Source organism: Bufo bufo, chromosome 2 (genome assembly GCF_905171765.1).
Source record: "Bufo bufo chromosome 2, aBufBuf1.1, whole genome shotgun sequence".
NCBI lineage: Eukaryota > Metazoa > Chordata > Amphibia > Anura > Bufonidae > Bufo > Bufo bufo.
The window spans coordinates 240,021,758-240,310,115 of record NC_053390.1 but is presented as its reverse complement, the minus strand read 5'-3'; positions in this window follow the sequence as shown (position 1 = coordinate 240,310,115).

The window sequence follows — 288,358 nt, the reverse complement described above, 5'->3', positions numbered from 1 at the left end:
CTCTCCTCTGTCTGGTTGCCGGGGCCTAAATGTGTGACAGTGGCCTGTTCCAGTGGTGGGTGACGTGAAGCCTGATTCTCTGCTATGACATGAAGACAGATTCTGCGCTGACATAAGGCCAAATTCTCTGTTACGGGACCGCTCTCCTCTGTCTGGGTGCCGGGGCCTAAATGTGTGACAGTGGCCTGTTCCAGTGGTGGGTGACGTGAAGCCTGATTCTCTGCTATGACATGAAGACAGGTTCTGCGCTGACATAAGGCCATATTCTCTGTTACGGGACCTCTCTCCTCTGCCTGGGTGCCTGGGCCTAAATGTGTGACAGTGGCCTGTTCCAGTGGTGGGTGACATGAAGCCTGATTCTCTGCTATGACATGAAGACAGATTCTGCGCTGACATAAGGCCAGATTCTCTGTTACGGGACCGCTCTCCTCTGTCTGGTTGCCGGGGCCTAAATGTGTGACAGTGGCCTGTTCCAGTGGTGGGTGACGTGAAGCCTGATTCTCTGCTATGACATGAAGACAGATTCTGTGCTGACATCAGGCCAGATTCTCTGTTACGGGACCTCTCTCCTCTGCCTGGGTGCCGTGGCCTAAATGTGTGACAGTGGCCTGTTCCAGTGGTGGGTGACGTGAAGCCTGATTCTCTGCTATGACATGAAGACTGATTCTGCGCTGACACGAAGCCAGATTTTCTGCTATGGCATGAAGAGACTGATTCTCTGCTGACGTGAAGCCAGATTCTCTGCTATGGGACCTCTGTCCAATTGATATTGGTTCATTTTTATTTTTTTTATTTTTATTTTAATTCATTTCCCTATCCACATTTGTTTGCAGGGGATTTACCTACATGTTGCTGCCTTTTGCAGCCCTCTAGCTCTTTCCTGGGCTGTTTTACAGCCTTTTTAGTGCCGAAAAGTTCGGGTCCCCATTGACTTCAATGGGGTTCGGGACAAAGTTCGGATCGGGTTCGGATCCCGAAACCGAACATTTCCGGGAAGTTCGGCCGAACTTCTCGAACCCGAACATCCAGGTGTTCGCTCAACTCTACTTGTAGTCCTTGATAGCCTTATTCTGCAAGTCAGTACAATTATGATGATACCAAGTTATATACCTTGTGTTATGTTTTACAACTTTAAAAAAATAAAAACCTTTACAAAATAGTTTTTTTCTTTGCGTCACCATATAACGTTTTAATTGCTCCATCTACAGAGCTGTGAGAGCACATTTTTGTGTGGCGAGCTGCAGTTTTTGTTGGTACCATTTTGGGATACATTTGACTTTTTAAAAAACTTTTTATAAATTTTTTGATACAGGGTAACATGACCAAAAACAGCAAATAGCTATTTTTATTTTATTTCTTTCATTTTTTTCCATTATGCCATTCACTGTGCACGATAAATATTTATATATTTTTATGGTTTGGACTTTTTTTTATATTTTATGTTTATATTTTTATAGTTTATTTTTATTTGTAAAATTGGGAAAAAGGAGTGAATTTGAATTTTTTAGAAATGTAATATTATTAAAAAACAGTTTTCACTTTATTCATAGTACTTTTTAGTCCCTTGAGGGGACGTCTATATGTAATCTTCTAATCGCTTGTACCATAGACTGTAATAGAATGCTATTGCAGCCTATAGAATTTTTACCACCCTCCTCAAATTTGGCTTGGCAGGCAGCTTTCTGCAACAGGACCTTCATGAGGCCCCAGGCTGTCATAGCAATGTATCTGAACCCTTGATTTCGCTGCAGGGGCTCCAATCAGAGGACAGAGGGACCCTCCTCCCTTTATTTAACGGCACAGATGCAACGGTTGCTATTGATAGGCATCTAAGTGGGTAAATGACTGGGATCAGTGTGTTCTGTTCCCAGCCAGAAGGTGTCAGCTGTATTGTACAACCAGTACCTGCGATGTATGAAGCGTGCACACTCCGTACTTCCCCTTAACACTTATGATATACGGTTACGTCATATAGAAATTGAGGGAAAACTAGAGGCAAGTTAGACTTTTCTAATTGCACCATTATGTCACAATATTTTATCTCCACAACTACATCAAGGACAAAGGCATTTTTCTGATACAAAGGTATAAGGACCTTATTGATGCATAACCAGGCTGCTAGCATCCAATGCAACCTGTGCTAATCCTGTCATGGTAAGAGACATCAGTAGAGGCCCCTTTACACAAGCTGACACAGCAGGCAATTATCAGGAACAAACCTGGCTTGGCTACTTTGAGTAATGAATGGAGAGGTGGCCGGGCTTGCATGGAGTGCTCTCCATTTACTGTTATGGGTCCTCCGGAAAAAGAGCGCGCAGTTGGCTATTTTCTGAAGTCTCATACTATGCCATTTGCATATGGTATGTGCTTTCCTTTACTTCAGAGGCCCTGTTCTTGAAATAGGAGTGGGTACCAGAGGTGGGACCATTACAACAGTTGAGCGAACACCTGGATGTTCGGGTTTGAAAAGTTCGGCCGAACTTCCCGAAAATGTTCGGGTTCGGGATCCGAACTCGACCCGAACTTCGCCCCGAACCCCATTGAAGTCAATGGGGACCCGGACTTTTCGGCACTAAAAAGGCTGTAAAATAGCCCAGGAAAGGGCTAGAGGGCTGCAAAAGGCAGCAAAATGTAGGTAAATCCCCTGCAAACAAATGTGGATAGGGAAATGAATTAAAAAAATAAATAAATAAATAAAATTAACCAATATCAATTGGAGAGAGGTCCCATAGCAGAGAATCAGGCTTCATGTCACCCACCACTGGAACAGGCCTCTGTGAGATATTTAGGCCCCGGCACCCAGACAGAGGAGAGAGGTCCCATAGCAGAGAATCAGGCTTCATGTCATAGCAGAGAATCAGGCTTCATGTCAAAGCAGAGAATCAGGCTTCATGTCACCCACCACTGGAACAGGCCATTGTCAGATATTTTTAGGCCCCGGCACCCAGACAGAGGAGAGAGGTCCCATAGCAGAGAATCAGGCTTCATGTCATAGCAGAGAATCAGGCTTCATGTCATAGCAGAGAATCAGGCTTCATGTCACCCACCACTGGAACAGGCCACTGTCATATATTTTTAGGCCCCGGCACCCAGACAGAGGAGAGAGGTCCAATAGCATAGAATCAGGCTTCATGTCATAGCAGAGAATCAGGCTTCATGTCACCCACCACTGGAACAGGACATTGTCAGATATTTTTAGGCCCCGGCACCCAGACAGAGGAGAGAATCAGGCTTCATGTCATAGCAGAGAATCAGGCTTCATGTCACAAACCACTGGAACAGGCCATTGTCAGATATTTTTAGGCCCCGGCACCCAGACAGAGGAGAGAGGTCCCATAGCAGAGATTCAGGCTTCATGTCACCCAACACTGGAACAGGCCACTGTCAGATATTTTTAGGCCCCGGCACCCAGACAGAGGAGAGAGGTCCCATAGCAGAGAATCAGGCTTCATGTCATAGCAGAGAATCAGGCATCATGTCATAGCAGAGAATCAGGCTTTATGTCACCCAACACTGGAACAGGCCACTGTCAGATATTTTTAGGCCCCGGCACCCAGACAGAGGAGAGAGGTCCCATAGCAGAGAATCAGGCTTCATGTCATAGCAGAGAATCAGGCTTCATGTCACCCACCAATGGAACAGGCCATTATCAGATATTTTTAGGCCCCGGCACCCAGACAGAGGAGAGAGGTCCCATAGCAGAGATTCAGGCTTCATGTCATAGCAGAGAATCAGGCTTCATGTCACCCAACACTGGAACAGGCCACTGTCAGATATTTTTAGGCCCCGACACCCAGACAGAAGAGAGAGGTCCCATAGCAGAGAATCAGGCTTCATGTCATAGCAGAGAATCAGGCTTCATATCACCCACCACTGGAACAGGCCATTGTCAGATATTTTTAGGCCCCGACACCCAGACAGAGGAGAGAGGTCCCATAGCAGAGAATCAGGCTTGATGTCATAGTAGAGAATCAGGCTTCATGTCACCCAACACTGGAACAGGCCACTGTCAGATATTTTTAGGCCCCGGCACCCAGACAGAGGAGAGGTTCATTCAACTTTGGTTGTCCTGCAATATAATGGTAAAATGAAAAAAAAAAAAAGAGGATTGAATGAGGAAGTGCCCTGCAGTACAAGAATATATGGTTAAGGGGAGGTAGTTATAAATGTCTAATCTGCACAAGGGATGGACAGGTCCTCTGGGATCCATGCCTGGTTCATTTTTATGAACGTCAGCTTGTCCACATTGGCTGTAGACAGGCGGCTGCCGTGACACAGCTGCGTTGGCGGCCTCTTGCTTCTCCTCTGCCTTCGCCTTGGGCTTCCTTTTGTTCCCCTGTGACATTTGGGAATGCTCTCAGTAGCGCATCTACCAACGTGCGCTTGTACTCGCGCATCTTCCTATCACGCTCCAGTGCAGGAAGTAAGGTGGGCACATTGTCTTTGTACCGGGGATCCAGCAGGGGGGCAACCCAGGAGTCCGCACACGTTGAAATGTGGGCAACTCTGCTGTCGTTGCGCAGGCACTGCAGCATGTAGTCGCTCATGTGTGCCAGGCTGCCCAGAGGTAAGGACAAGCTGTCCTCTGTGGGAGGCGTATCGTCATCATCTTGCGTTTCCCCCCAGCCACGCACCAGTGATGGGCCCGAGCTGTGTTGGGTGCCACCCCGCTGTGAACATGCTTCATCCTCCTCCTCCACCTTCTCATCTTCCTCGTCCTCAAGTAGTGGGCCCTGTCTGGCCACATTTGTACCTGGCCTCTGCTGTTGCAAAAAACCTCCCTCTGAGTCACTTCTAAGAGACTGGCCTGAAAGTGCTAAAAATGACCCCTCTTCCTCCTCCTCCTCCTCCTCCTGGGCCACCTCCTCTTCGATCATCGCCTTAAGTGTTTTCTCAAGGAGACATAGAAGTGGTATTGTAACGCTGATAACGGCGTCATCGCCACTGGCCATGTTGGTGGAGTACTCGAAACAGCGCAACAGGGCACACAGGTCTCGCATGGAGGCCCAGTCATTGGTGGGAAGTGGTGCTGTTCCGCAGTGCGACTGACCCGTGCGTGCTGCAGCTGAAACTCCACTATGGCCTGCTGCTGCTCGCACAGTCTGTCCAGCATGTGCAAGGTGGAGTTCCACCTGGTGGGCACGTCGCATATGAGGCGGTGAGCGGGAAAGCCAAAGTTACGCTGTAGCGCAGACAGGCCCGCACAAACGGCCCGCACTTTATGCAGCAGCTCTGACATGTCGGGGTAGTTGTGAATGAACTTCTGCACCACCAAATTCAGCACATGCGCCAGGCAAGGAATGTGCGTCAAACCGACTAGTCCCAGAGCTGCGACGAGATTTCGCCCCCATTATCGCACACCACCAGGCCGAACTTGAGGCTCACCGGCAGCAACTACTCATCGGTCTGTTGTTCAAATCCCCGCCACAACTCCTGCGCGATGTGGGGCCTGTCCCCTAAACATAGGAGTTTCAGAATGGCCTGCTGACGTTTACCCCGGGCTGTGCTGAAATTGGTGGTGAAGGTGTGTGGCTGACTGGATGAGCAGGTGGAAGAAGAGGAGGAGGAAGCTGAGTAGGAGGAGGAGGCTACAGGAGGCAAAGAATGTTGCCCTGCGATCCTTGGCGGCGGAAGGACGTGCGCCAAAGAGCTCTCCGCCTGGGGCCCAGCCGCCACTACATTTACCCAGTGTGCAGTTAGGGAGATATAGCGTCCCTCGCCGTGCTTACTGGTCCACGTATCTGTGGTTAGGTGGACCTTGCCACAGATGGCGTTGCGCAGTGCACACTTGATTTTATCGGATACTTGGTTGTGCAGGGAAGGCACGGCTCTCTTGGAGAAGTAGTGGCGGCTGGGAACAACATACTGTGGGACAGCAAGCGACATGAGCTGTTTGAAGGTGTCTGTGTCCACCAGCCTGAATGACAGCATTTCATAGGCCAGTAGTTTAGAAATGCTGGCATTCAGGGCCAGGGATCGAGGGTGGCTAAGTGGGAATTTACGCTTTCTCTCAAATGTTTGTGAGATGGAGAGCTGAACGCTGCCGTGTGACATGGTGAAGATGCTTGGTGACGGAGGTGGTGGTGTTGGTGGTACATCCTCTGTTTGCTGGTCGGCAGGTGCCAACGTTCCACCATAGGCGGAGGAAGAGGCCGAGGCAGCAGCAGAAGAGGTAGCAGGGGAAGCCTGAGTGAGTTCCTTGTTTTTAAGGTGTTTACTCCACTGCAGTTCATGCTTTGCATGCAGGTGCCTGGTCATGCAGGTTGTGCTAAGGTTCAGAACGTTAATGCCTCGCTTCAGGCTCTGATGGCACAGCGTGCAAACCACTCGGGTCTTGTTGTCAGCACATTGTTTGAAGAACTGCCACGCCAGGGAACTCCTTGAAGCTGCCTTTGGGGTGCTCAGTCCCAGATGGCGGTGGCCAGTAGCAGGCGAACTCTCTTGGCGTGTTCTGCTTTTGCCCACTGCTCCCTCTTTTGCTACGCTGTTGGCTCGGTCTCACCACTGCCTCTTCCTCCGAACTCTGAAAGTCAGTGGCACGACCTTCATTCCATGTGGGGTCTAGGACCTCATCGTCCCCTGCATCGTCTTCCACCCAGTCTTCCTCCCTGACCTCCTGTTCAGTCTGCACACTGCAGAAAGACGCAGCAGTTGGCACCTGTGTTTCATCATCAGAGACGTGCTGAGGTGGTATTCCCATGTCCTCATCATCAGGAAACATAAGTGGTTGGGCGTCAGTGCATTCTATGTCTTCCACCGCTGGGGAAGGGCTAGGTGGATGACCTAGGAAAACGCTGCCAGCAGAGTCTTCAAACAGCATAAGAGACTGCTGCATAAGTTGAGGCTCAGACAGTTTCCCTGATATGCATAGGGGTGATGTGACAGACTGATGGGCTTGGTTTTCAGGCGCCACCTGTGCGCTTTCTGCAGAAGACTGGGTGGGAGATAATGTGAACGTGCTGGATCCACTGTCGGCCACCTAATTGACTAATACCTGTACCTGCTCAGGCCTTACCATCCTTAGAACGGCATTGGGCCCCACCAAATATCGCTGTAAATTCTGGCGTCTACTGGGACCTGAGGGTCCACTAACACCACCACGACCATGACGGCGTCCGCGTCCCTTACTAGATGTTTTCCTCATTGTTACCGTTCACCACAATAAGAAAAAAATTATTTGGCCCAATGTATTGAATTCAAATTCAGGCCTTTTTTTTACAGGCACCTAACACTATCTGGCTATCTATTTAGGTACTGTATTACACTAATACAGGCACAGCAGTAACCACAGATTTAGCTGAATATAAATTGTAGGCCTAGTATTTAGGCCCTGGATGACAGGTATCCCTTTTACGGACAGACTTAGACTTGGAAATGCACGGTAGTGTGTGAGGTTATTGAGGATGACCCTATCAGCAACAAGTGGGAGAGTAGCAGAAGTTCCTGTGGTGTCACCGTGCAGCCTTACAAAGGGAAGTCATGAGGAATATGTGGATACTACTCAGCCTCCCCTCGCTGGCCTTGGTGCCGATATATATATATATATATATATATATATACTCACCTAAAGAATTATTAGGAACACCATACTAATACGGTGTTGGACCCCCTTTTGCCTTCAGAACTGCCTTAATTCTACGTGGCATTGATTCAACAAGGTGCTGATAGCATTCTTTAGAAATGTTGGCCCATATTGATAGGATAGCATCTTGCAGTTGATGGAGATTTGAGGGATGCACATCCAGGGCACGAAGCTCCCGTTCCACCACATCCCAAAGATGCTCTATTGGGTTGAGATCTGGTGACTGTGGAGGCCATTTTAGTACAGTGAACTCATTGTCATGTTCAAGAAACCAATTTGAAATGATTTGAGATTTGTGACATGGTGCATTATCCTGCTGGAAGTAGCCATCAGAGGATGGATACATGTTCTCATTCTGTTTACGCCAAATTCGGACTCTACCATTTGAATGTCTCAACAGAAATCGAGACTCATCAGACCAGGCAACATTTTTCCAGTCTTCAACAGTCCAATTTTGGTGAGCTCGTGCAAATTGTAGCCTCGTTTTCCTATTTGTAGTGGAGATGAGTGGTACCCGTGGGGTCTTCTGCTGTTGTAGCCCATCCGCCTCAAGGTTGTGCGTGTTGTAGCTTCACAAATGCTTTGCTGCATACCTCGGTTGTAACGAGTGGTTATTTCAGTCAACGTTGCTCTTCTATCAGCTTGAATCAGTCGGCCCATTCTCCTTTGACCTCTAGCATCCACAAGGCATTTTTGCCCACAGGACTGCCGCATACTGGATGTTTTTCCCTTTTCACACCATTCTTTGTAAACCCTAGAAATGGTTGTGCGTGAAAATCCCAGTAACTGAGCAGATTGTGAAATACTCAGACCGGCCCGTCTGGCACCAACAACCATGCCACGCTCAAAATTGCTTAAATCACCTTTCTTTCCCATTCTGACATTCAGTTTGGAGTTCAGACGATTGTCTTGACCAGGACCACACCCCTAAATGCATTGAAGCAACTGCCATGTGATTGGTTGACTAGATAATTGCATTAATGAGAAATAGAACAGGTGTTCCTAATAATTCTTTAGGTGAGTGTATATATATATATTGTCAGACATATAATATATATATATATATATATATATATATCATTTTTTTATATATTTAAAATGGTTTAATAAATATTCCTTTTTTTAACCAAACATATGTGTGTATGTACAGTATATTATATGTTGAGATGTAGTGGAAATAATGCTATGCCAAAATGAAATGCTTTTAAATACCTTGTTATATAGTATCTTGCCGTTAATATGCCTGACAAAGAGAGCTTTCTACTTTTGAAATGTCCTATGTTTTATACTAATCTATCCAAGAAGTCTTCTGGGAAGTATGCCATTGTTTTTGTCCTGTTTCTTCTGTTATTTCAACATAAAGTATCTTTTAGACTTTATACAACTTTAACCATTATTCAGCGATATACACACTCAACCAAATACACACTAATGGTAGAGGACATGTGGAATGAAATGGCAGGAGTACTATATGCTGAAAAGTATCTTTATCTCTTTCAGGGTTTATAGGAGAAAAAAGTTTTATTTTTTTTATAATAAAAAAACATACAAAATAAAATAAAAAAATTATCAAAAGTAAAAAAAAGAAAGTAAAACAAGATGGATTCACCTCGTGTTTTGCTTATTTTATCCGTATCCTTATTATTATTATTTTTTTTATAATTTTTTTTTATTTTTACAATTAAATGCATCTGTATACTCTGTGCAACACCAGATAGTATAGTGCCCTCCAACATATATATTCTCATTTTGTGTGTGTATATATGGATGTATGTGTATATATATGTATGTGTGTACTGTACATACTGTATGTGCGTGCATGAGTGTACGGCTGGCACACGCAGGAACTGCTTCAATTTACAGCAAAGAATAAGAAATATACTTTAAATTCATGCAATCAAGCTTTGTACATTTTCTGGATTAAAAGGATATTTTTAAGATAAGAAAATCTAAAATTGTGCCTGGCATTGTGCAGTTACACTGAATGTAGTTCATTTAAAAAGGATGATAATCTGCTCTTATACTCCAGTCGCTGCCAAAGCTGCTTTTCCAGTTATATACTGTAGGCTGACACTAATGAGGGAAACTTATGTAAAGAAAAAAGCCTAAAATCTGTAAACTTGCCCTAATACTCCATTCCTTTCCAAAAACTGCATTTTCAGTTCTATAGTCTGGCACTATGAAGGAACCTTGGGTAAAGAAAAATAGCATAAAAAACATTAAACCTGCGTTTATACTACAGTCACATCCAGATCTTCATTTTCAGCTCTGTAGGCTGACACTATGCTGGAAAAAAAAAAAAAACAGTAAATCTGCTGTTATGCTCCAGTCACTGCCAAATCTGCTTTTTCAGTTCTGTAGGCTGACACCGGAACATTATAGCTTGGCTATGACCTAAATATCTGGTGGTGATCAGACCCTCAGAGTATGGAGGGGCCCGTTGAGTGGCTGTTCCTCTTTCATTGCCGGAGCGCTGGGTTCCAATCACTAGAGAGAGCAGCGGCTGTCAGATGGAGCCGGTGTATGGAGTCTGTGTGAGGGAGGAGGTTCTATATAGAGGAGGAGGGGTGGAGTGTCCCTTTTCGGTGTATGTTCGGCATATTCATATGTGCAGAACTATAAAGAGATGAAAGGGTTAATGGCCAGTGCTGCAGAAAACCCAGGGTCAATAAAAAAAAAAAAAAAAGAGGATAAGGCAAAACGTGATAAGGCAAAAAAAATGTGTCAAATGATTAGGAGCAAGGATAGTGTTGGAAATTAACAAATCCTATTGCTCCTATATAGAACTAGGTGACATCTGGGGTGCCTTTCTGTACTGTAGGTGTATAGGGTTGGTAACAAAGCGTATTGTTTTTGTATTCCCCCTCCCCCACATGTTCTCTACCATCTGTGTGTATGGTGGGGAAGGAGAGTAGAAGTCAAAAGGCTTGTTAATTGGCTCATTACCAACACAATACACCTACAGTACAAACCTTTTAGCAAAAGCAACATGTTGAGGATCGCTGGTTAATGGTTAATGGGGACAATCCTGTGCTAATGATATAGTGCGCATATTTTTTAGAATATAATGATATTGTGCATATATATATATATATATATATATATATATATATATATATATATATATATAGGGGTGGCTAGAGTTCCCCCTATAACCAGGACAACAGCAGACATCCTGGAGTGACTTGATTAACATCACACACCCCTCTACAACTAAGCAGATTTATAGTAATATTACTAATAAATACAAATAAATAAAAAAAATAAAAAAGGGGGACAGCATCCTTGCCTCCAGAATAATTTGAACTGCCATTTTCTTTTTGGGCTGATCTTTATATACCAGGAGGTGTGTTTTCATTGGTTCCACAAGTCACATGCCTGCCCATTCACATTAAAAGCTAGGTTTCATTCACAGAATAGGCAGAGCCGGGGAGGGCATGTGACTTGTGAGACCAATGAAAACACACCTCCTGGTATATAAGGATCAGACAGAAAAGAAAATGGCAGTCCAAACTATTTTGCAGGCAGGAATGCTGCCTCTTTTTTTTTTTATTCATTAACATTTATTAGTAATATTAGTTATTATTTAATAATGACATTAATAATGTTGCTTAGTTATAGAGAGGTGTGTGATGTGATTCAAGTCACTCCAGGATATGCGCTGTTGTCTAGGTAATAGGGGAAACTCTAGCCACCCGTATATATATATATATATATATGTATATATACAGTTTATCATTATATTATAAGTATATATTCATTATACCATTAGCATAGGATTGTCACCTGCGAGAAAGGCTATCTGCCAAATTACAGGAATGCGGGTGGGGAGGGTGCGGACAGGGAGAAATGATCAAAAGGCTTCCCTGAATACAAAGTGCAGGTTATGTTGCGATGTATCGATACAGTATATGTTCCTGTTAGATACTGTATCAGCTGTGGCAGCAGTGTGAACCCAGGCCTGGGCGCAGAGATGTTCCCGACACCAAACATTTACAGCCTCCCGCCAGGCTCCACCTATGTCAGGTCCACGGAGCGAGGGGGCTCCATTCCATCAAGCGCTCCCCGAGTATCTTCCCTGGTTTCTCTTCCAGCTTTGGGTGATAAAATTAGCTATAGTGGGAGTTTAGCAGCATAATTATCAGATGTAGCAGGGCTGAATTTGTCAGATGTGGCAATGCCAAAGACGAGTTTCTGTCATATACAGTACAACTGAGATGGTTTGAAGATGGGAGGTGAATAGGACAGATGTAGCAGTGCTGAATTTGTAAGATGCTGAAAGGCAGAATATGTCAGCTGTGCAGAGCAGAGTTTGTCATTAATGGCAGAGATGTGTTACAGTGTAGATCCAGGAAAAGTAAATCAGTTTTTCAGAAGAGCAGAGCTCAGTTTGTCAGATGTAGAAGAGCTGGGTTTACCAGCTGTAGGTGAGATAAATGTGCCATTTATAGCAGAAATGAATTTGAGCTAAATTTGTCAGATGTAGCAGAGCTGAGATTGCCAGCTATAGGATGAATTAGTGTGCCATGGACAGTAGAAATGAGTTTGTCAGAAGAGCAGAGCTAATTGTCTTATGTAGTAGAGCTGGGTTTGGAAAAATGTAACATGGTATAAAGTAATGTCACGTTATACAGTAGTAGAATTGCTGTTGTCATATGCAGCAGTGCTGAGAATGAGTGACATAATGAGAAGTGCACATGACGTTTTGGCTTTTCAGACATGAGTGCAGCAGTGAACCAACCCATGTAAATGAGTGCACAACTTGTAGGAAATTGTCATGGCATTTATTTTTAATAGGAAACATTTTTATTAGAATTTATTATAATCTGTCATATATTTCTGAACAATCGACCAGATATAAAAAGAAAATGCACAAGAACCACTGTAGAAAAAAAATCTAGATATAAATATAAAAGCAAGATGCAGCTAGCAAATGTAAACGTATCTATAAGATAATACAAATGTATCATTTGTAACATTTTGCTCTGAAGCCGGTAACAGAGCTCTTTTTATTTATTTATTTATTTATTTATTTATTCATCTATTTATTTAAATTTAGAGTGAAACATCCAAACAGGAACATTTTACCCACATAAGTTATAATTTATGTAATTATGCTATGGGTATTTTATCAGATATTTATTATTAAATTAGTATGTGAGATTAGTATGTGATAATTTGCAATTTGTCTGTTATTCACAGACTGTGCATGAATTATATTCATATTATAATAAATGGCCGGCTTTTTTATATATAATATATCCACATTTATTCTCCAGAATAAATATAAAATACCATAACATTATATAAAAACACTTCATAAAAATAAAAATAAACATAATATAAGGTACAGTATAAGGCTACTTTCACACTTGCGGCAGGACGGATCCGACAGGCTGTTCACCCTGTCGGATCCCTCCTTCTGCTATTTCGCCGTGCCGCCGGACCGCCTCTCCGTCCCCATTGACTATAATGGGGATGGGGGAGGAGCTCCAGCGCAGCACGGCAGTGCATTGCGAAAGGCCACCGGACTAAAAGTCCTACATATCCGAATTTTTAGTCCGGCGGCCTCTCACTGCGAGCTGCCGCACTGCGCCAGACCTCCGCCCCGTCCCCATTATAGTCAATGGGGACGGAGCGGCAGTCCGGCGGCACAGCGAAATAGCGGAAGGACGGATCCGACAGGGTGAACAGCCTGTCGGATCCGTCCTGCCGCAAGTGTGAAAGTACCCTAAAATATAATCTCGGTCTCTCTATTAACAGATGGAAAAAAATCCCACAGCGGTATTAAATGGCAAAAAATGTCTTATTGATACAAGCTTTGCCTTGTGCAGTTCTTAATTACTATATTTTGTAAAAAATATTTTGTTATATTGATCTTTTGGCAAAATAATTTAGAACTGAACAACGGGAAAGCTTGTATCAATAAGACAATTTTATTCCATTTTCAGGGGGGCGAGAGCTCCACACCATCTGTTAATAGAGGGACACAGACTATATTTTACACTATATATAAAAATAAACATAAGTTAGTGTTTTTATATAAGTTTATGGTAATATATATATATATACACTCACCTAAAGAATTATTAGGAACACCATACTAATACGGTGTTGGACCCCCTTTTGCCTTCAGAACTGCCTTAATTCTACGTGGCATTGATTCAACAAGGTGCTGATAGCATTCTTTAGAAATGTTGGCCCATATTGATAGGATAGCATCTTGCAGTTGATGGAGATTTGAGGGATGCACATCCAGGGCACGAAGCTCCCGTTCCACCACATCCCAAAGATGCTCTATTGAGTTGAGATCTGGTGACTGTGGGGGCCATTTTAGTACAGTGAACTCATTGTCATGTTCAAGAAACCAATTTGAAATGATTCGAGCTTTGTGACATGGTGCATTATCCTGCTGGAAGTAGCCATCAGAGAATGGGTACATGGTGGTCATGAAGGGATGGACATGGTCAGAAACAATGCTCAGGTAGCCCGTGGCATTTAAACGATGCCCAATTGGCACTAAGGGGCCTACAGTGTGCCCAGAAAACATCCCCCACACCATTGCACCACCACCACCAGCCTGCACAGTGGTAACAAGGCATGATGGATACATGTTCTCATTCTGTTTACGCCAAATTCGGACTCTACCATTTAAATGTCTCAACAGAAATCGAGACTCATCAGACCAGGCAACATTCTTTCAGTCTTCAACAGTCCAATTTTGGTGAGCTCGTGCAAATTGTAGCCTCTTTTTCCTATTTGTAGTGGAGATGAGTGGTACCCGTGGGGTCTTCTGCTGTTGTAGCCCATCCGCCTCAAGGTTGTGCGTGTTGTGGCTTCACAAATGCTTTGCTGCATACCTCGGTTGTAACGAGTGGTTATTTCAGTCAACGTTGCTCTTCTATCAGCTTGAATCAGTCGGCCCATTCTCCTCTGACCTCTAGCATCCACAAGGCATTTTTGCCCACAGGACTGCCGCATACTGGATGTTTTTCCCTTTTCACACCATTTTTTGTAAACCCTAGAAATGGTTGTGCGTGAAAATCCCAGTAACTGAGCAGATTGTGAAATACTCAGACCGGCCCGTCTAGCACCAACAACCATGCCACACTCAAAATTGCTTAAATCACCTTTCTTTCCCATTCTGACATTCAGTTTGGAGTTCAGGAGATTGTCTTGACCAGGACCACACCCCTAAATGCATTGAAGCAACTGCCATGTGATTGGTTGACTAGATAATTGCATTAATGAGAAATAGAACAGGTGTTCCTAATAATTCTTTAGGTGAGTGTATATATGTATTAAGGCAATTTGCCTGGATTTGTGGGAGGGGCTGAGATCCACCTCCAGCCTATTTAAGGCACTCCCCTTACCTGGCTCCTGTACCGTCCAAGGTCAGAACTGCTTGAGAGAGAGTCGCTTGTGGAGTTACTGGAGAGTTACTGGCGAGTTGCTGAGTTTCTGGAAGTTTCGATTGCCATCGGTGTTCTGGATTTGGAGCATACCTGTTCCATTCGTCCTGCTTCACCCGGTTTCACTGTGGGTCGCGTTTGCCCGTTAAACTGTAAGTCATCCACACGGTACAGCACGGGGACTCACTGTTTTGTCCCCTGTACCAACTCATTTCATTTCACCACCGTTGAACTCATGTCACGTTTCTCGCTTGCAAGTCACTTGCCATATTTCATGTCTGTCATGCCTTTCTTGGATTATGCATAAGGATACGACTGCACAGGAGCTCCACTTCAGTCACCAACCCTGCAGTAAGCCAGCCAGGTTATTGTTTCCTGTGCATATTACCTGCCATTCTAGTTCTCATTCGGTCCACCACCCTGCAAACTCACATACAACGTGCCCCCTTTTTCTTGTTAAGCAGCCATGGCCAGAAAGTTCACACACTTGCTTACATGACCCATCGGTAGCTCACAGGCAACACAGGCCACACTGCATACACCCTCCCTTCATGTACATCACCGCTGGGCATGCGCCGCTGCTTCAGGTCCCCCCCTCTGCCTCCGGTCCCGTTCTGCCACTCCTCCTACCACGCTGCCGATGGCGGCCGGCCGCGTCTCCGTGCCTGGTCTGTGCACGCGCGGCCCGGGGTACTGCGCATGCGCGGCGATTCCGTCAGCGCATGCACGGTGTCCTGGCAGCCGTCCGCCGGCGGGTCTGTCCGGCCTCCTGACTAGCCGGCGGAGCTCCGGACCAGGCAATCAGCAACATGCCCCCACCCACATAGGCAGCACAGTCCGTGGGGGCATCCAAGCCTTGATCGCTTCCAAACAACCACTTCATGTTAAGCATCCCTCCAACATCAGGTCAAGCAGCTCCCCAAAACAATAAAACAGAAACCCGCCACATCACCCTCATGGTCACATGGTCCACGCAAATAAAAAAAATAAAAAACCCTGCCATATAGTCCCATGGTCACACGTTTAACTACGTATTTAAAAAAAAAAAAAAAAAAAGAAAACCCGCCATAGTCCTCATGGCCACACATTCCAAAAAAATAAATAAAAAATTTAAAATAAATAAATAAAAAACACATGGTGTGGTGCCTACGTAGACCATGCGGTCACACGTTCACGACGGTCTTTTCAGCCCACATGCGAAGCCTCATTTCTCACGTCTCGATCCAACCAGTCACACGCGCAAGCATGTACTTGTTTTCACACCCACGTTCATGATCCCATCAAGGTCATGTGTCCGTTCGCACCACAGTCCACACTCATCTTACCACTTTCTTTTAACCCCTTTTAGGCGGTCTAGCATAGACATATTTTTCTCTACACATGTGTTCTGTGAATTTTCTTACCACCAGGTACGTACACCTGTTCTCACGATTATGCATTTCTTTTCATTTCTAGGCCTATAAGAGTGAGGCACCACTCACATCCAGTGCTGCATTCACCCACTTGTTCTTACATCATGCGTTTTACCCTGCTTCCACTAATGCTGCATTTCTTTTCATTTCTAGGCCTACTATGTTCACAAGTTGGTTATTCGTTTGTCACGACAAGGGTCTTCTCTTAGCGAGCTGCAATGCCTCTGGCTCTTGTTTTCTCCATCAGTTCAATTTCACGGTTCGCGGTTGATTAATGTTTCGGTGGTGCACGTGGTTCGGATCACTACTGTCCATGCATTTTCCATCAGGTCTGGCTCATGTTTAACTACTTATCATCACCGTGAGGTCATCCAGTTCAGTCCCTTGGCTTCGGGGGCCCGGTGACCGTTCTTCGTGTTGTCCATTAGGGGTACCATACGGTTGTCGGCGATGCAGTGTCTCAAGTTCATTATCGGAGATGGTCATGGTTATGCGAGTCCTATTGGTGCCGCATAAGAAAAAAAAAAAAAAATCTGCCATTAGTCGCCCACGCATGGCTTCTCCGTTTTAGTTTTACACACAGAACTCCGCCATTGGTCTCCCACGCGTGGCTTTTCCTGTTAGTACGCACATACGACTCCACCATTAGTCGCTCACGCATGGTCTCTCCTTTCAGTTGTATACATACGACTCCGCTATTTGAGTCTCACGCATGGCTCCGCCATTTAGAGTCTCTCAGGCATGGCTTTCTCCATTTTGGTGTGTCACATACAACTCCGCCATTAGAGTCTCTCACACATGGCTTCTCCGTTTTAGTGTTTTACATATGACTCCGCCATTAGAGTCTCTCACGCATCACTTCGCCTGTTAGTTTACACACATTACTCCGCCATTACAGACTCTCACGCATTTCTTCGCCGTTTTAGTTTACACATACAACTCCGCCATTAGAGTCTCTCACGCGTTACTTCGCCGTTTACTTACACACATAACTCCGCCATTAGAGTCTCTCACACATGACTCCGCCATTAGAGTCTCTCACGCATGGCTTCTCCGTTTTAGTTTTACACATGGCTCCGCCATTAGAGTCTCTCACGCATGGCTTCTCCGTTTTAGTGTGACACACATGACTCCGCCATTAGTCTCACGCATGGTTTCTCCGTTTAGTGTCACGCATATGACTTTGCCAGTAGAATCTCTCACGCATGGCTTCTCCGTTTCAGTGTTACACATATAACTCCGCCATTAGAGTCCCTCACCATCACTTCGCCGTTTAGCTTACACACATTACTCCGCCATTACAGACTCTCACACATTTCTTCGCCGTTTTAGTTTACACATACAACTCCGCCAACTCCGAGTCTCTCACGCGTTACTTCGCCGTTTACTTACACACATAACTCCGCCATTAGAGTCTCTCACATATGACTCCGCCATTAGAGTCTCACGCATGGCTTCTCCGTTTTAGTGTTACACACATGACTCCGCCATTAGTCTCACGCATGGCTTCTCCGTTTAGTGTCACGCATATGACTTTGCCTGTAGAATCTCTCACGCATGGCTTCTCCGTTTCAGTGTTACACATATAACTCCGCCATTAGTCTCACGCATGGTTTCTCCGTTTAGTGTCACGCATATGACTTTGCCAGTAGAATCTCTCTTGCATGGCTTCTCCGTTTCAGTGTTACACATATAACTCCGCCATTAGAGTCCCTCGCGCATCACTTCGCCGTTTAGCTTACACACATTACTCCGCCATTACAGGCTCTCACGCATTTCTTCGCCGTTTTAGTTTACACATACAACTACGCCAACTCCGAGTCTCTCACGCGTTACTTCGCCGTTTACTTACACACATAACTCCGCCATTAGAGTCTCTCACATATGACTCCGCCATTAGAGTCTCACGCATGGCTTCTCCGTTTTAGTGTTACACACATGACTCCGCCATTAGTCTCACGCATGGCTTCTCCGTTTAGTGTCACGCATATGACTTTGCCTGTAGAATCTCTCACGCATGGCTTCTCCGTTTCAGTGTTACACATATAACTCCGCCATTAGAGTCTCTCACGCATTACTTTGCCGTTTTAGTTTTACACATATGACTCCGTCATTAGTCTCACGCATGGCTTCTCCGTTTAGTGTCACACACATGACTTCGCCAGTAGAATCTCTCACGCACGGCCCTGCCATTAGAGCCTCTCACGCATGGCTTCTCCGGTCTAGTTTTACACATATGACTCCGCCATTAGAGCCTCTCACGCATGGCTTCTCCGCGTTAATTTTACACACATGGCTCCGCCATTAGAGTCTCTCACGCATGGCTTCTCCGTTTTAGGTTTACACATATGACTCCACCATTAGAGACTCTCACGCATGGTTTCTCCGCGTTAATGTTACACACATGGCTCCGCCATTAGAGTCTCTCGCGCATGGCTTCTCCGTTTTAGGTTTACACATTTGACTCCACCATTAGAGCCTGGCTTCACCGCGTTAATGTTACACACATGGCTCCGCCATTAGAGTCTCTCACGCATGGCTCCGCCATTAGAGTCTCACGCATGGCTCCTCCATATTAATTTTACACATATGGCTCCGCCATTAGAGTATCTCACGCATGGCTCCGCCATTAGAGTCTCTCACGCATGGCTTCTCCGGGTTAATTTTACACATATGGCTCCGCCATTAGAGTCTCTCACGCATGGCTCCGCCATTAGAGTCTCTCACGCATGGCTTCTTCTGGTTAATTTTACACATATGGCTCCGCCATTAGAGTCTCTCACGCATGGCTCCGCCATTAGAGTCTCTCACGTATCGCTTCCCCATTTAAATTCTACACACATAACTCCGCCAGTCGAGGCCGGCTGCGTGGTCCCACAAACAGTAGGTCCCATGTCTTTTCTGCCTTCAGACCCGCTCGCATGGCTCGGTCATCTGTGGCTTGCAATACAATTATCTTGTGGTGACTCACACACGTGGCTTACGCCATTAGAGTCTCTCTCACATTATCGTTTTCTCAGACTTTTATTTTCTAGGTTGTCAGATTCCTCCTGGAACATAACATCACACCCCCTTTTGTCATGTCTTCTCTTCTGGGGTTGCTTCTTTCTGCCACCTTAAACTCAAAAGTCATACAACGCCATCATACTCTATCGCACTGGCATTCAACACCACATGCTAATCTTACACCCTAATAACATCAGTTTCATGGCCTCTCACCAAATCAAAACCATACTCAGAGGTATTCAGAAAGCGGAACCCGCACGCACAGCCCAGAGGCTACCCATAGACAATCATGTCTTCAAGGCGTTAGCCGACCTACTAGACGCAAGGCCTTTTGACACAGATACAAACTCCATCTTCAAAACAGCGATATACTTGGCTTTCTATGGATTCCTAAGGCCGGGAGAATTCACTACATCTTCCACGACCCAAACTACGCCTTTTCTCCTTGTCTCCCACTTGTCAAAACACATGGATCGTTACATCCTGACCTTACCTCACTCCAAGAACAGTCAGCGCATTCCTATCAACATTCCGTACTACCTCACGCACAACAGATGGTGTCCAGTCAGGGTTCTTGATGCCTACTAGCAGCATCATAATCTTCTACCCTCACAGCCATTTCTACAGCTGCAAGTTCTGTACTCACCACCACCACCTTCATGACTTATGTCAGGTCTTCCCTCTCACAACTAAGCCTCAACGCGGCCAACTATTCAGGGCACTCCTTTTGTATAAGAGCTGCATCCACAGCCTCCAGTGCCAACATCCCAACTCATGTCATCAAAACATTAGGGCGCTGAAAATCATCCGCTGACTCGCGATACATACCCATCCAGTTCAGGAGGTCAGGGTTGCTTTCAAAAACATGTCTGGTTGAGAAATACATGTATTGATTGACTGCAATAAACTTGTTCTCTTCATTTTTGCCCTCTTCTTTCTCAGGCCTACCTCATCCTCGGTTTCGGCACACCACAACCGACTACGTTCATTACCCTATTTTCTAGGGTTCCTCACTGTACTATTGTAGGCGCCTTACACAAGTATTAAGGCAATTTGCCTGGATTTGTGGGAGGGGCCGAGATCCACCTCCAGCCTATTTAAGGCACTCCCCTTACCTGGCTCCTGTACCGTCCAAGGTCAGAACTGCTTGACCCTCCCACCACTCCACTTATTCACACTCATTCCTTTCCATATCTTTTCCTTGGGTAGGCCCTCTTCTTTCTCAGGCCTACCTCATCCTCGGTTTCGGCACACCACAACCGACTACGTTCATTACCTTGCATTTCACTGGAACAGATAAGTCCAACAGCAGCTGCTGTAGCGTTGCAAAAAATAATAAAATTACAGCATCACAATTAATTATATTTTATAAAAACTATGAAAAAGGATTATAATCATAATTTGCTTGATTTGGTATATATTATATAGAGCATCATGCACTGTTATTTACAGCAATAAACTATTTTATGCTGAAAAAAATCATACAAATAAAAACAAATTTACAAACTTATACACTTATACAGTATATATATATATATATATATATATATATATATTTCCATTGCTATTATCTCCTTTCTTATTAGTTATACTGCAGTACAGTAACCCTTTCATCCCCTTTCTTCATTTTTTCATCCCATTAACCCTTTCATCCATGTATATAAATATACAGTACACTGAACATAAAACGAAAAGTGCTGTTTGTATGGTTTCTCATCTCTCAACCGGTGTAAGAGACGATACTTACAGTACACCTAACCCACTGTTTAGAATTGACACACACTGGATAAAACTGTATGGACACACTGAGAATTGTGCATCGCGAGAGAACCTACAATTCTCAGGGTGTCCATACAGTATTCCTCCCCTTGTAGTGTGAGACCCAGTCCCGGTACTTTGTACAGTAATATATGGACAGCTACTGCACTGTACTGTACCTTTCTATGGTACATCCTGCGCTCATCAAGTTCTAAAGTGGGGTCTCAGGACCCTCTCTTCCTATGGCCACATAGTGACCAGTTGTACCAGCCCGATCCAGCTCCCTGGCTTGACGTACAAATGAATTAGATGTACATATTATTACAGTAACTTAATGAATAATAAAAAAAAACCTGAGCGCTGCATAGAACCATATAAATCACAGACCTCTTCTATATTACTTCAGCCCCTGAGCAAATAAAGCAGTGCTATAAGAAAGGGGATGAAAAGGTTAATGGACAGGAGGTCAGTGGGGCACTCCTGAACACCTAGGGTCATTGTATTTAATTAATATTTTTAAAAAATGGCGGCATCTCTGTATCCTAACTACAAGAGACTGCCATGATCTTTTAATAGCCAGAGGTGTGTTTTCATTGGTTGCTGGAGTCACATGCCCTCCCCTGGCCAATCATATTAATAAAAGTTGGTTCCATTCAAAGAATACAGCATATTTAGCCAATGACATTCTAGTTCCCACGGTCATGTGAACCAATCAGAGGCAGGTTCCCAGGCAATCAAGCTTAATTGGTGATGAAAGCTTGTCAAAACAAAAATGTCATAATGGCTAACAAGGCAATTAACCTTAATTGCCTGGGGACTTTTATCTCATTGGCTCTCATGACCGCGGGAGCTTTTCTGTGATTCGCTGACTACATACACTGCGTGCAGAATTATTAGGCAAATGAGTATTTTGACCACATCATCCTCTTTATGCATGTTGTCTTACTCCAAGCTGTATAGGCTCGAAAGCCTACTACCAATTAAGCATATTAGGTGATGTGCATCTCTGTAATGAAAAGGGGTGTGGTCTAATGACATCAACACCCTATATCAGGTGTGCATAATTATTAGGCAACTTCCTTTCCTTTGGCAAAATGGGTCAAAAGAAGGACTTGACAGGCTCAGAAAAGTCAAAAATAGTGAGATATCTTGCAGAGGGATGCAGCACTCTTAAAATTGCAAAGCTTCTGAAGCATGATCATCGAACAATCAAGCGTTTCATTCAAAATAGTCAACAGGGTCGCAAGAAGCATGTGGAAAAACCAAGGCGCAAAATAACTGCCCATGAACTGAGAAAAGTCAAGCGTGCAGCTGCCAAGATGCCACTTGCCACCAGTTTGGCCATATTTCAGAGCTGCAACATCACTGGAGTGCCCAAAAGCACAAGGTGTGCAATACTCAGAGACATGGCCAAGGTAAGAAAGGCTGAAAGACGACCACCACTGAACAAGACACACAAGCTGAAACGTCAAGACTGGGCCAAGAAATATCTCAAGAGGTTTTATGGACTGATGAAATGAGAGTGAGTCTTGATGGGCCAGATGGATGGGCCCGTGGCTGGATTGGTAAAGGGCAGAGAGCTCCAGTCCGACTCAGACGCCAGCAAGGTGGAGGTGGAGTACTGGTTTGGGCTGGTATCATCAAAGATGAGCTTGTGGGGCCTTTTCGGGTTGAGGATGGAGTCAAGCTCAACTCCCAGTCCTACTGCCAGTTTCTGGAAGACACCTTCTTCAAGCAGTGGTACAGGAAGAAGTCTGCATCCTTCAAGAAAAACATGATTTTCATGCAGGACAATGCTCCATCACACGCGTCCAAGTACTCCACAGCGTGGCTGGCAAGAAAGGGTATAAAAGAAGAAAATCTAATGACATGGCCTCCTTGTTCACCTGATCTGAACCCCATTGAGAACCTGTGGTCCATCATCAAATGTGAGATTTACAAGGAGGGAAAACAGTACACCTCTCTGAACAGTGTCTGGGAGGCTGTGGTTGCTGCTGCACGCAATGTTGATGGTGAACAGATCAAAACACTGACAGAATCCATGGATGGCAGGCTTTTGAGTGTCCTTGCAAAGAAAGGTGGCTATATTGGTCACTGATTTGTTTTTGTTTTGTTTTTGAATTTTCAGAAATGTATATTTGTGAATGTTGAGATGTTATATTGGTTTCACTGGTAAAAATAAATAATTGAAATGGGTATATATTTGTTTTTTGTTAAGTTGCCTAATAATTATGCACAGTAATAGTCACCTGCACACACAGATATCCCCCTAAAATAGCTAAAACTAAAAACAAACTAAAAACTACTTCCAAAAATATTCAGCTTTGATATTAATGAGTTTTTTGGGTTCATTGAGAACATGGTTGTTGTTCAATAATAAAATTAATCCTCAAAAATACAACTTGCCTAATAATTCTGCACTCCCTGTATGCTGTATTATGTGAATAAAACCGATTTTATTTCATGTGAATGGCCAGGGGAGGGCATGTGACTCCTGGAACCAATGAAATCACACCTTCTGGTGTATAAGGACCAGCCATAAAAAAAAAAGGCAGTTCTTATTTGTTAGGAAGCAGCGATACTGTTATATATATTTTTTTATTGACCCTGGGTTTTCTGCAGCACTGGCCATTAACCCTTTCATCTCTTTATAGTTCTGCACATATGAATATGCCAAACATACACAGAAAAGGGACACTCCACCCCTCCTCCCTCACACAGACTCCATACAACGGCTCCATCTGACAGCCGCTGCTCTCTCTAGTGATTGGAACCCAGCGCTCCGACAATGAAAGAGGAACAGCCACTCAACGGGCCCCTCCATACTCTGAGGGTCTGATCACCACCAGATATTTAGGTCATAGCCAAGCTATAATGTTCCGGTGTCAGCCTACAGAACTGAAAAAGCAGCTTTGGCAGTGACTGGAGCATAATAGCAGATTTACTGATGCTTTTTTTTCCCAGCATAGTGTCAGCCTACAGAGCTGAAAATGGAGATCTGGATGTGACTGCAGTACAAACGCAGGTTTAATGTTTTTTATGCTATTTTTCTTTACCCAAGGTTCCTTCATAGTGCCAGCCTATAAAACTGAAAATGCAGTTTTGGAAGGGACTGGAGTATTAGGGCAGGTTTATAGTTTTTAGGCTTTTTTTCTTTACTTGAGTTTCCCTCGTAGTGTCAGCCTACAAAACTGGAAAAGCAGCTTTGGGAGTGACTAGAGCATAACAGCAGATTTACTGATTCTTTTTTTTTCCAGCATAGTGTCAGCCTACAGAGCTGAAAATGAAGATCTGGATGTGACTGTAGTATAAACGCAGGTTTAATGTTTTTTATGCTATTTTTCTTTACCCAAGGTTCCTTCATAGTGCCAGACTATAGAACTGAAAATGCAGTTTTTGGAAAGGAATGGAGTATTAGGGCAAGTTTACAGTTTTTAGTAGAGGTGGGACGAATCCAATTTTTTTCGAATCCGAATCCGAAAAGGTTCTCGAATATATCGAATCTTTCGAATCTCGAATCCTACGAATCCTGTACATAATTGTGTGAACGGTGTAAGAAACAAAGTCAGACCGCGTCAGTTTGTCTGAACCTCCACCTCCCAGTCACGGTCGCACCCTATATGACCGCGATGACCCCTGCTCCTATCACTACAGAACATACAGGGTAATACAGCGCACATACCTCTTACATCCAGTGATGTCTCCTTTGATGTAGATGTTCTCTTTCCTCATCTTCTCCTTTCAGACCTTCAGACCAGACACCATTTTTCAGCCATTTTTCGTCTCTGCAGTTTGACAAAAAAAAAAATCTTAGTTTACTACTTTTCCATCATCCTCCCATCTTCTGGACAAATCATCCTAACACCCCCAATACTGTTCCGCTGTGCTCCCCAATACTATACTGCAGAAACAGATAATACCCCTGATAATACTAGTACCACACAGAGCCCCCCCATATAAAATACCCCTTCTTTGTGGCCTCAGTAGATGCCCCCATAGTGCCCCCCAATAATGTGCCAATAAGAAGTGGCCCCACAGTGCCACCCAATAATGTGCCAGTAAGTTTCCCCATAGATGCCCCCCTAATCATGTGCCAGTATCAAGTGCCGAGTGCCTCTCCCTCCCCCCATGTGCCAGTATCATAGTGCCATCTCCCCCCCAATGTGACAGTATTATAGTGCCATCTACCCCATAATGTGCCAGTATCATAGTGCCACCTCCCCCCATAATGTGCCAGTATCATAGTGCCATCTCCCCCCATAATGTGCCAGTATCATAGTGCCTCCCCCCCCAAATGTGCCAGTATCATAGTGCCATCTCCCCCATAATGTGCCAGTATTATAGTGCCACCTCCCCCCATAATGTGCCAGTATCATAGTGCCATCTCCCCCCATAATGTGCCAGTATCATAGTGCCATCTCCCCTCATAATGTGCCAGTATCATAGTGCCTCCCCCCCCAATGTGCCAGTAGTATCATAGTGCCTCTCACCTCTCCCCCTGGCATCCACAGATCCCCCATCCTATAACAGTGCCATCCACAGACCCCCCCATCCTATAACTGTGCCATCCACAGACCCCCCCCATCCTATAACAGTGCCATCCACAGTCCCCCTCCCACCCCATAACAGTGCCATCCACAGACCCCCCCACCCCATAACAGTGCCATCCACAGACCCCCCTCACCCCATAACAGTGCCATCCACAGACCCCCCCCACCCCATAACAGTGCCATTCACAGCCCCCCCCCAATCCATAACAGTGCCATTCACAGCCCCCCCAATCCATAACAGTGCCATCCACAGACCCCCCCACCCCATAACAGTGCCATCCACAGACCCCCCCACCCCTTAACAGTGTCATCCACAGACCCCCCCACCCCATAACAGTGCCATCCACAGACCTCCCCCCCACCCCTTAACAGTGTAATCCACAGACCCCCCATTGCCGCTCCAGTACAGTTATAAAATGTGTAATTTAATTAATAATGATTCATGCTGCCCCCTCTGTAGTATAACATTCAATATATCCTACTCACAGTGCTAATGATATCGTAATGCATGCCGGCCGGGCAGACGAGCGACAGAGTGACTCCGTCACGTGCCTGCGCCGCCTACTTTATGAATGAAGCAGGCGGCGCAGGCACGTGACGTCAGTCAGTCACTCTGCCGCTCGTCTGCCCGGCCGGCCTGCATTACGATATCAGTAGCACTGTGAGTAGGATATATTGAATGTTATACTACAGAGGGGGCAGCATGAATCATTATTAATAGAATTATACATTTTATAACTGTACTGGAGTGGCGGGGCCGGAGCACAGTGAACGCACCGGCCCCCAGCTCCTCCTCCCAGTCCCTCCCACCGGGATTCGTCGGATTCGTATCAGGTAAATTACGTCGGGATTCGAGTCCACAAGACCTTCATCAACTGCAGGAGCACATATGTGGTATATTTACTACTGTGCCCCTGCGGACGATTCTATATCGGTAAGACCACAAGGTGTCTTTTTGAAAGATTTAGGGAACACTTGAACTCGGTCAGAACAGGGAAGGGATGTCCGAGATTTATTCAGCATGTCAGAGAGGTTCACGGTGGCGACATCAAATGTGTTTCATTCTCCGGTTTAGAAATCGTGCCTGCTCCTCTGCAGGGGATGATAGACATCGCCTCCTCCTGCAGAGGGAAGCCAGGTGGATTGCACGTACACAAGCCCTGGGAGAGCTGGGATTAAACGACAGAAATGACCTCAGCCCGTTCCTGTGATAGATTTCTAGAATCATGTTTATTTATGTGTGTTTTGTATCTGTACTTGTCCCTAATGGGTTGCTTGTTCATTGTTTTTATATGTTGAACACACCTCCTTTGGCACGGGTGCGGTCTGATTTTTCTATTTCCATAACAACAGCCCGCACCAGAGGTTAAAAGGAGTGCTGGTGCAAGCACGCATTGACGCACAGCCTGATGAAGCGCATATAGCGCGAAACGGCCGCCGCTGTTTGATGCGTGCTCTTGAATTGTCCACCCCCTGCCTTACTTCACTTTGAATAAAGCTGCCGCTTTTGATTGCATATGGGTGAGTGCCGCTGTTCATTTTCTTTGTATCAGTATCATATACACTCACCTAAAGAATTATTAGGAACACCTGTTCTATTTCTCATTAATGCAATTATCTAGTCAACCAATCATATGGCAGTTGCTTCAATGCATTTATGGGTGTGGTCCTGGTCAAGACAATCTCCTGAACTCCAAACTGAATGTCAGAATGGGAAAGAAAGGTGATTTAAGCAATTTTGAGCGTGGCATGGTTGTTGGTGCCAGACGGGCCGGTCTGAGTATTTCACAATCTGCTCAGTTACTGGGATTATCACGCACAACCATTTCTAGGGTTTACAAAGAATGGTGTGAAAAGGGAAAAACATCCAGTATGCGGCAGTCCTGTGGGCAAAAATGCCTTGTGGATGCTAGAGGTCAGAGGAGAATGGGCCGACTGATTCAAGCTGATAGAAGAGCAACATTGACTGAAATAACCACTCTTTACAACCGAGGTATGCAGCAAAGCATTTGTGAAGCCACAACACGCACAACCTTGAGGCGGATGGGCTACAACAGCAGAAGACCCCACGGGTACCATTCATCTCCACTAGAAATAGGAAAAAGAGGCTACAATTTGCACAAGCTCACCAAAATTGGACTGTTGAAGACTGAAAGAATGGGGATTATGAAACACGTGTCTGTTTCCCTATACCACTATTAAACATTATGTCATTGTACTATGTGTAAAGTCACTATTGTTTTAGATTCTAACTGTCATTTGCCGAGTATGTGGGACCTGATACCACTAATCAGGGGCGGACATACCGCCTGTGCAGCTGGTTCAGCTGCACAGGGGCTCAGCAAGGGAGGGGGCCCATTCCAGTGCCAGCAGAGGCAATTATTTTTTTATCTTATAATATTTTTCATTCCCTACTTCTGCCAACAGGGTAACCTGGGCACCTTAGTGTGGAGGTCGGGAGGGGGCAGAGTATTTTTTTAAAAAAAAATTGGGGGGGGGGACTGCGAAGGGTAAGGAGTGATGTTATTTACATGGGACTGTATGTTATAGAGAACTGTATAGAAGAAAAGTTATTTACTTGGGACTGTAGGGAGAGGACTGGTGTTATTTACATGGGACTGCATGGTATAAAAGACTGAAGGGAGAGGAGTGAAGTTATTTACATGGGACTGCATGGTATAGAAGACTATAAGGAAGATAGGTTATTTACATGGGACAGTATCATATAGAAGACTTTTGGGAGACGACTGGTGTTATTTACATGGGACTGCATAGGTATAGAAGACTGGAGGGAGAGGACGGACATTATAATTTATGGGGGCACTACAGAGATTATTATAACTGGGGGTATGGCAGGAGGTATTATAATTACAGGGGGCAATGCAGGGAACGTTATATATACTGTGGGCAGTGGTGGAGGGCATTACTACTACTGAGGGCTCAATAGAAGTGCCTTATAGATTATAGGTGCACTATAAGGAGACCTTATTAGTACTAAGGGCACTGTAGGGAGCCTTATTACCACTGGGGATACCATTTGGGGGTGGTTTCCGCCTGGCAGTGAGCCCGGTGATGTCACTGGCACTCATGGACATGCTTTAGCGCTGCCTTAGCCTGTAAAATGGCTAGGGCAATGCTAAAGCCACCCATCAGTGCCGGTGTGAACGGCCCATGCTCATATATGCCTGCATTATTGAGAAAAAATAATAATATTTGAATATGTGCAAATGATCCTCTAGGAGCAACGGGGGCATTACCATTACACCTAGAGGCTCTGCTGTATTTGCAACTGCCGCTCCCTGTCTACTTTGACAGGGCCTGGCAGTGAAAATGTCATCCCACTGGGCCATGTTAAAGTGCAGAGGGCACGGCAGTTACAGAGAGAGCGGAGCCTCTAGGTATAATAGTAACGCCCCATTTGCATATAATAAAACTCTCAGCAATGCAGGCAAATAAGAACATGGTACCAACACAGATGCCTTTAGCTGCCAAGCGCACACGTAACAGGTCAGTCCTTTAATTGTCCAAGTGTATGAGGGAGTCCTGAGGGATAGCTAAGGCCTAGGGATTAGAGTTGAGCGGACACCTGGATGTTCGGTTTCAACGGGTTCGGCCGAACTTCACAAAAAAGTTCGAGTTTGGGACCCGAACTTGACCCGAACTTGACCCCGAACCCCATTAAAGTCAATGGGGACCCGAACTTTTGAGCACTAAAATGCCTCTAAAAAAGTAATGGAAAGGGCTAGAGGGCTGCAAATGGCAGCAAAATGTAGTTAAGAGCATGGCAAGTGTGGATAGGGAAATGACTTAAAATAACATAAAATCAATAAAATAAAAAAATAATAATCTTGATCTAGGAGGACAAGGTCCATATGGAGTAGGAGTTTGAGGAGGCGGTGGATCTGGCGGTGTAGGTGTAAGCGGCGGTGGAGGAGGAGGTAGCCAACACGTTTTTTTGGCTAAAATTTTTTATTTTTTGTTTAAATTAGGGTACACCCCAAAACATTGGGAAATATAACCTGTGATAACCCCCTCCAGCCGTGCTAAACAAACATTCAGACAATACACTGGCTGCAAGGCAGGTCAGCACCTCCAAGACGTAAAGGGCTATCTCAGGCAATGAGCCCAATTTAGAGACCCAGAAGTTGAATGGGGCAGACCCATCAGTCAGTACATGTAAGCGTGTGCCCACATACAGCTCCACCATGTCGCACGTCCCCGTGATATCCAGGATCCAACTGGATAGCCTGCTCTATCAACTTTCAATGTTCTTTTCTGCGCCTACCATGTTGATCATGTTTAGCGGAAAATCAGGGTTCCACGCCAAAGGGGGAGCGTGAGAAAAGGATACCACATACGAGGGAGGTCAATGGCTGCAATGTGATCAAGCTGAAATGTGGGACAAGTTATTAACCTCTTAAGGACACATGACGTACCGGTACGTCATGATGTCCTGGTACTTAAGGACACATGACGTACCGGTACGTCATGTGTTGTTCCGATCACTGCCGCCCGGCCGGCAGTGATCGGAACCCGGTGCCTGCTCAAATCATCGAGCAGGCACCTAGGCTAAATGCGCGGGGGGGTCCCGTGACCCCCCCATGTCGGCGATCGCGGCAAACCGCAGGTCAATTCAGACCTGCGGTTTGCTGCGATTTCTGCAGTTTCTGATCCCTGCGGTCCCTGACCGCGGGGATCAGAAACTTTAGTATTCCTAAAATAGATCTGTATCCCTCCCCCTGCACCCCCCGAGTGATTTTAGCCCGGTGGGAGGTGCAGGGGGAGGGTTGCGGGCAGTGTGGGCGGTGCGGGAGGCGGGCGGTGCGGCAGGCGGGATCGCGATCCCCCGCCCGCCTCCCCTTGTATAATCGTTGGTTTCTAGTGGGGATACCAGGGTGCCAGCACATTGCTGGCACCCTGGTATAAACGGCTGACATCTGCGATGCGATGTCAGCCGTTAACCCTTTCCATACAGCGGTCCGTACGGACCGCTGTATGGAAAAGGTTAACAGCGCAGGGAGCTCCCTCCCTCTCCCATCGGGGGGCTGCTGTGCCTTTGCAGCCCCCCGATGGGAGAGGGAGAGAGCCCCCAGAGAGCCCCCCTCAGCCCTGTGCTTACCCTTCCCCGTCTGCGCAGTTCTGAGCAGACGGGGAAGGTTCCCATGGCAACAGGACGCCTCTCAGGCGTCCTGCTGTCCATGGTGCTGAACAGATCTGTGCTAAAAGCATAGATCTGTTCAGTGTAAGTAAAATACAGTACAGAACAATATATATTGTACTGTACTGTATTATACAGACATTAGACCCACTGGATCTTCAAGAACCAAGTGGGTCTGGGTCAAAAAAAAAGTGAAAAAAAGTGAAAAAAAAGTAAAAATCAAAAAACACATTTATCACTGATTAAAAATGAAAAAAATAAAATTCCCTACACATGTTTGGTATCGCCGCGTCCGTAACGACCTGATCTATAAAACGGTTATGTTACTTTACCCGAACGGTGAACGCCATAAAAATAAAAAATAAAAAACTAGGATGAAATTGAAATTTTGCCCACCTTACTTCCCAAAAAAGGTAATAAAAGTGATCAAAAAAGTTGCATGTACGCCAAAATAGTACCAATCAAACCGTCATCTCATCCCGCAAAAATCATACCCTACCCAAGATAATCGCCCAAAAACTGAAAAAACTATGGCTCTTAGACTATGGAAACACTAAAACATGATTTTTTTTGTTTCAAAAATGAAATCATTGTGTAAAACTTACATAAATAAAAAAAAAGTATACATATTAGGTATCGCCGCGTCCGTATCGACCGGCTCTATAAAAATATCACATGATCTAACCCCTCAGATGACCACCGTAAAAAAATTAAAATAAAAACGGTGTAAAAAAAGCCATTTTTTGTCATCTTACGTCACAAAAAGTGTAATAGCAAGCAATCAAAAAGTCATATGCACCCCAAAATAGATGCCAATCAAACCGTCATTTCATCCCGCAAAAAATGAGACCCTACTTAAGATAATCGCCCAAAAACTGAAAAAACTATGGCTCTTAGACTATGGAGACACTAAAACATTTTTTTTGTTTTAAAAATGAAATCATTGTGTAAAACTTACATAAATAAATAAAATTGTATACATATTAGGTATCGCCGCGTCCGTGACAACCTGCTCTATAAAATTACCACATGATCTAACCTGTCAGATGAATGTTGTCAATAACAAAAAATAAAAACGTGCCAAAAAATCTATTTCTTGTTACCTTGCCGCACAAAAAGTGTAATATAGAGCAACCAAAAATCATATGTACCCTAAACTAGTACCAACAAAACTGCCACCCTATCCCGTAGTTTCTAAAATAGGGTCACTTTTTTGGAGTTTCTACTCTAGGGGTGCATCAGGGGGGCTTCAAATGGGACATGGTGTAAAAAAAAACTGTCCAGCAAAATCTGCCTTCCAAAAACCGTATGGCGTTCCTTTCCTTCTGCGCCCTGCCGTGTGCCCGTACAGCAGTTTACGACCACATATGGGGTGTTTCTGTAAACTACAGAATCAGGGCCATAAATAATGAGTTTTGTTTGGCTGTTAACCCTTGCTTTGTAACTGGAAAAAAAATATTAAAATGGAAAATCTGCCAAAAAAGTGAAATTTTGAAATTGTATCTCTATTTTCCATTAAATCTTGTGCAACACCTAAAGGGTTAACAAAGTTTGTAAAATCAGTTTTGAATACCTTGAGGGGTGTAGTTTCTTAGATGGGGTCACTTTTATGGAGTTTCTACTCCAGGGGTGCATCAGGGGGGCTTCAAATGGGACATGGTGCCAAAAAAACAGTCCAGCAAAATCAGCCCTCCAAAAACCAAACGGCGCACCTTTCACTCTACGCCCCGCTGTGTGCCCGTACAGTAGTTTACGGCCACATATGGGGTGTTTCTGTAAACAGCAGAGTCAGGGCAATAAAGATACAGTCTTGTTTGGCTGTTAACCCTTGCTTTGTTAGTGGAAAAAATGGGTTAAAATGGAAAATTAGGCAAAAAAATGAAATTCTCAAATTTCATCGCCGTTTGCCAATAACTCCTGTGCAACACCTAAAGGGTTAACGATGTATGTAAAATCAGTTTTGAATAGCTTGAGGGGTGTAGTTTCTTAGATGGGGTCACTTTTAGGGAGTTTCTCCTCTAGCGGTGCATCAGGGGGCTTCAAATGGGACATGGTGTAAATAAACCAGTCCATAAAAATCAGCCCTCCAAAAACCATACGGCGCACCTTTCACTCTACGCCCCGCTGTGTGGCCGTACAGTAGTTTACGGCCACATATTGGGTGTTTCTGTAAACGGCAGAGTCAGGGCAATAAAGATACAGTCTTGTTTGGCTGTTAACCCTTGATTTGTTAGTGGAAAAAATGGGTTAAAATGAAAAATTAGACAAAAAAATGAAATTCTCAAATTTCCTCCCCATTTGCCAATAACTCTTGTGCAACACCTAAAGGGTTAACAACGTATGCAAAATCAGTTTTGAATACCTTGAGGGGTGTAGTTTCTTAGATGGGGTCATTTTTGGGTGGTTTCTATAATGTAAGCCTCGCAAAGTGACTTGAGACCTGAACTGGTCCCTAAAAATTGAGTTTTTGTAAATTTCTGAAAAATTTCAAGATTTGCTTCTAAACTTCTAAGCCTTATAACATCCCCAAAAAATAAAATATCATTCCCAAATCAATTCTAACAAGAAGTAGACATATGGGGAATGTAAAGTCATCACAATTCTTTGGGGTATTACTATGTATTACAGAAGTAGAGAAACTGAAACTTTGAAATTTGCAAATTTTTCCAAATTTTTTGTTAAATTAGGTATTTTTTGGTGCAAAAAAAATAATTTTTTTGACTTCATTTTACCAGTGTCATGAAGTACAATATGTGACGAAAAAACAATCTCAGAACGGCCTGGATAAGTCAAAGCGTTTTAAAGTTATCAGCACTTAAAGGGACTCTGGTCAGATTTTCAAAAAATGGCCTGGTCCTAAGGTGTAAAAAGGCTGTGTCCTTAAGGGGTTAAAGTGGATGGTTTGAATGAAAGGGGCAATTAAAGACAAATTTTAGAAATTGAAGTCCCTGTCACCTATGCAGAGCAGGGGTTTTTCATCGTCAAAAATGGGTTAATATTACCCACCAATGGAACCAACGATTTTTAAAAATTTCGGGCCCTGTCAACTATGTACGGTAGAGCAGGGGTTTATTCATGGCAAAACTGTGTTCATGTCACCCACCAATTGAACATACGATTTTACAAAAATTAGGTCCCTGTCACCTATGCAGAGCAGGGGTTTGTATATGGCAAAATTGGTAAAATGTCACCTGACAATGTAATAGACAATTTTTTTTAATTTAGGTCCCTGTCACCTATGCAGAGCAGGGGTTTATTCATGGGAAAACTGTGTTCATGTCACCCACCAATTGGACAGACAATTTTTATAAAAATTAGGTCCCTGTCACCTATGCAGAGCAGGGGTTTGTATACGGCAAAATTGGTAAAATGTCACCTGAAAATGTAACAGACGATTTTTTTAAAGTTAGGTCCCTGTCACCTATGCAGAGCAGGGGTTTATTCACGGCAAAATGGTAAAATGTCACACAAGAATGTAACAGACGAAGTTGTGAAATGTATTTCCTTGTCCACTACTTAGAGCAGGGGTATATCACAGCCAAAAATTGGTGAATGTCACCCAACTATGTAACAGAGAAATTAGTGAAATTTATTAACCTGTCTACTAGGTAGAGCAGGGGTATATCACAGCCAAAAATTGGTGAATTTCACCCGACAATGTAACAGACAAATTAGTGAAATATATTAACCTGTCCATTAGGTAGAGCAGGGGTATATCACAGCCAAAAATTGGTGAATTTCACCTGACAATGTAACAGACAAATTAGTGAAATTTATTAACCTGTCTACTAGGTAGAGCAGGGGTATATCACAGCCAAAAAATCTGTGAATTTCACTCGACAATGTAACAGACAAATTAGTGAAATGTATTAACCTGTCTACTAGGTAGAGCAGGGGTATTTCACAGCCGAAAATTGGTGATTGTCACCCAACTATGTAACAGAGAAATTAGTGAAATTTATTAACCTGTCTACTAGGTAGAGCAGGTGAATATCACAGCCAAAAATTGGTAAATTTCACCCGACAATGTAACAGACGAATTAGTGAAATTTATTAACCTGTCCACTAGGCATAGCAGGGGAATATCACAGCCAAAAATTGGTGAATTTCACCCGACAATGTAACAGACAAATTAGTGACATTTATTAACCTGTCCACTGGGTAGAGCAAGGGTATATCATAGCCAAAAAATTGGGATATGAAACCCAACAACGTGTCATACAAATTTGTGAAATGACTTAAAATAAAATAAAATAAAATATGTAAAAATTAACAAAAAATAATCTTGATGTATGAGGTGGAGGTACATATGGAGTAGGAGGTTGACGAGGCGGTGGACGTAGCGGTGTAGGTGGAAGCGGCGGTGGAGGAGGACGAGGTAGCCAACACTGGTTTTTGTTTTTATTTTATTTTTACTTATTTTTTTCTTTAAATTAGGGTACACACCAAAAAGAGTGGGAAATATCAAAAATACAACAATGAGCAATTGCGCTGTAGTATAACAATGGCTGGGTAAGGCCGGCATACATGTCTATTCTGCACAAGGTACGGACAAATCCTGTGGGATCCATGCCTGGTTCATTTTAATGAACGTGAGCTTGTCCACATTGGCTGTGGACAGGCGGCTGCGCTTGTCTGTGATAACGCCCCCTGCCGTGCCAAACACACGTTCAGACCAGCACCTCCAAGGCATAAAGGGCAAGCTCAGGCCATGTGCCTAATTAGGAGAACCAGAAGTTGAAGGGGGAAGACCCATCATTCAGTGCATGTAGGCGTGTGCACACATACTGCTCCACCATGTTGCTGAAATGCTGCCTCCTGCTAAGACGTTCCATATCAGCTGGTGGTGCTGGTAGTTGTGGCGTCCTGAAAAAACATTTCCACATTTCAGCCATGCTAACCCTGCCTTCTGAGGTGCTGGCGGTGCCCCAGCTGCATTGGTGACCTTTTCCTCCTCCTCTGTCTTCACCTTGTGCTTCCACTGTGCCCCCGCTGTGAGGTGGGAATGCCACCAGCAGCGTGTCTACCAGCGTGCGCTTGTACTCGCTCATCTTATGATCACGCTCCAGTGACAGAATTAAGGACGGTACGTTGTCCTTGTAACGGGGATCCAGCAGCGTGGCCACCCAGTAATCAGCAGAAGTTAGAATGTGGGCAAATCGGTGGTCGTTGCGGAGACAATGCAGCATGTAATCGCTAATGGGTACCAGGCTGCCCAGAGGCAACGAAAAGCTGTCCTCTGTGGAAGGTGAATCGTCTGTGTCCTCTGTATCCCCGCAGCCATGCAACAGTGATAACCATGAACTGGTTTGGGTGCCACCCTGTTGTGAACATGGTTCCTCCTCCTCTATCTCCTCCTCCTCATCCTCCACCTCGTCATCCTCCACAACTGTACCCTGGCTGGACAATTGTGTACCTGGCGTTTGTGGGTGCAGGAACCCACCCTCAGAGCCACTTGTGAATGACTGGCCTGAAACCCTATGAAAGGATCCCTTTTCCTCCTCCTCCTCCTATGCCACATCCTCTTCCATCATCGCCAGAAGCGTTTTTTCAAGGAGGCATAGAAGTGGGATAGAAGCGCTGAGAACGGCATCATCGGCACTTGCCATGTTGGTGGAGTACTCGAAACAGGCCAACAAGGCACACAGGTCTCGCATGGATGCCCAGTCATTGGTGGTGAAGTGGTGCTGTTCCGCATGCTCCGTGCTGCAGCTGAAACTCCACTATCGCCTGCTGCTGCTCGCACAGTCTGGCCACCATGTGCAAGGTGGAGTTCCACCATGTGGGCACGTCGCATATGAGGCGGTGAGCGGGAAGACCGAAGTTACGCTGCAAACTGACAGACGAGAAGCAGCAGGGTGAGAACGCAAAAGCGCGCACAGACGGCCCGCACTTTATGCAGCAGCTCTGACATATCGGGGCAATTTTTAAGGAATTTCTGCTACACCAAATTAAGCACATGCGCCAGGCAAGGGATGTGTGTCAAACTGGTTATTCCCAGAGCTGCTATGATATTTCGCCCATTATCGCACACCACCAGGCTGGGCTTGAGGCTCACTGGCACCAACCACTCATCGGTCTGTTGTTCGATGCCCGTCCACAGCTCCTGCGCGGTGTGGGGTTTGTCCTCCAAACAGATAGGTTTTAAAACTGCCTGCTGTCGTTTTCCCCTGGCTGTGCTGAAGTTGGTGGTGAAGGTGTTATGCTGACCGGATGAGGTGGCGGTAGAGGATGAGGAAGCGGAGTAGTAGGAGGAAGCAACAGGAGGCAAACTGAAGCACCCTGCAATTCTTAGTGGTGGAAGGACATGTGCCAAACTGCTATCCGCCTCAGGCCCAGCCGCCACTGCATTTACCCAGTGTGCTGTTAGGGAGATATAACGTCCCTGACCGTGCTTACTGGTCCTCGTATCCGTAGTTAGGTGCACCTTGTCAAAGATGGCGTTGCGCAGTGCACACCTCATTTTGTCCCCCACTTGGTTGTGCAGGGAAGGGATGGCTCGCCTGGAAAAGTAGTGGCGGCTGGGCACGACGTACTGTGGGACAGCCACCGCCATAAGGCTTTTAAAACTCTCCCTCTCCACCAGACAGAATGACAGCATTTCAAAGGTCAGTAATTTTGAAATGAAGGGCCATGGATTGCGGGTGGGTAGGGGGGTACTTCCTCTTTCTCTCCAGTGTTTGGGAGATAGAGAGTTGAATGCTTCCATGGGACATTTTGGAGATGCTTGGTGACCCAGGTGGTGGTGTTGGTGGCAGATCCTCTGTTTGCAGACCTTTCTTTGTTTTTGAGGTGTCTACTCCACTGCAGCTCGTGCTTTGCACTTAGATGCCTGGTCATGCAGGTTGTGCTCAGGTTAAGAACATTTTTGCCTTGCTTCAGGCTCTGATTGCAAAACGTGCAAACCACTTGTGTCTTGTCGTCAGCACATTGTCTGAAGAACTGCCACGCCAGGGAACTCCTTGGAGCTGGCTTTGGTGTGCTTGGTCCCTTGCTGCGGTGAGCAGTAGCAGGCGTACTGTCTAGGGGACGGTCGCTCCGCTTTTGCACCCTGCCCCCTCTTCTGCTGTGCTGGTGGCTATGTGCGACCACCGCCTCTTCCTCCGAACTACACAGGTCACTCGCATAACCTTGATTCCATGTTGGGTCAAGGACCTCATCGTACTCCACATCATCTTCCACCCAGTCTTCACCCCTGCCCTCCTTGTCAGTCTGCACACTGCAAAAAGCCAACGCAGTTGGCACCTGTGTTTCGTCATCATCCAAGACGTGCTGCGGTGGTCCTCCCATGTACCCATCCTGAAACATAAGTGGTTGTGCATCTGTTCACTCAATCTCTTCCACTTCTGGGGCAGGGCTATGTGGATGACCCTGGGAAACCCTGCTAGCAAAGTCATCAAAAAGCAGAAGAGACTGCTCCATGACTTTGGGGTCAGGCTGCTTGGTTGATTTGCAAGGGGGTGAGGTGAAGGACTGATGGACATGGGCTGCAGGTGCCAACTCTGATCTTTCAGCAGGAGACTGGGTGGGAGACAATGTGAAGGAACTGGAGGCACTGTCAGCCACCCAATCTACTATCGCCTGTACTTGTTCTGGCCTCACTATTAGTGATGAGCGGCAGAAGCAATATTCGAATTTGCGATATTTCGTGAATATTTGGGCGAATATTCACCATATATTCGTTAATTCGTGAATGCGTGACCAGGTATTATTTTCTTGATTGCGAAAATTCGCATAAAATTTGCATAAATTTCCACATACAAATTTTGCATAAAAATTTGCATAAAGTGGTATTTAACAAAAAAAAGAATATTCACGATTACGAATATATTTTGCGATATTCTAAATATTCGCAAATTCTCAAAGTGGCGATATTCACGATTAAAATTCGCAATTCGAATATTCGTGATCAACACTACTCACCATTCGTAGAGCCGCATTCGGCCATCCCAAATAACGCTAAAGATTCTGTCGGCTACTCACTCCTGAGGAAGGTGTTTCACTTGTGCGTGTAGCTGGCACAGATCGACCACGTCCTCTCCCTGCAACAGGAGCTCCACCAGCAGCACCACGACTGGGGCAGTGCACCTTATTTGATGCTCTCCTCATTCTTTGCGTTCACCCACCAAACTAACAGATGTTTTTTGTCAGGCAACAATGTAACCGCCAATAGTCAACAATTAAGTTCACTGAGAGTAGGGCAGAGCCGGTCATAAAGATGAAAAATTTCTTGAGGTCACACAACAGTGTGACAGGCGAATTTTATACAATTACTTCACGGTCCCAAAATGTTTTAATTTGTCAACCAACAATGTAACTGCAGTATTGACTATTTGCATTTGACTGTCACAAATGCAGCAAAGGCCCCAGATGTAGGGTCTTGCAAATAATTGGTGTTTTTTTAAACCCAGAATATAACAGCAGTATTTAAAGTTTGTATTTGACTGTCACAAATGCAACAAAGCCCGCAAATGTATTATCGTGCAAAAAATGGGTGTTTTTTTTAAAAACAAGAAAATAACAGCAGTATCTAACACTTGTATTGGACTGTCAGAAATGCAGCAAAGGCCGCAAATGTATTATCTTGCCCAAAATGGGTGTTTTATTAATAACAAAATATAACAGCACTATCCAACGCTTGTATTTCACTGTGACAAATGCAGCAAAGGCCACAGATGTAGGGTATTGCCAAAAATGGGTGTTTTTTTAAACCAATAATATAATTGCAGTATTTCAAGCTTGTATTTCACAGTGACAAATGCAGCAAAGGCACCAGATGTAGAGTATTGCAAAAAATGGGTGTTTTTTTTAAATCAGAATATAAATGCAGTATTTCTAGCTTGTATTTTACTGTGACAAATGCAACAAAGGCCGCAAATTTATTATCTTGCCCAAAATGGGTGTTTTTTTAATTCCACAATATAACAGCACTATCTAATGCTTGTATTTAGAAACATAGAAACATAGAATGTGTCGGCAGATGAGAACCATTTGGCCTATCTAGTCTGCAACGCAGTCTGCAACGCAGCAAAGGCACCAGATGTAGGGTATTGCAAAAAATGGGTGTTTTTTTAAAACCAGAATATAAATGCAGTATTTCAAGCTTGTATTTTCACTGTGACAAATGCAGCAAAGGCACCAGATGTAGGGTATTGCAAAAAATTGATATTTTTTAAACCCAGAACATAACAGCAGTGGCGTAACTACCGGGGAAGCGGCTGCTTCTGGGCCCGGGCTGCCAAGGGGCCCGGCGGCCCGGCAGCGTGTGTGACAGTTTATTTTCAAGTTAGTTAAATATGATCGATTCTTGTCTTAATGTTCAGGGCCCCTTCACAGCAGCAGCGGACCAGGCCCCCTCCGCTAATGTGATCTAATCTTACTGTCTCCTGATGTGTCTGGGATTCGAACCCACAACCTCCATGTACTATGTATCAGAGGCAAAGCATTTACCCACACAGCCCCAAGGGCTGCATTGCTACTGATTGAAAAAATATGAGACTTCTACTGTTATAGCTGGCTAAGTGTACATCTATACACATGACAGCTGCCCCAACACACCCAGCACTGCTATATCTCTATATGACACCTGTCCCAGCACACTCAGCTCTGCTATATCTCTATATATGATAGCTGCCCCAGCACACCCAGCTCTGCTACATCTAATACACATGACAGCTGCACCAGCACACTCAGCTCTACTATATCTCTATATATGACAGCTGTCCCAGCAAACCCAACTCTGCTACATCTATACACATGACAGCTGCCCAAACACACACAGCTCTGCTACATCTATACACATGACAGCTGCCCCAGCACACTCAGCTTTGCTATATCTCTATATATCTATCTACTGTATAGCAATACTTAGAGATATATAGATATAGCAGAGCTGGGTGTGCTGGGGCAGCTGTCATATATAGAGATATAGTAGAGCTGAGTGTGCTGGTGCAGCTGTCATGTGTATTAGATGTAGCAGAGCTGGGTGTGCTGGGGCAGTTATCATATATAGAGATTATAGCAGAGCTGAGTGTGCTGGGACAGCTGTCATAAAGAGATATAGCAGTGCTGGGTGTGTTAGGGCAGCAGTCATGTGTATAGATGTACACTTAGCCTGCTATAACAGTAGAAGTCTCATATTTTTTTCAGTCAGCAGCAAGGCAGCTCTTATGGCCGTGTGGTTAGGTGCTTTTCCTCTGATACAGAAGGTCGTGGGTTCGAATCCCAGCAGAAACTTTTCTGAAATACAAGCACTGACTCCATATATGGACATACAGGATGGGACACAGGAAGAGGCTGACATGGAGGTAAGTATAAGTGTTTATAATTTTTTTTTAAATACCCGACTGTTACTTCCATGGGGGGAGCGGGAGGCACTTGATACTGGCACATAGGGGGAGGGGGGTTGGCACCTGATACTGGCACATGGGGGGAGGGGGGTTGGCACCTGATACTGGCACATGGGGGAGGGAGGCACCTGATACTGGCACATGGGGGGGAGGGGTTGGCTGGCACCTGATACTGGCAAATGGGTGGGGGAGGGGAGAGGCACTTGATACTGGCACTTTTTTTTGGGGGGAGGGAGATGGCACTATGATACTGGGACATGGGGGGGAGGAGAGAAGCACTTCATACTGGCACGTGGGAGGGGGGATTTGGCACTTGATACTGGCACATGGGTGGGTTTGGCACTATGATACTGGCACATGGGGGGAAGAGAGAGGCACTTGATACTGGCACATGGGGGGGTTTGGCACTAAGATACTGGCACATGGGGGGTGGGAAGGAGAGAGGCACTTGATACTGGCACATTGGGGGGGAGATGTCGTAAGGGAACCTGTTGGAGAGACAGAGTATGAAGAAGTTCCTTGCGGATGGCACGAACCTTGGCAGACGGAAGGCTGAGAGACACTGTGGAAGAATCGATGGTGAATCCCAAAAATTCTATGGACTGGGCCGGGGTAAGTGACGACTTCTCCAAATTGAGGAGGAATCCCAGCCGGGATAACAGGTCCATGGACCACTGTAGATGGGTCAGAAGAACAGAAGGATTCTGAGCCAATATAAGGATATCGTCCAGATAAATAATCAGACGAATTCCTTGACTGCGGAGACAGGAAATTACCGGATGAAGGAGCTTGGTAAAACACCAAGGGGCAGAAGAGAGACTGAAAGGCAGACAGGTGAACCTCCAAATCTCCGAGTCCCAGAAAAAACGAAGGAGATCCCTGGATGGTTCGGCCACCGGAACTGTCAGGTAGGCGTCCTTCAAGTCTAATTTGACCATCCAATCCCCCTGGAGGAGCAAATCCCTGAGGAGGTGGATACCCTCCATCTTGAAGTGCCGATATTTTACAAAAGCGTTTAGTGCCCTGAGATTGATCACGGGTCTCATCTGGCCTCCTTTTTTGGCCACCAAGAACACACTGCTGATAACACCTTCCGAGGAAGGGGGGGCCCGCTCTATGGCGCCCTTCTGACACAGGGCTGACAGTTCCTGATGTAAAAGCAGTTGTGATGAGGCTGGGAGAACCGTAGGATACGGGGACGGAATCTGGATGTGGGGGCAAACTAACTCTATGCGAAACCCCTGGACAGTCGAAAGGACCCATGGGTCTGCCGTGATGGTTTTCCACACATGGGAAAAAAGACGGAGCCTGCCCCCTACACAAGGAGTCAAAGAAAACGGTGACATTAGACTTACCGAAAGGACGTCTGGAAGATGAACCTCTGGCTCCACGTGAACGCCAAGACGAACCTCGGGAGGGGAAGAAAGCAGGCGGTTGACGGAACTCCTGGTTGGAGGGTCGATAAGAAAATGAGCCTCTGCCGGACCCGCGGGTCTGGTATGATGAACGGCCGGACAGGCGGCCCCTAGAGCTGCCGGTCCTGTTAGAGACCCGTCCTTGGAACACTCTCTTCATGGATGTTTGAGCCTTATCGAGGGCAGTGAAGGCTCCCACAAATCGGGAGAGATCCTTAATGAAGGAATCCCCAAAGAGCAATCCTTGAGCCTCTTTGCCTGTCTCCGTCAGGGCTAAATTGGATAACTTAGGCTCTATTTTAAATAGGATTGCTTTACGACGCTCAATCGAGAGCGAAGTAGTTACGTTGCCCGTAAATATTTACGTTGTACCCATCCCTGGAGTTCTTCCGGGTCTACCAGAGTGTTCTGGGTTCTGGCTGACTCAGCCAATTCAAATATTTTAGTCAATGGGCCCAAAAGGTCCAATAATTTGTCCTGACAGGACTTTAGGGCCGATTCAAGACCCTTCCTGGGGTTCCAGCCCGACTTAGCTAAAAATTGACACATTTTTGGGTCAACTACGGGCGTCTCGCAGACCTTGTTAGGTATAATAGGTCTGGGACATTCAGCCTTTAGTTTGTTACGCGCCTGTTTAGATAGAGGTTGGCGTATACGGGCCTCCAAATATTTGGCAATATGTTAGGACGGAAGTCATTCCGCCGACCTCGGATGGTGGAGAGCATCCGGGTCAAAAAGGGGTTCCCCTGCAGGATCCAAAATTGCCGAGGCATCAAAAGGAACCTCAATGGGCGCTGCTGACCCAGATGACGGACCTGGCAGGTCCGAATCCAAGGGATCCTCCTCCCGATGCGCGCCATCATGGGTGGCTATATTTCCACCAGTCATAGTGGTTCTGGAGGCAGGTAACAGTATTTCAGGTGGTGAGGGCCCCAAAGGTGTAGAGGAGGAAGGGCCGGCCATAAGGGCCTCAGTAATTGAACTAGAAATGGCCAAGGACATAGACCCCATGGCGGCCTGTATTGCAGCAGTCACAGAGCGCTGTATTGCTAAGGACTGTGCATCAGGAGTAACAGCGTTTAAATCCTGTATATGAGGCATTGAATCCATGCCCTCAGGGACAGGGCTAGATACATGTAAAGGGACCTTGGACATGATGTACAAGTACAATGCAGTGACAGCGCTATAAATCGATGCATAGATCAAGAATATATGCCTAAATATGGCTAACCTAACAAGCAATATTAGTATGGGCAGACCGAGACAGTAAAATGGGGATAAAGGGGGCTCATACAACGCCCAAAGAAGCGAAGTGACCTGAGTGTGGACGGAGCTGCAACACTGTAACTCCGGATGCGGCCGGCTGAGACACAAGCGGAAGTCTTGCGCGCTCCCGTGAGAACACCGCGGGGAGCGCGAAACCCAGCTGCAGAAGGAACGGGCAGCTAGAGGAAAACGCCGCAGACGGAACCGAATGAAAGGAAAATCGAACGGAGGGGAGGTACAGGAATAGATAATCGAACAGAGGTACAAGCAATAAATGAGGAGAAAACCTGAAAGGAAATATGGGAATGGGAAAAAAAGGCAATGATAAAATAAAACAAGGATCCTACAGCCCAGAGGGCAAAACCCTAGAAAAACTAAGAGGATACCCCAATAAACACTGACGAGTACCATAAATATCCCCTATAGCATAAAACCATATACATCCACCCACAGATATAAGGAGAAGTACTTATCTGTGAGGGAGCAGCAAAGAAAGAGGAGTTAGCAGAGTCAGAGACTATTATACTGGCACAGTGGGGAGGAGTTGGTTGCCATGGTTATCAGTTTGATTGATGCTTTTTTCTTTGCTGCAATCCGTGTCGTGTAATAAAATTCCTATCACGCTACCTAACACCATGCACTGGAACTTATCAACTACACTATATCACTATCTAATCTACACTGACTATCTCCCACTAACTATCTGTATTATATATATGAGCTAACTATTTAATGTAATTGAATAAGGAATAGGATCCAGATGAAAGCACAGAGCATAGCAATGTCACTGCTCTCTCTCTCTCTCAGAACTGCAAAAAAACTGCAGAAAATGGCTGCTGGGGAGGTTCTTATATAGTAAGGGGTAGGCAACTTTCCTATTGGTTGATAGGGATGTTGCTAAGCTCTGACAAAGATATTGCAGCCTTATCATTGGCCAACAAGCAAGAAGGGAGGTTACCGATGAAAAAAAAAAAAAATAGAATATTCGCGATTACGAATATATAGCAATATATTCTACATCTTCTACATTAGAATATTCGCGATCAACTCAACTTAGAATGTAAATTAAACTCCTACATTAGAATATAATATAACGCAGTGCTATCAAAATATATGTGCTATAAAATATATATAATCTTTATTAGTTTACATAAATATTAAAACAGTAGATGGCGGTGGCAAACACACAGATACATAAAACACACAGTCAGCAAATAATTATATGTAACCCGCTGGATTAGTCCTAGAGGTAACTAGATCCTGCATCTTATATAAGCTATATAGCATAGTAAAGTGCATAGTGCCAGATATACTAACCCCAAGGTGACACAGGATCAAAGAAAGGTAATACAGTTAACACATTGACCCAAAAACTAGTGTTGAGCGCGAATATTCGTATTACGAATTTCTATCGAGAATATCGGCACTTCGAGAATTTGCGAATATTTAAAATATAGCGTTAAATATTCGTAATTTTGAATATTCGTTGTTTTTTCACAGTACACATGATCCCTCCATGCTTCTAGCTTGTGGGCCAATGAGAAGGCATCAATAACTCTGTCATAGCTTAGCAACTTCCCTAGCAAATATTCGGAAAGTTGCCTACCCTTTACTATATAAGAACATTTCCAGCAGCTATTTTGTGCTGTCTCATGCAGTTGTGAGAGAGAGAGAGAGAGAGAGAGAGAGAGAGAGAGGAGTGTGACAATTGTGATGTGCTGAATTGCTGTTTTAATACTTCTGATACCTCATATATAATCCATATATTTAGTGGTAGATAGTGTAGGATAGTTAGTGTAGCTGATAGGTTCCAGTGTAGGGTGTTAGGTACATTAGTTAGTTAGCTCAGTCATATATATAATCCAGATAGCTAGTGTGAAATAGTGTTAGTTAGTTAGTTAGTTAATAGTGTAGCTGATAGGGTCCAGTGCAGGGTGTAGTGTAGGTTAGATAGCTATATAATATAGTGCAGTCTTTTGCTATCTGTTTAGTCTGCGAAAAAAAAAGTATTTTGCTGTGTTTTAGGGTTTTGTGTGTAGTATTTGCCTGCGTTTTAGTGTTACAGTTTTAGGGTTTCGTTTGTTAGGGAGGGATTATTGTGTGCATCTTTTGTCTTTGAAAAAAAATTATTTGCCTGTGTTTTTAGTTTTATTGATTTAGGTTTTTGTGTCTATTTTATTTCAGTTTTACCCCATTGTCCCCACGCCATATAAAGTTTGCCCAAACTCTCTAAAAAAAAATTCTGTTGTTTAAAAACTTTTTTGTTTATTAGTCACAAGCATGAGTGGCTGTGGTTGTTCCGGCAGCCGTAGTCATGGTAGGGGAGTTGGTTCCAGTGCTGGAACGCTGCCAGCACGGGGAAGCTCCTCTACCCACCAGTGGCACAGAGTCCTCTGCCCCAGCTCTCAGCAGCAGCAGCAGCAGCTCGCCTCCTGCAAGACAAGCCCCCAAGAATCAACCCTGATACTGTTTGACAGCGACAATGAGAGGGACATCTTGGGGGTGGTAATGCAGGAGAGTGAGCTAGAGCTTGGTCCGGGTGGTTTGGACCTTTTGGAAGAGATGAAGGAGGAGGAGGAGGAGGAGGAGGGGGTACCGCCCGTCAGTACCCCAGTGACATTCCTTCCAACTGGTGCGGGTAGTTTCAGCCACAGAACTCCCGCACATAGTCAGACCAAGGCGTCAACAAGGGGACAGCGGAGCCAGGTCAGGGGCAAGCCATTGTCCACCGCCGCTGAGCAGTGATGAATGAACATCGGCCAGGACGGTTCGCAAATGCGATCAAATGTTCGCGAACCGCAAGTTCGCAGCGGGCCCCATTCACTTTAATGGCAGGCAAACCTGAAAAACCTTCAGCTCATATTTGCAGCCTCCAAACACTTAGTTGAAGTGCACAAATAGTCCCACAACATGGACAGTGACATACTAAAGGGGGATTAATGACAAAAATTCCAACTAAAAATATGTGTCTTAATCAGGGGACATTTTTTTGCGTCTTAAAGGGAAATTCTCTGAAATGTGACCTGTCGGAGCCTAGAAAAATTCTATTTTAGGCCACGGGAGTACGGACCTTAAAAATTTGGCATTCACCTGACATAAAATAAAATGTGGCTCGAGGTACATTATGCGGTCAATGGATAAAAACTTTACTGTATGCCACTGTACTACAGGCCCCAAACATTAGGCATCAAGTGATCAAGTAATTATGTGGCCGGAGGTATATTACACAGTCAATTGATATCAATTTTACTGCAGGCCAGTACAAATACAGGTAAAATACATACAGTTGCAAGAAAAAGTATGTGAACCCTTCGGAATGATATGGATTTCTGCACAAATTGGTCATAAAATGTGATCTGATCTTCATCTAAGTCACAACAATAGACAATCACAGTCTGCTTAAACTAATAACACAAAGAATTAAATGTTACCATGTTTTTATTGAACACACCATGTAAACATTCACAGTGCAGGTGGAAAAAGTATGTAAACCTCTAGACTAATGACATCTTCAAGAGCTAATTGGAGTGAGGTGTCAGCCAACTGGAGTCCAATCAATGAGATGAGATTGGAGGTGTTGGTTACAGCTGCCCTGCCCTATAGAAAACACACACCAGTTCTGGGTTTGCTTTTCACAAGAAGCATTGCCTGATGTGAATGATGCCTTGCACAAAAGAGCTCTCAGAAGACCTACGATTAAGAATTGTTTACTTGCATAAAGCTGGAAAGGGTTATAAAAGTATCTCCAAAAGCCTTGTTGTTCATCAGTCCACGGTAAGACAAATTGTCTATAAATGGAGAAAGTTCAGCACTGCTGCTACTCTCCCTAGGAGTGGCCGTCCTGTAAAAATGACTGCAAGAGCACAGCACAGACTGCTCAATGAGGTGAAGAAGAATCCTAGAGTGTCAGCTAAAGACTTACAAAAGTCTCTGGCATATGCTAACATCCCTGTTAGCGAATCTACAATACGTAAAACACAAAAAAAAATGGATTTCATGGGAGGATACCACAGAGGAAGCCACTGCTGTCCAAAAATAACATTGCTGCACGTTTACAGTTTGCACAAGAGCACCTGGATGTTCCACAGCAGTACTGGCAAAATATTCTGTGGACAGATGAAACCAAAGTTGAGTTGTTTGGAAGAAACACACAACACTATGTGTGGAGAAAAAGAGGCACAACACACCAACATCAAAACCTCATCCCAACAGTGAGGTATGGGGGCATCATGGTTTTGGGCTGCTTTGCTGCGTCAGGGCCTGGACGGATTGCTATTATCAAAGGAAAAATGAATTCCCAAGTTTATCAAGACATTTTTCAGGAGAACTTATGGCCATCTGTCCACCAGCTGAAGCTCAACAGAAGATGGGTGTTGCAACAGGACAATGACCCAAAGCATAGAATTAAATCAACAACCGAATGGCTTAGGCTACTTTCACACTGGCGTTTTGAATTCCGTTTGTGAGATCCGTTTCAGGGATCTCACAAACTGTTCAAAACGGATCAGTTCAGCCCCAATGCATTCTGAATGGATAAGGATCTGTTCAGAATGCATCCGCCTCCATTCCGCTCTGGATGTGGACACCAAAACGCTGCTTGCAGCGTTTTGGTGTCCGCTTGGCGATGCGGAGCCAAACTGATCCGTCTTGACTTACAATATAAGTCAATGGGTACGGATCCGTTTTCAATGACACAATATGGTGCAATTGAAAACAAATCCGTCCCCCATTGACTTTGGTCAAGACGTAAGATGTAAGTCAAGACGGATGTAAGTCAAGACGGATTTTTTTTTAAAGAATAATGTAAATGGATCCGTTCTGAACGGATACAAGTGCTTGCATTATAGGTGCAGATCCGTCTGGGCAGATACCAGACGGATCCGCACCTAATGCAGGTGTGAAAGTAGCCCTAAACAGAAGAAAATACGCCTTCTGGAGTGGCCCAGTCAGAGTCCTGACCTCAACCCGATTGAGATGCTGTGGCATGGCTTCAAGAAAGCGATTCACACCAGACATCCCAAGAATATTGCTGAACTGAAACAGTTCTGTAAAGAGGAATGGTCTAGAATTACTCCTGACCGTTGTGCACATCTGATCTGCAACTACAGGAAACGTTTGGTTAAAGTTATTGCTGTCAAAGGAGGTTCAACCAGTTATTAAATCCAAGAGTTCGCATACTTTTTCCACCACTGTGAATGTTTACATTGTGTGTTCAATATAAACATGGTAACATTTAATTCTTTGTGTGTTATTAGTTTAAGCAGACTGTGATGTCTATTGTTGTGACTTACATGAAGATTAGATCACATTTTATGACCAATTTGTGCAGAAATCCATATCATTCAAGGGTTCACATACTTTTTCTTGCAACTGTATGTTTAAAAGAACTAAAAACATAAAGTATGTGGCTAGAGGTCTATTAGACGGTCAATTGATATGAATTTTACTATAGGCCAGTACAAACACAGGTAAAATATATATGTTTAAAAGAACTAAAAATATTAAATTGGATTAAAAACATGGCTAACGAAATCCCCCCTCTTGAAAAAACCTCTAATGATAATAGTTAAAACATGTGGTCTTTACAGGTGTTAAATTCCTCCGAGTCCCAAAACATTAGGGATTCAACGGACAGAAAAGGCCTTTTATGCCGCTGTATTTACCTAAGACAGGGACCATTATTTGTTCTGGGTGGTGGCGGATATTTGTGGGCTGTCATGAGGAAATTCAATTAAACGTTGTAGACTCGTCACAGGTGTTGAATTCCTCCGAGATCCATGCCTCATTAATTTTTAGAAATGTGAGGAAGACACACTGTCGTGAGCTAGGTGAGTGCGCTTATCGGTCACGATCCCCCCTGCTGCGCTGAATGTCCTTTCGGACAAGGGGTAAACCAAGAGTTCCATGGCAAATTTTGTCAGCTCTGGCCACAGGTCAAGCCTGCACACCCAGTAGTCCAGGGGTTCCTTGCTTCTCAGAGCGTCCTCTTCGGCCGTTAACCCGATGTAGTTGGACACCTGTCGGTCTAGGCGTTCCCTGAGGCTGGATCCAGAGGGCAGCTCTCGATAGGTTGGCTGCAAGAATGATCTCATATCCGAAGTGACCAACACATCTCCAAACCACCCTCTTCTTGCATGCGCTGTTGGATTGGTACCCGCAAATGTTTCTCTGTGAGTGGAAATTCCTCAGCGCCAACGCTCGCAAAAGCAGAATGAAGCATTTCTCGAAGCAAGACCTGGAAGTGCTGCATTATGACCTCTGTGATGCTGGTAACATGTCCGACATTTTGTGTTTGTACCGGGGGTCTAAGTATGTTGCCACCTAGTACTGGTCCTTGTCTTTTATGCTTTTTATACAGGGGTCCCTGTTCAAACACTGGAGCATGAAGGCCCCCATTTGCACTAAACTGGAAGTGGTGGAGTGGCCTGGCTACTGCTCATCGTCCAGGATAATGTTGTGCTTAGTCTCCTCCCCCGAGCCACGGACAACACCAGGGATCCCAGAAAAGTTTAAAGCATACTCTTCTTGCTCCTCCATTTACCCAGGCACCATCCTCCTCTGACTCCTCTTCAGACTCCTGTTGACTTGTCTCAGATGGAGTATCCCCCCTGGGAATTCATCCAGCATTGCGACTTTCTCATCTTCCTGCTCCTGCTCCTCGACGGCTTGATCAATGACACAACGCAATGTATGCTCCAGAAAGAAGGCGTAAGGCACTATGTCACTGATGGCGTCCTGGCTGCGACTAACCAGTTTGGTGATCTCACTAAATGGCCGCAGTGAAAAAAAACAAGCTCCCTAGAACCTGTCCTGCATAGAGTTCGTACAGGTAGTCATTAACTGAACGTTTCTGCTGGAGCAGCCTATTAAACATATACAAGGTGGAGTTCCAGCTCGTCAGGCAGTCACAAATCAGACGTCTGATGGGTAGGTGGTGTCGCCGCTGAACGTCAGCAAGGCAAGCCATGGCCGTGTAAGATCTTCTAAAATGGCCAAAGATTTTCCTGGCCTGCCGCAAGACGCCCTGGACCCCAGGGTATTTGGCAACGAATCGCTGCGCGACTAAGTTCAGGATGTGTGCCATGCACAGCACGTGTGTCATTTTGCCCTGTTTCAGCGTGCTCAACAGATTGGCACCATTGTCGCACACCACTTTACCAACTGTCAAATTGAGCAGGGATAGCCACTGATCGGCCTGTGACCGCAAAGCTGAAAGCAGTGCAGGACCAGTGTGGCTCTTGGCTTCCAGGCATAACAGCCGCAGCACAGCATGGCAATGTGTCACCTGGCATGTCAAATAGGTTCTGGGGAGCTTGGGGGGGTGCAGCGGAAGAGGCGGTAGAAGTGGAAAAGAAGGAGTCAGCCGAGGAGGAGACTGAGGATGGAGTAGGAGGAGGAGAAGAAGGGCATGCCTGCATGCAATCCGTGGCGGTAACACCAAATCCACACAGGTGCCACGGGTTTCATGCTTGACGGCCGTCAGAAGGTTCACCCAGTGGGCAGTAAAAGTTATGTACCTTCCCTACCCGTGTTTGCTAGACCACATGTCTCTGGTCAGATGTATCTTAGTACCGACACCGTGTGCCAGAGATACATTCACTTGCCGCTGAACGTGACCTGGTCATATACTGTAGCCCTGGGATACCCTTCTGGGAGAAATATTTCCTTCTGGGGACCTTCCATTGTGGTGTGCCAATGGCCACAAATTTTGTAAAGGCATCCGAGTCCACCAATTTATATTGCAGTAGTTGGCGGGCTAGCATTTCTGACAAGCCAGTGGTCAGCCATTGGGCAAGAGGATTATCCAGCGTCATAAATTTTTTTTACGCTCGAACATTTGGGCCTTGGAAGCCTGCCTTTTGCCAGATGAACGCGACGATGGTATGGTGGAAGGTGGAGTGGAGGACAAATGGGAGGAGAGAGGAGAAGGAGAAGAGGCAGGACGTGGAGCGCCGGGAGTGTGGCTTTGTGGGTTCTGATGGCATTGCTCCCACTGGGCTCGGTGATGGGAGGCCAGGTGCCTTCTTAAGTCGGTCGTTCATAGGTGAGGTGTTGGGCTTACCGCGACTTATGCGTTGACAGCACAGACTGCAGATGGCAACACTATTATCAGCAGCTGACACGTTCAAAAAAGCCCACTATGTGGAGCAATGTGTCAACGTCCTGGGAACTCAAGATATGACCGTGCATGGTGGATGGCTCGCTCCAGATACATTTGCAGTCTTCTTTTTGCCTCCAGTGCACTGCAAGTTCTGCCTGCTTCTCTTCATTCTCCTCCCTATCTGCTGCTCCGTCTCCCCATCTGAACTCCCCTCCTCTTCCTCTCTAGTGGGCACTCACGTGATGTCCATCGACACGTCATCATCGTCACCTTCACCACCACTGACACTAGAGATCTCAGAGTAAGCAGCTACAGCGGGGTCCACCCTCCTTGGGCTGATTTGGGAACTGTCGTCAGACTACTGGGTGGCGGCCGTTGATACCTCCTCTTCCTGATCCGATGCCAAGAATGGCAGCGCATCGGTAAGGTCTTGGAATGGATGGCAAAATAATTCCTCTGAATTGAGCTGAGGGGATATGGTGGTGGTGGTGCTCACAGCAGAGAGTGAAGAGAGTGCAGATAGAGAGGATGAGGAGGGTGCAGAAGTGGAAGGCTGAGTGAGCTACTCAACCAAGTCAGGTGCGTCCTTTGACGTAATCGCACGCACCTTTTGCAACTTCCCTCTTAGGCTCCGGCCTGGTGCACCTGCCCGACCCCTACCACCCGTGCGGAATGGCCTGCCTCTTACTCTGCCTGTCATTTTCATAATGACCCTATGACAAAAATGGGGCAATTGGTATATAACACCAGTAGAAGTTATTTGTTCCAATAGCGTTTGTCACTCTGTGTAGCTGCGGTAAAGCAGAAAAACCACAAACAAATGCTGCACTACCCAAATGCACTATATAGAAAGGATATTATATGTATAAAGCACCCCTGCTTCAATCAGTTTTTTGGGGGGGGCAACTGGTATATCACACCAGTAGAAATTATTTGTTCCAATAGCATTTGTCACTCTGTGTAGCTGCGGTAACGTAGTAAAACCGCAAACAAATGCTGCACTACCTAAATGCACTATATGGAAAATATATTATTGGTATATAACACCCTTGCTTCAAACAGTTTTTTTGGGGGGCAGCTGGTATATCACACCAGTAGAAATTATTTGTTCCAATAACATATGGCACTCTGTGTAGTTGCAGTATCGCAGCAGAACCACACACAGTTGCTGCACAATTCAAATGCACTATAATATACTTTCTATGTTAGAAAGTATATTATAAGTATTTAACACCCCTCAGTAAGTCACACCTATCTATAGCACACCTATACCAATCCTTAAAAGTACTTTTGTGGCCCTATTAGCTAGCGTTTGGTGTCCCTAACCATCCCTGCTCCAAAATGCAACCTCTCCCTACACTGGCAAAACACATAATGTAAAATTGCTTTCAGATCGGGTTCTGTTATAGGGTTGGGGGTGTGTCCATGTGCTGAAACTTCTCAATTGGCTGTCCTGTCCCACCTGATGGATGTGTCATGGGTCAAAGTTCCTCACAATATAAAAGAATATGGCGCCGGCAGAAATCGCATATGTTCGCCCATTCGGCGAACCGCGAATGAGCAAGGTTCGCTGCGAAACGACTGCCGGGAGAACCACAAGGCCATCTCTAGTCTCTAATGAGCAGTTTTCTTCAGCTGCCTACAAAAGCAACCACCCAGCAGCAGGACATGTAGCAGAACCTCAACCAATAATTGGACTGCACCTTGTCGCCCCAGATCCAAGATCCCCTGGACTACTGGGTAGAAAAAATTGCACTGTTGCCACAACTTGGTGAGTTTGCCCTGGGCAAGCTTTCCTGCCGGCCATTAATGTGGCATCTGAGGGGGTGTTTAGTGTGGCGGGTGGCATAGTTTCCCCAAAGAGAACTCACTTTTTAATACAAAATGTTGAGAGACTAACCTTTATAAAGATGAATCAGGCATGGATCAACCAGGAATTTCAGACACCAGTACCTGATGCAACAGACTAGATTATTCTGGCATTAATGATCTGACTGTAGTGTGCTGCCACACCGGAACATTGTGAGAAATGGCCCATTTCTTCTGCCCATGTGCTGCTGCCACTATTTTGATGCTGCCACACGCCTGATGCCACACGCCTGCTGCCTCTACTGCCATTTGCTCCTACTGTGATCTGCCACCATCTTTTGCTGTTACTGTCACTGCCGTTGCCCCCTCTCCACTCTGTTCCGGGGCCACTACTTTGACTCTTCATGGTATTGCCAGTCTGTCATGGGGACACTAGTGTCCCTGTTTTGCTGTGTTGACATCACCACTTATTATTCCATTCTAAAAAAACAAAAAACAAAACATGGGTCCTGTCGTTTAAAACATCTATGACACTGTCAGTATTTTGCATCAGGAATTGATCATGATTTGGAAGCCAAAAACAGAAGTGGGTCCAAAAAACAGAAGACATTCAGCTATTTCCATCACATTTTTTCTCTGTTTTAGACCCACTCCTGTTTTTGCCTTACCAATACTGGTGAAATACTGATGCCAAAAACTGACCAAATACTGACCATGCGATATACATGCAGGACTTCTTTTCCATCTGAATAAAACTGACGCAACAGTCGCAAATGGCCAAAATGCATACAAGTTGAACATGAGGCCTCTATCACATGGTCAATATTTTGCATCAGGATTTGATCATGATTTGGAAGCCAAAAGCAGTAGTGGATCCAAAACACAGAACAGATGCACATATTTCCATTGCACATTCTATCTCTGTTTTGGACCCACTCCTGTTTTTGCCTTACAAATAATGATCAAATGCGCACCAAATACTGACCGAGTGAAGGAAGATGGTCAAAATACAGGATCCTCTTTTTTTGGCTGTTATTCTTATAGATCAGAAGGGAAAAATAGACAGTGATGTCAACAGAACCTTACTGCTGACACTCTCCCCACTCTGTCATGGGGCCACTACTTGAATCTTAGGCCACTGCATGGTTCAGTCCACGCCGATAAATGAGACATGATGCTAACATTGACTTTTAAGGCTGAGCTCACACTTCAGTTACTTCGGTCAGTTATTTCCATCAGTTTTCGTGAGTCAAATTCAGGAGCCAAGCCTATTCTCAGATTAGGTATCATGAATAGCTCTACACCTGTTCTGTGGGTTTGACCTACACATGCTTTTGGCTGACAATAAATGACCAAATAACTGACCAAAAAACTGAAGTGTCAACTAAGCCTAATAGTGATTAGTGTTGGGCGCGAATATTCGAATCGCGAATATTAATCACAAATATCGGCACTTCGAGAATTCACTAATATTTAGAATATAGTGATATATATTCATATTTTCGAATATATTCTATTTTTTTTTTTTCATTTGAACCCATGATCACTCTCTGCTTCTCGCTTGTGGGCCAATGAGAAGGCTGCAATGTCTTTGTCTGAGCTTAGCAACATCCCTAGCAACCAATAGGAAAGTTGCCTACCCCTTACTATATAAGAACCTCCCCAGCAGCCATTTTCTACAGTTTTTTAAAGTTCTGAGAGAGACCGCAGTGTCATTGCTGTGCTCTGTGCTTTCCAGTCATTACATTAGATAGATAGTTAGATAGCTTATATATATATAATACAGATAGTTAGTGGGAGATAGTCAGTGTAGGTTATATCCTGATTAGGGGCGTAGCTAGAAATGACTAGGCCCCACAGCAAATTTTTGTATCCACCCCCCCTCCCCACGCTTCGCAGCTCCCTCCTCCTGTGTAAACCCCACTCCTTTGGCTAGTCACAATCTGGACCAGGGGGGCGCAGTCAGGGGCCATGGGGGCACAGGCCAAGGGGGCTCAGACAAGGGCCATTTTAAGGAGAAAGTGAAGCTCAATCTCTGTTCTGTGCTATTTTTAAAGGATTTCGCTATTAGTTTTTTAAAGTGTTTAATCCTTTACATTTTTATATATTGTCTTTTTTTTGCCAGGCAGCACGGTGGCTCAGTAGTTAGCAATGGTGCCTTGCAGTTCTGGGTTTAAATCTGACAAGAATCTACTTAGCATAAAAATAGAAGACAGATCCTTGAACTCAGCATAATAAACCCTACCAGGCAGTATGATTTACTAGGGTTGATCATGCTGACACATGCTCTTTAATATTGAAAATTCTAAGACTTACTACTCCGCCTGTTCTTCATCATGACTATGGCGCTGAGGAACATCAAGATCTCCACTTCCCTCTGGAAGAAAACAAAAAATTATTTCTACCCCAGAATAATAATACATTTAGTGACTATATATTACCAGCATACAGAGACTAAATACCACCATATTGGATAATAGCTCATACCATGACTGGATAAAAAACACTGCAACGTTATAGCCCCATATCATGACTGGATAACACCACAATACAGTGTATGAATAACTGCCTTACAGTGAATAAATAACCGCCATACAATGACTGAATAACGCTGACATACAGTAACTGGATAACAGCACCATACAATGGATGATAACACTGCCATACAGTGACTGGATAACACTGCCATATAGTGACTGGATAACACTGCCATACAGTCACTGGATAACACTGCCATACAGTGACTGGATAACACCGCCATACAGTGACTGGATAACACCGCAATACAATGACTAGAGAACACCAGCATACAGTAACTGGATAACTTGGCCATAAAGTGACTGGATAATGCCCCCATACAATGACTGGATAACACCGCCATACAGTGACTGGATAACAGAGTATAAGGGGGCTCAGTACAATATATGACCAGGGGCACAATGTAGAGGGCAAAGTACAGTGTATGACTCGGTTATGTCAGGTTATGGTAAAGGGGCACAATACAGGGTATAAGAGTGCATAGTACAGGTTAGTAGGCACAGTACAGGGGTATCTCCTTATACTCCTGTAATATGCCTCCTACATGGTATTATAATGGGGCATAGTGCAGGGAATAGGACACAGGGCAGGGGGCACAGTACAGGGTGATAGAAAATACACGGTAGTGGGCCCAGTACAGGGCAGGGGGCACAGTACAGCATAGGGAGCACAGTACAGCATAGAGGGCACAGTACAGAGCATAGGGCACAGGGCTTGTTGCACAGAGCAGGTGGCACAGTACAGGGCAGGGGGCACAGTACAGGGCAGGAGGCACAGTACAGAGCAGAGGGCACAGGGCTTGTGGCACAGGTCAGGGGGCACAGTACAGGTCAGGGGGCACAGTACAGGTCAGGAGGCACAGTACAGGGCAGGGGGCACAGACTCACCATTTTTGGTCAGGTTGGCAGTGAGTCCTAAGCAGGAGGTCGGCAGCAGCGCTGCTGCTCATGGTTGCTCCAGTTTTTTGGCTGTCTGTTACAGCCAGCACAGGAGGTCAGCGGCGCTACATGAGAGAAAGGCAGTAAGCACCAATAATAAATGACTCACAAAAGTGAGTACCCGTGCAAAGCCAGCACGTATAGTAGTACACCAAGAAGAGAAAGACAGGGCTCGCACTCAATAGTATTATATATGTATAAACTTTATTAGCGTCTCCATACGAGACAAATCACAGTAAAAACACATAGAAAACAATGGATGGTGGAAAAAAGAGCACACAAGATGACATGGAGCACGACTAAAACCTGAAATGGCAAATGAATACAAATAATAAATGTGTAAATATAGCACATATGTGCATGTAGGCCAAGCAGGATGTCAAAAATACATATAGTCAGGCAGAACTATAAAAGCTAAGTAAAGATATCATACATTGTAACCAGGATATAAATATAAAGTGCAAAGTGCAAATATCGCAGAGTACATGGATAACTAAAGCTGAATAGTTCACTATGACGCCATGAACAAAATACCTGTGTAATGCTCCAGCAACCCCAACGTACGTTTCACGCAAGCTTCTTCAGGGGGAAGTGGGCAGTCGGCTGGCCAGGTGGGCAGTTGGGCAGCCGGGCATGCGGGGAGTCAGTCACATCCAGGGTCCACATAGCGCTTCTTGTCGTCTGGGACTGCAATACTGGCATGGTCGGGCAACGCCCGTGTGCATGACCCCTAAATCAGGGATCAGTCACCTCCAGCTGTTCTGAAACGACAACTCCCAGAATCCTCCTTTCAATTTAATATGGGGGGGGGGGGGGTTACAAGAACAGCTGCGCATGCTGGGAGTTTTAGTTTGACAGCAGCTGGAGTTTAGAAGGTAGCTGATCCCTTACATTACAGTATTATCTATCTGTACCAGGAGCAGTATCTATGGCAGCTTTTATAGAGCATATTAGGAACATGCAGAGAGAAAACATTTCAGAACTAGAGTTAAGCGGACACCTGGATGTTCGGCCGAACTTCGAAAAAAGGTTCAAGTTCAAGTCCGAACTTCACCCCGAACCCCATTGAAGTCAATGGGGACCCGAACTTTGGAGCACTAAAATGGCTGTAAAAATGTCATGGAAAGGGCTAGAGGGCTGCAAATGTCTTAAAAATGTGGTTAAGAGCACGGCAAGTGCTCTGCAAACAAATGTGGATAGGGAAATGACTTTAAATAACATAAAATACGTAAAAATAATAATCTTGATCTAGGAGGACGAGGTCCATATGGAGTAGGAGGTTGAGGAGGCGGTGGATGTGGCGGGGTAGGTGAAAGCGGCGGTGGAGGAGGAGGTAGCCTACACTGCTTTTTGGTTTTAAATTTATTAAAATTTTTTTAAATTAGGGTACATCCAAAACATTGGGAAATATAACCTGTGATAACCCCCTGCAGTCATGCTAAACACACTTTCAGACAATACACTGGCTGCAGGGCAGGTCAGCACCTCCAAGGGGTAAAGGGCAAGCTCAGGCCATGTGCCCAATTTTAGACCCAGAAGTTGCAGGGGCTGACCCCTGTCAGTCAGACAATGTTGCACGTCCCCGTGATGTTCACGATCCAATTTAATATCTGCTCTATCAACTTTCAATGTTCTTTTCTGCGCCTACCATGGTGATCACTGGTGGCGAGGAATCAGGGTTCCACGCCGGAGAGGGAGCGTGAGAAAGAGAGACCACATCCAAGGGAGGATTCATTTTTTCAAATTAAAAATTCTAGAGTGGAATTATGGGACAAATTATTAAAGCGTAAAAGTGGGACAACTTTTTAAAGTTTAAGCATTGAATGAAAGGATGTGCCGCGCATTAATTAATGAAGAATTTATTTAAAAAAAATCCCTGTCACCTATGCAGAGCAGGGGTTTCTATCCGGCAAAATTTGAAAAATGTCACCTGACAATGTAATTGACGATTTTTTTAAATTTATGTTCCTGTCACCTATGTAGAGGTGCCCCAGTGACATCCACCATCCATTTCGATATCTTCTCTATCAACTTTCGATGTTCTTTTCTGAGCCTACCATGTTGATCATGGTTATCTGCTGTTGGGCATTTTCATACGTATAAGATATTATCTAATGACATTATAATCAAAATTAATGCTCATCTCATTGCCTTTAAGAATAAGATCAGCTTGAACCAAAGTTTTCTTATGTGAAAAAAAAAAAAAAAGATGAGTTCATGGCAAGTTCAGTTTTAAAAAAAATAATAATAATAATAATTGTGAACATAAACGGACATTGTATTTAAAAGTTAGTGCTAAATATATGAGACCATCTGTAAGAAGTAAGTCAACTCCCTAAGACATATCTGTCTGGAGGGAACATGGTTACTTGATAAGGACTCATGTCCTTGGAGCACACCTGCTGTATGAGCTTCAATTTATATATTCATAATTATATATATATCTTTGCATGGTATATTTAGTTTTCAACATATGTTAATCAATAATTCATATAATGTGTTTGTGGCGAAACCAACCTCGCCACTGGGTTTTGGAGAGGACTGGCTGCTGGCCTCTTGCCCCAGGATTATGGGCCATATACTAACTTTTAAACCCCTGAACCGATTCAAGTGAATTTTGGATAGGTTTGTCCCCACGTTATACTGTTTGAATTAATGTAAGTTATATGTATGGCCAATGTAAACTCACAAAGTTGTAACAATCTATAATAATTGTAACTTGTCAGCTTGGGAGGAAAATGCGGGGTGTGTTTCTATTGTGCCATTGTCCCATTGTGTGTTTAAATGGTGATGTCTGTCCTGTTGTATCTACATGTGTATTGGCGATCTCCCTTTGTTCTGAGAGATAATTGGATTGCTCCTCAGGTTGTCTCCAGACAGAGGGGAGGAGACCATGATGCATTGTGGGGATATGTTGTCCTATGTCCCAGTCTTCATTCTGGTCCTCTGGGGGCGTGAACGATTGGTTGCTGTAGTTGCATTGTATGTGTTGTTAATTACTGATTGGTTGTATTTCAAACCCCTGTGGGCAGTACTATGTTTTTGGTTTGTGAATAAAAGAGGCTGTACGTGAAGTACAGTCAGTTCCTGTTTCACCTTCAACATAGAGCCTCGTCTCATGTGTGTGGGGATTGCTATACGTGTATACTCCCCTGGCTATAACTACTAGCTCTTTTAAGGGCTGTTCCTGATCTCTGGTTTTAGGAGAGGTCCACCCACTGGAGCCTGGAGCCTTGTCGTAGGTCCAGGGTGGGTAGGAGACGGTGAGACCTCAACCAAGCTTCGGCGGTTCGTGGGGTCTGCAGTGCGTACGGCGTCAAGTGGAGTGCTTGGAGTCCTCGGAAAGCACTAGGAGCATTCATTCAACGGAGGTACCCGGTCGGTGTACCAGGTGATCCGTTACATTGGTGGCAAGCAGTGGGATGGCGTCCTAGTGTGAGGAGAAGCAGCTCGGAGACACCGTTCGTGGAGTTACAAATTGAGGGCAACGCTAGTATCCGTACAGCGCCCCTGGGAGCAGAGGTATCCAGCGACTTGGAGCAGACAAGTATGGAAGGCTCTGAAGATGACTGGCTGGCCGAGGTGAGGCAGCGAGTGGCCCAGTATGGAGGTAATGTGTCCATGGATATATACCAGGCCATCTGGAACCAGGTCACAGCCAAGCGACATGCAAGGATGGAACGAGAATTCCGACTGGCGAAAGAGAGCGAAATTGCCCAGCGGAAGGAGTGTTACAGCAGCCGAGCAGAGGCTGCATCCGAGGAGGTTAGCAGTCTCCCCCTGAGGCGGCCAGAGGAACCCGAAGTAGGGGTCCTCATAGACTGGTCCTGTGAGGAACCACAACAGGCAGGTGGAGACGGGACCGAGGTCTCTCCACCGGGATGCTGGGCAGCTGGCCCAGACGCTCAACAGCAGCCGGAGTTGCCAGGTGTGGACGCAGGTGGTTCTTACTCGCAACTGTTGAGGGACCTCACAGACTGGTCCTGGGAGGACCCACAGATGGCAGGTGGAGATGGGACCGAGGTCTCTCTACCAGTCCTACAGGGATGCTGGACGGTTGGTCCAGATCTCCAGCCATCTCCGCAGGGATACCAGGAGGAGGAGGTAAGCGAGCCCTCCCCTTCCCAGGTACTTCCCAACCGAGTTCTGGGGGCAGGGGATGAGCCTGCGATATCCACTGATCTCTCTCCCCAACCACAGGGGGACAGCACCCCTAACTCCGATGGTGCAGATGGGACCACGGTCTCTGCACCAGACCTACCGAGATACTGGACGGCCGGTTCAGATCCCCCACCAACCCTGCAGGAATGCCAGGAGGAGGAGGTAAGCGATTCCTCCTCTCCACAGCCGATCTGCAACAAGGTCCTGGGGATAGGATTCCCTGACCACATCCCAGCGGAAGAGCTGGCATCTGGGCAGAGCGCAGTCGGCCTCTGCCCTCCCCTATCCTCTTCTCCAGAGCCGGACTTCCCACAGGCTACCCCAGCAGAAGAGCTGGCATCTGGGCAGAGCGCAGTCGGCCTCTGCCCACCAAGTACCTACAGCTCCAAGCTGGAGAACCACAAGGAAGCGAGGAGTAGCAGATGCCCACTCAACAGCTGGGGACATACAGAACAGAGCCAGGCCCCAAGATTCAACAGGTCCAGTATTGGGTTGTGGTTGGACTGCCAGACTAACTCCGGTACTGACCGTGAGGTCAGGTATCTGGTTAGTCTTCCCTGGGAGGGGGAGATGTGTGGCGAAACCAACCTCGCCACTGGGTTTTGGAGAGGACTGGCTGCTGGCCTCTTGCCCCAGGATTATGGGCCATATACTAACTTTTAAACCCCTGAACCGATTCAAGTGAATTTTGGATAGGTTTGTCCCCACGTTATACTGTTTGAATTAATGTAAGTTATATGTATGGCCAATGTAAACTCACAAAGTTGTAACAATCTATAATAATTGTAACTTGTCAGCTTGGGAGGAAAATGCGGGGTGTGTTTCTATTGTGCCATTGTCCCATTGTGTGTTTAAATGGTGATGTCTGTCCTGTTGTATCTACATGTGTATTGGCGATCTCCCTTTGTTCTGAGAGATAATTGGATTGCTCCTCAGGTTGTCTCCAGACAGAGGGGAGGAGACCATGATGCATTGTGGGGATATGTTGTCCTATGTCCCAGTCTTCATTCTGGTCCTCTGGGGGCGTGAACGATTGGTTGCTGTAGTTGCATTGTATGTGTTGTTAATTACTGATTGGTTGTATTTCAAACCCCTGTGGGCAGTACTATGTTTTTGGTTTGTGAATAAAAGAGGCTGTACGTGAAGTACAGTCAGTTCCTGTTTCACCTTCAACATAGAGCCTCGTCTCATGTGTGTGGGGATTGCTATACGTGTATACTCCCCTGGCTATAACTACTAGCTCTTTTAAGGGCTGTTCCTGATCTCTGGTTTTAGGAGAGGTCCACCCACTGGAGCCTGGAGCCTTGTCGTAGGTCCAGGGTGGGTAGGAGACGGTGAGACCTCAACCAAGCTTCGGCGGTTCGTGGGGTCTGCAGTGCGTACGGCGTCAAGTGGAGTGCTTGGAGTCCTCGGAAAGCACTAGGAGCATTCATTCAACGGAGGTACCCGGTCGGTGTACCAGGTGATCCGTTACAGTGTTATCTATGTGTAACAATGTATCGATTTATATATATATGTTATACCATGTATTTACCATTTAGAAGAAACAACTACAGAAACAAGTAAGTTTAAGTTAATTGGATTTCAAAACAATAGTTATTCATGGGAGTACATAAGTGAAATGTACAAGTTCCGATGCCAAGCATCAAAGCCGCTCAACCTATATTTCAAAAAGATAGGAGAAGACAGTCAACTCCAACAAGTCCAGGATATAGGTAATTAAAAGTGTAAGGAAAAGACCTTCCTCAGTGATTTATATGGAAAGGTCAAAGAGGTCCTGAGAACGTATTATTAGATATTTAATTTTAATGCTTAAAAGTTGTGATGTTCACCTACAGTACCGCAGTGCCATCTGGAGGCAGATGGGCAACATTATATTATTTCATTATTTGTCCTATACCATATTAGGAGTTGAAATAACGTCATGAGGTTATTAGCATACAAATACACCCACCTTACCTGATTGGGAATCTCTAATCTAAAGAGGATGATTCTTAGATAAAGGGGGGAATAATTATTCGTGTGCGGAGTAGCATGGAAGTTTCAAGAGAGAAGAGAGGTGTCACTACCAGAGCTTTGGGACGTTCTCACAGCTCTGTTTCTCCACCCCTGTGATGATGTCACTACTAGAGCTGGGAGGAGTTCTCACTGCTCTGTTTACTTTTGGTTTCCTTCCTCCCAGCTGTTCCTCATGCCTTTGATTTCCCTCTCTTTATATCACCCCTCCTCCTATTGTAGGGCGTGGATTATAGTTCTCATTTCAGTTGTAGCTCTTGCTTTAGTATCTTCACTTGTAGCTATCAGTTCACTGGACCTGTGTTCTGCTGCTGCAAGCACTCCGGATATTGCCAGCTGTCCTTGGATCCGTCTTCTCTGCGGCTGCAACACCTTCAGCTAAGTGTACAGACATTGTTGTGTTCCTGATTATTTTCTGACTGGATCTGAGGTGGCCACGGTTCCCTCCATATACTGAGTAGGGCACCGGTGGCCGTGCCCCTTCCACTATTGTAGGGGTTACAGTGGTCATCAGTCTTAGGCACGTGGGCATGCCTCCTTCCGCCATTTGGATCCGGGCATGTGCTTTAGCAGCATAGGGAAAGCTTTGAGGGTCGGACAGGGGTCACCCTTTATCCTCCCTAGTTTGGGTCCGGTCAGTAGCTCTTTACTGTGTATACTATTGTTGCTCACATACAGCCGTGACAAGAGGGGTCTATCTAGATGAAAGCCATAATGAGATGCGCTATGATGGACCACCCAGCTTTCCTAGGAGCAGAAGTGAGATTCCTACTAGGACTTGGTAAGAGACACAAAAAATGATATTTCATTTTATTAAGACTAATTTGATAGTGTGGGTGAAATTATACCATCTAGATTGGCGAATAAATAAATGATTAAATTAATTGATCATCTCCATATTGAGATGTAGTATTAGGATATTGTGAGACTTCATTCTACCTGCAGAAGAATCTAGACTCATAATCTAGCAAAGCATTAAATGATTGCTTTTATATATATATATATATATATATATATATATATATATATATATTGATAGAACATTCTTCGCCAAGCTAAGTGATGGATTCCCACAAGGAAGATTTGTTTCAAATCCTTTCCATTTAAGATCCTAGATCCCTGTTATTTGTCTTAATAGTCTTACCAAAGTTATATATGTGAAAATAGTCCAGGATGGGGCGGAAGGATACAGTTGTCTCTTCTAAGTTATATCCTTGGATGGATTTGCCCATCTTGAAGTCATGTGATGTGTAGTTGGTTAGAGGGGGGTGGAATGTATTTAGCATTCTATATTGATGTCTAGGATTAGACATGCCCTTCCTGATATCATGAGGTTTTCTCTGAACAGAAGTAATGTATATAACTTATGTTCCTATTTTGATATCCTAACCTTATAATAGCTTGGTTATAATGTCACAAGTTATTTCCACTCACATGTATTGTTAAGCTTGTAATGCTTTATATTAACGCTATATATATATTAATTTGCATGTATCATTGTGTTTATTTACTTATATATGTTTATAATCTTGTAACCAATAAATCTGCATATTTTTATAATATCTGTGTATTATTGTATAATGCAGAACTACATTTTATCATTACCATCATCTCACATCAAAAAGAACTTATTTATCTGAGGAAATAGTCGGACTCAGATGTGAATTGTATCAATTAGGTTGTCTACAATTCACCAGGTCATGATTTTAAGAATTTATGACAAATTTTAGAAATTTAATTTTTTTATGGTTAATTATTTTTATGACCATAATTAATAATTCATAATTGAATTATTACCCCCCGACACTGCGAATCAGGGTTCCAAGCCGGAGAGGGAGCGTGAGAAAAAGAGACAAAATTTAAGGGAGATAAATTTATAAATTTTTTTGGGGATCGAGCGGAAATGTGGGAAAAGCTGTTAAATCGCAAATGTGGGATAAATTACAGAATGTGGGCAAAAAGAGTAAAGCGGAATTATGGGAAAAGTTTTTGAGGCGCAAATGTGGTACAAGTTACAGAAGCCCAAATGTGGGCCAAAAGAGTAAAGCGGAAATGTGGGAAAAGCTGTTAAAGCGCAAATGTGGTACAAATTATTGAAGTCCAAATGTGGGCCAAAAAGGTAAAGCGGAAATGTGGGACAAAGTATTAAAGCACAAATGTTGGCCAAAAGAGCATAGCAGGATTGTGGGACAAATTATTGAAGCGCAAATGTGGTACAACTTGTTAAAGTTTAAGCATTGAATCAAAGGAGGTGGCGCGCATCAATTAAAGAAGAATTTCAGAAATTTTATTCCCTGTCACCTATGCAGAGCAGGGGTTTATTCACGTCTAAAATTGTATAATGTCAACCCAAGAATGTAACAGAAAAATTTGTGAAATTTATTAACCTGTCTACTTGGTAGAGCAGGGGTCTATGACAAAAAAAAATTGTTTCTTGTCACCCGAAAATGTTTAAAAAAAATTATTGAAATTTATTAAGCTGTCAACTAGGTAGAAGAGGGGTATATTACACCCAAAAATTTGTAAATTTCACCCGACAATGTAACAGACAAATTTTTATTTTGTTTACCTGTCTACTCGGTATAGCAGTGGTACATCACACCCAAAAACTGGTAAATTTCACCAGAAAATGTAACTGACAATGTAGTGAAATGACATAAAATAAAATACTTACAAATAAAATAAAAAAATTGGATTTATGAGGTGGACTTCCATATGGAGTAGGAGTTTGAGGAGGTGGTGGACGTAGAGGTGTAGGTGGAAGCGGTGGTGGAGGTGGATGAGGTAGCCAACACAGGTTTTTGGTTTTAATTTTATTTTTTAAAAATAGGGTGCACTCCAAAAGAGTGTGAAATATCCAAAATACAAGAATGAGCAATTGCGCTGCAGTATAACAATGGCTGGTTAGTGCCGGTATACATGTATATTCTGAACAAGGTACGGACAAGTCCTGTGGGATCCATGCCTGGTTCATTTTAATGAACGTGAGCTTGTCCACATTGGCTGTGGACAGGCGGCTGCGCTTGTCTGTGATGACGCCCCCTGCCGTGCTAAACACACGTTCAGATAATACAATGGCCGCAGGGCAGGCCAGCACCTCCAAGGCGTAAAGGGCAAGCTCAGGCCATGTGCCCAATTTGGAGACCCAGAAGTTGAACGGGGCAGACCTATCATTCAGTACGTGTAGGCGTGTGCACACATACTGCTCCACCATGTTGGTGAAATGCTGCCTCCTGCTAAGACGTTCCATATCAGCTGGTGGTGCTGGTTGTTGTGGCGTGCTGACAAAGATTTTCCACATTTTGGCCATGCTAACCATGCCTTATGAGGTGCTGGCGGTGCCCCAGCTGCGTTGGCGACCTCTGCCTTGTGCTCTGCCTTCGCCTTGTGCTTCCACTGTGGCCCCGCTGTCAGGTGGGAATGCCACCAGCAGCGCGTCTACCAGCGTGCGCTTGTACTCGCGCATCTTACGATCACGCTCCAGTGACTGAATTAAGGACGGTACATTGTCCTTGTAACGGGGATCCAGTAGCATGGCCATCCAGTAATCAACACAAGCTAGAATGTGGGCAAATCGGCGGTCGTTGCAGAGACACTGCAGCATGTAATCGCTCATGTGTGCCAGGCTGCCTAGAGGCAACGAAAAGCTGTCCTCTGTGGGAGGTGTATCGTCTGTGTCCTCTGTATCCCCCAGCCACGCACCAGTGATGGCCATGAGCTGGTCTAAGTGCCACCCTGCTGTGAACATGGTTCCTCCTCCTCCATCTCCTCCTCCTCATCCTCCACCTCGTCATCCTCCAGAACTTTGCCCTGGCTGGACAATTGTGTATCTTGGGTTTGTGGGTGCAGGAACCCACCCTCGGAGCCACTTGGGAATGACTGGCCGGAAACCCTACGAAATGATCCTTCTTCCTCCTCCTCCTTCATGTGCCACATCCTCTCTTTTTCAAGGAGGCATAGAAGTGGCATAGTTACGCTGAGAACGGCGTTATCGGCACTTGCCATGTTGGTGGAGTACTCGAAACAGCGCAACAAGTAACACAGGTCTCGCATGGAGGCCCAGTCATTGGTGGTGAAGTGGTGCTGTTCCGCTGAGCGACTCACCCGTGCGTACTGCAGCTGAAACTCCACTATCGCCTGCTGCTGCTCGCACAGTCTGGCCAGCATGTGCAAGGTGGAGTTCCAATTTGTGGGCACGTCGCATATGAGGCGGTGAGCGGGAAGGCCGAAGTTACGCTGCAGCGCTGACAGGCGAGCAGCAGCAGGGTGAGAACGCCGAAAGCGCCCACAGATGGCCCGCACTTTATGCAGCAGCACTGACAAATTGGGGTAATTTTTAAGGAGCCTCTGCACCACCAAATTCAGCACATGCGCCAGACAAGGGATGTGCGTCAAACCAGCTAGCCCCAGAGCTGCTACGAGATTTTGCCCATTATCGCACACCACCAGTCCGGGCTTGAGGCTCACTGGCACCAACCACTCATCGGTCTGTTGTTCAAGGCCCGTCCACAGCTCCTGCGCGGTGTAAGGTTTGTCCCCCAAACAGATAAGTTTTAAAACAGCCTGCTGTTGTTTTCCCCTGGCTGTGCTGTAGTTGGTGGTGATGGTGTCACTCTGACCGGATGAGGAGCTGGTAGAGGATGAGGAAGCAGAGTAGGAGGAGGAAGCAACAGGAGGCAAACTGAAGCACTCCTCGGTGGTGGAAGGACATGCGCCAAACTGCTATCCGCCTCAGGCCCAGCCGCCACTGCATTTACCCAGTGTGCTGTTATGGAGATATAACGTCCCTGACCGTTCTCACTGGTCCATGTATCCGTAGTGAGGTTCACCTTGCCACAGATGGCATTGTGCAGTGCACACCTGATTTTGTCCTCTATTTGGTTGTGCAGGGAAGGGATGGCTCGCCTGGAAAAGTAGTGGCGGCTGGGCACGACGTACTGTGGGACAGCCACCGCCATAAGGCCTTTAAAACTATCCGTCTCCACCAGACCGAATGACAGCATTTTAAAGGCCAGTAATTCAGGGCTAATGATCGCGGGTGGGTAGGGGGATGCTTCCTCTTCCTCTCCAGCATTTGGAAGATGGAGAGCTGAACGCTTCCGTGTGACATTGTGGAGATGCTTGGTGACCCAAGTGGTGGTGTTGCTGTTTGCGGGGTGGCAGGTGGCACTGTCACTCCAGAGGTGGATGAAGAGGCCGAGACTGCAGCAGAAGAGGAAGCAGGAGGAGCCAGAGACCTTTCTTGGTTTTTGAGGTGTCTACTCCACTGCAGCTCGTGCTTTGCACTTAAATGCCTGGTCATGCAGGTTGTGCTCAGGTTGAGAACGTTTATGCCTCGCTTCAGGGTCTGATTGCACAGCGTGCAGACCACTCGTGTCTTGTCGTCAGCACATTCTCTGAAGAACTGCCACGCCAGGGAACTCCTTGGAGCAGGTTTTGGTGTGCTCGGTCCCTTGCTGTGGTGGGCAATAGCAGGCATACTGTCTAGAGGATGGCCGCTCCGCTTTTGCACCCTGCTCCCTCTTCTGCTGTGCTGGTGGCTCTGTGCGACCACCGCCTCTTCCTCCGAACTACATAGGTCACTCGCATGACCTTAATTTCATGTGGGTGTTCGAGGACCTCATCGTCCTCCACATCATCTTCCACCCAGTCTTCACCCCTGCCCTCCTTGTCGGTCTGCACACTTTCGAAAGCCCCAGCAGTTGGCACCTGTGTTTCGTCATCATCCGAGACGTGCTCCGATGGTCCTCCCATGTACTCATCTTGAAAGATAAGTGGTTGGGCATCGGTGCACTCAATCTCTTCCACTTCTGGGGCAGGGCTAGGTGGATGGCCCTGGGAAACCCTGCTAACAGAGTCATCAAAAAGCAGAAGAGACTGCTGCATGACTTTGGGCTCAGACTGCTTTGCTGATTTGCAAAGGGGTGAGGTGAAAGACTGATGGACATCGGCTGCAGGTGCCAACTGTGGTCTTTCAGCATGAGACTGGGTGGGAGACAATGTGAAGGAACTGGAGCCACTGTCAGCCACCCAATCTACTATCGCCTGTACTTGTACCGACCAAATACCGCTGAAGGTTCTGTCGCCTACTCTCACCTGAGGAAGGGGTTTCACTTGTGCGTGTAGCTGGCACAGATCGACCACGTCCTCTCCTACAACAGGAGCTCCACCAGCAGCACCACGACCTGGGCCACGTCCCTTATTTGACGCTCTCCTCATATTTCTCGAATTTAGGATCTTGCCCTAAATGGGTGTTTAATTAATAGTAGAATAGAATGACAGTATGTACAGAGTGTATCTCACATGCCCTGAACCAGACTAGGCCTTAGTTAAATTTTTTTGCCCAAAATGGCTGTATTTCAAATACCTGAATAGAAGCCATGTATTTAAAGGGTGTATCTCACACGCCGTGACACACACTAGGCCGCAGTTAAAGATTTGTGTCCAAAATGGCTGTATTTATAATATCTGAATAGAACCCCTGTATTTAAAGGGTGCATCTCACAATGACATATGCAGCAAAGGCTGCCAATTTTTATTTTTTTTGCCCAAACGGGTGTTTGTTTAATAACTGAATATGACAGCAGTATATAACCCTGGAATTTCAAATGTCTTGATACTGCAAGGGCGCAACAACTGTGTATTTTGCCCATAAAAGGGTGTTTTATTAATAGAAGAATATAAGCCCTGTATATACAGGGTGTATCTCACACGGCCTGACCCACACTAGGCCGCAATTAAAGATTTGTGCACCAAATGGCGGTATTTCAAATATCTGAATAGAACCCCTGTTATTAAAGGGTGTATCTCACAATGACATTTGCAGCAAAGGCTGCCAAATATATATTTTTTGCCCAAACAGGTGTTAGTTTAATAACTGAATATGACAGCAGTTTATAACCCTGGAATTTCAAATGTCTTGATACTACAAGGGCGCAACAACTGTGTATTTTGCCCAAAAAAGGGTGTTTTATTAATAGAACAATAGAACCCCTGTATATAAAGGGTGTATCTCACACGCCCTAACCCACACTAGGCCGCAATTAAAGATTTGTGCACAAAATGGCTGTATTTCAAATACCTGAATAAAAGCCCTGTATTTAAAGGGTGTATCTCACACGCCCTGACCCACACTAGGCCTCAATTAAAGATTTGTGCACCAAATGGTGGTATTTCAAATATCTGAATAGAACCCCTGTATTTAAAGGGTGTATCTCACAATGACATATGCAGCAAAGGCTGCCAAATTTACATTTTTTTTCTCAAACGGGTGTTTGTTTAATAACTGAATATGACAGCAGTATATAACCCTGGAATTTCAAATGTCTTGATACTGCAAGGGCGCAACAATTGTGTATTTTGCCCAAAAAAGAGTGTTTTATTATTAGAACAATATAACCCCTGTATATAAAGGGTGTATCTCACACGCCCTGACCCACACTAGGCCGCAAATAATGATTTGTGCACAAAATGGCTGTATTTCAAATACCTGAATAGAACCCCTGTATTTAAAGGGTATATCTCACACGCCCTGACCTACACTAGGCCTCAATTAAAGATTTGTGCACCAAATGGCGGTATTTCAAGTATCTGAATATAACCCAAATATATAAAGGGTGTATCCCACAATGACATATGCAGCAAAGGCTGCCAAATAAACGTTTTTTGCCCTAACCGGTGTTTGTTTAATAACTAAATATGACAGCAGTATATAACCCTTGAATTTCACACGTGCTGATGCTGCAAGGGCTGTAAAATGGTGTATTTTGGCCAAAAAGTGTGTTTTAAAAACCCAGAAAATTATGGCTGTATTTCTAGCTTAAATTGCACACTGACTAATCCAGATGTTGTATATTGCCAAAAAAGTTTTTTTTTTTTTACTAACAGAATATGAAAGCTGTATATAACGTTTGAATTTTACACGTCCAGATGCAGCTAGGAATGTAAAATAGTGTATTTTGCACAAAAAGGGTGTTTTAAAAAACCCAGAAAATTATGCCTGTATTTCTAGCTAAAATTACACACTGACTAATCCTGCAAATGCACCAGATGTTGTATATTGCCAAAAAAGGGTGATTTTTTACAACCAGATTATTAGTGCAGTTTTTCAAGCTTGGATTAGAATGTCACAAAAGCTCAGATGCAGTGCTGGTGCACTGAGCTTGCATAAAATGGCTGTCGCCGCCACCCACCTAACTAACAGACGGATAAAAGTTATTTTTTTCGGGCAATGGGCTCAGGGCAGGGTAAAAAGATTGTGCCCTGCACCCACACAACTTATTGTACAGTATGTAGATCGCTGAGTTAGATTCTCTCCTATTCTCTCCCTGAAATCACCAGTCCAGCAGCATCCTCTTCCTACACTTGTAACAGCAGAGTGACGTGCAGCGCTACGTGACTCAAGCTTATATAGAGCCTGGGTCACATGCTGCACTGGCTAATCACAGCCATGCCATTAGTAGGCATGGCTGTGATGGCTTCTAAGGTCAGACAGTTAAACGCTTGTTAATTGGCTGCTCTGCAGTCTTTCAAAAAGCGCAGAGAAAGCGCCGAACACCGAACCCGAACCCGAACATTTACTAAAATGTCCGGGTTCGGGTCCGGGGTCCAAAAATCCTAAAGTTCGGTACGAACCCGAACTTTACAGTTCGGGTTCGCTCAACCCTATTCAGAACCTGAAATCCTGAGACTTTGCCCAATCACTGTCCTAGCCCCTGGGTTCCTGGAAACTTATCTGTGCTGGGAGGTCTGGAACCTGAGACACTAATAACAATGTGTCCTCTGTGTGGAGACATCTCCTGGAGACAGAAGCTGAGGGAGAAAGGGGGCAGGGATTCTGCAAGTCTGCAAATTCCCTGGCTATCAGCAGGTTAAACACAATCTTCTTTGACTGCAGACAGATCACACAGAAAGCTGTGCACGGGGCTAAGTGCCAGGCAGCTTGTGCCTTTGGTTGCTGAGCTGAGCACTATCTGCAGATTGTACTGGCACTTGGCCCTGTGCACAGCTTCCTGTGTGATCTGCAGCCCCACAGGATGTCTCAGTGAGTAAGTGGCAGAACTGCTGGCCATGGATGGCTAAAGCCAGGTATCGCAGATAAGGGCCAGGGAGGCACAGACAGGTCCAAAGGGCTGCACTGACAAGGTCAAGGGGGGCACACAGGTAACGGGCACATACATACCTGAAAAGCTGTGCCGCTTCCACGCTGCTCCTCTTGCCTGCCGTAACTAATTATAACAGCACGCTGCTGGCTCCATTCATGCACACTGTCTGGAAGGATGATCGCTGGGGGGGGGGAGCAACTTGCCAGAGCCGCACTGTAAGGGCTTGGCCTGAAAAACTGGATGACAATGACATAACACGCTGCCGGACGTCGGGCCCCGACGGTAGTTACGCCACTGTACTACTACTACTACTTCTGACTGGATAGCTGGTGCTGTTACTAACCACTTACTAGCTCTGGATTATTTGTTGGGAACCTTTGGGGAGCCCTGACATTTTTGGGCCTTACAGATAATGTTTTGTGCTACCCTGTGTATTGGTGTAGTAATTACGTATATGCTGTATTTAATAATTTCCACCGCCCAAAAAAATGTATTTTGATTGGAAACGTGTGGAGACAGAAATAAATGGAAATGGATTTAGACCTAAATTTATTATCACGCTCAGATACTTTTGTGTGTGACCCTATGTATTGGTGTAATAATCACATGTATGCTGGTTTGAATAAATGTAACAGACCAAAAAAACAAATTGTGTGCTACCTTATGTATTGGTGTAGTGATAACCTATATGCTGGTAATTAAATTGAACTACCCCCCAAAAAAATTTGAAACGTGTTGAGACGGAAATAAATGGAAATTAATGATTAAGGCCTGATGCTTAACCCCTTAGGGACCCATGACATACCGGTACGGCATGGTTCCCGAGTCCTTAAGGACCCATGACGTACCGGTACGTCATCTATAGTTCCGATCACCGCTGCCCGGCACCACGGCTAAGTGCGCGGGGTGGTCCCGTGACCCCCCCCGTGTCGGCGGCTTTTACCTGGTGCGGCGGCGGTGGTCGGCGGTGCCATTGGGTCCCCATGGGGATGTGGGGGGGACCCGATGGCATGGAAGGCAGCGCGATGCCTAAGGAAGGCATCGCGCTGCCTTCTGGTGAAGAGCCTGTGAGATCCAGCCCCCTGGATCTCACAGGCCGGAAGCTGTATGAGTAATACACACAGTATTTATCATACAGCCAATGCATTCCAATACAGAAGTATTGGAATACATTGTAAAGGATTAGACCCCTAAAAGTTCAAGTCCCAAAGTGGGACAAAAAATAAAGTGAAAAAAAAGTTGAAAAAATAAAGTTTTCCTCCAAAAAACTAAAAGTTTGAAGTAAAAATAAACAAAAACATAATTTTCCCCAAATAAAGTTAAAAAAAATTGGTAAAAAATAGGGAAAAAAAAAAGTATACATATTAGGTATCACCGCGTCCGTATGGACTGACTCTATAAACATATCACATGACCTAACCCCTCAGATGAACACCGTAAAAAATAAAAAATAAAAACTGTGCTAAATAAACAATCTTTTTGTCACCTTACATCAAAAAAAGTACAACAGCAAGCGATCAAAAAGGCGTTTGCCCACCATAGTTTTTTTATTTTTTGGGCCATTGTTTCATGTAGGGGCTCATTTTTTGCGGGATGAGGTGACGGTTTGAGTGGTACTATTTTGGTGTACATGCGACTTTTTTGATCACTTTTATTACCTTTTTTGGGAAGTAAGGTGGGCAAAATTTCAATTTCCTCATAGTTTTTATTTTTTTATTTCTATGGCGTTACCCGTGCGGGGAAAGTAACATGACCTTTTTATAGATCAGGTCGTTACGGACGCGGCGATACCTAATATGTGTAGTATATTTTATTTTTATTCAGTGATAAATGTGTTTTTTTTATCTTTACTTTTTTCACTTTAAAAAAAAAAAAATTGACCCAGACCCACTTGGTTCTTGAAGATCCAGTGGGTCTGATGTCTGTATAATACAGTACAGTACACTATATAGAGTATTGTACTGTATTTTACTTACACTTTGTCTGAACAGATCTATGCCTTTAGCACAGATCTGTTCAGCACCATGGACAGCAGGATGCCTGAGAAGGCATCCTGTTGCCATGGGAACCTTCCCCGTGTGCCACAACTGAGCAGATGGGGAAGGGGAAGAAGGGGGACTCCCTCCCTCTGTGACACCATCCTGTCTGGGGGCCTGCAAAGGCACAGAAGCCCCCCGATGGGAGAGGGAGGGAGCTCACTGACTGTTAACCTTTTCTATACAGTGGTCCGTACGGACCGCGGTATGGAAAGGGTTAAACGGCTGACATCACAGCACAAATTTCAGCCGTTTATACCAGAGTGTCAGCAATGTGCTGACACTCTGGTATACCCACTGGACGCCAATGAATATTCAAGAGGAGGCCAGCGGGGGATCGTGATCCCGCCTGCTGCACCGCCCGCCTCCCGCACCGCCCCTGCACCACCTGCAACCCCCCCCCCCCCTGCACCACCCGCCGGCATAAAATCATTTAGGGATGCAGAGGGGGTGAAAAAAACTTTATTTTGGGCATTTTAAAGTTTCTGATCCATCAGAAACTGCAGAAAGCGCTGCAAATCGCAGGTCTGAATTGACCTGTGGTTTGCTGCGATCGCCAATATGGGGGGGGGTCACATGACACCCCCCCCGGCGTTGTGACAGGATGCCCGCTGAATGATTTCAGCGGGCATCCTGTTCCGATTAACCCCCGCCGCAATCGCGTTTTAAACCCATGACGTACCGGTATGTCATGTGTCCTTAAGGACTCGGGAAACATGCCGTACCGACCGGTACTTCATGTGTCCCTAAGGGGTTAATGGGTTAATATAGCGTTATCACTCAAAGATCATTTTTTTAATTACCCTATGTATTGGTGTACTGATCACCTATATACCTATAGTGGAGAAATTAATGGAAACTATACTTAAGGAGAGGATTGTGAAACATCTAAAATCCCATGGATTGAAAGATGAAAAATAGCATGGGTTTACTTCAGGGAGATCATGTCAAACTAATCTTATTGATTTTTTTGATTGGGTGACTAAAATCATAGATGGCGGAGGTGCAGTAGACATCGCTTATCTAGACTTTAGTAAGGCTTTTGATACTGTCCCACATAGAAAGCTTATCAATAAACTGCAGTCTTTGAGCTTGGACTCCCATATTGTTCAATGGATTAGGCAAAGGCTGAGGGACAGATAACAGAGGGTTGTAGTCAATGGAGTATATTTAGACCATGGTCTTGTTACCAGTGGGCTACCTCAGGGAATTGTTCTGGGACCCATATTGTTTAATATCTTTATCAGTGAAATTGCAGAAGGCCTCGATGGTACGGTGTGTCTTTTTGCCGATGACACAAAGATTTGTAACAGGGTTGATGTTCCTCAATGGATACACCAAATGTAAATGGATTTAGGAAAACTAGAGGAATGGTCAAAAATCTGGCAACTAAAATTTAATGTTGATAAGTGCAAGATAATGCACCTGGGGCATAAAAAACCCAAGAGCAGAATATAAATTCAGTGATACAGTCCTAACCTCCGTATTTGAGGAAAGGGATTTAGGGGTCATTGTTTCAGAAGACTTAAAGGTAGGCAGACAATGTCATAGAGCAGCAGGAAATGCTAGCAGAATGCTTGGGTGTATAGGGAGAGGCATTACTACTAGAGGGAGGTGCTCATGCCGCTCTACAGAGCACTAGTGAGACCTCATTTGGAGTATTGTGCGCAGTACTGAAGACCATATCTCCAGAAGGATATTGATATTTTGGAGAGAGTTCAGAGAAGAGCTACTAAACTAGTACATGGATTGCAGGATAAAACTTACCAGGAAAGGTTAAAGGACCTTAATGTATAGCTTGGAAGAAAGACGAGACAGAGGGGATATGATAGAAACTTTTAAATACATAAAGGAAATCAACAAGGTAAAAGAGGAGAAAATATTTAAAAGAAGAAAAACTGCTACAAGAGGACATAGTTTTAAATTAGAGGGAAAAAGGTTTAAAAGTAATTTCAGGAAGTATTACTTTACTGAGAGAGTAGTGGATGCATGGAATAGCCTTCCTGCAGAAGTGGTAGCTGCAAAAAAAGTGAAGGAGTTTAAGCATGCATGGGATAGGCATAAGGCCATCCTTCATATAAGATAGGGCCAGGGGCTATTCATAGTATTCAGTATATTGGGCAGACCAGTTGGGCCAAATAGTTCTTATCTGCCGACACATTCTATGTTTTTGTGTTTCTATATACTGGTTTAGTTCAATTGAAAAAAAAATAAAAAAAATTGGAATCATGTGGAGAAGAAAATAAATGGAAATGTATGATTGAGACCTGATGCCTAATACCACATTATCACTCACAGATAATTTGGTGAAATACTCTGTGTATTGTTGTAGTGAACACCTATATTCAGGTTTAATTCAATTGAGCAATCCCCCCAAAATGTATTTCTAACCATGTGGATATAGAATAAACAGGAACTAAATATTAAGGGCCAGTTCTGACTCTTAATATCACGTTATCACTCACTGATAATGTGGTGCACTACCCTGTGTATTGGTGTACTGATTACCTATATGCTGTTTTAATAAAATTGAACAACCCCCCAAAAAATGGATTCCAACAATGTGGAGAAAGAAAGAAACGGAAATGGATGATTGAGGCCTGACACTTAATATCACATTATCACTCTATGTGGTACACTAATGTGGTACACTACCCTGTGTATTGGTGTACTGGTCACCTATATGGTGGTTTGAATAAATTCAGTACCCCCCCAAAAAAAACAAAAAAAAAAACATTTTGAACAGTGTGGAGATAGAGAAACAGAGTAGCCCTGATATTACATTATCAATCACTAATTTATATGGTTTTTCAAACTTAAACTAAAAAGCAAAAAAAAAAAAAAAAAAGTACTATGTATTCTATATGCTATGTTAGATTGATGGTAGAACACATGTTGTCCAGTTGTGTGCTTATTCCACCACCCCCATTACCCCCAAAAAAGTATTTCTGTTAAAATGGGGGAAAAAATAAGCAATGTCCTTGCAGTTAGCTGCTTTTTAGGTTTGTAGCAGCTGCAGTTATGCTAGGAGGCAAACCCAGCCTCAGCTCCTCACTTCTCACTTCCTGGCTGACAACTTTCTCTGCTTGTCCCTATTTTACACACACAATTCTTCTTGTTTGTAATTCAAGCCTTTCCCTTCATTGTCCCTAGCAGTAGAATACAACAAGCTTGATTGATTTTTCACTGTCCCTGACTCCAGACTAGCAAATTTTTAATAGCTACTGCTCCTCTACAACTACAAGCCTAACCAAATTTACAACAATTTGTAGTCAGCAACCCTTTTTGAAGTACAGAGTCTGTAGCCGGAGGATGAAAGTAGCTAAAGTAAGGGGAATGAGGTGCTTCATATGAGATGTGGGAGATGCAGCTTTTCTCAAATAAGATATATTACAAAAATGAATTTATTCATATGTACTCTCAAGTTTTGAAAAAAGAAAAAAGAAAAGGTAAAATAGGTAATGACATCATAAAAGGTTATTTAAAAAAAAAAAAAAACTGGTAAAATGATAGCTTTGACTATCATGCTGTCCATCTGAGGATGTAGCATTTACATGGCCAGGAAGAGCCCATCCACTCAACTTAGTTATAGTGAATAAATATGCATTTACAGAAATGATGAATAGGAAAGGGAAAAAACTAAATATGCTGGTTACAACAAACATTGCTGGTTGCACAAGAGAGGACACAGAAGACAGGTGGCTCCCTTGCATTAGCAGCATGGGCCCCTTGCTTACTAGTAGCTCATCATAGAGCATGCGCTGATATCCATTTAACAATGCACCATTAATTTTGAGATGTAAAGTTTATTAGCTCAGGTCCTTACATCAATATTAATAGAAAGTAGGACGTTGCTTGCTGTTTTAAAGGGTTTCTGTCATCAGGAACGTTGTTATTAAACCGGCTGACTTTAGGCATGTGCTAATATCAGCTCTAGCTAACAGTCTTTGTCCCTTCTTTCTATGTGCCTCACTTTTTGTGAAAAATGAACTCTTATTTTATGCAAATTAGCCTTCTTCCAGGAAGAACAGAGCCTCTAGGATTAGGGGCAACACCCCCATTGCTCCTAGGGCGTTCATTTGCATAAAATAAAAGTTTGGGAATTTTTGTGGCATATGGATTTTATGCTTAGGCTGCGTCTCCACACAGCAGGCGCGGGGAAATACTGAAATTTTCTGAGCACTGCATGGTTTTTCAGCAATTACAAGTGAAGCATATGTACTGAGAACCATGCGGCACACTATTCCCCTGCATCTTGTACATAGAAACCCAGCCTCAGACTAATATCCTTCCTTTTAGGAAGAATAGAAGTTGTAGACTTGATATGCATTTATCATTTTCAATGTTACCCTACATGTCCATGAGTAAGACTACAAACACTCTCCCAGGGGAGCTTATTTTTGCATTTTGCCCAGATGTGCAAAAGTCCGCAATTAACAACAATGTAAGAACAGGATCATTTAAAATAAATAAATTTTGCGCTTTCGTGCACCATAAAATTTTACAATGCATGTTATCATTTTACTGGAAGCAAAGCATTTCCTGGCTGTGCTTTGTACATACAGTATACTCCTATGTGCTCAGTATCCAGTATAGCAGCACTGAATCAGGCAAGTGTCGATGTGTGTTTGCTTGATGGGGGAGCGTGCTCAATGTATGAGTAGTACTGGGAAGAAACAGGAAAAGATAGGGAGCAGTGAGTCAGAACCTTCAGTGACACGATGCCTTTGGACTTGTGATTAATGAAAATTGTTTCTGGTGGCTCTAGATTGGTGCTGTGCTATCACACTTCATGAAATGAGAAGATAGATGAATCCAAATGTCAGCAAGCAAACACAGCCTTCTGAATCGTTCTCATAAATCTCCCATGCTCTGTCTTATTTTTCTGAGTACTACAGGGAAATAAACATTAATAAGGAAGGTGCACTACTGTGGATGCAAACAAACAAGTCTGACTAAACCCTCAAACTGGTGTTAAGATTAAGAATTTAGCCAATATATTCTTATATGAAGGATATATCTGTGGCCGAGCACCGCGCCAAGGTATCTCAAGTACAAACCGTATTCCAAAAAAGTTGGGACACTATACAAATCGTGAATAAAAACTGAATGCAATGATGTAGAGGTGCCAACTTCTAATATTTTATTCAGAATAGAACATAAATCACGGAACAAAAGTTTAAACTGAGAAAATGTACCATTTTAAGGGAAAAATATGTTGAATCAGAATTTCATGGTGTCAACAAATCCCCAAAAAGTTGGGACAAGGCCATTTTCACCACTGTATGGCATCTCCCCTTCTTCAACAGACGTCTGGGGACAGAGGAGACCAGTTTCTCAAGTTTAGAAATAGGAATGCTCTCCCATTCTTGTCTAATACAGGCCTCTAACTGTTCAATCGTCTTGGGCCTTCTTTGTTGCACCTTCCTCTTTATGATGCACCAAATGTTCTCTATAGGTGAAAGATCTGGACTGCAGACTGGCCATTTCAGTACCTGGATCCTTCTCCTACGCAGCCATGATGTTGTGATTGATGCAGAATGTGGTCTGGCATTATCTTGTTGAAAAATGCAGGGTCTTCCCTGAAAGAGATGACGTCTGGATGGGAGCATATGTTGTTCTAGAACCTGAATATATTTTTCTGCATTGATGGTGCCTTTCCAGACATGCAAGCTGCCCATGCCACACACTCTCATGTAACCCCATACCATCAGAGATGCAGGCTTCTGAACTGAGCGTTGATAACAACTTGGGTTGTCCTTGTCCTCTTTGGTCTGGATGACATGGCGTCCCAGATTTCCAAAAAGAACTTCGAATCGTGACTCGTCTGACCACAGAACAGTCTTCCATTTTGCCACACTCCATTTTAAATGATCCCTGGCCCAGTGAAAACGCCTGAGCTTGTGGATCTTGCTTAGAATTGGCTTCTTCTTTGCACTGTAGAGTTTCAGCTGGCAACGGCGGATGGCACGGTGGATTGTGTTCACTGACAATGGTTTCTGGAAGTATTCCTGAGCCCATTCTGTGATTTCCTTTACAGTAGCATTCCTGTTTGTGGTGCAGTGTCGTTTAAGGGCCCGGAGATCACGGGCATCCAGTATGGTTTTACGGCCTTGACCCTTACGCACAGAGATTGCTCCAGATTCTCTGAATCTTTGGATGATGTTATGCACAGTTGATGATGATAGATGCAAAGTCTTTGCAATTTTTCGCTGGGTAACACCTTTGTGATATTGCTCCACTATCTTTCTGCGCAACATTGTGGGAATTGGTGATCCTCTACCCATCTTGGCTTCTGAGAGACACTGCCACTCTGAGAAGCTCTTTTTATACCCAATCATGTTGCCAATTGACCTAATTAGTGTTAATTGGTCTTCCAGCTCTTCGTTATTGCTACTTGTCCCAACTTTTTGGGGATTTGTTGACACCGTGAAATTTTGAATCAACGTATTTTTCCTTTAAAATGATACATTTACTCGGATTAAACGTTTGATCTGTCATCTACGTTCTATTACAAATAAAATATTGACATTTGCCATCTCCACATCATTGCATTCAGTTTTTATTCACAATTTGTTTAGTGTCCCAACTTTTTTGGAATCCGGTTTGTAGATCAGGACCTAACGCTAACCTACCTGTGCCGTATGGGCAATACCAGGAGCCAGTGGGCTAATTACAGGAGCGTAAGGTCCTACTCACAGCAAACTCCCAGTTACCTCCAGCATTGATTAATGTTTATTTCATATAGCTATTTACATCCACACATTTTACTATCTTGTGAAGGATGTCTTTTTGTGGTACTTGTGGTCTGCTGCAGGCATCCTCCACTGTATGCATTTTTGCTGGGGCTCGCAATGGGCCACAAGTGCAGGCTCTGCTCCCCTGGGTATAGATGCACAACTGCATATGGGTAAAAACACCAAGTTGGAGCTCACCTCACCATACACCACCGAGGAGCACGGACACAGAACCGGAACAAAGGCTGAGAAGTAGCGAAAAAAATTGATTGTCCAGCTTCACCTCGCAGTGCGTGTTTTATTAGGAAACGTGCTTAAAAACCAAACATCAGGCTCATTTCATCAACATGTTTCGGATCAACATATATTACAGATCCTTCCTCATATGGGGTTGAGTACTTCCTGCCTTTTGACACCACACCATTTTTTGTAGTTTGTATATAGATATGTTTGGGGGTATATAAACTCCATATTTAAATGTGCCTGATTTTCATCCACAGGCAACATTTAGGTGCACCTGTGAGGCCTGGGCCTTATCAGTCAGTCTTGGGAGGGACTCACAACCTCCTCACTCCTCCCTTTGCAAGCATGTATGCATGCTGGAGGTAACTGGGAGTTTGCTGTGAGTTAGGCCTTACGCTCTGGTAACTCGCCCACTGGCTCCTGGTATTGCCCATACGGCACAGGTAGGTTAGCGTCAGGTCCCGAGCTACTTGGGATACCTTGGCGCAGTGCTTGGGCTCAGATATGTCCTTCACATAAGGATATATTAGCTAAATTCTAAATTTTAACACCAGTTTGAGGGTTTAGCCAGAGTTGTTTGTTTGCATCCACAGTAGTGCACCTTCCTCATTAATGTTTATTTCATATAGCTATTTACATCCACACATTTTTCTATCTTGTGTAGGATTTCTTTTTGTGGTACTTGTGGTCTGCTGCCGGCATCCTCCACTTTATGCATTTTTGCTGGGGATGGGATCGCTATTAGAAAGGGGCCACAAGTGCAGGATCTGCTCCCCTGGTTATAGATGCACAACTGCATATGGGGTTGAGCACTTCCTGCCTTTTGACACCACACCATTTTTTGTAGTTTGTATACTACAGGGAAATGTAAAGACAAGGACGAAAAGCAATGCATCACACTGGGGAATGCAAAGGGTTCACTAAAACAAGTGACTAGGCTAAATTTAGAACGGATTGGATAAATGGATTGGCTAAAGTGATGATGTGTGTTCAATAGCATGGCTGCCTGTTCAATATTTGTATAATTTTCTTTATAAATGGCACAAAGAGAATCAGAGAACAATAGATTATGACCCTCAGCTTCACGACATGTACTGTAAGTAGTGATGGACGAACATCGGCCGGGACGGATTGCTAACGCGCGTTCGCGATCAAATGTTCGCGAACCGCGCGTTCATGGCGGGACCCATTGAATTTAATGGCAAGCGAACCTGAAAAACCTTCAGGTCATATTTGCAGCCACCAAATACTTACTAGAAGAGCACAAATAGTCCCACAACATGGACAGTGACATACCAAAGGGGGATCATTGGCACAAATTCCCACAATTTTTTTTTATTTTAATCAGGGGCTATTTTTATGCATCTTAATGGGAAACTCTCAAAAATGTGCCCTGCTGGAGCCTAGAAAATTTTTATTTTAGGTCACGCAAGTACAGGCCCCAAAAATTAGGCATTCACCTAACAGAAAAGAACTTGTGATGATGTGGCTGGAGGTGCATTAGGCGGTCACTGGATAAAAATTTTACTGTAGGCCACTGGAGTACAGGCCCAAAAAATTAGGCATTCACCTGACAGAAAAAAACTTGTGATTATGTGGCTGGAGGTACATTAGGCGGTCACTGGATCAAAATTTTACTGTAGGCCAGTACAGGCCCCAAAATTAGGCATTAACCTTACAGAAAAGAACTTGTAATTATGTGGCTGGAGGTACATTAGGCGGTCACTGGATAAAATTTTTACTGTAGGCCACTGGAGTACAGGTCCCAAAAATTTGGTATTCACCTGACAGAAAAAGCATTTTATGCCGCTGTATATGCATAAGATAAGGACCATTCTTTGTTCTGGGTGGTGGCGGATATGTGTGGGCTGGCATGAGAAAATTCAATTACACATGGTCATCACAGGTGTTGAATTCCTCCGAGATACATGCCTCATTAATTTTTTGAAATGTGAGGTAGTCCACACTGTCATGAGCTAGGCGGGTGCGCTTATCGGTCACGATCCCCCCTGCTGCGCTAAACGTCCTTTCGGACAAGACACTCGACGAGGAGTAAGCCAAGAGGTGCATTGAAAATTATGCCAGCTCTGGCCACAGTAGTCCAGGGGTTCCTCGCTTCTCAGAGTGTCCACATCGGCCGTTAACCTGATGTAGTTGGACACCCGTCGGTCTAGGCGTTCCCTGAGGCTGGATCCGGAGGGAAGCTGTCGATGGGTTGGTTGAAAGAATTATCTCATATCTGAAGTGACCAACACATCTCCAAACCGCCCTCTTCTTGCAGGCGCGGTATAATTGGTACCCGCACCTATTTAGCTGTGGGTGGAAATTCCTCTGCAGGTGCCCGCAACAGCAGAATGCAGCATCTCCCGCAGCAAGGCCTGGAAATACTGCATTCTGACAGCCCTCTTTGATGCGGGTAACATGTCTGCCATTTTGTGTTTGTACCGGGGGTCTAATTACATTGCCACCCTGTACTGGTCCTTGCCCTTTATGCTTTTTATATGGGGGTCCCTCTTCAAACACTGGATCATGAAGTCCCCCATTTGCACTAAATTGGAAGCGGTGGAGCACCTTGGCTCCTGCTCATCGCCCAGGAGAATGTCGTCTTCGGTCTCCTCCCCCTAGCCATGGACAACACCGAAAAGTTTAAAGCCCCCTCAAAGCCTGCTCTTCTTGCTCCTCCTCCTCCTCCCCCCAGCCACCATCCTCCTCTGACTCCTCTTCAGATTCCTGCTGACTTGTCTCAGATGGAGTACCCCCCCTGGGAATTCATTCAGCATTGCGACTTCCTCATCTTCCAGCTCCTGGTCCTCGATGGCTTAATCAATGACACGACGCAATGCACGCTCCAGAGAGAAGGCGTAAGGTACGATGTCACTGATGGCTGTCAAGGTCTTATCTTATCCTCATGGATATGTGCAGACTGCAGTCTCTTATAACCTCTGAGTGCATCATCACTTGCCTGCTGCCTGGGTGTCACACAGTGATGATGTGGCAACACCTGACTATATCAGTCTGCTCAGGCTTCAGGTTCATTGCCCTTGCGTTTGTTCTCTAAGGTGCATCTCTGGCAGTCTGAGCTCATTGTGTGTTCCTGTGTATGATCCGGCCTGGCTGACTTTTTCCTCTGGCTCTCGACCCCGCATCGGCAGATGTACCCGCTTTGGATCTGACCCCCGACTTGGACGACTACCTGCTTTGGACCTGACCCCGGCTTGGACGACTGCCCTCTTTGGACCTAATTCCGGCTTGGACGACTACCTGCATTGGACTTGACCGGCTTCTTCCTAACCTCGCTGTCCCTGATGAATGTTTATTTATGTTCCTTTAAATAAACAACTTTATTTTACCTCCGTTTGCATGTGGTCTGGTTTCCTGGCTCCCGTGACATTAAGCAAGGGCCATGAATCCTGCCGATGCAGGTACCCCCACGCTCCCTATGCTGGTCTCAAGGCTTGATCAACAAGATCACCTTTTTGTCATGGTCTTACCTTCTTGCTGTTCTCCTTCGTTTGACATGTGCTGGCGGCCATCTTGGTTTCTGGGTTTCTTGTAGCCTTCCACCCTGCGGCTCCTCCTTCCCTCTGGGAGGAGCTGGATGCCTAGCTCATATATATAGGAGGTCTGTGGCTTCAGTTCCTTGCTTGGTCCTCCTGTGTTCACATGCTTCTAAGACTGCTGCTGCTTCTGGTTCCTGATCCTGGCTTCGTCTGACTACCCTGCTGGTTCCTGATCCTGGCTTCGTCTGACTACCCTGCTGGTTCCTGATCCTGGCTTCGTCTGACTACCCTGCTGGTTCCTGATCCTGGCTTCGTCTGACTACCCTTCTGGTTCCTGATCTCTGGCCTCTCAAAGACTCTGCTTCGGTTTCACCATTCGTTTGGACTTTTGCTTTACAGCTTTATTTTCAATAAAGCCTTCTTATTTTCACTTATCTCTTGTTGTACGTCTGGTTCATGGTTCCGTGACATTAGGACCAAGCAATGAGTTCTGACGGTACAGGGCCATCCTCGCTACCCATGCTGGTTGCCAGACTTGATCAGCAGGATCACCTGTTGGGTCGGTTCGCTGTGGCGTTGCAAACCCTACTTGAACGCACGGCTCATTTCGCTCCCGTTGCCGATGGGTCGGTTGTCGCTCCTACTGCCGCTCCGGTTGTTGCGCCAGAGTCTACCCCGACACCTGTTGTTGCGCCTGCGGTGTTTCGGGGTATGACCGGTTCTGCCCCTCTTCCACAGCGCTTTGGGGGAGAGCCAACTCAGTGCCGAGGTTTCCTTAACCAGGTGGGCATTTATTTCGAGTTGCTGCCACATGCCTTTCCTACTGAGAGATCAAAGGTGGGCTTCTTGATCTCGCTGCTCTCGGACAAGGCCTTGGCCTGGGCCAGCCCTTTATGGGAGAACAACAATCCGGTGGTTGCCGAGTTTTCCGGTTTTGTTGCTTCTCTTCGGAAGGTATTCGATGTGCCGGCTCGTGCTGCCTCTGCCGCGAAGCTCCTTATGTCCATCAGACAGGGTTCACGATCCGTAGCTGAATACGCCATTGAGTTTCGTACCCTGGCAGCAGAGGTGGGCTGGAATAATGAGGCTCTGGTCGCTGCTTTCTCTCATGGTCTCTCGGATGCCTTGAAGGATGAGGTTGCAGCTAAGGACCTACCAGTGGAGCTCGAGTCTCTTATTTCTTTCCTGATTTTGATTGACACCAGACTCAGGGAGAGACCTTCCTTTAAGGAGAGCCTGCGGAGGTCTTCTAACAGATTGGCGCCTACGTTTGCTGTCCCACCCGTGCCTCCCTCTCCTCCCACGCCTCCTGGGGATGACTTGTCTGGGGGTGAACCCATGCAGCTGGGGTTTGCTCGCCTGTCCGAGGGGGAGAGGGTACTCCGGAGACGCGAGGGTCGATGCATATACTGTGGTCTCGGTGGGCATTTTCGGTTGGCATGTCCGAACCGTCCGGGAAACGCTCGTACCTGAGATCCTGTCGGGGGCAGATCTTGGGTGGAGTCTCCTCGTCCCCGGTTTCCCGTGTTGACAAACCACTGATCACTGTTGTCCTCTCCTGGGTCGGGGGCTCGGTGACGACCCAGGCGTTGGTGGACTCTGGTGCTGGTGGTTTGTTCATTGATAGTGTGTTCGCTGCCGCCAATTCCATTCCTCTGCAGGCTCGAGGTTCCCCACTGGCTCTTGAGGCGATAGACGGCAGACCCCTTCTGTCGTCACACGTGACTCATAAGACCCTTCCAGTGGGGATAGCCATTGGTGCCGTTCACAGAGAGTCGGTCTGCCTCCAGGTTATTTCGTCTCCACACTACTCGGTGGTCTTGGGGTACCCCTGGCTCCAGAAGCATAATCCGACTTTCGATTGGAGATCGGCCGAGATCCTCTCGTGGTCACCGCAGTGTGGGGCTAGTTGCATCCATGGGTCTGTCAAGTTGCTGTGTACTTCCTCGGACTCTCTGTTGCCTCCTGAATACGAGGAGTACCGGGATGTATTCGATAAGGTGCGCGCGGTTGCCCTACCTCCGCACCGCCCATACGATTGTGCCATAGAGTTACAACCTGGTGCCGTTCCTCCTCGCGGCAAAGTCTATCCACTGTCGGTAGCAGAGAATGAGGCCATGGAGGAGTACGTGAGGGAGGCGCTTTCACGCGGACACATTCGCAAAACCTCGTCCCCGGCAGGGGCTGGATTTTTCTTTGTGAAAAAGAGGGGCGGTGAGTTGAGGCCTTGCATCGATTACAGGGGTCTCAATCGCATCACGATCAAGAACGCTTACCCGATACCCTTGATTTCCGAGCTGTTCGATCGCCTTAAAGGGGCCACGGTCTTTACCAAACTCGACCTGAGGGCGGCATATAACCTGGTAAGGATCAAGGCGGGCGATGAGTGGAAGACCGCGTTTAACACCAGGACTGGTCATTATGAATCCTTGGTTATGCCCTTTGGGTTGTGCAATGCGCCCGCAGTCTTTCAGGAATTCATCAACAATGTTTTCCGTGACCTGTTGCAGCAGTGTGTGGTGGTCTATTTGGATGACATCTTGGTATATTCTGAATCCATGGAGGCCCACATTCTGGATGTCAGACGAGTGTTGCAACGGTTACGAGAGAACAAGCTGTTCGGTAAGCTTGAGAAATGCGAATTTCACCGATCCCAGGTAACCTTCTTAGGTTACATCATTTCCGCTGAGGGGTTCTCCATGGATCCTGAGAAGGTTTCGGCTGTCTTACAGTGGCCCCAGCCCAGTGGTCTTCGTTCCCTGCAGCGCTTTTTGGGCTTCGCCAATTATTATCGGAAGTTCATCAGGGACTTTTCCATGCTGGCCAAGCCTCTCACGGATCTGACCAGGAAGGGCAGTAATTCCCAGGTCTGGCCGCTCGAGGCCATCCGAGCTTTTGAGGCCCTAAAGTCCGCTTTTGTGTCGGCTCCGATTCTGTCGCATCCCAACCCTGGGTTGCCCTTTGTCCTCGAGGTGGACGTGTCTGAGACGGGAGTAGGCGCCCTTCTGTCTCAGCGTAGAACACCAGAGGGTCCTCTGCTTCCTTGTGGGTTTTACTCCCGGAAACTGTCTTCCGCGGAGTGCAACTATCAGATTGGTGACAGGGAGTTATTGGCCATCGTGCAGGCCCTTAAAGAATGGAGGCACTTGCTCGAGGGTTCGGTGGTTCCGGTTCTCATCCTGACGGACCATAAGAATCTGACCTACCTTTCTGAGGCCAAGAGATTGACACCACGTCAGGCCAGATGGGCTCTGTTCTTGTCACGTTTTAATTACGTGGTCTCCTACCTACCCGGTTCCAAGAACATCAGGGCGGATGCCCTATCACGGCAGTACTCCGAGCTGTCCAGGGAGGAGTCGATTCCGACTTCGGTCATACCTCCGAATCAGATCCTGGCCGCCATTCGCACCAGCCTGACCTCTCCCCTGGGTGAGCAGATTTTGGCGGCTCAATCTGGTGCTCCCCCTGGGAGACCCAACGGCAGATGTTTTGTGCCTGAGGAGTTGCGCACTCGGTTGTTGCGAACCTACCATAACTCCAAGACCGCGGGGCATCCTGGAAAGAATCAGCTGTCCTGGGCTGTTTCACGTCTGTTCTGGTGGCCTTCCCTACGTTCCGACATCGCCGCATATGTAGCGGCATGCTCCGTTTGTGCCCAGAGTAAGTCCCCTCGGCACCTTCCGTTGGGCCTTCTGCAACCCATAGCCACCGGGGAGCGCCCATGGTCACACCTGGGGATGGATTTCATTGTGGACCTCCCTGCATCCCGAGGCCATACGGTCATTCTCATGATTGTGGATCGGTTTTCCAAAATGTGCCACTGTGTTCCTCTCAAGAAGTTACCCTCTGCACAAGAGTTGGCCACGATTTTTGCCAGGGAGGTCTTCCGGTTGCACGGTTTGCCCAAGGAGATTGTGTCGGATCGGGGGACTCAGTTTGTGTCCAGGTTCTGGCGCGCCTTTTGCTCCCAGTTGGGGATTCATCTCTCCTTCTCCTCGGCCTACCACCCTCAGTCCAATGGGGCCGCAGAACGATCCAATCAGGCCTTGGAGCAATTCCTTCGTTGCTATGTCTCCGATCACCAAGACAATTGGGTTGACCTTCTGCCTTGGGCTGAGTTTGCCAGGAACACGGCGGTGAACTCTTCCTCTGGGACGTCTCCCTTCATGGCCAATTATGGGTTCCAACCTGCCGTGTTACCGGAGGTATTCTCTCCCCAGGATATTCCGGCTGTGGAGGATCACCTTTCCGTCCTACGTGCTTCTTGGGTACAGATCCAGAAGTCCCTTGAGGCCTCTGCGCAGCGCCAGAGACTCCAGGCTGATCGCAGACGAGCGCCTGCTCCTTCCTACCAGGTCGGAGACCGTGTATGGTTGTCCACCCGCAACCTCAACCTTCGAGTGCCCACTCCCAAGCTGGCGCCTCGCTTTGTTGGTCCCTTCCGAGTGCTTCGCAGGGTAAACCCGGTAGCCTATGCCCTTGCACTTCCTCCTGGCATGCGGATCTCTAACGTGTTTCATGTCTCCCTGTTGAAGCCACTGGTGTGTAATCGTTTCACTTCCTCGGTTCCTCGGCCTCGTCCGGTCCGAGTGGGCAATCATGAGGAGTATGAGGTGAGCAATATCCTGGACTCACGCCTGGTCCGCGGTCGGGTGCAGTTTTTGGTCCATTGGCGTGGTTATGGTCCAGAGGAGCGTTCCTGGGTTTCCTCCGCAGATGTCCATGCTCCTGCCTTGCTCCGAGCCTTCCACGCACGCTTCCCTCAGAAACCGTTTTTTGCTCCGCGGAGGAGGGGCCCTTGAGGGGGAGGTACTGTCATGGTCTTACCTTCTTGCTGTTCTCCTTCGTTTGACATGTGCTGGCGGCCATCTTGGTTTATGGGTTTCTTGTAGCCTTCCACCCTGCGGCTCCTCCTTCCCTCTGGGAGGAGCTGGATGCCTAGCTCATATATATAGGAGGTCTGTGGCTTCAGTTCCTTGCTTGGTCCTCCTGTGTTCACATGCTTCTAAGACTGCTGCTGCTTCTGGTTCCTGATCCTGGCTTCGTCTGACTACCCTGCTGGTTCCTGATCCTGGCTTCGTCTGACTACCCTGCTGGTTCCTGATCCTGGCTTCGTCTGACTACCCTGCTGGTTCCTGATCCTGGCTTCGTCTGACTACCCTTCTGGTTCCTGATCTCTGGCCTCTCAAAGACTCTGCTTCGGTTTCACCATTCGTTTGGACTTTTGCTTTACAGCTTTATTTTCAATAAAGCCTTCTTATTTTCACTTATCTCTTGTTGTACGTCTGGTTCATGGTTCCGTGACACTTTTGGGTCAGTTCGCTTAGGCGTTGCTTGCATGCACCGCACACCTTCCTCCTGGTGCTGCTGGGCCGGTGGTTCCTCCTGCTGCTCCCAAGGCCTTGGCCTGGGCGAATCCCTCATGGGAGAACGATAAAACTATGATACGCAATTACCCGAGTTTTGTTGCCTCCTTTTGAAGGGTATTCAATGTACCTGCTCGTTCTGCCTCTGCTGCAAAGCAGCTCCTGTCCATTCAACAGGGCATACGAACCATGGCTGAACATGCCATTGATTTCCGTACCCTGGCTGCAGAGGTGGGTTGGAATAATGAGGCACTGGTGGCTGCCTTCACGTATGGTCTCTCTGATGCATTGAAGGACGAGGTTGCGGCTAAGGATCTCCCTGATGAGCTCGAGGCTCTCGTTTCCTTCCTCATTTTGATTGATGCCAGGCTCAGGGAGATGCCTTCGTTTAAGGAGCGCCTGTGGAGGCCTCCTACCAGATTGGCTTAAGTTTTCTTTCCCACCCATTCCTCACTCACCTCCCATACCTCCTGGGGATGGTGCTTCTGGCAGTGAACCTATTCAGCTGGGATTCACTCGCCTTTCTGAGGCTGAGTGGGCCTTTAGGAGAAGGGAGGGCCGGTGCCTGTATTGGTGCCTGTCTCAGGGGGCATTTCCTGAAGTCATACCTGGCCCGTCCGGGAAACGCTCACACCTAAGGTCCTGTCAGGGGCAGATCTTGGGTGGAATTTCCTCGTCCCTGGCTTCCCGTAAAGATAAACCGCTGATCACAGTTGCCCTCTCCTGCACAGGGGGCACAGCGGTTACTCAAGCATTGGTGGACTCCGCTGCTGGTGGTTATTTTATTGACAGTACATTTGTTGCTGCAAATTCCATACCCCTGCACCCTTGTGTTACTCCACTGGCCATTGAGGCCATTGATGGGAGACTTCTGCGACCGACGCAGGTTACCCACGAGACTGTTCCCGTCAATAGGGCGATTGGGGCTGTTCACAGGGAATCTGCCTGTTTTCAGGCTATTTCGTCCCCACACTACTCCGTGGTTTTGGGGTTCCTATGGCTTCAGCGGCACAATCCGACCTTTGATTGGCAGTCGGCAGAGATCCTCTCTTGGTCTCCACAGTGTAGAGCTGTTTGCGTAAATGGGCCTGTTAATGTACTTTGTACCTCCTCGGATTCTGTGTTGCCTCCTGAATATCTTGAGTATCTAGATGTATTTGACAAGATGTGCGCTGGTGCCCTTCCTCCTCATTGTCCCTACGATTGTACTGTAGATTGTGTAGATTGTGCTGCATCCCGATGCCATTCCCCCTCGTGGCAGGGTTTATCCTCTTTCCGTTGCGGAGAATAAGGCTATGGAGGAGTACGTTGCAGACGCGCTTTTCTGGGGTCACATTCGCAAGTCCACTTCTCCAGCGGGTGCTGGATTTTTCTTTGTAAAAAAAAAGGGAGCCGAGTTGAGACCTTGCATTGACTATAGGGGTCTCAATTGCATTACTGTCAAGAATGCATACCCGATTCCGTTGATTAACGAATTGTTCGACCACCTCAAGGGAGCAACGTCTTTACCAAGCTTGACCTAAGGGCAGCATATAACCTTGTAAGGATCAAGGAGTGTGACGAGTGGAAAACACCAGATTCGGTCATTATGAATATCTGGTCATGCCTTTTGGCTTGTGCAATGCACCCGCTGTCTTCCAGGAGTTCATTAATGATGTATTTCGTGATATGTTGCAGCAATGTGTGGTGGTCTATTTGGATGACATCTTGGTTTATTCGGACTCCATTGAATCACACTACCTGGATGTCAGATTAGTGCTTCAACGGTTACGTAGGATGGGCTTTTCTATAAGCTTGAGAAATGTGAATTTCACCTGTCTCAGGTTGCTTTCTTGGGCTATATCATTTCTGCTGAAGGGTTCTCCATGGACCCTCAGAAGGTTTCGGCAGTTCTGCAATGGCCTCGCCCCAGTGGTCTCCGTTCTATTCAGCGCTTCCTTGGGTTTGCCAACTATTATCGGACATTTATCAGGAATAGTGTTGAGCGCGAATATTCGAATAGCGAATATTAATAGCGAATATCGCAACTTCGATTAATTTGCGAATATTACGAATATACTGCTATATATTCGTTATATCGAATATTTGTCATTTTTTACATCTGAACAAATGATTCCTCCCTGCTTAAAATGCTTGTGGTCAATGAGTCAGGCATATTCCTCCCCACAAGCGTCCCCGTCACCATGGGAACGCCTGGTGGTTAGAATATACCATCGGATCTGAGTTAGATCGTGAAAACTCAAATCCAATGGTATATTCTAACACATGCAGCCAGCCAGTAGCGGAGGGGCGACACGTGAGGTGCACGGTGGACCGATGAGGGGCCAAAATATAACACACAGTTCATCAGTTTACTCACGGTTAGCAGAAAGCCTCCCTGGGCTGGCAGCACAGTGTTGAGGTGGACAGCACGAAATCCTCCGGGGCACGCTCTGTGGTAGGGAAGCATCAGCCAAGATGGTGGTTGAGGTGCCCTTGATGTTAGGGGTGCTTAGGGTGCTTGTTGCGGCTGAGTCCCTTGATGGTTTTTGTCGTGACGCCAGTACCGTTAATGGTGGTACAACCATTAGTAGTAATAATGAGGTAGACAGTGGAAAAATGCAACTCTTTTACTGAGGATGACTTTGGTTGATAGCAGTACAAAATACAGTCTCTTGATGTTTTTAGAGTTGTTCTGCAAATCCACTGTTTCTAGGCTTTTTAGGCTTGACTTGGAGCTGTGGGTTAGGTGTACCTTGTTCCTATTGATGTGCTCTGTCCTATTCCTTGTCTTTTCCCTACAAGCTGAACATTGGGACAGGTAAACTCATCTGTCTCTCAGAAGTATGGTGTGGCTGCCAGAAGCTATAAGTCCTCCACCATGCGCAAAGGTGTCTGTGGCCCTCAATAATGGCTCTTATCACCGATGATTCCTTAGTAAGCTTGTTTCTATTCCAGGGAGGCAAACTCTCTCCTATTGGTCAGGGATGCAAGTGTATAGTCCGGCCACAGAAGGAAAACGCTCTTCTGCGCCTCACATCTTAGTACCACCTCATGGGGAAGTTGGCTCCACTCACTAATCTGTGTCATGGAGTCTTCACTCTACATTTTCTCCCACTAACCTAATCTGATCTCCTCAGATCTGCTCTAGACTCTTACTACATTTTTAACACTGATCTGATCTCTGGTCTCAACTGAACTTTTTCTGCCTCACTAGGCCTGACCTAGGTATATATATGACCTAAGATATATCCCCATTTAGTGGTGGGATGTATAAATTACACCTAATCGGCCTGGTAACAGGGATTTTACCGTTACATTAATACAAAGTTCCACAATACAGCATAATACAATTGTTAAGACAAAAAGTGCTTTTAAGCAGTGCCCACACACACGTAGTGGGACGCTGCATACCGCCATGCTAAAATGTAAGTCGCCCTGGACGTTGGTAATGTCTGAAGCCGTGTCCTGAAATACACCAAATACACACCTCCAAATATGCACATGTGAATATAGACATTGCAATGTCTTAAATAACCTCCTGTGAATAAAGGGTTATGCACAAAAATACATTCTAGGCAAATATATAAAATATATCACATACACTTTTTCTTTATGGTAGATGTGCTACTGCCAAAAATGGTTATTAGAAAATGATCTCAGATAAGGGCAGTAAAGTCCATGATATGGTTCAGAAGACAAAGTCCATACCTAAAATAGGGTATAAAACATGTATAAAAAACATTTTAAAGTGCAAAGTTTTTGTTGTAGAACGGTTAAGCACAGAAAAGTCTTTCCTGGTATTTTACTTTAAACGTTGCGTTAACCAAGTCCCTTGATAACCTAAAAATAGGGTAAAAAGGGGTTAAACATGATAAAACACAACTGTAGTGCAAAACTTTCTGGATTCAAGTGGAGTCCTGAATGGAGTCCTTACAATAACACAGAGAGGAGCTCAAAAACAAAAACAATAAGAGAAGTCCTCTCAAATAAATGGCAGCTCCTGCTCCATGTTAGTGGTTATTGAACGGCCTACTTAGTTGTAGGGATCAGAATATGATGACACTGTTGGAATTGGGCTTCCAGAATCCCAGGAATCAGGGGATGATCCTTCTGGTTGTCCCTCCATTACAGTGGCGTAGGGATCGCCATAGCAACCATAGCAGTGGCTATGCCTACGCCACTGGGGGCCCGTCCGGACCGCATAATTTTTTAATTTTTAATTTTTTTTTTATTAATACACACAGGCAGCCAGGCCCAATTGCCCGCCCAGTGTAGTGGGCGGGGAGCGGGCGGTCCGCGGCTCGGGCCTGGCTGGGGGGAAGCCAAGGAACTAAGGAAGGAGGAGTACTGTAGGCCTGGAGCAGGCGGGCCCGGAGCGCACTGCTGCACAAGGAGAACATGAGGACAGCGATACAGATGGATATGGAGATGAACACTTCCACAATGGAAGCGGTCATCTCCTACTGCCCGCCGCCACCACCGCCGCTGCCGCAATTACATCCAGGGCCGCGCCGCCTGTTGTGATCGGCGGTGCGGCACTGAGGGATAAAATAAATAAATGTCTGGTTGTTCTAGGGGTGCGCCACTGTATGCTCTCACTGTCCTTCCCCCTGAGGACTCTATATACATGAGTCTAGTGGTTAGGGTAGTGAGAGGGCTTCCTGCTCAGGAGAAGGATAAATCATCTGCACGTCTTTAGCAGATCTTCTGGCACTGACAAGATTCTGTATTTCATACTGTAACACTGGGTTTTATAACCCTATCTTTGTAGATTTTATTAATGCAGTGCAGTGATATTTATGTGAATGACTTTTGAAATGTCCTTTAATGCTGCACCTGATACTGATCACATGCTATGTTACAACATATACTTCTGATTGGCTATTGTATTTGAAAATTTTAATAAAAACAAAAAAAAATCATTACTGTAGACTAACTAACTAACTAAGTACTCTAACTAACTAACTGCTATTACTTCCCAAAAACTGACCCTGTCCAACACCCTGCACCCCCGCCAATAATCTGTTTCTAGAGCTTGTTCTTCACGACTAGTGTTGATCATGAATATTCGAATTTCGAATTTTTATCGCGAATATAGGTAATTCGAAAATTTGCGAATATTTTGAATAAAGTGATATATATCGTAATTTCGAATATTCGAGATTTTTTTATTGAGAATTTTCATAATGCAAATTTTTATTGCAAATTTTTCAATTGCCGAGTAAAAACATGATTCCTCCCTGCTTCTTGCTTGTGGGCCAATGACTCATTGGCCCACAAGCAAGAAGCAGGGAGGAATCATGACTTTAAATGGGAAAAATGATATTGAATATATTAGTTTTTTCGAATATTCGTAATATTCTAAAACAAGAATATATAGCAATATAGCGAATATTCGAAAAAACGAATGTAGAGCAATTTAGCTAATATAGTGCTATAATCTTCTTTGTCTAATAGTTGTAATTTTTTTCTCATCTGAAGTTTCAACTATTGAAAAAAAGATTATAGCACTATATTAGCTAAATTGCTCTATATTCGTTTTGTTTTTTTTCGAATATTCGCTATATATTGCTATATATTCTTGTTTTAGAATATTACGAATATTCGAAAAAACTTATATTTTCATTTTTTCGAATATTCGTAATATTCTAAAACAAGAATATATTACAAGAAAAAAAACGAATATAGAGCAATTTAGCTAATATAGTGCTATAATCTTCTTTGTCTAATAGTTTTAATTTTTTTCTCATCTGAAGTTCAGATTGGAAAAAAATTACAACTATTAAAAGTTAAAGATTATAGCACTATATTAGCTAAATTGCTCTACATTCGTTTTTTTCGAATATTGGCTGTATGGTATATATTCTTGTTTTAGAATATTACGAATATTCGAAAAAACTAATATATTCGATATAGTGATATGACTCATTGGCCCACAATCAAGAAGCAGGGAGGAATCATGTTTTTGCTCGGCAATTGAAAAATTTGCGATAAAAATTTGCATTACGAAAATTCGCATATTACGCGATCATTACCTTGTCGATTTTTCGAGTAAAAAATATCGTAGAATATAACGAATATTCAAATTGGCGGATTTGAATATGACTACTGCCGCTCATCACTATTCACGACGCCTCAGAAGTGCAGGGTAACAAGTACTCACTCCATTAAACAATGCCGTCACTCCAGAGGAGACAACGTTTAATATAATGAAGAGGAAGTAGCACTCGCATTCAGCACCGCCTCCTCTTAAAATAGCTGGGTCCGACACCAAGGGCACCAACCGATCTGATATTAATTACCTATTCTGATGATAGTTTATCAATATATATGCCAGGACAACCCCTTTAAGGCTTGGCTCAGGATGATTGCAAAGTATTATAGGCAACCCACCATCTAGGGCCCTGCCTGGGGTAATGTGATCCTCCTTCTTCATCTTTTCTGCCCTGCTGTGCTGTCTTCTGATTTGTAAAATGGTGGATGATATTCTGAGTGATTTGTTCAAATCAAATCACACAAGTTTCGGATTCGCTTGAATACTGACATTTTGTGAAATTCCACACAGATATGATTAGCTTAGAATCAATTCACTCTCTAAATTAACCAGAATGAAAGAAAAGTTCATACTTAAAGTAAAAGTAAACCTAGGAAATATGGTTGCAATCCCAGTTTGTCAGCCACTGTAGACTGACATGGGAAAATAGGGGTTAATCTCCTACATATCTTTTCTTTCTTTGTCTCAAGGGGAGGGGCTTTGACATAAGACTTAATCCTTTTATCCTACTGCAGACATAGAAGAGGCTGGGGCCGTCACTCCAGGAGACTGACATTGGCTGAGCTCCTGGGTCACAGCAAGGAGATTTATTTCTCAGTTTTAATAATTGTAATATGAGAAAAAATTGGATTAAAGGAAACGATCAGATTTAGGGAGGAAGAGCTGGGATATGTTTATCTTTGACACAATATTATGTATCCTCTGATTGAGACACTGTATGCTAAAATTCCCTCAGTTAATCTTACTATATGCTTGGTCTATAGGTCGCCAATTATTGAAATGCCACTTCTGTGTTCTTTCCAAAGTAGCTGGAGTGTAAAATGCTATTGCTGATCCTAAATGCAGTTCCTATGTAAAGAGTTTCCATGCAAACACAAATAAAGGCTCATCAATGACATTCCAATGACAGACTGTGATTGTTAGGGTTGAAACGTGGCCCCTTCACGGAGCAAGTACTACACAGTGGACTCAAATTAACTGAGTAAGGCTGCACTATTTATTTAGTCTTTATCGTTAATGGCCACACACAAAACTGGTATCCGCAAAACCACATGGCCATTAATGAGGACCAGATAGATAGATTGACAGATAGATTAAAAGATATATTTCCCTTTCAAGTGAAGCTTTTGTTTTGAATTTCAAAAATCGTGCTTTATAATCATAATGCTTGTTATCTCCATAAAATATGCAATAACCCTTATTTTCAGGTTTTGATACAGTCTCTTAATGTTTAATTGATGCTTTAGAAAAAAATATCCAAATGAGCATCCAATCTGGATTCTCTTTGAATCAAAGTGTACTACCAGTCGGAGAAAAATTTCACGTTGCCACAGAATTTACATTTTAAGCAAATGTGTGGAGTATTTTGCTCTAAAACTTTCCTTTTTCAAGTCAATATTTACTCATTAAAGACTATTAAGAATGGGTCAAATGTTCCTTGGGCTCTCTTCACATTTCCCTTTTTTCTAATGTCCCTGTTTGTCATTCCATTGCCACGTTTCTTATTAGGTGGAGTGAGACACATAGAGGGTCATTTACTATCCAGAAATACGCCTATAATAGGCATCTAAAACTTTGACCTTCATAGTACTTGTACTGTACAACCATATGTACAAGAGACACAAACAGCCTAAAATATATATGAATAATTATGCCCCACACGAATGGGTGCTAAGATAAATAGCTCTTTGGCGATATAATTGAAGAGGAAGGTCCTAATAGGGCTTCACCTAAATATCTGTAATTACAGTGTCTGCAAAAACCTCTTTCTGAGGGATTCTGTATTTATATATACAGTGGGGGAAATAATTATTTGACCCCTCACTGATTTTGTAAGTTTGTCCAATGACAAAGAAATGAAAAGTCTCAGAACAGTATCATTTCAATGGTAGGTTTATTGTAACAGTGGCAGATAGCACATCAAAAGGAAAATCGAAAAAATAACTTTAAATAAAAGATAGCAACTGATTTGCATTTCATTGAGTGAAATAAGTATTTGAACCCCTACCAACCATTAAGAGTTCTGGCTCCCACAGAGTGGTTAGACACTTCTACTCAATTAGTCACCCTCATTAAGGACACCTGTCTTAACTAGTCACCTGTATAAAAGACACCTGTCCACAGAATCAATCAATCAAGCAGACTCCAAACTCTCCAACATGGGAAAGACCAAAGAGCTGTCCAAGGATGTCAGAGACAAAATTATAGACCTGCACAAGGCTGGAATGGGCTACAAAACCATTAGCAAGAAGCTGGGAGAGAAGGTGACAACTGTTGGTGCGATTGTTTCGAAAATGGAAGGAGCACAAAATGACCATCAATCGACCTCGCTCTGGGGCTCCACGCAAGATCTCACCTCGTGGGGTGTCAATGGTTCTGAGAAAGGTGAAAAAGCATCCTAGAACTACACGGGAGGAGTTAGTTAATGACCTCAAATTAGCAGGGACCACAGTCACCAAGAAAACCATTGGAAACACATTACACCGCAATGGATTAAAATCCTGCAGGGCTCGCAAGGTCCCCCTGCTCAGGAAGGCACATGTGCAGGCCCGTCTGAAGTTTGCCAATGAACACCTGAATGATTCAGAGAGTGACTGGGAGAAGGTGCTGTGGTCTGATGAGACCAAAATAGAGCTCTTTGGCATTAACTCAACTCGCTGTGTTTGGAGGAAGAAAAATGCTGCCTATGACCCCCAAAACACCGTCCCCACCGTCAAGCATGGGGGTGGAAACATTTTGCTTTGGGGGTGTTTTTCTGCTAAGGGCACAGGACAACTTATTCGCATAAACGGGAAAATGGACGGAGCCATGTATCGTGAAATCCTGAGCGACAACCTCCTTCCCTCTGCCAGGAAACTGAAAATGGGTCGTGGATGGGTGTTCCAGCACGACAATGACCCAAAACATACAGCAAAGGCAACAAAGGAGTGGCTCAAGAAGAAGCACATTAAGGTCATGGAGTGGCCTAGTCAGTCTCCGGACCTTAATCCAATCGAAAACCTATGGAGGGAGCTCAAGCTCAGAGTTGCACAGAGACAGCCTCGAAACCTTAGGGATTTAGAGATGATCTGCAAAGAGGAGTGGACCAACATTCCTCCTAAAATGTGCGCAAACTTGGTCATCAATTACAAGAAACGTTTGACCTCTGTGCTTGCAAACAAGGGTTTTTCCACCAAGTATTAAGTCTTTTTTTTGTTAGAGGGTTCAAATACTTATTTCACTCAATGAAATGCAAATCAGTTGCTATCTTTTATTTAAAGTTATTTTTTTGATTTTCCTTTTGATGTGCTATCTGCCACTGTTACAATAAACCTACCATTGAAATGATACTGTTCTGAGACTTTTCATTTCTTTGTCATTGGACAAACTTACAAAATCAGTGAGGGGTCAAATAATTATTTCCCCCACTGTATGTACAACCAGTGGCGTACCGTCAATATAGGCAGGGTAAGCCACTGCTATTGGGCCTGCGGAACAGGGGGGCCCGAAGCGCACGGAAGGCCCCGCCCGCTGCAGCTGCGCTCACTGCAGGCTCAGCTTGAAGGCCCCCCCCCCTCGAACTCTCACTGACTCTGTGCGCTCCCTAGGACCCAGCCTGGCTGCGCGCTTCCTCGGCTTGTGCGCCTGCACAGCACCACACATTGGGCCAATCAGCATTAGGAGTGTGCAAAGATCCTGCTGCTGATTGGCCTAGTGCATCGCTGGCAGGCAGCAGGCACGCACCCAGAGTGGAAGAAGTTGAGAGTGACTTGTGATGCCCGCCCGCGTCGCCGGTGTCGCCAGCCAAACCGTTATCCCACAGCCAGTCTGGACCTGTGTCCCTGCCAGCCCGCCCATACAGTAAGACTGCCCCAGCCCCCAGTCACTATCTTTCCAACCCCAACCCGGATCATTAAAGAAAAAAAATTCTGTACTAATAACAGTCTCTCTTACTGGCATAATTAGAAATGACTGGACCCCACAGCAAATTTTTGAATGGGCCCCCCCATTTGTCCGGCAACTCTGACCGGCAGAGACCCTTGACATCTTCCCGAATACAGTCCAATTATTGTCCAATAGACAAAAGACAGTGTCAAAATATCATACTACAGTATGCATATATTTCCATGACTTGTCTATTGGACGACAATTGGACTGTATTAGGGAAGAAGTCAAGTGTCTCTGCCAGTCAGAGGTGCCGGACAACTGTAGGGGCCCATTCAAAAATTTGCTGTGGGGCCCAGTCATTTCTAATTACGATAGCGTCCCTAACGTTTTCGGTAGGTCATGTATACATTTCTTTATTGGCAAATGGGAGTGTGGCAGAGGAGGAGCCAGGGCAGGAGGGGCGATGGACTAGGCTAGGGGGCGGGGTTGGGGGGCACAATTTCACAGATTCTTGCTATGGGTCCCAGTGATTTCTATGTATGCCCCTGTGTACAACCTATGTTCTCGGGAAGTCCAGAGAGCTAAATGATCTCTTGGTGCACAGTAATGGAATGTGAATGGCTAGATATTTCTTCTTTTCAAACTTGGCATATATTTTCCAGGCCTACAAGCCTGTTAACTACATTAGACTGCATTATAGAACCTTGTCGGAATTTTTTAAGTTGCTTTTATCAGTGTGTTAAATGAGAAAGCATGGATAATATGATATAAAAGCAAGAAAACTAGAGACATTATTGCATCTCAGTAACTTTTTCTGAGAAATAAGGAGGGTTATAGAAATTGGTCATATTATTATGTTGATGAGGACTATGTACTACTTCTAAACTAGAATTATGTGTTAGAGCCTTGACTGTGTTCTGAAATACATGCTTTTCTTGTCATGCTAAAAACATTTTCCTCTCAAATGTTTCACTTTGTGAATTAATTTGCCTGATAGTGGGCTGTTCTTGAAACACCTTCTCAACCAAGACTTTGAAATGATATATTCAACCTGATTGCCCTCCTGAAGTAGAAGTTAAGCCACATGGAAAGAAATATAGTGACCTCAGTGTCAAAGACCCGTTGGATTAAATATTTTAAGAGACGAGGTATATCACCTTGTGCTGTTGCCTCTTGACCCAGTGTTGCTGGTTTTAAACAATAAAAGTAATGAGATTTTAGATCCCATTTATTCTGAAACAACAACAGAGAATCTGAAAGAAATAGACATGTTTCAGGAAATCGACTTGACATTGACATTTTTAGTGAGCAATGACTTTTTTATGCCTTGTGGTTAGTCAAGTTGCAAGATTTATCTGCTCTGTGCAGTGTGGGCTTGAAATGATTTTTGGGCGGAAATGCTATGAGCTGAATATAACCCACTCTATAGAGAAGGCCTCATTATGTTGGGATGAAGTGCAGAGGAACCTGATTATTTTATAAATCTCCCTTACTTAAACATAAAATATTATTTTCTTGCAGAAATAGAAAAGTACTTTCAGTTGGGTATGAAGTTGCCTGTAATTGGCTAGCTTAAGTGTTAAGCCTTTTCCCTTTCTTCCTTTTTTTCTGCTCTTCAATATGATAAAACATACAAATAAAGTAAATGTCGCAAGAACCAATGTTAAAAAGAAAAAACAGGCAATCTGAAAAAGGATTTCCCCTTGCCATTACAGCAGTCATCCAACATCACAAAAAGCACGGCTCACTTGTCTTCTATGTTGACATTCCTTATGGTTCAATTTGTAATAGAAAGGTTAAGGCAGAGCAGAGTAAGACTGCCAACTATTGGGGAACAAACTCTCTTTTCAGAACCACAAATGCCAATCAGTCACCGCTTCTGCTACAAGACAAATGAACACGTAAAAATGGATGTCTGCCATTAAAAAGCCATATGCTTTAGAAAGTTGAATTAGTTTGGGGATTCATGCCAAGTAGGACAATCATTATAAAAGGGTTGAATTGAAATGCCAAATCAGTGTGAGTGATAGAACACTCCAGCTTTGTCTTAGGTTGCTTTGGTACACTGTTTTGTATATTTGCTTACAACAAATGTGTCAGTAACGCTTCAATGTCACAGTTTATTTTTTTTCCATTTTTTACGTTTCTTTTACATTACCTTTACATAGTTGAACCATGTCAGACCCTGCAGTCAACTGATATGTGATTGTCTTCTTTAGTGGTGCATCATGAAACTAATATTTTATACAACCTTTCTTGAATTTGTTTCTTCTTCATTGTTTAGAGCAGCATTCAAACTGTGCTGACTGCTCAAAGGCATGCAAATTATTACTCCTTCCCCAAAAAAAATTTGAAAAAAAGAAAGATGTGCCTATAGGCCATTGTTCAACCGTTTAAACATGCTTTGAGATGGTTTCTGGGTGAATGTCCCTCATCAGTGAAGTGCAAAGAGAACTGGCTTAGCTGGGTGAGAGATCATTGTCGGGGATATAAGGGGTGTAGAAAGGCGCAAGGGGCCATCATTGATGGAAGGTATGTGTCGGTAGTTTTAAGTGTCAGCGGCACCTAGTGCTGATTGATACTATTTGTTGTTAGTATGGCCAAAGTGCTGGGTAGGTGGCTTCTCCCCACCCTCCAGGCAGGGTCTTTATTGGCCTATATAAAACCCAGCCAGCAGCTGGGTGTGGATGATCCTCCATCTGACAGGGAAGCTGTTGAGACTGTTTTGGGATCTGTGAATTGGTGCCGTGCTAAAGGCTTGAAAGCCGCATGCTGGAAAACAGGCACCTAAAGCCTACTTTGGACGGCTGGGGAAAGACCGCTAACCAGGTGAAGATTTTGTTCTATGGACATTGCATGGTGTGAACAAACACCAAGACTGTGAACTGTAATTTTGTGTTTCCTTATGTGTGAATAAACACCGAACTGTTTAAGTTAAAGGCTTTGTGATTGCCTCTATACTGCGTCCGCTAGCCTGTCTACCAGAGCAAAACCCCATAATTGGTGGAGGATGCGGACAAACACAGAGAGGCAGGCCTGACGGCCAAAAAGTTTTTTGTTTTTCCCGGGCACAAGTGCATATCTTATATTAAGCCGGCAATGTTACGACCCGTGTCCCTTGACAAAATCGAGACGGTCATGAAAGCCCTCGTGGAGGCTAACAAGCAGCTGCAGGAAACTAACCAGCTGCTATTACAACATGTAAGGGCGATGGAAGCAGTCGGAGCGTCCCAGAACATCCACGATGCCCGGAAAGCTGTCCATGCGGCAATCCATAAGAGGTCCCCCTCGGAGGACGTTGAGACCTATCTGGCGATGTTCGAAAAGGTGGCCGTGAGGGAGAAGTTACCCTGAGACTAGTGGGCTGAGGTCGTCGCTCCGTTCCTGGCATCTGGACCCCAGCAAGTGTTTTTTGATCTTCCCGATGACCAAGCGGCCGACTACCCGACCGTAAAAGGTGAGATCCTGGCGAGACTGAGGGTGAATGTATTGGTCCGGGCTCAGCGGGTGCACCAGTGGGAATTTAACTCGACTGAACCCGCCAGATCACAATATTATGACCTGCTATATTATGACCGGTTACAGAAATGGCTACAGCCTAACATATTGACTCCCACTGCTATGCTGGACTGTCTGTTGGCGGATGTGTTTTGGAGGGCTTTGCTGTACCCTCTCTAGCACTGGATTGGCCAGGTGTCTCCTGGTAATGCCTTAGAGATGGTCGACCTGGTAGAGTGCTATGAGGCCACCAGAAATCTGCAGGGGGGTTCTTTTGGGAGGGGGCTAGTCAAACCCCGGAAATCTCCACCCCAGACCTGGCGGCGGTGCCAGCCAAACCCACCCGGGATGAATCCCCTGCAGACCCAGCCCCGGTGGTTTGCTGGCGGTGTCGCGAGCCTTGACACATAAGGGCCGACTGTCCCCATCGGGGTAAACCCATGGATACAAACTATGGCTACCGCCACTTATTGTATGCCAGGAAGCTGTGAGCCACAGGTACCTCCGAGACTGTAGACAATAGCCACCTGTGCCAGGTGGAAGTGGGGGACACTCTGGCAGTGGCACTGCTGGATTCAGGGAGCCTGGTGTCCCTGGTAAGAGCTGCCCTGGTGCGGCCCGTTGAGTATACTGGCCGAAAGGTCGGCGTTGTGTGCATTCATGGGGACTTAAAAGACTATCCCACTGCCCTGGTCTCTCTATCAACGGTGGTCGGCAGGTGGACTCATGAGGTTGCCATCGCCACAAAATTACCGTATGAACTAAAAATTGGGAGAGACTTCCCCGGCGCTATGGCCGGATACGAAAGTTACTAATACCCATGAGACAGATGTAACCCTAGAAGAGTAGCCCGGCTCAGGGGGGAGACCAGAACCCTGGGAACCTGAGTCCAAAGGGCCAGCAGTAGGGGTGACCGCCACTTCGGTGGAAGAGGGGGAGACAACCCCGCTAAGTATGATGGTGGGAGACAGGGATGACTTGCCGCCAGGTCCAGAGCTAGCTGACCTCAATGTCTCCGGGGATAATTATGGTACTGCACAACACCGGGACCCAACCCTATCCCGGGCCTGGGAAAATGTATTAATAATAGATGGGGAACCACAACAACCGGGGGCAGAGTCAGTGTTTCCCCGTTTTGTGGTTCATCAAGACATGTATCGAGTAAAACACCAAGACTGTGAACGGTCATTTTATGTTTCCTTTTGTGTGAATAAACACCGAACTGTTTAAGTTAAAGACTTTGTGATTGCCTCTATACTACGCCCGCTAGCCTGTCTACCAGAGAAAAACCCCACAGGGGGTACAATTTCTCATTTGGAGAGAATCTAGTAAATGTAAGCAGACTTATAGTCCAACAGCTGTCTGCAAAGGGGTAATGGTTTGACTATAATCCTATAAAAAAAAAAAGGTATGCAGAAAGGAAAGCTGTGCCTCTGGTGCCACCAGTCTGAATGCAGCTGTCCTATTAGTCAATATTTAACCTTTTAAACAGGTCTTTAGACATAACATCTAAAGACCTGTTTAAAAGGTTAAATATTGACTAATAGGACAGCTGCATTCAGACTGGTGGCACCAGAGGCACAGCTTTCCTTTCTGCATACCTTTTTTCATGGCCCAAGGACAGACTGGGGACTGTTCTCCTCCTTCATTTGTCTCTGATTAAGATATTAGGCAGGGGGCTTAGGAGGTGAGATTCTTCCACAGCAGTTCAATTTAGGAGGACATGTGCATCTGCTGGCTGGGTATTGAGTACCTGATTTTCACAGTGTTAATTACTGCTGAGTGCTCATTATGTACCTGGCCAGAGGCAGAGAGGAGGGCTTTGGTGGCCCCCTGGGGCACCGGCCCACCTAGAAATTTTTGTGATTGCCTCTATACTGCGTCCGCTAGCCTGTCTACCAGAGCAAAACCCCACAGGGGGTACAATTTCTCATTTGGAGAGAATCTAGTAAATGTAAGCAGTCTTATAGTCCAACAGCTGTCTGCAAAGGGGTAAGGGTTTGACTATAATCCTATGTTATGTCTAAAGACCTGTTTAAAGGGTTTCTGTCACCCCGCAAAACTCTTTTTTTTTTTTTTGGATAGTTAGATTCCTCATAGTGCGATATAGCAGAATATAATGCTCTTACTTACTTTCATGCGGCCGATTCTCTATAAAACGAACTTTTATAATATGTAAATGAGGGCTCTACCAGCAAGTAGGGCATCTACTTGCTGGTAGCTGCTGCAGAAATCCGCCCCCTCGCCGTGTTGATTGACAGGGCCAGCCGTGATCTCCTCCTCCGGCCGGCCCTGTCAGTAATTCAAAAATCGCGCGCCTCGCGTCATTCGGCGCAGGCGCTCTGAGATGAGGAGGCTCGTATCCTCAGCACTCCCTCAGTGCGCCTGCGCCGATGACATCACCGAAAGAGAAGACGTCATCGGCGCAGGCGCACTGAGGGAGTGCTGAGGATACGAGCCTCCTCATCTCAGAGCGCCTGCGCCGAATGACCAGAGGCGCGCGATTTTTGAATTACTGACAGGGCCGGCCGGAGGAGGAGATCACGGCTGGCCCTGTCAATTAACACGGCGAGGGGGCGGATTTCTGCAGCAGCTACCAGCAAGTAGACGCCCTACTTGCTGGTAGAGCCCTCATTTACATATTATAAAAGTTTGTTTTATAAAGAATCGGCCGCATGAAAGTAAGTAAGAGCATTATATTCTGCTATATCGCACTATGAGGAATCTAACTATCCAAAAAAAAAAAAAAGAGTTTTGCGGGGTGACAGAAACCCTTTAAAAGGTTAAATATTGACTAATAGGACAGCTGCATTCAGACTGGTGGCACCAGAGGCACATCTTTCCTTTCTGCATACCTTTTTTCATTGCCCAGGGCAGACTGGGAACTGTTCTCCCCATCCATTTGTCTCTGATTATGAGATTAGGCAGGGGGCTTAGGAGGTGAGATTCTTCCACAGCAGTTCAATTAAGGATGACATGTGCATCTGCTGGCTGGGTATTGAGTACCTGATTTTCACAGTGTTAATTACTGCTGAGTGCTCATTATGTACCTGGCCAGAGGCAGAGAGGAGGGCTTTGGTGGCCCCCGGGGGCACCGGCCCACCTAGAAATTTCCCTGTCATGTCAATGGCCTATCTGCCCCTGACATGTCCATCCAGTTCAGCCTGTTATCCTGCAAGTTGATCCAGAGGAAGGCAAAAAAAACCTGTGAGGTAGGAGGCAATTTTCTTCACTTTATGGGAAAAAATTTCTTCCTAAATCTAATCAGGCAGTCAGAATAACTCAACTCAACAACCCATCTCTAGTAGCTATAGGCTCTTTTAGTGAACTCACCATCACCACCTCCTCAGGCAGAGAGTTCCATAGTTTCACTGCTCTTACCGTAAAGAATCCTCTTCTATGTTTGTGTACGAACCTTCTTCCCTCCAGACGCAGAGGATGTCCCCTTGTCACAGTCACAGTCCTGGGGATAAATAGATAATGGGAGAGATCTGTGTACTGACCTCTGATATATTTATACATAGTAATTAGGTCTCCCCTCAGTCGTCTTTTTTTAAAGTGAATAACCCTAATTTTGATAATCTTTCAGGTAGTCCACCCATTCCAGTTATTACTTTAGTTGCCCTCCTCTGAACCCTCTCCAGCTCTGCTATGTCTGGCTTGTTCACGGGAGCCCAGAACTGTACACAGTACTCCATGTGTGGTCTGACTAGTGATTTGTAAAGTGGTAGGACTATGTTTTCATTACGGGCATCTATGCCCCTTTTGATGCAACCCATTTTCTTATTGGCCTTGGCAGCAGCTGCCTAAAACTGGTTTCTACAGCTTAGTTTGCGGTTCACCAAAATTCATAGGTCCTTTTCCATGTCAATGTTACCTAGTGTTTTACCATTTAGTATGTACTTCCCATTTGCATAACCTTACATTTGACAGTGTTAAACCTCATCTGCCACTTCTCTTCCAAGCCTCCAATCTATCCAGATCCCTCTGCAGCCATATACTGTCCTCTTCCATGTTAATTACTTTACATAGTTTAGTGTCATCTGCAAAAATTAATATTTTACTGTTCAAGCCTTCCACAAGATCATTAATAAATATATTGATATAGAGAATAGGGCCCAATCCTGCCCCCTGTGTGTGGTACCCCGCTAGTGACAGTGACCCAATCTGAGTGTGTACCGTTAATAACCACCCTCTGTTTACTATCACTGAGCCACTTACTTACCCACATACAGACATTTTCCCCTAGTCCAAGCATTCTCATTTTATATACTAACCTTTTATGTGGTACAGTGTCAAATGCTTTGGAGAAGTCCAGATATACGACATCCATTGATTTGCCGCTGTCAAGTATAGAACTTACCTCCTAGAATATAGAAAAAAAAAGTCATTCTTCAGTTCCTCAAAGTAGAGAATGTAAAATATAAAGTGGAAAATGCAAATGTGATCGCACACTACATCCAGCACTCTGCCCTCCATGCTGGATGAGACATTGGTTTATATTTTGGCCAAAGCATAGTAAGCCACTCACCGCGTCAAGGTTGTCTCATGAGTGGTCCCTAACTCTTGTTCCTACCTGTTCATGGGCCATGACAGCCACATAAAATCCAGGGAATGCAGGTCAGCATGCAAGCCAAGTACACTTTGCTTGTAACCCCGTCCGGTGCCATTACAGCTTTCATCGGATCCAGGGATGCAAGTACCAACATGCATGCTGAACCCACCATATACTTCTCCTGGAGCCATATGGCTAATGGTAGGTTCTATACAAGCAGACTCAGTTTTATACTGACTTTAAAACCAGCCTCAAGGACAGATTAACTGGTCAGGTGTGCAATGACTCCAAGGAGATCGCCACGCCTCCAATATATACTACAAAGAAAAAAATAAGGGGTTGGGTCAGCACAACCTGCCTGTAGGTGCACATCACTATGGCGAAATACATATACAAACGGAAAATGCAAATGTGATCGCACACTACATCCAGCACTCTGCCCTCCATGCTGGATGAGACATTGGTTTATATTTTGGCCAAAGCATAGTAAGCCACTCACCGCGTCAAGGTTGTCTCATGAGTGGTCCCTAACTCTTGTTCCTACCTGTTCATGGGCCATGACAGCCACATAAAATCCAGGGAATGCAGGTCAGCATGCAAGCCAAGTACACTTTGCTTGTAACCCCGTCCGGTGCCATTACAGCTTTCATCGGATCCAGGGATGCAAGTACCAACATGCATGCTGAACCCACCATATACTTCTCCTGGAGCCAGATGGCTAATGGTAGGTTCTATACAAGCAGACTCAGTTTTATACTGACTTTAAAACCAGCCTCAAGGACAGATTAACTGGTCAGGTGTGCAATGACTCCAAGGAGATCGCCACGCCTCCAATATATACTACAAAGAAAAAAATAAGGGGTTGGGTCAGCACAACCTGCCTGCAGGTGCACATCACTATGGCGAAATACATATACAAACGGAAAATGCAAATGTGATCGCACACTACATCCAGCACTCTGCCCTCCATGCTGGATGAGACATTGGTTTATATTTTGGCCAAAGCATAGTAAGCCACTCACCGCGTCAAGGTTGTCTCATGAGTGGTCCCTAACTCTTGTTCCTACCTGTTCATGGGCCATGACAGCCACATAAAATCCAGGGAATGCAGGTCAGCATGCAAGCCAAGTACACTTTGCTTGTAACCCCGTCCGGTGCCATTACAGCTTTCATCGGATCCAGGGATGCAAGTACCAACATGCATGCTGAACCCACCATATACTTCTCCTGGAGCCAGATGGCTAATGGTAGGTTCTATACAAGCAGACTCAGTTTTATACTGACTTTAAAACCAGCCTCAAGGACAGATTAACTGGTCAGGTGTGCAATGACTCCAAGGAGATCGCCACGCCTCCAATATATACTACAAAGAAAAAAATAAGGGGTTGGGTCAGCACAACCTGCCTGCAGGTGCACATCACTATGGCGAAATACATATACAAATGGAAAATGCAAATGTGATCGCACACTACATCCAGCACTCTGCCCTCCATGCTGGATGAGACATTGGTTTATATTTTGGCCAAAGCATAGTAAGCCACTCACCGCGTCAAGGTTGTCTCATGAGTGGTCCCTAACTCTTGTTCCTACCTGTTCATGGGCCATGACAGCCACATAAAATCCAGGGAATGCAGGTCAGCATGCAAGCCAAGTACACTTTGCTTGTAACCCCGTCCGGTGCCATTACAGCTTTCATCGGATCCAGGGATGCAAGTACCAACATGCATGCTGAACCCACCATATACTTCTCCTGGAGCCAGATGGCTAATGGTAGGTTCTATACAAGCAGACTCAGTTTTATACTGACTTTAAAACCAGCCTCAAGGACAGATTAACTGGTCAGGTGTGCAATGACTCCAAGGAGATCGCCACGCCTCCAATATATACTACAAAGAAAAAAATAAGGGGTTGGGTCAGCACAACCTGCCTGCAGGTGCACATCACTATGGCGAAATACATATACAAACGGAAAATGCAAATGTGATCGCACACTACATCCAGCACTCTGCCCTCCATGCTGGATGAGACATTGGTTTATATTTTGGCCAAAGCATAGTAAGCCACTCACCGCGTCAAGGTTGTCTCATGAGTGGTCCCTAACTCTTGTTCCTACCTGTTCATGGGCCATGACAGCCACATAAAATCCAGGGAATGCAGGTCAGCATGCAAGCCAAGTACACTTTGCTTGTAACCCCGTCCGGTGCCATTACAGCTTTCATCGGATCCAGGGATGCAAGTACCAACATGCATGCTGAACCCACCATATACTTCTCCTGGAGCCAGATGGCTAATGGTAGGTTCTATACAAGCAGACTCAGTTTTATACTGACTTTAAAACCAGCCTCAAGGACAGATTAACTGGTCAGGTGTGCAATGACTCCAAGGAGATCGCCACGCCTCCAATATATACTACAAAGAAAAAAATAAGGGGTTGGGTCAGCACAACCTGCCTGCAGGTGCACATCACTATGGCGAAATACATATACAAATGGAAAATGCAAATGTGATCGCACACTACATCCAGCACTCTGCCCTCCATGCTGGATGAGACATTGGTTTATATTTTGGCCAAAGCATAGTAAGCCACTCACCGCGTCAAGGTTGTCTCATGAGTGGTCCCTAACTCTTGTTCCTACCTGTTCATGGGCCATGACAGCCACATAAAATCCAGGGAATGCAGGTCAGCATGCAAGCCAAGTACACTTTGCTTGTAACCCCGTCCGGTGCCATTACAGCTTTCATCGGATCCAGGGATGCAAGTACCAACATGCATGCTGAACCCACCATATACTTCTCCTGGAGCCAGATGGCTAATGGTAGGTTCTATACAAGCAGACTCAGTTTTATACTGACTTTAAAACCAGCCTCAAGGACAGATTAACTGGTCAGGTGTGCAATGACTCCAAGGAGATCGCCACGCCTCCAATATATACTACAAAGAAAAAAATAAGGGGTTGGGTCAGCACAACCTGCCTGCAGGTGCACATCACTATGGCGAAATACATATACAAACGGAAAATGCAAATGTGATCGCACACTACATCCAGCACTCTGCCCTCCATGCTGGATGAGACATTGGTTTATATTTTGGCCAAAGCATAGTAAGCCACTCACCGCGTCAAGGTTGTCTCATGAGTGGTCCCTAACTCTTGTTCCTACCTGTTCATGGGCCATGACAGCCACATAAAATCCAGGGAATGCAGGTCAGCATGCAAGCCAAAGTGTACTTGGCTTGCATGCTGACCTGCATTCCCTGGATTTTATGTGGCTGTCATGGCCCATGAACAGGTAGGAACAAGAGTTAGGGACCACTCATGAGACAACCTTGACGCGGTGAGTGGCTTACTATGCTTTGGCCAAAATATAAACCAATGTCTCATCCAGCATGGAGGGCAGAGTGCTGGATGTAGTGTGCGATCACATTTGCATTTTCCGTTTGTATATGTATTTCGCCATAGTGATGTGCACCTGCAGGCAGGTTGTGCTGACCCAACCCCTTATTTTTTTCTTTGTAGTATATATTGGAGGCGTGGCAATCTCCTTGGAGTCATTGCACACCTGACCAGTTAATCTGTCCTTGAGGCTGGTTTTAAAGTCAGTATAAAACTGAGTCTGCTTGTATAGAACCTACCATTAGCCATCTGGCTCCAGGAGAAGTATATGGTGGGTTCAGCATGCATGTTGGTACTTGCATCCCTGGATCCGATGAAAGCTGTAATGGCACCGGACGGGGTTACAAGCAAAGTGTACTTGGCTTGCATGCTGACCTGCATTCCCTGGATTTTATGTGGCTGTCATGGCCCATGAACAGGTAGGAACAAGAGTTAGGGACCACTCATGAGACAACCTTGACGCGGTGAGTGGCTTACTATGCTTTGGCCAAAATATAAACCAATGTCTCATCCAGCATGGAGGGCAGAGTGCTGGATGTAGTGTGCGATCACATTTGCATTTTCCGTTTGTATATGTATTTCGCCATAGTGATGTGCACCTGCAGGCAGGTTGTGCTGACCCAACCCCTTATTTTTTTCTTTGTAGTATATATTGGAGGCGTGGCGATCTCCTTGGAGTCATTGCACACCTGACCAGTTAATCTGTCCTTGAGGCTGGTTTTAAAGTCAGTATAAAACTGAGTCTGCTTGTATAGAACCTACCATTAGCCATCTGGCTCCAGGAGAAGTATATGGTGGGTTCAGCATGCATGTTGGTACTTGCATCCCTGGATCCGATGAAAGCTGTAATGGCACCGGACGGGGTTACAAGCAAAGTGTACTTGGCTTGCATGCTGACCTGCATTCCCTGGATTTTATGTGGCTGTCATGGCCCATGAACAGGTAGGAACAAGAGTTAGGGACCACTCATGAGACAACCTTGACGCGGTGAGTGGCTTACTATGCTTTGGCCAAAATATAAACCAATGTCTCATCCAGCATGGAGGGCAGAGTGCTGGATGTAGTGTGCGATCACATTTGCATTTTCCGTTTGTATATGTATTTCGCCATAGTGATGTGCACCTGCAGGCAGGTTGTGCTGACCCAACCCCTTATTTTTTTCTTTGTAGTAAAATATAAAGTGTTTAAACATTTTTCTAATTAGAATTGTACTAAATATAGCATGTATTATTTTAAAGTGAAAGTCTATTGCATTCTTGTGTATGGAAGATGTTTCTCCCACATTTTGGACATACTGACCCTATTTTACTGTATATCCAGTTATTTTAATTTCCTATATGAGTTGTAACCCATTGTCTAAATATATGGCAATGGGTAGTATTTTAATGAATTATTTTAATGAATTAACATATCGATACAAATGATTTATTATATATTTATTGTTGTACATCAATGTACATTGTATTGTAGACTCCAATCATTTTTAATACCTGCAATTATGTTTAGCTTAACCATACAGAGCTGATTGCAATTGTTTTTTATACATTATCCATGTCCATCCATTATGACATCAACCCACAATTCCCTATGAAAATCAGGGATCCGGAGGAAGACCCTTACTCACTGATGAAGGTACTTTGTGTCCCGAAACGCGTTTAGGGAAAGAAAGGGTCCATCGTATACTGAAGTGATCACGCAAGACCTCAAGGAAAGGATTCCTAAAGTAGTTACTATTCAACCAGCATTTGGTCCACGGAGCTCTTGGGTCACATGACCGGAGCCTGAAGTCACGTGGAGAGGTACGTCACCATACCCGGAAGTACACGCCACCGGGAACCTCGAGGAACGCCGACCTACGTGATTACACACAGAGCAGCACCCAGCTCCTGCTATGAAACGGAACATCACCAAACATCACCAAAGGAAGAAAGTATGTATACAGGAAACTCCATAAAGGGGAAGGTCAGAATCAGAGGTAATAGTAGTGCCATAGACCATGCGGGACGCTGCGTCCAGGCACATCCTCGAGACGACATCACCCCTAGAAAACGTGAGTTACCCTAATAGACAAAAGGTGTAAAATTGTTCTGGAGACATTTGTTTGCAGTATATGAAGATTGAATCAGGTGCTAGTGTCTGCATTACGGTGTGTAAAACCAATCATTTGATCACCATATTTGGCATATTCAGCATGGGGACCTTTTTTGTAACAATGGAATTATGAATATCATATCCAGAACTGTCTTGTTTAAATACCTGTTACGTTGGAACTTGTTATAAACAGCATCAATTCAACAAATCCACAAACAAACAGTGACTGTTAGTCATTAATTTTACTGAGTCGCTTCATCAAAGTGCATACAATATCTCCAGCTAATTTAGTCAAATAGCTGAGGACGCATAGCCATTCGAGTTTATACATTTTTATTGACAATTTTTATTGACATTTTATCTACCACTCATTATCTTAATAAAATATACGTGTATCCATTTGTAATAGCGAGTGCCTGCTACCAATATTTCATTTTACATTTAAGCCTGGGTGAAGCATAGCAAGAGCACCGCTACCACTAAGTCAGACGGTGAAGCCACCTCATTCTAGCCCTTTTTATAACCATTTATATCACCCAAAGAGGTAGTGTTTACCTACTGACCGAAATGGACATCTGGAAACACGTAGATGACAAACGTCATAAAGTAGAAACTTTTACTTTGGATACAATGGGGGATACTAATGGTGAAAACCAAGAGGTCAGTATGTCCAATCTATTTAGAGAGGCATAAAATCTTCTCATTAGGCAGCTTAAACAATGGTGGGAGATCAAAACATTAGAAGAATATATAAAACATAAACAAGTTCCAAAAGGATTAAAAATGACTAAATCTCCGGCCCAGGATCGGTACGGGATAGAATTTATTCAAGAATGGCAGTCATTACTTCATGACCAATCTCTCGCTCTTATCCAATTGATAATAAAAAGAGAAAAGCAATTTTAGATCAGGTCACACTTCAGATAGATCAAATTAAATAAGCAATGAAAATACTTCCAAAGAATAAAGAAAACATTAATCTCCAGCAGAAACTGTGTAAAAATTTTGATAAAGTGGAACAAGAAATTCTAGAGAAAAAAATAAAGAAATTAAAAAATAATACTAATAGAAATCAGAGAAAGGAGGAGAATAGTAATAAAAACTAATCCTCTACAACCCACAAGAGAAGAACAACAGAGGTGACAAATACACAAAACATCCCAACAATTCCAATTAGTAATAGATTTGAAATATTAGAAGAACAGCATTTTTTAGATGTAACCCCACCACATCACGAAGCACGAATACGTCAAAGAACACAACAATCACACCACAAAGCAAGAATACGTCAACGGACATCACAATCGCCAATAAAGAGACACAGGTCACAATACAACCACTCATACAATTTAAGACAACGACACCAATCACAGGATCAGAATTACAGGGAACAATACACACAGGAGACACACACACGGAGATCACCACTACATCGGCCGAGGAACAATTATGCACGAAGGCACCAAACAAAGAAATCCGAAAATCAAAAAAACAGATATGAAGGGGAGGAAGGAAGAAAATATCACAACAGATAGCACAAGAAAGCATAGAAAGTTCTATAATCAATTTAAGTTCAATTACTCTCACTTCAGCACAAAGTAATCTATTAAATAAGGGATTGAAATTTGCACCCACTAAGAAACTAAACAAATTTGACACGTATATTGGAGTGGAAAAATATAAAAAAATTGTGTCTAAAAAAGTATTTTCTAAAAAACCCTATGAATATTGATCTAAAACAGGACACATATGTACATACAAACCTGAAAGAAACATCTAAAAAATGTCCCCGCCAGGAGATAAGTCAGGAGATAGCGGCCTTTAGACAATGTGTGGAAACAGATCTGAGAAAACTTAAAGATAGACCAAAGACTAAAAATAATCTAAGTAAAAAAGAGATTGATGCAATTAAAGAACTACAATCTCAGAATGAGATTGTCATACATCCGGCAGACAAGGGTGGTGCCATTATAATTCAAGATCTCACAAAATATAACAAAGAATGTTATAGACAATTATCCGATACTATAACATATAAAAAGCTGACAGGTAATCCCACAACACAGTTCTATCAAGAATTAATGGTGTATTGTGACAAAGGCCTAAAGAAGGGTATACTATCAGACATCAGACAGCGAATACAAATTCATTCGAAATACAGAGCAGAGACTACCTGTTCTGTACTGTCTGCCCAAAATACATAAAGACAAAGAAAATCCACCAGGCTGCCCCATCATATCGGGAATAAGGTCATTAACGGCCAATTTGTCACAATACATAGATAGGTTATTACAACCGATGGTAAAAACGATTACGTCATACATCAAGGATACCACTCAGATACTTCAAACCATAGAGAATCTTGAATATGACCTAAGTTGGATTATAGGGACCTTGGATGTCCAATCCCTATACACATGTATAGATCACAAACAAGGTATTGAAGCTACAAAATTACAATTAATACAAGAAGGAAGGTTATAGGTAGAACAGATTGCATTTATAATAGAGGGGATACAATTTATATTGGATCACAATTATTTTTATTTTGATTCCCACTTACCTGCAGACATGTGGAACAGCCATAGGTACCAGGTTCGCCCCCAGCTACGCTAATCTATTTATGGCGTACTGGGAAGACAACACCATTGCGCCTAGAATGGGGACGGACCTGGTACTATGGCAACGTTATATTGACAATATTATTTTTGTATGGAAACGTGGTGAACAAGAGCTCCAGTACTTTTTAGAAGAAATTAACAACAATCCCTATAATCTGAAATTCACCTCAAATATCAGTTCAGGTGCAATTGAGTTTCTAGATATACAAATTACTAAAACCAAGGACAAATAAAAATGTAATACTTACTAGAAGGCCACAGCCAAAAATGGCTATATATTATTTACAAGCTGCCATCTATCTAAAAGGGTTTTCAAACATTCCGCAGGGTCAATTTGATATAATAAAGAGAAACTGCACCGATGAAGAGATATTTGAGAAAGAAGCAGATAAAATGAAACAATCCTTCGTGAATAAGGAATCCCCAATAAAACTATTGGAGCAATCATTGGATAAGGTGAGAACTTTAGATAGAAAAACCTTTTTTGTAAACAAACCAGAACGAAAAGAAAAAACATTGGAAGAAAACCAAATGAGGATAGTTCTGCCTTACAATATGGAATATAGAATTTTTTTTTAAATTAAACCATTAATACCTAAGATAACCTTCTCTAAGGCTCCCAACTTGGGCCTAAAGGTGGCACCATCCATTAGAAGAAATGAAAAGAAAACTGCCAGCATTCAAGAATGGGTAGACATAGTAGGTTTTTTTTAGATGCGGGAAGTGTTCAAATTGTATGACTACATCATTTCCAAGGAAGACTACTGAAATAGTATCTACTGTAAACTCCCATACTCATTCTATAAAATAATTTTTGACGTGTAGCACTACCAGCGTAAAATACGTTTTGGAGTGCCCATGCCAAAAACAGTATGTTGGGTGAACAAAAAGAACACTTAAAACTCGCATCTCAGAACATATTTCTAATATAAGGAAAGGCTACATCAAACATACAGTTTCAAACCACTTTAAGACTACCCGTAATCAGGATTCGTCCGGCCTTAGATATGCAGCAATAGAGAAGATAGAAAACAATTGGAGGGGAGGTAATCATATTTGCAGAAAATTTGAATTCGACTCCATAGTACCAAAGGGTCTAAACACCGAATTGGAACATTTCGGCTTTTTATGAGGAGCAGTAAAGGGGGTGGGCGCCTCCCGTTGATGGGGAAACGCAGCATATTTAATTGCCCGATTCCCCCTCTGCGGAAGGCCCCCACTCCCAATATCATCTGATCCTCTCCCACATTTTGGACATACTGACCCTATTTTACTGTATATCCAGTTATTTTAATTTCCTATATGAGTTGTAACCCATTGTATAAATATATGACAATAGGGAGTATTTTAATGAATTATTTTAATGAATTAACATATTGATACAAATGATTTATTATATATTTATTGTTGTACAACAATGTACATTGTATTGTAGACGCCAATCATTTTTAATACCTGCAATTATGTTTATCTTAACCATACAGAGCTGATTGCAATTGTTTTTTTATACATTATCTATGTCCATGTAGTCCAGGCTCCAGATTTTAAGGTTAACATTATGACATCAACCCACAATTCCCTATAAAAAGCAGGGATCCGGAGGAAGACCCTTACTCACTGATGAAGGCACTTTGTGTCCCGAAATGCGTTTGGGGAAAGAAAGGGTCCATCCTATACTAAAGTGATCACGCAAGACCTGAAGGAAAGGATTCCTAAAGTAGTTACTATTGAACCAGCATTTGGTCCACGGAGCTCTTATGTCACATGACCGGAGCCTGAAGTCACGTGGAGAGGTACGTCACCATACCTGGAAGTACACGCCACCAGGAACCTCGAGGAACGCCGACCTACGCGATTACACACAGCGCAGCACCCAGCTCCTGCTACGAAACTGAACATCACCAAAGGAAGAAAGTATCTATACAGAGAACTCCATAAAGGGGAAGGTCAGAATCAGAGGTAATACTAGTGCCATAGACCACGCGGGACGCCGCGTCCAGGCACATCCTCGAGACGACATCACCGCTAGAAAACGTGAGTTACCCTAATAGACAAAAGGTGTAAAATTGTTCTGGAGACATTTGTTTGCAGTATATGAAGATTGAATCAGGTGCTAGTGTCTGCATTACGGTGTGTAAAACCAATCATTTGATCACCATATTTGGCATATTCAGCATGGGGACCTTTTTTGTAACAATGGAATTATGAATATCATATCCAGAACTGTCTTGTTTAAATACCTGCTACGTTGGAACTTGTTATAAACCGCATCAATTCAACAAATCCACAAACAAACAGTGACTGTTAGCCATTAATTTTACTGAGCCGCTTCATCAAAGTACATAAAATATCTCCAGCTAATTTAGTCAAATAGCTGAGGACGCATAGCCATTCGAGTTTATAAATTTTTATTGACAATTTTTATTGACAATTTTTATTGACATTTTATCTACCATTCATTATCTTTAAAAAATATATACGTGTATCCAGCTGTAATAGCAAGTGCCTGCTACCATTATATCAGTTATTACTTTAGTTGCCCTCCTCTGAACCCTCTCCAGCTCTGCTATGTCTGGCTTGTTCACAGGAGCCCAGAACTGTACACAGTACTCCATGTGTGGTCTGACTAGTGATTTGTAAAGTGGTAGGACTATGTTCTCATTACCGGCATCTATGCCCCTTTTGATGCAACCCATTTTCTTATTGGCCTTGGCAGCAGCTGCCTGACACTAGTTTCTACAGCTTAGTTTGCGGTTCACCAAAATTCCTAGGTCCTTTTCCATGTCAATGTTACCTAGTGTTTTACCATTTAGTATGTACTTTCCCATTTGCATAACCTTACATTTGTCAGTGTTAAACCTCATCTGCCACTTCTCTTTCAAGCCTCCAATCTATCCAGATCCCTCTGCAGCCATATACTGTCCTCTTCCGTGTTAGGCCTCCTGCACACGAACGTATTTTTTTGCGGTCCGCAAAAACGGGTCCCGTTTTTCCGTGATCCGTGACCGTTTTTTCGTCCGTGGGTCTTCCTTGATTTTTGGAGGATCCACGGACATGAAAAAAAAAGTCGTTTTGGTGTCCGCCTGGCCGTGCGGAGCCAAACGGATCCGTCCTGAATTACAATGCAAGTCAATGGGGACGGATCCGTTTGACGTTGACACAATATGGTGCCATTTCAAACGGATCCGTCCCCATTGACTTTCAATGTAAAGTCAGGAGTTAATATACCATAGGATGGGAGTTTTCTCCAATCCGATGGTATATTTTAACTTGAAGCGTCCCCATCACCATGGGAACGCCTCTATGTTAGAATATACTGTCGGATATGAGTTAGATCGTGAAACCTCATTTCCGACAGTATATTCTAACACAGAGGCGTTCCCATGGTGATGGGGACGCTTCTAGTTAGAATATACTACAAACTGTGTACATGACTGCCCCCTGCTGCCTAGCAGCATCCGATCTCTTACAGGGGGCCGTGATCAGCACAATTAACCCCTCAAGTGCCGCACCTGAAGGGGTTAATTGTACTATCATATCCCCCTGTAAGAGATCAGGGCTGCCAGGCAGCAGGGGGCAGACCCCCCCCTCCCCAGTTTGAATATCATTGGTGGCCAGTGTGGCCCCCCCCTTCCTCCCTCTATTGTAATAAATCGTTGGTGGCACAGTGTGCGCCCCCCCCTTCCTCCCTCTATTGTAATAATTCGTTGGTGGCACAGTGTGCGCCCCCCCCCTTCCTCCCTCTATTGTAATAAATCGTTGGTGGCACAGTGTGCCCCCCCTTCCTCCCTCTATTGCCTCTATTGTAATAAATCGTTGGTGGCACAGTGTGCGCCCCCCATCGGCCCCCCCTCCCTCTATAGCATTAACAACATTGGTGGCCAGTGTGCGGCCTCCCATCTCCCCCCCCTGATCATTGGTGGCAGCGGGTTACTAGCAATAGTACAATAGTAAAAGATTCATACTTACCTGGGAGCTGCGATGTTCGTGTCCGGCCGGGAGCTCCTCCTACTGGTAAGTGACAGTTCATTTAGCAATGCGCCGCACACACCTGAGGCTGTCACTTACCAGTAGGTGGAGCTCCCGGCCGGACACGAACATCGCAGCAGCAGGTAAGTATGAATCTTCTACTATTGTACTATTGCTAAGTAACCATGGCAACCAGGACTGTAGTAGCGTCCTGGTTGCCATGGTTACCGATCGGAGCCCCAGCGATTAAACTGGGACTCCGATCGGAACTCCGCTGCCACCAATGATGGGGGGGGGGTGGGGGGAGAGATGGGAGGCCGCACACTGGCCACCAATGTTGTTAATGCTATAGAGGGAGGGGGGCCGATGGGGGGCGCACACTGTGCCACCAACGAATTATTACAATAGAGGGGGGGGGGGGAGGCCGCACTGGCCATCAATGATATTCAAACTGGGGAGGAGGGGGGGGGGGTCTGCCCCCTGCTGCCTGGCAGCCCTGATCTCTTACAGGGGGATATGATAGTACAATTAACCCTTTCAGGTGCCGCACCTGAAGGGGTTAATTGTGCTGATCACGGCCCCCTGTAAGAGATCGGGTGCTGCTAGGCAGCAGGGGGCAGTCTTGTACACAGTTTGTAGTGTATTCTAACTAGAAGCGTCCCCATCACCATGGGAACGCTTCTGTGTTAGAATATACTGTCAGTTCTGAGTTTTCACGAAGTGAAAACTCAGCTTTGAAAAAGCTTTATGCAGACGGATCTTCGGATCCGTCTGTATAAAAACTAACCTACGGCCACGGATCACGGACACGGATGCCAATCTTGAGTGCATCCGTGTTCTTTCACGGACCCATTGACTTGAATGGGTCCGTGAACCGTTGGCCGTGAAAAAAATAGGACAGGTCATATTTTTTTCACGGCCAGGAAACACGGATCACGGATGCGGCTGCAAAACGGTGCATTTTCCGTTTTTTCCACGGACCCATTGAAAGTCAATGGGTCCGCGAAAAAAAACGGAAAACGGCACAACGGCCACGGGTGCACACAACGGTCGTGTGCAGGAGGCCTTAATTACTTTACATAGTTTAGTGTCATCTGCAAAAATTAATATTTTACTGTGCAAGCCTTCTACAAGATCATTAATAAATATATTGATATAGAGAATAGGGCCCAATACTGACCCCTGTGGTACCCCACTAGTGACAGTGACCCAATCTGAGTGTGTAACGTTAATAACCACCCTCTGTTTTCTATCACTGAGCCACTTACTTACCCACATACAGACATTTTCCCCTAGTCCAAGCATTCTCATTTTATATACTAACCTTTTATGTGGTACAGTGTCAAATGCTTTGGAGAAGTCCAGATATATGACATCCATTGATTTGCCGTTGTCAAGTCTAGAACTTACCTCCTAGAATATAGAAAAAAAAAGTCATTCTTCAGTTCCTCAAAGTAGAGAATGAAAAATACAGTCCTGACCACTTGAAAAATAGCAAAAAATCATATTTTACATTGTTGGATCTTAACAAGGTTCCAAATAGAGCTTCAACATGCAACAAGAAGAAATGAGAGTGAGACAAAACATTTTTTGAGCATTCAATTAATTGAAAATAACGATTACACTGAAACAGGCTGTTTTTCAGCTGATACAAATTTTAGGACCAATTTGTGCAAAGATGTGGATTCATTGTCATTTTCTGTCAGGTAGTCACACATTGTGATGGCAAAGGGGAAAATACTCTCCCTTTTTGAACGTGGTCGGGTTGTTGAACTGCATAAGCAGGGTCTCTCACAGCGCGCCATCGCTGCTGAGGTGGGACGCAGTAAGACAGTCATTTTGAATTTCTTAAATGATCCTGAGGGTTATGGAACAAAAAAGTCAAGTGGAAGACCCCAAAAAATTTCATCAAAGACCTTGTCTCCTTGAACGCCACAGAACTGCTCGTTTGGACTTTGCAAGAGAGCACCAAACATGATACATTCGAAGGTGGAAGAAAGTTTTATTATCTGATGAGAAAAAATTTAACCTTGATGGTCCTGATGGTTTCCAACGTTACTGGCATGAAGAGCAGATCCCACCTGAGATGTTTTCTACGTGCCACAGTGGGGGGGGGGGGGGGGGGGGCGCCATAATGGTCTGGGGTGCTTTTTCCTTCAGTGGAACAATGGAGCTTCAGGAAGTGCAGGGGCGTCAAACGGCCGCTGGCTATGTCCAGATGTTGCAGAGAGCATTCCTCATGACTGAGGACCCTCGTCTGTGCGGTAACGACTGGGTTTTTCAACAGGACAACGGTACAGTACACAATGCCCGCAGGACAAGGGACTTTTTCCAGGAGTATAACATCACTCTTTTGGCCCATCCTGCGTGTTCCCCTGATCTAAATCCAATTGAGAACCTTTGGGGATGGATGGCAAGGGAAGTTTACAAAAATGGACAACAGTTCCAGACAGTAGATGGCCTTTGTGCGGCCGTCTTCACCACTTGGAGAAATGTTCCCACTCGCCTCATGGAAACGCTTGCATCAAGCATGCCGAAACGAATTTTTGAAGTGATAAACAATAACGGCGGAGATACTCATTACTAAGTTCATGTTTGGAAGTTGGATTTCTCTTTTGGGGGGGGTTTAGTTTTTTTTTGGAGGTGTGGTCCTAAACTTTTGATCAGCTGAAAAACAGCCTGTTTCATTTTTTTCGTTGTTTTCATTAAATTTAATGCTCAAAAAATGTTTTGTCTCACTCCCATTTTTTCTTGTTGCATGTTGAAGCTCTACTTGGAACCTTGTTAAGATCCAGCCATGCTAAATATGATTATTTGCCATTTTTCAAGTGGTCTTAAACTTTTGATCAGGACTGTATAAAGTGTTTAAACATTTTTCTAATTAGTATTGTATTAAATATAGCATGTATTATTTTAAAGTTAAAGTCTATTGCATTCTTGTGTATAGAAGATGTTTTAATGAAAAATGTTTGCATATTATTTATTGTATAAATAATGGTGGAAGAAGTAGAACATACTAGACAATGCACTCTATGACTCTATGGTCTGCAGTGTACATTCAATACTCAAATTTCCCATATTCTAAAAAAAAAACGGTATTATAAACATTAAATTTGATTTTAAGTAAAGGAAAACAATTCCTCTTTAGATATTATATTTGGAGTCAATTTAGGAGCTTTTCTTCATTAAATAGTTAATTCAACAAGTGACGATCTGAATTCCCCAAAATAAACTGGGTCACCAGGAATGCATGGTTTAAAGCAGAAGAGGCCATTTTTTCAGTACAGGATCCATTTTTTTCTCTAAAGCCAAAGTAAAAAGCTGAAAAGGTGGGTTTCTTTGGGAATTACTCTTTGAAAGAAATAGATATTGAAACAATGTACAAATCGATTTCATTGTTCAGAAGGAGGGGGCATCTACGTTTTGATGACCAAACCAGTCCCTTCTTCAGCATAATACATCTACAAGTACCTACCTCAGGTTAGTATACCATTTGGTCCTTTAATGTGTAAATGTCCTTCCACTTTCTGAACCAATCAACAGATTTGTATGAAAAACTGGATTCAGCCAATGTCCTCAAGCAGCACCACTGTCCAAAAGGAACCTCCTTTTCAGATTTCTTTATTTTCTACTGCAGGCCAGAAGGGAAGGCAGAAGCAGTGTTTATTCATTAGGAGCCACATTAGATGTTATGTTCTAAACAGAATCTAACAAGGTGAGAACCTTTTTGTATAGTGGTTGAATATCCTCTACTTTGAAAAGGTAACCTTTTACATACTGAATTGTTCTATGAAGCTTTTTACCTTTTCCTGAAATTTCTAATGTCATTATAACTCACAGCTAGTTACCTACTACTCGTACTTCACAACCATGCCTTCTTCAACTATGACCAGGGGTGGATTGGCCATAGACTGAACAGGGAAATTTCCCAGTGCGCCAATGTCCAGGGGGCCACTTGAGCCCTCCTCACAGCCGCAAGCCAGGTAATTAATGATCTGTCGCTCCTAGAGTTAATTAAGTTGCACCGTTTTTACCTAATCTTTGATAGAGTATATATTATTCATCAGGGCATGTGTGAAAACCACATTGGCTAATAGGAGTAGTTGACTCATATGTCCCTATATGATTCTCAAATGGACCTTTCGCTACAAAATGATGACAGACTTGTTATAACATCAACCCATGAATAAGCATCTTTCTCACTTCTCAAATACCCTGGCTACCTACATTTAAGAAACAGTTTTTTTCTATGGCACCAAATATATTTTGTCACTATTTTTCTAGAAATAACAGGGGTGCTAAATGGTGGGTTCCATTCCCTAATCAAATTAGCTGTTGGTGAGAAACTGCTGTAGCCAACTGATGTCTTTGTCTGTTGCATACACATATTATTATCAGAATACTACTACAGCTAAAAGGAGTGCTTCAATAAATATCATTAAGACTGCATTTTTTTTTACACCAATAGATAGCTATGCACAGTATAACTGCCAAGAGTCATCCCAGTTGTCACGTGCCGGTGGTCCAAGGCAGACCTCCGAGACGTACTACAAGCAGGTCACAGGCAAACAGAACAGACATGACACGGAAGCAGGTAAACAGAAGTGGTAACAATACCACAGGACCAAGAGTACCGGGGGACCAGAGCAAAACCTGGAGGGTGGAGCCAGTGAGCCCTGTACTTCACAGAGCCCTGGATGGTGGGGATGATTGGGCTGAGGGCTCACTGGCCGCACCCTCAGTAAGGTCATGGAATGCTTGGCCCCTACCTCCCAGGAACAGGCTGGTGAAACCTCCAGTGGGACAGACAAACAGAACCAGAGGTACACACAGGGTAGCGATTTCCCCTCCGAGGAAGCCAGGAACCCCCTTCTGGAGGCAACATGAAACAAACATACAGGGCAGAAACAGATAACGGATGCAGTTACGCATAGGACAGGAACCGGAGCACAGACACTTGAGAACAGACAGTTGATGCAAAACCAGGCGACACCACGAATGGTAGATGGAAAAACCCCAGGAACAGAAGCAAGGTGCTACACCTAGCAGCAGCAGACAGGACTCAGGACAGACTGACAAAGACTGACCCCCCAGAATCACAGTTCACAGGACTATATACAGTAGCTGGGTAACGAGGCACCTGGGAAGACACACCCAGGCACAGCAGACAGGGGAAGTTAACCCCAACAGAACCGGAGCTCAGAAAGACAGACAGACAGACTGCAGCACAGGCCATTGCCCCTGGCAACTGGCATACACAGAGACACCCGCAGCCAGTTACGCCAGAGCACAACCAACCCGTGAACCGCAGACACAATCAGGGAGGGAAAACATACACAGGCAGTTCAACACGGATACCGCAGCCAGCACGCAGCACCTAGCAACCAGCCTGCTCAGGATTTCGGCCTGCAGCCAGTATGCAAGGGCGCATGCAGCCAGCCTCCACGGTACCTCAGGTACAAAGAAGCACACTGTGACATTATATCCTCCTCCCCCGCCCTCCGGAGGACGTACATGAACGCCAGGAAACGACAGACAGAACATGCAGACACCCTCTTCCGAAGACAGACATAACAAGCAGATACAGACATGGACAGAAACTGACAAGAACAGAACAGGGACATAACATAACATAATACAGGGCAGGTACAGACAGAACAGGCCATGGCATGGGACAGGATACATCGAAAGCAGTTAAGCACTGCCAGGCTCTCAGACGCAGTTACGCACCGCTAGGCGAACAGACCGGGAACAGAAACACGGAACACAGATACAGTCAAAGGGGTACACACGTACACAGGCATATTCACACTAGATAACGCAGCCAGCACACAGCCCTTAGCAACCAGCCTACACAGGATTTCAGCCTGCAGCCAGTACGCAATGGCGCATGCAGCCAGCCTGCATGGCAACACACGTCACAGAGAACCGCACCGTGACATTACCTCCCCCTCCGCCCTCCCTCCAGAGGACGATATAAACGCCAAACAGGACAGGCAGAACATGCTGACACCCTCTTAGCGAAGGTAGACTGGAAGACAAAACAGATTCGGAACAGGACAAACTGACCTCAAGCCCCACAGCTCACAGGAACTTAAAGCTGCATAACGAGGCACCTGTGAAGACACACCCAGGCACAGCAGATAGGGGAAGTTAACCCACACAGAGCCAGAGCTTAGACAGACAGACTGGAGCACAAGCCGTTTCCCCTGGCAACTAACATACACAGAGACACCCATAGCCAGTACACCAGAGCACAACCAACCCTTGAACCGCAGACACAATCAGGGGAGGGAAAACATACACAGGCGGTTCAACACGGATACCGCAGCCAGCATGTAGCCCCAAACAACCAGCCTGCACAGGATTTCGGCCTGCAGCCATTACGCAAGGGCACATGCAGCCAGCCTACACGGCAACTTAGGTACAAAGAAGCGCACTGTGACACCAGTTAAGGGCTCTTTCACACTTGCGTTGTTGTGTTCCGGCATAGAGTTCCATCGTCGGGGCTCTATTCCGGAAGAATCCTGATCAGGATTATCCCCATGCATTCTGAATGGAGAGAAATCCGTTCAGGATGCATCAGGATGTCTTCAGTTTTGGCCAGAGAAAATACTGCAGCATGCTGCGCTTTTTGATACGGTCAAAGATCCTGAACACTTGCCGCCATTGAAAGTCATTAATCCGGATCCGGCCTTAAGCTAAACGTCGTTTCGGCGCATTACCGGATCCGACGTTTAGCTTTTTCTGAACGGTTACCATGGCTGCCGGGACGCTAAAGTCCTGGTTGCCATGGTAAAGTGTAGTGGGGAGCGGGGGAGCAGTATACTTACCGTCCGTGCTGCTCCCGGGGCTCTTCAGAGTGACGTCAGGGCGCCCCACGCGCATGGATGACGTGTCGCATGGATCACGTCATCCATGCGCATGGGGCGCTCTGACGTCATTCTGGAGCGCCCCGGGAGCCGCACGGACGGTAAGTATACTGCTCCCCACTACTACTATGGCAACCAGGACTTTAATAGCGTCCTGGCTGCCATAGTAACACTGAACGCATTTTGTAGACGGATCCGTCTTCAAATGCTTTCAGTTCATTTGCGGTGTTACTATGGCAGCCAGGGCACTTCTGGCAAATGGAGTGCACGACGGATCCGGACAACGCAAGTGTGAAAGAGCCCTTAGGGAGAAAGCAAACATTTATGTACAGCCAGCCTGACAAAAGTATCTACTGCCATATTAGAAGTGTCTCTGTAAATTACAATTTATGTAAATGAAATTGGAACTATATCTGTTAAAACTTCTTAAAATGATTAAATACTTACTATGGAAGTGTTAAATTGAACACTATACTAAGCAGAAAGCAAAGCATGCATGTTAAGCTATTTTTTACTTTCGTCAGCAAAGAAAAATGGGCCAGGAAAATGAGAAAAAGTCACAAGAGAGGGTTTAACTGATCATATGGGAAAGAGATATGAAATTATTTTATTTAACTGATGGCACACAGTATTGTATTCTTTGCAGTATTGCTAGAGACTGTATTGTGGTTTAGTTAGGCTACTTTCACACTAGCGTTGTTTTAATCCGGCGTTCAATTCCGACACCGGAACTGCCCGCCGGATCCGGAAAAACGTGTGAAAACGGATTACATTTGAATCCTGATCAGGATTTTGATCACAATGAAAAAATGCATTGGAAAAAACGGATCCGCCATTTATGGACTTTAACTTTTTTTTCACATTTTTCGGGTTTAACATGCAAAAGCCTGATCCGTTTTGACTGAACACACAGTGCCAGATCCGGCGTTAATGCAAGTCAATGGGAAAAAGGCCTGATCCGGCGTTCAGTCAAAGTGTTCAGGCTTTTTGGCCGGAGGTAAAAATACTGCATGCTACGTTTTTCTGAAAAGCCTGATCAGTCAAAAAGACTGAACTGAAGACATCCTGATGCATCCTGAAGGACTGACTCTCCATTCAGAATGCATGGGGATAAAACTGATCAGTTCTTTTCCGGATTTGAGCCCCTAGGACGGAACTCAACGCCGGAAAAGAAAAACGCTAGTGTGAAAGTACCCTAAAACTGGCAAAGCTAGGTTTGGTTAGTTGGGTTAGTTTTAATGCATCACAGATTTTGTGCATACCAGCTGTGATGTAGGTTTTTATTATAGTTATCATACTCACTACATTGTGAAAGCATGGCCACCACTGCTGGATTGCAGAATGGTCGCAACCCCTGAAAAAAAGCAGTGTTTAATGCGGAGGAAAAATTAAATTCAGCAAAGCAGGCAATATGGACAATCACAATACATTAGCAAGTGCCTTGTATTAACTTTCTCTACTTGATAAATGCCATATACTGAAGTGAGACAACCCCTTTAAGTATATACATAGTGTTGAGCGAATTTAAGCATCCGAAGAGGAATTCGATCCGAAGTTTATGAAAAATTCTATTTGCAACTAATCCGAATTTCCTGGTATAACGAATCCTGAATGGCAGCTAAATGTGTTACAAATTCTAAGAATCTCTTACTGCTTAAATTCTAGAATCTCATACAGGGAGACTGCAGGGACAGTGTATGAAAATCATAGGGATAGTTATTATACACTGTAGGGAGAGCATACGGACAGTGCAAGCTGTGTAATCTGAAGCTGAAGGGATCTATAGGAGACAGCTCAGTATGCATCAATCCCTCAACAGAGCTATCTAACTGAAAAGTGTCCACCTTGTTAAATAGATAAGCAGATCTATTACGAATTGATTCTCAATTTAGAACAAATCCAGCAATATGATACAATTAATGTAATAGAGTTACTTGAAACAAAACATGTGGTCCAGCAGAATAAGCAAACCCTTAAAATCATAAAGTTAATTTAATCTAATTAAAACGGGATATAATCCCGATAATTGATATTCAAATTGGCCAATTATGTGATAAATCTAAAGATCAGACATACCATAATCGTGGGATCTACCAGGAACAGACAGGGGGAGGGGGAGGAGGGGGAACCTATCCAGCTCTTCACTGACCCTGTCTAACCCTCTGCCAAGGGACGACCCTGTGTGGAAGGGACTCCCTGTCCTCGTACCTAGGCTGAGTATGCCGTGGTTGTCCCTATATTACACAAATAGCAATACCTTAACCCAATAATAACCTTACTGTGTTTCTAGTGTCCCCGCTAGAAGATATCTGTGACGGGGGCTATCCAGTACACATAAGTGACACCTCAACGCGTTTCTCCCTATAATACGGGTTCCTCAGGAGGTAATTATTATTAGTCACTATTGTATAAATCAGATAAAAAAGTTGATATAAAAAAAATTATGTTAATTGCAGCGGTGGCAATCATAGAAACATAGAATGTGTCAGCAGATAAGAACCATTTGGCCCATCTAGTCTGCCCAATATACTGAATACTATGAATAGCCTCTGGCCCTATCTTATATGAAAGATGGCCTTATGCCTATCCCATGCATGCTTAAACTCCTTCACTGTATTTGCAGCTACCACATCTGTAGGAAGGCTATTCCATGCATCCACTACTCTCTCAGTAAAGTAATACTTCCTGATATTACTTTTAAACCTTTGCCCCTCTAATTTAAAACTATGTCCTCTTGTAGCAGTTTTTCTTCTTTTAAATATTCTCTACTCTTTTACCTTGTTGATTCCCTTTATGTATTTAAAAGTTTCTATCATATCCACTCTGTCTCATCTTTCTTCCAAGCTATACATGTTAAGGTCCTTTATTCTTTCCTGGTAGGTTTTATCCTTCAATCCATGTACTAATTTGGCAGCTCTTCTCTGAACTCTCTCCAAAGTATCAATATCCTTCTGGAGATATGGTCTCCAGTACTGAGCACAATACTCCAAATGAGGTCTCACTAGTGCTCTGTAGAGCGGCATGAGCACTCTTTCTATGGTTAATGCCTCTCCTTATACACCCAAGCATTCTGCTAGCATTTCCTGCTGCTCTATGACATTTTCTGCCTACCTTTAAATCTTCTGAAATAATGACCCCTAAATCCCTTTCCTCAGATACTGAGGTTAGGACTGTATCACTGATTTTATATTCTACTCTTGGGTTTTTACGCCCCATGTGCATTATCTTGCACTTATCAACATTAAATTTTAGTTCCCAGATTTTTGACCATTCCTCTAGTTTTCCAAAATCCTTTTCCATTTGGTGTATCCCTCCAGGAACATCAACCCTGTTACAAATCTTTGTGTCATCAGCAAAAGACACACCTTACCATTAAGTCCTTCTGCAATTTCGCTGATAAAGATATTAAACAATATGGGTCCCAGAACAGATTCCTGAGGTACCCCACTGGTAACAAGACCATGGTCTGAATATACTCCATTGACTACAACCCTCTGTTGTCTGTCCCTCAGCCACTGCATAATCCATTCAACAATATGGGAGTCCAAGCACAAAGACTGCAATTTATTGATAAGCCTTCTATGTGGGACAGTATCAAAAACCTTACTAAGGTCTAGATAAGCGATGTCTACTGCACCTCCGCCATCTATTATTTTAGTCACCCAATCAAAAAAATCAATAAGATTAGTTTGACATGATCTCCCTGAAATAAACCCATGCTATTTTTCATCTTTCAATCCATGGGATTTTAGATGTTCCACAATCCTCTCCTTAAGTATGGTTTCCATTAATTTCCCCACTATTGATGGCAGGCTTACTGGCCTATAGTTGCCCTATTCCTCCCTACTACCTTTCCAGTGAATGCGCACAACATTTGATAATTTTCAATCTTCTGGGATGACTCCTGTTACCAGTAATTAGTTAAATAAATCTGTTAATGGTTTTGCTAGTTCACCGCTAAGCTCTTTTAATAGCTTTGGGTGCATCCCATCATGCCCCTGTGAGTTATTTGTATTAATTTTAGACAGTTGACTTAGAACCTCTTCCTCCTTAACCCCTTAGGGACGCATGACGTACCGGTACGGCATGTTTCCCGAGTCCTTAAGGATCCATGACATACCGGTACGTCATGAGTTTAAAACGAGATTGCGGCGCTGCGGGGAATAATCGGAACAGGATGCCCGCTGAAATCATTCAGCGGGCATCCTGTCACAATGCCAGGGGGGGGTCATGTGACGGCAATCGCAGCAAACTGCAGGTCAATTCAGACCTGCAGTTTGCAGCGATTTCTGCAGTTTCTGATCCCTGCGGTCCCTGACCGCGAGGATCAAACTTTAAAATGCCCAAAATAAAGTTTTTTTTCACCCCCCCTGCAACCCTGAATGATTTTATGCCAGCGGGTGGTGCAGGGGGGGTTGCAGGCGGTGCGGGAGGCGGGCGGTGAGGCAGGGGCGGGCGGTGAGGCAGGCGGGATCGCGATCCCCCGCCCACCTCCTCTTGAATATTCATTGGTGTCCAGTGGTTACACCAGAGTGTCAGCACATTGCTGACACTCTGGTATAAACGGCTGACATCTGTGCTGTGATGTCAGCCATTTAACCCTTTCCATACCGCGGTCCGTACGGACCGCTGTATGGAAAGGGTTAACAGTCAGGGAGCTCCCTCCTCCCATCGGGGGGCTGCTGTGCCTTTGCAGCCCCCAGACAGGATGGGGTGACAGAGGGAGGGAGCCCCCCTCCTTCCCCTTACCCGTCTGCTCAGTTGTGGCAGATGGGGAAGGTTCCCATGGCCTTCTCAGGCATCCTGCTGTCCATGGTGCTGAACAGATCTGTGCTAAAGGCATAGATCTGTTCAGACAAAGTGTAGGTAAAATACAGTACAATACACTATATAGTGTACTGTACTGTATTATACAGACATCAGACCCACTGGATCTTCAAGAACCAAGTGGGTCTGGGTCAAAAAAATGTAAAAAAAAGGTGAAAAAAGTAAAGATAAAAGAAAACACATTTATCACAAAATAAAAATTAAAAAAATAAAATACACTATGCATATTAGGTATCGCCGCGTCCGTAACGACCTGATCTATAAAACGGTCATGTTACTTTCCCTGCACGGTGAACGCCATAAAAATAAAAAAAATAAAAACTATGAGGAAATTGAAATTTTGCCCACCTTACTTCCCAAAAAGGTAATAAAAGTGATCAAAAAAGTCGCATGTACGCCAAAATAGTACCAATCAAACTGTCATCTCATCCCGCAAAAATCATACCCTACCCAAGATAATCGCCCAAAAACTGAAAAAACTATGGCTCTTAGACTATAGAAACACTAATACATGATTTTTTTTGTTTCAAAAATGAAATCATTGTGTAAAACTTACATAAATAAACGGTGTAAAAAAAGCCATTTTTTTTTCATCTTACATCACAAAAAGTGTAATAGCAAGTGATCAAAAAGTCATATGCACCCCAAAATAGTGCCAATCAAACTGTCATCTCATCCCACAAAAAATGAGACCCTACCTAAAAAAATCGCCTAAAAACTGAAAAAACTATGGCTCTCAGACTATGGAGACACTAAAACATGATTTTTTTTGTTTCAAAAATGAAATCATTGTGTAAAACTTACATAAATAAAAAAAATTGTATACATATTAGGTATCGCCGCGTCCGTGACAACCTGCTCTATAAAAATACCACATGATCTAACCTGTCTGATGAATGTTGTAAATAACAAAAAAAAAAACGGTGCCAAAAAAGCTATTTCTTGTTACCTTGCGTCATAAAAAGTGTAATATAGAGCAACCAAAAATCATATGTACCCTAAACTAGTACCAACAAAACTTCCACCCTATCCCGTAGTTTCTAAAATGTGGTCACTTTTTTGAGTTTCTACTCTAGGGGTGCATCAGGGGGGCTTCAAATGGGACATGGTGTCCAAAAAAACAGTCTAGCAAAATCTGCCTTCCAAAAACCGTATGACATTCCTTTCCTTCTGCGCCCTGCCGTGTGCCCGTACAGCAGTTTACGACCACATATGGGGTGTTTCTGTAAACTACAGAATCAGGGCCATAAAAAATTAGTTTTGTTTGGCTGTTAACCCTTGCTTTGTAACTGGAAAAAAAATATTAAAATGGAAAATCTGCTAAAAAAGTGAAATTTTTAAATTGTATCTCTATTTTCCATTAAATCTTGTGCAACACCTAAAGGGTTAACAAAGTTTGTAAAACCAGTTTTGAATACCTTGAGGGGTGTAGTTTCTTAGATAGGGTCACTTTTATGGAGTTTCTACTCTAGGGGTGCATCAGGGGGGCTTTAAATGGGACATGGTGTCCAAAAAAACAGTCTAGCAAAATCTGCCTTCCAAAAACCGTATGGCATTCCTTTCCTTCTGCGCCCAGTCGTGTGCCCGTACAGCAGTTTACGACCACATATGGGGTGTTTCTGTAAAATACAGAATCAGGGCCATAATAAATGAGTTTTGTTTGGCTGTTAACCCTTGCTTTGTAGATCTAGTAGATCATCTAATTCTTTGACTTTGCTAGGTGGTCTATATATCACACCTACACGAGTTACCTTATGATTATCAAGCTGCAAGGTAACCCAAACTGACTCTATATTGGTCTTGCTAACTTGTATTAAATTAGATTTTATGCTATCTTTCACATACAGGGCCATCCCTCCCCCTTTCTTGCCTTCTCTGTCTTTCCTTAGAGAGAGAACCCTGGTATTGTTATATCCCAGTCATTACTCCCATTGAACCTTGTCTCAGTAACAACCACAAAATCTATATTCTCATTATAGACTCAAGTTCATTGATCTTATTCCCTAAACTGCAAGCATTTGTAGACAAGACTCTGAGCTTGTCATTTCTTAACCTATGCGCTACTGGCATCTTCTGGCATTGTTCCGGGGGAAAGTCGGACTGTTGGATTATCACTCTTTTGCCCCCCTTTCCTATTTTAAATCCTCCTTAGAAAATACTTTGAACTGTTCACTGAGGACATTCGTTCCCTTGAGAGAAAGATGCAAACCATCTTTCTTGTACAATTCTTTTCCATTCCAACGAGAGCTAACATGAGACACAAAGCCAAACCCTTGGTTCAGACACCATTCACCAAGCCATACATTGAATTCCTTAATGTGCATCTTCCTGTCATGCTGAAGGTTATGCACAGGCAAAACTGCAGAGAATGAAACAGTTGATGCAACCTCCCGTATATAATTTCCAAGTATGTGTAAAGCTTCCTTCACCTTTGAAACCTCATTGCAAGCCTGATCATTTGTCCCAAGATGGACAATAACATCCACCTCCCTTTCCTGCTTTGCTGGCCTAACAATATTAAGGATACGTCGTCTATCCCTGCTAGCGGTAGCACCAGGGAGACATCTCACAAAACCATTTTCCTCAAACTTCATACCCCTTATGATAGAATTGCCCACCAACAGCTGCTTACTATCAGTCCTCACCTTATCCTTTTTGTCTTTAGCTGCAGTCTTGCATACTTTAGGCATGGAAGATGATTGTTCCTCACCCACTGTGCCTGAGCCATCCTCCATGTTGCTCTTGCGCTCTGAAAGTGCTGCAAATTAATTATGGAGAGCCACAGACTGTGGGACATGTCTTCTATTAACAACTCACAGTCTACCAGAACATGCAGTAACCCATCTTCCATTTCTACGGGGCCTCTGTGGCAGTGGCATTGCAACATTCCCAGCCTGAGTTTGTTTAACAGTTAATTTACAAATCTCAGATTTCAAAAATGCAATTTTCTGCTGCATTATGAACCAGGTCTGCCATTTTAAAGAGGGGAAAGATTTTAAACAAACAAATCTCACTTTTTTAGATTGTATCCACCTCCAGATTACCTCCTGAGTGTCTCCTGAATATCTCAGATGCACTTAGTAATGCAGCACTTGAGAATGCAGCAAGCTATAATTAGACAAGCTAATACTATGTGGCTATATATACACACACTCCCACAAAAGCTCCTCCCCAACAACAAATTTAACACCTTAATCACCTGTGCTATTTATTCATAAATCTTATACACGTCTTCCAGAAGTTACACAGAAAATACACACTTCCATGCAATGTCAGATGAGAGACACTGTGATAACCCAGCAAATGACAGTTCCACAGTATTACAATCACTACCCACAATATGATTTCCTGTAAGTTGTGGTATTGCCAGTGAGGGATCCACGGTCAGTGGAGGACGTCACGCCATGAATATCAACTCTGTCACTCATCAATGATATTAAATGCAGCAGTGGTAATCATGCGTCTTAAACACGTCTTCCAGAAGATACACCAAAGACATGCACTTCCTTGCAATATCGCATGAGAGATATTGTGATAGCCTGTGAACAAAAACCAGACAATGACCTAGAAGTTCACATACAGCAAGACCTGCCTATAGGCCACGCAACATTACGTACCTGTCAGGTAACAGTTCCCCAGTATTGCAATCGCTAAACACAATATGATTTCCTGTAGAGTTGTGATGATGCCAGTAAGGAACCTGCAGTCCTAAAATTAACCACATATGATACAAAGATTCACTGGACATATAAACATAAGCATCGCATGAAAGAAAAAGTCAATTACTTGGAAGATGTCACGTCATGTGTGTCTACTCTGCCGCTGTCACAGTAGACTGACTAGTCTGATGCCTGCTATCAATTTAAGCAAGATGCCCAATTCCCACCATTAGAGGAAGTTCCGCCCCCCAGCTGAGCATAGAAGATGATAGCTCTTCAGGGGTGACATCACCACCCTGCTCCAGTCACGTGATACATGCCGTATGTGACGCGCAGGAATTTCCTGTCTATGGACCGCAAGACCCGCGTCATCTGTGTGTCGGCCGTACATCGGAATCATGTGACCTATCATGTGACCAACATCCACTTCCTATCTATGGAACTCAAGCTGCAATGATACATATACATGTTGCTAATACAGCCACCTCGTAAGAGCCAGTAATACTAGGAATGCCAAACATCCAATTAAACCCTTATAGAAAGAAAGATCATTATGACAAAAGGGGAAACATTTTATGATCACTAATACACTACTGATTAGGTACTTCTTGATATGGGGTGGTTAAACAAGGTTTTATATACTGTACATCAGTACTACAAAAGTTAATAATATATTAACCCCATAAAAAGTGTATACCCGGGCCATCTGATACATTAGAGGTTGGCCCCCATTCTAAAAGAGACATAGCCATAGCTACATACAAAATATATCACTATGGCAATCCCTTAATGGATGATCATACAAAGCATGTCAGGAGGAACTAGACGAGAACAGGTAATAAATATATCTCCATTTATGGCAATTGGTCAAAGACAAAAATTAAGAAAAAAACAAAGGAAGGGTACCTTCCTCAATATATGATAAACAAGTATTGTTTCAGGTGTGGGTTGTGGTGTATATATCGATAGAGTTCTCCAACCATTTGTGACATCATTACAATCCTGAAACAAACATAGGCAGCTCTCACCTGCATATCCTTGTCTTGAGCCAGGACATAGCGTCTGGGTGCGCTATAAGGGAAACTTGAAAAACTAGGCGGTCCAGCTCCAGATAAACAAGGTATAAATCTTTATTGAAGCGGTTAAAAATATTCCATACAGGTACACTGTGTTACGCGTTTCAGACCGTAATCAATATTGGTCCTTCCTCATGACACAACCAAGGTCAAAGAACATGCACTCTATATACCGCATCCACACCTGTCCCCAATCAGGGAAGAGCGTGGCCTCGGCATAATCAGTGCAATAAATTGCACATGTATAAATATACTGAAAAGGCATATAACAATGGCAGATTTATTAAAACAGACTATATATATACAGTTGCAAGAAAAAGTAAGTGAACCCTTTGGAATTATATGGATTTCTGCACAAATTGGTCATAAAATGTGATCTGATCTTAATCCAAGTCACAACAATAGACAATCACAGTCTGCTTAAACTGATAACTCAAAGAATTCAATGTTACCATGTTTTTATTGAACACACCATGTAAACATTCACAGTGCAGGTGGATAAAGTATGTGAACCCTTGGATTTAATAACTGGTTGAACCTCCTTTGGCAGCAATAACTTCAACCAAACGTTTACCGTAGTTGCAGATCAGACGTGCACAACGGTCAGGAGTAATTCTTGTCCATTCATCTTTACAGAACTGTTTCAGTTCAGCAATATTCTTGGGATGTCTGGTATGAATTGCTTTCTTGAGGTCATGCCACAGCATCTCAAACGGGTTGAGGTCAGGACTCTGACTGGGCCACTCCAGAAGGCGTATTTTCTTCTGTTTAAGCCATTCTGTTGTTGATTTACTTCTATGCTTTGGGTCGTTGTCCTGTTGCAACACCCATCTTCTGTTGAGCTTCAGCTGGTGGACAGATGGCCTTACGTTCTCCTGCAAAATGTCTTGATAAACTTGGGAATAAATTTTTCCTTCGATGATAGCAATCTGTCCAGGCCCTGATGCAGCAAAGCAGCCCCAAACCATGATGCCCCCACCACCATACTTCACAGTTGGGATGAGGTTTTGATGTTGGTGTGCTGTGCTTCTTTCTCTCCACACATAGTGTTGTGTGTTTCTTCCCAACTCAACTTTGGTTTCATCTGTCCACAGAATATTTTGCCAGTACTGCTGTGGAACAACCAGGTGCTCTTGTGCAAACTGTAAACGTGCAGCAATGTTTTTTTTGGACAGCAGTGGCTTCCTCTGTGGTATCCTCCCATGAAATCCATTCTTGTTTAGTGTTTTACGTATCGTAGATTCGCTAACAGGGATGTTAGCATATGCCAGAGACTTTTGTAAGTCTTTAGCTGACACTCTAGGATTCTTCTTCACCTCATTGAGCAGTCTGCGCTGTGTTCTTGCAGTCATCTTTACAGGACGGCCACTCCTAGAAAGAGTAGCAGCAGTGCTGAACTTTCTCCATTTATAGACAATTTGTCTTACCGTGGAGTGATGAACAGAAAGGATTTTAGAGATACTTATAACCCTTTCCAGCTTTATGCAAGTCAACAATTCTTAATTGTAGGTCTTCTGAGAGCTCTTTTGTGCAAGGCATCATTCACATCAGGCAATGCTTCTTGTGAAAAGCAAACCCAGAACTGGTGTTTGTTTTTTATAGGGCAGGGCAGCTGTAACCAACACCTCCAATCTCATCTCATTGATTGGACTCCAGTTGGCTGACACCTCACTCCAATTAGCTCTTGGAGATGTCATTAGTCTAGGGGTTCATATACTTTTTCCACCTGCATTGTGAATGTTTGCATGGTGTGTTCAATAAAAACATGGTAACATTTAATTCTTTGTGTGTTATTAGTTTAAGCAGACTGTGATTGTCGATTGTTGTGACTTAGATTAAGATCAGATCACATTTTATGACCAATTTGTGCAGAAATCCATATCATTCCAAAGGGTTCACATAATTTTTCTTGCAACTGTATATATATATATAGCTACCTGTCACAGTCATTACCTCTGGCTGTGACCTTCTGTCTATGCTCTCGCTGCAGCTCCGTTCCTGTGTGTCATTTGTGGTTCTTTATGGGTTAACTCCCCTGTGTGTCTATTAGGAGTTAATCCTCTCTGTCTGCTCTATGGGTGTGGCTTCTCTGCTGCATCCATGGAACCTGTATATAAGGCTGAGGTTTCCTCAGTTCTGTGTCAGCTCTCCTGGTGTGTGTTGTCTTGTCCTGTCCTGCTCCTGGTTTGTACTCTCTCTCCCATGCTGCTGACCCATGAGATCCGTGTCTGTCGGTGCTCTGTGGGTTTCCCTACTTGTTCATTGACGTCCTCTTTCCCGTCCTCTTTCCTGTCTTTCTGTTATCTGTTCTGCCAGTTATGTTTTAGTTACTTTGTGTATATTCATATGTCTGTGTTCAGCAAGCCCTTGCTGCACCTTTCTTTGCAGCAGAGTGGCATGCGCAAGGCCATGCAGTTTACTACTGGTGGAGCAAGTCCTTCTCTGCCCATTGCCACTCCTGCTCCCTGGCGTGAACTCCTGCTTGTATTTTTAGTTACCTTGTGTGTATTCATATGTCTCGGTTCAGCAAGCCCTTGCTGCATCGCCCCTAGCTGCAGAGTGCTATGCGCAAGGCCACGCAGTATCCCACTGGTGGAGCAAGTCCTTCTCTGCTCATTGTCACTCCTGTTTCCTTGCGATGTACCTCTGCTTGTGTTATTCGTTGCCCTGTTTTGTATTTGCCTGTTTATGTTATGTATGCCTATGTGCCATCGGTACCTTCTGGTACCTGTTGTCCATTCGTTCCTGCTGTCACTATCTAGTTCACGCTCCCGAGTGGACCCTGGCAACTTCCTGCTGCAAAGTCTAACCCTACCATCTGGGGCCCTAGTGAATGTCAGAGACAGGGGAAGAAAAAAGAGGGTTAGTCACTGGGCCTTTCAAGGCGATGGTCCAGGGATAACTTAGCAGGGCGCCAAAGGTAGGGCAAAAATTATATATGTATGGTATGTTTATACCTGAATTTTTGGAACTAATATATATATATTGGGAATGATGGTAGAGCACGGAAAGGCAGGCTGCCAGTGGTCTCGACCCACCCTGATGCCCTCAAGGTGGGTGATCGGGAAGAAGACAGTGGGGTAGCGTGGAGACGCTAAAAAGGACCACAGAGAGGCGCCAAAACCCTAGTATTTGGGGTTATAATGTATATAACCAAAGAAAATTTGAGTTATTAAATACACATAAATGTGGTGGCGATATTTTCACACTCACCGATTGTTGTGATTCTCACGGTAAAATCGTATATGGTATGCAGTTAAGCAGATAGGGTATAAGGTAAATGTAAAATATTATACAAATATAAAATCAAGGTATAAAATCAAATGAAAAAATTTCAGTGACTCACTTCACCCAGGAGGGTAATGTGGGATAAAGCACATAACACCCACATCACACCTCCTGCGCCTGGATCGCCAGTAGAGTCTCACGGATGAACAATGATCACTCAGGAATTCTTGTTCATTCTTTAAATTCTTTTATTCCAAAGCCAGGGTGGGGGAGTGAGTAGCTCGACGCGTTTCGGGGCCTCTTAATGGGTCCCCTTCATCAGGAGCATGTACCATTTAAAGAATGGACAAGAATGAACAAGAATTCCTGAGTGATCATTGTTCATCCGTGAGGCTCTACTGGCGATCCAGGCGCAGGAGGTGTGATGTGGGTGTTATGTGCTTTATCCCACATTACCCTCCTGGGTGAAGTGAGTCACTGAAATTTTTTCATTTGATTTTATACCTTGATTTTATATTTGTATAATATTTTACATTTACCTTATACCCTATCTGCTTAACTGCATACCATATACGATTTTACCGTGAGAATCACAACAATCGGTGAGTGTGAAAATATCGCCACCACATTTATGTGTATTTAATAACTCAAATTTTCCTTGGTTATATACATTATAACCCCAAATACTAGGGTTTTGGCGCCTCTCTGTGGTCCTTTTTAGCGTCTCCACGCTACCCCACTGCCCTAGTGAATACCAGGAGTTGCTTAGTCACGCCCCTCTGGAGTATTACTAGACAGTGGCGCAGTGGGGGTTTTCTCCCACTGTGTTGACGGTACATAGAGCTCATGTTTTGTCTGTGCTGCCTTCCCTGTTTGTGTGTCTGTACCTGATTTCCGTTTGTTTATTGCTTGACGACGCGGTGGTCTCTCCTGGGACCTCCAACTCGTGACACTACCTTATTATTGATAAAAAAATATATAAATATAAATACATTCTTTTTTTTTATCAAATCATTTTTATTGATTTTATAGCAAGTTAAAGTAAACATTACAATACAATACAAGACCCCTCCCCCAACCCTCCTGTAACCCCACCCTCTCCCTCCCTCCCCATCCCAATCTTTCAACCATTATAGTGACCAGAAAACTTAAAATAGATAGACCAGGCACTCAGTATCTGTAACCAACAAGCGAGATATTTATTATATAATCAATTTTGACTAAAATAGCATAAAATGACAGCACACAATATCAGCATATAAAAGTACAGTAATATCAATTAAACATAAAATAGCGGTAATAAATAGCAGTAATAAATAAATAACAGATATCAGCAAGTAGCAGCAGTGAATATGTCAGATGACAGTAGCGATTGTCTATATACGCCACAGATAATCCTTTTTAGCTGCAGCAGAGGATATAGCGCTAATTAAGGAGTCAGATAAGGAAAAAAGTTTTCTCAGTTGAGCTTTCCCGTATTCCGGGTCAAAGTGTTTTATAATCTTTGCAGTCCCGCTCCTGGCTATTTATTTGCGCATATATGAATCGCCAGTCTTTACAGTGTTACAGAGAGAGAAAGAGGTACAAAATGCAGTGAGCGAGGTGGCGTCCCACCTAGTAGTATATGCTCATTCAGTGTTACCTGGCTTGTATTCCTCTCCTGTTTCCAAGTGTCGACTCGGCGTGGATGTCAGCTGACTCTGTCTCCAGTATCGTCTGCTGATTTTGCGCTTGGTGAAGTTTTGCCAGGGTCTTTCGTTCCAGAAACTTTAGATTTAGTTCAGAGGGGATTCTCTACCAGCATGCCGGTACAAGGTATAACCCATACGCGTTTCGGGGACGTGGCCCCTTCCTCAGTGGTGACCTTGCTCTACTCCCCTCTTACTTTTATGTTCCAAATTAGATTGAAGTTTCAAAACAGGTGTGTCCAGATTGTAATGGCTTTCAGATGGGTGTAAAACCCGGATTTTCCTAATGTGACTCCCATTTTTCTTTTCTGCGGCTTTTTAGTGCGGCTTTTCCATCTCTGCTTATATTTTTCTTAGATAGTTTCCATAACTGTTCGTATAAGTTTCAAACACATACATATATTCACAACGTGCTAGTATGGTGATGTTAATAATGAATGCAGCTGTATATGTATGCATATGTCCAACTCTCATATGCGCTGGCATAATAAATGCAGACATATATGGTCCAAACTTCTTTAAAACACACTACAGGGTTATATACAGAGCAGTGAAGTCGCACTTATATTTCTTTGCATGTGTGTAAAAAAACAGCATGTGTGAAAAGGGCTGTATTTTGCAATGCATTTTTCATGCCGGTTTTTTAGAAACATTGCGGTTAAAATTCTTTAAAAAGACTATACGATAAATAGGAAATAAGTTCACCTTAGATTATAAAAATACGTAAGCTTTATAGGATATATAAAATATAAATATATATGTACTAAAAACATCCCTTTCATTATAAGCGATAGAAAAGTCTTTATATAGGATCCATACAAGAAGCAGTTCATAAAAACCCAAATAATTCCCAATCGGCATTTAACCCATTGGGTACAAGTGAACCAAAGTCAAAAATTAATTTTGATTCCAATCTGGACATCTTTTTAACCAGATCTCCACCTCTCCAATCTGGTTCTACCTTCGCTAATGCTGTGTAAATCAAGCCAGTGGGATATTTATTATGGTACATTTTAAAGTGTCTAGATACGGTATGATTTTCATATCCTCGGCGTATGTTGGCCACATGTTCGGATATTCTTTTTTTAAAAAGTCTCTTGGTGCGGCCAACATATTGTTTATTACAAGGGCATGTTAATAAATAAATAACACCCTTGCTATTACAAGTGAGGAAAGTTTTTATTTCATGTAAGTAACCATTACTGTTGGAAATGACCTTCACTGTTTTTTTTGGGAAATTTGTTAGTTTACAATTAGGGCAAGAATTACATCTAAAAAAGCCTTCAAAGCAAAGCCAATGTTTGTTTCCCACTTGATTTAGTCTTTTAACTGTGGGGGCTATCTTTACACCTACATTTTCAGCGCGTGTGTATATTATTTTTGGTTTAGACGGTAACACAGGTCCTATGATCTTATCCTTTAACAGGAAGGGCCAGTGTTTCATAATGCTGGCTTCTACCTTCCTATATTGGGTATTATATGGTAATATTATTTGAAAACTTTCCTGTGACATCGCGCCAATGTGTGGTTCTGGCTCTTTTTCAACAAAAAACTCTTTACGATCTAGATTTTTAACCCTATTGAATGTTTCTTCAATGCATTGATTTGGATAATTTTTATCCATAAACTGCTTTTTTAGTATCTTTGCCTCTTCTATAAATGTATCCTCTACTGTGCAATTCCTTTTAAGGCGTCGAAATTGACTGATTGGGGTATTCAGCAGCCACCTAGGGAGGTGGCAGCTGGAATGTAATATAAAATTATTTTTTGCCGTTGGTTTATGATATGTGCTACAAATAAATTTATCTTTATTAATATCAATATTTAAATCTAAAAATTCGATATGGGTTTTATTAATATTTGAAGTAAAATGGAGGTTCACGTTATTACAATTAATATCCGATATAAAAGTAGTCAATGCTAAATCCGATCCCCTCCAAATAAAAACAATATCGTCTATATATCGTTTCCAGAGCACCAGATCCGCCCCCAGTATGGGTGAGATATTCTCATCCTCCCAATCTGACATAAATAAATTTGCGTAACTGGGGGTGAATCTGGTGCCCATCGCGGTCCCAGACTTCTGTAAATAAAATTCCATATCGAACATAAAATAATTATGTTTAAGAATGAATTTTGCAGCTTCCAATATATATTCTATCTGTGTGGATTTATGTCTACCACTTTTGTGTAATTGTGATGCCAGCGCTTTCAATCCTTGTTCATGTTTAATTGCTGTATATAAGGACTGGACATCTAGCGTACCAAGTATCCAACTCTGATCTACTGTAAGTTTTTCTAGGATTTTTATTATTTGTGTAGTATCTTTTAGATACAATTCTGTGTTTTTTTACTATTGGTTGCAATTGGCGGTCGACATATTGCGAGAGATTTGCCGTCAGGGAATTAATCCCCGATATTATCGGGCGACCTGGAGGATTTATTAAACTTTTGTGCACCTTAGGTAAATAGTAAAAAACAGGAAGTCTGCATTGTGTGTTTAATATAAAATTCACCTCACTCTCTAATAAAATATTTGTACGTATACCTTTTTCACATAATTCAACTAAGGCCTCCTGCACACGACCGTTGTGTGCACCCGTGGCCGTTGTGCCGTTTTCCGTTTTTTTTCGCGGACCCATTGACTTTCAATGGGTCCGTGGAAAAATCGGAAAATGCACCGTTTTGCAGCCGCATCCGTGATCCGTGTTTCCTGGCCGTGAAAAAAATATGACCTGTCCTATTTTTTTCACGGCCAACGGTTCACGGACCCATTCAAGTCAATGGGTCCGTGAAAAATCACGGATGCACACAAGATTGTGATCCGTGTCCGTGATCCGTGTCCGTGATCCGTGTCCGTTTTTTCCTATCATTTCAATGGCAAACTTGACTTAGATTTTTTTTTCATTTTTCATGTCTGTGGATCCTCCAAAAATCAAGGAAGACCCACGGACGAAAAAACGGTCACGGATCACGGACCAACGGAACCCCATTTTGCGGACCGTAAAAAAAATACTGTCGTGTGCAGGAGGCCTTACTGTGGATAAAATTCATTTATTGGGTCTTTAGTTAACTTAATATAGACCTCCATATCTGTTAGTTGTCTGTGACATTCGTTTTTATAGTCCTCCGTGTTTAATATTACTATTCCTCCGCCTTTATCCGCGGGTCGGATTGTGATTTCTTCATTCTTCTGAAATAATTTCATCGCTGCTATTTCTTGATTTGAAAGGTTTAGTCTGCTTCTGTTTTTATTTCCATCACTCATCAATCTAATATCACGTTCTACATTTTTCCTGAATGTGTCTATTTCGGAGCTGATTTCATTCCTAGGATATTTGGTTGATCTAGCCTTCAATTCCGTATGGATATAATTTGATGTTATTTGAGAGCTACGATCAATGGGATTTTTTAGAAAATATTTTTTGAGGCATAATTTCCTCACAAATTTTTCGACTCCCACATACGTATCAAATTTGCTCAAGCCTGAACTTGGAGCAAATTTGAGCCCTTTATTTAATAGTGAAATTTGGGGTTGTGTCAATTGTATTTTACATAAATTAACCACCTCCGGACCGCTGTACGCACAGACGCGTCCTGGAGGTGGTTGATTCATTCCTCCTGGACGCATATACGCGTCCTCTCGCGAGACGCGAGATTTCCTGTGAACGCGCGCACACAGGCGCGCGCGCTCACAGGAACGGAAGGTAAGAGAGTTGATCTCCAGCCTGCCAGCGGCGATCGTTCGCTGGCAGGCTGGAGATGTGTTTTTTTTAACCCCTAACAGGTATATTAGACGCTGTTTTGATAACAGCGTCTAATATACCTGCTACCTGGTCCTCTGGTGGTCCCATTTGTTTGGATCGACCACCAGAGGACACAGGTAGCTCAGTAAAGTCCCACCAAGCACCACTACACTACACTACACCCCCCCCCGTCACTTATTAACCCCTTATTAGCCCCTGATCACCCCTGATCACCCCATATAGACTCCCTGATCACCCCCCTGTCATTGATTACCCCCCTGTCATTGATCAACCCCCTGTAAAGCTCCATTCAGATGTCCGCATGATTTTTACGGATCCACTGATAGATGGATCGGATCCGCAAAACGCATCCGGACGTCTGAATGAAGCCTTACAGGGGCATGATCAATGACTGTGGTGATCACCCCATATAGACTCCCTGATCACCCCCCTGTAAAGCTCCATTCAGATGTCCGCATGATTTTTACGGATCCACTGATAGATGGATCGGATCCGCAAAACGCATCCGGACGTCTGAATGAAGCCTTACAGGGGCATGATCAATGACTGTGGTTATCACCCCATATAGACTCCCTGATCACCCCCCTGTCATTGATCACCCCCCTGTCATTGATTACCCCCCTGTAAAGCTCCATTCAGACGTCCGCATGATTTTTACGGATCCACTGATAGATGGATCGGATCCGCAAAACGCATCCGGACGTCTGAATGAAGCCTTACAGGGGCATGATCAATGACTGTGGTGATCACCCCATATAGACTCCCTGATCACCCCCCTGTCATTGATTACCCCCCTGTCATTGATCACCCCCCTGTAAAGCTCCATTCAGATGTCCGCATGATTTTTACGGATCCACTGATAGATGGATCGGATCCGCAAAACGCATCCGGACGTCTGAATGAAGCCTTACAGGGGCATGATCAATGACTGTGGTGATCACCCCATATAGACTCCCTGATCACCCCCCTGTCATTGATTACCCCCCTGTCATTGATCACCCCCCTGTAAAGCTCCATTCAGACGTCCGCATGATTTTTACGGATCCACTGATAGATGGATCGGATCCGCAAAACGCATCCGGACGTCTGAATGAAGCCTTACAGGGGCATGATCAATGACTGTGGTGATCACCCCATATAGACTCCCTGATCACCCCCCTGTCATTGATTACCCCCCTGTCATTGATCACCCCCCTGTAAAGCTCCATTCAGATGTCCGCATGATTTTTACGGATCCACTGATAGATGGATCGGATCCGCAAAACGCATCCGGACGTCTGAATGAAGCCTTACAGGGGCATGATCAATGACTGTGGTGATCACCCCATATAGACTCCCTGATCACCCCCCTGTCATTGATTACCCCCCTGTCATTGATCACCCCCCTGTAAAGCTCCATTCAGACGTCCGCATGATTTTTACGGATCCACTGATAGATGGATCGGATCCGCAAAACGCATCCGGACGTCTGAATGAAGCCTTACACGGGCGTGATCAATGACTGTGGTTATCACCCCATATAGACTCCCTGATCACCCCCCTGTCATTGATCACCACCCCTGTCATTGATCACCCCCCCTGTCATTGATCACCCCCCCTGTCATTGATCACCCCCCCTGTCATTGATCACCCCCCCTGTCATTGATCACCCCCCTGTCATTGATCACCCCCCTGTAAGGCTCCATTCAGACATTTTTTTGGCCCAAGTTAGCGGAATTATTATTTTTTTTTCTTACAAAGTCTCATATTCCACTAACTTGTGACAAAAAATAAAATTTGACATGAACTCACCATACCCCTCACGGAATCCAAATGCGTAAAATTTTTTAGACATTTATATTCCAGACTTCTTCTCACGCTTTAGGGCCCCTAGAATGCCAGGGCAGTATAAATACCCCACATGTGACCCCATTTCGGAAAGAAGACACCCCCAGGTATTCAGTGAGGGGCATATTGAGTCCATGAAAGATTGAAATTTTTGTCCCAAGTTAGCGGAACGGGAGACTTTGTGAGAAAAAAATAAAAAATATCAATTTCCGCTAACTTGTGCCAAAAAAAAAAAATTTCTATGAACTCGCCATGCCCCTCATTGAATACCTTGGGGTGTCTTCTTTCCAAAATGGGGTCACATGTGGGGTATTTATACTGCCCTGGCATTCTAGGGGCCCCAAAGCGTGAGAAGAAGTCTGGTATCCAAATGTCTAAAAATGCCCTCCTAAAAGGAATTTGGGCCCCTTTGCGCATCTAGGCTGCAAAAAAGTGTCACACATCTGGTATCGCCGTACTCAGGAGAAGTTGGGGAATGTGTTTTGGGGTGTCATTTTACATATACCCATGCTGGGTGAGATAAATATCTTGGTCAAATGCCAACTTTGTATAAAAAAATGGGAAAAGTTGTCTTTTGCCAAGATATTTCTCTCACCCAGCATGGGTATATGTAAAAAGACACCCCAAAACACATTCCCCAACTTCTCCCGAGTACGGAGATACCAGATGTGTGACACTTTTTTGCAGCCTAGGTGGGCAAAGGGGCCCATATTCCAAAGAGCACCTTTCTGATTTCACTGGTCATTTACCTACTTACCACACATTAGGGCCCCTGGAAAATGCCAGGGCAGTATAACTACCCCACAAGTGACCCCATTTTGGAAAGAAGACACCCCAAGGTATTCCGTGAGGGGCATGGCGAGTTCCTAGAATTTTTTATTTTTTGTCACAAGTTAGTGGAAAATGATGATTTTTTTTTTTTTTTTTTTTTTCATACAAAGTCTCATATTCCACTAACTTGTGACAAAAAATAAAAACTTCCATGAACTCACTATGCCCATCAGCGAATACCTTGGGGTCTATTCTTTCCAAAATGGGGTCACTTGTGGGGTAGGTATAATGCCCTGGTATTTTAGGGGCCCAAATGTGTGGTAAGGAGTTTGAAATCAAATTCTGTAAAAAATGACGAGTGAAATCCGAAAGGTGCTCTTTGGAATATGGGCCCCTTTGCCCACCTAGGCTGCAAAAAAGTGTCACACATCTGGTATCTCCGTACTCAGGAGAAGGTGGGGAATGTGTTTTGGGGTGTCATTTTACATATACCCATGCTGGGTGAGAGAAATATCTTGGTCAAATGCCAACTTTGTATAAAAAAATGGGAAAAGTTGTCTTTTGCCAAGATATTTCTCTCACCCAGCATGGGTATATGTAAAAAGACACCCCAAAACACATTCCCCAACTTCTCCCGAGTACGGAGATACCAGATGTGTGACACTTTTTTGCAGCCTAGGTGGGCAAAGGGGCCCATATTCCAAAGAGCACCTTTCGGATTTCACTGGTCATTTACCTACTTACCACACATTAGGGCCCCTGGAAAATGCCAGGGCAGTATAACTACCCCACAAGTGACCCCATTTTGGAAAGAAGACACCCCAAGGTATTCCGTGAGGGGCATGGCGAGTTCCTAGAATTTTTTATTTTTTGTCACAAGTTAGTGGAAAATGATGATTTTTTTTTTTTTTTTTTTTTTTCATACAAAGTCTCATATTCCACTAACTTGTGACAAAAAATAAAAACTTCCATGAACTCACTATGCCCATCAGCGAATACCTTGGGGTCTCTTCTTTCCAAAATGGGGTCACTTGTGGGGTAGTTATACTGCCCTGGCATTCTAGGGGCCCAAATGTGTGGTAAGGAGTTTGAAATCAAATTCTGTAAAAAATGACGAGTGAAATCCGAAAGGTGCTCTTTGGAATATGGGCCCCTTTGCCCACCTAGGCTGCAAAAAAGTGTCACACATCTGGTATCTCCGTATTCAGGAGAAGTTGGGGAATGTGTTTTGGGGTGTCATTTTACATATACCCATGCTGGGTGAGAGAAATATCTTGGCAAAAGACAACTTTTCCCATTTTTTTATACAAAGTTGGCATTTGACCAAGATATTTATCTCACCCAGCATGGGTATATGTAAAATGACACCCCAAAACACATTCCCCAACTTCTACTGAATACGGAGATACCAGATGTGTGACACTTTTTTGCAGCCTAGGTGGGCAAAGGGGCCCACATTCCAAAGAGCACCTTTCGGATTTCACTGGTCAGTTTTTACAGAATTTGATTTCAAACTCCTTACCACACATTTGGGCCCCTAGAATGCCAGGGCAGTATAACTACCCCACAAGTGACCCCATTTTGGAAAGAAGAGACCCCAAGGTATTTCGTGATGGGCATAGTGAGTTCATGGAAGTTTTTATTTTTTGTCACAAGTTAGTGGAATATGAGACTTTGTAAGAAAAAAAAAATAAAAATAAAAAATCATCATTTTCCGCTAACTTGTGACAAAAAATAAAAAGTTCTATGAACTCACTATGCCCATCAGCGAATACCTTAGGGTGTGTACTTTCCGAAATGGGGTCATTTGTGGGGTGTTTGTACTGTCTGGGCATTGTAGAACCTCAGGAAACATGACAGGTGCTCAGAAAGTCAGAGCTGCTTCAAAAAGCGGAAATTCACATTTTTGTACCATAGTTTGTAAACGCTATAACTTTTACCCAAACCATTTTTTTTTTACCCAAACATTTTTTTTTTATCAAAGACATGTAGAACAATAAATTTAGAGCAAAATTTATATATGGATGTCATTTTTTTTGCAAAATTTTACAACTGAAAGTGAAAAATGTCATTTTTTTGCAAAAAAATCGTTAAATTTCGATTAATAACAAAAAAAGTAAAAATGTCAGCAGCAATGAAATACCACCAAATGAAAGCTCTATTAGTGAGAAGAAAAGGAGGTAAAATTCATTTGGGTGGTAAGTTGCATGACCGAGCAATAAATGGTGAAAGTAGTGTAGGTCAGAAGTGTAAAAAGTGGCCTGGTCTTTCAGGGTGTTTAAGCACTGGGGGCTGAGGTGGTTAATTATGGAATTTTGTGCTAGTGAATCTGTGTCTAATATCTGTGTTTGTATCTTTTTTCTTTTGGCCCTTCTTGTTTTTCTCTTCTTTCTTGATAGTTTTGTGACCAGTTGTGTGATCTGTCCGGTGTTCTGTGTGATCTCTCTGGTGTCCTGTTGTGTCTCCAATAGGAGTTGTGGTTGGGTGCTAAACTGTGTAGTGTCTCTCCTTGATCCCAGTCCTGCATTACTGGTTTGTTCCTCAGATTGTATGTATGCTGGACTGGGGGATTTGAATGGTCTGGGCGAGATGGCTTCCTGGGGGAGTGTTGTGCTCGGTGTCGCGTGTTCGGTGTTCGGTGATGGGGGGGAGTGTAATCTAAAAAAGGCTCTCTACCCAAAATTTCATATTTATTTGAGATTGGAATATTTGTGTCTACATTACTATCGTGCCAAGTTTTAGTTTTATCTCTTGCATCTTTATGATTCTCCTTATGTGTTTCTCTGTGATTGGTTTTTGTTCTGCCTTTTACGTATTTTGTGGGAGTTTCAGCTATTTCTACTGATGGAATATTTGCTCTATATTCCCTGTTTTCCAATTGTCTTTTACCATATTTTTTCATTTTTTTATCAATGATTTCTTGTTCTAATCTATCCATACCCTTACAGATCTTCTGTTGCCAAATGTTAAATTCTTCATTTTTGGGAAATGAATCTACTTTCCCTTTAATTACTAAAATTCTGCTGGATAGATCCTCCAATATTTGTGTCCTTCTTTTGATAATCAATTCTATTAATGCAATTGATTCTTTCTTCAATAGTTGATTCCATCCTATATCAAATGTCTCATCGCACAGATCCTGTGCTGGGGTCTTAGAAAGCTGCAGACCTTTGGGAATATTTCCACTTTTGATAAATTGAGTGAGAGATCTTATCTCCCACCGTTGTTTAAGCTGTTTCTGTAATAAGGTCTCCAACTCTCCAAAGACCCCAGACACTGAGTCTGTACAATTCTGTGTTGCATCAAAATTGAACGTATCTACTGTGTGCTTTTTTATCTCAATGTGGTTCCATATATCCATGTTGTCCGCTGGGGAGCTCATCAGAAAGGGTGGTTGCAAACAATACAGAGAAAAGTATCTGTGGATCACTCCAGCTGGACAATATGGAACAGGTGCTCTTGGTCTGAGTGGCCCACCCAGCCACTAAAGGAATTAGAAAACTTAAAATAGATAGACCAGGCACTCAGTATACGTAACCAACAAGCGAGATATTTATTATATAATCAATTTTGACTAAAATAGCATAAAATGACAGCACACAATATCAGCATATAAAAGTACAGTAATATCAATTAAACATAAAATAGCGGTAATAAATAGCAGTAATAAATAAATAACAGATATCAGCAAGTAGCAGCAGTGAATATGTCAGATGACAGTAGCGATTATCTATATACACCACAGATAATCCTTTTTAGCTGCAGCAGAGGATATAGCGCTAATTAAGGAGTCAGATAAGGAAAAAAGTTTTCTCAGTTGAGCTTTCCCGTATTCCGGGTCAAAGTGTTTTATAATCTTTGCAGTCCCGCTCCTGGCTATTTATTTGCGCATATATGAATCGCCAGTCTTTACAGTGTTACAGAGAGAGAAAGAGGTACAAAATGCAGTGAGCGAGGTGGCGTCCCACCTAGTTGTATATGCTCATTCAGTGTTACCTGGCTTGTATTCCTCTCCTGTTTCCAAGTGTCGACTCGGCGTGGATGTCAGCTGACTCTGTCTCCAGTATCGTCTGCTGATTTTGCGCTTGGTGAAGTTTTGCCAGGGTCTTTCGTTCCAGAAACTTTAGATTTAGTTCAGAGGGGATTCTCTGCCAGCATGCCGGTACAAGGTATAACCCATACGCGTTTCGGGGACGTGGCCCCTTCCTCAGTGGTGACCTTGCTCTACTCCCCTCTTACTTTTATGTTCCAAATTAGATTGAAGTTTCAAAACAGGTGTGTCCAGATTGTAATGGCTTTCAGATGGGTGTAAAACCCGGATTTTCCTAATGTGACTCCCATTTTTCTTTTCTGCGGCTTTTTAGTGCGGCTTTTCCATCTCTGCTCATATTTTTCTTAGATAGTTTCCATAACTGTTCGTATAAGTTTCAAACACATACATATATTCACAACGTGCTAGTATGGTGATGTTAATAATGAATGCAGCTGTATATGTATGCATATGTCCAACTCTCATATGCGCTGGCATAATAAATGCAGACATATATGGTCCAAACTTCTTTAAAACACACTACAGGGTTATATACAGAGCAGTGAAGTCGCACTTATATTTCTTTCCATGTGTGTAAAAAAAACAGCATGTGTGAAAAGGGCTGTATTTTGCAATGCGTTTTTCATGCCGGTTTTTTAGAAACATTGCGGTTAAAATTCTTTACGATAAATAGGAAATAAGTTCACCTTAGATTATAAAAATACATAAGCTTTATACTGGGGGCGGATCTGGTGCTCTGGAAACGATATATAGACGATATTGTTTTTATTTGGAGGGGATCGGATTTAGCATTGACTACTTTTATATCGGATATTAATTGTAATAACGTGAACCTCCATTTTACTTCAAATATTAATAAAACCCATATCGAATTTTTAGATTTAAATATTAATATTAATAAAGATAAATTTATTTGTAGCACATATCATAAACCAACGGCAAAAAATAATTTTATATTACATTCCAGCTGCCACCTCCCTAGGTGGCTGCTGAATACCCCAATCAGTCAATTTCGACGCCTTAAAAGGAATTGCACAGTAGAGGATACATTTATAGAAGAGGCAAAGATACTAAAAAAGCAGTTTATGGATAAAAATTATCCAAATCAATGCATTGAAGAAACATTCAATAGGGTTAAAAATCTAGATCGTAAAGAGTTTTTTGTTGAAAAAGAGGCAGAACCACACATTGGCGCGATGTCACAGGAAAGTTTTCAAATAATATTACCATATAATACCCAATATAGGAAGGTAGAAGCCAGCATTATGAAACACTGGCCCTTCCTGTTAAAGGATAAGATCATAGGACCTGTGTTACCGTCTAAACCAAAAATAATATACACACGCGCTGAAAATGTAGGTGTAAAGATAGCCCCCACAGTTAAAAGACTAAATCAAGTGGGAAACAAACATTGGCTTTGCTTTGAAGGCTTTTTTAGATGTAATTCTTGCCCTAATTGTAAACTAACAAATTTCCCAAAAAAAACAGTGAAGGTCATTTCCAACAGTAATGGTTACTTACATGAAATAAAAACTTTCCTCACTTGTAATAGCAAGGGTGTTATTTATTTATTAACATGCCCTTGTAATAAACAATATGTTGGCCGCACCAAGAGACTTTTTAAAAAAAGAATATCCGAACATGTGGCCAACATACGCCGAGGATATGAAAATCATACCGTATCTAGACACTTTAAAATGTACCATAATAAAGATCCCACTGGCTTGATTTACACAGCATTAGCGAAGGTAGAACCAGATTGGAGAGGTGGAGATCTGGTTAAAAAGATGTCCAGATTGGAATCAAAATTAATTTTTGACTTTGGTTCACTTGTACCCAATGGGTTAAATGCCGATTGGGAATTATTTGGGTTTTTATGAACTGCTTCTTGTATGGATCCTATATAAAGACTTTTCTATCGCTTATAATGAAAGGGATGTTTTTAGTACATATATATTTATATTTTATATATCCTATAAAGCTTACGTATTTTTATAATCTAAGGTGAACTTATTTCCTATTTATCGTATAGTCTTTTTAAAGAATTTTAACCGCAATGTTTCTAAAAAACCGGCATGAAAAACGCATTGCAAAATACAGCCCTTTTCACACATGCTGTTTTTTTACACACATGCAAAGAAATATAAGTGCGACTTCACTGCTCTGTATATAACCCTGTAGTGTGTTTTAAAGAAGTTTGGACCATATATGTCTGCATTTATTATGCCAGCGCATACGAGAGTTGGACATATGCATACATATACAGCTGCATTCATTATTAACATCACCATACTAGCACGTTGTGAATATATGTATGTGTTTGAAACTTATACGAACAGTTATGGAAACTATCTAAGAAAAATGTAAGCATAGATGGAAAAGCCGCACTAAAAAGCCGCAGAAAAGAAAAATGGGAGTCACATTAGGAAAATCCGGTTTTACACCCATCTGAAAGCCATTACAATCTGGACACACCTGTTTTGAAACTTCAATCTAATTTGGAACATAAAAGTAAGAGGGGAGTAGAGCAAGGTCACCACTGAGGAAGGGGCCACGTCCCCGAAACGCGTATGGGTTATACCTTGTACCGGCATGCTGGCAGAGAATCCCCTCTGAACTAAATCTAAAGTTTCTGGAACGAAAGACCCTGGCAAAACTTCACCAAGCGCAAAATCAGCAGACGATACTGGAGACAGAGTCAGCTGACATCCACGCCGAGTCGACACTTGGAAACAGGAGAGGAATACAAGCCAGGTAACACTGAATGAGCATATACAACTAGGTGGGACGCCACCTCGCTCACTGCATTTTGTACCTCTTTCTCTCTCTGTAACACTGTAAAGACTGGCGATTCATATATGCGCAAATAAATAGCCAGGAGCGGGACTGCAAAGATTATAAAACACTTTGACCCGGAATACGGGAAAGCTCAACTGAGAAAACTTTTTTCCTTATCTGACTCCTTAATTAGCGCTATATCCTCTGCTGCAGCTAAAAAGGATTATCTGTGGCGTATATAGACAATCGCTACTGTCATCTGACATATTCACTGCTGCTACTTGCTGATATCTGTTATTTATTTATTACTGCTATTTATTACCGCTATTTTATGTTTAATTGATATTACTGTACTTTTATATGCTGATATTGTGTGCTGTCATTTTATGCTATTTTAGTCAAAATTGATTATATAATAAATATCTCGCTTGTTGGTTACGTATACTGAGTGCCTGGTCTATCTATTTTAAGTTTTCTAATTCCTTTAGTGGCTGGGTGGGCCACTCAGACCAAGAGCACCTGTTCCATATTGTCCAGCTGGAGTGATCCACAGATACTTTTCTCTGTATTGTTTGCAACCACCCTTTCTGATGAGCTCCCCAGCGGACAACATGGATATATGGAACCACATTGAGATAAAAAAGCACACAGTAGATACGTTCAATTTTGATGCAACACAGAATTGTACAGACTCAGTGTCTGGGGTCTTTGGAGAGTTGGAGACCTTATTACAGAAACAGCTTAAACAACGGTGGGAGATAAGATCTCTCACTCAATTTATCAAAAGTGGAAATATTCCCAAAGGTCTGCAGCTTTCTAAGACCCCAGCACAGGATCTGTGCGATAAGACATTTGATATAGAATGGAATCAACTATTGAAGAAAGAATCAATTGCATTAATAGAATTGATTATCAAAAGAAGGACACAAATATTGGAGGATCTATCCAGCAGAATTTTAGTAATTAAAGGGAAAGTAGATTCATTTCCCAAAAATGAAGAATTTAACATTTGGCAACAGAAGATCTGTAAGGGTATGGATAGATTAGAACAAGAAATCATTGATAAAAAAATGAAAAAATATGGTAAAAGACAATTGGAAAACAGGGAATATAGAGCAAATATTCCATCAGTAGAAATAGCTGAAACTCCCACAAAATACGTAAAAGGCAGAACAAAAACCAATCACAGAGAAACACATAAGGAGAATCATAAAGATGCAAAAGATAAAACTAAAACTTGGCACGATAGTAATGTAGACACAAATATTCCAATCTCAAATAAATATGAAATTTTGGGTAGAGAGCCTTTTTTAGATTACACTCCCCCCCATCACCGAACACCGAACACGCGACACCGAGCACAACACTCCCCCAGGAAGCCATCTCGCCCAGACTATTCAAATCCCCCAGTCCAGCATACATACAATCTGAGGAACAAACCAGTAATGCAGGACTGGGATCAAGGAGAGACACTACACAGTTTAGCACCCAACCACAACTCCTATTGGAGACACAACAGGACACCAGAGAGATCACACAGAACACCGGACAGATCACACAACTGGTCACAAAACTATCAAGAAAGAAGAGAAAAACAAGAAGGGCCAAAAGAAAAAAGATACAAACACAGATATTAGACACAGATTCACTAGCACAAAATTCCATAATTAATTTAAGTAAAATACAATTGACACAACCCGAAATTTCACTATTAAATAAAGGGCTCAAATTTGCTCCAAGTTCAGGCTTGAGCAAATTTGATACGTATGTGGGAGTCGAAAAATTTGTGAGGAAATTATGCCTCAAAAAATATTTTCTAAAAAATCCCATTGATCGTAGCTCTCAAATAACATCAAATTATATCCATACGGAATTGAAGGCTAGATCAACCAAATATCCTAGGAATAAAATCAGCTCCGAAATAGACACATTCAGGAAAAACGTAGAACGTGATATTAGATTGATGAGTGATGGAAATAAAAACAGAAGCAGACTAAACCTTTCAAATCAAGAAATAGCAGCGATGAAATTATTTCAGAAGAATGAAGAAATCACAATCCGACCCGCGGATAAAGGCGGAGGAATAGTAATATTAAACACGAAGGACTATAAAAACGAATGTCACAGACAACTAACAGTTATGGAGGTCTATATTAAGTTAACTAAAGACCCAATAAATTAATTTTATCCACAGTTAGTTGAATTATGTGAAAAAGGTATACGTACAAATATTTTATTAGAGAGTGAGGTGAATTTTATATTAAACACACAATGCAGACTTCCTGTTTTTTACTATTTACCTAAGGTGCACAAAAGTTAAATAAATCCTCCAGGTCGCCCGATAATATCGGGGATTAATTCCCTGACGGAAAATCTCTCGCAATATGTCGACCGCCAATTGCAACCAATAGTAAAAAACACAGAATTTTATCTAAAAGATACTACACAAATAATAAAAATCCTAGAAAAACTTACAGTAGATCAGAGTTGGATACTTGGTACGCTAGATGTCCAGTCCTTATATACATCAATCAAACATGAACAAGGATTGAAAGCGCTGGCATCACAATTACACAAAAGCGGTAGACATAAATCCACACAGATAGAATATATATTGGAAGCTGCAAAATTCATTCTTAAACATAATTATTTTATGTTCGATATGGAATTTTATTTACAGAAGTCTGGGACCGCGATGGGCACCAGATTCGCCCCCAGTTACGCAAATTTATTTATGTCAGATTGGGAGGATGAGAATATCTCACCCATACTGGGGGCGGATCTGGTGCTCTGGAAACGATATATAGAAGATATTGTTTTTATTTGGAGGGGATCGGATTTAGCATTGACTACTTTTATATCGGATATTAATTGTAATAACGTGAACCTCCATTTTACTTCAAATATTAATAAAACCCATATCGAATTTTTAGATTTAAATATTGATATTAATAAAGATAAATTTATTTGTAGCACATATCATAAACCAACGGCAAAAAATAATTTTATATTACATTCCAGCTGCCACCTCCCTAGGTGGCTGCTGAATACCCCAATCAGTCAATTTCGACGCCTTAAAAGGAATTGCACAGTAGAGGATACATTTATAGAAGAGGCAAAGATACTAAAAAAGCAGTTTATGGATAAAAATTATCCAAATCAATGCATTGAAGAAGCATTCAATAGGGTTAAAAATCTAGATCGTAAAGAGTTTTTTGTTGAAAAATAGCCAGAACCACACATTGGCGCGATGTCACAGGAAAGTTTTCAAATAATATTACCATATAATACCCAATATAGGAAGGTAGAAGCCAGCATTATGAAACACTGGCCCTTCCTGTTAAAGGATAAGATCATAGGACCTGTGTTACCGTCTAAACCAAAAATAATATACACACGCGCTGAAAATGTAGGTGTAAAGATAGCCCCCACAGTTAAAAGACTAAATCAAGTGGGAAACAAACATTGGCTTTGCTTTGAAGGCTTTTTTAGATGTAATTCTTGCCCTAATTGTAAACTAACAAATTTCCCAAAAAAAACAGTGAAGGTCATTTCCAACAGTAATGGTTACTTACATGAAATAAAAACTTTCCTCACTTGTAATAGCAAGGGTGTTATTTATTTATTAACATGCCCTTGTAATAAACAATATTTTGGCCGCACCAAGAGACTTTTTAAAAAAAGAATATCCGAACATGTGGCCAACATACGCCGAGGATATGAAAATCATACCGTATCTAGACACTTTAAAATGTACCATAATAAAGATCCCACTGGCTTGATTTACACAGCATTAGCAAAGGTAGAACCAGATTGGAGAGGTGGAGATCTGGTTAAAAAGATGTCCAGCTTGGAATCAAAATTAATTTTTGACTTTGGTTCACTTGTACCCAATGGGTTAAATGCCGATTGGGAATTATTTGGGTTTTTATGAACTGCTTCTTGTATGGATCCTATATAAAGACTTTTCTATCGCTTATAATGAAAGGTATGTTTTTAGTACATATATATTTATATTTTATATATCCTATAAAGCTTACGTATTTTTATAATCTAAGGTGAACTTATTTCCTATTTATCGTATAGTCTTTTTAAAGAATTTTAACCGCAATGTTTCTAAAAAACCGGCATGAAAAACGCATTGCAAAATACAGCCCTTTTCACACATGCTGTTTTTTTACACACATGGAAAGAAATATAAGTGCGACTTCACTGCTCTGTATATAACCCTGTAGTGTGTTTTAAAGAAGTTTGGACCATATATGTCTGCATTTATTATGCCAGCGCATATGAGAGTTGGACATATGCATACATATACAGCTGCATTCATTATTAACATCACCATACTAGCACGTTGTGAATATATGTATGTGTTTGAAACTTATACGAACAGTTATGGAAACTATCTAAGAAAAATATGAGCAGAGATGGAAAAGCCGCACTAAAAAGCCGCAGAAAAGAAAAATGGGAGTCACATTAGGAAAATCCGGGTTTTACACCCATCTGAAAGCCATTACAATCTGGACACACCTGTTTTGAAACTTCAATCTAATTTGGAACATAAAAGTAAGAGGGGAGTAGAGCAAGGTCACCACTGAGGAAGGGGCCACGTCCCCGAAACGCGTATGGGTTATACCTTGTACCGGCATGCTGGCAGAGAATCCCCTCTGAACTAAATCTAAAGTTTCTGGAACGAAAGACCCTGGCAAAACTTCACCAAGCGCAAAATCAGCAGACGATACTGGAGACAGAGTCAGCTGACATCCACGCCGAGTCGACACTTGGAAACAGGAGAGGAATACAAGCCAGGTAACACTGAATGAGCATATACAACTAGGTGGGACGCCACCTCGCTCACTGCATTTTGTACCTCTTTCTCTCTCTGTAACACTGTAAAGACTGCCGATTCATATATGCGCAAATAAATAGCCAGGAGCGGGACTGCAAAGATTATAAAACACTTTGACCCGGAATACGGGAAAGCTCAACTGAGAAAACTTTTTTCCTTATATGACTCCTTAATTAGCGCTATATCCTCTGCTGCAGCTAAAAAGGATTATCTGTGGCGTATATAGACAATCGCTACTGTCATCTGACATATTCACTGCTGCTACTTGCTGATATCTGTTATTTATTTATTACTGCTATTTATTACCGCTATTTTATGTTTAATTGATATTACTGTACTTTTATATGCTGATATTGTGTGCTGTCATTTTATGCTATTTTAGTCAAAATTGATTATATAATAAATATCTCGCTTGTTGGTTACGTATACTGAGTGCCTGGTCTATTTATTTTAAGTTTTCTAATTCCTTTAGTGGCTGGGTGGGCCACTCAGACCAAGAGCACCTGTTCCATATTGTCCAGCTGGAGTGATCCACAGATACTTTTCTCATTATAGTGACCAGTATAAATCAGAATTCAAGAGTCCATTTTTACGTCTTCTTATTGTTCATAAAACGTCCATGAAAGCAGAAGCATGTCCATCACTGGGCTCCCCAAACATTGTCATCATGACATAAATTACCCTCTCATGCACACAATGCAACCATCCAGAACAGTTTTATACAGTATAATGATATTAATCACCCAAATTTCGGAATCTTACATTTCCATTATACCCAGGTCATTAAACTAGGATATCACAATGGTTTATCAATAGATCATATTTTATCAAATTTTTTGTTGTTCCCTCTTTTCTGATATACATAGCTTTCTAGTTTAATTAAGATGTGTAGTTTATTTATCAGATGTGATAGGAGTGGGGGATCAGGTGCAATCCAGTGGAAAGCTATCAACTTCCTGGCTTGGTATAGGATTCTCAGAACAGCCAGTTTCAAGTCGCTAGTTATGGGGATGTCTCCTACATGACCTAATATGCACACCAGTGGGGTCAAGTCAATCTGTACTTGAAACACAGTATTAATTAATTCCTGGACATCCACCCAATAGTGTCTAAGTCTCGGACAATTCCACATCATGTGAATCAAGTCTGTATTATGAGCTCCATAACGTGGACATGTATCATCTGATCGATACCCCATTTTAAACAGCAATACAGGTGTTCTATAATAAATACCGGTATATTCTAATGGCTGGGCAGTGGAACTCTTTTCAACTTTGGCATTATTCTAGTACTGCAATTTAAGGTCATGTCTTTTGTTTAACCCTTGCGGGTGACATGTGGCCAGTTAAAACATCCAGTATGCCTCTCTATTGAGTAACTTCCTCTTTAAATCCCCTACTCTGATCAGGACAGCTATTCTTTCAATGCCCTGCACTTTTAATTTCGAAGTGTCATCACCATGAAAAACCGCAAAGTGTAGACTGACTGCCGACACATTGCAGCTTTCATGGTGGGGCACATCAGAGATGTGTTTGCGTAATCTCCCTTTGATTTGATTGGAGGTGCATCCCACATATTGTAGCTGACACTCAGTGCACGTTATTAAATAAATGGCGTTTTTTGTATTGCAATTAAGATATGTCTTAATCGCAAATTCTTTATCGTTCACTGTGGATTTAAAATGATTTATAACCTGCATGTGGTTACAGCAAATGCATCTGCCGTGTCCACATTTGTAGCTACCTTCGCCGCTGATCCATGTGGCCTTAATATCTCCAGGCTCCTTGAACAAACTAGGACTAAGTATTTGACACAGGGTCGGGGATTTACGTGCTGAGCACCTTATGCCCCCCTCCACTATACCTGACCATAGATTATCGTATCTTAAAAGAGGTAATTTTTTTTTATTATTTTGCATATTGTGTCATATTGATCACTATATTGAGTGACAAAATTTATGGTGTTTCTTTTAGGAGGACATCGATCAACTCTGTTGTCACTGGCTAGTTGCTCAGGGAAAATAAGTGTCTTTCTTTCCATTTCAGAGACCGTGCCATAGTGGTTAGATATTATATGTTTGGGATAAGATCTATTCACAAGTCTCCCCATTATATTTTTAGCCTCAACATTGAAGGCATTTTTATCCCCACAATTCCTCTTAGCCCTAATCATTTCACCCTTCGGGATGTTTTGGATTACATGCGGTGGATGGCATGAGGATGCATTAAGAATGGTATTACCTGCTGTCTCCTTTCTATAATTACTGGTATGCACAGTTGATGTGTTTGAATTCCCCCTCCGAATCATCCAATTTAATGGAGTCCATACATGAATTCAGGTAGTCGGTGAACTGCGGTATGGCCGCCACATCCCCAGACCACACCATAAGCAGATCATCGATGTAGCGGCCATACCACTGCATACAGCCACCAAACAAAGGAGTGTCCATGAGGAGGAAGCTCCTCCCCCACTATGCTATAAAAATATTGGCTATGGAAGGAGAGAACTTAGCCCCCATTGACACTCCCGAAATCTGTAAATAAAAATTCTTGTTAAACATAAAAAAGTTGTGCCTAAGGAGGAAGTCAACAGCTGTACCCAAGTATTCCTGCAATGCTGCAGTATAGTTGCTGTATACATCTAGAAACCAGACCAGTGCTCTTAGGGCCAAATCATGGGGAATATTTGTGTACAATGACACCACATCCGCGGTAATCCACCTGTACCCATAACACCATTTCAAATCAGAAAAAGCTTGTAATACTGATCTAGTGTCCTTTAAGAATCCAGGAATTAGGGGAATTAATGGTTGTAGTAGGGAATCTACCCACTCAGAGAAATTCTCTGAGAAGGACCCGATCCCCGCCACTATGGGTCTCAAAGGAGGAGGAAAGACACCTTTGTGTATTTTGGGCAGAGCGTGAAAGATAGAGATGATCGGGCTGGGTACATATACAGTCAGGCCCATCGACACAATTCTGAAATTTTTGGCTCTATACACCATCACAAAGGATTTGATGACAGACTGTCAGCTTTAATTTGAAGGTATTTACATCCAAATCAGGTGAACGGTGTAGGAATTACAATAGTTTGCATATGTGCCTCCCACTTGTTAGGGGACCAAAAGTAATGGGACAATTGGCTTCTCAGCTGTTCCATGGCCAGGTGTGTGTTATTCCCTCATTATCCTAATTACAATGAGCAGATAAAAGGTCCAGAGTTCATTTCAAGTGTGCAATTTGCATTTGGAATCTGCTGCTGTCACCTTTCAAGATGAGATCTAAAGAGCTGTCATTATCAGTGAAGCAAGCCATCATTAGGCTGAAAAAAAAAAAAACATCAGACAGATAGCAAAAACATTAGGCGTGGCCAAAACAACTCTTTGGATCAGCAACACCAAAAGACCCGGAAGACCACAGAAAACAACTGTGGTGAATGACCGAAGAATTATTTCCCTGGTGAAGAAAACACCCTTCACAACAGTTGGCCAGATCAAGAACACTCTCCAGGAGGTAGGTGTATGTGTGTCAAAGTCAACAATCAAGAGAAGACTTCAACAATCAATCAAGTGAATACAGAGGGTTCACCACAAGATGTACCCATTGGTGAGTCTCAAAAACAGGAAGGCCAGATTAGAGTTTGCCAAACGACATCTAAAAAAGCCTTCACAGTTCTGGAACAACATCCTATGGACTGATGAAACCAAGATCAACTTGTACCAGAGTGATGGGAAGAGAAGAATATGGAGAAGGAAAGGAACTGCTCATGATCCTTAGCATACCACCTCATTAGTGAAGCATGGTTGTGGTAGTGTCATGGCGTGGGCATGTATGGCTACCAATGGAACTGGTAAACTTGTATTTTTTTGATGATGTGACTGCTGACAAAAGCAGCAGGATGAATTCTGAAGTTTTTTGGGCAATATTATGTGCTCATATTCAGCCAAATGCTTCAGAACTCATTGGGCGGCGCTTCACAGTGCAGATGGACAATGACCCAAAGCATACTGCAAAAGCAACCAAAGAGTTTTTTAAGGGAAAGAAGTGGAATGTTATGCAATGGCCAAGTCAATCACCTGACCTGAATCCGATTGAGCATGCATTTCACTTGCTAAAGACAAAACTGAAGGGAAAATGCCCCAAGAACAAGCAGGAACTGAAGACAGTTGAAGTAGAGGCCTGTCAGAGCATCACCAGGGATGAAACCCAGCGTCTGGTGATGTCTATGCGTTCCAGACATCAGGCTGTAATTGACTGCAAAGGATTTGCAACCAAATATTAAAAAGTGAAAGTTTAATTTATGATTATTATTACGTCCCATTAATTTTGGTCCCTTAACAAGTGGGAGGCACATATGCAAACTGTTGTAATTCCTACACCGTTCACCTGATTTGGATGTAAATACCCTCAAATTAAAGCTGACAGTCTGCAGTTAAAACACATCTTGTTCGTTTCATTTCAAATCCATTGGGGTGGTGTATAGCCTCAAACCCTTTGGAGTCATCATTTTTTCCATATTACATATTTTATCCATATCCAGTTACGCACTTGGTGGGACTCAACCACACTCCAAAAATATATGGATAAAATGATGATTCCACAGAGTTTGAGGCTGAAAAAGAAACCCACCACAGTGTACTCTGATAGTTTTACACTGCAATGGCAGGCAATTCTCTCGGACTGTTCACTAAAACTCATGCAACTTATTGTGCAACAGGAATAACAAACCCTCATTGAACTCACAGATGATATAGGGAAAACTCAGGGTACTTTGTTGCCATTTGTGGATAATATGCTGTTCAAAGACCTGGACAACAAGCTGAAAGAAAATCTTACGAAACTGGAGGATGTTATAATCCAATCAAAGCAAACAAAGTACAATAGGGACTTGGACTATAATAATAATTTGGTCTACAACTGGACTGAATCCAGAACCCACTTACCTCGATCCATTTTGAGGAAATTTAGTTCAAGGAGAAGACCCTCAACCAAAGTTTCATTTAGCTCAACTGACATGGATTCATCGAACTCCGCCACTACTGACAACTCAGGGTTAACTGAGGTAACAGGTGACTGTTTCTCTTCTGATAATACTCTGCAACACAAGAGATCTGCAAAAAACGAAGGCCGGGGAGGCGGCGCTGAAAAAACACGCTGGTATCCCTCCCGGTACAAGAAAAAGTAGCGGACTTACAGGTAGTCAACATGTCAGCTACCATTTTGTCTATGGAGGAAATTGAAGTTTTAAAAAAGGGTTTATCTTTCTCCCCTACCTACCAGTTTGATTTGTATAAGACCATACTGGATGTGAAAAGATTTGCTCGTAGTCTTACTCTGAGAAAGCATTTTGAGGATGTTGATAGTGGTGTCGACAGTACGGAGCTTGCTATATGTGATATGCCTGAATCTGATTTTGACAACACTAGTTTTCGGGAAAATGCACTGTCATTTCCTGAACTAGTGCATGCCGCTTAACCACCTGCCATCTGGGCCCTTTGCCCCCTTCCTGACCAGGCCAAATTTTGCAAAACTGACATATCTCACTTTATGTGGTAATAACTTTGGAACGCCTTTATTTATCCAAGTCATTCAGAGATTGTTTTCTCGTGACACATTGTACTTCATGATAGTCATAAATTTGAGTCAAAATATTTCACCTTTATTTATGAAAAAATCCCAAATTTACCCATAAATTTGAAAAATTCGCAATTTTAAAAATTTAAATTTCTCGGCTTTTAAAACAGAAAGTGATACCTCATAAAATATTTATTATTTAACATTCCCCATATGTCTACTTTATGTTGGCATCATTTTGGAAATGTCATTTTATTTTTTTAGGACGTTAGAAGGCTTAGAAGTTTAGAAGCAATTCTTCAAATTTTTAAGAAAATCGCCAAAACCCACTTTTTAAGGACCAGTTCAGGTCTGAAGTCACTTTGTGGGGCCTACATAGTGGATACCCCCATAAATGACCACATTGTAGAAACTACACCCCTCAAGGTATTCAAAACCGATTTTACAAACTTTGTTAACCCTTTAGGCGTTCCACAAGAATTAAAGGAAAATGGAAATCAAATTTTAAAATTTCACTTTTTTGGCAGATTTTCCATTTTAATCAATTTTTTTCTTTAACACATCGATGGTTAACAGCCAAACAAAACTCAATATTTATTACCCAGATTCTGCGGTTTACAGAAACACCCCACATGTGGTCATAAACTGCTGTATGGGCACACGGCAGGGCGCAGAAGAAAAGGAACTCCACATGGTTTTTAGATGCCATGTCCCATTTGAAGCCCCCTGATGCACCCTTACAGTAGAAACTCCCAAGAAGTGACCCCATTTTGGAAACTAGGGGATAAGGTGCCAGTTTTATTAGTACTATTTTTGGGTACATATGATTTTTTGATCATTCATTATAACACTTTATGGGGAGAGGTGACCAAAAAATTGGTTGTTTTAGCACAGTTTCTATTTATTTATTTTTACAGCGTTCACCTGAGGGGTTCAGTCAAGTGACATTTTTATAGAGCAGATTGTTACGAACGTGGTGATACCTAATATGTATACTTTTTCTCATTTATTAAAGTTTTACACAATAATAGCATTTTTGAAACAAAAAAATTATGTTTTAATGTGTCCATGTTCTGAGAGCTATAGTTTTTTTATTTTTTGAGAGATTTTCTTATGTAGGGGCTCATTTTTTGCGCGATGAGGTGACGGTTTTATTGGTACTATTTTGTGGGACATACGCATTTTTGATCACTTGGTGTTGCACCTTTTGTGATGCAAGGTGACAAAAATTGCTTGTTTTGACACATTTTTTTTTTTTTTTTTTTTTTACGGTGTTCACCCGAGGGGTTAGGTCATGTGATATTTTTATAGAGCTGTTTTTTTACGGACGCGGCAATACCAAATATGTCTATTTTATTTTATTTTTTCTATTTTTAACATTTTTTTTTCATTCCTTACTTGGGGAATTTTTTTTTTTACATGTGAAACTTTTAATTTTTTTATTTTCAACCTTTTATTTTTATTTTTTTTATTTTACACTTTTCGTCCCCCATAAGGTCATACAAGACCTCTGGGGGACATTTACTTCACTTTTTCTTTTTCTTTTTTTCACTGTTGATTTCTCCTGTAACTGGGCTGACATAGTAGCCCCAGTTACAGGACAAATACACCCCTAGAGAGGCTGTACAGCAGCAATCCAGCGCTGTACAGCCTCAGAACAGGGCTGATCGAGGTCTCTGAGAGACCTCACACAGCCCCTGCACTCTCCGGTCACGGCGGTCACATGACCACCGGGCCGGAACAGGAAGCGCATAGCGCTGTGTGAGCTGTGTATACAGCAATCTAGAAGGCAGGGACACCTGGGAACTGTCCCTGCCTTGTCTTAGGGTTGCCCTGCTGTCACTGACAGCGGACAACCCGATCAGCAGCTGCACGATTAGCGTGCAGCTGCTATTTCTGAAAGGACATTTTAAAACATGCTTTCAGAAATAGAGGTCCACCCATAGGACGTTTATATCCTATGGGCGGACGTAAAGCGGTTAATTGCAGGAAATGCTCACAAGGCCGAGTGACCCTGAACTGACTAATTGATAGGTTGGTTTTACCACCAGTAATAGGGATTTTTATCCCCTTCAGTCGAGGTCACCGGCCTTGGACCGTTAACAGGAATTGGTGGAGAAAGATCTCTGTACTTTGAATGACAAAAATGGCCTGGACAGATGTTCAAGCCAGACTAGATATGGAAGACGTTAAAATATGACAGTGTCAGAATTTGGGGCATTACAGAGATTGATGGATAGAGATGATCTAATTATTAAGAGTGCTGATAAGGGAATAGCTGTGGTTGTGTTCGATAGTGTGGTATACCAATCACAGGTACAGACATTATTAAGTGTTACTTCTGTCTATACTGCGCTCAGGGGCAACCCCCTCCTCTCTTATCAGAGTGAACTAGCTAAAATTTTGACACTGGGTGTTGAATTGGGCATCCTCAGCAAAAAAAGAATATGATTATCTATATGTACCCAGCCCGATCATCTCTATCTTTCACGCTCTGCCCAAAATACACAAAGGTGTCTTTCCTCCTCCTTTGAGACCAATAGTGGCGGGGATTGGATCCTTCTCAGAGAATTTCTCTGAGTGGGTAGATTCCCTACTAAAACCATTAATTCCCCTAATTCCTGGGTTCTTAAAGGACACTAGATCGGTATTACAAGCTTTTTCTGATTTTAAATGGTGTGAAGGGTACAGATGGATTACCGCGGCTGTGGTGTCATTGTACACAAATATTCCCCATGATTTGGCCCTAAGAGCATTGGCCTGGTTTCTAGATGTATACTGGCGCATTGCAGGAATACTTGGGTACAGCTGTTGACTTCTTCCTCAGGCACAACTTTTTTATGTTTAACAAGAATTTTTATTTAAAGATTTCGGGAGTGTCGATGGGGGCTAAGTACTCTCCTTCCATAGCCCATATTTTTATAGCATGGTGGGAGAGGAGCTTCCTCCTCATCGACACTCCTTTGTTTGGTGGCTGTGTGCAGTGGTATGGCCGCTACATCGATGACCTGCTTATGGTGTGGTCTGGGGATGTGATGGCCATACCGCAGTTCACGGACTACCTGAATTCATGTGTGGACTCCATTAAATTGGATGTCCACCATGATTCGGAAACAGTTAATTTTTGGGATTTGTGCCTGAGAGGGAATGCAAACACATCAACTGTGCATACCAGTACCGATAGAAAGGAGACGGCAGGTAATACTATTCTTCATGCATTCTCATGCCATCCACTGCATGTAATCCAAAACATCCCGAAGGGTGAATTGATTAGGGCTAAGAGGAATTGTGGGGATAAAAATGGCTTCAATGTTGAGGCTAAAAATATAATGGGGAGACTTGTGAATAGATCTTATCCCAAACATATGATATCTAACCACTATGACACGGTCTCTGAAATGGAAAGAAAGACACTTATTTTCCCTGATCAACTAGCCAGTGACAAAAGAGTTGATCGATGTCCTCCTAAAATAAACACCATAAATTTTGTCACTCAATATAGTGATCAATATGACACAATATGCAAAATAATAAAAAAAAATTACCTCTTTTACGATACGATAATCAATGGTCGGATATAGTTGAGGGGGGCATAAGGTGCTCAGTATGTAAAGCCCCGACACTGGGTGAAATACTTAGTCCCAGTTTGTTCAAGGAGCCTGGAGATATTAAGGCCACATGGATCAGCAGCAAAGGTAGCTACAAATGTGGACACGGCAGATGCATTTGCTGTAACCACATGCAGGTTATAAATAATTTTAAATCCACAGTGAATGATAAAGAATTTGCGATTAAGTCATATCTTAATTGCAATACAAAAAGCGCCATTTATTTAATAACATGCACTGTCAGCTACAATATGTGGGATGCACCTCCAATCAAATCAAAGGGAGATTACGCAAACACATCTCTGATGTGCCCCACCATGAAAGCCGCAATGTGTCGGCAGTCAGTCTACACTTTGCGGTTTTTCATGGTGGTGACACTTCGAAATTAAAAGTGCAGGACATTGAAAGAATAGCTGTCCCGATCAGAGGAGGGGATTTAAAGAGGAAGTTACTCAACAGAGAGGCATACTGGATGTTTCAACTGGCCACATGTCACCCGCAAGGGTTAAACAAAAGACATGACCCTATATCGCAGTACTAGAATAATGCCAAAGTTGAAAAGAGTTCCACTGCCCAACCATTAGCATGTATTTATATTTATATATTTTTTTTATCAATAATAAGGTAGCTATATATACACTCACCTAAAGAATTATTAGGAACACCTGTTCTATTTCTCATTAATGCAATTATCTAGTCAACCAATCACATGGCAGTTGCTTTAATACATTTAGGGGTGTGGTCCTGGTCAAGACAATCTCCTGAACTCCAAACTGAATGTCAGAATGGGAAAGAAAGGTGATTTAAGCAATTTTGAGCGTGGCATGGTTTTTGGTGACAGACGGGCCGGTCTGAGTATTTCACAATCTGCTCAGTTACTGGGATTTTCACGCACAACCATTTCTAGGGTTTACAAAGAATGGTGTGAAAAGGGAAAAACATCCAGTATGGGCCAATCCTGTGGGCAAAAATGCCTTGTGGATGCTAGAGGTCAGAGGAGAATGGGCCGACTGATTCAAGCTGATAGAAGAGCAACGTTTACTGAAATAACCACTCGCTACAACCGAGGTATGCAGCAAAGCATTTGTGAAGCCACAACACGCACAACCTTGAGGCGGATGGGGCTACAACAGCAGAAGACCCCACCGGGTACCACTCATCTCCACTGCAAATAGGAAAAAGAGGCTACAATTTGCACGAGCTCACCAAAATTGGACTGTTGAAGACTGGAAAAATGTTGCCTGGTCTGATGAGTCTCGATTTCTGTTAAGACATTCAAATGGTAGAGTCCGAATTTGGCGTAAACAGAATGAGAACATGTATCCATTGGTTTCTTGAACATGACAATGAGTTCACTGTACTAAAATGGCCCCCACAGTCACCAGATCTCAACCCAATAGAGCATCTTTGGTATGTGGTGGAACGGGAGCTTCGTGCCCTGGATGTGCATCCCTCAAATCTCCATCAACTGCAAGATGCTATCCTATCAATATGGGCCAACATTTCTAAAGAATGCTATCAGCACCTTGTTGAATCAATGCCACATAGAATTAAGGCAGTTCTGAAGGCAAAAGGGGGTCCACAGTATTAGTATGGTGTTCCTAATAATTCTTTAGGTGAGTGTATATAGTCTGTTTTAATAAATCTGCCATTGTCATATGCCTTTTCAGTATATTTATACATGTGCAATTTATTGCACTGATTATGCCGGGGCCACGGTCTTCCCTGGTTGGGGACAAGTATGGATACGGTATACAGGGTGCATGTTCTTTGAGCTTGGCTGTGTCATGAGGAAGGACCAATATTGATTACGGTCTGAAACGCGTAACACAGTGTACCTGTATGGAATATCATTACAATCCTATACGAGAGACACCATGGTCCTACTCAATAAAATAAAGACCATCAGCATAGATTTCCACTGTCTCCTGGCTAGTATTGACGTAGAGTCATTATATAGTTCGATCCCTCATGAAAAAGGACTCACGTCAATTGCATATTATTTTAAGTCTAGGGGAATACATTGTGGAAAATATAATACTTTCATTCTTGATCTACTGAAGTTTACGTTGACCCACAACTTCTTCCTATTTAACGCACGATTCTACCACCAGCTCAAGGGGACGGCTATGGGGAGCCCTTGTGCCCCCACCTATGCCAATTTCTTCCTGGGCTGGTGGGAGGTTACGTGTGTGTTTCCAGACCATCTTGTGTGGTGGGAAGATAAAATATTGTTTGTGACACACTACATAGATGACGTGTTCATCATCTGGAAAGGAAGTAAATAAGAGTTTGTTGAGTTTGTCCAGGTACTTAATAACAACACAATTGGCATGAAATTCACCTTTGAGCTACAACAGGAGGCCATAACCTTTTTGGATGTGAGGATTTATAAGTGTGGTGACAGGTTAAAATCAACCATTTTCCGTCAAGATACAGCTACCAACTCTATTCTTCATTGGAATAGTCACCATCCCACACCACAGAAAAGGGGCATACCTAAAGGGCAATACCTCCGGGTTTGGAGGAATTGCTCAGAGAATGAGAAGTTTTATGTGGAAGCCAAAAAACTGATAAAAAGGTTTTGCGACAAAGGCTACCCCAAACCTGAAGGATGCCTTTAAACATGCGCAAGGACAAAGTCGTGACAACCTACTGGTCCCACGACAGAGGGACGGTACTGGTCAATCTCCAATTAGGCTTATTTCCATGTTCGATGCAGCAAATCCACAGGTAAGGGATATCCTTATGAGATATTGGCCAATCTTGTCCATGGACTCAGACCTTTCGGAAGTCATAACAGATCATCTCAGTATAACATACCGAAAAGGTAGAAGCCTTAGAGATAGGTTGGTCCGTAGCCATTATACACCACCTAAGGTAGCAGGAACATGGTTAGACCGTAAACCTAATGGTATGTTTAGATGCGGGTCATGTAAAGCCTTTGAATTTATCTCGACTTCCAAGACCATTTCGGGTTCAGTCACTGGGCAGGTTATAGTGATAAGGGAATTCATCAATTGCAGAAGTACAGGTGCTGTATATATTTGTCAATGCCCCTGCCCGATGGATTATATCGGGAAAACAATTAGAGAGCTACGTAGAAGGATTTGTGAGCATATTAATGATATTCTGAAGTCACCCTGGTGGCATCCCATGTATTTGAATCTCACAACGGGGATCCCAGATGCCTCAGGTTCTCAGTGCTTGAGGTAGTGCCTCCATCTCCAAGAGGGGGTATTGGAATAGAAAAATTTTGCAAAGAGAATGCGAATGGATATATCGTTTTCGATCCCAGTCCCCTCTCAGTTTAAATGAGAGACTGTCACGGCCTATGGTCGTGACTCTTTGTGTCGCATGTAGTTGCCAGCGGTCTGCTTGTTGTCTATCGCAGGTGAGGACAGTTTGTATGTTTGTCTCACGTGTGGTTGCCGCTGGCAACATAATGATGTTTAGCAGTGTAGCAGCCTGAGCTGGTTGCTAGGCGGCTCGCTGTCAAGGCATGCGGTTGCATCTGGCAACATATGTATGTATGTGTTCACTTTCTATCTTTGGTGTGCACGGGATTTATGTTATGTGTGCATTTCCCCTTTAAGTGACACTTACCTTGTCTGGTGTTGGAAGGGTTAACTCCTTTCCTAGTTTGTGTGTGTGGGTGTGGCTACTTGGGCTATCTAGCCTCTGCTGCATTCCTGTAGCTGAGGGGTACTCCAGCCATGCCTTATGCTGGAGTCATCCTCCTGGTCTTATACCATCTGTCCAGTGAGGGCCACCCTTGTGGTCATAAAACATGTACTGATGTTAAGCTTATGTTTGTGTGGTGTTTTACCTTATTGCAGCTATGGATCTGGTTCCTGTGTGTTTAATGTATGTGTGCTGTCTCCCTTCATGTTTTGTGTGGACATCAGCATTTGAGCACGGGTTCCAGTCAGTGTGTCTGTGGCAGGTAGGTGTGGAAGTGGTTTCACTCACCTGCCATATCCATATGTTGTATATGTTTCCCTTTCCTTGCAGCTTGGCCAGTTTAGACTCCTGTTCGTCCGTGTCTAGGAGGAACAGGTCATCTTACCCTGCTCCTAGTCCAGGGCTAGTAGGGACCCGAGGTTCCTGAATATGAGCCCTCCTACCATCTGGGTTGGCTCATACGGTTAGGAGTCAGGGTCAGAGGTAGGGACGCTTTAGGAGGTGACCTGCTCCCTGATTCTGTTGTCCTGGCCTAGCAGCTTCCTTATTCATATAACATCGCATGGTTGAGGGTTTCCCCCACTCTCAGCCGTGACAGAGACTCACGTTTAGTTGCTTTTTATAAAACTGGGATTCATTAATTGATCATCCTTGGGGTCTTATGTTTGACTGGCCTCTCCTTAGTGATTTGATACTCCTAGACCGTGTCCTGGATGTGTGAAGCATCTGAATACTTGTTTATCATATATTGAGGAAGGTACAATTCTTTTGTTTTTTCTTAATTTTTGTCTTTGACCAATTGCCATAAATGAAGATATATTTCTTACCCGTTCTCGCCTAGTTCCTCCTGACATGCTTTGTATGATCATCCATTAAGGGAATGCCATAGTGATATCTTTTGTATGTAGCTATGACTATGTCTCTTTTAGAATGGGGGCCAACCACTAATGTATCGGATGGCCCCGGGTATGCACTTTTTATGGTGTTAATATATTATTACCTTTTGTAGTACTGATGTACAGTATATAAATCCTTGTTTAACCACCCCATATTAAGGAGTACCTAATCAGTAGTGTATTAGTGATCATAAAATGTTTCCCCTTTTGTCATAATGATCTTTCTTTCTATAAGGGGTTAATTGGATGTTTGGCATACCTAGTATTACTGGCTCTTACGAGGTGGCTGTATTAGCAACATGTATATGTATCATTGCAGCTTGCATTCCATAGATAGGAAGTGAATGCGGGTCACATGATGGGTCACATGATTCTGATGGGTCACATGATTCTCTAAATTAGTGGTTTCTGCTGTATCAGGCCTACTTTAAATCTATCCCTAAAAGGGTATATTAGATTCAAGGTGCTGATAGGGTAATTCTCAATAACTTCACACACACGCTACTGTGCAGATCCAAGTCTAATTCTGTGATTAAACGTATACCTGTCACCCAGCGCCTAAATAATAGGCCTCAAATTTATATTCAGCTAAATCTGTCATTACTGGTGTGCTTGTATTAGTGTAATACGGTACCTAAATAGATAGCCAGATAGTGTTAGGTGTCTGTAAAAAAAGGCCTGAATTTGAATTCAATACATTGGCCAGAATAATATTTTTCTTATTGTGGTGAACGGTAACAATGAGGAAAACATCTAGTAAGGCACGCGGACGCGGACATGGTCGTGGTGGTGTTAGTGGACCCTCTGGTGCTGGGAGAGGATGTGGCCGTTCTAGCACAGCCACACGTCCTAGTGTACCAACTACCTCAGGTCCCAGTAGCCGCCAGAATTTACAGCCATATTTGGTGGGGCCCAATGCCGTTCTAAGGATGGTAAGGCCTGAGCAGGTACAGGCATTAGTCAATTGGGTGGCCGACAGTGGATCCAGCACGTTCACATTATCTCCCACCCAGTCTTCTGCAGAAAGCGCACAGATGGCGCATGAAAACCAAGCCCATCAGTCTGTCACATCACCACCCTGCTACCTCTTCTGCTGCTGCCGCCTCGGCCTCTCCTGCTGCTGCTGCCGCCTCGGCCTCTTCCTCCGCCTCTGGAGGAACGTTGGCACCTGCAGCCCAGCAAACATGGGATGTACCACCAACACCACCACATGCGTCACCAGCGTCACATGGCAGCGTTCAGCTCTCCATCTCACAAACATTTGAGAGAAAGCGTAAATTCCCACCTAGCCACCCTCGATCCCTGGCCCTGAATGCCAGCATTTCTAAACTACTGGCCTATGAAATGCTGTCATTTAGGCTGGTGGACACAGACAGCTTCAAACAGCTCATGTCGCTTGCTGTCCCACAGTATGTTGTTCCCAGCCGGCACTACTTCTCCAAGAGAGCCGTGCCTTCCCTGCACAACCAAGTATCCGATAAAATCAAGTGTGCACTGCGCAACGCCATCTGTGGCAAGGTCCACCTAACCACAGATACGTGGACCAGTAAGCACGGCCAGGGACGCTATATCTCCCTAACTGCACACTGGGTAAATGTAGTGGCGGCTGGGCCCCAGGCGGAGAGCTGTTTGGCGCACAGCCTTCCGCCGCCAAGGATCGCAGGGCAACATTCTTTGTCTCCTGTCTCCTCCTCCTCCTACTCAGCTTCCTCCTCCTCTTCTTCCACCTGCTCATCCAGTCAGCCACACACTTTCACCACCAACTTCAGCACAGCCCGGGTTAAACGTCAGTACGCCATTCTGAAACTCATATGTTTGGGGGACAGGCCCCACACCGCATAGGAGTTGTGGGGGGGTATAGAACAACAGACCAATGAGTGGTTGCTGCCGGTGAGCCTCAAGCCCGGCCTGGTGGTGTGCGATAATGGGCGAAATCTCGTTGCAGCTCTGGGACTAGCCGGTTTGACGCACATCCCTTGCCTGGCGCATGTGCTGAATTTGGTGGTGCAGAAGTTCATTCACAACTACCCCGACATGTCAGAGCTGCTGCATAAAGTGCGGGCCGTCTCTTCGCGCTTCCGGCGTTCACATCCTGAAGCTGCTCGCCTGTCTGCGCTACAGCGTAACTTCGGCCTTCCCACTCACCGCCTCATATGTGACGTGCCCACCAGGTGGAACTCCACCTTGCACATGCTGGACAGACTGCGCGAGCAGCAGCAGGCCATAGTGGAGTTTCAGCTGCAGCACGCACGGGTCAGTCGCACTGCGGAACAGCACCACTTCACCACCAATGACTGGGCCTCCATGCGAGACCTGTGTGCCCTGTTGCGCTGTTTCGAGTACTCCACCAACATGGCCAGTGGCGATGACGCCGTTATCAGTGTTACAATACCACTTCTATGTCTCCTTGAGAAAACACTTAGGGCGATGATGGAAGAGGAGGTGGCCCAGGAGGAGGAGGAGGAAGAGGGGTCATTTTTAGCACTTTCAGGCCAGTCTCTTCGAAGTGACTCAGAGGGAGGTTTTTTGCAACAGCAGAGGCCAGGTACAAATGTGGCCAGACAGGGCCCACTACTGGAGGACGAGGAGGACGAGGATGAGGAGGAGGTGGAGGAGGATGAGGATGAAGCATGTTCACAGCGGGGTGGCACCCAACGCAGCTCGGGCCCATCACTGGTGCATGGCTGGGGGGAAACGCAGGACGATGACGATACGCCTTCCACAGAGGACAGCTTGTCCTTACCTCTGGGCAGCCTGGCACACATGAGCGACTACATGCTGCAGTGCCTGCGCCACGACAGCAGAGTTGCCCACATTTTAATGTGTGCGGAGTACTGGGTTGCCACCCTGCTGGATCCACGGTACAAAGACAATGTGCCCACCTTACTTCCTGCACTGGAGCGTGATAGGAAGATGCGCGAGTACAAGCGCACGTTGGTAGACGCGCTACTGAGAGCATTCCCAAATGTCACAGGGGAACAAGTGGAAGCCCAAGGCGAAGGCAGAGGAGGAGCAAGAGGTCGCCAACGCAGCTGTGTCACGGCCAGCTCCTCTGAGGACAGGGTTAGCATGGCAGAGATGTGGAAAAGTTTTGTCACCACGCCACAGCTAACTGCACCACCACCTGATACGGAACGTGTTAGCAGGAGGCAACATTTCACTAACATGGTGGAACAGTACGTGTGCACACCCCTCCACGTACTGACTGATGGTTCGGCCCCATTCAACTTCTGGGTCTCCAAATTGTCCACGTGGCCAGAGCTAGCCTTTTATGCCTTGGAGGTGCTGGCCTGCCCGGCGGCCAGCGTTTTGTCTGAACGTGTATTCAGCACGGCAGGGGGCGTCATTACAGACAAACGCAGCCGCCTGTCTACAGCCAATGTGGACAAGCTGACGTTCATAAAAATGAACCAGGCATGGATCCCACAGGACCTGTCCATCCCTTGTGCAGATTAGACATTAACTACCTCCCCTTAACCATATATTATTGTACTCCAGGGCACTTCCTCATTCAATCCTATTTTTATTTTCATTTTACCATTATATTGCGGGGCAACCCAAAGTTGGATGAACCTCTCCTCTGTCTGGGTGCCGGGGCCTAAAAATATCTGACAGTGGCCTGTTCCAGTGGTGGGTGACATGAAGCCTGATTCTCTGCTATGACATGAAGACTGATTCTCTGCTGACATGAAGCCAGATTCTCTGCTATGGGACCTCTCTCCTCTGCCTGGGTGCCTGGGCCTAAATATGTGACAATGGACTGTTCCAGTGGTGGGTGACGTGAAGCCTGATTCTCTGCTATAACATGAAGACTGATTCTCTGCTGACATGAAGCCTGAATCTCTGTTATGGGACCTCTCTCCTCTGTCTGGGTGCCGGGGCCTAAAAATATCTGACAGTGGCCTGTTCCAGTGGTGGGTGACATGAAGCCTGATTCTCTGCTATGACATGAAGACTGATTCTCTGCTGAGTCGCTGACATGAAGCCTGAATCTCTGTTATGGGACCTCTCTCCTCTGTCTGGGTGCCGGGGCCTAAAAATATCTGACAGTGGCCTGTTCCAGTGGTGGGTGACATGAAGACTGATTCTCTGCTGAGTCGCTGACATGAAGCCTGAATCTCTGTTATGGGACCTCTCTCCTCTGTCTGGGTGCCGGGGCCTAAAAATATCTGACAATGGCCTGTTCCAGTGGTGGGTGACATGAAGCCTGATTCTCTGCTATGACATGAAGACTGATTCTCTGCTGACATGAAGCCTGAATCTCTGTTATGGGACCTCTCTCCTCTGTCTGGGTGCCGGGGCCTAAAAATATCTGACAGTGGCCTGTTCCAGTGGTGGGTGACATGAAGCCAGATTCTCTGCTATGACATGAAGACTGATTCTCTGCTGAGTCGCTGACATGAAGCCTGAATCTATGTTATGGGACCTCTCTCCTCTGTCTGGGTGCCGGGGCCTAAAAATATCTGACAGTGGCCTGTTCCAGTGGTGGGTGACATGAAGCCTGATTCTCTGCTATGACATGAAGACTGATTCTCTGCTGAGTCGCTGAGATGAAGCCAGATTCTATGTTATGGGACCTCTCTCCTCTGTCTGGGTGCCGGGGCCTAAATTATATGACAATGGACTGTTCCAATGTTGGGTGACGTGAAGCATGATTCTCTGCTATGACATGAAGACTGATTCTCTGCTGACATGAAGCCTGAATCTCTGCTATGGGACCTCTCTCCTCTGCCTGGGCCTAAATATCTGACAATGGACTGTTCCAGTGGTGGGTGACGTGAAGCCTGATTCTCTGCTATGACATGAAGACTGATTCTCTGCTGACATGAAGCCAGATTCTCTTCTATGGGACCTCTCTCCTCTGTCTGGGTGCCGGGGCCTAAATATATGACAATGAACTGTTCCAGTGGTGGGTGACGTGAAGCCTGATTCTCTGCTATGACGTTGAAGAAGAAGAGAAAAAAAAAAGGAGAAGGGGGATTAACCACAATAAAATGGGGAAGGAGGGAAAGTATTCTCTGGAGCGCCAAGAGGACTATTTAGAAGTGACGGAATATTAGGGATGGGATGTAGGTGGTTTGGTGGATATTCACCGAGGCAGCACCCTAAAGCAGTGTACGTCAGTGCACTGCGAGATAATATGAAGATAAAATATAAAAAAAAGTGCTGTGGAGCTTGCCCAAGGATAGTGGGCAGTGGCACATGGGCGCCAAGGTGAAAAAAAAAAAAAAAGGGGGTGAAGGCGGTGTAGTAAGTCTATGAAGGGTTACTATTTTACTAGTTGGATTTGCGATTCTGCTTCACAGTATCGATATATTGCAGGGGCATATATATCACTGTGTCTATATAGTTATTGGTTCTATTTCGCGGTCTCAGTATATGGTGAGCCTATATATCACTGTGTCTCTTTATATTTTGTTATGTTGGTTCTATTTCACAGTATCGATATATGGCGACACATGTATCACTGTACGGGTATTTAAAAGATAATAAATAATATGGATAGTAATAAATAACCTTAAAAGATTTATATGAGAAAGAAACGGAAGGCGACTTACTTCACCAGAGAGGGAGATATAGGATAAGCAAAATGCACCTACAGTATACCTGCTCCTCCCCCGCCGAGATCGCTTGTCAGGTAGTATAAACTTTCCTCCACGTCCCAAATGATCGTAGTCAGGGTTCCAAATGGAGAGTGTTTTTATTTCATAAATAGATAAAAGCTCAATGCGTTTCGGGGTGTCTTCCCCTTTCTCAAGAGCAGTGTTGGTTAAAAACACATAACATAAAGTGCATGTAGCCAAGAATATATATAGGTATCTTAATTAAACAATCAAAAAACAATTTACCAAGAGTTTTGGCGGGGACCGGAAGTGGGCGGAGCGTTACCTCCGGTCCTCTCATCCTCCCCAGTGATCCAAAATACATGGTCCGCTTATGTATAGTGCTTTAATGCATTTCACAGTATCCTAAGAAGGGAATTATAAAGTGCCTATCAGGGTTCTTGTAGCCTGAGAACCTCTATCAGGCTTAGATCGCTCCTGGTGCGTTCCACTGTGGAACGCAAGCACCCTGGTGAGGAGGCGGGGTCTCGAGCGGATGTGCGCCATGCGTTCCACCAGTGGAACGCATGAGCAGGAGGAGTAAAGGGAAAGGTGCCGGCCGGAGGTGGGGCTGTTTGGAGATACTGTATGGAGCGCACCAAGGGGCGGGGCGCTCGGCAGGGCAGGGAGGAGCAGACGTCTATGCGTTCCAGGCTGGAGCTCAGAGGCATCAGTTGAAGTCAGGAAGAGAAACCCAAACGTGAATGGAGAATGGGGAGTCCATAGGGATGGGCTCACATGGAGTCCTTATATTAAATAGAAAGTCAAATATGTGTAAATAAAAGTTCGGATGTGTATAAAAGTACAAATGACATGGGTACTATACCAGAGGATATTATAATGCAAAGGGTGTAATAAGTAGTCTGAAGTATTCACATATGGAATGTTCCTGGGAAATTAAATTGTGGATGCTGGTTGTATGGGTATAATTACAGTTTAATAAATATATAATTATTAGGGAAAATTAAAAAAATTAAAAAAAATAAAAATAAAAAATAAATAAATAATATATATATATATATATATATAATAAATATCTAAAAAAATATATGAAAAAAAATTATTATATATAAAAAAAATAAAAAAAAAATAAAAAATAAATAAATAAATAAATTAGATGTATATATATATGGATGGAAAACACACATTATAGGCACAGTGGCACTCGCTAAAAAGGGGTAAAAAACAATCAAATTTAACAGGTGTCACTGGGCACAATAGCATGGAAGCTAAAATAGTAAGAAAAAAAAAAAATAAGAAAAAAATTATTAATAAAATATATAAATATGATAAAAAATAAAATAAAATAATAATAATATATATATATATATATATATATATATATATGTATGTATATATATATAAAAGAAAATTATAATAAAAAAAGGATTAAAATTTCCCAATGTTCACTAATAATTATTATGTTCTAGACATTCGTTGAGGCCGAGGGGGGTAAGGGAATTAAAACGGAAAATCCAATACATTTCTTTACGGCACAGTAGTGAAAAGGAGTTGGGGACCCATTCGATAGGGGTCAATTTCAGAAGGGATGCATCGCCGGAGTGGATTTCTGCAAAGTGTCTAAATACACTATGTTTTGTATATTTTTTGGTGATGTTGGAGCGGTGGGAATTTATCCGGTCCCTCAAGTTCTGGGTTGTCCGGCCCACATATTGAAGTCCGCAGGGGCACTCGAGCATATATACTACATTGGATGTGCCGCAATCCATGTAGCTCCGAAGTGTGATTTTTTTCCCTTTCGGCAGTGATCTCAACTTCCTGCAGCCCGTCACTAATTATTAAACAGCATTTGCACCGTTTGTGCCCACATTTAAAGGAACCCCTGCTCTTGGCCCTTATGGTGGTGATAGTATCGGTGGATATATTAAATTTGGGGCATGATGGAGCCACCATCTCTTTTAGTGACTTCGCTCTGCGAAAAGTTAAGTTTGGTTGGCTGGCCACTGCTCTGCCCAAGATGGGGTCCTTCTGTAGGATGGACCAGTGGCGGTTTAATATTTCCCTGATTTTGTGATGTGCTGAGTTGTAGCGAGTTATGAAGTTATATTTATATTTATTCTCATCCTCTGTTTGTGGCGTTGTAGACAAGTTTTTACTTTTGGGTTGTTTATTCCTAGGTATCAGACAGTCGGCTTGATTTTCTTTTTCTATTTTTTTGAGAGAGTCATCGATTAGGCCTTTTGGGTAGCCCTTTTCTAAAAATCTGGTCTTGAGGGTTTCCAGCTGTTTCTGTATCACCTGGTTGTTCGAGCAATTCCTTCTTATCCTTCGCATCTGACCGTACGGAATGTTTCGTATCCATTTATGATAATGGCAACTTTTATAATCGAGGTAGCTATTAGCATCAACTGTTTTAAAATGTGTACGTGTTTCGATTCGGTTGTCCTGTATCGTTAGCTCCAGATCTAAGAATGTGGCATGGTTAGCATCTACATGGGCAGTGAAGGTCAGATTCCAATTGTTGGAATTAAGGTTAAAAATATATTGGTCTAAAATATTGCGTTCACCTTTCCAAATAAAAATTATGTCATCAATAAAACGTCTATAGAACAATATATTGGGGTGGTGTAGGAGGCCAATTGTGTCTTCAAAGGCCCCCATGAACAAGTTTGCATAGGATGGGGCAAATTTTGTCCCCATCGCTGTGCCTCGTGTCTCTGCTATGACATGAAGACTGATTCTCTGCTGACATGAAGCCTGAATCTCTGTTATGGGACCTCTCTCCTCTGTCTGGTTGCCTGGGCCTAAATATCTGACAATGGACTGTTACAGTGGTGGGTGACGTGAAGCCTGATTCTCTGCTATGACATGAAGACTGATTCTCTGCTGACATGAAGCCAGATTCTCTGTTACGGGACCTCTCTCCTCTGCCTGGGTGCCGGGGCCTAAATATATGACAATGGACTGTTCCAGTTTTGGGTGACGTGAAGCCTGATTCTCTGCTATGACATGAAGACTGATTCTCTGCTGACATGAAGCCTGATTCTCTGCTATGGGACCTCTCTCCAATTGATATTGGTTAATTTTTATTTTTTTTATTTTTATTTTAATTCATTTCCCTATCCACATTTGTTTGCAGGGGATTTAACTACATTTTGCTGCCTTTTGCAGCTCTCTAGCCCTTTCCTGGGCTGTTTTACAGCTTTTTTAGTGCCGAAAAGTTCGGGTCCCTATTGACTTCAATGGGGTTCGGGTTCGGGACGAAGTTCGGGTCGGGTTCGGGTTCGGGACGAAGTTCGGGTCGGGTTCGGATCCGGAACCCGAACATTTCCGGGAAGTTCGGCCGAACTTCTCGAACCCGAACATCTAGGTGTTAGCTCAACTCTACTCCTCAGGAACCCGTATTATAGGGAGAAACGCGCTCAGGTGTCACCTTTCATGGGTCCGGACTTTGTTAACTAAGTAGCAGGATATGTAGAGCAGCTCCCAGGGATCTCCCTGCACTTACTATTATATCTGGGCGCCGCTCCATTCGCCCGCTGTGACCCCCGTTACTGTCTCCCGCTCTATATGATAATTACTACTATCGGAGCATTGGAGCAGGTAGGAGGAGACTGCCCTGTTTCTCAATGGGCGTTCCTTCTCCCTGGCTGTAGCGCTGTCCAATCGCAGCGCAGAGAGCGTCACAGCCAGGGAGAAAAATACTCCCATTGAGAAACAGGGCAGTCTCCTCCTCCCTGCTCCGATAGTAGTAATTATCATACAGCGCGGGAGACGATAACAGGGGCCACAGCGGGCGAGCGGAGCCGCGCCCAGATATAATAGCATGTGCAGGGCCTGGATGTGACCTCGTCTCTCTTACCTGGCCGCCAACCTCACTTGTAGTGCCAGCTGACCTCCTACTCAGGCCTCTGAGCATCGCTGCAACCTGCTTGCCAGCCAATACTGCCGACCTTCAGACTCACTGCCAGCTTGACCAACAATGGGGAGTCTGTGCCCCCTATGCTGTATTTTGCCTCCTGCCCTGCACTATGTCCCCTATGCTGTATTCTGCCTCTATGCTGCACTGTGACCCCTATGCTGCAATGCGTGTGCCCCCCTGTCCTGTACCATACCCCCTATGCTGCACTGTGTGTGCCCCCTGCCCTGAACTGTGCCCACCTTGTACTGTGTCCCACTTTGCTGCACTGCACCCCCCCTGCCCTGTATTGTATTCCCTATGCTATATTGTGCCCCCTGCCCTATACTGCACCTCCTATGCTGTATTGTGCCCCCCTGCCCTATACTGTATGGTGCCCCTTGCCCTGTATTTTTCCCCCTATGATGTACTATGCTGCCTGCCCTGTACTGTGCCCCCTATGCTCTGCCCCTTACACTGTACTGTGCCACCTGCCCTGTACTGGGCCCCCTGCTCTGTACTGTGCCCTATACCCTTTTCTATGCCCCATTATAACACCCTGTAGGAGGCACATTACAGGAGCATAAGGGGATACCCCTGTACTATGCCTCCTAACCTCTACTATGCCCTCGTATACCCTATACTGTTCCTACTAACCTGTACTTTGCCCTCATACCCTGCATTGTGCCCACTTACCATAGCCTGTACAGTGCCCCTAATCATACAATGTACTGTGCCCTCTTATACTCTATACTGTGCCCCTGGTCACATACTGTACTATGTCCCCTTATACCCTGTTATCCAGTCACTGTATGGCGGCATTATCCAGTCATTGTATGGCGGCATTATTCAGTCACTGTATGGCGGTGATATCCAGTCACTGTATGGTGGTATTATCCAGTCACTGTACGCAGTGTTATCTAGTCATTGTGTGGTGGTGTTATCCAGTCACTGTATGACGGTGTTATCCAGTCACTGTATGACGGTGTTATCCAGTCACTGTATGGCACTATTATCCAGTCACTGTACGGCGGTGTTATTCAGTCATTGTATGGCGGTTATTCAGTCGCTGTATGGTGGTGTTATCCAGTCATGATATGGAGCTATAACGTTACAGTGTTTTGTTATCCTGTCATGGTATGAGCTATTATTCAATATGGTGGTATTATTTAGTCTCTATATCTTGGTGATTATATACAGTTGCAAGATCAGATCAGTGACTGGTGATCAGTGGTGTGGACTGTATTCTACAAAGCTCACTCCACAGTATCATGTACTGGAATCTACAGTAAATACTGTAAAGATATTAGCCCTACCCCAGAATAATAATAGATTTAGTGACTACAGTTGCAAGAAAAAGTATGTGAACCCTTTGGAATGATATGGATTTATGCACAAATTGGTCATAAAATGTGATCTGATCTTTATCTAAGTCACAACAATAGACAATCACAGTCTGCATAAACTAATAACACACAAATAATTAAATGTTACCATGTTTTTATTGAACACACCATGTAAACACAGTGCAGGTGGATAAAGTATGTTAACCCTTGGATTTAATAACTGGTTGAACCTCCTTTGGCAGCAATAACTTCAACCAAACGTTTCCTGTAGTTGCAGATCAGACGTGCACAACGGTCAGGAGTAATTCTTCACCATTCCTCTTTACAGAACTGTTTCAGTTCAGCAATATCAACATAGTAACATAGTACATAAGGCCGAAAAAAGACATTTGTCCATCCAGTTCGGCCTGTTATCCTGCAAGTTGATCCAGAGGAAGGCAAAAAAAAAAACTGTGAGGTAGAAGCCAATTTTCCCCACTTTAGGGGAATAAAAAATTCCTTCCCGACTCCAATCAGGCAATCAGAATAACTCCCTGGATCAACGACCCCTCTCTAGTAGCTATAGCCTGTAATATTATTACGCTCCAGAAATACATCCAGGCCCCTCTTGAATTCCTTTATTGTACTCACCATCATCACCTCCTCAGGCAGAGAGTTCCATAGTCTCACTGCTCTTACCGTAAAGAATCCTTTTCTATGTTTGTGTACAAACCTTCTTTCCTCCAGACGCAGAGGATGTCCCCTCGTCACAGTTCTGGGGATAAATAGATGATGGGATAGATCTCTATATTGACCCCTGATATATTTATACATATTAATTAGATCTCCCCTCAGTCGTCTTTTTTCTAAAGTGAATAACCCTAATTTTGATAATCTTTCAGGGTACTGTAGTTGCCCCATTCCAGTTATTACTTTAGTTGCCCTCCTCTGGACCCTCTCCAGCTCTGCTATGTCTGCCTTGTTTACAGGACCCCAGAACTGTACACAGTACTCCATGTGTGGACTGACTAGCGATTTGTAAAGTGGTAGGACTATGTTCTTATCACGGGTATCTATGCCCCTTCTGATGCAACTCATTATCTTATTGGCCTTGGCAGCAGCTGCCTGACACTGGTTTTTGCAGCTTAGTTTGCTGTTTATTAAAATTCCTAGATCCTTTTCCATGTCAGTATTACCGAGTGTTTTATCATTTAGTATGTACGGGTGACTTGCATTATTCCTTCCCATGTGCATAACTTTACATTTGTCAGTGTTAAACCTCATCTGCCACTTATCTGCCCAAGCATCCAATCTATCCAGATCCCTCTGTAGTAGTATACTGTCCTCTTCAGTGTAAATTACTTTACACAGTTTAGTGTCATCTGCAAAAATTTATACTTTACTATGCAAGCCTTCTACGAGATCATTAATAAATATATTGAAGAGAATAGGGCCCAATACTGACCCCTGAGGTACCACACTAGTGACAGTGACCCAATCTGAGTGTGTAACGTTAATAACCACCCTCTGTTTTCTATCATTGAGCCAGTTACTTACCCACATACAGACGTTTTCTCCCAGTCCGAGCATTCTCATTTTATATACTAACCTTTTATGTGGTACAGTGTCAAATGCTTTGGAGAAGTCCAGATATACGACATCCATTGATTCGCCGCTGTCAAGTCTAGAACTTACCTTCTCATAGAAACTGATTAAATTAGTTTGGCATATTCTTGGGATGTCTGGTGTGAATCACTTTATTGAGGTCATGCCACAGCATCTCAATCGGGTTGAGGTCAGGACTCTGACTGGGCCACTCCAGAAGGCGTATTTTCTTCTGTTTAAGCCATTCTGTTGTTGATTTACTTCTATGCTTTGGGTCGTTGTCCTGTTGCAACACCCACCTTCTGTTGAGCTTCAGCTGGTGGACAGATGGCCTTAAGTTCTCCTGCAAAATGTCTTGATAAACTTGGGAATTCATTTTTCCTTCGATGATAGCAATCTGTCCAGGCCCTAACGCAGCAAAGCAGCCCCAAACCATGATGCCCCCCCCCACCATACTTCACAGTTGGGATGAGGTTTTGATGTTGGTGTGCTGTGCCTCTTTTTCTCCACACATAGTGTTGTGTGTTTCTTCTAAACAACTCAAATTTGGTTTCATCTCTCCACAGAATATTTTGCAAGTACCGCAAATTTCTCCTGCGGTGTTACACTGATAGTAACACCGCAGGAGAAATGCTAGCATAGGCTTCCAGTATCCGTAGTTTCAGGTGCTGCACATCTCATATCTTCACAGCATAGACAATTGCCTTCAAATGACCCAAAAGATAGAAGTCTAAGGGGGTCAGATCGGGAGACCTTGGGGGCCATTCAACTGGCCCACGACGACCAATCCACTTTCCAGGAAACTGTTCATCTAGGAATGCTCGGACCTGACACCCATAATGTGGTGGTGGGTGCACAATCTTGCTGGAAAAACTCAGGGAACGTGCCAGCTTCAGTGCATAAAGAGGGAAACACATCATCATGTAGCAATTTCGCATATCCAGTGACCCCCTTAGACTTTTATCTTTGGGGTCATCTGAAGGCAATTGTCTATGCTGTGAAGATATGAGATGTGCAGCACCTGAAACTAAGGATACTGGAAGCCTGTGCTAGCATTTCTCCTGCGGTGTTGTTATAAGTGTGTGAAGAGTGGGAGAAGAAGGTTGCATTGACAATCCAACACAATGGGCAGCACATTGAACACATTTTATAAGTGGTCAGAAACTTGTAAATAACTCATGAAAGAATAAAGTTACGTTAAAATCAAGCACACCATTGTTTTTCTTGTGAAATTCCCAATAAGTTTGATGTGTCACATGACCCTCTTCCTATTGAAAAAACAAAAGTTGGATTCAAAATGGCCGACTTCAAAATGGCCGCCATGGTCACCACCCATCTTGAAAAGTTTCCCCACTCACATATACTAATGTGCCACAAACAGGAAGTTAATATCACCAACCATTCCCATTTTATTAAGGTGTATCCATATAAATAGCCCACCCTGTAGTGTTGAGTGAATTGAAGCATCTGAAGAAGTGGAATTCAATAGGAAGTTTAGGAAATTTTGATTTGCAACAAATCTGAATTTCCTGGCACTTAATTTTTCCTAAAATGGCGGCTACATGTGTTACAAAGTGAAAGTATGAAGCCCAGCAAAGCAAGATCGCCTATAATGCCATGCAGACAGCCAATCAGCAGGTAGTCAGCCCCTGTCATGTCAAAGCCCTTTAAAAGCCTTACCCCATGCAGTCTCTACCATTTCAGTGTGAGCTGAGCATAGGGAGAGACTTGATAGGCGCTAGGGACAGAGATTAAGAAATTCTTTAAATTGTAAAATATTCAATACAGATAGTGCAGGAACAGTGTAGGGAGATCGTAGGGAGACTTTTTACAAACTATAGGGAGAGCATAGGAAGAGTGTGGGCACTAATTGAACAGTATTCCCTTGGTTAATAGATAAGCAATTCTCTAATTGGGGTGAAAAAGTGGTCTAATACTACTGCTTTTGGGGTGTCCACATTTGTTTGATTGATAAGTAATTCTATAACTTCTTGAATCTCTACTTGTGGTGAAAAAGCGGTCTATTTTTATAGTTATTTGGGTTTCCACCTTGTTTTATATATAAGTAATTCAATTAGGCCTTAAATCACTAACTGGGGTGAAAAATTGGTCTAACACTATTGCTATTGGGGTGTCCACATTATTTTATAGATAACTCATACTATAACGCCTTGATTCTCTGATTGGGACGAAAAAGCGGTCTAATACTACTGCTATTGGAGTGTCCACATTGTTTTATTTATAAATAATTCCATTGGGCCTTGAAGCTCTATTTTACACTTACAATTACTATACAGCAATCACTATACAGCAATACTGTAGAAGGGAACGGGTAGTGGCAAAAATGTTTCTGGAGCTGGGTGAAGTAGCAGCAGAAGGACGTGGGGAAGGGGAGGGGGGGGGGGGGGGGTGATAGCAGCAACGTAGGAACAGGCCAGAGCTGCCAGTGTCATGCAGTGGTCGTGTTTTGACCAGTAACACAGCTGTCCTTGAATGGTTGACTCGATCTTCAACATCATCTCAACTGATATCAGACACCACCAGCCAGGAGTCTGTGGGTTCCTCTGACTCCACGCTTAGTTGGCATGGCCCAGGAACAACCTCTGTGCCCCCACCTTTCCTGAACCTTCCTCTTTATTTTTCTGCTCTTTCTGCTCGAGAAGTATTGTATGCTGCCGACTCTGCTCCACTTTTCAGCAAGGACAAGCTTATTGAGGACAGTCAGCAGCTACTGCCCAGACCAGATTTGGAGGAGAGATCCGCTGCTGTCTCCTGTAGGCGGGCAAGTAGCGACAATGAGAGTTAGGTTGGAGAAGGTGTTGTGGCCATGAGACTGGTGAGGGTGACATCAGTGACATCCCGACAGTAGTGGATGATGATGTAGCTGATCGCACATGGATGAAAAGGGAGCTTCATAATCATCATTAGCAGGTGTGGAAGCAGTGTGAAATCTGGAGCCAGACATGCCCGGAGTAGACCATCTGCTACTCAAGAGCCTACCCATCTGGAAACAACTAGCGGGGCATGGCTTCATAGAGGCTGCGACAGGCAGTCAGCACGGAGTGGTGGGGGTAAAAATCCCTACTCGGTGTGGGAATTTTTCATAAATTTGCCGGAGGACATCAGCGTGGCCCTATGTAGAATCTGTGGGCAGAAGGTGAAGCGTGGCCAGGGCACCACGGCCCTGCATCAACACATGGAGCATCACCATAAAGTTGCCTGGTAAAACAGTTGCGCTAAAGTTTTGGAACAGCCTGAGGCATCTCCTAGCAGCCCACAACACTTTTCCGGCAGTCAAGGCTCCACCACCTCAGCAGAAGGGAGTTGTGTTTCCTTCTCATTGTCTACTTACTGGTCCTGATGTTCCTACTTCTCGTCATGCATTTCACCAGCAATCGATTGGAAAAAGACAACAGTATTTCTGCACTCATCCAACAGCACAGACGCTGAACGTGCTCCTGGACAAGTTGCTGGTACTACAGTCCTTCCCTGTCCATGTGGTTGACTCTGCTCATTTTAGAGAACTGATGACTTATGCCCAGCCAAGGTGGAGGACTGTGGCAGTATACAGTGGAGATGGAGGCAGGGAGTCCCTCCGAGTCCCTTGTGCAAATTACCAGATGTTGCTTGCATAGTGACAGCTGCCTTATAACTATTCAGCAGAGGGATGACTACTGGCTCTTCACCATGTTATACCCTCACTACCGGGACAAAATAGGGGCCTTTTTTACACCCTCTGAGAAGGAGGATAAACTCAACTACTATCAAGACATCCTATGTAGTCAGTTGGTTGCTGCCTATGTGCTCCATCGCCTATCCTCACAAAGGTCTGACCGGAGGGGCCTTCTGCACTCATGCTCCACTGCCATGACAGCTGGTGGAAGGGGGACAGAAGCAGAACCAGCCCCGTCAGCAGTAACTTAAGTCTCCAGTCTGATGAGCATGTTTCTTCACCCACCTAATTAAGAAACTACCGAGCAGCAGGCCATGGAGCAGAGCCTGAACCATCAGGTGGTGGCCCTAACTACCGGGCAAAAATGCAGGCCTTTTTAACACCCGCTGAGAGGGAGGATAAACGCAACTACTATCGAGATATCCTATGTAGTCAGTTGGTTGATGCCTATGTGTGCCATCACCCATCCTCACAAAGATCTGCGCACACTCTACACGACTACTGAGAAGCCAAACTTGAATTGTGGCTCGAACTGGCCGAGTTTTCTCTGGAAAAGCTTTCCTGCTCAGCCAGTAGTGTGGCATCAGAGTGGGTGTTTAGTGCAGCGGGGAGCATAGTTACCCCTAAGAGAGCTAACCTTTCAACACAAAATGTTGAGGGAGCAACCTTTGTAAAGATGAATCAATCGTGGATCAGACAGGATTTCCACACACTGGAGCCTGATACGTCATTCTGGCAGTAATTTTCTAACTGCAGTGTGCTGTGACACCAGCAAATGACTAGTTCTGGCCATGTGTTTCAGCCACTATTCTGATGCTGCCACCTGCCACCTGCCTGATGCCACACACCTGCTGCCTCTGCTGCCATCTTCTCATACTGCCACCATCTTGTGCTGTTACTGCTGCTGTTGCCACCCACCTCCCCACTCTGTGACTGAGCCACTAGATTGACTCCTCATACTGTTGCCACACTCATCACTCTGACTGAGCCACTGTGTTGACTACTCATGCTGTTGCTACCCTCACCAGTCTTTTCTGGGGACACTAGTGTCCCTGTTTGGCCTTGTTGGCATCACAGTTTATTTTACCGTTCTGATTCATCAGAAGAACTGAAAAATTAAAAACACAACGGATCCTGTCTTTGGAGCATCCATAAGGCCTCTAACACATGGTCAGTATTTTGCATCAGGATTAGAGTTGTGCGGACACCTGGATGTTCAGGTTCGACGGGTTCGGCCGAACTTCACAAAAAAGTTCGAGTTCGGGACCCGAACTTGACCCCGAACCTGTACCCCATTGAAGTCAATGGGGACCCGAACTTTTAAGCACTAAAATGTCTGTAAAAATGTCATGGAAAGGGCTAGAGAGCTGCAAATGCAAGGAAAATGTGGTTAAGAGCATGGCAAGTGCTCTGCAAACAAATATGGATAGGGAAATGACTTCAAATAACATAAAATAGGTAAAAATAAAAAGTATAAATCTTGATCAAGGAGGACGAGGTCCATATGGAGTAGAAGGTTGAGGAGGCGGTGGATGTGGCGGTGTAGGTGGAAGCGGCAGTGGAGGAGGAGGTAGCCTACACTGCTTTTTGGTTTTAAATTTATTTTTTTAAATTAGGGTACACCCCAAAACATTGGGAAATATAACCTGTCATAACTCCCTCCAGTCATGCTAAACACACATTCAGACAATACACTGGCTGCAGGGCAGGCCAGCACCTCCAAAGGCGTAAACTGAAAGCTCAGGCCATGTGCCCAATTTGGAAACCCAGAAGTTGCAGGGGGCAGAACCATCAGTCAGTTCGTGTAGGCGTTCGCTCGTCCCCGTGATGTTCACGATCCAATTGGATATCTGCTCTATCAATGTCACCGCCAGCTCTCTGAGAAGCTCTGGCAGACGTTCTTCTGTACAGGGAGCCGGTGGTCGTGTCCGCTCACTATTATAGGGTTTTCAGGTGTCATACAGTCTAGGTACGAGGGCATGCAATCGTCTACCATAAAGACCTTTGCATGGGCATAGCAGTCAGGGAGAGCTCTAGGGCTTATATAGGGCTCACCCATATGTTCCTTAGTTTGGGATCAAGTCAGTCGGATGTTTATTTATAACTTCCAGTTTTCTGCAACACCATCCGTGACATTATAAACCGCCAATACCGTCTTAAGCATGGATCCGGTTTCAGCCTTGAATGACCGCATGCAGAGTCTTTCACTGGAGGTAGCAGATCTCCGTAAAACTGTGTCTCAGTTTCAGGTGACCGGTTCTGCTTGCGTTCATGGAGTTTGTTCCGAGCCTAAGATCTCGCTTCCGGATACGTTCTCCGGAGGTAGTGAGAATTTTCTTAGCTTTAGGCCGAGAGCGGTCCGTGGTAACCTGGACGGAATTCCTTCTGACAGCAGGAGCGCACGGCGTCATTGGTTGCTATAACGCTGTGTGCTTCATGCCGCCGCTGCTGTACAGTGATACACTGGTATGATCTATACCAGTGTATCACTGTACAGCAGTGGCAGCATGAAGCGCACGGCGTCATAGCAACCAATTCCTGTCAGCAGGAATCCCGGCCGGGTTACCACGGACCGCTCTCGGCCGCGGAACACGGCCGTGTGCATTCGGCCTTAGAGAGGCTTGCAAACTCCATTTTTGCCTACTTCCCCATTCCTCTAGTGATGAGGAGCAGAGGGTGGGGATCATCATCTCGCTGCTGAGGGATAACGCTCAGTCTTGGCCCTTTTCGCTAACGGTGGGGGCACGGCCCCTCCAATCAGTGGATGAATTTTTTGTAGCCCTGGGACAGATATATGATGACCCAGATCGTATTTCTCTGGCTGAATCTAAACTGCGTCTTTTATGCCAGGGTAAACACTCAGCAGAGATATATTGTTCTGAATTTCGGAGATGGGCAGCTGATACTGTTTGGAACGATGCTGCACTCCGAAGTCAATTTTGCCATGGTCTTTCGGAGGGATTGAAAGATGCATTTGCCTTTCATGAGAGACCTGCCTCGTTGGAGTCTGCCATGTCTCTAGCTGTTTGTATTGACAGGCGTCTTAGAGAGAGAGGAGAGACCACTCCTTCCTGTCATATTCAGTCCAAGGACAGTGGGGCGGTCTCATTCAGTGTGCAGGGGCCTCAGTCGCTCTCAATTCCCTCTGAGCAGGAGGCCATGCAGCTGGGTTTGCTTGCCTCTGATAGTAGAGGATTTAGCTCTCAGAGGAGGGTTTGTTTCTGTTGTGGGGGTATAAATCATTTGGCAAATGTTTGCCCCTCTAGGAGATTCAGGGAGTTTTCTGAGGGTAATAATGAAACAAAAAGAAAAAAACCCTCTAAAAACTTTCCATCTGTTACTATCGGCAAGGTTGATGCGGAAATTGAAGGTTTGAGTTTGCTTGTAGTTCCCGTTTTGTCCTACCTGCCAGGGTGGCGCTAGATAGCAAAAACATTGTTTGTGAGATTTTGTCGTTGTCGTTCTCTTCTGCTTTTCACCCGCAGTCGAATGGCCAGACCGAATGCGTCAATCAGAATCTGGAGACATATCCGCGGTTCTCTCCAGTACCTCGTTCATTGGGAGGGTTATGGTCCTGAGGAGAGGATGTAGGTCCCAGTGGCGGACGTTAACCTCCTCAGGACCGCCGTACGCAGGATTGCGTCTTTGCTGCGGCCCTGCTCTTCTGGGTGGACGCGCCGGCGCGTTTTCTCGCGAGACGCAAGATTTCCTGTGAACGCGCGCACACAGGCGCGGAAGGTAAGAGAGTGGTGTGGCGAAACCAACCTCGCCACGGTGTTTTGGAGAGGACTGGCTGCTGGCCTCTTGCCCCAGGATTATGGGCCCTATCATCAGCCCATGCAAAACTTAAGCTCCATGGCAATTGAACTGTATGTGTGTGGTCTGAGCGCCATTCAATAATATGCGCTCAGACCTAAGCTATCTGGGGATATGTTGCATGTCTTTATTTTATGTAGTAAATGTAACCTTGTGTATTTTATTGTATTTTATGTCTTTTTGCAACCATGTGCTCAATGGAGTCTGCCTCTATCCCTGGATATAATTTGATTATTTTCCCATTGTCTCCAGGAAAGAGGGCTCTGTAAAACTGGTTTGAGCCAGATAGCCATGTGCCAGCCAGGGCCCAAAAGATATTTTAATAACTTTTGAACCCCTGGTCTGATTCATGCCATTTTTTAATATGTTGTTCCCCTGAATGGATTGATTGCGAATATGTAATTTTTATGTGAATGTGATGTATGGTTTTAGAGTTATGAAAGTTGGGTAGAAAGTATGTTTAACTGTATGTATAATTGAGTCTCCTCTCAGGATAAGGGGAGGGAATATGCTGGGTGTGTTTCTATTGTCCCATTGTGTGTTTAAATGGTGATGTCTGTCCTGTTGTCTGCGCATGTGTATTGGCGATCTCCCTTTGTCCTCAGAGATAATTGGATTGCTCTTCAGGTTGTCTGGACAGAGAGGAGGAAACCATGATGCATTGTGGGGATATGTTGTCCTATGTTACAGTCTTCATTCTGGTCCTCTGGGGGCGTGAACGATTGGTTGCTGTAGTTACATTGTATGTCTTGTTAATTACTGATTGGTTGTATTTCAAACCCCTGTGGGCAGTACTATGTTTGTTTTTTGTGAATAAAAGAGGCTGTACTTCAAGTACAGTCAGACCACTGTTTGACCCTCAAAACGGAGCCTTGTCTCGTTATTGGGGGGATTCACTTTATGCTGTTAGAAGACCGATTGCCAGGATTGTATGCTTTTCCTGTTCGTCTGCTAGCAGCTATTCGTGAGGTTCCAGTTGAGTGCTACTTTGTATCCAGTTCGGGAGTTGGTGTTCTGCAGTAGCTGTGCCTGTCTCTCAGAAAGGGGCATATCGCCTAAACGGATTTTAACCCCTTGTCTGCTGAAACGGTCCGTTACATTGGTGGCAAGCAGCGGGATCGTTCCTACAGCCAGAAGGACAGCTACAGGAGACACCATTTCTGTGGATTCTACAATTTAAGGACAAAACATGTCCCAGTACAGCGACCCTGACAGCAGCAGGATGGAACCAGCAGTGTTATACGATGAGGAAGACCTGGATGGCCGGGATGCATTAAGGAAAGGCATCTGGTACCAGGCCCTGGATAATCTACAATACCAGCGGGGTGAGAGTCTCCCCAGTGAAGAGCAGCGGTTGCAGAAGCAAGTGGCCCTGCGGATGCCCTTCCTGGGAGAGCAGCCCCTGGAGGAATGGGTGAAGGAACTAGAGCACCGGGTATGGCAGGAGCTATGGCTGGAGGATGCCTACCAGGCGCTTTGGTGGTATATGGCACAGTATATACCCTGGACAGCCGAACATGACAAGCCAGAGGGAGAGGAGTTTTATGGTCCTGGCTTGTTATGGGAGTCCTTTGCAGAGCCTGACTTCGGGAGCCCTGCACAGTCCAGACTTCAGGACATTTTCTATGAGAGGGAGGCTAGGCATGAGTGGGATGACCCCCATGAGGTAGAGCAAGACCTGGCTCACCTAGCAACCCTGGAGTGGGAACTGGAGCAGGACTACCGAGATCTCTTCCACTCCATTGAGAAGGCTCAGCAGGACGGTAAGGTGACAGACCCAGATCCAGACCCATTCAGCTGGGCAGATATTGTAGAATGTTACTGGGAAGGACCCCAGGTGGCCGGTAGAGATGGGACCGAGGTCTCTCCGCCGGTCCTGCAGGGAATTGGGAGCCCAGTCTCCATTCCCCAGCGGCAGTGTGAAGTGCAGGGAGAGGAGAGCAGCGTCCTCCCTCCCCAGCGGCAGGCGGAGTTACAGGGGGCAGAGGTAGTTGTTCCTGCCCCCCAGCAGCAGCATGATTTTTTGGGAATTAGGAGCCCAGTCTCCTTTCCCCAGCAGCAGGCGGAATTACAGGGGGCAGAGACAGTCGGTCCTGTCCCCCAGCGGCAGAGGGTTCAGCAGGGAATAGAGAGCCCAGTCTCCTTTCCCCAGCAGCAGGACACTGTATTGGGAGCGGAGACGGTCGGTCGCCCTCCCCAGCGGCTAGAAGTATGTATGGGAGAGGAGCTCGTTACCCCCTCTCCCCAGCGGCAGCTTAACGCACCAGGGGGAGACAGTAAGCCCCACAACAGTACAGATGGGACCGTTGTCTCTGCACTTACAGCACAGGGGGTAGAGACAGTCGGTCTCCCCCTCCAACAACCAGGCTCCAACCAGGCTTCTTCCGTGGTAACGCTGGCACCAGGGCAGAGTACCGCTGATACCTGCCCACAAAGCAACCCCCACTCTAAGCCAGGGAGCAACACAGAGACCAGGAGTACCAGCTTCCAACATAACCTTGGTGGACTCACTGGACAGAGACAGGCTACCAAATGCAACAGGTCCAGTATTGGGTTGAGGGTGGGCTGCCAGACTAACTCAGGTACCGACCGGCGTGAGGTCAGGTACCTGGTTAGTCTTCCCTGGGGGGGGGGAGATGTGTGGCGAAACCAACCTCGCCACGGTGTTTTGGAGAGGACTGGCTGCTGGCCTCTTGCCCCAGGATTATGGGCCCTATCATCAGCCCATGCAAAACTTAAGCTCCATGGCAATTGAACTGTATGTGTGTGGTCTGAGCGCCATTCAATAATATGCGCTCAGACCTAAGCTATCTGGGGATATGTTGCATGTCTTTATTTTATGTAGTAAATGTAACCTTGTGTATTTTATTGTATTTTATGTCTTTTTGCAACCATGTGCTCAATGGAGTCTGCCTCTATCCCTGGATATAATTTGATTATTTTCCCATTGTCTCCAGGAAAGAGGGCTCTGTAAAACTGGTTTGAGCCAGATAGCCATGTGCCAGCCAGGGCCCAAAAGATATTTTAATAACTTTTGAACCCCTGGTCTGATTCATGCCATTTTTTAATATGTTGTTCCCCTGAATGGATTGATTGCGAATATGTAATTTTTATGTGAATGTGATGTATGGTTTTAGAGTTATGAAAGTTGGGTAGAAAGTATGTTTAACTGTATGTATAATTGAGTCTCCTCTCAGGATAAGGGGAGGGAATATGCTGGGTGTGTTTCTATTGTCCCATTGTGTGTTTAAATGGTGATGTCTGTCCTGTTGTCTGCGCATGTGTATTGGCGATCTCCCTTTGTCCTCAGAGATAATTGGATTGCTCTTCAGGTTGTCTGGACAGAGAGGAGGAAACCATGATGCATTGTGGGGATATGTTGTCCTATGTTACAGTCTTCATTCTGGTCCTCTGGGGGCGTGAACGATTGGTTGCTGTAGTTACATTGTATGTCTTGTTAATTACTGATTGGTTGTATTTCAAACCCCTGTGGGCAGTACTATGTTTGTTTTTTGTGAATAAAAGAGGCTGTACTTCAAGTACAGTCAGACCACTGTTTGACCCTCAAAACGGAGCCTTGTCTCGTTATTGGGGGGATTCACTGTATGCTGTTAGAAGACCGATTGCCAGGATTGTATGCTTTTCCTGTTCGTCTGCTAGCAGCTATTCGTGAGGTTCCAGTTGAGTGCTACTTTGTATCCAGTTCGGGAGTTGGTGTTCTGCAGTAGCTGTGCCTGTCTCTCAGAAAGGGGCATATCGCCTAAACGGATTTTAACCCCTTGTCTGCTGAAACGGTCCGTTACATTGGTGGCAAGCAGCGGGATCGTTCCTACAGCCAGAGGGACAGCTACAGTAGACACCATTTCTGTGGATTCTACAATTTAACCCCTTAAGGACACAGCCTTTTTACACCTGAGGACCAGGCCATTTTTTGAAAATCTGACCAGAGTCCCTTTAAGTGCTGATAACTTTAAAACGGTTTGACTTATCCAGGCCGTTCTGAGATTGTTTTTTCGTCACATATTGTACTTCATGACACTGGTAAAATGGAGTCAAAAAAAAATTTTTTTTTGCACCAAAAAATACCTAATTTAACAAAAATTTGAAAAAAATTTGCAAATTTCAAAGTTTCAGTTTCTCTACTTCTGTAATACATAGTAATACCCCCAAAAATTGTGATGACTTTACATTCCCCATATGTCTACTTCATGTTTGAATTGTTTTGGGAATGATATTTTATTTTTTGGGGATGTTATAAGGCTTAGAAGTTTAGAAGCAAATCTTGAAATTTTTCCGAAATTTACAAAAACTCAATTTCTAGGGACCAGTTCAGGTCTCAAGTCACTTTGCGAGGCTTACATTATAGAAACCACCCAAAAATGACCCCATCTAAGAAACTACACCCCTCAAGGTATTCAAAACTGATTTTGCATACGTTGTTAACCCTTTAGGTGTTGCACAAGAGTTATTGGCAAATAGGGAGGAAATTTGAGAATTTCATTTTTTTGTCTAATTTTTCATTTTAACCCATTTTTTCCACTAACAAACCAAGGGTTAACAGCCAAACAAGACTGGATCTTTATTGCCCTGACTCTGCCATTTACAGAAACACCCAATATGTGGCCGTAAACTACTGTACGGCCACACAGCGGGGCGTAGAGTGAAAGGTGCGCCGTTTGGTTTTTGGAAGGCTGATTTTTATGGACTATTTTATTTACACCATGTCCCATTTGAAGCCCCCTGATGCACCCCTAGAGGAGAAACTCCCTAAAAGTGACCCCATCTAAGAAACTACACCCCTCAAGGTATTCAAAACTGATTTTACATACGTCGTTAACCCTTTAGGTGTTGCACAAGAGTTATTGGCAAATGGCGATGAAATTTCAGAATTTCATTTTTTTGCCTAATTTTCCATTTTAACCCATTTTTTCCACTAACAAAGCAAGGGTTAACAGCCAAACAAGACTTTATCTTTATTGCCCTGACTCTGCTGTTTACAGAAACACCCCATATGTGGCCGTAAACTACTGTACGGGCACACAGCGGGGCGTAGAGTGAAAGGTGCGCCGTTTGGTTTTTGGAGGGCTGATTTTGCTGGACTGTTTTTTTGGCACCATGTCCCATTTGAAGCCCCCCTGATGCACCCCTAGATTATAAACTCCATAAAAGTGACCCCATCTAAGAAACTACACCCCTCAAGGTATTCAAAACTGATTTTACAAACTTTGTTAACCCTTTAGGTGTTGCACAAGATTTAATGGAAAATAGAGATACAATTTCAAAATTTCACTTTTTTGGCAGATTTTCCATTTTAATATTTTTTTTCCAGTTACAAAGCAAGGGTTAACAGCCAAACAAAACTCATTATTTATGGCCCTAATTCTGTAGTTTACAGAAACACCCCATATGTGGTCGTAAACAGCTGTACGGGCACACGGCAGGGCGCAGAAGGAAAGGAACACCATATGGTTTTTGGAAGGCATATTTTGCTGGACTGGTTTTTTTGACACCATGTCCCATTTGAAGCCCCCCTGATGCACCCCTAGAGTAGAAACTCCAAAAAAGTGACCCCATTTTAGAAACTACGGGATAGGGTGGCAGTTTTGTTGGTACTAGTTTAGGGTACATATGATTTTTGGTTGCTCTATATTACACTTTTTGTGCGGCAAGGTAACAAGAAATAGCTTTTTTGGCACCGTTTTTTTTTTTGTTATTTACAACATTCATCTGACAGGTTAGATCATGTGGTAATTTTATAGAGCAGGTTGTCACGGACGCGGAGATACCTAATATGTATACAATTTTTTTTATTTATGTAAGTTTTACACAATGATTTCATTTTTAAAACCAAAAAAATGTTTTAGTGTCTCCATAGTCTAAGAGCCATAGTTTTTTCAGTTTTTGGGCGATTATCTTAAGTAGGGTCTCATTTTTTGCGGGATGAGATGACGGTTTGATTGGCATCTATTTTGGGGTGCATATGACTTTTTGATTGCTTGCTATTACACTTTTTGTGACACAAGATGACAAAAAATGGCTTTTTTTACACCGTTTCTATTTTTATTTTTTTACGGTGGTCATCTGAGGGGTTAGATCATGTGATATTTTTATAGAGCCGGGCGATACGGACGCGGCGATACCTAATATGTATACCTTTTTTTTATTTATGTAAGTTTTACACAATGATTTCATTTTTGAAACAAAAAAAATCATGTTTTAGTGTTTCCATAGTCTAAGAGCCATAGTTTTTTCAGTTTTTTGGGCGATTATCTTGGGTAGGGTATGATTTTTGCGGGATGAGATGACGGTTTGATTGTTACAATTTTGGCGTACATGCGACTTTTTTGATCACTTTTATTACCTTTTTTGGGAAGTAAGGTGGGCAAAATTTCAATTTCATCATAGTTTTTTATTTTTTATTTTTATGGTGTTCACCGTTCGGGTAAAGTAACATGACCGTTTTATAGATCAGGTCGTTACGGACGCGGCGATACCAAACATGTGAAGGGAATTTTATTTTTTTCATTTTTTATCAGTGATAAATGTGTTTTTTGATTTTTACTTTTTTTTTCACTTTTATTCACTTTTTTTTGACCCAGACCCACTTGGTTCTTGAAGATCCAGTGGGTCTGATGTCTGTATAATACAGTACAGTACAATATATATTGTTCTGTACTGTATTTTATTTACACTGAACAGATCTATGCCTTTCAGCACAGATCTGTTCAGCACCATGGACAGCAGGACGCCTGAGAGGCGTCCTGTTGCCATGGGAACCTTCCCCGTCTGCTCAGTACTGCTCAGAACTTCGCAGACGGGGAAGGGTAAGGAGGGGATCTCTCGGGGGGCTCTCTGGGGGCTCTCTCCCTCCCCATCGGGGGGCTGCAAAGGCACAGCAGCCCCCCGATGGGAGAGGGAGGGAGCTCCCTGCGCTGTTAACCTTTTCCATACAGCGGTCCGTACGGACCGCTGTATGGAAAGGGTTAAACGGCTGACATCGCATCGCAGATGTCAGCCGTTTATACCAGGGTGCCAGCAATGTGCTGGCACCCTGGTATACCCACTAGACACCAACGATTATACAAGGGGAGGCGGGCGGGGGATCGCGATCCCGCCTGCCGCACCGCCCGCCTCCCGCACCGCCCACACCGCCCGCAACCCTCCCCCTGCACCTCCCGCCACCATAAAAATCATTCGGGGGTGCAGGGGGGGGTGAATAAAACTTTTTTTTTGGCATATAAAGTTTCTGATCCCCGCGGTCAGGGACTGCGGGGACCAGAAACTTCAGAAATCGCAGCAAACCGCAGGTCTGAATTGACCTGCGGTTTGCCGCGATCGCCGACATGGGGGGGTCACGGGACCCCCCCCCGCGCATTTAGCCTAGGTGCCTGCTCAATGATTTGAGCAGGCACCGGGTTCCGATCACTGCCAGCCGCACGGCAGTGATCGAAAATACACAGGGCGTACATGTACGCCCTGTGTCCTTAAGTACGAGGGCACAAGGGCGTACCTGTACGCCCTATGTCCTTAAGAGGTTAAGGACAACGCATGTCCCAGTACAGCGACCCTGACAGCAGCAGGATGGAACCAGCAGTGTTATACGATGAGGAAGACCTGGATGGCCGGGATGCATTAAGGAAAGGCATCTGGTACCAGGCCCTGGATAATCTACAATACCAGCGGGGTGAGAGTCTCCCCAGTGAAGAGCAGCGGTTGCAGAAGCAAGTGGCCCTGCGGATGCCCTTCCTGGGAGAGCAGCCCCTGGAGGAATGGGTGAAGGAACTAGAGCACCGGGTATGGCAGGAGCTATGGCTGGAGGATGCCTACCAGGCGCTTTGGTGGTATATGGCACAGTATATACCCTGGACAGCCGAACATGACAAGCCAGAGGGAGAGGAGTTTTATGGTCCTGGCTTGTTATGGGAGTCCTTTGCAGAGCCTGACTTCGGGAGCCCTGCACAGTCCAGACTTCAGGACATTTTCTATGAGAGGGAGGCTAGGCATGAGTGGGATGACCCCCATGAGGTAGAGCAAGACCTGGCTCACCTAGCAACCCTGGAGTGGGAACTGGAGCAGGACTACCGAGATCTCTTCCACTCCATTGAGAAGGCTCAGCAGGACGGTAAGGTGACAGACCCAGATCCAGACCCATTCAGCTGGGCAGATATTGTAGAATGTTACTGGGAAGGACCCCAGGTGGCCGGTAGAGATGGGACCGAGGTCTCTCCGCCGGTCCTGCAGGGAATTGGGAGCCCAGTCTCCATTCCCCAGCGGCAGTGTGAAGTGCAGGGAGAGGAGAGCAGCGTCCTCCCTCCCCAGCGGCAGGCGGAGTTACAGGGGGCAGAGGTAGTTGTTCCTGCCCCCCAGCAGCAGCATGATTTTTTGGGAATTAGGAGCCCAGTCTCCTTTCCCCAGCAGCAGGCGGAGTTACAGGGGGCAGAGACAGTCGGTCCTGTCCCCCAGCGGCAGAGGGTTCAGCAGGGAATAGAGAGCCCAGTCTCCTTTCCCCAGCAGCAGGACACTGTATTGGGAGCGGAGACGGTCGGTCGCCCTCCCCAGCGGCTAGAAGTATGTATGGGAGAGGAGCTCGTTACCCCCTCTCCCCAGCGGCAGCTTAACGCACCAGGGGCAGACAGTAAGCCCCACAACAGTACAGATGGGACCGTTGTCTCTGCACTTACAGCACAGGGGGTAGAGACAGTCGGTCTCCCCCTCCAACAACCAGGCTCCAACCAGGCTTCTTCCGTGGTAGCGCTGGCACCAGGGCAGAGTACCGCTGATACCTGCCCACAAAGCAACCCCCACTCTAAGCCAGGGAGCAACACAGAGACCAGGAGTACCAGCTTCCAACATAACCTTGGTGGACTCACTGGACAGAGACAGGCTACCAAATGCAACAGGTCCAGTATTGGGTTGAGGGTGGGCTGCCAGACTAACTCAGGTACCGACCGGCGTGAGGTCAGGTACCTGGTTAGTCTTCCCTGGGGGGGGGAGATGTGTGGCGAAACCAACCTCGCCACGGTGTTTTGGAGAGGACTGGCTGCTGGCCTCTTGCCCCAGGATTATGGGCCCTATCATCAGCCCATTCAAAACTTAAGCTCCATGGCAATTGAACTGTATGTGTGTGGTCTGAGCGCCATTCAATAATATGCGCTCAGACCTAAGCTATCTGGGGATATGTTGCATGTCTTTATTTTATGTAGTAAATGTAACCTTGTGTATTTTATTGTATTTTATGTCTTTTTGCAACCATGTGCTCAATGGAGTCTGCCTCTATCCCTGGATATAATTTGATTATTTTCCCATTGTCTCCAGGAAAGAGGGCTCTGTAAAACTGGTTTGAGCCAGATAGCCATGTGCCAGCCAGGGCCCAAAAGATATTTTAATAACTTTTGAACCCCTGGTCTGATTCATGCCATTTTTTAATATGTTGTTCCCCTGAATGGATTGATTGCGAATATGTAATTTTTATGTGAATGTGATGTATGGTTTTAGAGTTATGAAAGTTGGGTAGAAAGTATGTTTAACTGTATGTATAATTGAGTCTCCTCTCAGGATAAGGGGAGGGAATATGCTGGGTGTGTTTCTATTGTCCCATTGTGTGTTTAAATGGTGATGTCTGTCCTGTTGTCTGCGCATGTGTATTGGCGATCTCCCTTTGTCCTCAGAGATAATTGGATTGCTCTTCAGGTTGTCTGGACAGAGAGGAGGAAACCATGATGCATTGTGGGGATATGTTGTCCTATGTTACAGTCTTCATTCTGGTCCTCTGGGGGCGTGAACGATTGGTTGCTGTAGTTACATTGTATGTCTTGTTAATTACTGATTGGTTGTATTTCAAACCCCTGTGGGCAGTACTATGTTTGTTTTTTGTGAATAAAAGAGGCTGTACTTCAAGTACAGTCAGACCACTGTTTGACCCTCAAAACGGAGCCTTGTCTCGTTATTGGGGGGATTCACTGTATGCTGTTAGAAGACCGATTGCCAGGATTGTATGCTTTTCCTGTTCGTCTGCTAGCAGCTATTCGTGAGGTTCCAGTTGAGTGCTACTTTGTATCCAGTTCGGGAGTTGGTGTTCTGCAGTAGCTGTGCCTGTCTCTCAGAAAGGGGCATATCGCCTAAACAGATTTTAACCCCTTGTCTGCTGAAACGGTCCGTTACAAGTGGATCTCCAGCCTGCCAGCGGCGATCGTTCGCTGGCAGGCTGGAGATGTGTTTTTTTTAACCCCTAACAGGTATATTAGACGCTGTTTTGATAACAGCGTCTAATATACCTGCTACCTGGTCCTCTGGTGGTCCCCTTTGTTTGGATCGACCACCAGAGGACACAGGTAGCTCAGTAAATATGTTGCACCAAGCAACACTACACTACACCACCCCCTGTCACTTATTAACCCCTTATTCACCCTTGATCACCCCTGATCACCCCATATAGACTCCCTGATCACCCCCCTGTCATTGATTACCCCCCTGTCATTGATCAACCCCCTGTAAAGCTCCATTCAGATGTCCGCATGATTTTTACGGATCCACTGATAGATGGATCGGATCCGCAAAACGCATACGGACGTCTGAATGAAGCCTTACAGTGGCGTGATCAATGACTGTGGTTATCACCCCATATAGACTCCCTGATCACCCCCCTGTCATTGATTACACCCCTGTCATTGATCAACCCCCTGTAAAGCTCCATTCAGATGTCCGCATGATTTTTACGGATCCACTGATAAATTGATCGGATCCGCAAAACGCATACGGACGTCTGAATGAAGCCTTACAGGGGAGTGATCAATGACTGTGGTTATCACCCCATATAGACTCCCTGATCACCCCCCTGTCATTGATTACACCCCTGTCATTGATCAACCCCCTGTAAAGCTCCATTCAGATGTCCGCATGATTTTTACGGATCCACTGATAGATGGATCGGATCCGCAAAACGCATACGGACGTCTGAATGAAGCCTTACAGGGGCGTGATCAATGACTGTGGTTATCACCCCATATAGACTCCCTGATCACCCCCCTGTCATTGATTACACCCCTGTCATTGATCAACCCCCTGTAAAGCTCCATTCAGACGTCCGCATGATTTTTACGGATCCACTGATAGATGGATCGGATCCGCAAAACACATACAGGCGTCTCCCTGGAGCCTTCCGGGGGGGTGATCACCCCATATAGACTCCCTGATCACCCCCCTGTCATTTATCACCCCCCCCTGTCATGCTGCATTCAGATGTCCGTATGATTTTAACGGATCCACGGATACATGGATCGGATCCGCAAAACACATACGGACATCTGAATGGAGCCTTACAGGGGGGTGATCAATGACAGGGGGGTGATCACCCCATATTGACTCTCTGATCACCCCCCTGTCATTGATCACCCCCCTGTAAGGCTCCATTCAGACATTTTTTTGGCCCAAGTTAGCGGAAATTATTATTTTTTTTTCTTACAAAGTCTCATATTCCACTAACTTGTGTCAAAAAATAAAATCTCACATGAACTCCCCATACCCCTCACGGAATCCAAATGCGTAAATTTTTTTAGACATTTATATTCCAGACTTCTCACGCTTTAGGGCCCCTAGAATGCCAGGGCAGTATAAATACCCCACATGTGACCCCATTTCGGAAAGAAGACACCCCAAGGTATTCCGTGAGGGGCATATTGAGTCCATGAAAGATTGAAATTTTTGTCCCAAGTTAGCGGAAAGGGAGACTTTGTGAGAAAATAAAATAAAATATCAATTTCTGCTAACTTGTGCCAAAAAAAAAAAAAATTCTATGAACTCGCCATGCCCCTCATTGAATACCTTGGGGTGTCTTCTTTCCAAAATGGGGTCACATGTGGGGTATTTATACTGCCCTGGCATTCTAGGGGTCCTAAAGCATGAGAAGAAGTCTGGGATCCAAATGTCTAAAAATGCCCTCATAAAATGAATGTGGGCCCCTTTGCGCATCTAGGCTGCAAAAAAGTGTCACACATGTGGTATCGCCGTACTCAGAAGAAGTTGGGGAATGTGTTTTGGGGTGTCATTTTACATATACCCATGCTGGGTGAGATAAATATCTTGGTCAAATGCCAACTTTGTATAAAAAAAATGGGAAAAGTTGTCTTTTGCAGAGATATTTCTTTCACCCAGCATGGGTATATGTAAAAAGACACCCCAAAACACATTCCCCAACTTCTCCTGAATACCGAGAGATACCAGATGTGTGACACTTTTTTGCAGCCTAGGTGGGCAAAGGGGCCCAAATTCCAAAGAGCACCTTTAGGATTTCACAGGTCATTTACCTACTTACCACACATTAGGGCCCCTGGAAAATGCCAGGGCAGTATAACTACCCCACAAGTGACCCCATTTTGGAAAGAAGACACCCCAAGGTATTCCGTGAGGGGCATGGTGAGTTCCTAGAATTTTTTATTTTTTGTCACAAGTTAGTGGAAAATGATGATTTTTTTTTCATACAAAGTCTCATATTCCACTAACTTCTGACAAAAAATAAAAACTTCCATGAACTCACTATGCCCATCAGCGAATACCTTGGGGTCTCTTCTTTCTAAAATGAGGTCACTTGTGGGGTAGTTATACTGCCCTGGCATTCTAGGGGCCCAAATGTGTGGTAAGGAGTTTGAAATCAAATTCTGTAGAAAATGACCAGTGAAATCCGAAAGGTGCTCTTTGGAATATGGGCCCCTTTGCCCACCTAGGCTGCAAAAAAGTGTCACACATCTGGTATCTCCGTACTCAGGAGAAGTTGGGGAATGTGTTTTGGGGTGTCATTTTACATATACCCATGCTGGGTGAGAGAAATATCTTGGCAAAAGACAACTTTTCCCATTTTTTTATACAAAGTTGGCATTTGACCAAGATATTTATCTCACCCAGCATGGGTATATGTAAAAAGACACCCCAAAACGCAATCCTCAACTTCTCCTGAATACAGAGATACCAGATGTGTGACACTTTTTTGCAGCCTAGGTGGGCAAAGGGGACCATATTCCAAAGAGCACCTTTCGGATTTCACTCGTCATTTTTTACAGAATTTGATTTCAAACTCCTTACCACACATTTGGGCCCCTAGAATGCCAGGGCAGTATAACTACCCCACAAGTGACCCCATTATGGAAAGAAGACACCCCAAGGTATTCCGTGAGGGGCATTGCGAGTTCCTAGAATTTTTTATTTTTTGTCACAAGTTAGTGGAAAATGATGATTTTTTTTTTTTTTTTTCATACAAAGTCTCATATTCCACTAACTTGTGACAAAAAATAAAAACTTCCATGAACTCACTATGCCCATCAGCGAATACCTTGGGGTCTCTTCTTTCCAAAATGGGGTCACTTGTGGGGTAGTTATACTGCCCTGGCATTCTAGGGGCCCAAATGTGTGGTAAGGAGTTTGAAATCAAATTCTGTAAAAAATGACCAGTGAAATCCGAAAGGTGCTCTTTGGAATATGGGCCCCTTTGCCCACCTAGGCTGCAAAAAAGTGTCACACATCTGGTATCTCCGTACTCAGGAGAAGTTGGGGAATGTGTTTTGGGGTGTCATTTTACATATACCCATGCTGGGTGAGAGAAATATCTTGGCAAAAGACAACTTTTCCCATTTTTTTATACAAAGTTGGCATTTGACCAAGATAAGTTGGCATATGCCTTCGCCTTGTGCTTCCACTGTGCCCCCGCTGTCAGGTGGGAATGCCACCAGCAGCGCGTCTACCAGCGTGCGCTTGTACTCGCGCATCTTACAATCACGCTCCAGTGAGGGAATTAAGGTAGGTACGTTGTCCTTGTAACGGGGATCCAGCAGCATGGCCACCAGTAATCAGCACAAGTTAGAATGTGGGCAACTCGGCGGTCGTTGCGGAGACACTGCAGCATGTAATCGCAGACACTGCAGCATGTAATCGCTTATGTGTGCCAGGCTGCCTAGAGGCAATGGTAAGCTGTCCTCTATGGGAGGTGTATTGTGTGTGTCCTCTGAATCCCCCCAGCCACACACCAGTAATGGCCATGAGCTGGTCTGGGTGCCACCCTGCTGTGAACATGGTTCCTCCTCCTCCATCTCCTCCTCTTCATCCTCCACCTCGTCATCCTCCAGAACTGTGCCCTGGCTGGACAATTGTGTACCTGGAGTTTGTGGGTGCAGGAACCCACCCTCGGAGCCACTTGTGAATGACTAGCCGGAAACCCTATGAAATGATCCCTCTTCTTCCTCCTCCTCCTGTGCCACATCCTCTTCCATCATCGCCAGCAGCTTTTTTTCAAGGAGGCATAGAAGTAGGATAGTAACACTGAGAACAGCGTTATAGGCACTAGCTATGTTGGTGGAGTACTTGAAACAGCACAACAAGGAACACAGGTCTCGCATGGATCTCGCATGGAGGCCCAGTCATTGGTGGTGAAGTTGTGCTGCAGCTGAAACTCCACTATCTCCTGCTGCTGCTCGCACAGTCTGGCCAGCATGTGCAAGGTGGTGTTCCACCTTGTGGGCACGTCGCATATAAGGCGGTGATCGGGAAGGCCGAAGTTACGCTGCAGCGCTGACAGGCGAGCCGCAGCAGGGTGAGAACGCCGAAAGCATGCACAGACGGCCCGCACTTTATGCAGCAGCTCGGGGTATCGGGGTAATTTTTAAGGAATCTCTGCACCACCAAATTCAGCACATGCGCCAGGCAAGGATGTGCGTCAAACCGACTAGTCCCAGAGCTGCTACGAGATTTTGCCCATTATCTCACACCACCAGGCTGGGCTTGAGGCTCACTGGCACCAACCACTCATCTGTCTGCTGTTCAAGGCACGTCCACAGCTCCTGCGCGGTGTGGGATTTGTCCCCCAAACAGATACGTTTTAGAACTGCCTGCTGTCGTTTACCCCTGGCTGTGCTGAAGTTGGTGGTTAAGGTGTTACGCTGACCAGATGAGGAGCCGGTAGAGGATGAAGAAGCGGTGTAGGAGGAGGAAGCAACAGGAGGCAATCTTCGGTGGTGGAAGGACATGTGCCAAACTGCTATCCGCCTTAGGCCCAGCCGCCACTGCATTTACCCAGTGTGCTGTTAGGGAGATATAACGTCCCTGACCGTGCTTACTGGTCCACGTATCTGTAGTGAGGTGCACCTTGCCACAGATGGCGCTGTGCAGTGCACACCTGATTTTGTCCCCCACTTGGTTATGCAAGGAAGGAATGGCACGCCTGGAAAAGTAGTGGCGGCTGGGCATGACGTATTGTGGGACAGCCACCGCCATAAGGCTTTTAATGCTCTCCATCTTCACCAGACCGAATGACAGCATTTCAAAGGCCAGTAATTTTTAAATGCTGGCATTAAGGGCCAGGTATCGCAGGTGGGTAGGGGGGTACTTCCTCTTCCGCTCCAGTGTTTGGGAATTGGAGAGCTGAACGCTTCCGTGGGACATTGTGGAGATGCTTGGTGACCCAGATCGTGGTGTTGCTGGCAGATCCTTTCTTTGCGGGGTGGCAGGTGACACTGTCACTCTAGAGGTGGATGAAGAGGCCGAGACTGCAGCAGAAGAGGAAGCAGTAGGAGCCAGAGACCTTTCTTGGTTTTTGAGGTGTCTACTCCACTGCAGCTCGTGCTTTGCACTTAGATGCCTGGTCATGCAGGTTGTGCTCAGGTTGAGAACGTTTATGCCTCGTTTCAGGCTCTGATTGCACAGCGTGCAAACCACTTGTGTCTTGTCATCAGCACATTGTCTAAAGAACTGCCACGCCAGGGAACTCCTTTTAGCTGGCTTTGGTATACTCGGTCCCTTGCTGCGGTGGGCAGTAGCAGGCGTACTGTCTAGGGGACGGCCGCTCCGCTTTTGCACCCTGCTCCCTCTTCTGCTGTGCTGGTGGCTCTGTGCGACCACCGCCTCTTCCTCCGAACTACACAGGTCACTCGCATGACTTTGATTCTATGTGGGGTCGAGTACCTCATCGTCCTCCACATCATCTTCCACCCAGTCTTCACCCCTGCCCTCCTTGTCGGTCTGCAGACTTTCGAAAGCCCCAGCAGTTGGAACCTGTGTTTCGTCATCATCCGAGACGTGCTGCGATGGTCCTCCCATGTATTCATCTTGAAACATAAGCGGTTGGGCATCGGTGTACTCAATCTCTTCCACTTCTGGGGCAGGGCTAGGTGGATGGCCCTGGGAAACCCTGCTAACAGAGTAATCAAAAAGCAGAAGAGACTGCTGCATGACTTGGGGCTCAGAGTGCTTGGCTGATTTGCAAGGGGGTGAGGTGAAAGACTGATGGACATCGGCTGCAGGTGCCAACTCTGATCTTTCAGCAGGAGACTGGAGGCACTGTCAGCAACCCAATCTACTATTGCCTGTACTTGTTCTGGCCTCACTATTCGTAGAGCTGCATTAGGCCCGACCAAATACCGCTGAAGGTTCCGTTGCCTACTCGCAACTGAGGAAGGTGTTTCACTTGTGCGTGTAGCTGGAACAGAATGACCATGTCCTCTCCCTGCAACAGGAGCTCCACCAGCAGCACCATGACCGGGGCCACGTCCCTTATTTGACGCACTCCTCATATTTCTCAAATTTTATATTTTGTCCAAAATGGGTGTTTTTTTAACAACAGAATAGACCAACAGTATCTAAGGCTACTTTCACACTGCCGTTTCTGGGTCCGCCTGTGAAATGCGTTTCAAGGCTCTCACAAGTGGCCCAAAACGGATCAGTTTAGCCCCAATGCATTCTGAATGGATAAGGATCCATTTAGAATGCATCAGTTTGGCTCCATTCCGCTCTGGAGGCGCGTGCAGCGTTTTGGTGTTCGCCTGGCGATGCGGAGCCAAACGGATCCATCCTGACTTACAATGTAAGTCAATGGGGACGGATCCGTTTACATTGACACAATATGGTGCAATTGTAAACGGATCCGAATAGCACAGCAGTATCTAAAGGGTGTATCTCACAATGACATATGCAGCAAAGGCTGCAAAATTAAGTTTTTTGCCCTAAATAGGTGTTTTTTAATAGCAAAATAGAACAACAGTATCTAAAGGGTGTATTTCACAATGAAAGATGCAGCAAAGTCTGCAAAATTATTATTTTTTGCCCTAAATGGGTGTTATTTTAGTACTAAAATAGCACAGCAGTATCTAAAGAGTGTATCTCACAATGACATATGCAGCAAAAGCTGCAAAATTTAGTTTTTTGCCCCATGCGTTCGGGGGCCGCTTGTGAGAGCCTTCACACCGAACGCAAGTGTGAAAGTAGCCTAATGCGGCATAGGCCCCAGATGGAGGGTATTGAAAAACATTGGTGTTTTTTAAAACCCAGAAAATTATTGAAATATTTAAAGCTTGTTTAAACAATAACAGATGCATATTAGGTACTTTGCCCCAAAAGGGTATTGTCACGGCTGAGGATGGTAGTCACGTCTTGGCCAGAACCACAGAACTAGGGAGCAAGTCACCTCCTATTGCCTCCCTAATCTGACCCTAACTCCTAGCGACATGAGCCGACCTTGAAGGTAGGAGGACTCATGCTCTGGAAACTCGGGTCCCTACTTGACCTCCGCCGGTCCCTACGCTAGGAGCTGGGTAGACTACCTGTTCCTCCTGGACATGGAGAAACAGGAGTCTAAAGATGGCCAAACTATAAAGACAGGGGAAACGGAAACAGGCATATGGCAATGGCAGGTAAGTGCAACTAGTACTAACACCCACCTGCCACAGACACAAGGCCTGGGACCCAAGTATCAATCCTGTTGTCCACAAACACAAACGACAGAGCACACACACCACACAGGACACCAGGAAACCATACGCTGCAAAGAATAGACATGACACACAAACACATCCTCATAACATCGTGTATAAACAATACCTAACAATTTGTTTATGACCACAAGGGTGGCCCCCACTGGCAGATGGAAATACCAGGAGGGTTTCTCCAGCAAAGCATGGCTGAAGAACCCCTCAGCTTCAGGTCTACAAAGAGGTTTTATAGCCCAAAGTGGCCACACCCACACAGACACACACATGAGAGGGAATTAACCCTTCCAACACTAACAGGGAGTGAAACAACTTAAAGGGGAAGTGTCCAAATGCACATCACACTGTAGCTGTTACCGCAGGCAACGACATGGGTGGCGACCATGTCCTGGGAGTCAGCCAGAAGGCCGAGACATTGCCACCACATGTACACATACCAAACGTTGCCACGGGCAGCCACAGTGAAGGGAAGTGTCACAGTGCACACGTAACATAAACCTAGTGCACACCAGACATACAAAGTGCATAACATACACACACACACCTAACAGAGAGGTTGCTAGGTGCTACCACATGCACATTGCCGCAAGCTGCCTAGCACCAGCTCAGGCTGCTCTACTGCGACAATACCCAACTACTTGTTGCCTGCGGCAACCACAAGTGAGGCTACCCACTATCGGCCCTCACCTGTGGTTGAACAACTAAACCAGACTGCAGGCAACCGCATGGTCATGGCCGTGACAGGTATTTTTCTAATAAGAGAATATAGCAGCAGTATATAATGCTTGAATTTTACACTGACAGATGCAGACAAGGCCACAAATTAAGTATTTTGCCCAAAATGGGTGTTTTTTGAATAACAGAATATGACAGCAGTATTTAAAAGTTTTTTAAAACCCAGAAAATTAAAGCTATATTTCTATCTTAAATTGCACACTGACTAATGCGGCAGAGGCCCCAGATGGAGGGTATTGCAAAAAATGGGTGTTTTTTAAAACCCATAAAATTATTGAAGTATATTAAGCTTGTTTTAACAATAACAGATGCAGCAAAGGCTGCAATATTACATACTTTGCCCAAAATGCGTGTTTTTTAATAACAGAATATGACAGCAGTATATAACGCTTGAATTTCATACTGACAGATGCAGACAAGGCCACAAATTAAGTATTTTGCCCAAAATGTTTTTTTACTAACAGAATACAGTCCCTGACAAAAGTCTTGTCGCTTCTCTATTTTGTAGAAACTCCTGCTATTAACCTGACTTTTAATTAATCAATTGGTGTTAGAAATAGCTCATATAAAAAAAGCTAAAGCCCTCCCAAATAATGTTTAATGCACTAAAATAAATTAGTTTCACTGAAAAAAGATTTATCATTTAATCAAGACAGAAAGGTCAAATTTTGGCAAGACAAAAGTTTTGTCGCGTATACAGAAATTGAACAACTTTACTGCAAATCCAAAAATATGTCAGCAAATTAAGTAGTGGTGCTGTGAGATCCAAATTTAATATCTTGTATGACTTCCATGAGCTTGAAGGACAGCATCCATGCGGTTTGGCAAGGATTCATACAATTTATTGATGAAGTCATCAGGAATAGCAAAGAAAACAGTCTTGCATGCCTCCCAGAGTTCATCAGTATTCTTTGGATTCGTTTTCCATGCTTCCTCTTTCATCCTACACCACATATGCTCAATGATGTTCATGTCTGGTGACTGGGCTGGCCAATCCTGGAGCATCTTGATCTTCTTCGCCTTAAGGAACTTTGATGTGGAGATGGAAGTATGCGATGGAGCACCATCCTGCTGCATAATTTGACCTTTTTAATGGTTGGGAATATAAGAGGTAGCTAAGATTTCTTAGTATTTTAGACTATTGATGTTGCCTTTCACCCTGCAGATCCCTCGCACACCCCCATACTGGATGTAACCCCAGACAATGATTTTGCCTCCACCAAACTTCACTGTTTTCTGGGTAAATCTCGGCTCCATGCGGGTTCCAGTAGGTCTCCTGCAATATTTGCGGCGACTGTGGTGTAATTCAACTGCCACTTTTCCAGCGTCCATCCTTTTAGCAGGCTGTGGCCCTTGGCAAATGCCACACGGTTTTTCAATTGTCTTTTGTTTAGTGCTGTCTTATGGGCACTGATTCGACCATGGAGGCCATTTCGAGACAGAATCCGACAAACTGTTCTGGTTGACACAGGGACTTCAGGTGACCAGATCTCGTGGAGCTCTGCTGCAGTGGAAAATGGGCTGGCCTTGGAATTTCGAGCCAACAAACGGTCCTCTCGAGCAGTTGTCTTGCGGAGTCGGCCTGACCTGGCCTTGTCCAAAACGTCTCCAGTCTCTTCAAATCTTTTTTTTTATCCTCTGAACTTGACACTGAGACACATTGAAGGTGTCTGCCACATCAGCAGTGGATCTGGTCTTCAGCCTCTTGTTAATCAACACTTTAGTCTCCGGGTGAATCTTAGGCATGTTTGCAGAGGTCTAGTTGCAGTTGATGTGAAGGTCTAGTGTTCTTTTTATACACACCTGAGACCTAATTGATCCATTATTAGTCACAGGTGAAGCTCATATGACAAGGCGACAACAATTATGTCTTGGCAAAAATGGACTCAATGGGCTTTACCAAGCTGTGAATATTAGAATACTTTTTGTCAGTTTCGTTTTGCACTGAAACATTATTACAAAAGCTGTTGGGATTAAAATGACCAATTTCTTGTAACAAAATCTTGATTAGAAATATATTTTAGCGGCACTTCAGGTCAATTTGTACACAAGCAACAAGACTTTTGTCAGGGACTGTATGACAGCAGTATAGAACGCTTGAATTTCACACGTACAGATGCAGCAAGGGCTGTAAAATTGAGTATTTTGCCCCAAATGGGTGTTTTTTAAAACCCAGAAAATTATTGCTGTATTTCTAGCTTAAATTGCACACTGACTAATGCGGCAGAGGCCCCAGATGGAGGGTATTGCCAAAAATGTGTGTTTATTCAAAGCCTGAAAATTATTGAAGTATTTCAAGCTTGTTTTTAACAATGACAGATGCAGCAAAGGCTGCAATATTAAGTATTGTGCCCAAAATGGGTGTTTTTTGAATAACAGAATATGACAGCAGTATATAACGCCTGAATTTCACATGTACAGATGCAACAAGGGCTGTAAAATTGAGTATTTTGCCCCAAAAGGGTGTTTTTTTAAAACCCAAAAAATTCTTGCTGTATTTCTAGCTTAAATTGCACACTGACTAATGCGGCAGAGGCCCAAGATGGAAGTTATTGCCAAAAATTGGTGTTTTTTCAAAGGCCGAAAATTATTGAAGTATTTCAAGCTTGTTTTAACAATAACAGATGCAGCAAAGACTGCAATATTAAGTACTTTGCACAAAATGGGTGTTTTTTTTTACTAACAGAATATGACAGCAGTATTTAACGTTTCAATTTCACACTTACAGATGCAGCAACGGCTGTAAAATTTAGTATTTTGCCCCAAAAGGGTATTTTTTAAAACCCAGAATATTATTGCTGTATTTCTAGCTTAAATTGCACACTGACTAATGCGGCAGAGGCCCAAGATGGAAGTTATTGCCAAAAATTTGTGTTTTTTCACAGGCCGGAAATTATTGAAGTATTTCAAGCTTGTTTTAACAATAACAGATGCAGCAAAGACTGCAATATTAAGTACTTTGCACAAAATGGGTGTTTTTTTTTACTAACAGAATATGACAGCAGTATTTAACGTTTCAATTTCACACTTACAGATGCAGCAACGGCTGTAAAATTTAGTATTTTGCCCCAAAAGGGTGTTTTTTAAAACCCAGAATATTATTGCTGTATTTCTAGCTTAAATTGCATACTGACTAATGCGGCAGAGGCCCCAGATGGAGGGTATTGCCAAAAATTGGTGTTTTTTAAAGAGGACCTTTCACTAGATTAAAAAATCTAAACTAAGTATACAGACATGTAGAGCGGCGCCCAGGGATCTCCCTGCACTTACTGTTATACCTGGGCGCCGATCTGTTTGCCTGGTATAGCCTCCGGTATCTTCACATGTTAGGCTCCACCCAGGGGAACCTGCCGGCGTCTCTTTCTCCCATGCTGTAGCGCTGGCCAATCGCGATTGGCCAGCGCTACAGCATGGGAGAAAGAGTCGCCGGCAGGTTCCCCTGGGTGGAGCCTAACATGTGAAGATACCGGAGGCTATACCGGGCAAACGGAGCAAGCGCCCAGGTATAAGAGTAAGTGCAGGGAGATCCCTGGGCGCCGCTCTACATGTCTGTATACTTAGTTTAGATTTTTTAATCTAGTGAAAGGTCCTCTTTAAAACCCAGAAAATTATTAAAGTATTTCAAGCTTGTTTTAACAATAACATATGCAGCAAAGACTGCAATATTAACCACCTCCGGACCACCTAACAAAGATTCGCGTTCCGGAGGTGGCAGCGCTGCGCACAGTCACGCATATACGCGTCATCTCGCGAGACGCGAGATTTCCTGTGAACGCGCGCACACAGGCGCGCGCGCTCACAGGAACGGAAGGTAAGAGAGTTGATCTCCAGCCTGCCAGCGGCGATCGTTCGCTGGCAGGCTGGAGATGTGTTTTTTTTAACCCCTAACAGGTATATTAGACGCTGTTTTGATAACAGCGTCTAATATACCTGCTACCTGGTCCTCTGGTGGTCCCCTTTGTTTGGATCGACCACCAGAGGACACAGGTAGCTCAGTAATATGTTGCACCAAGCACCACTACACTACACCCCCCCCTGTCACTTATTAACCCATTATTCACCCTTGATCACCCCTGATCACCCCATATAGACTCACTGATCACCCCCTGTCATTGATCACCCCCCTGTCATTGATAACCCCCTGTAAGGCTGCATTCAGAGGTCCGTATGAATTTTACGGATCCACTGATAGATGGATCGGATCCGCAAAACACATACGGACGTCTGAATGCAGCCTTACAGGGGAGTGATCAATGACGGAGGTGATCACCCCATATAGACTCCCTGATCACCCCCCTGTCATTGATTACCCCCCCTGTCATTGATCAACCCCCTGTAAAGATCCATTCAGATGTCCGCATGATTTTTACGGATCCACTGATAGATGGATCGGATCCGCAAAACGCATACGGACGTCTGAATGGAGCCTTACAGGGGCGTGATCAATGACTGTGGTGATCACCCCATATAGACTCCCTGATCACCCCCCTGTCATTGATTACCCCCCTGTCATTGATCAACCCCCTGTAAAGCTCCATTCAGATGTCCGCATGATTTTTACGGATCCACTGATAGATGGATCGGATCCGCAAAACACATACAGGCGTCTCCCTGGAGCCTTCCAGGGGGGGTGATCACCCCATATAGACTCCCTGATCACCCCCTGTCATTGATCACCCCCCCCTGTCATTGATCACCCTCCTGTCAGGCTGCATTCAGATGTCCGTAAGATTTTTACGGATCCACGGATACATGGATCGGATCCGCAAAACACATACGGACATCTGAATGGAGCCTTACAGGGGGGTGATCAATGACAGGGGGGTGATCACCCCATATAGACTCTCTGATCACCCCCCTGTCATTGATCAACCCCCTGTCAATGATCACCCCTCTGTAAGGCTCCATTCAGACATTTTTTTGGCCCAAGTTAGCGGAATTTTTTTTTTTTTTTCTTACAAAGTCTCATATTCCACTAACTTGTGTCAAAAATTAAATCTCACATGAACTCACCATACCCCTCACGGAATCCAAATGCGTAAAATTTTTTAGACATTTATATTCCAGACTTCTTCTCACGCTTTAGGGCCCCTAGAATGCCAGGGAAGTATAAATACCCCACATGTGACCCCATTTCGGAAAGAAGACACCCCCAGGTATTCTGTGAGGGGCATATTGAGTCCATGAAAGATTAAAATTTTTGTCCCAAGTTAGCGGAAAGGGAGACTTTGTGAGAAAAAAATAAAAAATATCAATTTCCGCTAACTTGTGCCAAAAAAAAAAATTTCTATGAACTCGCCATGCCCCTCATTGAATACCTTGGGGTGTCTTCTTTCCAAAATGGGGTCACATGTGGGGTATTTATACTGCCCTGGCATTCTAGGGGCCCCAAAGCGTGAGAAGAAGTCTGGTATCCAAATGTCTAAAAATGCCCTCCTAAAAGGAATTTGGGCACCTTTGTGCATCTAGGCTGCAAAAAAGTGTCACACATCTGGTATCGCCGTACTTAGGAGAAGTTGGGGAATGTGTTTTGGGGTGTCATTTTACATATACCCATACTGGGTGAGAGAAATATCTTGGTCAAATGCCAACTTTGTATAAAAAAATGGGAAAAGTTGTCTTTTGCCAAGATATTTCTCTCACTTAGCATGGGTATATGTAAAATGACACCCCAAAACACATTCCCCAACTTCTCCTGAATACGGCGATACCACATGTGTGACACTTTTTTGCAGCCTAGGTGGGCAAAGGGGCCCATATTCCAAAGAGCACCTTTAGGATTTCACAGGTCATTTACCTACTTGCCACACATTAGGGCCACTGGAAAATGCCAGGGCAGTATAACTTCCCCACAAGTGACCCCATTTTGGAAAGAAGACACCCCAAGGTATTCTGTGAGGGGCATGGCGAGTTCCTCGAATTTTTTATTTTTTGTCACAAGTTAGTGGAAAATGATGATTTTTCTTTTTTCTTTTTTTTTCTTACAAAGTCTCATATTCCACTAACTTGTGACAAAAAATTAAAACTTCCATGAACTCACTATGCCCATCAGCGAATACCTTGGGGTGTCTTCTTTCCAAAATGGCATCACTTGTGGGGTAGTTATACTGCCCTGGCATTCTAGGGGCCCAAATGTGTGGTAAGGAGTTTGAAATCAAATTCTGTAAAAAATGACCAGTGAAATCCGAAAGGTGCTCTTTGGAATGTGGGCCCCTTTGCCCACCTAGGCTGCAAAAAAGTGTCACACATCTGGTATCTCCGTATTCAGGAGAAGTTGGGGAATGTGTTTTGGGGTGTCATTTTACATATACCCATGCTGGGTGAGAGAAATATCTTGGCAAACTTTTCCCATTTTTTTATACAAAGTTGGCATTTGACCAAGATATTTATCTCACCCAGCATGGGTATATGTAAAATGACACCCCAAAACACATTCCCCAACTTCTCCTGAATACGGAGATACTAGATGTGTGACACTTTTTTGCAGCCTAGGTGGGCAAAGGGGCCCACATTCCAAAGAGCACCTTTCGGATTTCACCAGCCATTTTTTACAGAATTTGATTTCAAACTCCTTACCACACATTTGGGCCCCTAGAATGCCAGGGCAGTATAACTACCCCACAAATGACCCCATTTTGGAAAGAAGACATCCCAAGGTATTCGCTGATGGGCATAGTGAGTTCATGGAAGTTTTTATTTTTTGTCACAAGTTAGTGGAATATGAGACTTTGTAAGAAAAAAAAACCATCATTTTCCGCTAACTTGTGACAAAAAATAAAAAGTTCTATGAACTCACTATGCCCATCAGCGAATACCTTAGGGTGTCTACTTTCCGAAATGGGGTCATTTGTGGGGTGTTTGTACTGTCTGGGCATTGTAGAACCTCAGGAAACATGACAGGTGCTCAGAAAGTCAGAGCTGCTTCAAAAGGCGGAAATTCACATTTTTGTACCATAGTTTGTAAACGCTATAACTCTTACCCAAACCATTTTTTTTTACCCAAACATTTTTTTTTTATCAAAGACATGTAGAACAATAAATTTAGAGCAAAATTTATATATGGATCTCGTTTTTTTTGCAAAATTTTACAACTGAAAGTGAAAAATTTCATTTTTTTGCAAAAAAATCGTTAAATTTCGATTAAAAACAAAAAAAGTAAAAATGTCAGTACAATGAAATACCACCAAATGAAAGCTCTATTAGTGAGAAGAAAAGGAGGTAAAATTCATTTGGGTGGTAAGTTGCATGACCGAGCAATAAATGGTGAAAGTAGTGTAGGTCAGAAGTGTAAAAAGTGGCCTGGTCTTTCAGGGTGTTTAAGCCCTAGGGGCTGAGGTGGTTAAGTACTTTGCCCAAAATGGGTGTTTTTTTTTTTCTAACAGAATATGACAGCAGTATATAACGCTTGAATTTCACATGTACAGATGCAGCAAGGGCTGTAAAATAGAGTATTTTGCCCAAAAAAGGTGTTTTTTAAAACCCAGAAAATTATAGCTGTATTTCTAATTTAAATTGCACACTGACTAATGGTGCAATGGCACTAGATGTAGGATATTGCTAAAAATTTGTGTTTTTTTTAAACCCAGATTATTATTGCAGTATTTCAAGCTTGGATTTCAATGTCACAAAAGCACATATGCAGTGCTGGTGCACTGAGCTTGCATAGACTGTTGGCACCATAAGGAATGGGGAAGGGGGGAACTCCAACCCTTCCTCTAGCCCCACATACCAACCCCAACTAAACCCTTCAATAACGACACTGACACCGTTCAACTTTTAACCCTTTATTTTGTTGGGTGGTAATCGGCCACAGCTTTATTCAAACGGCAAAACCATAACCTTGAACCGTGTTCTCCGCCAGCCGCTGGTCTCCCAGTGGGCGGATCCGCCCATTTTCCTCCAACACCTTTATGATACAATAACTAGCCGCCAGCTGTGACTTTAAGAATTCCAAAGAGGCACTTTGCCTATATAACCGTTCCTTTGAACCACGTATAAACACACCATCTGAACGAGGCACCATGCTACCAACTCACAGGGGAGGGAGGGACAAAGCGCTTCTGCTCAAAAAGGAAGAGGGAAGGCGGGACAGTGGCATATATGCCCTCCTGGCTGCCCGCCCACTCTCCCAACCGGATCCCTACGTTAACCCCTGAATGCCTAAACGGAACGGGCATCAGAGGAAAGATAATACTAAAGGGGGATAGGAAAAAGGGGGGGGGACCACCAGTCCCTGCCCACCCTGCCTAAGCCGTCGGGTGGCCACCAAAATGGCCACCGCCGCCCACCTAACTAACAGACGGATAAAAGTTATTTTTCTCTGTCACTTGGCTCAGGGCAGGGTAAAAAGATTGTGCACTGCACCCACACAACAAAATCTATGTAGATCGCTGAGTTCAATTGCAGTTCTGATTAAAGTTTCTTTCCTATGCTCTCCTTCACAGCAGCAGCATCCTATCCCTACACTAGTAACAGCAGAGTGACGTGCAGCGCTATGTGACTCCAGCATATATAGAGGCTGGGTCACATGCTGCACTGGCCAATCACAGCCATGCCATTAGTAGGCATGGCTGTGATGGCTTCTAAGGGCACAGAGCTAAACGCTTGTTGATTGGCTGCTCTGCAGCCTTTCAAAAAGCGCCAATAAATCGCCGAACACCGAACCCGAACTTTTACTGAAATGTTCAGGTTCAGGTCCGTGGTCCAAAAATCCTAAAGTTCGGTATCAGGATTTTATTACAATTTGGAAGCCAAAAGCAGGAGTGGGTCCAAAACACAGAAGACAAGCAAATATTTCTATCTTGTGTCATTTCTGTTTTGGATCCACTCCTTTTTTTGCCTTACCAATACTGATCAAATACTGATGCAAAAAAATGACTAAATACTGACCGTATGATGCATACAGGACCATTTTTTTTTCCATCTGAGTAAAACCAATGCTGATCAATTACTGACCAAATACTGACTGTGTGAAGTCGGATACTCAAAAGACAGGATTCATTTTTTTTGGGGTTGTTCTTCTGACGGATCAGAAGAAAGGAAAAATAAACATTGATGTCAACACAAACTTACTGCTGACACCCGCCCCACTCTGTCATGGGGCCACTACTTGTATCAATAGGTAACGGAACAGGTTCTTTAGCAATCTATTTGAAAACAAAAGACGGTGTAAAATAAGACCGCTCTTTCACTCTATAGTAGAATGAGTGGGTATCACAATACCTTAGCTATCAATCAATGTGGACACCTCCCAAACTGTGAAATGAGACCGCTCTTTCACAAGTTATTAGAATCAGGGGCTAACAAGTTAACTAGCAATCTATGTGGAAACAGCAAACGGTGTAAAATGAGACCGCTCTTTCACTCTATAGTACAATCTTGGGCCACTACACGGTTAAGTACATTATACATGACGCAAACATTGACCTGTAAGGCTGAGTTCACACTTCAGTTATTTGGTCAGTTAATTTCAGCAGTTACTGTATGGTGAACCAAAATCAGGAGCCAATTTTTACTCTCAGATAAGGTATTATGAAAAGATCTGTACCTGTTCTGTGTTTTGGACCCATAACTGACCAAATAGGTGAAGTGCGAACTGAGCATAATATTGACACTTGCTGATGCACACATCCATATACTGTATGTGACCTGCTTGTCATACTGACCCACAGTAACTGTTTCACTACCAGAAAGGACTAGCTATGCATGTTGCTGCAATGCACAGTAATGCTGGCCGGGATATAGCTGATTTAACCTTGTTACAAATTAATTCGGAACAAAGCTAATTTTTTGGAAACATTTGGTAAAGCGTTTAAAATTTTTTTTTTAAAACTTCGCTCATTTCTAGATATAAGTAAACCATTAGGAAAAAATCACCAAAATACATATATATTATTTAAATATTGCTAGCTGCTTTTGGATTGTTTATTATTTCTTATATATGATCGACTGCAAATACTGTATATGGATATCAGGTTACTATGGTTTTGTAGATTATTATTATTTTTTTGAGGAAATTTCTTTATTGTTTTTCTGAACCAAAAATGGGAATTCCATTACATATAGTTTAAGAAAAAAAAAAACGGATAATCATACACCAATTCACATACTTGACCCCGTTATACCCACCCCCCACCCCTTGATTCACTGCTGCGGGATCCAACCGTCTCCTGTTGCTACTCGTGGTCATTTCCAAATACCACAAATAGCCAGGCTCTTTGGAGCGAAGAAAAAAAAACATCAAAGACCCGCCCCTTCCAGGGCTACTCTGCTTTTCTTACGATTCTTCTATAAGCATCAATGGTATCTATCTGAGCCCTCCACTCGGAATAAGTAGGGCTGTTTTTTGTGCCCCAATATTTAAGAATCAAGGCCTTTGCGGCCATGAAACTCTCCAGAGATATTCTAATCTGATAGGGTGTTAAATCCGTATGGGTGAAAAAACCTAATATTGCCTGCGTAAAAAACAGCGATTCAATTTAATCTTATATCTGCTGTGTAGTTCTTCATAAATGCTGGTCCAAACTCTGTTTATTTCTGGGCAATCCCATAGCAAGTGACCTAGACCAGCATTTTCGGCCGAACATTTCCAGCACGTATCCCTTCTTTCCCTATATATTTTGGCGAGGAAGGCAGGGGAGTAAAACAGGCGGTGTACAATCCTAAACTGGATTAAACTATATTTTTGGGATATCGATGCCTTTTTTATATTTCGATATACTATATCCCAATCAACAGTGCTTCCTACGCCTAATTCAGCTTCCCCTCGCTTTTAAATGTTGTTATTTCTCCTAAGCAGTCCCGAAATCTACGATATATTTGTGAAAGAGTGAGTTGTGTATCCCTAAATTTAAAACAATAATCTAAGAAGGAGTTTGCCCTAGTGATCAAAGAATCTTTATCCTGGGTGTTCGTGTATGCGTATCTAATTTTTGCATATCTATATCTATCTAGAGAAGTAACATTTATACCCTTTATTAAATCGTCAAAAGGGATAATACTTCCATGTGATGTTATTTGGATTAGACGGTTAATACCACGTGAATTCCAATACTTATAATCTTCAATTAACCTAAACTCTTTTAAATTGTGATTGTGCCAAAGTGGAGTAAAAAGTGTGGAGCTGCTTACACACAATATCTTTTTAGTTTTATTCCAGACCTTATCTAACGTGTCATTGATTAAACACTGTTTTTTTCTTTTTCCCGGATGCCCAGTCTCCAGAATAGAAAAAATGTCTCCATATGGCCCCAAAAAGTCCCTTGACAGGATATTCAGCAGCGTCGCAGACTGGTGAACCCCCCCCCCCCCCCCCGCCCCACCCACCACCTTATCTGAGCTGCGATGTAGTATCCCTGCAGGAATGGAAGGGAAAGCCCACCATCCCTCTCAGAGAGACAAAGATATTCTTGCTTGATCCTCCCCCAGATTAGCTCATTTAGCAATCTATCTAGCAGCCCAAAAAAAGAATCATCAATCCATATAGGACATGCTATCAAGGGGTATAGGGCAATAGGGAGGACCACCATCCTTACCAGTGTAATCCTTTCTGCCTGTGACAGAGGCAACTTCTGTCAAGTTTGAATCTTTTCCTTCACCTTATTAATCATGGGAGTTATATTTAAGAGGTTATATCTAGTCAAATCTGCGCCAATTCCCAGATATCGGATAGAGTCTGGGAGGTCAAGTGGCCTAATACATAATACTCCATCAGCGGGAGTTCGGACTAGGGGGAGGAGTTCAGACTTATCCCAGTTCACTTTATAGCCTGATAAGGCCCCATATTCTTCCAGAATATTAATCAAGGGTTGGACGCCCTTCCATCCCTGCCTCAAAAAGACAAGGATGTCGTCCGCATACAGACTAATTTTATCTTCTTCTCCTCTCCCTCCAAAGCCTATGATCTCTTTAGACTGTCTGATTCTGCATGCAAGAGGCTCTAAGACCAGGGCGAATATCAAAGGTGAAAGGGGACATCCCTGCCGGGTGCCTCGCTGTAGGGGGAACTGTTCTGAATCAATCCTATTTATCTTAATGCTGGCCGTGGATCCAGAGTATAGCAGCTGTATCCATTTAGTGAAATGTTCACCCAAGTTCATTCTGGTCAGGGTTCCCCATAGGAAGGGCCACTCCACCCTGTCAAAAGCCTTCTTGGCATCCAAAGACAGAATGGAGCGGTCCTCCCCGTCCCCGACATATATGTTAAGAAAGGCTCTACGGATATTAGATTGTATATTTCGTTTTGGGATAAACCCCGTCTGATCCGGATGGATCAGACAGTGTATAACCCACCTCAACCTATTAGCAAGCAGTTTGGCGAGTATTTTGGAATCGGTATTGAGTAATGAAATTGGACGATACGATCCAACTTCGGTCTTATCTTTATCCTTTTTCTGAATTAGAGAAATGGAGGCCTCCCTCAAGGAGGGAGGGAGTGAGCCATTCTTCCAAGATTCATTAAGCATCTGAAGGAGAAGAGGCAATATCTTTTTACGGTGTACTCTGTATATATTTCAAAAGGCAGGCCGTCTCGGCCCGGCGCAGTATTATTTTTTATACTATCTACCGTAACCTCCAATTCTGCAAGAGTTATTGGCGAATTTAATTTAGTACAGTCTTGGTCGGAGAGGCAAGGGCGTTCCACTTTGTCAAAAAAAATGAACCGGGGCTCCACCCCGAGATCCGACTGGTATAATTTAGTAAAGTATTCTGTAAAGGTGGATTTGATATTAGGGTAGTCATTAGTTAAGGCGCCAGAAGGTAACTTAATTAGATTTATCAGAGTTTGGGTCTTTTGATTAGCAACTACAGATGCCAGCAATCTGCCCGTTTTCCCTTTTTCAAAAAAAGCACGCTGTCCTGCAAAAAAGGCCTCATGTTACGCTTTTTTCGTAAAAAAGGTCTGATGTTCCCTCTTAGCATCTATTAATGATAGTCAGACGTTTTCCCTGCTCTGTCTGGCCAACTCTGCCTCCAAAGCCTCAACCCTCTCTGCCAATTCTTTTTCCGTCTTGACGTATTCTGCCCTTTTTTTTTAATCCTCTTACAGTATACCCCTCTTATCATGGCCTTCAGGGAGTCCTACACAAAATGTATATGTGTGGATCCGTAGTTTAGTGCCAAAAATTCAGAAATATCCTCCCCAATACTTTCTTGGTCCCCAACCAGATGTATCCAGTGTGGATTTAACCTGAAAAGTTTTCTGCTCTTTTGCGCAAAATCAACCATTGATAACAACATTGAAGTATGGTCGGATATACCATGTGGCTCATACTTCATTTTTTGTATCCGTTCCAAAAGTCCTGGGGTCGCCAGGATATATATCTATCCTAGACATGACCCTGCAGGATCTGCTAAAACAGGAGAAGGCACTTTTTTTTCCATATAGAGACTGCCACACATCTATAAGGCCCAGCTCCTGGCAGATCCTGCTAAGGGCTGTAGGCTGATCGCTTACACTCCCCCCTCCACTAATCCCAGATACCCTATCCTTATTATCCATAACGGCATTGAAATCTCCCTGAACTAATATGGGACACGGGTCCCATTTACTAATATATTCCGCAAGTTTTCTCAGCACTTCGGAAGAAAGGGGGGGGGGGGAATATATACAAACGCAAGCACGCACACCAGTCCCATCCATCGGCCATATAGAAATACAAATCTACCTTCTTTATCGATCCATTGATCATATGGATCGTAATCCACATTTCTGTGAATGTAGACACTTACTCCCCGCGAATAGGCCGAATAGTGTACTGCATCCAGGACTTTCGCATATAGTGCATTCTTTCAGGAGTTAAATGGGTCTTCAGCAGCCCCACGATGGGAGGTAAATGTCTAAAGATGATATCATAGACCACCCTCCGCTTAAGTTTGTCTGCCAGTCCGCGGACATTCCATGTCAAAATGCGTGCCATTTACCCTAAACTGGAGGGTGGTCCATACCATCCGCTCCCCTCCTGACTCTATATTGGATCCCGCAGCAGTGAAACAACCCTTCCCACCCCGACCCCCCCTTCCCATGGTGCACGAGACAATTAAGACCCATGCTCCTCTTACACATCGCCTAGGCATCCTACCCCCCCTCACACCCCCAAGCCCCCCTCTCCTCCCCTCATCCCTCACACTTTCTTACCCGCTATATATGCAGTAAAAAAAAACAGCTTAATCCCCAAGACAAAATGGCGGATTTTACATGAATAATTCATATTTGGCCATAAAGGGAAAGAAAAGTAAGAGAAGGAGAGCAAGCACCGCACAGCACGTGTTCATATCGCATATCCCCCTGGCGTTCAACCAAGCAAAAGCCTCCTCAGAGCTTGCGAAGATGGAGACAGAATCATTATATACTATTCTTACTTTGGCCGGGAATAGAATCAAATATTTGATATTAGCATTAATAAGACGTTTCTTAATCTCCTCGAATTGCCTTCTTTTAAGCTGGGTAGAGAAGGAATAGTCAGGGTAGATCGAAATTTTATTTCCATTATACACCAAATCGCCTAGCTCTCTTTTTCGGCGTAATATTTTTTCTCGGTCACTAACGCACAGAATTTTAGCAAGAAGGCCGCGTGGAGGGGCGCCAGGGGGCAGCCTTTTGTTTGGGGCTCTATGTGCTCGTTCAACCATAAATAATGATGAAAAGGACTCTTGGCTCAGGGAGTCCCCCAACCATTTCTGTATAAATCCCCCTGGGTCGTCCCCCTCTGATCCTTCAGGGAAGCCTATCAGTCGGATGTTCCCCCTACGTGACCTATCCTCTAAGTCGGTAAATTTTTCTTTGAGGGCCCTATGCTCTAAATCAATCCTTTCAATTTTTTTTCCCATTGAGGAGACTTCATTTTTAGTGACAGTTAAGGATTGTTTCGTTTCATTTACGCTGCAGCGAAGTTTGTCCATATCGTCCCTGAGGAGAGAGATGTCAGTTTGCATAGAGCATACGGTAGTTGTTAGTGTTCCTAAGGTTTGATTAGTAATTTTTAAGGTGTCCAAAATGTCCCCCAGTTTTTGCTTAATTGTTTCCATATGCAAGTGGATCCGGGTATCCGTGTCTTCCTTATCACTATAATCTGAAGGCATTACGGTTTTTCTGGGCTCTTCCTTTTCCTCTTGACGGGCATTAGGTTTCAATGTACCTCTTGTTTTTGTAGGGGAGGATCTTAAATACCTCTCTATATTGGGTCTAGGGCTTTTATTTTCTGACCCTTTTGGGGACGTATGGCCCACAGATTTCCTGTTTGGAGCTTTAGGGGCCATATTCACGCCTTTGGACGGCCGCAATATTCTATAACGGTAACTGCGCGGTCTGGCCTAGGTCTCGGTAGTTCCGCCCGACTCCACGACTCCTTCAGAGTGTCCCTTTAGATGTAATAGTGGGTCCCTCTAACTAAAACCAGAGAGTAAAATCGTACCCCTTAATCGTGCAGAGGTGTTACTTTGTTAGTATTGTTAAGGGGTTACCCACGGTAACTTTGCAGTTAAAGACCCTTTTTTTTTTTTTTTTTGTGGTTATTAAGTTAGTTAGATATTAATAGCAATATTGAACAATCAGCCGGGTGACTTTCACCCTACTTGCCCATCCTAAGCGTGGTCAGTCCATAGATTTCCGATCCGTAAATGGCTCCAGGTTGCAGACAATGGATGCGGTTCCACTCTTCGGTATCTCAGGGTTCTGCTGTCCTATAGATAACACGGGAAGATTATATTCATAGGGGCTCACCACTCCAGCAGTGCAGTTATCTCATCCCCTTGCTGGTGGGTTTCGTCCATACCGCCGGATTAATGCTTCCCCAAGGGGATACGGCACAGAGACCAGCTGCAGTGCACTCTCACCGCACACAGCCGGTCACCTCCACCCTCCTGGGGCTCTTTAGAGATTCCTGTGTATTGCTGGCCGGCCACAGTGCGCTCCCACAGCACGCCACGCTCAATCAGCAGAGAACCCACCGCCGGTCAAATCCACAGGGCACCAGGTGGAGCGCCGATTCCAGGATCCAGACACACACACAGAAGGCGGCTCTCCAGTCAACCCACCGGCCCGGCACACCGCTCATCAATCAGTTACGGCAGAGGAGCAGGAGGGAGAAAAAGCCACACAGGGGCAGCGCCTCAGTCAGCCCAGCGGCCCAGCACCAACTCCACGCCGCACATCGATCAGCCGCATCAAGAAAGCGTGGAGGGAGAGAGGTCAGGCGGTCAGAGGTAGGAGGGGGGGGGGGCGGAGCCCGCAGCACGCTCACATCATGCTGCACGCCAGCAACTGATACTTGTTTTGTAGATTTAACGCTGTGTTCTTTATCATAACGTGGCTGTGAGAAACCTATTTCATTTTAAGTAAAGTCAGGATAGGTTTTATTTAAAGCTATTTGATTTGGCATACCATATTATGCCAAATTAATAGCTTGATGTGCTATCCAGTATTTGTACAGTTTTCATCTTCTTGGTATACTGTGGTCTCAACTGCACCTTGATGCACTCTACTGATCACCAGCCTGAAAAAATGGGCTTGTTAGTATTCGGCTTCCTTCCCAATTAATAAGTAATTTGTCAGTTTGGAGAATTCTAGATGATGACTCAGGTTCAGTAACTCTTTTGTTTCAATAGTTTTTATTGAGTTTATCAATAGAAAAATAAAAAGAACATAAAGCCTCGGGCATTCCCGATTGGCAAACAATAATGTAAAACAAAGAAACATTCTTCATTCGCAGAAATCAATATTCATTACAGATAATTATACATCAAAGAAAAAATGTGGGGGATTCAGTCAGCACAACCCTGTGTGCAGGTGCACATCGCTATGGCGAAATACACATACAAACGTGAAAACATAAATGCAATAGCACTCTGCAACCAGCACTCTGCCCTTCCTCTATGCTGGATGTTGAATGAGGCATTGGTGTACATTTTGGCCAAAGCGTAATAAGCCACTCACCACGTCAAGGTCGCCTCTATGAGTGGTCCCTAACACTAGTTCCTACCTATTTATGGGCCATGATAGCCACCCAAGTCCAGGGAGCGCAGGTACAGCATGCACGCCAGGCACACTCTGCTTTTAACCCCGTCCGGTGCCGTGACAGCGTTCATCGGATCCAGGGATGCAAGTACCAACATGCATGCTGAGCCCACTATATACTTCTCCTGGAGCCAAATGGCCACTGGTAGGCGCTATAAAAGTAGACTCAGTTTTATACTGACTTTAAAACCAGCCTCCAGGGCAGACTAACTGGTCAGGTGTGCATGACTGCATGGAGATCGCCACACCTCCAATATATACTACAAAGAAAAAATGTGGGGGATTCAGTCAGCACAACCCAGTATGCAGGTGCACATTGCTATGGCGAAATAAACATACAAATGTAAAAACATAAATGCAATAGCACTCTGCAACCAGCACTCTGCCCTGCCTCTATGCTGGATGTTGAATGAGGCATTGGTGTACATTTTGGCCAAAGCGTAATAAGCCACTCACCACGTCAAGGTCGCCTCTATGAGTGGTCCCTAACACTAGTTCCTACCTATTTATGGGCCATGATAGCCACACAAAGTCCAGGGAGCGCAGGTACAGCATGCACGCCAGGCACACTCTGCTTTTAACCCCGTCCGGTGCCGTGACAGCGTTCATCGGATCCAGGGATGCAAGTACCAACATGCATGCTGAGCCCACTATATACTTCTCCTGGAGCCAAATGGCCACTGGCAGGCGCTATAAAAGTAGACTCAGTTTTATACTGACTTTAAAACCAGCCTCCAGGGCAGACTAACTGGTCAGGTGTGCATGACTGCATGGAGATCGCCACGTCTCCAATATATACTACAAAGAAAAAATGTGGGGGATTCAGTCAGCACAACCCAGTATGCAGGTGCACATTGCTATGGCGAAATAAACATACAAATGTAAAAACATAAATGCAATAGCACTCTGCAACCAGCACTCTGCCCTGCCTCTATGCTGGATGTTGAATGAGGCATTGGTGTACATTTTGGCCAAAGCGTAATAAGCCACTCACCACGTCAAGGTCGCCTCTATGAGTGGTCCCTAACACTAGTTCCTACCTATTTATGGGCCATGATAGCCACACAAAGTCCAGGGAGCGCAGGTACAGCATGCACGCCAGGCACACTCTGCTTTTAACCCCGTCCGGTGCCGTGACAGCGTTCATCGGATCCAGGGATGCAAGTACCAACATGCATGCTGAGCCCACTATATACTTCTCCTGGAGCCAAATGGCCACTGGCAGGCGCTATAAAAGTAGACTCAGTTTTATACTGACTTTAAAACCAGCCTCCAGGGCAGACTAACTGGTCAGGTGTGCATGACTGCATGGAGATCGCCACGTCTCCAATATATACTACAAAGAAAAAATGTGGGGGGTTCAGTCAGCACAACCCTGTATGCAGGTGCACATCGCTATGGCGAAATAAACATACAAATGTAAAAACATAAATGCAATAGCACTCTGCAACCAGCACTCTGCCCTGCCTCTATGCTGGATGTTGAATGAGGCATTGGTGTACATTTTGGCCAAAGCGTAATAAGTAGGGATGAGCGAACCCGAACTGTATAGTTCGGGTTCGTACCGAATTTTGGGGTGTCCGTGACACGGACCCGAACCCGAAAATTTTCGTAAAAGTCCGGGTTCGGGTTTCGTTGTTCGGCGCTTTCTTGGCGCTTTTTGAAAGGCTGCAAAGCAGCCAATCAACAAGCGTCATACTACTTGCCCCAAGAGGCCATCACAGCCATGCCTACTATTGGCATGGCTGTGATTGGCCAGTGCAGCATGTGACCCAGCCTCTATTTAAGCTGGAGTCACGTAGCGCCGCACGTCACTCTGCTATGATCAGTATAGGGAGAGGTTGCAGCTGCGACGTTAGGGCGAGATTAGGCAGATTAACTCCTCCAAAAGACTTCATTCTGTGATCGATCTGCAGCTGTGGATCATTGAAGTGCTATTATTGACTTGCTCACTTTTTTGAGGCTGCCCAGAGCGTTTTTAGATCACTTTTTTTCTGGGGTGATCGGCGGCCATTTTGTGACTTGTGGTGCGCCAGCACAAGCTATCACCAAGTGTATTTAACCATCGATAGTGTGGTTATTTTGTGTTATATCCTACATCAGCTGCAGGCTGAGCCTGTGTCACCGAAGTGCATTTAACCATCAACAGTCTGGTTATTTTTTGGCCATACACTACATCAGCTGCAGGCTGAGCCTGTGTCACCGAAGTGCATTTAACCATCAACAGTCTGATTATTTTTTGGCCATATACTACATCTGGTGCAGGCTGAGTCTGTGTCACCCAAGTGCATTTAACCATCAACAGTGTGGTTATTTTTTGGCCATATATTACATCAGGGGCAAGTTGATCCTGTCACCCAGCGCCTAAAAAAATAGACCTGACATTTCTATTCAACCAAATCTGTACTGTTTTAGCTGGTCAAGTTATTTGTAGTGACCGTAAAAGCACACTTTTTTTTCTGGGTTGAAAAACCATTCCCAAATTTGCCATTCTCAAAATAACTAGTTTCTGGTATTTGAGGCCTACTTGAAATCTATCCCAAAAAGAATATCTTACATTGAAGCTAGTGATAGTGTCATTCAGAAAAACCTAAGACACACGCTAGCGTGCAGATAGAAGTCTGATTCTGTGATTAAACCTATACCTGTCACACAGCGCAAAAAAAAACAGGCCTCACATCTCTATTTAACCAAATCTGTACTATTTTAGCTGGTCAAGTTATTTGTAGTGACCGTAAAAGCACACTTTTTTTTCTGGGTTGAAAAACCATTCCCAAATTTGCCATTCTCAAAATAACTAGTTTCTGGTATTTGAGGCCTACTTGAAATCTATCCCAAAAAGAATATCTTACATTGAAGGTACTGATAGTGTCATTCAGAAAAACCTAAGACACACGCTAGCGTGCTGATAGAAATCTGATTCTGTGATTAAACCTATACCTGTCACACAGCGCAAAAAAAAAACAGGCCTCACATCTCTATTTAACCAAATCTGTACTGTTTTAGCTGGTCAAGTTATTTGTAGTGACCGTAAAAGCACACTTTTTTTTCTGGGTTGAAAAACCATTCCCAAATTTGCCATTCTCAAAATAACTAGTTTCTGGTATTTGAGGCCTACTTGAAATCTATCCCAAAAAGAATATCTTACATTGAAGGTACTGATAGTGTCATTCAGAAAAACCTAAGACACACGCTAGCGTGCTGATAGAAATCTGATTCTGTGATTAAACCTATACCTGTCACACAGCGCAAAAAAAAAACAGGCCTCACATCTCTATTTAACCAAATCTGTACTGTTTTAGCTGGTCAAGTTATTTGTAGTGACCGTAAAAGCACACTTTTTTTTCTGGGTTGAAAAAACCATTCCTAAATTTGCCATTCTCAAAATAACTAGTTTCTGGTATTTGAGGCCTACTTGAAATCTATCCCAAAAAGAATATCTTACATTGAAGCTAGTGATAGTGTCATTCAGAAAAACCTAAGACACACGCTAGCGTGCAGATAGAAGTCTGATTCTGTGATTAAACCTATACCTGTCACACAGCGCAAAAAAAAACAGGCCTCACATCTCTATTTAACCAAATCTGTACTGTTTTAGCTGGTCAAGTTATTTGTAGTGACCGTAAAAGCACCCTTTTTTTTCTGGGTTGAAAAACCATTCCCAAATTTGCCATTCTCAAAATAACTAGTTTCTGGTATTTGAGGCCTACTTGAAATCTATCCCAAAAATAATATCTTACATTGAAGCTAGTGATAGTGTCATTCAGAAAAACCTAAGACACACGCTAGCGTGCAGATAGAAGTCTGATTCTGTGATTAAACCTATACCTGTCACACAGCACAAAAAAAAACAGGCCTCACATCTCTATTTAACCAAATCTGTACTGTTTTAGCTAGTCAAGTTATTTGTAGTGACCGTAAAAGCGCACCTTTTTTTTCTGGGTTGAAAAACCATTCCCAAATTTGCCATTCTCAAAATAACTAGTTTCTGGTATTTGAGGCCTACTTGAAATCTATCCCAAAAAGAATATCTTACATTGAAGGTACTGATAGTGTCATTCAGAAAAACCTAAGACACACGCTAGCGTGCTGATAGAAATCTGATTCTGTGATTAAACCTATACCTGTCACACAGCGCAAAAAAAAAACAGGCCTCACATCTCTATTTAACCAAATCTGTACTGTTTTAGCTGGTCAAGTTATTTGTAGTGACCGTAAAAGCACACTTTTTTTTCTGGGTTGAAAAACCATTCCCAAATTTGCCATTCTCAAAATAACTAGTTTCTGGTATTTGAGGCCTACTTGAAATCTATCCCAAAAAGAATATCTTACATTGAAGGTACTGATAGTGTCATTCAGAAAAACCTAAGACACACGCTAGCGTGCTGATAGAAATCTGATTCTGTGATTAAACCTATACCTGTCACACAGCGCAAAAAAAAACAGGCCTCACATCTCTATTTAACCAAATCTGTACTGTTTTAGCTGGTCAAGTTATTTGTAGTGACCGTAAAAGCACACTTTTTTTTCTGGGTTGAAAAACCATTCCTAAATTTGCCATTCTCAAAATAACTAGTTTCTGGTATTTGAGGCCTACTTGAAATCTATCCCAAAAAGAATATCTTACATTGAAGCTAGTGATAGTGTCATTCAGAAAAACCTAAGACACACGCTAGCGTGCAGATAGAAGTCTGATTCTGTGATTAAACCTATACCTGTCACACAGCGCAAAAAAAAAACAGGCCTCACATCTCTATTTAACCAAATCTGTACTGTTTTAGCTGGTCAAGTTATTTGTAGTGACCGTAAAAGCACACTTTTTTTTCTGGGTTGAAAAACCATTCCCAAATTTGCCATTCTCAAAATAACTAGTTTCTGGTATTTGAGGCCTACTTGAAATCTATCCCAAAAAGAATATCTTACATTGAAGGTACTGATAGTGTCATTCAGAAAAACCTAAGACACACGCTAGCGTGCTGATAGAAATCTGATTCTGTGATTAAACCTATACCTGTCACACAGCGCAAAAAAAAACAGGCCTCACATCTCTATTTAACCAAATCTGTACTGTTTTAGCTGGTCAAGTTATTTGTAGTGACCGTAAAAGCACACTTTTTTTTCTGGGTTGAAAAACCATTCCCAAATTTGCCATTCTCAAAATAACTAGTTTCTGGTATTTGAGGCCTACTTGAAATCTATCCCAAAAAGAATATCTTACATTGAAGGTACTGATAGTGTCATTCAGAAAAACCTAAGACACACGCTAGCGTGCTGATAGAAATCTGATTCTGTGATTAAACCTATACCTGTCACACAGCGCAAAAAAAAAACAGGCCTCACATCTCTATTTAACCAAATCTGTACTGTTTTAGCTGGTCAAGTTATTTGTAGTGACCGTAAAAGCACACTTTTTTTTCTGGGTTGAAAAACCATTCCCAAATTTGCCATTCTCAAAATAACTAGTTTCTGGTATTTGAGGCCTACTTGAAATCTATCCCAAAAATAATATCTTACATTGAAGCTAGTGATAGTGTCATTCAGAAAAACCTAAGACACACGCTAGCGTGCAGATAGAAGTCTGATTCTGTGATTAAACCTATACCTGTCACACAGCGCAAAAAAAAACAGGCCTCACATCTCTATTTAACCAAATCTGTACTGTTTTAGCTAGTCAAGTTATTTGTAGTGACCGTAAAAGCGCACCTTTTTTTTCTGGGTTGAAAAACCATTCCCAAATTTGCCATTCTCAAAATAACTAGTTTCTGGTATTTGAGGCCTACTTGAAATCTATCCCAAAAAGAATATCTTACATTGAAGGTACTGATAGTGTCATTCAGAAAAACCTAAGACACACGCTAGCGTGCTGATAGAAATCTGATTCTGTGATTAAACCTATACCTGTCACACAGCGCAAAAAAAAAACAGGCCTCACATCTCTATTTAACCAAATCTGTACTGTTTTAGCTGGTCAAGTTATTTGTAGTGACCGTAAAAGCACACTTTTTTTTCTGGGTTGAAAAACCATTCCCAAATTTGCCATTCTCAAAATAACTAGTTTCTGGTATTTGAGGCCTACTTGAAATCTATCCCAAAAAGAATATCTTACATTGAAGGTACTGATAGTGTCATTCAGAAAAACCTAAGACACACGCTAGCGTGCTGATAGAAATCTGATTCTGTGATTAAACCTATACCTGTCACACAGCGCAAAAAAAAACAGGCCTCACATCTCTATTTAACCAAATCTGTACTGTTTTAGCTGGTCAAGTTATTTGTAGTGACCGTAAAAGCACACTTTTTTTTCTGGGTTGAAAAACCATTCCTAAATTTGCCATTCTCAAAATAACTAGTTTCTGGTATTTGAGGCCTACTTGAAATCTATCCCAAAAAGAATATCTTACATTGAAGCTAGTGATAGTGTCATTCAGAAAAACCTAAGACACACGCTAGCGTGCAGATAGAAGTCTGATTCTGTGATTAAACCTATACCTGTCACACAGCGCAAAAAAAAACAGGCCTCACATCTCTATTTAACCAAATCTGTACTGTTTTAGCTGGTCAAGTTATTTGTAGTGACCGTAAAAGCACACTTTTTTTTCTGGGTTGAAAAACCATTCCCAAATTTGCCATTCTCAAAATAACTAGTTTCTGGTATTTGAGGCCTACTTGAAATCTATCCCAAAAAGAATATCTTACATTGAAGGTACTGATAGTGTCATTCAGAAAAACCTAAGACACACGCTAGCGTCCTGATAGAAATCTGATTCTGTGATTAAACCTATACCTGTCACACAGCGCAAAAAAAAACAGGCCTCACATCTCTATTTAACCAAATCTGTACTGTTTTAGCTGGTCAAGTTATTTGTAGTGACCGTAAAAGCACACTTTTTTTTCTGGGTTGAAAAACCATTCCCAAATTTGCCATTCTCAAAATAACTAGTTTCTGGTATTTGAGGCCTACTTGAAATCTATCCCAAAAAGAATATCTTACATTGAAGGTACTGATAGTGTCATTCAGAAAAACCTAAGACACACGCTAGCGTGCTGATAGAAATCTGATTCTGTGATTAAACCTATACCTGTCACACAGCGCAAAAAAAAACAGGCCTCACATCTCTATTTAACCAAATCTGTACTGTTTTAGCTGGTCAAGTTATTTGTAGTGACCGTAAAAGCACACTTTTTTTTCTGGGTTGAAAAACCATTCCCAAATTTGCCATTCTCAAAATAACTAGTTTCTGGTATTTGAGGCCTACTTGAAATCTATCCCAAAAAGAATATCTTACATTGAAGCTAGTGATAGTGTCATTCAGAAAAACCTAAGACACACGCTAGCGTGCTGATAAAAGTCTGATTCTGTGATTAAACCTATACCTGTCACACAGCGCAAAAAAATACAGGCCTCACATCTCTATTTAACCAAATCTGTACTGTTTTAGCTGGTCAAGTTATTTGTAGTGACCGTAAAAGCACACTTTTTTTTCTGGGTTGAAAAACCATTCCCAAATTTGCCATTCTCAAAATTGTGGTGAACGGGAACAATGAGGAAAACATCTAATAAGGGACGCGGACGTGGACATGGTCGTGGTGGTGTTAGTGGACCCTCTGATGCTGGGAGAGGACGTGGCCGTTCTGCCACAGCCACACGTCCTAGTGAACCAACTACCTCAGGTCCCAGTAGCCAGCAGAATTTACAGCGATATTTGGTGGGGCCCAATGCAGTTCTAAGGATGGTAAGGCCTGAGCAGGTGCAGGCATTAGTCAATTGGGTGGCCGACATGGATCCAGCACGTTCACATTATCTCTGCAGAAAGCGCACAGATGGCGCATGAAAACCAAGCCCATCGGTCTGTCACATCACCCCCATGCATATCAGGGAAACTGTCTGAGCCTCAAGTTATGCAGCAGTCTCTTATGCTGTTTGAAGACTCTGCTGCCAGGGTTTCCCAAGGGCATCCACCTAGCCCTTCCCCAGGGGTGGAAGAGATAGAATGCACTAACGCACAACCACTTATTTTTCCTGATGATGAGGAAATGGGAATACCACCTCAGCACGTCTCTGATGATGACAAAACACAGGTGCCAACTGCTGCGTCTTTCTGCAGTGTGCAGACTGAACAGGAGGTCAGGGATCAAGACTGGGTGGAAGACGATGCAGGGGACGATGAGGTCCTAGACCCCACATGGAATGAAGGTCTTGCCACTGACTTTAACAGTTCGGAGGAAGAGGCAGTGGTGAGACCGAGCCAACAGCGTAGCAAAAGAGGGAGCAGTGGGCAAAATCAGAACACCCGCCGTCAAGAGACTCCGCCTGCTACTGACCGCCGCCATCTGGGACCGAGCACCCCAAAGGCAGCTTTAAGGAGTTCCCTGGCATGGCACTTCTTCAAACAATGTGCTAACGACAAGACCCGAGTGGTTTGCACGCTGTGCCATCAGAGCCTGAAGCGAGGCATTAACGTTCTGAACCTTAGCACATCCTGCATGACCAGGCACCTGCATGCAAAGCATGAACTGCAGTGGAGTAAACACCTTAAAAACAAAGAAGTCACTCAAGCTCCCCCTGCTACCTCTTCTGCTGCTGCCGCCGCCTCGGCCTCTTCCTCCGCCTCTGGAGGAACGTTGGCACCTGCCGCCCAGCAAACATAGGATGTAAAACCAACACCACCACCTGCGTCACCAAGCATCTCAACCATGTCACACGGCAGCGTTCAGCTCTCCATCTCACAAACATTTGAGAGAAAGCGTAAATTCCCACCTAGCCACCCTCGATCCCTGGCCCTGAATGCCAGCATTTCTAAACTACTGGCCTATGAAATGCTGTCATTTAGGCTGGTGGACACACACAGCTTCAAACAGCTCATGTCACTTGCTGTCCCACAGTATGTTGTTCCCAGCCGCCACTACTTCTCCAAGAGAGCCGTGCCTTCCCTGCACAAACAAGTGTCCGATAAAATCAAGTGTGCACTGCGCAACGCCATCTGTGGCAAGGTCCACCTAACCACAGATACGTGGACCAGTAAGCACGGCCAGGGACGCTATATCTCCCTAACTGCACACTGGGTAAATGTAGTGGCGGCTGGGCTCCAGGCGGAGAGCTGTTTGGCGCACGTCCTTCCGCCGCCAAGGATCGCAGGGCAACATTCTTTGCCTCCTGTCTCCTCCTCCTCCTGTTCAGGTTCCTCCTCCTCTTCTTCCACCTGCTCATCCAGTCAGCCACACACCTTCACCACCAACTTCAGCACAGCACGGGGTAAACGTCAGCAGGCCATTCTGAAACTCATATGTTTGGGGGACAGGCCCCACACCGCACAGGAGTTGTGGCGGGGTATAGAACAACAGACCGACGAGTGGTTGCTGCCGGTGAGCCTCAAGCCCGGCCTGGTGGTGTGCGATAATGGGCGAAATCTCGTTGCAGCTCTGGGACTAGCCGGTTTGACGCACATCCCTTGCCTGGCGCATGTGCTGAATTTGGTGGTGCAGAAGTTCATTCGCAACTACCCCGACATGTCAGAGCTGCTGCATAAAGTGCGGGCCATCTGTTCGCGCTTCCGGCGTTCACACCCTGCCGCTGCTCGCCTGTCTGCGCTACAGCGTAACTTCGGCCTTCCCGCTCACCGCCTCATATGCGACGTACCCACCAGGTGGAACTCCACCTTGCATATGCTGGACAGACTGTGCGAGCAGCAGCAGGCCATAGTGGAGTTTCAGCTGCAGCACGCATGGGTCAGTCGCACTGCGGATCAGACACACTTCACCACCAATGACTGGGCCTCCATGCGAGACCTGTGTGCCCTGTTGCGCTGTTTCGAGTACTCCACCAACATGGCCAGTGGCGATGACGCCGTTATCAGCGTTACAATACCACTTCTATGTCTCCTTGAGAAAACACTTAGGGCGATGATGGAAGAGGAGGTGGCCCAGGAGGAAGAGGAGAAAGAGGGGTCATTTTTAGCACTTTCAGGCCAGTCTCTTCAAAGTGACTCAGAGGGAGGTTTTTTGCAACACCAGAGGCCAGGTACAAATGTGGCCAGACAGGGCCCACTACTGGAGGACGAGGAGGACGAGGATGAGGAGGAGGTGGAGGAGGATGAGGATGAAGCATGTTCACAGCGGGGTGGCAACCAAAGCAGCTCGGGCCCATCACTGGTGCGTGGCTGGGGGGAAACGCAGGATGATGACAGCTTGTCCTTACCTCTGGGCAGCCTGGCACACATGAGCGACTACATGCTGCAGTGCCTGCGCTACGACAGCAGAGTTGCCCACATTTTAACGTGTGCGGAATACTGGGTTGCCACCCTGCTGGATCCCCGGTACAAAGACAATGTGCCCACCTTACTTCCTACACTGGAGCGTGATAGGAAGATGCGCGAGTACAAGCGCACGTTGGTAGACCCGCTACTGAGAGCATTCCCAAATGTCACAGGGGAACCAGTGGAAGCCCAAGGCGAAGGCAGAGGAGGAGCAAGAGGTCGCCAATGCAGCTGTGTCATGGCCAGCTCCTCTGAGGGCAGGGTTAGCATGGCAGAGATGTGAAAAAGTTTTGTCACCACGCCACAGCTAACTGCACCACCACCTGATACGGAACGTGTTAGCAGGAGGCAACATTTCACTAACATGGTGGAACAGTACCTGTGCACACCCCTCCACGTACTGACTGATGGTTCGGCCCCATTCAACTTCTGGGTCTCCAAATTGTCCACGTGGCCAGAGCTAGCCTTTTATGTCTTGGAGGTGCTGGCCTGCCCGGCGGCCAGCGTTTTGTCTGAACGTGTATTCAGCATGGCAAGGGGCGGGATTACAGACAAACGCAGCCGCCTGTCTACAGACAATGTGGACAAGCTGACGTTCAGAAAAATGAACCAGGCATGGATCCCACAGGACCTGTCCATCCCTTGTGCAGATTAGATATTAACTACCTCCCCTTAACAATATATTATTCTACTCCAGGGCACTTCCTCATTCAATCCTATTTTTAATTTCATTTTACCATTATATTGCGGGGCAACCCAAAGTTGAATGAACCTCTCCTCTGTCTGGGTGCCGGGGCCTAAATGTGTGACAGTGGCCTGTTCCAGTGGTGGGTGACGTGAAGCCTGATTCTCTGCTATGACATGAATACTGATTCTGCGCTGACATAAGGCCAGATTCTCTGTTACGGGACCGCTCTCCTCTGTCTGGGTGCCGGGGCCTAAATGTGTGACAGTGGCCTGTTCCAGTGGTGGGTGACGTGAAGCCTGATTCTCTGCTATGACATGAATACAGATTCTGCGCTGACATAAGGCCAGATTCTCTGTTACGGGACCGCTCTCCTCTGCCTGGGTGCCTGGGCCTAAATGTGTGACAGTGGCCTGTTCCAGTGGTGGGTGACGTGAAGCCTGATTCTCTGCTATGACATGAAGACAGATTCTGCGCTGACATAAGGCCAGATTCTCTGTTACGGGACCTCTCTCCTCTGCCTGGATGCCTGGGCCTAAATCTGTGACAGTGGCCTGTTCCAGTGGTGGGTGACGTGAAGCCTGATTCTCTGCTATGACATGAAGACAGATTCTGCGCTGACATAAGGCCAGATTCTCTGTTACGGGACCGCTCTCCTCTGTCTGGGTGCCGGGGCCTAAATGTGTGACAGTGGCCTGTTCCAGTGGTGGGTGACGTGAAGCCTGATTCTCTGCTATGACATGAATACAGATTCTGCGCTGACATAAGGCCAGATTCTCTGTTACGGGACCTCTCTCCTCTGCCTGGGTGCCTGGTCCTAAATGTGTGACAGTGGCCTGTTCCAGTGGTGGGTGACGTGAAGCCTGATTCTCTGCTATGACATGAAGACAGATTCTGCGCTGACATAAGGCCAGATTCTCTGTTACAGGACCTCTCTCCTCTGCCTGGGTGCCTGGGCCTAAATGTGTGACAGTGGCCTGTTCCAGTGGTGGGTGACGTGAAGCCTGATTCTCTGCTATGACATGAAGACAGATTCTGCGCTGACATAAGGCCAGATTCTCTGTTACGGGACCGCTCTCCTCTGTCTGGGTGCCGGGGCCTAAATTTGTGACAGCGGCCTGTTCCAGTGCTGGGTGACGTGAAGCCTGATTCTCTGCTATGACATGAAGACAGATTCTGTGCTGACATAAGGCCAGATTCTCTGTTACGGGACCTCTCTCCTCTGCCTGGGTGCCGGGGCCTAAATGTGTGACAGTGGCCTGTTCCAGTGGTGGGTGACGTGAAGCCTGATTCTCTGCTATGACATGAAGACTGATTCTGCGCTGACATGAAGCCAGATTCTTTGCTATGGCATGAAGAGACTGATTCTCTGCTGACGTGAAGCCAGATTCTCTGCTATGGGACCTCTGTCCAATTGATATTGGTTCATTTTTATTTTTTAAATTTTTATTTTAATTCATTTCCCTATCCACATTTGTTTGCAGGGGATTTACCTACATGTTGCTGCCATTTGCAGCCCTCTAGCTCTTTCCTGGGCTGTTTTACAGTTTTTTTAGTGCCCAAAAGTTCGGGTCCCCATTGACTTCAATGGGGTTCGGGACGAAGTTCGGATCGGGTTCGGATCCCGAACCCGAACATTTCCGGGAAGTTCGGCCGAACTTCTCGAACCCGAACATCTAGGTGTTCGCTCAACTCTAGTAATAAGCCACTCACCACGTCCCTACCACTAGTTTCTACTTGTTTATGGGCCATGATAGCCACACAAAGTCCAGGGAGTGCAGGTACAGCATGCACGCCAGGCACACTCTGCTTTTAACCCTTATTACGCTTTGGCCAAAATGTTCACCAATGCCTCATTCAACATCCAGCATAGAGGCAGGGCAGAGTGCTGGTTGCAGAGTGCTATTGCATTTATGTTTTTACGTTTGTATGTGTATTTCGCCATAGCAATGTGCACCTGCATACAGGGTTGTGCTGACTGAATCCCCCACATTTTTTCTTTGTAGTATATATTGGAGGCGTGGCGATCTCCATGCAGTCATGCACACCTGACCAGTTAGTCTGCCCTGGAGGCTGGTTTTGAAGTCAGTATAAAACTGAGTCTACTTTTATAGCGCCTACCAGTGGCCATTTGGCTCTAGGAGAAGTATATAGTGGGCTCAGCATGCATGTTGGTACTTGCATCCCTGGATCCGATGAAAGCTGTCACGGCACCGGACGGGGTTAAAAGCAGAGTGTGCCTGGCGTGCATGCTGTACCTGCGCTGCCTGGACTTTCTGTAGCTATCATGGCCCATAAACAGGTAGGAACTAGTGTTAGGGACCACTCATAGAGGCGACCTTGACGTGGTGAGTGGCTTATTACGCTTTGGCCAAAATGTACACCAATGCCTCATTCAACATCCAGCATAGAGGCAGGGCAGAGTGCTGGTTGCAGAGTGCTATTGCATTTATGTTTTTACGTTTGTATGTGTATTTCGCCATAGCAATGTGCACCTGCATACAGGGTTGTGCTGACTGAATCCCCCACATTTTTTCTTTGTAGTATATATTGGAGGCGTGGCGATCTCCATGCAGTCATGCACACCTGACCAGTTAGTCTGCCCTGGAGGCTGGTTTTGAAGTCAGTATAAAACTGAGTCTACTTTTATAGCGCCTACCAGTGGCCATTTGGCTCTAGGAGAAGTATATAGTGGGCTCAGCATGCATGTATGTACTTGCATCCCTGGATCCGATGAAAGCTGTCACGGCACCGGACGGGGTTAAAAGCAGAGTGTGCCTGGCGTGCATGCTGTACCTGCGCTGCCTGGACTTTGTGTAGCTATCATGGCCCATAAACAGGTAGGAACTAGTGTTAGGGACCACTCATAGAGGCGACCTTGACGTGGTGAGTGGCTTATTACGCTTTGGCCAAAATGTACACCAATGCCTCATTCAACATCCAGCATAGAGGCAGGGCAGAGTGCTGGTTGCAGAGTGCTATTGCATTTATGTTTTTACGTTTGTAAGATAATTATACATGCCTTCTGTCAGCGAAAATATTATTGAGTTAAGATAAGTGGCTACCTATGTCTGAAAATTCGAAGCCAATGGCCAATTGCCCAATCTTCTACAAGTCCCCCCCAGATATCAGTATGACACTTTCTGGCAAATTAGATTAATGCCACACCATAAGCAGCTAATGCTTTCCTAAAATTGTGTACTATATGAGGATCCTGACCACGGTCTCCAATTTAGGAAGAACTTATCATACCCTTCCCCCCCCAAAGCTATAATTCTCTCATATGAGTATGTGGTGTTAATAGTATCTATCAATTCAGACATATCCGGTATATCTTGGGTTTTCCACTGACGCAACAGTAATAGTTTTGCTGTTACACAGAAGATACAGTGTATAGCCCTCAAGCGGACAGGTAGGGCATCTATTCCAATCAGTAACAGGACCATTCGTGGTGACCAAACCACCCCATGAGGTACAATTTTGGCCAATAAATCTTTGCAATTTGACCAATATGATTGGATCTTAGGACATTGCCATAATATATGATACAGGGTACCCCTTCCTCCGCATCCTCTTCAACATCTATCGGAAACTGCGTCATACATAAGTGCCAGTTTATCCGGCGTATAGTACCACCTCAAAACGGTTTTAATCGCCGATTCTACATGGGATACGCACTTCAAATATTTGTGTATCATTCTGAGGGCCTGCAGCCATTCCTTTTCAGAGATAGACAAATTCATGTCCTTCTCCCACGCCATCATCAAGTGTGAGCGCTTAAAGGACCCCAGGTGGAGAATGTTGTTATAAAGGGATTTCAAGCCTTTCAGAGCACTTGTGAGGTATAGCTTAGCCAATCTGTCCATTTTTACTCCAGATGGCTGCAGGTCCTGCAATAAATGTCGGAGCTGAAGATACTTGATAAACTCCCGGCTAGGGATAGAAAATTTGTCCCTGATCCACTGAAATGGTTGCAATACACCATGTATCAACAAGTCCCCCACACTATGTATGCCTGCTGTCGCCCATTGTGACAAATCTGTTTGGGGAAGTAGTGTCCGAAGCACAGAAAAGGGGAGGGATGCAATTTTGGGGGGAGTGTCTGTATTTGCTAAAACATGATACTTGGACCACGCTTTCAGAGATGCCGACACTGTTGGGCCTAACTTTTTGGGAATGGGTATCTTCCAGAATGGCAAGCTCAACAGTCCCTCTAAAGAGTATGGGACAGCTTGAGAAGCTTCAAGTTGGACCCAGGGCAGATCCTGGGAGGGCTGTATCCAACCCTTTAACATGGAAACCAAGGAAGTAATATAGTACATTTTTCAATCTGGCAACGCTAGACCTCCCATGCGGCGATCCTTTGTCATAATGTCTCGGGCTATCCTAGGGTGTTTTTTGTCCCAAAAATATTTAGATAAAAGTGAATGTGCTTTGGAGAAAAACTTTTCTGGGATGGGAATTGGCAGGGTGCGATATAGGTATAAAAACTTAGGCAGAATGAACATTTTAAATGTAGCAATCTTCCCCAACCACGAGGTGTCATGTTTGGCAAATTCTAAGAGTTCCTTTTCTGTGGATATTAACAAGGCGTCATAATTTTGAGCGTATAGCAGGTTTTGTGAAGGGGACATATTGACTCCTAGGTACTTAATGCTATCCAATCTCCAGTCAAACTTCCATGTGTTGTGAAGGGTCACCACTTGATGTTCCGGCATATGAATGGGGAGGGCTTGTGTCTTTGAGGCATTTAGATGCTAAAATGAAAGGTCCCCATAGATGGAAATTTGAGCCATAACCTCCCTCAAAGACTCCATTGGGTTGGCTAGGGTCAAACACACGTCATCTGCATATGATATGACATGAGAGCTCCCACCTATATTAACCCCTACTATACGTGTGTCCTGTCTGATCGCTTCGGCTAGTGGCTCCATGGCTATTATGAATAAAAGGGGTGAGAGAGGGCACCCTTGTCGAGTCCCATTTGTAAGTTCAAAAACCTCCGACAAGGCTCTGTTCACATATGTTCTGCCCGTGGGGTTGCTATAAAGTGCCCTAATGGCTGTGAGCATATGCCCTGTTATCCCCATTTTTTCAAGTACTGAAAAGGCAAAGGCCCAATGGAGCCTGTCAAAGGCCTTTTCGGCATCTAGTGCTAGAGCCAATGTGGGAGTTTTATTCTTTTGGACATGGTGCAAAATACCTAAGAGGCGTCTTGTATTATAATAAGTCTGCCGGGTTGGAACGAATCCCGCTTGGTCTACATGGATAATCAAAGGGAGAATTTTAGCTAAACGGGTGGCCAGTAGTTTCGCATAAATTTTTACATCCTGGTTTAGCAGGGAAATGGGTCTAAAATTTTGGGGCCTATCTGGTTCTTTGCCCGGTTTAGGGAGTGTTATTATTAGAGCTTGTAAATTCTCAACTGGCAAGGATCCTTGGGACATAGCTGTTTGGCAAAAGTCTTTTAGAGGAGGGCTGATGATGTGCTTAAACTCCTTATAATAGTGGCTAGCAAAGCCGTCAGGTCCAGGTGCCTTGTCTCTCGGAAGAGACGCAATCACCACCTCCACTTCCTCATTCTCAATTGGGGAATTAAGATCTATAAGCTGGGAACTATTCAATGTGGGCAGTTACAGGGATAGGAGATATTGGTTGACTCGGTCATTAAGCTCATCTGGAGTTGGATGGGTATTGCGTAAATTATACAGGTCTGCGTAATAAGCCTTAAAGCCATTAGCGATATCTGCGGGGGAATAGACCTTCTCCTGTGAATGCGGATAGAGAATGTATGGGATTCTGTTTTTTGTACACCGGGCCTTAAATCTCGATGCCAGCAGCTTTCCCGCCTTATTATCCTGCGAGTAGTAGGACGCCTTTGATTTTCTATGCATTTTCTCAAATGAGGAAAGCATATATCCTCTCAGCTCCTGTCTGAGGCGTCTGACTCACCTTGTTATTTGTTTCTACATGTTGTAATTGGGATAAAATATCAGACATTTTAGCTTCCATAAGTTTTTTTCTAATTGCCCCCTGTTGTATAAAGGATCCCCTAACATATGCTTTGTGGGCGTTCCACAGGGTCACTGGGTCTGTGTGTGTGGAATTATTTAGCTGGAAGAACTCCTGCACATCTGCCTCTATTTTTGCCCTATATTGGGGATCAGACAATAAGAATGGGCTACTTCTCCACATATATGTTTGGGGGGAGCTAACCGTTTCTGTGATTGACAAGGTGATAGCAGCGTGGTCAGACCACTTGATAGTTTCCAGGGAGGAGGCTTGAGCATGTGGAAGAAGTGCTCTATCCACGAGAAACATGTCTAGTCTGGAGTACACATTGTGAACTCCAGAATGAAATGTATAGTCTCTAGCAGATGCGTGGTGTATATGCCACACGTCATAAAGTTCCTCTCTCCAGAATGTATCAGCTAGGGGTGTACCTTGTTGTGGGCGAGGAGGTGTCAACTGATGGGTCTGAAGTCAAATTAAAATCCCCACAAACCACTAATTTTCCCTGTTGTTTTTTCCTGACCTGCTTCAACACCTTGTGGAGAAAATGCAATTGACCTTGATTAGGCGCATATAAAGATACTATCGTGAATAACACCGTTGTTTAGTGTACAGATCAAAATGACATATCTCCCCAAAGGGTCTGCATGAACTGCTATATGTGTAAACGCAACAGTGTTTTTAATTGCTAACATGACCCCCCTGGCTTTAGAATGAAAATGTGACTGAAATATGTGGGGAAACAGCGGATGTTTCAATCTAGATGCGTCTCTCTGAAGCACGTGTGTCTCCTGTATTCCCAAAATATCAAATTTCAGCAATTTGGCTTCCTTCCACATGTGTGATCTACGCATAGGGCTATTTAAGCCATTGGCATTCAGACTAGCAAAAGTTATTACCATTGTATATCAAAACAAACAACATTTGCATAGTAGTAGGTAATAAGAGAGATACTAAACACAGGCCGTCTCCCAGCGAGGACGCCCGTGTCTTCCTGGCATAGGCAGCACTAGTAGGTACAGGCATATCATAAACTACTAACGAATGGAACCCCCAAAAACATAGGAGGTAAGGTAGCAATAACATATTAACAAGGAATGAGCCTGATAAGGCTCAGTACTAAATGTAGGGCAAATGTCCCGTCTGCAACCTAGGACAACAAAGGGATGTTAGGGCGACAGAACCCTTGCTAACGTACAGCACCTGACTGGCGAGGTCCACTCGCCTTGGTTAAAGCTATACTCAGCGAACTCTTGACCAGTCTTTCCGGACTTTAGCAGAGGCCTGGCGAGTTGCCTCTTCAGTAATGGCCACAGGTATATTCCAGCTTTGCAGGAGCTCCAGACCTTCTTCCAGAGCTTTGACGGCATGAATGATTCCGCCATGTTGGATCAGCAGGCGAACAGCAAAGCCCCACCTATACAATATTTCAGCGCTTCTGAGGGCCGACGTGACAGGTAAAAAGGCTCTCCTCAGTCGCAGTGTAGCTGCAGACAAATCAGCAAATAGTAGAATTTTGTGGAATGGTGCAGGGAGGCCTCCATTTTTCCTCGCAGATGCCAGCAACTGTTCTTTGATCTTGAAAAAATGCACCCTGGCTAACACATCACGGGGTACTGAATCTTCCAAATGGCACGGACGCGGTACACGATGCGCCCTGTCAATTTCTAGATCCCTTTCATGACAGTCCGGTAACACCGCTTTCAGAAGAGACCGCACATAATCAGGGATTTCTCTGGGGGGCACCGATTCTGGGATCCCTCTCAGCTTTATATTATTGCGCCTGCTCCTATCTTCAAGGTCAGCCATTTTGGCCTTGATGCTTTCGACCTCTGCCTCTAGTTCTGAGTGCGCGTCGATTAATGCATTATGTGAAGCAGCAAAGTCTCCAAACTTGTTTTCTAGGTGGTCTGTCCGGGCCCCTAGATCATCAATGTCCGAGCGCAGAGGAGCTATAATGGACTTAATGTCCAGCAACATGGAACGCCGCTGTAGAATGAGCATGTCCCTCATGGTTGTGTTTGTGAGGGCGGTATTAGATACCTTTAATGCTTGCAGCGCTAATTCCCCATCATCATCTGGGGTTGTTTGGACCCGCTTAGTAGCCCCCTGTGAAGGAGTATTTTCAGCCCCCAAGTTGGTCTGAGACCATAAAATGTCCCGGTGGCCTGAGGGAAACTCCCGCAGTGCGCTGCTGGACAGAGGAACGAGGCTCACCTGGCCCTGCATGTCATTCAGGCCTGCGGTTTTCTCCGGTCCCCTGTTTGTATCTATGTCACCTTCCTCCAGAACCAGCTGGGAGTGGAGCGCTGAATCAGATAACGATCTCCGCAGGTTTGTAGTGGGGGAAGCCAGCGGCAGGTCTGCATTCGCCGTGCGCTTTCCAGGAGGGACCGCTTCACTGCCGGTGCCATCTTGGATTTCTCCGGCATCTCTGGAGAAGTAGAATTTCGTGAGTTTGGGCTGTTTGGCCACTTTCTTTCTTCGGCCCGTCATGTCTAGTGAGGGTCTCTTCCTCCTGTGTATGTAGCAGGGTATCTCCGATAATCGCTGAGCTTGCTATTAGTCGCTTTGTTCAGTGCCGACACGGGAGCTCAGGCTCTATGCACCCATCCGTCTAGGCAGCCAGACCACGCCCCTCAGGTTCAGTAACTCTTAATGGGGTTGTCCGGGCTCAGAGCTGAACCCGGACATACCCTTATTTTCACCCAGGCAGCCCCCCTGAGGCTAGCATCGGAGCATCTCATACTCCGATGCGCTCCCTTACCCTGCGCTAAATCGCGCAGGGCAAGGTCTCTTTTGTTTCCGCCCGGCAGTATGTTCGGTGACGTCACCGGACTTCCTGGCAGCCCCATGAAGAGCCCCAGATCTCCAAAAAATGCCTTTGCCCTGCGCGATTTAGCGCAGGGCAAAGGAGAGCATCGGAGCATGAACTGCTCTGATGCTTAAGTCAGCGGAGCTGCCTGGGTGAAAATGGAGGTATGTCCGGGTTCAGCTCTGAACCCGGACAACCCCTTTAACAAAAGGTTAAAATGACTCTATGAAGTCATTGTTTGTCACATGAAATTGAGTGACTGTCGACTATGAAAATATTAAACAAACACTGTATAGAAAGGTTTAAGCTATACACTTAACAAAGGATACAATGAACTAAATCTATCCAGATTATAGAAAAAATTACACACATCTTTAATTTATATCATTAAAGTGGCTGTCCGAGTGTTTAATACTGATGACCTATCCTCAGGAGGCTGCGGTGCTTGTAGCTTAAAAATCACAGCACTATCCATTGGACAGGGGCTGTGCTTGATATTGCAGCTGCACCTAGGCCACTTAACTGATGAATGTGATGACACTGGCTTTTAGATCAGCTGTCTATGACTGCCATTACTCTGCTGTTCCCTGAGGGCATTGTCACAAACCAGTGGGTGTGAACCCACTGTGCCACGTGTCCTACCTCCTCTAAGGGCGTTGTCTATGTGAACCCTTGGATCTTTACAGTACCCCTGATGGTGGGGATAGACTTTCCCGAGGGTAACACCCGGTCGCTACCTCTTGAGGAGAATAGGCATGCAGGGCAGCTGATCCAGGCGGACCATGAGGTACCTGAGAAAGGTACCAGAGGTGCAGGACCGAAGGATGAGGCAGAGGTGTAGTCAGACAGGCAAAAGGTCAGGGCAGGCGGCACAGTTACAGGAGAGTCGAGGCAAGCAGGTAGGGATATAACAGGTAGCAGAGTCCAGGAATACAGATACGAATCAGGAACACGAGAACACAAGCTGAAAACAGGAACCTTAGCAGGACACAAGGACATTGACACTGAGGCATCTGGGAAGGGGGCTGAGCAACTTATATATGCGCAGGAGAGATAGGATAGAATAGCGAGGTCACATGACCAATCCCATAAAGCCCAGGAAGTGACGCATGCCAACCCTTAAGGAAGTGCTGCAGGAACAAGCAGCAAGCATGCTGTGGCCAGGTCTGAGAGCAAACTGTGGAGCAGATCCCAGAACAACAGCAACCACACAGAGCCCAGGACTGCAGCGGTGAATGGGAACCACCGGCCGCAGATCACCGCTAAACACCGCGGCGATAAGCAGGGGGAACAGCTGGACACAGCAGCTACTGTTACAGGTATGATACCTGTGCTACTCACCATGCTGCTACCACCATGGTTCTGCCTTGTGCTCCAGCCTATTTCTCCTTAGAGTGGCTTGTGCACGCTCACCTCCGGCATCTTAAAGGGACAGTGTGCACACTTCCAAATCCATGTTTTCTCCTGCACTGCTTTTGTATTCCAGCACTTCCAGTTTCAGTTTAGGCTATGTCTGTGTTTTAGTTAACCCTATCCATCTGCCTCATCTCAGTTTTTTCACTAGCAACCTGCTGGTCTGTTTATCCATGTCTATCCTAAGGAATGGTCAACAGTATTAAGCACTGAGGCATCCCCTTAAACATAGAGTTTTACAGGGTAAAAAGATTGTCCAACTTTAAATAATTTGTGATAAAATAATAACAGAATGTATATAGAGATTAATATTATAAAAAGGAGGGCACTCTTATACCTGGTGTTTTATATGATAAACATATTACTTTATTCAAAAACAGATTATTATAAACGTGATATTTAAAACACTTTTATAAAAATTGATTAGTTACACAAATATCATATGTATCCGTATCCCTATTCTTGACCCACAAGCAATTTATAATCATGTGGTTTCTAGTGGGACACAATGCTGATGGATAAGGATATAGATAGAGTGCATTACCATCACAATGTACAAGATAAAATTATTCTGATGGGTACATAAATTATTTGCTGAGCACATAAAAGATATATAATATGTTTGCTGAACACATAAAAAATAAAATAAAACAAATAGGTAATATAAAATTCGAAAATACTACTGTCACAATATTAAATGTATTAAACAATCCCACTAAATATAGAACACTTTTGCAAGAAGAAAGAATATTTTGCATAAGTCGGCTTTGTACATCGGATCTTTTGCTGAGTATAAAAGTTCACGCTGAATACATTCAACTAACGCTGAATACATAAAGCTTCACGCTGAGTACATAGAGATTGCTGGGTATAGGAAGGAATTTTTATCTCTCTGTGTCCTAATATTTAGGCAATAATGAGTGCAACGGAGCAGGGCGCAGCCATAGTGTAGTGTAGCTTGACTTAGGGGGAAGTTGAAGTCAGGAAGGGTTAAAAGCGGATTGTGGATGGATAGGATAAGGGGGAGGAAAAGGGGTGGATCTGGGGATTTGCGGGCTGTATATAGCCTGGGGAGGGGGAGGGACCCCCCACCAGCGTCCAGTGTGAATAGGTGAAGTTTGAGGTCAGGTTAGTGGAGGGCATGGCTTCCTTAGATGCTTTGATAGAGTCAGTTTGGGCAGCTGCAGAACTTCACGGTTCTGCATGGCTGCAGAATAGTTTGCAGGAGGCGCAGGCGGTGCCAGCTGGGTCGCAAGTTAATGTGGCGGAGAGGCCCAGGGCGAGGAGATCCGTTCCTCCTGAACGGTTGAGCCCTGGGGTGACCCGCCGGGTGCGGCGGCGCTTAAGGAGCCCCACCAGGGACCCTCCGCTGGCGTCTGCTGGGGCCGAAAGAGTTACGCCTGGCCGGCGCAGCGGGAGGAATCCTGCACAGCGCCGGGCACCAACGGGAAAGAGTCGGGTTAACCCTCGGCTTTCGTCCTGTGTGCGGCGGGGGGGGAGGAGTGCAGCGGCGGTCCCCTCGCTGGATGTACGGGGCCAGGGGCGAGCCGAAGGTCGGGACCTACCTGTTCAGGCGTCCAGTAGTCGTTCTGGGAGAGCAGTGGACCGCGCGGCCCCATCGTAAGTCGGGGGCTGCTTTTTCCACATGAGGCATCAGTGGAGGCGCTGCGGCCTGCAGCATCAGGTCGGCAGCCTTCTTCTTCCGGCAGAAGCAGGGCCAGGACTCACACCGGTTTCAGATACTGGTATTGCAGGCCAGAGCTCTTTGAGGGACAGGCCCCTGGTGGTGGGAGCAGGTTTGGCCCCGCATACTGTGCAGCTTGGGAATGCGTCTGCGGAGGTTCGGTCGGATGCGGCCGTCGGGCCATGGAGCAGGAAAGACCGGCCAGGAAAGACGACATCTGGAGAGAGAGGGGGCGGCAGCCGCCTGGCGGAGTGCCCAGCGTCAGGGAATCGGTGGAGTCGCAGCCCGGCCACGTGGACGGTGGCGCAGGTTTTCCGGAAGACCAGGCCTTGGAAGACGGTGAAGTTAGCCAGGAGGATTTGGAGGGTAATGACAGGCTTGAGGACTGTGCTGGTCCATCAACTTCCTTGACACCAAGTGGATTGCAGCAAGGAGGAGCTTCAGCGAGGTTGGCGGCTGGGGTGTGAGGTGCTAGGTCGGAAAGGGTCTGAGGGGTTGGCGCAAGAGTTGTTGTCCGGTTTGCTGTCTCTGGTGTCGCGTTTGCGATCGGGTGCGGGGGTGACTCCAGCAGTGGTATGGCGGCGGGCGTGGGGGAGCAGGCTTGTTCAGTTGGTTTGGCGAGCACGCCGGCTGTCACGGCGGGTGCTTCGGTTGGTGAGGCAGCGGTGAGTGGGGGTGGTAATAGTAAGGTTGGCGAGGACGTTAGGTTGGCAGATGCTGCAAAAGGGGAGGTGTATGTTTGTTTTGAAGGGCCGTTGGGGGCACATTTGAAGACGGAAGTCAGGGAGAAAATCTGGAAGGATGAGTTTGTGGAGATTTTCTCACTGCTTCCCCTAGAAAAGTTCCATCTGGACAGGGTGAAGCAAGATGAGAGAAGAAAGGAGGAGGAGAAGCAGCGTTATCGGCTGATTCCGCGTACATTTTTGAACTGGCTTCAGGCATTCGCTATTTTAGCGAGTGTGGTGGGCGAGAAGGCGCCGGAAAATTGTTCCGCCCTTTTGTGCTATATGGATGCGATCGGGGAGGCGTACAGGACGTATAGGGGGGTGGCGTGGCTCCGGTACGACAAGCAGGTTCACCAGAGGAAAGCGGTCCGGCCGAGTATTAGGTGGGATCACAAAGATATCAGCCTCTGGATGCGGCTGATGGGGGCGTCAGAGTCATTTAGTGGGGGAAAAAAGGAATGCTGCTGGCAGTTCAATGAGGCTTATTGCAAATACCTCGCCGATTGCCGGTTTAAACACGAATGCTCAGGCTGCGGTGGGACTCACAGTTTGTCGCGGTGCTTCAAGAAGGAAAAGGGAAAGGGATTTGAGGCTGCGCACAAGAGGGGTGACTCCGGCGAGGGTGGAAGAGATGGGGCCGTTTCTAAGGACTTATCCAAATAGGGAGGCAGCCGAGTTGTTGTGGGTGGGGTTTAGGGACGGTTTTAAGATCCCGTGCGTTTTGGTTGGGGCTGTAGTCGGTGCGTAATTTGGCGTCCACGCTGCAACGGCCTGATGTGGTAGCGGACAAGATTGGGAAGGAGGTTGCCGCAGGGAGGATTGCTGGCCCGTTTGCTGAATGTCCCTTGCAGGATTTGTGGGTGTCGCCCTTAGGGCTGGTTCCGAAGAAAGAGCCCGGTAAATTTTGGCTTATTCATAACCTGTCTTTTCCTGCGGGGGGTTCGGTTAACGACGGCATTAGCGACGAGTTATGTTCCGTGTCGTACGCGTTATTTGATACGGCTGTGCGTTGGGTCCGTCGTTTTGGGCAGGGGGCATTGTTGGCAAAGACGGATATTGAGGCAACGTTTCGTTTGCTACCCATTCATCCGAATAGTTTTTATTTTCTTGGTCTTAAGTGGGACGGGCAATATTACATTGATTGTTGTTTACCGATGGGGTGTTCTATTTCGTGTTCCTTGTTTGAGACGTTTAGTTAATTTTTGGAATGGGTGGTAAAGCAGGAGGCGGGGTGGAATTCGGTTTTGCATTACTTGGACGACTTTTTGTTTATAGGGCCGGCTGGCTCGCGGATTTGTTCGGTCTTGCTGCGTACAATGGAACGGGTGGTGGCATGGTTTGGCGTGCCGTTGGCGCCGGAAAAAACGGAAGGTCCAGCTACGTGTGTGAAGTTTTTAGGCATCCTAATTGATAGCGCGGCGATGGAATGTAGGTTACCTGAGGACAAGGTGGCGGATTTGAACAGTGAGATTGTCTTCCTGAGTACGGCCAAGAAAGTGCAGCTTCGGCGGGTACAGTCTGTGCTAGGTAAATTAAATTTTGCTTGCAGGATCCTGCCGATGGGTCGAGTGTTTTGTAGGCACTTGGCATTGGCCACTGCAGGAGTGAAGGCACCTTTTCACTTTCTGCGGTTATCGTCTGAGGTGCGGGCGGATTTGGAAGTGTGGAGGCAATTTTTGTCAGAGTTTAATGGTTGTTCGGTCTGGATTGAAGCGCCCATTTCCAGTGTTGATTTGGAGCTGTTTTCGGATGCTTCGGGGTCAGGTGGTTATGGTGCGTTTTGTCAAGGGCAGTGGAGAGCGGGTCTCTGGCCAGCGGAGTGGAGAGCGGCCAGGTTTTTGGGCAATTTGGCATTGTTAGAATTATTCCCGATTGTTTTGGCGACTGAATTGTTGGGGGAGTTGTTGAGGAATAAACAAGTGCGTTTCTGTTGTGACAATTAGAGATGTCGCGAACATAAAATTTTCCGTTGGCGAACGCGAATTTCCGTGAATGTTCGCGAACTGGCAAACCGCCATAGACTTCAATAGACAGGCGAATTTTAAAACCCACAGGGACTCTTTCTGGCCACAATAGTGATGGAAAAGTTGTTTCAAGGGGATTAACACCTGGACTGTGGCATGCCGGAGGGGGATCCATGGCAAAACTCCCATGGAAAATTACATAGTTGACGCAGAGTGTGGTAAGTTGAATTCGCAATGCGATTAATATAACCTGTATTAATCGCATTGCGAATTCAACTTAGATCTGAGTTCCTAATGGTTGTATTGCTAGAATTGACGAATATAACGAATATAGCACTATATTCTCAATCTTTGTTATATTCTAGCAATACAACCATTAGGAACCCAGCTCTAAGTTGAATTCGCAATGCGATTAATATAACCACTACAGCTTCAGAATGAATCTAAGATGGATGCTGTCCTTGCTTTTTGATAGGAGGTAGGAGGGTCTCGGAGGGAGGGTATGCTGATTGGCTGGAATGTGTCTGCTGACTGTGAGGTACAGGGTCAAAGTTTTCTCAATGATGATGTATAGGGGGCGGACCGAACATCGCATATGTTCGCCCGCTGCGGCGAATGCGAACAAGCTATGTTCGCCGGGAACTGTTCGCCAGCGAATAGTTCGGGACATCTCTAGTGACAATATGGGGGTGGTGCAAGCAGTGAACAGTCAGTCGGCTAACTCCCCCCCGGTTTTGCGTCTGTTGCGCCACTTAGTTCTTAGGGGGTTACGTTTAAAGGCTTGTTTTGGCTGTGCATGTACCGGGTGTTGATAACTCAATCGCTGATTCACTTTCTTGTTTCCAGTTGGATCATTTTTGCAGACTGGTGCCGAATGCGGACGGGAGGGGTCTGCTTTGTCCTCAGTGGCTCTGGAGCGTGGCCTTGGGGTCTCGTCAGATCTGATTAGGCGGTCCGTGAGTAGTGGTACGTGGGCAGCTTATTCTTCTGTGCGGTCCTAGTGGGAGCGGTTGATGGATCAGGTGGGGGGTTGCGAGGTTATTGAGGATTTTCTGTCTTTGTTGGTGTACTTTGTGGGGTTTTCTTTCAGCGCGGGTTTGTCTCTTTCGGTAGCTTCCAAAAGGGTAGCAGCGGTGGGGTTTTGGTTACAGTTGTGGGGAGTGCCCGATGTATCCAAGAGTTTTTTAGTGCGCCAGGCTTTGAAAGAGTATCGACGCAGTGTGGTAAGGAAGGACACTCGTCGTCCGGTTTCTTTTGCTGAGTTGCAGGAATTGTCGGAGCAAGCTGGTGCGGTGTGTTTGTCTGGGTATGAGGTCTGTTTGTTCAGAGCGCATTTGCGTTGACCTTTTTTGGTGCCTTTCGGGTATCTGAGTTGGTGTCTAGTAGTCGGGCTAATGGGGGTGGTCTATTACGGCAGGATATATGCTTTGGGGAGGATGGTTTGCGGTGTGTCTTGCGCAGGTCTAAGACGGATCAGATTGGCAAGGGGGTGTGTATTTCGTTGCGCCCTTTGGGTGGGTCGGCTTTGTGTCCGGTGAAGTGTGTGGAGGAATTTTTGGGTAGGCGGCCGGATGTGAAGGGTTCGTTGTTGGTGCATTCTGATGGTACGGCGTTATCGCGTTTTCAGTTTGTGGCAGTCTTCCGTCGGTGTTTGGCGGCAGCGGGTTATCCGGCGCAAGAATTTGCATCTCATTCTTTTCGGATAGGCGCGGCGACTGAGGCGGCTATGGGGTTTGGGGGAGGACGCTATTAAGCTGATTGGTCGCTGGGAATCGCTCGTACATTCGCCCTCATATGTTGTAGGGTTTGGGTTTTAGGATTGTGTGCGTTCATTTTCTGTTATCAGTATAGTTATGTTCGGCCGAGTCTAATTTTGTTTATTCACAGTGTCTTCACCGGTGTCTAGCGTGGATCCTCGGACATTCTTACGTGCACTGGGGTGCTCTGCGGGCCGATGTGAGGACAAACGGAAGGCAATTGGGCTTCCATCCAGAGGTTTTACAGGTGCGGTGGATTGGTTTGAGGGGGCTCATGTGGGATAGGTTGCTTCCGGAATTCCATGCTTCCTTTGTGTATGACAGGCCTCCAGATATTTTGGTGTTGCATGTGGGCGGGAACGACCTGGGGGTTCGTCGTTCCAGGGAGGTGATCCGGGACATTAAACTTGATCTGCTGCGGCTGTTGTGCGATTACTCAGGTTTGTTGGTGGTGTGGTCTGAAGTGGTGTCTCGGAGGGTTTGGCGCTTCGCTAGTTCAGTAGATCGGATTAATAAGGCGAGGGCGAAGCTTAATAAGGAATTTGGGCGTTTTGTTCGGCGCCAAGGTAGATTTGTAGTTCGCCATAGGGAGCTGGAGGCTGCATCGCCTCAGTTCTTGAGGGCGGACAGGGTCCATCTCAATGAAATTGGAATGGATTTGTGGGCCATAGGGCTTCAAGAGAGTTTGGAGACAGCTCTTAGGGTGTGGCAGGACGAACATAGGTGAGGCGTCACCTCTGTTCGTTCGTGGCATGTTAATGGAGGGTCCTGGAAGGCACTGCAAGGTTTAAGAGGTGCATGACAAGTTGGAGTGTGCATCTCAGGAAGTTCGGCAAGCTGGTGGTTTGGGCTCCTGTTGGGCAAAAGGGCCTGCAGGGGTATATGGTATTTATGGATTTGGTGCCCTTGGGTCGGTGACCGCGGCCAATGGGAAAGGTGGAACGAGGAATCGAGGTGTGGAGAGTGACTTAACAGCTTGCCTGGTTGCCTTCTAGGATCCTATCACCTGTATTTTGTTATGTTCTGTGTTGATGATTATTTTACATGGTATATATATATATTGGTTAATATGTTGTTTAAATAAATGGGGCCGCTAAGGCCATTTTTCCATCAAGAAGTTGTCCTGTGTTTTATTTAGGTGGTGGGTGGTAGGGTGGTTGATAGTGTATGGCTAAAGGAATCTTCCATCCTAGTAAGTCATCAGCTTGCTGTGTTGTAATTGCCACTAATTGTTCCAGATACTTGATATAAATTAATATAGCATACTGTATGAATCCTGGTATAGTGCGCAAGTAGCGTTTGGCAATGTTATCCAGTATAATCCATATAGGTGATTCTGCAGAGCGATTAATGGCAATGTCTAGATTTGGCACATGTAGGGTTAATGGTCACAACACAGTATGTTTTGTACTTAGATCTTAATAGTTAGATCCTGTATCCAACTTAAAGTCTATTCACAGTATACAGTGAGGAACAGAAGTATTTGAACACCCTGTGATTTTGCAAGTACTCCCACTTAGAAATCATGGAGGGGTCTGAAATTCGCAGCATAACGGGACCCAGACAGATCCGTTTTGATTCCCATAGACTTCTATTAGAAGAAGAAAATCCCTTTATTGTCCCTCAGTGGGGAAATTTTGGCATAACAGCAGCAATCACATTTACAGCAGGAGCAAAAAAAGAGTAATTAGAAATTAAAGATTAAAATACAAGAAAAACATAACACAGAATTTACTTAAAAAATTCACTACTGGGTTTCTGGGAACAGTGGTGGTTAAAAATCCTAACCGTTGCTGGGAGAAAGGACTTCCGATAACATTCCGGTAGGACGAAAAGCAAACGGAACACCTTTTAAAAGCTTCCGTTTTGCATTCCATCATAATATAAGACTATGGGAAGAATAACAGATCCGTCCTTCCGTCTTATGGATTCCGTTATTTTCCGTTATAACCATGTTATACCGGAAAGCCATAACGGAATCCCTAACACTAGTGTGAGCCCACCCTTAAATTTTGTTGGAGCTGCATAATCCTAAATAAAGTTGTAAAGCCCATTTTATGCAATGAAATCTATGGAATACTAGGGCACTGGGATAAACCCTAGGAATGACAAGAATAGGGCTTGAAGTCCAAGCTGACCAACACTGACTCTTTTGAGAAGCTTTTTTTTTTTATTCTCTTTAAATATAAAGATAAATCTCATTTCATCAAAAAAGTACACATTTCTCCTTGTAATATTATTGTAAACGAAAATGTCTGAGAAATGGAAGTCCCTGTGGCCATTTACTGTTGCCAAATCTATTCTGGCCTTTTTAATATGATTGTATATTTCAATAGAACTAATATATAACCCCTTCTCTTCCTCTCATCTCCCTGGGCTAGTTGTTCCCTCCAAGACATATTGAATAGCCTTTTTCACAATTCCCATGCCCGGCACTCTTAATATATCACCTCAATTTATCTCCACACTGCAGAAAGTCAAACGTTGACTGCTCCATTACTCACACACTGGATAAATAGTGTCACATTTAGCAAACTTGCTGCGTATCCAGTTTTCACACACATTATATTCTTCCTTGGGACTTGTGCATTTTCAGTCTTAGAAAAATTTCTTAATGAACACCCCAACAAGGAGGATGATCTATCAAACATAGGCTATAATGAATTCACAGGGCAACATTTATAAACCCTATTATAGACAAGAATATCTATGTATGGACAGTCAGCATTTCTCTCTACTCGACAGTTGCCACCATAGAATGAAGCAATCTATTTAAACAAGTCAATTCTACAGTGTATGGGGAATAGGAGGTGCAGGGGAGGTGTCAATTATTGGTTAGTATTAATCTTAAACACACAGATTCAGTACCATTGAGGGACTATTATTCTTGTGCTATATACACCCCATAGCTGCTGACTCAACAACTGCATACAACTCTACTCTGAAGCCAAAAAATGTTTTTATGTTCTCAGAGATCACTACACTATGAAAAAAGAGGAGCCTTTAGATAGTTATGTGCTAGTTTGATCAGACAGAGGGCACTGGCCAGAGTAAAGTCTTGAACACATATGAAAAAAGTAGTCATACTGTATATACAGTACATAAGTTATATTATGTGACCTAGATTCAACTGGTTTGGCGTTTGAGCTAAACCTAAGGGCACTGTCCTGGAGGTCTCCTGGTATTTACCCTTTAACCCCTGTACAGGGATGTGGACTAGTGATGATCGAGCATGCTCGGCCGAACACCTGTTCGGCTCGAGCATCTCGATGCTCGGCACATGGCGGTACTCGGCCGAGTACCACATGTGCTCGAGCGCAATGCTCAAGTCTCCCGCCCGCACGTTTCTTGCCTGCTACGCAGCCAATAAACGTGCAGGGAGGTACTGGCACGCACTGTAATGCTGTAGCCATGTTGGCTACTCGCATTACAGTGATTGGTTGGCCGGAACGCATCATCGGGTGCTATAAAGCACCCAATGACACGTGTTCGGCTCAGTCTTAGTCAGGAAGAGCTGAGCATAGAAAGGGAAAGACAGTGTAGGGAGTGTTATTGGAAGATTTTTATTGCAAAAACTTTTCAGAGACTCAAAAGTCCTTTTAAGTACTATTGTGTGTGTGACAGCAGCAAGATATCTTTTTAGCGCATCCTGCGCTAAATAGCGTCAAAATGGGCCGCTGCGGACAGTTAAATTATCCACGCCCCATCTCCTGTGTAAAGTGTACGCATCCCTAAAATATCAGTGACATCCAGTGTACTTTTTCTATAGACAGTGTCCGCAGCAGACAGTTAAATTATCAGCGCCACATCTCCAGTGTAAAATGTGCGCATAGACAAAAAAAATCACAGAAAAAACAAAGATAAAAACATCCTGCACAGTATGATATATAAATGTGCGGATGTCCCTGGCCATATTATTGAAGAAAATCACAGAAATAAGATAATAATGCACTTAGTAAAGTAGATGCAAACATTATATATGGACAAAGTCCTCACTCTGATATGATAATATCTGAGACACTTAGCCAATATACTTTGATCAAAACACATCTGAGCCCGCCTACCAAGCGCCAAGGTGGTCTCAGGTCAGGCGGGTCCTACTCTAAACCTACCTAAGCCATTGGGCTTCTATGTTCAGGAGCGCAGACGCCGCACATATGGTCTGCTGCTCCTAGTCACCTCCATGTGCTTCAAGCAACCAATGGGAAGAGGAGCAAGCACACCTATATGTACCACCTAATCAAGGTGCTCTATTGGATAGGAAGGGCAAAAGTGCAGAGAAATGCTACTCCCAAGATAAAATAGGTGCGCATTCACACTTGAAGGTGCCACTCCCTCAAGCAAATACTACATAGACAAAAAAATCACAGAAAAAACTAAGATAAAAACATCCTGCACGGTATGATATATAAATGGGCGGATGTCCCTGGCCATATTATTGAAGAAAATCACAGAAATAAGATAATAATACACTTAGTAAAGTAGATGCAAGCATTATATATGGACAAAGTCCTCACTCTGGCTTAGGTAGGTTTAGCGTAGGACCCGCCTGACCTGAGAAGACCTTGGCGCTTGGTAGTGGATGTGTTTTGATCAAAATATATTGGCTAAGTGTCTCAGATATTATCATATCAGAGTGAGGACTTTGTCCATATGCAATGAGCAGGACATTGGGTCATTGGGGCTGCTATGCAGTGGGTCAGATTTAGGTGTAACTAAGTTCGTGACGCCAGTTGCAGCTTGCGCAGGTACTGTAAAAGGGCCCTTTAAGATGTTATAGCTCATGTACTAGGTTAGGAATGCCAGAGGGGAATATTGTCTCTGTATTGTGTCAACGGTGTCTCCTACCTTGGTACGGCTGGACTCCTGTATCCTGGCTCACATGCAACAAAATTGAGTGCTGTAAATAGGAGTAATGGAGGAATGATGGAATTCCACACAGAGAATAGGGTCCAACTTGTCTTTACTTGAGGTTATCTTATGCAATTTTAGATCCATACAGTTATACAGCAATAGTCTAGGGTCCCAGCAGGTATGGCAATATGTGGCAGGAATTATATCTATATTCTGCATCTGAACATATGCCTTTAAGAATCTGGCAGGTATCTGTCTTCTGCTCTGTCTATCTTTTGCTTTGTTTGGGCCTGACTAGCTATGGAGGTACTTATCTTCTCCTTGTATTTGGAATCTGTTACTTACAGGACTGCTCGCAGGGAATGGTGGTTTCTTCCTGGAGATCTAGTAGTTCTGAAGATGGCTGCTTTCTTTGTCATCCAGCTGAGGTAAGGAACTCAGGCTGGGAAGGTTGCTTTGGGCCTCAGGTTAGGCCTGAATCCTTGGTTGGGATCCCTGTTTCTGGGAGCTCCTATTCACACAGCCTACCCCAACAGGGGGTGGCTGGTACACTGCCTAGAACTTTCTATCCTCCCTCTGAAGTAGGATCTGGGGACATTCCACTCCTCCTCAGTTAGGGGGGAAGCTAACCTGGAATGGTTTATTCCAGCTAGGTATACTAAACTACCTGTAGACTGCCTATATATAGCTGCCACCTGCTGGTGTACATGGAAATTACAGCAAATATATAAAATACAGACATAGACATGGCAATGCACAATGAGATTACATAAGATGGAAATACATTAACACTGGACATTCTTGTAGCAGGGACACAGAGATTTTAGTGACATACCCTGGGATGTTACACATATACCGTATAATGCTTGCATCTACTTTACTAAGTGCATTATTATCTTATTTCTGTGATTTTCTTCAATAAAGTGTGCGCATCCCAAAAATATCTGACATCCAGTGTACTTTTTCAATAGACGGTGTCCGCTGCGGATAGTGACATTACCAGTGCAACATCTCCAGTGTAATGTGTGCGCCTAAAATTTTTATCTGTGACATACAGTGTACTTTTTACGTAGACGCTTTGGACAGTGACATTACCGGTGGTACCTCTCCTGTTTAACGTTTCCTCATCCCAAATACCTCTGACATTCCCTGTCATTTTTTATTAGCCGCTGGTGACAGCATTGACATTATCTGCGGGATATCTCCTGTGTGACGTTTCCACATCCCAAATAACTTTTTTCATTTTTTTGCGCATACACTTCCAAATCCTACGCTACTGTACGTGTGACATACTTTAAAGCATATATCAAATTTAAAATGAAGAAGGCGAGCAAGGACAGGGAAGTGGCCGTGATGCTGATGGTGCACGCAGAGGCCGTGGCACTGGGCGCGTTGAAACTGTGTGTAACGGATCACCTTCCGTTAATGCACGCTTCCTAGCTTGCGCCAAGGACCACAAGCACCGCACTGGACACCACAACCACCACAGACTCCACAACCGCCGTAGCTTAACTGGAGCCGCGCCATCTTCCTTCCACCCTGAATGAACCTCCAGCATTCAGGACCGTGTGGGACAGATCTCTCCTCCAGGAGAGGGTATCAGGGACAAGAAGAAAGAGATTAAAGCTCCAGGGAGTATGCAGAGCATAGCAGTCCCCAGCGTGACACAGCAATTCCCTCCAATAACGAGACAAGGCTCCGTTTTGAAGGGTTAGAAAAACATGAACACTTTATTGAGGGCTACCCGCCCGTATTTATGCAGGTCCCAATCTGGTGTACACGCCCCTAGGGGACCAGAAGGAGGACTGTGACACAGGACAGATACGTAGCACTAGGATATACAGACACAACACATCCCCACAATGCATCATGGTTTCCTCCTCTCTGCCCTGGAGACACCCGAAGAGCAATTCAATTATCTCTCAGGACAAAGGGAAATCACCAATACACATGTGGGAACAACAGGACAGGAATCACCACCCAACACACAATGTCACACCCTCCCAGCCAACACAGACATTTAACCTATTCCCAGATAGCTCAAGTCTGAGGGCATATCATTAGGGGAATGCCGCTCAGAGTACACAAATACAATAAAATTAGCTATCTGGGTGCCATTTTTTAATCCATACGGATGGGTCTGTCCCAAATTCCAAACGCGTTCGGTCCTATTAACAGTCCAGACATGCGGCATAGTTCTGTTACACAGTTCTTGAAGGGTAATATGTCCCGGGGCCATAGTCGTAGGGCAGGAGGCTAGCCATAAGTTTTCTACAATGCCCAGTGGCAAATGGCAGTTTGTCACACATCTCCCCTTTGGGGGGAAGACTAACCAGGCACCTGACCTTCTGTCGGTCAGTGCCTCCGTTAGTCGATCCACCAACCCACAGTAACCAAATGCCCGAGTAGCCCACCCACAACAAACAGGTACAAGGGTGACCCACCCACAAGAAACAGTTACTGCACCTGGGTATTTTGCTGTGGGGCTTGAGGGAGGGCAGAGGCCGACTGCACTCTGCCCAGCTGCCAGCTCTTCTGCTGGGGTGCTGAGACCATAGTCCGGCTCAGTAGCCAGAGGAACATGGGAGTCAGTAGGGGTTAACATCGCCTCTGTTAACCCTGAGGCCACGTTAGGAGTTAACTGGGAGGGGAATTTGTACTTAGCCCCTCCTCCTGTTGTCCTGGTGAGGGTAGTGGGGGATCTGGACAGGCTGTCCAGCATCCCGGTAGGTCAGGCGCAGAGACCACGGTCCCATCTGCGCCGTCTGGGCGATTGGTGTCTCCCCTTGTTAGGGTGAGCTGCCGCTGGGGAGAGAGGGTGCTGCGCTCCTCTCCCTGAAACACAGGCTGCCGCTGGGAAGGAAGGACGACACCTTCAGCTCCCTGGGGTACACACTGCCGCTGGGGGGGAAGGAGGGCACCTTCAGCTCCCTGTAACACACACTGCCGCTGGGGAGGAGGACGACACCTTCAGCTCCCTGGGGTTCACACTGCCGCTGGGGGGGAAGGACGACACCTTCGACACACTGCCGCTGGGGAGGGTGGAGGGCACCTTCAGCTCCCTGTAACACCCACTGCCGCTGGGGAGGAAGGACGACACCTTCAACTCCCTGGGGTTCACACTGCCGCTGGGGGGGAAGGACGAAACCTTCGGCCCCCTGGGGTACACACTGCCGCTGGGGAGGGAGGAGGGCACCTTCAGCTCCCTGGGGTACACACTGCCACTGGGGGGGAAGGAGGGCACCTTCAGCTCCCTGTAACACCCACTGCCGCTGGGGAGGAGGACGACACCTTCAGCTCCCTGGGGTTCACACTGCCGCTGGGGGGGGAAGGACGACACCTTCACCCCCTGGGGTACACACTGCCGCTGGGGAGGAAGGAGGGCACCATCAGTTTCCTGTAACACCCACTGCCGCTGGGGAGGAAGGACGACACCTTCAGCTCCCTGGGGTTCACACTGCCGCTGGGGGGGAAGGACGACACCTTCGGCCCACTGGAGTACACACTGCCGCTGGGCAGGGAGGAGGGCACCTTCAGCTCCCTGTAACACACACTGCCGCTGGGGAGGAAGGACGACACCTTCAGCTCCCTGGGGTTCACACTGCCGCTGGGGGGGAAGGGCGACACCTTCGGCCCCCTGTAACTCACGTCCCTGCTGGGGCGCAGGGACGGAATACTTCGCTATCTCTGCCGATATTCTGCTTCCTTCTGCAGATACTCCGCCAGTTCTCTCCTCACTTCCGGTACAAGTTCCTCTGTTAGGTGGGGCCCATAGATAGCCAACCGCCTCTTCAGTATAGCGTCAAACCGTACGTGACTATACCAATATTCCAGTTTTGCTTGGTGTTCCCAGGATGATGCTCCTCGCACTAGGGAAGCCATCCCACCGCTTGCCACCAATGTAACGGATCACCTTCCATTAATGGACGCTTCCTAGCTTGCGCCGAGGACCACAAGCACCGCACTGGACACCACAACCACCACAGACTCCACAACTGCCGTAGCTTAACTGGAGCCGCGCTGTCTTCCTTCCACCCTGAATGAACCTCCAGCATTCAGGACCGTGTGGGACAGATCTCTCCTCCAGGAGAGGGTATCAGGGACAAGAAGAAAGAGATTAAAGCTCCAGGGAGTATGCAGAGCATAGCAGTCCCCAGCGTGACACAGCAATTCCCTCCAATAACGAGACGAGGCTCCGTTTTGAAGGGTTAGAAAAACATGAACACTTTATTGAGGGCTACCCGCCCGTATTTATGCAGGTACCCATCTGGTGTACACGCCCCTAGGGGACCAGAAGGAGGACTGTGACACAGGACAGATACGTAGCACTAGGATATACAGACACAACACATCCCCACAATGCATCATGGTTTCCTCCTCTCTGCCCTGGAGACACCCGAAGAGCAATTCAATTATCTCTCAGGACAAAGGGAAATCACCAATACACATGTGGGAACAACAGGACAGGAATCACCACCCAACACACAATGTCACACCCTCCCAGCCAACACAGACATTTAACCTATTCCCAGATAGCTCAAGTCTGAGGGCATATCATTAGGGGAATGCCGCTCAGAGTACACAAATACAATAAAATTAGCTATCTGGGTGCCATTTTTTAATCCATACGGATGGGTCTGTCCCAAATTCCAACCGCGTTCGGTCCTATTAACAGTCCAGACATGCAGCATAGTTCTGTTACACAGTTCTTGAAGGGTAATATGTCCCGGGGCCATAGTCGTAGGGCAGGAGGCTAGCCATGAGTTTTCTACAATGCCCAGTGGCAAATGGCAGTTTGTCACACAGTGCCTGCTGCCAGAGCACAAGAAAAACAGTCATCCACAATACCTAACTTCATGTCCTAGTTTGCAGGGCGGCACAGGACAGCACTCTTGAAGTCAGACCAGTGCGACCAGGTGGTCGGTTGGATTGCAGCAGATAATGCTTCCAGTCAGTTAAGCACCATCCTGTTTTCCACCAAGCCCAGTCTTGATACTCCTTCCTTCCACCATGGAGGTCTGGCCAAACAAGTGATCCCACACTCGGATATTGCGAGGACCTCTTTTCCTTGCCATTCCTTGTTTTGGCCCTCTCGCCAAGCACGTTTGAAGAGTGACAGATCTTGTGCCCTGATTCCCAAACTCTTGAGCATCCACAGTCACAAGAAGATGACGGTGGGGAAAGGCAATTACTGTTTAATGAGGTGGATGATGATGAGACACAGTTGCCAATAACTCAACAGCAATTACTGTCGCAAGAGGTTGAGGAAGAAGATGAGACACAGTTGTCAATCACTGAGGTTGTGGTTAGGTCAAAAAGTCAGGAGGATGAGCAGAGTGAGGAAGTGGAAGAGGAGGTGGTGGACGATGAAGTCACTGACCCAACCTGGAAAGGTGGAAAGCCAGGGGAGGACAACAGTACAGAGGGGGGGGGGGATCTGCAGCACCGCAACAGGCTGGAAGAGGCAGTGGGTTGCCAAAAGGGAGAAGGCAGGCCACATCAAACAGGCCAGCAACTGTTCTCCGGAGCACCCCCTTGCGGAAATCTCCCTTGCCAAGGGGTAGGTGTTCCGCAGTCTGGCGCTTTTTTGAGGAAAGTGCGGACGACAAAAGAATTGTAATTTGCAACCTGTGCCATACAAAATTTAGCAGGGGCGTGAACACTAGCAACTAGTGATGATCGAGCATGCTCGGCCGAGTACCGGTTCGACTCGAGCATGGATATGCTCGGCAGATCCTGAGCGCTCTGCCGAGTACCACATGTGCTCGAGCGCCATGCTCGAGTCTCCTCCCCGGACGTTTGGCACCTTCTAAGCAGCCAATAAACATGCTGATAAGTATTGCCATCACTGTAATGCCATTAAACATGTTTTCTACTGGCATTACAGTGATTGGCTGGCCGAAACACGTCATTGGGTGCTATATAGCACCTGGTCACGCAGGTTTGGCTCATTGCGAGTCAGGGAGAGCTGCTGTTAGGAAGGGACAGAGCGAGTGTAGAGCGAATTTGATCTCAAACCTTTCAGAGACCCAAAAGTCCTTTTAAGGACTATTGTTAGAGGTGGCAGCAAAATTTATTTTGGGGGAATTATTTTTTTGTGTCAAGGGAAACCGTTAGTGACATTCATTTTTTGCATTCTACAAACGCTGCTTGCTGTGACCAGTGAGAAGCAAATCAGCACTGATATTTAGGTCGTGTGTGACGCCTATATTTAATCCAAATTGAAGTTACACAGTCAGTTTCTGTATTAAACAAACTCTGCTTGCTGTGACCAGTGAGAAGCAAATCAGCACTGATATCTAGGCCGTGTGTGACGCCTATATTTAATCCAAATTGCAGTTACAGTCAGTTTCTGTATTCTACAAACTCTGCTTGCTGTGACCAGTGAGAAGCAAATCAGCATTGATATCTAGGCCGTGTGTGACGCCTATATTTAATCCAAATTGCAGTTAGTCAGTTTCTGTATTATACAAACCCTGCTTGCTGTGACCAGTGAAAAGCAAATCAGCACTGATATCTAGGCCGTGTGTGACGCATATATTTAATCCAAATTGCAGTTACACAGTCAGTTTCTGTATTATACAAACCCTGCTTGCTGTAACCAGCGAGAAGCAAATCAGCACTGATATCTAGACCATGTGTGATGCCTATATTTAATCCAAATTGCAGTTACAGTCAGTTTCTGTATTATGCAAACTCTGCTTGCTGTGACCACTGAGAAGCAAATCAGCACTGATATCTAGACCGTGTGTGACGCCTATATTTAATCCAAATTGCAGTTACACAGTCAGTTTCTGTATTAAACAAACTCTGCTTGAATTTTATTCTATATATTTTGTATCTCTAGGACTGTAATGAGTTAACTTTTTCTTTTTAAAGTGCTTCCCCACCCCCCTCTTTGTTTCAAGGCTGGAGGAGAGAGGGGGCGGCAAAGAGCTGTGCTGTGAGAAGTGTCTGCTTTCTCATCCTTGTACAGGTGTCCCAAGGGAGGTATATAGAGTGTGAAGGAGTGCATAAGCCAATCATATGGCTCAATGATATGTATATATTATTCACTGCCTATAGAGAAGCACCTCTTTGAAGTGTCACATATGACGTATGCAGTATTATTGTTAGAATAGAAGCCATTACAAAGTGAAAACGGTAAACAGATGTTTACATTAGTTCACATTCCAAAGTAGGGCCCAGTGCGCAGATGCCAGGGTGTTATCTCCTCTCTCTTATCTCTTATTCCTTTTGAGCCAATGGAATAATGTCTGGGCCTCAGAAAGTACTGCCCTTTTCTGAAGATACATATACCACTTGCTTTCTGTAATAAATTAGAGATTGCTTTGACCAGCTTCTGTGTCAGTGTCTAGTCTCTCAACCACGCGTGGATATTAACCCCCTGGGGGTACATTGATTTGGAGCACCAGAGTGTATCTCAAATGCTCTAATTTAGGGCTGCTTTATCAAATGGCACCCCAGATGGGACCCCAAGGCGAAGGGAGCATCAACAGCCGACACACAAGAGGCCCCAGGACTTGACGAACGGCAGAGAGGAGATGGCCGGCTTTAATAGAACGGTAAGAATACTCTTACCCGCCTTTTGGCCATTTAGTTTGTCACTTAATGTTGGCTTAGTCTGCTGTGAGTTGGTACCCATGTAAGTATAGTAGTCGGCTAATATGCTGAAAGCCTGGTGTCCATAGAACCATAATCTGAATTGATAGATCACTCTGGTGTGTATATGTGTTTATGTGTGTCAGTATGGTCTGAGGAGTGAATTGAGCATGGACAGTAAGACCACAGACAAAGGGAGGGGACAGTAACCTCCTGGTTTGGAAGGGGGCGCTGTAGCGCCGAGGTGTGGGACAAAGTAAACTCTGGCTGACCTGGCCAGGAAGACGCGTGGAGGCTCATGACCCTTTGAGATAAGGGAAGACTGCGGAGATATTCTCCACCTGACCTGACCCCAGGAAGACGCGGCGGAGCCCGCCTGACCCCTGGAGCAGGGGAAGATGTGCGGGGAGTCCCAGCTGACTAGTCAGAAATGATAGTCAGATTTGAGCCAACCAGAGGGGAGGGTGAATCCTTTGTCTGCGGAGGAAAGGGTTAAAGGTGCTGATCACTCCTCTGTTTTGTGTGTGTGTCAGTCTGAAATACTGTTGTTTTGAGATGGGTCAGTCCCACTCACATGAAGAAGGAGAATATACTGCTCCTCAGCTTGTAGCGAGAGAAGAAGGAAGTCAACATGTAAAAATTATAAGAAGTTAATGAAGATTGCAGGATGTGATATTAATGGAGAATTGAAAGTTAAAATGTGAAAAAGAATGTTAGAGAAAGTGTGGCCCCGGACAGCAGGTCGCCTGGCTGGCAACAGGGATGAAAATCTGGAAGAAACTGTGAAGTTAGAGCTTACAGACTGTGGGCATCAGAACTCCTGTGATGTTGAAGGGGGGGTTCTAATGAGTGAGAAAACAGAGCAGTTTCAGGATGTTGATTGATGGCACTAGCAAGACAGAAAGTTCCCCAGTGTCTGCAATCAGAAAGGCGCTTGTGTTAAATGTTCAGAAATGAACTGGTTAAGTTTTGTTACCCTAATGATATGTGTGTGTTTAAATAGGGAAGATCCTAGCATTAGCATTAGAGATTACAGCAGCAAAAGATGGTCAGTTAATGGATAAGTATTGTATGTATCTAGTGTGAGCTACAGAGATCCACTTCCCCCGCCTTCACACAGAAACATTCCTGAGATAAGAGGAGCGGGCAAAAGGAAGAGGGGGGAGGGACTCATGCAGGCGAAGAATTGTTCAATAATTTTCTTTCTTCTTTCCCAAGCAGTGTAATGTGGGAATCCAGCTTTTAACAAAATGACTGTATGATTATAACATGTATATTGTCTTATTATAAGATTTGATTAATCACAGAGTGAAGACCAGAAGACATTGGAAAACAGCACAACAGCGACAGACCATCAGCAATTCTGGGTGTGGTGTGGCTATCTGTTGTCTGTGCTGCAAGTTTTGGGATGAAACAAAGTAACTATGTGGCTGGGTTGGAAGACATAACTGATTCAGTGGAATGTGAATGGGTGTGGCTTTGAGTTGTAGTTGAGTCGAAAATGTGTGAAGACTGATGGATGTTTTAGCAGAGCTGTGAATGCAATTCATATTTTATGTATAAGGGCGTGGTTATGAGCTGTTTGTGAAAATGAGTACATGAAAATGTGAATGTGTATGGAGTACGATATTTGTTTTTTAAAATAATATGCGCATTGAGGATTTTATTTTATTTTATTTTTCTTGGAAGATTTTTGGTTTTTTATTGGTGCCAACAGTTTCTGATTGAGCAGTACATCTTTTTATATTGAAGTCAATGAAAAGTTTCTTATGGGCCCTTTGTGTGTTCATGTCTGTATTTTTCAGATCTGTTTGTTTCAATGTTTGAAGTTACGTGTTACATGTTGTGCTAAACATCAGAGCTCTGTTCTAATGGACAGCTGGCACACTACTGACGGACAAAAGGAGTACCACAGTGTCCGACTGAAAGGGGTGGACTTAGATGACTCAGAGCGGAGGGAGGAGGATAGGGGTGGACGTTACAGACAACGACAGCCCTTGTGACCATCCCCTAGTTATAAGACACTCCCATGGAAGATGAGAAGTCCTGTTTTCCAGTCTATTAATTTCGCGATAGGGAAAGTTGGATACTTCTGTAAGCCAAAATGCAGAGTAACATCAAGCAGCATTGGGTGGTTCAGTGGTGCCAACCATAGGTAGTGTTCCTTTGGCATTGCTTCAGCTCTGATGTCAAACGCCTTATTGAAGTGAGGAAAAAGTAAGTCTGCCACCCTATGATGGGCCTGCAGAGTCTGTGGGACCCAGATCCTAGAAGAGAGAGTGTTGTGGTTTGTGTGGTACTCCTCGTCCACACCACACGAGAGGATTGTATTCTATGTTGACCATGCCCGGATCACTGTCCATCCCAACAGACACCCATGTTTTTTTTGTCATAAGGAGAACACAAAGACAGGAAAGGGGGAGTTAGATCAAGATTAGGAAACAGGAAATCCAGTATTGGCTCTACTTTTAAACATTTTTAGCAGATTCAGTTTGGCCCAATGATATCCCTCCCTCTGGGTGATAAAGAAGTAGTCCCGTTTTTGATTGATACTGGAGCAGCCAAGACAGTTGTGCACAGCAAACATGGCCTCCCCTGATTTACTCCCCAAGGACACCAGTCTTTGGGTAGAAGTGGTTGGGAAAGTAGTACGCTCCCTTTTCAACAGAAACCATCCATATTAGATTTGCCCCTAATCAAGATGAGCTTGCCCGTTTGCTGGTCAGTGGTAACGCCCCTTGTTGCCTGCTGGTGCATATTTGCTTGCAAAAGTACATGCTAGTATATCATATCAGGAGGACGGCACTGTGAAGCTTACAGGTGCCCTCAACGACCAGGAACTTTGTTTGTTGGCCATTAGTGATAAAATTACCTGGTCCATGTTTGTATCAGTACTCCCAGAAGCTGAGAAAAGCAAAACTACTCACCATTGGATGGTACATGACCTACATGCCGTTAAGGAAGCCACAGTTTCTAACACCCACATCGTGCCCAATACACACACCTTGTTGGCTCAGGTTCCCATTACCCCTACTCACTCCACTGTGATTGATTTGTCCTTTAGTCCCTACCGCCTCACAGATGAGGTGGTAGATGCTTTTTATGCCTAGAGCTGGCAATTTTGTGTTCCCCCACACTGGGCCTATCAGATTATTACATTTAGATTGTATTGTTATGAAGTGAGGGGGGAGGGAAGAGTTAGGGCACCGTACTTTAAACTTAAACTTTTCTTCCAGATTCAAAGGAAGATGCTCCTGACTGTTTTCAGATGATGTCACGAGAGGTAGTGGGATTTGGTAAATCAGCCATTAGGTAATCTAGATCATGTGCTCTTTGTGGATGGATCGAGGTATGGCCAGGATGGCAGGTACTACATAGGTTGGGCAGTGGTGATTAAACGTTAACTACCACACATGTCTGCTCAAGAAGTGGAGCTAAAAGACTCTGAAGATGGCTTGCAGATATGCAGATGGAAAAAACAGCCAACATTTACACTGATTCCAAGTGTGCTTTTGGGATAGCCCATGACTATGGGCCCATATGGAAAGCCAGAGACTCCTTGATCTCTTCAGGTAAACCCATTGAAAATGGGGAAGCAGTGAGGTGTCTGATGGAAGCCCTCTTGTCACTAACATGAGAGGTGATGATAGGAACGAAAGGCCACTGTAAACAGATGCAGAGGATGCAAAGGGGAAAGCCACGGCAGATCAGGTGGCAAAAATGGCTGCCAAATTACCTAAGCAGACCCCTGTCTTAAGTGGCCACAGTTCAGGTCCCTGAAATAACTCCTCCTGTCTCCCGAAAGTTCTTAAGACCTTACAGAACCAGATGGGGAAGGAGGAAAGGGACTGGTGGATGGAAAAGGGGGGACTACAAATTAGAAGGGAAACTTTACCTTCCCAGGTCCCTCTACTCCACGATGGCACAGGCAACCCATGGAGTGATGCACCAGACAAAAACTGCTATGTGTGATTAAGTACGTAGCATATAGTACGCCCCAGGGTTCAGCACTGTAACAGTCAGACATACTCAAGGATAAATGATTTGTGCCCAGAACAACATGGACAAGGTGGTTAAGGTACCCAAGAAACACGTCTTGCTTTTTCTATCTGTTTCAACGTTTGCAGACTATCTTCAACTACCCAAGGTGGGCATGTATGAGTATGTATTGATATGTGATGACTTGTTTTCAGGATGGCCAAAACCGTACCCAAAGAAGTAAAGAAGATTATGGCCGAAGTTGTGTGCAGGTATGGAGTACCTTAGATCATTGAAAGTGACACAGGTGTTCACTTCACAGGTGAAGTGAGGCAGGAGATGATGAAGGTTTTGGGTGTAGGACAGGCCTTACATGCTTCGTGCCATCCACAAAGCAGCAGTAGAGTAGGGAAAAGGAACTGAACGGGACACTAAAGTTAAAAGATTCAAAAAGCCTAATACAGTGCCTGCTGGTAGCCCTCTTTTAGTAAGGTATACGCCTAACCGTGAGACAGGCCTTTGTCCCTATAAGGTCCTTTTTGGGTCAGCCCCTAGGATAGGATTTTATTTCCCACAGCAGCTTCAGATGCAACATGGTTGTCTGGCAGATTATGTGATCAGTTTGTACAAGCATTTGACTAAAGTACATTTTCGAGTTTTTGCTTCACTTCCAGGTTTTGATAAAGTACCAGGAACCCACCCACTTATGTCTGGAGATTGGGTGGTAGAAAAAGACACGTTAGAAAAGTCCAAAAACCCTGGTTTGATGGTCCATTCCGAGTGTTGTTGACCACAAGCACAGTGAAGCTCAAAGAAAAGCATAATTGGATTGATTTCAAGGAAGTGTTGAGACTGGTTTTCCCTTGTGTGACTGTTGATCATGACTCAAAAGAATATGGAAAAATTGTATGAAAATATCGATCCAGAAAATCAGGAGCATTGATGACCTCCAGTCCCCCCATATAATGTCAACGCCAGGTAGGGAAAGATCATCTCACTTCCCCGTGCTCAAATCCAGTGTCACGGGAGGCTGTTCGCTAGGTATGGCTTGTCGTGGAAGATGGTGAAGAGGATGTCGGAGCATTGGGACAGATGTTTAGGTTTAGGGAGAGAATGAAATTCAAGGGGGGACTGTTAAAGATGTGTGAATTTTATTTGATTGTATTATACATTTTATTGTATTATACAAACTCTCCTTGCTGTGACCAGTGAGAAGCAAATCAGCACTGATATGTAGGCTGCGTGTGACGCCTATATTTAATCCAAATTGCAGTTAGTCAGTTTCTGTATTATACAAACTCTGCTTGCTGTGACCAGTGAGAAGCAAATCAGCACTGATATCTAGGCCGTGTGTGATGCCTATATTTAATCCAAATTGCAGTTACAATCAGTTTCTGTATTATACAAACTCTGCTTGCTGTGACCAGTGAGAAGCAAATCAGCACTGATATGTAGGCCGTGTGTGACGCCTATATTTAATCCAAATTGCAGTTAGTCAGTTTCTGTATTATACAAACTCTGCTTGCTGTGACCAGTGAGAAGCAAATCAGCACTGATATCTAGGCCGTGTGTGACGCCTATATTTAATCCAAATTGCAGTTAGTCAGTTTCTGTATTATACAAACTCTGCTTGCTGTGACCAGTGAGAAGCAAATCAGCACTGATATCTAGGCCGTGTGTGACGCCTATATTTAATCCAAATTGCAGTTACAGTCAGTTTCTGTATTAAACAAACTCTGCTTGCTGTGACCAGTGAGAAGCAAATCAGCACTGATATCTAGGCTGTGTGTGATGCCTATATTTAATCCAAATTGCAGTTACACAGTCAGTTTCTGTATTAAACAAACTCTGCTTGCTGTAACCAGTGAGAAGCAAATCAGCACTGATATCTAGGCCGTTTGTGACGCCTATATTTAATCCAAATTGCTGTTACACAGTCAGTTTCTGAATTAAACAAACTCTGCTTGCTGTGACCAGTGAGAAGCAAATCAGCACTGATCTGTAGGCCGTGTGTGACGCCTATGTTTAATCCAAATTGCAGTGACATCCAGTGTCAATATGAAGACGGCGAGTATTAAGGGACAGGGAAGTGGACGTGATTCTGATGGTTCACGCAGAGGCCGTGGCTCAGGGCGCGTTGCAACTGTGCCTGCTGCCAGAGCACAAGGAAAACAGTCATCCACGATACCTAAATTCATGTCCCAGTTTGCAGGGTGTCAGAAGACAACACTCTTGAAGTCAGACCAGTGCGACCAGGTGGTTGGTTGGATTGCAGCAGATAATGCTTCCACTGGGTTAAGCACCACCTAGTCCACTCTCAGTAGCCAACAGTCTGGTCAACAACACAATCCTCACCCTGATCATCCTTCCTCCCACCATGTAGAGTCTGGCCAAACAAGTGATTCTGTACTCGGATGTTCCGAGGAGCTATTTTCACCCCCATCACTTAATTTGGCCCTCTCCCCAAGCACTCTTGAAGAGGGACGTGAGATCTTGTGCCCTGATTCTCAACCTCTAGAGCCTTTACACTCACAAGATGATGTGTTTAAGGAGGTGGATGATGACGAGACACAGTTGCCATCAAGTCAACCACAATTACTGTCTGCAGAGGTTGATGAAGAGGATGATATACCGTTGTCAATCACTGAAGTTGTGTTGGGGTCAGCAAATGAGGAGGATGATCGGAGTGGGGAAGTTGAAGAGGACTTGGTGGACGATGAGGTCACTGACCCAACATGGGAAGGCGGAAACGCGAGCGAGGACAGCAGTTCCGAGGGGGAGCGATCTGCAGCACCGCAACAGGCTGAAAGAGGCCATGGGGTGGCAACAGGGAAAAGGCAGGCCACGCCAAACAGGGCCCCAAGTGTTCCACGGAGCACCCCCTTGCGGAAATCTCCCTTGCCAAGGGGTAGGTGTTCAGCGGTATGGCGCTTTTTTGCGGAAAGTGCAGAAGACAAAAGAATAGTAGTTTGCAACTTGTGCCACACCAAAATGAGCCGAGGTGTTAACAGTAGCAACCTCACCACCACCAGCATGATCCGCCACATGACAGCCAAGCACCGCAATAAGTGGGAGGAACGCCTGGGTCCACAATCTGTGTCCGCGGGTCCCACCACTGCCTCCTCTTCCCCTATGTTGGGTGACGACCAATCGCCTGTCGAAGGCGCAGGCAGGATGCCTCCCGCACTGCACCTGTACCATCGCAAGCACCATCAGCGACCACATCCACTTCCCTGTCCCAGCGCAGCGTCCAAATGTCTTTACCCCAGGCATTTGAACGCAAGCGCAAATACTCAGCCACCCACCCACAGGCCATGGCACTAACCGCCCAACTTCTAAGTTACTGACAATTGAAATGTTGCCATTTAGGCATGTGGACACCGAGGCCTTTCGCGGCCTGATGTCGGCGGCCATCCCTCGGTACTCAGTCCTCAGCCGCCACTATTTTTCCCGGTGTGCCGTCCCCGCATTACCCCAGCATGTGTCTGCTAACATCACCCGTGCCCTGACCAACGCAGTTACACATGGACAAGTGTGCTTGTGGCCAGGGACGCTACATTTCCCTGATGGCACACTGGGTGAACGTAGTGGAGGCTGGGAGCGACTTGTACCCTGGGATGGCACAGGTGCTACCGACGCCCAGGATTGAGGGCCCTACTTCCATCAGGGTTACCGCCAGCACCTATGTAAGTGGCTCCTCCTCCTCTGCCTCCGCCTCCTCCTCCACTTCCACCTCCGAATTCTCTGCGTGCAGCACCAGTCAGCCATCAGCTGGTGGCTGGAAGCAGTGTAGCACTGCTGTGGGGATGCGTCAACAGGCCGTGCTGAAGATTATATGCTTAGGGGATAAACAGCACACCGCCGCAGAGCTGTGGCAGGGGATAAGAGACCAGACTGAGCTGTGTCTCTCGCCACTCAACCTGCAACCAGGCATGGTTGTGTGTGATAATGGGCGCAACTTGGTGGCGGCTTTGGAGCTCGGCAAGCTCACACACATCCCATGCCTAGCCCACGTCTTTAACTTAGTGGTTCAGCCGTTTCTGAAAACCTACCCCAATTTGCCCGAGCTACTGGCGAAGGTGTGCCGCATGTGTGCACATTTCCGCAAGTCATCAATATCTTTAGCCGGTCTGTTGACGCTGCAGCAGCGCTTGAAATTGCCAGCTCACCGGCTGTTGCGCGACGTGAGCACGGGCTGGAACTCCACGTTACACATGTTGGCCAGGCTTTGTGAGCAGCAAAGAGCAGTAATGGAATACCAGCTGCAGGACGGTCGTCGCCTTTCCAGTCAGCTTCCACTCTTCCCAAGCGAGGAGTGGGCATTGATGTCTGACCTCTGTGAGGTGTTAAGAAACTTTGAGGAATCGACACAGATGGTGAGCGGCGATAATGCTATTGTCAGTGTAACCATCCCACTTCTGTGTCTACTCAAACGCTCGCTACTCACAATTAAGGCCGACGCTGTTCGTGGGGAAGAGTTGGAAATGGGGGAAGAAGACATGACCCTGGGATATAGCCAGAACACCCTCAGTTTGTCTTCACAGCGCGTATTGGAGGAGGAGGAGGAGCAGGGGACGGTTGCCTCCGCTACACAGGGTAGTAGCCATGGAACTTTAATTCCATCTGTTCAGCGTGGGTGGACAGAAGAGGAGGAATAGGATGAGGAGATGGACAGTCATCCTCCTGATGACGACAGCGAAGTCTTGCCCACTGGTACTCTGGCACACATGGCTGACTTCATGTTAGGCTGCCTTTCCCGTAACCCCCGTGTTATACGCATTTTAGATAACAGGGATTACTGGGTGTTCACCCTTCAGGATCCCCGCTACAAAGAGAACTTCTCATCTCTCATTCCTCCGGTGGAGAGGACGAGCAAAATGGTGCTATACCAGAAGTTACTTGTTGACAGATTGCTGCAACAATTTCCATCTGACAGCGCTGGCAGCAGAGTCCCTACTCCCTTGGGCAACCGAGGTGGGGAGACAAGGGGAACACACAGCACTTCCAGCAAAGGCAGGGCAACACTCTCCAAGGCGTGGGGTAGTTTTATGACACCCCGCCAGCACCCTCAACATGATGCACGTCCTGGTGTCACAAGGAGGGAAATGTTTTGGAAGATGGTAAAGGAGTACGTAGAACACCGTGTCAGCGTCCTCAGTGATCCCTCAGTGCCTTACAACTACTGGGTGTCCAAGCTGGACACGTGGCACGAACTGGCGCTTTATGCCTTGGAGGTGCTGGCCTGCCCTGCCGCCAGCGTTTTGTCTGAGCGGGTATTTAGTGCTGCTGGTGGCATTATAACAGATAAGCGTATCCGGCTGTCAACTGAAAATGCTGACAGGTTGACTCTTATAAAAATGAACAAGGCCTGGATTGCCCCTGACTTCTCCCCTCCACCAGAGGAAAGCCACAATTGAACATAAAGGCACTTTAAATGTGTTGTTTAGAATGTACTGTATTCCCATGCACCCCTTCCGCCACAAAAAAGGGTACATGGTTGAATCTTCCTTTTCTCATCCTTCTCGTCCATCATGTATATGCCTTCTCATATAATTTTTCGGATGGTCAGCTCACCAGCAGGCCCTCACCCATAATGTTTTAGATGGTCAGCTCACCAGCAGACCCTCACCCATAATGTTTTAGATGGTCAGCTCACCAGCAGGCCCTCACCCATAATGTTTTAGATGGTCAGCTCGCCAGCAGGCCCTCGCCCATAATGTTTTAGATGGTCAGCTCACCAGCAGACCCTCACCCATAATGTTTTAGATGGTCAGCTCACCAGCAGGCCCTCACCCCTAATGTTTTAGTGGGTCACCAGCAGGCAATCAATCATACTTTACCTCTCCTGTATAACGTTTCCTCACCCTAAATACCTATGACATACCCTGTAATTTTTTTGTACTCGTTCCAATGACAGGCTCTCTTAAGAGTACTGTATTGTTATTTATCTTCACTACCTCCCTGAGTCAGTACTGGGAAATTTGCGTGCCCCCGCCTGCCTTTCTTGGAAGTGGTAGCTGTGGCCATCCCTCAGGCTCCCTCTCCGGAATCGAGGCCTGATTCCCCATTACCCATGGCCACCATGGTAGGCGCAAAAAAGAACATCAAAAGTTGATAGAGCAGACATCCGAATAGATCGTCAGCATCACGGGGACGTGCGATCAGCTTAGAAGTTATCTAGTGTTAACAAAGCGACAGCAGGCCCTCGCCTACAATTTTTTACACGGTCAGCTCAACGTCCATTCCTCTTTCAAGTTCATTATCATCAGATGATAGTCTGGTCAACACAATCGTAATCACCGGGGGTCACGTAACTAATTAGCACGATCCACACGCTCAAAACGGCCATGCACCACCACCCACAGAATCACGAAATAGGTATCAATCTGTCAATCCTTTCTGTGTCCGGGCCGGGTAAGGTTCCCATGCGTAGTCAAATTAAGCCGCAGGCTCCACTCCTGGTGGTGCCCTTCCATCAATTAGTTTAAGTTTCAGCTTTGCAACCATACTCCCCCCGATACCCAAAGACTTTAGTTTCCCAGAAAATGCTCGGCGGGAAATGGGAATAACGCTGCCGGGGATCATCTTCGAACCTCCAACTTAAGTTGTTGATTAATGAAAACGTTCATGGCAACAAAGGTTTCGGCTGTGGTTCGGCTTGCGCCGGTACAAGAATTTCACCTCTACAGGTACAATGCGGATGCCACCGGCCGTTCCTCTTCCAATGAGTTCAGTTTGATCGTCCAAGATTCCGGTCAACACAATCGAAACTACCGGCCGTCCCTCTTAGTCATGGCCCCAGTTCCGAAAATCACGGAAATTTTTGTCTGATCTTGCTCTTTATATAAAAGTAAATATACAGGAAAGAATGTTACCTAACAATTTTTCATCTAAAATCGCTTTTATCTTCGGTTTTGTGAGTTTTATGGTCAGTCTGTAAAAGTGGCATACAACTCGGGCAACATCGTTACCAGCAGCGACATTGTAGTCCAAGATGCATCCAGACATCCTCCCCATGCTGTCCCCGACCCATTTTGGTGGTGTTTCCGTCAATTTCTGACCTTTTCCTATGAACCAGGCACCCTCCCCTCTTCAGAGCAGGGGGTGCCTGGTTTAATGCTCGAGTCCTCCCATTGACTTCTATAGGGCTCGGGTGCTCGGTAGAGCACCCGAACATCCCGGTGTGCTCGGGCAGAGCACCCGAGCATCCGAGCATCCGAGCATCGGGGTGCTCAATCTTCACTACTAGCAACCTCACCACCACCAGCATGATAAGCCACATGGCACCAAAGCACCATAATAGGTGGGCTGAACACCTGGGTCCACAATCTGTGTCTGCGGGTCACACCACTGCTTCCTCTTCCCCTATGTTACATGCTGGCCAATCCCCTGTCCAAAATGCAGGCCCAGATGGCTCCCACCTTGCACCTGGACCTTCGCAAGCACAATCAGCGAACACATCCACTTCCGTGTCCCGTGCACCCCTTCCGCCACAAAAAAGGGTATATGGTTGAATCTTCCTTTTCTCATCCTCCTTGTCCATCATGTATATGCCTTCTCATATAATTTTTCGGATGGTCAGCTCACCAGCAGGCCTTCACCCATAATGTTTTAGATGGTCAGCTCACCAGCAGACCCTCACCCATAATGTTTTAGATGGTCAGCTCACCAGCAGACCCTCACCCATAATGTTTTAGATGGTCAGCTCACCAGCAGGCCCTCACCCATAATGTTTTAGATGGTCAGCTCACCAGCAGGCCCTCGCCCATAATGTTTTAGATGGTCAGCTCACCAGCAGGCCCTCGCCCATAATGTTTTAGATGGTCAGCTCACCAGCAGGCCCTCACCCATAATGTTTTAGATGGTCAGCTCACCAGCAGGCCCTCACCCATAATGTTTTAGATGGTCAGCTCACCAGCAGGCCCTCACCCATAATGTTTTAGATGGTCAGCTCAGCTGAAGACCCTCACCCATAATGTTTTAGTGGGTCACCAGCAGGCCATCAAACACCTGGGTCCACTATCTGTCTCTGCGGGTCACACCACTGCCTCCTCTTCCCCTATGTTACATGCTGGCCAATCCCCTGTCCAAAATGCAGGCCCAGATGGCTCCCACCTTGCACCTGGACCTTCGCAAGCACAATCAGCGAACACATCCACTTCCGTGTCCCATGCACTCCTTCCGCCACAAAAAAGGGTATATGGTTAAATCTTCCTTTTCTCATCCTCCTCGTCCATCATGTATATGTCTCACCACCACCAGCATGATAAGCCACATGGCATCAAAGCACCATAATAGGTGGGCTGAACACCTGGGTCCACAATCTGTGTCTGCGGGTCACACCACTGCCTCCTCTTCCCCTATGTTACATGCTGGCCAATCCCCTGTCCAAAATGCAGGCCCAGATGGCTCCCACCTTGCACCTTGACATTCGCAAGCACAATCAGTGAACACATCCACTTCCGTGTCCCAGCGCAGCATACAAATGTCCTTGCCCCAGGCATTTGAACACAAGTGCAAATACCGAGCCACGCACCCACAGGCCATTGCACTAAATGCGCAGCTTTCCAAATTAATAGCCTTGGAAATGTTGCCATTTAGGCTTTTGAACATTGAGGCCTTCCGCAGCCTGATGTAGGCGGCTGTCCCGCGTTACGCAGTCCCCAGCCACCACTATTTTCAAGGTGTGCCATGCCCACCTTACACCAACATGTGTCCCGTAACATCACACGTGCCCTGACCAAAGCAGTTACTGGGAAGGTCCACTTAACCACAGACACATGGACAAATGCATTTGGCCAGGGACGCTACATTTCCCTGACGGCACACTGGGTCAATGTTGTGGAGGCCGGGAGCGAGTCGTACCCTGGGATGGTACAGGTGCTACCGACGCCAAGGATTGCGGGCCCTACGTCGATCAGGGTTTCCGCCCGCACCTACGTTAGTGGATCCAACTCCCACTTCTCCTCCTCGCCTCCTCTTCCACTTGCACCTCCGAATTATCCTTTTGCAGTTAGTAATCAGTCAGTAGCTGGAAGCAGTGTAGCACTGCAGTGGGGAAGCAGCAACAGGCCGTTCTGAAGCTGATATGCTTAGGGGACAAACAGCACACCACCGCAGAGCTGTGGCAGGTGATAAGAGACCAGACTGAGCTGTGGCTCTCGCCACTCAAGCTAGAACCAGGCATGGTTGTGTCTGATAATGGCCGTAACTTGGTGGAGGCTTTGGAGCTTAGCAAGCTCACACGCATCCCATGCCTAGCCCACGTCTTAAACTTAGTGGTTCAGCGGTTTCGCAAAACCTACGCCAATTTGCCTAAGCTACTGGTGAAGGTACGCTGCATGTGTGCACATTTCCGCAAGTCATCAACAGCTTTAGCCAGTCTGTCAACGCTGCAGCAGCGCTTGAAATTGCCAGCTCAATGGCTGTTGTGCGACGTGAGCATGAGCTGGAACTTGACGTTCCACATGTAGGCCAGGCTTTGTGAGCAGCAGAAGGAAGTAGTGAAATGCCAGCTGCAAAATGATCATCGCCTTTCCAATCAGCGTCAACTATTCACAAGAGAGGAGTAGACATGGATGTCTGACCTCTGTGAGGTTTTAAGAAACTTTGAGGAATCAACACAGATGGTGAGCGGCGATAACGCTATTATCAGCGTAACCATCCCACTTCTGTGTCTACTCAAACGCTTGCTGCTCACAATTAAGGCGGACGCTTTGCATGTGGATGAGGTGGAAGACATTACACAGGGTGATAGCCAGACCACCTTCAGTTTGTCTTCTCAGCACGAAGAGGGCTATAAAGAGGAGGAAGAGGAGGAGCAGGAGACGGTTGCCTCCGCTACAGAGGGTAGTACCCATGGAAGTTTAATTCCATCTGTTCAGCGTGGGAGGGCAGAAGAGGAGGAAGGGGATGAGGAGATTGAAAGTCATCCTCCTGATGATGACAATGAAGTCTTGCCTGTTGGCACACAGGGCTGAATTCATGTTAGGCTGCCTTTCCAGCGACCCACGCGTTATACGCATTTTAGACAACACAGATTACTGGTTGTTCACCCTTCTTGACTCCCTCTACAAAGATAACTATTCATCTCTCATTCCTCTGGTGGAGAGGACGAGCAAAATGGTGCAATACCAGAAGATCCTTGTTAAAAAATTGCTCCAAAAATTTCTATCTGAGAACGTTGGCGGCAGAGTCTGTAGTTCCTTGGTCAACCGAGGAGGGGAGACAAGGGGAACACACCAGTTCCAACAAAGGCAGGATAACACTCTCCAAAGCCTCGGACAGTTATATGAAACCCTGCCAGCATCCTCACCCTGATGCGTGGCCTAGTGGCACTAACTGGCGCTCTACGCCTTGGAGGTGCTGGCCTGCCTTGCTTTCAGCATTTTGTCTGAGCGGGTATTTAGTGCTGCTGGGGGCATTATAACAGATAAGCGTAACCGCCTGTCAACTGAAAATGCTGACAGGTTGAATCTTATAAAAATTAACAAAGCCTGGATTGACCATGACTTCTCGACTCCACCAGAGGAAAGCTGATGAACATAAAGTCACTTTAAATGTGTTGTTTATAATGTACTTGTGGCGAAACCAACCTCGCCACTGGGTGCTGGAGAAGCCTGGTTGCCAGCCTCTTGCCCCAGGATTTTGGGCCCTCTCATCAGCCCATGCTAAACTTAAACCCCATGGCGATTTGACTGTGTTTGTGGCATCTGAGTGCTGTTCGGATATATTGAGTGCTCAGATCCAAGCCATCTGGGGATAAGTTGAATGGGGGGGGGGGTTTCTGTTCAGTTTGATAGGAGTTATGTATTTTTGTGTAGTTTTGCTGTTGTGAATAGAGGTAATGGAGCAATGGATGCGGACAGCACACGGAGTGCTGTCCGCATCTTTTGCGGCACCATTGAAGTGAATGGGTTCGCATCCGAGCCGCCAAAACGGCTCGGATGCGGACCCAAACAACGGCCGTGTGCATGAGGCCTAACTCTGTAAAAACTGGTTTTGGGCAGAAAAGCCATGCTTTCTTTGGCCACAAAGGACTTTTACTAACTTTTGAACCCCTGGTCTAATTCGTGCCATTTTTTGATATGTTAAATGTCTGTGTTTACGGTAATGGTTGTGACATTGTATATTTGAATAGTGATTTCTGTCCTATTGTCCCCACGTGTGTATTGGCGATTTCCCTTTGTCCTGAGAGATAATTGAATTACTTCCCAATTATCTCCAGGACAGAAGACTCTGTAAAACTGTGTATTCTCCTGCCTGTGATAATTACATTAACCCATTGTGTAAGGTAATTGTATCACAGGCAGAGGGGAGGATTTTGTGTGGGAGTGTCTGAGTGTATTGTACGTGTTTACTGGTTGTCTTACAAAACCCTGTGGGTGGTACTAATGTGTAACAATGTTATATAAGAACAATAAACACACAGCTCTGGCTGTCCACTGCTTTACCCTCAAAAAAAATAAAATAAAAAAAATATATATATTTAAGCAAACTGAACAGAACCCCCCATTCAGCTTATCCCCAGATGGCTTGGATCTGAGCGCTCAATATATCCGAACAGCACAAACACAGATGCCACAAACACAGTCAAATCGCCATTGGGTTTAAGTTTAGCATGGGCTGATGAGAGGGCCCATAATCCTGGGGCAAGAGGCTGGCAACCAGGCTTCTCCAGCACCCAGTGGCAAGGTTGGTTTCCTCACAGTACTGAATACACTATATTCCCATGCACCCCTTCTTCCTTTTCTCATCCTCGTCGCATATAATGCCCTCGCATATATGCCCTTCGCATATAATGTTTTGCAGGGTCAGCTCACCAGCAGGCCCTCGCATACATTTTTTTAGAGGGTCAGCTCACCAGCTGGACCTACAGGGTCAGCTCACCTGCAGGTCCTCACCTAAAATCTTTTACAGAGTCAGCTCACCAGCAGGCCCTTGCGTATAATGTTTTCCAGGGTCTGCTCACCAGTAGGCCCTCGCATATAATATTTAGAGGGTCAGCTCACCAGCAAGCCCTCGCATATAATTTTTTACAGGGTCAGCTCACCAACAGGCCCTCACTTAATTGTACCTAATAGGTAATTTGCACGCATGCTGACTTGTTTGGATGTGGTAGCCATAGCCGTTTCCCAGGCTCCCTCTCCGGAATCGAACACTGATTCCCCCTTACCCGTGGTCACCGTGGTTGGCACTGAAAATAACATTGAAAGTTGATAGGGCAGACATCCGAATGGATTATCTAGAGTCACTAAAGCAGCAAACCCTCGCCCATAATGCTTTAGATGGTCAGATCAGCAGGCGCTTGCTCCAAATGTTTTTGAGGGTCACCAGTAGGCCATTCATCATAATATTTCAAAGCTGTGTATGATGCCCTCCTTTATGGTTTTGTGCGTATTATTGTCAGTCTGTAAAAGTGGCTTACTACTCGAACAACATCATTCCTAGCAGTGACCTGGGAGTCCAAGATGCATCCAGACATCCTCCCCATGCTGTTCCTGAACCATTTAGGTGGTGTTTCCATCAATTTCTGACCTTTTCCTATGAACCAGGCACCCTCCCCTCTTCAGAGCAGGGGGTGCCTGGTTTAATGTTCGGGTTCTCCCATTGACCTCCATTGTGCTCGGGTGCTCGGTAGAGCACCCGAGCATCCTGATGTGTTCTGCCCAATCCCCCGAGAAAATGAGCACTATGGTGCTCGATCGACACTAATGTGGTCTTCTCTGTAAGGATCATCCAGGCTGTTACCTCCTAGAGTAACCCCGTGTAGTTTGCAGCAGACACATGGAGGCCAGGGACACTGGTGCAAAGCATCATGGATAAAGTACATTTGAAATCAGGAAACAGGTCTAGGTCAGGGCAGGCAGAGTCCATGTGTATCTGAAAAATGAATCTGAGGTCATGGCAGGCAAAGTTTGTGTGTATCTGAGACACTAATACAAGGCCAGGGCAGGCAGCAAAGTATCAGAGACAGAGAGAATAGCACACCTCATTGGTTAACTAGACAACTAGGAATCTAAGACCTGGAATGGAGTGAGAGAGCAGAGCAGCATATATAGCAGAAGCTGATTACAATTAGAAGCAGCCATGCAAATACAGGCAGCAAAGAGAGGAAGGGAGTGGCGGTAGCAGAAATGAGGGAAGTAGTAGCTTAATATATAATGTTCTTAATAGCAACAGAAAAGGGACACTGATCTAACAAGCACCAAGGAATCCATCAAAACCATAGACAAGGAACAAGCCAATGTTGGGGCAAGCAGAGTATATTCAATCCAATAATCAAGCCAAAGGTCAGGGCAAGCAGCACAGGGTCAACACGAGAGTCAGGCAGAGATAAGGTGGGGCAGCAAAAGATCAAGATCTTGTAGTCAGGGAGAGATTGGGCATGGGTGTATACAGAATGTATATAGCACACCTTCATGGAGAAACTAGCAAGTTAAAAATACAATTACTCAGACACCTCCCCTGTGGACAGATGCTTTAAATACACACCGGAAGGCTGACTTAACCCCTTAGGGACTGGGCTCATTTTTACCTTAAGGACCATGCCATTTTTTTGCAAATCTGACCAGTGTCACTTTATGTGTGAATAACTTTAACCACCTCAGCCCCCCTAGCTGAAACACCCTTAATGACCAGATCACTTTTTAAACTTCTGCACTACACTACTTTCACCGTTTATTGCTCGGTCATGCAACTTACCACCCAAATGAATTTTACCTCCTTTTCTTCTCACTAATAGAGCTTTCACTTGGTGGTATTTCATTGCTGCTGACATTTTTACTTTTTTTGTTATTAATCGAAATTTAACTATTTTTTTGCAAAAAAAATTACATTTTTCACTTTCAGTTGTAAAATTTTGCCCAAAAAACGACATCCATATATAAATTTTTCTCTAAATTTATTGTTCTACATGTCTTTGATAAAAAAAAAAATGTTTGGGTAAAAAAAAAAATGGTTTGGGTAAAAGTTATAGCGTTTACAAACTATGGTACAAAAATGTGAATTTCCGCTTTTTGAAGCAGCTCTGACTTTCTGAGCACCTGTCATGATTCCTGAGGTTCTACAATGCCCAGACAGTAAAAACACCACACAAATGACCCCATTTCGGAAAGTAGACACCCTAAGGTATTCGCTGATGGGCATAGTGAGTTCATAGAACTTTTTATTTTTTGTCACAAGTTAGCGGAAAATGATGATTTTCTTTCTTTTTTTCTTACAAAGTCTCATATTCCACTAACTTGTGGCAAAAAATAAAAACTTCCATGAACTCACTATGCCCATCACGAAATACCTTGGGGTGTCTTCTTTCCAAAATGGAGTCACTTGTGGGGTAGTTATACTGCCCTGGCATTTTAGGGGCCCAAATGCGTGCGAAGTAGTTTGAAATCAAAATCTCTAAGAAATGGCCGGTGAAATCCGAAAGATGCTCTTTGGAATGTGGGCCCCTTTGCCCACCTAGGCTGCAAAAAAAATGTCACACATATGGTATTGCCGTACTCAGGAGAAGTTGGGGAATGTGTTTTGGGGTGTCATTTTACATATACCCATGCTGGGTGAGAGAAATATCTTGGCAAAAGACAACTTTTCCCATTTTTTTATACAAAAGTTGGCTTTTGACCGAGATATTTCTCTCACCCGGCATGGGTATATGTAAAATGACACCCCAAAACACATTGCCCAACTTCTCCTGAGTACGGCAATACCACATGTGTGACACTTTTTTGCAGCCTAGGTGGGCAAAGGGGCCCACATTCCAAAGAGCACCTTTCGGATTTCACCGGCCATTTTTTACAGATTTTGATTTCAAACTACTTACCACACATTAGGGCCCCTAAAATGCCAGGGCAGTATAAATACCCCACATGTGACCCCATTTTGGAAAGAAGACACCCCAAGGTATTCAATGAGGGGCATGGCGAGTTCATAGAAATATTTTTTTGTTTGCCACAAGTTAGCGGAAATTGATTTTTTTTGTTTTTTTTCTCACAAAGTCTCCATTTCCGATAACTTGGGACAAAAATTTCAATCTTTCATGGACTCAATATGCCCCTCAGCGAATACCTTGGGGTGTCTACTTTCTGAAATGGGGTCACATGTGGGGTATTTATACTGCCCTGGCATTTTAGGGGCCCTAAAGCGTGAAAAGAAGTCTGGAATATAAATGTTTAAAAAATTTTACGCATTTGGATTCCGTGAGGGATATGGTGAGTTCATGTGAGATTTTATTTTTTGACATAAGTTAGTGGAATATGAGACTTTGTAAGAAAAAAAAAAAGAAAAAAATTTCCGCTAACTTGGGCCAAAAAAAGTCTGAATGGAGCTTTACAGGGGGTGATCAATGACAGGGGGGTGATCAGGGAGTCTATATGGGGTGATCACC